General features: G+C 38.0%; 8 protein-coding genes across 42 annotated transcripts in view; 5 read left to right on the plus strand and 3 right to left on the minus strand.

Moving 5' to 3' along the window:
• Positions 1–66,164, plus strand: part of tspan9a (tetraspanin 9a) — a 245,092-nt gene extending 178,928 nt beyond the window's left edge. For all 3 annotated transcript variants that reach the window (XM_053500909.1, XM_053500910.1, XM_053500908.1), the window contains 6 exons: positions 44,228–44,419; positions 48,194–48,268; positions 56,746–56,847; positions 57,202–57,333; positions 61,122–61,205; positions 64,998–66,164. In XM_053500909.1, coding sequence (XP_053356884.1) covers positions 44,228–44,419; positions 48,194–48,268; positions 56,746–56,847; positions 57,202–57,333; positions 61,122–61,205; positions 64,998–65,069 — 657 coding nt within the window. In that variant the 3' untranslated portion in view covers positions 65,070–66,164. The remainder of the gene's footprint in view (positions 1–44,227; positions 44,420–48,193; positions 48,269–56,745; positions 56,848–57,201; positions 57,334–61,121; positions 61,206–64,997) is intronic.
• Positions 66,165–71,651: 5,487 nt separating this feature from the next.
• On the plus strand, positions 71,652–82,071 carry tspan33b (tetraspanin 33b). The gene is made up of 8 exons (XM_053500099.1): positions 71,652–71,747; positions 75,620–75,677; positions 75,772–75,899; positions 75,984–76,058; positions 76,877–76,972; positions 78,346–78,474; positions 78,916–79,077; positions 82,003–82,071. Exons 1-8 carry the CDS (start codon positions 71,652–71,654, stop codon positions 82,069–82,071), a joined length of 813 nt encoding a protein of 270 aa, XP_053356074.1.
• A 1,083-nt stretch (positions 82,072–83,154) lies between these two features.
• Positions 83,155–101,376, minus strand: ttc38 (tetratricopeptide repeat domain 38). The gene is made up of 14 exons (XM_053500846.1): positions 101,200–101,376; positions 99,798–99,875; positions 98,550–98,631; positions 97,660–97,831; positions 96,911–97,084; positions 94,721–94,796; positions 93,516–93,635; positions 93,360–93,419; positions 92,844–92,882; positions 87,001–87,082; positions 84,915–85,080; positions 83,639–83,798; positions 83,440–83,513; positions 83,155–83,324 (listed from the first exon to the last, which is right to left on the minus strand). The coding sequence occupies exons 1-14, from the start codon at positions 101,227–101,229 to the stop codon at positions 83,237–83,239; spliced, it is 1,401 nt and encodes a 466-aa protein (XP_053356821.1). The 5' UTR covers positions 101,230–101,376; the 3' UTR covers positions 83,155–83,236.
• Positions 101,377–102,475: 1,099 nt separating this feature from the next.
• On the minus strand, positions 102,476–218,783 carry mical3a (microtubule associated monooxygenase, calponin and LIM domain containing 3a). Of its 32 annotated transcripts, none has more exons than XM_053499817.1 (46): positions 218,768–218,783; positions 191,808–192,066; positions 157,105–157,470; positions 155,904–156,111; positions 155,698–155,814; positions 155,439–155,540; positions 154,835–154,990; positions 152,697–152,797; positions 151,813–152,070; positions 151,572–151,687; positions 150,086–150,212; positions 149,904–149,997; positions 149,271–149,418; positions 145,802–145,998; positions 145,023–145,141; positions 144,836–144,910; positions 144,570–144,746; positions 143,337–143,423; positions 139,441–139,545; positions 138,897–138,980; positions 136,715–136,825; positions 135,296–135,394; positions 135,022–135,138; positions 134,674–134,772; positions 134,072–134,179; positions 133,584–133,770; positions 132,523–132,617; positions 131,365–131,443; positions 128,397–128,592; positions 126,625–126,863; positions 123,597–123,737; positions 123,203–123,265; positions 122,181–122,261; positions 121,954–122,067; positions 121,718–121,818; positions 119,762–121,625; positions 119,583–119,677; positions 117,840–117,890; positions 117,075–117,182; positions 116,866–116,959; positions 114,884–114,934; positions 114,155–114,205; positions 107,682–107,747; positions 105,164–105,263; positions 104,955–105,028; positions 102,476–104,362 (listed from the first exon to the last, which is right to left on the minus strand). In XM_053499817.1, the coding sequence occupies exons 3-46, from the start codon at positions 157,378–157,380 to the stop codon at positions 104,178–104,180; spliced, it is 7,116 nt and encodes a 2,371-aa protein (XP_053355792.1). In that variant the 5' UTR covers positions 157,381–157,470; positions 191,808–192,066; positions 218,768–218,783; the 3' UTR covers positions 102,476–104,177. The 32 variants fall into 32 exon arrangements, with proteins under 32 accessions (XP_053355792.1, XP_053355791.1, XP_053355818.1 ...); XM_053499816.1 differs by lacking the exon at positions 218,768–218,783 and adding an exon at positions 211,613–211,679; XM_053499843.1 differs by lacking the exons at positions 191,808–192,066; positions 218,768–218,783 and adding exons at positions 124,813–124,902; positions 186,067–186,228.
• A 3,292-nt stretch (positions 218,784–222,075) lies between these two features.
• LOC128528242 (pro-adrenomedullin-like) lies at positions 222,076–223,252 on the plus strand. Its single transcript, XM_053500996.1, has 4 exons — positions 222,076–222,280; positions 222,362–222,480; positions 222,576–222,692; positions 223,013–223,252. Exons 2-4 carry the CDS (start codon positions 222,377–222,379, stop codon positions 223,242–223,244), a joined length of 453 nt encoding a protein of 150 aa, XP_053356971.1. The 5' UTR covers positions 222,076–222,280; positions 222,362–222,376; the 3' UTR covers positions 223,245–223,252.
• A 3,023-nt stretch (positions 223,253–226,275) lies between these two features.
• On the plus strand, positions 226,276–228,068 carry dusp3b (dual specificity phosphatase 3b). Its single transcript, XM_053500995.1, has 3 exons — positions 226,276–226,419; positions 226,679–226,911; positions 227,642–228,068. The coding sequence occupies exons 1-3, from the start codon at positions 226,298–226,300 to the stop codon at positions 227,839–227,841; spliced, it is 555 nt and encodes a 184-aa protein (XP_053356970.1). The 5' UTR covers positions 226,276–226,297; the 3' UTR covers positions 227,842–228,068.
• Positions 228,069–229,639: 1,571 nt separating this feature from the next.
• utp4 (UTP4 small subunit processome component) lies at positions 229,640–240,260 on the plus strand. 2 transcript variants are annotated; one of them, XM_053499890.1, is made up of 16 exons: positions 229,640–229,742; positions 231,169–231,344; positions 231,446–231,634; positions 231,805–231,979; positions 233,142–233,353; positions 234,665–234,836; positions 235,243–235,334; positions 235,430–235,526; positions 236,486–236,550; positions 236,623–236,745; positions 237,346–237,502; positions 237,634–237,740; positions 237,831–237,926; positions 239,378–239,563; positions 239,731–239,841; positions 240,002–240,260. In XM_053499890.1, the coding sequence occupies exons 2-16, from the start codon at positions 231,183–231,185 to the stop codon at positions 240,116–240,118; spliced, it is 2,061 nt and encodes a 686-aa protein (XP_053355865.1). In that variant the 5' UTR covers positions 229,640–229,742; positions 231,169–231,182; the 3' UTR covers positions 240,119–240,260. The 2 variants fall into 2 exon arrangements, with proteins under 2 accessions (XP_053355865.1, XP_053355866.1); XM_053499891.1 differs by lacking the exon at positions 229,640–229,742 and adding an exon at positions 229,754–229,876.
• A 4,811-nt stretch (positions 240,261–245,071) lies between these two features.
• Positions 245,072–254,901, minus strand: part of wfdc1 (WAP four-disulfide core domain 1) — a 14,196-nt gene continuing 4,366 nt past the window's right edge. The window contains exons 2-6 of the mRNA XM_053500769.1: positions 248,530–248,725; positions 247,780–247,863; positions 247,550–247,690; positions 245,902–245,959; positions 245,072–245,329 (exon numbers count right to left, since the gene is read on the minus strand). Coding sequence (XP_053356744.1) covers positions 245,910–245,959; positions 247,550–247,690; positions 247,780–247,863; positions 248,530–248,725 — 471 coding nt within the window. The 3' untranslated portion in view covers positions 245,072–245,329; positions 245,902–245,909. The remainder of the gene's footprint in view (positions 245,330–245,901; positions 245,960–247,549; positions 247,691–247,779; positions 247,864–248,529; positions 248,726–254,901) is intronic.

Raw genomic sequence — 254,901 nt, forward strand, 5'->3', positions numbered from 1 at the left:
TATTTTTGGACACACCTCCCGGAAGGTGAATTGTTGCCAGGTAGTTGGAGTGATTTATTACTCCTAAATAGCACTAGATAGTGCTACAGTTCTAATAAAAGTTAGGTAGCTGTGAAATGAAGCACATCTGTGCAATGGAGTAGAGGGGGAAAAACTGTGAAAGTGGTCAAAGATTGTTTTTCACCATGGCAGGAGATTCACACGTAATTAACACATTAACATCTTGGGATCCATAAACGCCTCCTCACATAAGCATATTTTCTCTTTTTTCGCTCCCCACTTTGGTCATTTGCCAATTCCTTATCCTTAGCCAACTCTCCCCGATTACACACCAGCTGGCACTGATTGACAGGGGACAGTTCTGCCTTACAGAAGGCACAGCTTTACTCTTATGTACTACTCACCACAGATGGTTATGACATCATCAGGATTCACACTTGCTTTAGGTTCAACGTTGGGACGAACACTTTACTGCTGCACTATGTTCAATGTTTTTTTACCCAACAAGCATACTGTGTTATAGGAAAACCTAATATACTGTATACCTAATATACCATATACTGTACATTACTGTGCTTACAAGTATCTACTGTATAGTAGGACAATGAAACTGACTAACTGGTTATGGTGACCTAAACCAATAAATGGGAAAATTAGACTGTGGTACTAATTTCATTCTGCATTTTATTTATTTCTAATTTACTTTGATTGATATTTCTTTTCCAGCAGGGTGGTGGCAGCATACAGTATGTACAAATTAGTAGCTTCCCAGAAGAAATTTTTGGTTCCCAAACCGATGTTTTGGGACAATATTGATGTTTGGTTGTTTTTATGATTCAGTTATTTCTCCCATGTACTGTACCTTACTGCACGGTGATTTTTTATTTTTATTTTCACATATACCAGTTAGAAAGCTGGGGTCGGAGTGCAAGGTCAGCCAGGATGCAGCATCCCTGGGACAGGTAGGGTTAAGGGTCTTGCTCAAAGGGCTCAGTAGTGGCAACTTGACCTCCGCCCTTCAGATCAATAACTTTATGCGTTTGAGCTACCACTGAGCAATCACACAGGATTTGAACTCTAGTTGCTGCAATGAAACCACTGTTTTCCAACCACTGGTCCACTAGGGAACATGCTAATGCTTCCATAGTTAATGCGTGTGCATAACAACAAGCACCGCAAAAAATACCAGACAAAAGCAGTTCAAAACATTAATTTGGAAAGCAACAAAAAGGGGACATGATGCAGTTTGGACATTGTGCAAGCACGGTATTACAGTACAGTAATTAGGGAACCAAGATGCACCTTACAACTATATCACAGCGCTTATTATAACATTAGGTTAGATGTAATTCAACTCCCTTTCCAACCAGACTTGACAAATACTATGTTGTTTAACCTACAAACAAGCAAAGGTTTATACTATATCTACACTCCTAGTTACACATCATGTTCAGGCACTTTGATTTGCTACCACTTAATCGATCCGTGCTGCTTCACCCTTCTGCACATATACAGTACAGTAGTATACTCTTCGGCTAAATTCACACTGACTCAGCATTTTATTGTTGTATTGTTTTTCTAATATATATTATTAGTAGGTTGTTTATCGTTGATTGTCATGCTGAACAGAGCCCAATAACCACCTACGTGCTTGTGCGGCAATAAAACAATTTTGAATTTTGAATCTCCAGCTGTGCTGAAAGACGAAAACATCTAGACGAGTTGTTTTAAAAGTCATTGGCATCCTCAGTCTGGTTTACCAGAACATCACTCACGTTTTTACAACCTTCTATTCTTTGTTTCAAAAGATATTCTTCTTTATTGGCAATTGCTTATTACCGAGCTACTGTATACAACAGGCTTTTATTCAGCTTTGATCAGAACAGTGGCTGGCTTTGTAAGTCAAACAACCTTCCTTGTATAGCAGCCGAACATCCATGACAAAGAAAAAATGTAATGGTGACCCATCTCTCAATAAATTTCACAAAAAAATGTGTAGATTTTTTAAACTTCTACTTGTCTAGACTTTGTGCAACCATCACGTTAAGAGGCCACTTTAACACACATGGGCACAAAAATGCCGGAAGGCTTTGATTAAAGATTGCCTTGACTTTTCATGGTCATTTTATAAAATTTTATATTGCTGAATACTGTTAATATTAAATATATAGCAGTTCCTCTTAGGTAATCAGGGTTTTTCCCCCCAGTAAAATAAAAAATAAAATCTTTAATTCAATTAAATTTCATTTCACTTTTTGACAGTATCCAGATGTGCAATACTAGAACTTGTAATTAAGATACAAGCAAAGAAATTAAGCATTCTGCTTCATTAAAGTTTTTTTTTTTCAGAATATTATTGAAATATGAAACTTGTTTTTTTTCCCCCAGGTTGCCAGACGTACAGTATACTTCATAGCTTGATAATCACATTGTCTCAATATGCTACAGTCTTTTTTTTTTCAGCAGTATTTCATTTCATTTTTGGCTGCGTGTGACTCCTACATGTGTTCTGTCACCCTCTCTGTTATGTGGTGCTAAAAGAAAGTTCCAGTGAATTGATTCTCTGATGTTTTGAAGATTTCCTTTACTTTCTGGTGCTGGAGCATTTTTTTTGTGCTCCATCAGACGTCATCAATGTTCTCGGGATTGAGGACATTCATGGGGGCCAACGCATTCGTCTTTTTTGTGTGATTTTAAATTAAATCGTTTTTTCCTACAAAATCGCTATGCAAGCATGAATGCCAATTTTCTGCATAGATACTGTCAGAAAAAAGAATGACAATATGAGTGGGTGTTTTCTAAATGAGTGCCAGGTCTCAAGATTCTCTGGGATTTAGTCTAAGGTTCAAATTGGTTTGTGGGTGATTGTGGGGGATGTAAAGAGATACAGTAGAGGAACCCTGGTCTTAAAATAGAAATTTCAGACTCAATTGTGTGTATGTGTTGGTGGTGGTGTGATTGTAGGATGGTTTGGTGTGTTGTCTAAGATACTAATTATACCTTCTTCCCCTCTAGGAGAGTCTTTAAAGGTTAATAGTCTCGTAAAAAAAAAAATGAAATGCAAAAGAGCATGCAGTGCTGCGCATATAATATTCTCGAGTGAATTGCCTATTTGTAAAATATTAATTGATTGTCCATGCTTGATTGTTTTGGTTGTAACAAAGCAACTAAACTTCCCACACAATCAGCTCACCCTTAAACATCTATCCTGTTTAATGCAGAGTTTAGAGGTCCTAAAGCGTTCCTATTTCTGCTTGATTTTGCTCAGTTTTGCACCTCCAGGCTAAAGTTGCGCATCATAAAAGAGATCAGTGTACAAAACATAGACCTTTTATTAGCCAAAATGGGGCCAAAATGTGCCATTGTAATTACTGACAAGTGTTCTGGCAATGACAGATTATTATAATTTTTTTGTTGTTATTTTAATCTGAGTATCATTAATGCTACGGGGAGTGTGTGTGTGTGTGTGTAAAATCCACAAATAAGAGAAGAACACGGGCTGGTGCAAAACTCATGACACAGTTACAAATGTTTGATCTTTACAAAATGCTGACTTGCCCACAGCAATTAATAGAACGTAAGCAGCCTACATGGCTCTTTGTACAGTGAGTTCCAAAACTATTCAATATGCTGATAGACAGAAAAATGTCTTTAGTACCGTACACCTCATTTTCACTTTGAAGTATGAAATTCTCAACTACCTTGGTAATCTTGCTACAATTCCAATCACGAGGGATTGTACGAGGCAATTATTTAATTGTATTTCTATCATGAGAAAATTATTAGGATGAACACAGAACCGAATGTTAAGAATATACAGTATGTTAGCGTGTATTTTCAGGAAACTTGTCTAGACCTGGTTGCCATCGATGGGACAGAAGTGGACGAATACAAGTACTTGGGCGTCCACATCCATAATGCGCTGGACTCTACTGAAAACACTGTGACACTGTGTATTAGGAAGGGCAGAGCTGCCCTGAGAGACTCGGATCCTTTAACGTCTGCAGAACCATGCTGCAGATGATTTATCGCCCAGTGCTAGGGTAGCAGGCTGAAGGCAGCTGATGCTAACAGACTCAATAAGCTCATCAGGAATCCTGGTTCTGTCTTGGGACTGGAACTTGAGAAGTTAGTGGAGGTGTTAGAAAGAAGGATGCTGAGGAAACTGCTCTCAACGCCTCTCATACACTATACACCAAACTGGTGTCCTACCAGAGCACCCGTAGCTGTGTAATAAGAACACCAGGGACCACTACAGGAAGTCTTTTCCACCTGTGGCCGTCAAACTGTATATCATTTTTTTTCCTTTATCCTGGAAGGATATTGAAGAATAGGACTGTGATTGCTTATAAATATATATAATTACTGTGTTCTGTGCTGCCTGCGCAGTACTTCTTTATGTCTTTTGCAATCACATCAATGTTGAACATCGTTTTGAACGTTTTGAACATCATTGTCTATAGCATTTTCATCCTAAAGTGCAATCTTCAATATAAGTAGTCCTATTTTTATTATTGCTGTCCTATTTATTGAGTCTGTTTTTATTGTTTTATTTAGTTTTTTCCCCCATTTTATCATACAGTTGGTTATAGAATTTTGAACACAGTAGTAGTAATAATAACCTTTAACGACCAGCAAAAAATAGCTTAATGTGCAGAGCTGCAAGAATGTGGCAGAACAGAGATTTCTATATTCCTCAGTCCACATTAGAGTCAGGTATAGGTGTAGGTCATTATTAGTGATCTACAGCAACCATTATGCCCGTGGAAGCTTCTGGCAAATATACTTTCATGTGTTCACGTATGAGTGTGTGCACATGCCTATGTAACTCATAAAGAAAATTACGCTCCACTGGCTCCCTAACTGCCGTATCTGTTGGCTTGAATACAGACGGTAGATCTTGGTTCACTCTGAGTTTTCAAATTGGCATTCACTTATCAGTATGTACTTAGCATCAGGGTAGGGAAGCTTTGAAGACAAAAGTCCTGACACTTGGTGTGTGTGTTTGTGTGAACTATAGAGTTTAAATGTGTTGCTAAGTGGAAAGCTGATAAGAAAGAGCAAGCATTTCCCTCAAAGGGCTTTGTATAGATTGGGCATTTTGTAATTATCATAGACAAAGAAGGCATGTGTTAGTTTAATGGATGTTTACGGCAACATAATTCATGATGTCATCACAAAGAATCTGGGCTGCTTTGGATAGGTTTGGTTTGGGCAGAACAACAATGCACCTTTTTTTCACTTAACTTCACAATTATTATTATTATTATTATTATTATTTTGTCCATCCTTCCGGCAGAGCTTTATAGATCGGTTGAAGAGTTGAAGGCAAAAGGTCTTATACAAGAGTTCAACACAGTGCCACGATTTGAACTTCTAACTTCCCAAACAAACCAGCTTTAACCGCTGAGGCACCCACTGCCTGTGTGTAGGCGTAGAATAAATTTTCTTAGCATTTGGTGAATCCATAATGTAGTGTAGAAAGTGAAAGCATAATAGTGAGCAAGATAGCACAAAATCCATACAGGAAATTATAGGAAAATAGGCACTTATAGGAATATAATCAATAACAAAGTAGTGTGATGAGCTGGCCTGAAGCGAATTACCGTAAGCAAGCGTTTCTCCTTTAACGCATCAATTTGCCATTGACTATAAACATTTCATGCATTTAGAATTGCAGTGAACTTTGTGGATTCCTCTTCAAAACAAAGTGCTGTATTTCATGTTATCAGTTACATCATCACAACTGTTAACAGTAATTTCTTTGATGTAGCTTGTTTTTATTTACACAGCAAAAGAAAAAGGTGTCATAACGTGAAAATATTTTGAATATAGTCTCATATCTAGTGTTTCCTACTGTATTATAAGACTACAATAACCAAAATATCGACTTATTAACCCTATTTCCATTTATTGACCCTGTTTTTTTTGGTATTGATTTCTCATATATTAAATTGTCTTACTCTAGTGACAGATTCTCTTTTCGTATATTTTACTGGAAATAAATGCTTAAAGTATTGTAAATGCAAAATTATGTAGCCCAAAGACAGAGACTTAACATTGTGTAATTTAGCAAAAATACATCGATCAATACGTTTAATAATCTTTTACTTGGGTTATTATAATCCTGTAATAGGAAATACTAGATCATTTTAACTATATTTAAGATATTTTCATTTGAAAAGAATAAGTGAATTAATATTATTCCTGCAGACATGACTACTGTCTTTCTTGTTATAGTAAATTTATTACTAATAAAATAATCAAATTAGAGCATTTAACAGCCTTGTATAAGCTACAGTATACAGTATAATTTCACTTCTCCCTTTTCCGCCAGCCACTATAGATCTATAGATGATATAGATTCAGGTACAGAGGAACGGATGCCAGGGACTTTATTTTCTCATCTTTTGTAAACACACCGATTTGCCATTGCATCAGTTAAAACTTCAGCAGAAACCAGTAAACCTTTGGGATAGATAAAGAAAGAGGGACAGGAATGAGAATGAGCACCTTTGTATTTTTTTCCAGCAGAAAACGCACAGGGCAGCACGTCCACCTCAAAAACCCGGTCTCTCTGTAGTACTTAGAAGGAAGATAAGCTTTTGGAAAGTGTCTCATGTGCCTCATCATTAAACCTCCTTATGGTCTACCTTTTATGTTATTTTCTGTGTGTGTGTGAAATAAGAAGAAAGAAGGAAGTCAAAGGAGTAAAAATAGGATATCCTTGGTTCCCACTTAACCCAGTTCATGACTTTTATGCAACCGCCCAGTAGGTACATTTCATCTTTTATTCATGAGTTTAATACTTTCTCTTCCAGTATAATTTTTGCAAACACTTTGTAAAAATTAACCTCCATCCACAGGCCAAGCTGCAGTCTTCCATAATTGTGGAAAATATTTGACTTTTTGAAACCTGACAGAGATAGAGAAACAAAAGAGAATTTAGCGCAATCCATTTCCAAGTGGATTTTAGAGTACCAAAGCCAGTTTGTCACCCCGTCGGCTTGTTATGAAGCTAACATTACTTGTGCAGAGAGCTGTCTCCTTCCAGTGCACTCCAGTTACTTCTTAAAAATATGATTAAGCCTTACTGACATGCATTGTAAAATATTAAAATGGCAACAGTCAAATATGACGAACAGTCGCGTTAGAGAGGATATTTCTATTATCTTGACTGAGTCCAGCCATCCTTTGTAACTGTGCAATCAAGATTCGCAACTTATTTGTATTTGGACATTTATTTATTTATTTATTTATTACTGGTACAATCTGGCAAACAGACAGGAAGGCATAGCGCTGACAGCATAAGCCCTGTTTGACGACCAGCCAAGAGGTTCTACTGAGTAACAAAGCATTTGCATTTGATCAAAGCATTTGGTGTGAACAGACTGGATAATTCAAGGGTGGATGATGATTCGTGTCGGAAAGCATGGGGAAGTTACAACCAAATGGTGAATTGTATCAGTGCACAGCTGTGAGATTACACTATTCAGAGATACACCATGTGGCCAAAAGTATGAGGACACCTGATTATCACAGCCCATATATGCTTTTCTATCATCCCAATCCAGCTTTATTTCCCTTAGTGTTACAATAAACGTCCATATTTTTGTTTTTTTATAATAGGAAAGGAATTTGTGCTCATTCACCCACAGGAAGATGTTCAAGAAGGGCACCTTGGCAAAACCTTGTGTTTGTTTTGCGTACAATTGCATTGTCATTCTTGAACATGTTTGAGTTTTATAGTTCCTGTTAAGAGTGATGCACTGTAATGCTAAAGCCATTATAAAGACATTCTAGACAATTGTGTGTTTCCAAATATCTGGCAAACAACTGGGTAAACTGCTCCACTTAAATTTGGCATATTGTATCTGCCTCTTAAAAACCGAGGTAAAATCTAAATATATAATCAATTTAAGTGAAAAGTTTTGTATACTGTACTCAGGAATAGAGCTACAAAAAATAACCAGTAGCAAGGTGTGATGACGTGAAGCAAAACACCATTGCCACACTGAAATGATCATTTTGCAATAACATCCTTTAAAAAAACTATATATACTGTATATATATAATATTATTTTGAATATTATTATATTTATCCTACACCAAATAATTGGACAAATGATTTTATTGAGACATGGAGCCTTTTGCAATTAAATATTTGCATTTATATTGTGATTTTTATCCAATTAACTGTGTAGCTGTATTGTACTGTATAGTGTTTTTGTTTGTTTGTTTTTTGATTTTGTTTTGACTGGGTTTGGCCAGGCATCTGGAAAGTATTCACAGTGCTTTACTTTTTTTTAATAAATTAAATTATTATTATTTTTAAAAAAGTTCCTTCGAAATCTTTGCGAATGTAATAAAAATAAAAATAAAAAATAAATCACATGTACATAAGTATTCATAGCCTTTGCCATTACACTCAAAATTAAGTTCAGGTGCATCCCGTTTCCGCTGATCATCCTTGAGGTGTTTCTACAACTTAACTGGAGTCCACCTGTGGTAAATTCAGTTGATCGGACATTATTTTTTTTAAAAGACACACCTGTCTATATAAAGTCCCACAGTTACCAGTGCATGTCAGAGCACAAACCAAGCCATGAAATCCAAGAAATTGTTTGTAGACCTCTGAGACAGAATTATATCGATGCACAGATCTGGGGAAAGGTACAGAATTTTTTTTGCAGCATTGAAGGTCTAGATGAGCACAGTGGCCTGCGTCATCCATAAATGGAAGAAGTTAGGAACCACCAGGCTTCTCCCTAGAGCCCGGCCAAAGTGAGCGATCAGGGGAGAAAGGGCCTTAGTCAGGGAGGTGACCAAGAACCTGATGGTTACTCTGAAGGAGTTCCAGTGTTTCTCTGTGAAGAGAGGAGAACCTTTTAGAAGAAAATTCATCATGTAGGATCATACTCAAAAAGACTTGAGGCTGTAATTGGTGCTTCACCAAAACAAAAATGGTTCCTTATAGTCTGGGAGTCCAGGTGCTTTTTGGCAAAGTCCAGGCGTCTGTCATGTGTCTTTTACTGAGAAGTGACTTACGTCTGGCCACACTACCATGCAGGCCTGCAGAGATGGTTGTTCTTCTGGAAGGTTTCCCTTTTTTCACTGGAGCTCTTTCAAATTGACCATCAGGTTCTTTTTCGGGGTTCATTTAAGTGGAACTTAAACCCTTTTCTCGCCACATTGCTTGTTTAAGTATGTTTTCTGTAGCAAGTTTTTTCTTCTTACTTTGTCCTTCATTGATACACTAGCAATACCTGGAATATTTGGAAATTTGAGTATAATTTGGAAATATATCATGTATTTCATTCCCATGTTTGCTTGATTTATGATTTAAAACATTGTATTGATAGATTTTTGTGAAAACACACAGTGTAATATAATAATGAAAAAGTCAGCTGAGACTTTTAAAAACACATGCTGTGGCTGAACCACATTAAATTTGCTGGTCAGAGTCCCACATTAAGGTCACGTCTCACACAGTGGTAGAGCTGCATAAGCACTGCCCAAAGCAAGAACAGTCACCTAATGTCACAGAGAGCTGAGACGGCTCACAACGACCGCACAGGTCATTAAGAACTAAAGCAGCAAAGCGAGACCAAGTTTACTGATACCCAGAAAGTGATTAGGATGCCATGACCAGTCCATGTCTGACATACGGTACCCGGCGGAGTGACGCATTCTCATTAATATCAAAAGAACAAACAAACAAACAACATAAAAGAACTTTGATGAGGCGCGGCAGCAGAAACACTCAGCTACACTTACACTGTGGAAAAAACACACACACAAACACACACTTTCAGAAACAACTGGACACTGAAAAACTTTCATTTAACTAGTTTACTCAGGTTAATAAATGAGCCACTTAATGATTTGTGAAGCGAACAATTATTCAATCCAATTTAGATTAATGTGCATTTATATCGCTCCTTTTGAATACAATGAGAAATACACACTCAATGCAATAAAAATATGAAAGGCCAAAATCTTTAGTAGAATCTCCACCCATTTCTATACTGTACTTATTTTACATATATTTCTTCCATAAATAAATCTATGTCTATTTTTTAAATGAGCCTGTATGATGATGTGAACAAAGTAACTCTGTCCTATTTTCTACTTGAATCCATCCTCTTGTCTAACATCATTTTGGTTAAAAGTACGATCAGAGTGAAGCAGTAATTCATCAGTGGTGCCAGCTATAAGGTGTGTGACACATTAATTTTCTCTTAAAGAACATTAATTACAGTCAGCCTTTAGAGAGCAGACTTAAAAAACAATGAAGACGAGTGCCAGTGGAGTCATGGTCTAAATTGGATTTGGCTGAATGTAGAAGAACAGTTGTTTGTCTCTTGTAACCCAGCAGGATGTCTGTCAGAAGGAGGAGAGGAGACGATCCAGGTGCTTAGGAGAGACAGAGAGAACAGCATGTAAAGGTCTAAGAAGGATTATTTAAGTGTGCTTTTACTCAGCAAGGTAAAAATAGTAAAGAGCAGTTTAAGCACCTAAAGGGAGTTTTAAAATTAGGCAGAGTAAATAATGCTGGAGCCCAGATTCCTACCTCTGGCAGATTTGTCACATTCATAGAAATGGAACCATTTTTAAGGCTGTCTCTGCTTATCGAAGGTTAATTCAATTTAAGTTTATTTGTACAACACTTTAAAAAATAGTCACTATCACAAACCAGTGTTACATGAATATATTAACCCTGGATGTAAGTATTTTATGTTTAAATCTTTATGTTTGATACAAGGGTGGTAGGAGAAGCTCCCTGAGATAATACAAGCAAGAAATATTACAAGAACCCAGATTTAAAATGAAACCTATCTTATCTGGGTGACACCGGAGTATAATCGTGATTAAAAACATTTCCCTTGTATAACTGTGTGCTATATAATCAAAATTTTGTAACCAGGAAAATTATTATAGTTTTAAAAGTCTATTTAACAATATCATCTGTTCACTTATAGAGACTTAAGTGTAAAATTGTTTATGTCAAGTGCAGCGATAAATGATTATGGCAATCAGATAACACATCACATAAGTCACTTTAAATATGACACTCTTAGGCATATTTGCACACCACCTGGACATTTCTATTATTTAATTAATAATTTAATATAATTCTATTATATTTAACTTCATTCCCATACAAAAATTCCATAAATTCTATATTTTCTATATTGTACAGCTAGGTTTTTCTTATTTTTCTTATATTTTTCACATATTGTATATTTTGTATTGTACAGATATTTTATTCTTTCTTAGTTAAATTTACTTTCTATTTTCTTTTTTATATTCATTTCCTATTAATTTTTTTTTTTTATTTTAAGGTCACAGGCAGTCATCTAAGCATTTCACTGCATATCGTACTGTGTATGACTGTGTACTGTACTGTATGTGACAAATAAAATTTGAATTTGAATTTAAATCATAGTTTTATTAGCAAACTTGTACAAAGCCATTTTCATGGTTTATGGTTATTTTAGCATTATTAGGTATGCTTATTGCCATGTGCCGATTAACAGCAATTAACATTGTGTGTAAAGTGCAAGCAGGGACTTTGAAAGCATAACTAATAGGGAGAGCCAGATTATAACACAGGCATGAGGGTTTTCTGGTAAATAAAGAGGCCAGCCACTCGATCGTTAACAAACCTGATTGAATGTGTGAAAGTGAAGAAGTGACAGCAACCAAACATCCCAGCTCACCAACTTACTCTATGACTGCAAACCCTCCAGATCTGCTTGTTTACCTTAGAAAAAAAATATTTGCAAAACGCTTGAGTAAACAATTTATCAATTACTGTATAATTTGAGACTAGACTTAAGCAATGAGACTTACATATTCCTGGACATTTATTGAAAGGCTGCCATAACTAGGTCTTTGTAAACTAACTTAGCTTTCTCTGTTCAAGGTGGCAAAAAATAGCCTGCACCTTTAGATCAAAAAACTTTTGGTGGAATATAAAGGACTAGAAGTTTGTTTACATACTGCGGTGCAAAATTATTTAATGTTTTAAAAGTCAGTATTAGTATCAGTGCAGTGTTGATAAGAAAGGAGGGGCATAATTGTGTCATATAATTGTATTGTACTGTTCTAATAATGACAGATTAGATTCTGGACTAACTAGAGGTTGTCTATGCAAACATCCCGACAGTATTTACAATACAGGCATTGCAGTAATCCAGCCTAGGCATAAACTAGTTTTTTCTCCATTGTGGTGAAACATTTTATTTTTTCTCTTAGCAATATTTCTGATATAAAAAGGATATCCTAGTAATATTTTCCTTCAAATAAATGACTAAGGTCAACAAACACTAAGGTCTTTTACTGCTCCACATAATGAAACAGAAAGGCCACCCAGCGTTAGTATGTGATCTGAAAGCTTACTCGCTGCATGAGCTTTTAGTTCCAGTACTGCTGTTTTTTTTATTTGTTTTTATTGTTGTTGTTTTTTTATTTCAGAATTAAGTAGAAGGATGTTAAATATCCAGTGTCTAATTTCCTTTACACATTGATTATTTTAATCCTTAATATGCATAGGGAAGTCACCATTTACATGTATAAACTAATACAGTTTTTGTTTTTCAGTTGTATACAGTAGTATGCGTAACAGTTGACATTGCCAAAAAGCAGCTTGATAAAAATTAATGAAGATCTCCATTAGCAAACTAAAAATGCCCCGGGAATACATGAGAAAGAAATATGGAGAGACTGAGAAGGAAAACCTTTTATTTCTGCATGGTGCTGGCTCATTAGTCATTTACATTAGTCTTTTGTTAATGTTAAAATAATATGCATGTTTTACAAATGTGAACTGTAGCACTGACCTCTACCTGAACTCCAAAGACAAATAACTGCTGTTTTGTGTCTGATGACCAAGCCAAGCTGGTGGTAGATACTTAAACTAGTCTTGTTTTGTAAACCAGCTACCGTACTAGTAGGATCTCCCCTCACCTGCAGTCATGTGGTTAGTAGATTAAAATGTGACACAGTCATAAATAAGATTTAACATGCATGGTTTCTGCATTGGTATGCCAAAGGTTATATCAGTACATTTTAAGGCCTATTATGTGAGTTTCAATATTTTTCCACAAAGCCATTGTTCTACTGGACATAATTAGGTTTGAAACATTATCTAATCTGACAAATGATTTTTACAACCGTTGCCTTTAGGAAAAGCATTTTAAAAAATTACAGAAATGACAGCAGTAATTATGTCTTTTGTAATGATTCAACTCTTCACCTCATTATAATCATTGAGCGGTATATATTATAACCATATTCCTTAATTAGACACAGTAATTGAAGGTATATTATTCAAGAAAGTCCAATTGTCTTTATTTAACATGAATATATATTGGCAGTGACAGGGGTGAATCAGCCTTACTAAGAAATAAATAAATAAAATGAAATGGAACATGCTTTCATCAGCTTTCTATACTCAGGTTTTAATTAAAATTACAACACGGATCAGGGGAGCTGCACACAGTAATGAAACATGAAACAGCGATGTGAGAGCAGAAAATACCTTTATGGATATGGATAGGTGAATTTGGGAGGTCTCAGCGCTTCCTCTACGCCCTTTTATCCTTGCATGCTCTTCCCTTGTGTGTTCTTCCCTGCTCTGGCAGATAGTGGTTGGTGCACTCTGGGGGTTTTATTTATCATTTATTTCTCTCGTAACATCTAGATTCAGAACATAAATATATGCAGTGACAGCTGTTTATACTTTCTCAGTGACTGCTGATGACCTGTTTGTGATGTGTCAGCAAATTGTGCTGAAAAATATCAAATCGGGCTGAAAATACCAGCTCTTTCATTTTGTCTATTTATAACTGACTTGACTGGGACTGTAGGAAGCTACAGTCTGGGCTAAAAAGCAATCAGGCCCAGCGTCAGTTCCTTAAATTAATTTGTGTAGATTTCTTTCCGCCATCCATTAACGTTGTTAATGGTCTTACTCACTTTCTAATCATTATTACTGCTTAATCCTGTATACTGGGTCGCAGGGGGCCTATCCCAGAAGACCGGTGCCCATTGAGGGGTCCTGGTGGCACCTGGACAGAGTGCCAATCCAGCGCAGGGCACACACATGCACACTTAGATTAAGGGCAATTTGGGAACGCCAATTAGCCTAATCTTTTGACTGTGGGAGGAAACCGGAGTACCAGAGCATGCAAATTCCGAGCCCACAAAGGTGGGAATCAAATCTGGCCGGGAATCAAACCTGGGCCCTGGAGGTGTAAGGCGACCATGCCGCTTGCACAAAAAGTATAAAGGAAATGTCTTGCATATGCTGTGTTACATTTTTAGTGGATAATTGTTATTACAAATCTACCATGTAGTTCAACCTATCGGCATCAAGTGCCAAAAGAAAAAAAATTACACATTCAGTTGTGTGTATTACTCTGTAGGTGAGAAAAAGTGTCAACGTGTCCTTATGTACTTGTTAGTACAGATCTGCTTCCTGCCTCTATTACTTCCTGCCTCTGCAGAACAAATGTCACTCATTAAACATTTTTAATTACTGCCACATTTTATGACTTTGAGGCTTTCTTTGCACTACATGCCTGATTTTGCAGCCGAACAGTTAATGGCCTTGAACTAATTAAAAGGCAGTACAGTGCATCCAAACCCTGAATCCATAGCCTCCTAAAACTTTAGAGTGAAAACACACAGTTCTCGAATGTACAGGATCTATCTCCAGGAAGCCATTTATGCAGTACAATGTGTAGTGACTGGATGTCCATCAAATAGGAAAACCTTATTTAGTATTACGGTAACACCATTATTCTGCACACCAGAATTACATTCCGTTCCTCTCAGGAACTATAGCCCATTTGTATGATGTACTCTCGGCAAGATGGCCAGACATTCGAAGCAGACCAAGTGATTCACAGTCATGTCGCAGGTCTAAGAGGAGTGGCGGCATGGTCTGAAGTAAAGGGAAGCGTGAAACATCATGTCAGTCTGCAAATATAGCTCTGAAATGTGCCTGTGCACTTGGAAGTGATACGTCCATGTCAAAGCGTGTGCTCCAGGCATGACGAATGAGGTGCACAAACCGATCAATCATAAGTGTTCCCATTTCCCATAATAGATCAGCAGTCATACTTTCTTTGCAGCCAAAGGTCCTCAAGATTAAGGTACAAGTTCAAAGAGGACAATAGTCTCTCGGTGACCGTCCACCAGAATGGACATGTTGCATGTTGCAATAAGTGCCAAAATGGAGAGTAATTAACAGGATGTCTCCAATGTCTTCATACGTAGGGAAAGTTAAAACTTCTTAGCAAAATGTCATACTCAGTTTATCCATCCCATTTATTATCTACGCCACTTATCCTGGCATAGGGTTGCAGGGGCCTGGCCAGGGAATGTGGGGCATACAAGGCAGGGTACACCCTGGATATGGTGCCAACCCATTCCAGGGCACTAACTCATACACTCACACAGACTGTTTTTTTTTATGTAGGCTTGAGGAGAAATAGTTCTAGAGGCTTTCTGAAATACTTTTTTTTTGGCTTTTGTTTTTCTTTGAGATGTCCTGGAGAAGGCTTTAGACAGCGTGCCGACTCTCCCATCATCAATACAAGATCTTGGTGAGAAATTAATGCGGCTCTGGACTAAAATAAATGAGAGCCACACCCCATAATCAAGGCAAAAAGCGTTTGTTTGTTTTAACACATAAATGCTTACATACAGTACAGTACTTGTTATCAACTTCAAAAACACTAAAAGTGTTCAGACAATCATGGCTTTCAAGAACTCTGGGGTGTTACAGTAAAATATCTTTTTAGGGTCAACAGACTTGCCATATGTAGCATTTGGATAAAGTTTGGAATATATTTGCATTTGGATCATATGCTCTGAAACAGGGAATAATCACACCACAACAGACGTCTAAACCAACCCTAGGAGGAACACTTCATTTCTCACTGTGCCAATAAAATTCCCTGCTGTGACCGGCCATATGGTCGATCAGCCAGCTATGGAAATTTGGGAATCAAAATTGTGCTTCAAGGAATTGCTGAATTCTTTTTTTTTTTTTTTTTTCAATTTAGTTACAGTTTCCTCTGCCCATTGTTTACAATGCTATGTATAATGTGTTCCTGATCCCAGATATTTATGAGCCAGCTGATAAAAAAAAAAAAAAAAAAAATCTAAACACTTTACAAAGATGCACGTGTGCCTTGCATAATCAAATTTTATGTTATTTAGTGTAAAATTGAAAATCCTAAATACACTTACCTGAATGCGTGTTGCATTGTGGCATTCTGTCTTGCACTTTTGTTAATTGAAGACCATTGTCACCATGCTTTTTTCACCAGTGTAAATTGCTCTTGTTAGGTCTATTTTGGGTTTTTACAAAAGTCCAGTCACATGCACAGCAAGACATATTATCCTGTAGAAGGATAATGGTTATCTTTCAGTTGTACTGCAAAAAAAAAGAAAGAAAAAAAAAAAAAACATAGATAATGGTGATGATTCCTGTTTTGTCCGGACGCAATGCTTTAGGGCCTCAAGGTTTTGTTGTTTCTACTGTAACATTGATTATTATTCACTCCAGTTTTCGTTATTATTCTGGTCCAAATCCTCTGTGGTTCTTTTAATACTATTCTAAGAGGTTATAGCCAAATAAACCATGCTCTTTTTATTCTGAATGATCTAGTCATTATACATTGTGATTTACAACATGTTTACTTGTTTATTTATTCTCCTGCCCAAGCAACATGCCCTCTCCCTGACCTCAGAATGATTTTTTTTTTAATTTAGCAAGTCTAATCTGTATTTACAAAAAACAAACAAAAAAAAGCTTTTTGGATATACTGTGTTTCATGCTTCTCACCGTAAATTGGTATTCAAATTCTGAAAGCAGTATCGATTGCTTGTATTAAACAGCTAGCAGAAGTAAAGCCTTCTGTCTTTCAAAGATAAAAAGACATCGATATCAGTTTTGAGTTTCGCCATCCACATCAAATTGCTGCATTTGCTGTTAAGCCGTGTTTTAAGGTAAATTATTTTGTACCATAAAGTAGATTATGTGGAGAATGATATAAAGAATGATTGAAAGAAGCAGCACTGATTTTCTTTTAAGCCCAGACTGACGATTCACGCAGCTTTACACTTATTCGCACAAGACTAGTATAGTATTACCTGGGGACCTCGTGTGATTTGTAATAATTGTAATAAGGTTGTCTGTGATCTTAATCCTGTGCTAATCAGCCACGTCTGTAATTTGCAAAGTAAAATTCCTCCGCAAATTACCTTTCATATTCCGCCATATTCACACCGAGCTACTGTGATAATTTTAGTTCCGTGCGAATCAGCATGTCGTTGATTTGGCCAGTATTTGGCGCTTATATCAGTTTTTTAAGGTTTTTGTTTCCTGCGTACCTTTTTATTCATCGTTCGCGAGGGAAAAAATGTACCGCTTTTTAAAGTATTTTGGGTGCTGGGTCATATCGCTGTACATCTTACAATAATACAGTGTGCAGAAAGAGAATGCGGAAAACCATCAGAGGAGCGAAAACAAAGAGAAATCGCTTATCCTGTGCGAATGCACCAGACGAAATTCAGATGTAAGGGGATAATTTTTAACTCGCACAAGGTCCTCAGGTAATACTTATCCCATGCCATTAGTATGTTTGTGTCTGCTTGTGAAATAATTTGCCTAACATTGTTCTTGTTATGCCTCATGATATGATGCAATGCTGAACTGTAGTAATAGTTTAATCCTTAAGCAATTGATACTGTAGATATTAGGTGTATCTATCTTACCCCAGTACTCACAGATTTTTTCTTTAGATTCCTATCTTTAAAAAAAAAAAAAAAAAAAAAAATTATATATATATATTTCTAACTGAGAGTTTTTCTACTGAGAATAGTAGTATTCCATAGTCAACTGAATTATTACATCAATTCTCACATTTTCATTCTGTCTTTGTCAGAGCCTTCCGCAGGGTGGCAAAATTGCCTGTAGGTCAGATGGTGTACTAATTGGCATCCTGGCAGAGACAGCCCTTGCCCAGTCAGATGAAAGGTGCTGGATAAGCACATGAGCTCATTCTTTCTCTCTCTCTCTCTCTCTCTCTCCAGGGTTTGGACACTCCATGGTTTCTTTCTTTCTTTCTTCCTTTTTAAATTGCCATTATTATGTTGGCTTCCTGTTTTAAAACTAGCCATTTCCTCTTGTCATGCTGGTGTGAAAGCGCACATGTGGTCACTGGGTTTCGGTGGCAAATACAGATCGTGGTTCTGGATGGAGTGATGGTTATCTCTTAGATTGAGTGGAAAAGACAGATTGGTACTGCAGAAGAAAGGTTTGGAAAGGAAAATTGAAAATTATTTATTTAGGCTTTCCGAGAAAAAAAAAGGAGGGGGGAAAATATACCTTTTAATAAAAAAGATCATTTTAGAGTAATGATGAAAACATTTATTTGATGAAGCACATTTGATACACAGTTCCTCTTTGTGCTTGTTACGTAAACATCATGCTAATTGGTTGTTTTAACTTTTGACTGTCTTAAATATCCATTAGCTTCTGAAATAAATTGGTTTATGTACTCTGTGGGTAAGGGTGAAATTGAGGGCAATGTGAGCTGATGAAGTTTTTTTTTTTTTAAGCATATTTTATTCATACGGCTTCTGCATGACACATTCAGAGGGATGAAAACTTCAGAGTCACTTTATTCAACTCTTCATGCTTGTGCCCTACAGTCATGCTTCCAGAGTTTCCACCGGTCCTTTGTTGCTCTGTTTTGCTACGTACCTCCAGTGGATATAGGAATTGCTTTATAGGGTAATCATGCCATTAGTAAAGATTATCGTTTGACTCTCGACATGTCTTACTAAAACTCATAGCTGAGCCCATTATAAGAAAAAAAAATCACTTGGGTAAACAGATAAAACATTTATCTAACGTTTACTTTCATCTATAGTTCACAAATGTATTTACACATTATGTAAAACTGAAAATGATGTACTTCTCTGTTCTGTTTTCATTAAAATTGTTTTCATCAATGACCAGATGGCATAGGAAAAGAAAGAAAGAAATACCTGTAGCTGTGAAAACCTTTTTAATGAGCTGCTTTTGCAATATGTTTGTATAAAGGTGTGTAATTGGCATCCAATTGGGATCTGCTGCAACTATGATGGGTCATGTTTAAAAACTTTAGTTGCTGAAGTTTCGAGGTTTTCACCCATGCTGCGACCGACAGTTAGTGAAATTAAGGATTGCTGAACACCTGTGACATGGAGTGATACTTATAAATGTCCCGCTGATGTTACTGTCTGTTATCGCCACTCGTAGAATGACGCTCGTCCAATCAGGTTGCTTAGTCTGAACTAATTGTAATATAATATTGATTTAAGCTGAATCTTTGTATTAACAGGCAGAGTTTGTATGATGTACATTTGGCACCCTGACATACACCATCATGCTAATAACGGTCTCTTAGAGCAACAGTTGTCTAATTTATTGCTACAAGATACAATTAAACTGGCACATTGACATTTATCTCTGTCAAATATGATCTTTTATTATGTGGAGCAATTACATATGGAACAGAAACTGAGTAGTTTAATTGTCTCAATAGTTGTCTCAGCACCTGTCGTGAAGGTCAGTAAAGGTGGAGCATGCTATGCAGTTCTGTTGCTCTCCCTCTTCTTATTTCCCTCTTCATCACGCCAACCAACATTTGTTATCAGAGAGATAGGATCAAATTGTTTCTTTTCCTTCCAAAGATAGACAACACAAATCCCAAAGTCATATGCAGCAGCTTCAGATCTAATGCACTTTAATCAGTGTGGATCAGACACATGCTTGTGCTATTTCTAATCCCTTCTGATTTCTTCTCTCTTAAAGTTAGTTTCTTTTGTAAGAGCCCTACTTGGTCCTACTTCTTTATTTACTTCCCTTTTGTCAGCTTATTTAGGAGCCTACCAGGATTGAGCACTGATGAAAGAAACTGTTAATGAAAATGATCGTTAGATTCATTTAGTATGCATCTCATCAATCAAAGAGTTCTCTCAGGATTAAAAAAGTAAGAAAAATGGGAAAATGAAGAAAAAGAAGAAGCTCGGAACCAGAAGGTACATGGTTTTACTTAAAGCAATCTCTGAAACATTAAAAGGCAAATCTATTTAGAAGCTATTATAAAAATCTTTCAGTCATTCATTTATATTCTGTAAATCCATATCAGGGTTGTAGTGAATCTATAGCTTGTCCCAGGAGTATTGGGAATACACTTTGGACGTGATGCCAGTTCAGGGGAGAGCACCATAATCACACGTTCACACACATTCAAATGTGTGTTGGGGGGGAAAAGAAAGCCAAAAAACTGAACAGATCTGGCAGTGAACCTGTGCCTAATGTAGGCTCAGAGTTTCAGCAATTAAAACTTTCTTTCCGTATCAATTAAATGTCCATCCATCCATCCATCCATCCATCTATTCATCCATTCATCCGTCCGTCCAGAGAGATTCCCCTTCCATCTTTCATCAGCAAGGCATTTCCATAGAGTGGGGTGGTTATTGCCCTGTTAATAATAATGATGATGATGATGATGATGATGATGTTCACAACGTTTTGTGTACACTCAGCAGCTTACAGCTGTAACACTTTAACCAGCCTATTTGGGCCCTAACAACGCTGCCAAAGCCATAGTCACAGAGAATCACATTTTTCTTGTTTTAATTATCTTGGCTTATATCTGCAATATTTTTTTAATCTTTGTACTGCTTTGCACACAACTGACTGCTTTGGTAACTCCATGAATTGGCCAGACTAGAGCTGTTCCTATTAAACAGCCCGTGAGTGTGAATGCAAATTTCCAACGAGAAATTGGAATCGTAATTGAATTTAACGAGAGCGCTGTCTCTCTGTGTGTGTTTTTTTTTGTAACACCAGTGGTGCTGCTAAGTAGGTTGTGCCTCTAACCATACTTATATGGCTCCAACCAATTCATTGCTTTTTATATTAATGAGGTCTCATTGCCTGCTGTGTATTCTTTCCTCTACCGCTCTGTAGTGACCCCAGGCAGAGCAATGCCTCAGCTGCTCTGATATTTAAAATGATGATGAGAACAGTTGCTCGGTACTGGTGCCGTATTGTTTGGAAAGATGCCCAATAAAGGGTAGCCTCTGCAGACCCCCACCCACCCACCAACGCACCACCCCTCCACCTCCTTTCTGTGGGCCAATCCAGACTTCTAAATATACCCAGCATCAGCTGAGAGCCTGGCTGGACTTCATCTGACCTTACAGTGTGATGTAGGTTGGAGAGCCCCCCTAGCTTTACAGACCCTGATACAGGCCCCGCAGCTAGGCTTGGGAAATAGCCGTAGCACTTGGCCACTCTGTCATGACACTGTTCACAGCTAGTTGTTCGAGAGGCTCTTTTAAATACAATCGGTTTAAATCCAGCAGAACACTGTAGGAAATAAAGAAAACAGGCCACACTTCCCCCCCATCAGACTGCTCATTAAAATGTACACTTGTAAGGCACATACTCTAGTATGAGACTATTTGTGGTCCTCTGGGGCTGAAACAATGAATGTGCAATTTCTGAGCTCACTTGTTCAGCGTAGCTCGGTTCTAACATGATTAATAACGACAATGCACTGCTGCGGTGGTTTTGATTAACATATTATGCTTTAGACATTTTCATGCCTGAAGAAATATACCAGCATAGCGGTAGTATCAATGCTAATGCCAAGCTGTCACTGTTGATTGGTTCTCTGCACTTCCTTCTGTGTGTACGCAAATCTGTGCATCAATTTCTACTGCAGAAGTAAACTTTTTGAAACAAGATGGAACAATCCCAATTCGATCCCAATAATTGGAAGAAAAGATAGACATCAAAGTTCATCGTGTTTTTAAAAGTTATTGAAGTTTGTTTGTTAGGGGGAGAGTAATGGTGCGTTCATGAGAAATGGAAACTCTGATTTTACATTAGGACAGATCTGTATTTCCCAGTAGAAAATCTGTTTTTCAAACCCTGCGTATCCAAGATATAACTTCGACATCGCGGCACCTGGTTGAGAACAGGAAATAATGTAAATTCAAGTGTTTTTTTTTTTTTAACATTGTTTGGAGTTTTTAATCAAATTGATCTTTCACCTCATTTCTTTGGTCAACAGATCTGTAAATCGTAAAATAAACTGTCTATGCAGTTAAATTCTTCAGCACTTAAATTTTCTTACTTGTACTTTAAGTTGCTTTTAATACTTTAAACCATGTGGTTTTCTTCTAACCAGCAATTAGATATTTTAAACAAGTATTAACCAACTTAAAGTAACCATAAAATTTTAAATGGTGTGTAACGTGTAATTCATTGTTTAAATGTCATGTCTCGTACAAAGCCAAAGCTAAACCTTTTTTCCTGCCCTTTTTTTCTCCAAACTTCATTCCAGAAGGTGGCAGTAATGCAGCAACTGGCAATAAACTTGAAAGAAGAAGAAAAATTAGACAATTTAATAACAATGTTGCCAAACTATATATTGTGGAAGTACTTTGGGGACGATAGAAGAAGTTGATAGAAGAAGATGTGGTAAACAGCATTTCTAAGGAAGTAATATTTTTTTTAACATTTAACATGACTAAATTTACTTTAATTATATTAAAAGTGTAAACTGACTCTGTAGCAAAAACCTTCACGTCGATTCGACATTCAAAAATCTTTTAAATCGTGTATTCAATTTAAAATATTTAGTTTACTTACAATTTAATCCTTTATATTCAGTTATCAGTTGTCAAAGAGGCACAGCTAAACCTCAGTAACCTGTATTCATGGCAATGAAATCTGAGCACCATGCATCAGTCGGAAAAGATGCCTCAACTCTTTTCACCCTATCGCGTTGGTAATATTCCAAATGATTCCAGAGATTATTTGACAAAGAGTGTGACCTCAATAATTGTGACCTAGTTCAAGTGACTCATAGTATGTATGCTTTTATATTCAAGCCAAGCCTCAGCTGAGAGGATGGAATTCAAGTACATAAGGGCATGCAGGGCAATGGCAGACCTACTCTTGACAATCAACCACGACAGGTGGCAGCCGGTACTAATGGTAGAGATAAGGATTAAGAAGTAGACCAGGCAAAAGCTTAGACAGCAAATGGCTTTTGCTGTTTCCATCTTAGTTTCCCTCATTTGCAGTAAATGCACCAGGATTTGTTCTTCCAGAATTGGCAAGTAAAGACCACTGCAAGGCTGTAAGGCAATAAAACACCAAAAGTCATCGAAACCTTGAGCGGATACTGTTATACACCCGTTGCAAAGGTTTAGGTCTTTTTTTTGCAATCAATTCAAAGCAGTGGTGTTAAATGGTATTGAACTGAGTCTTTAGTAACCATGTAAGATTCCTTGACGTTATTGGTTTGTCATGAAATATTCTTGCACTGAAACATAGCCCCAGTGGTACTTAGTGGCAAATATAAATGCAAAAAGCTGATAGCTGACCTTTCCACTTTGACACTGAAATATATGGCATGCGTGACCTAGCGTGACCCGTCACATCTCCTTCAATGTATGCATGGACACAACCTCCTAGCATCAGTCATTTTTCTTTTTAAGTGATGCTGATGGTTTTATTCTTAGATATTTTGTACATATATCATTATACTGTGCTTTTCAAAAAGAAAAAGGAAAAAAAAACAGATGCCAGGTATGCCAGATCCCAGATAAACAAAGATGTATTTTTGACCCTCCTTTTGTGTTACTTGAATGACGTTGACTGTGAACACCCACATCCAATCAATACCAATATAGCAGCTATTGTACAGAGCTCAGAGTGATTGTAAGCCTCATATGCTAGACCGTGCTTCTAGCCACGGCCCTTCCGTATCTCATGTTCCCATCAGGATTCATATTAACAAAACCCACCTCCGAGTTTCCTATCTAACCCGTCATCCTTTTTCGGAAAGCAAGCCGGGATTTAGCGCATTATACCTCTGAAATACTCCGTGAAGGCTGTCTAGGGCTGATGGATCTCTGCTCTCACAGCTCAGCTCTACGTCCAATTAGAGTAGTACACTGGTACATCAGGTACAACATTTCTTGAGAACACACTGAATGCGCTCTACAGACAGCTTTTAATATCTGTTTAATGGCATGGGTGGGTTTTCTGGCAGCCTACTGGAATGAAAAGGCTATGCAGATGGCATCAGAATGGCTCATTCTTATCACAAAGATAAGAGCAGAGGCTTGTTATTCTCATACCCTGCCTTTCCAGACCAGTTGGATGCCTCTCAGATGGTTAACACCAAAGGGTTTTTTTTTTTAGAGAGAGAGAGAGAGAGAGAGAGAGAGCAAGGATGTGGAAAATTTCATCTTAAATTTGAAAAAGAAGCATCTCTCAGCCCAGTGTTGGCCATTGAGCTGAGGCATAGAGCAGCGCTGGCGTATCATGTTGGTTGCACCATATTGCATTACTGGCAGCCTTGGAGGATTGGGTTGTGTCCCAGCATGAACAGCTTTCTCCTAGTTTTTAGTAAATGTTTTCCAACCCGCAACTTCTTTCTAGGCTAAGGTAGATTGTCTCATTGCTCCTGTTTTGGATGCCATGGAGTCTAACGACCAAATTTATTTCTCTATGATAAGTTGGAAAATTTGCTTCTTTTTTGGTCCAGATATGGCCTGCCAGTGTGTACCAAATCTTAGTTTTTCTACAGATCTGAGTGATTTTTACGTCAACACCACACGATAAACATCATAATTTCATGCTGGGAAAGATAATCGGTACATTTACTATATGTAAGCACCTGAAGATTCAATCATGAGCCTAGTAAAGCTGATGTCATGCAAGTGGAAAAAAAATTAAATGGTTGATTAAACTGGAGTTTGCGTGTTCTCCCTGTGTTTGGTGGGTTCCCCTTTTAAATACTCCGGTTTTCTTCCATAGTCCAAACATATGCAGATTAGGCTAATTGGCGTTCCCAAATTGCCCATAGTGTGTAAATGAGTGTGTGTACTATATGTGTGTTTGTGTCTTGCGATGGATTGTCACCCTGTCCAGTGTGTCTAGTACTCCGCCTCATGCCCCAAGTCTCCCGGGATAGGTTCCAGGCCCCCGGCGACATCAAATACAGGATTAAGCTGTATAGACAATGAGTGATTAAAGGTGTGTTGATTAATTCACAAGATCAGTTTGTGCATTGATATGCAAGAGAACATTCCACCTATAAAGTTGCTGGATTTGCATATGAATTTAAGTGCATATGCAGATTTTTATTATTTTTTTGTGGATTACAAAAAAAGTTACTTTTTAGTTATATCTTTATACTCTGCGTTGGAAGACTTTTCAACAACAGAAGCCAAACGTGGGTAAAGGGAAAACTGAATGCAGTAGCAAAAGAAAGCTAAAAGTTTACCATCTTAATGAAAGCATCCTGCCTGGTATCAACGGTTCAGGCTGCTGCTGATGGTGTGAGGGATATTCTCTTGGCACACTTTGAGCCCCACAGTACCAACTGAGCATCGTTTAAATGTCCCAGCCAACCTGAGTATTGTTGCATGTCCATGCTGTTATGATGATGAGATAAAGTTTCATGCCACAAAGCTAAAATATTCTTAAACATGACAATGAGTTCACTGTACTCAAACGGTCTGCACAGTCACCAGATCTCAATCCAATAGGGCATCTTTGACATCCACATCATGGATGTGTAGCCGACAAATCTGCATCAACTACGATGCTATCATGTCAATATGAAACAAAACCTCTTAGAAGTGTTTTTAAATCTACAGTATTCCATAAAAAAATAAAGAAGTTCTGAAGGTGAAAGGGTTCCAACACCTTGTTACTGTAGGTACTGTACACATAACAAGCTGTACCTAATGGAATGGCCAGTGAGTATATCATCACATAATTACTACTGTAGCAGGAAATTATTTTTCAAACGTTTGCCCTTCTTTACTGTAGCTCTGTCTCACAACGTATGCCTCCTAGAGGCACTTTATGCTTTACAAGCAATATATAGAGGTCCAACATCAGTCCCATGTCCATGTTAAGATAAACAGCTTAAGAGTAAATCCTAAATCAATTACACATAAAATCCTTATTATATTTTGCTGGGAAGACCTTACTTTAAAGCATGATCCCATTTTATCTCGCCACTATGATATTATTGTACATTACTTTCTATTATAGTATTGCTTTCCAATGGTTTATTCCAAAATTTAAGGCTGTCTCAAAAATAGCAGCTTCAGCAAAGAGAGGAGCACTTGGTCTTAGAGTGTGTGGTTGTATATTATATGATAGCTGCTGATGCCTGTTAAAAAGAATCTCATAAAATAAATGAAAGTATCTGTTGAGGCACTGTGCAAATGTCAATACTAAATGTATGATTTGTTTTCAGGAAACATATATAATGGCAGTATTTTTTTTTTTTCGCCTGGTATTTTTCCTTACATCTTGGGCTAGTTATTGAAGTGACATGCCTTTAATGTGCACGGGGCACTGGGATAAGAGGTAGAGGTCCAGTGAGATTGCTATAATTTGTAAAGTGAAACCTCCTGACAGATCTGTCACGGTTGGCTGCTGTGGGGTCACGGCACCAACCAAGGAAGTCATAGAGAGCACGTGCACCTGATCACAGAAATACAGTGACATACTGGATTAATCACAAATATATATAAATAAAAATATGTATATTATATATAGAGCAGTGGACTGTTGATTTTTTCCTAATAAAACTGTTTGTCTTTTTCCCCTTACCCTAAAGTTTCTGTTTGTTGAGTCCACCAAAGGAAAGAAGAGAAAATCAATCTCAATATATAGTGTTAGAACCGGAAGCAGCAGCACAGGAAAAAACTCAGAAGGTCAGAATGTTGCGGGTTTTACAATTCAAACAAAAGCTTGCTGTTACTTTTGTAGCCAGATATGATAAGTATTGATTTATTCTATTTCAGGGTCAGGAGGGACCACTGATGCATGCATTCAAGTCCCTGCTGAAGAATAAGAATACAGAATAGAAAGCTTTCCTTCTGTTCATGCATATGACCATCACCATCACTTTCATCCAGAGACTGTAAAAATGGTCAAATTTTGTCTACTGTTTATTGTCCCTACCTTTTTTTGAACCCCATAGTGACTAATCTCTAGGAGACGTGTGTGAGCATCTGGTAAGGGAATTTAATAGCCACTTGCTCTTTACCCTTTGGCTCCTAATCTACATCTCTTTCTAGATACAACTGTCAGCGCTGACACTGCCGACCTCACTCCATGTCCTGCCTCGGGACCTTCCTGATGGCCTCATTATAGCTTATACATAAACCTTAGTAATTATTATGCCTCCCAGACTTCATTGGTGGTCACTCTTAGTCACTGTCACAGCTAGGTGGACTGGAAGGGATGCTAAAGCAGTAAATTGCTTCCATGGGGTAATATAATTGAATTATTGATGAGAGGCCATGGTTACTGGCTGTATCACTGACAGTAAATCATGACCTTGACCCAAGTCAAAGGTCAGTACAAAGCGCCCAGGGATAAAATGTCGAGTGGGAGAGATAAAGAGATGCCTGTAATTACCCATATATACCCAGGGTATTGGAGAAGCCATACTGTATATGGACTGTCATCTTTCTTTCTTCCGTTATATATCTCCCACTGGCGCGCATACACACACACACACACACACCACCACCACCACTTGATACATCATCTTATCATAATTCAGACTTGAGTGGGAAAAAGACAGAGATAGATGAGTGTTCGCATAAAAAAAATAATAATAACAGTTCATGCCAAATATGTCTCTGATGTGGAGAATGGCACTTTAAGATAAGATAGCACTTATCTAAAAATGTGCTTTTCACTGTAATTTAGATTAAACATGCCTCTTTTTTTTTTAGCCGTATATTTTTTAGCCGTATCAGATTAAACAGTATAGGCATTACATTTTCTCTTTATGGCCGATTCCTAAAGCATTTTATATTCTAAGTAGTTATATTTGTACTGAAGGGAAATTGCTTTTTGAACCTGTTTTTCATTGTTTGGAACTTATTGGTTGTTTTTCGGATGAAAGCTGTAGCCTCAAAAGTTTTGTGGGAGTAGTTGAAGGTCAGCAACTTTATTATTTGCAATAAAGCCACTTTAGGCACTTGTAAATCTGATTGGACCAAAGAATGTGCAGAATGTGAATGCAGACAGGTTGCAGATTAAAATATTTATAAAAAAAAAACAAAATTAGGTCTGTCCTGATTTAGGGATTTTGACCAAACCCACTCAATCCAAGTTCAATATGCATCAATGCTGGTAGATTTTATCTGCTAAAGCATGAAGTTAAATATGGTAATGTGGATACTAACACATGGTTATATTGGCATTATCTTATGCTTGTGCTTGTTAGAGAAAAATGCTGAATGCACACTGTTAATTTCCCTAACACAGACAATTTTAGGGAGTGTGACGACCCGCAGCTTGACAACAAATTGCTGTGCACCCCCATGGTGAGCACTCATGTAGTATGAGTGGATGAGCAATGCTTTGTTTGCTCAGTCCTAGAGCTGTCACAGATGCTCAGATAATTACAAAAATGCTTGTAGTGTTAGCATACCTGTAACCAAAAAAAAACAAAAACAGAGAGATGGTGATTAAGCTATTGCAAATACAATAATATCACATCTTTATATTCACAGTCGTGTTTAAAAGTTACTATCCCGTCTTTTTATTGCATATGGTTTTGTGTGAAAACATGCAGTTATAAAAATCTTCATATCAAGTCTTAGTATTTGGCAAATACAACCTCAGATGAACAATCATATGTTACTTTTTTTTTTTTTTTTTTACTGTGCATTTATTTATTTAGCAAAAATTAGGACAAAGAAAGAAAAGCACGAGGGTAATACTAAGCACTGGGTTCAAAAGGGTAATTTGCAGCCAGGTGCTGCTAATCATCAGCTCTTAATTAATTGATCATTAGCAGGTGTGCAGACCTCTATAAAAGCAGAAGTTTTCAGCAGTTCGCTAGTCTGAAGCATTCGTGTGTGTTAAAGGGGTAAAGAATAAGCAATGGTCTTAAAGAAGTAATTAGTTGCTAGACAAGGGTCTAAAAATGGTTTTAAACTATTAAGGCTTAAACATTCTACAGTGAGAAAGATTATTCATAAGTGTAAAGCATTTAAGATAGTTGCCAATCATTATAGACAAAAATAAATAAATGAGGCCAAAGTGAAGTTATTTGATCTTAATGCCAAGTGCCATGTTTGTTTTTTTTATCAAACAGTATTTCAGCAGAAATACATCATACCTACTGTCAAGCATGGCTGTGGAGGGGTGAAGATCTGGGCTTACTTTGCAGTCATAGGACCTTGGCGCTTGGAGTATTAAAGAAGCAAATGTGTCCGACAGCTAGGGCTTTGTAGAGATCAACATGCAACAGATGAATGATTTGAAGCATACTTGTAAATCTATATCAGTACAATAAAAGAATCATGGTTTTGGAATGGTTTAGTCAAAACTGAACTTAAATGCTGTGGTGGGACCTTAAGGCAATGCATATTTGTGCAAATTTCCAAAAACCTAAATGAACTGAAGCAATGTTGTACAGAAGAATGGACCAAAGAAGTTCTTGCATCTTGGGGGTCCATAATTAGTTTTTTGTTAAATAAACAATGGCACAGTGGAGAAAGCATTTTGTTGTTATTTCCCTAATACTGACTCTCATAAAGACCATCCCAGGCCTGAAGAAAGACCTGCAGAGGAGAAGTTCATTTAGAAATCACACATGACCACAGAAAGCAGCACATTACATAAGTGACTACTTTTCAGACAGAGAAAAAATAATCAAAGTGGTAGATTTTGCATGCAAAAAAGAAGCAGGTGCAATTGTCAAAGTCCTCAGAAGAAATGTGGGTGGCTCTGCGAGATGCTCAGTAAAACTTAATAAAACTTAGTAGCTAATCTTCTTTAAAAAAAAAAAAAAAATGCACAAATTTATAAGAGACTAAAGGATCCTTAAAGCATTCTTACAGCAAATACAGACTTTGTTTTATTAATTACTTTCATTTTATTTATTTATTTTTAAGGCATGCTTGCATGTGTCTAAGACTTTAGTTTTTTTAATGATAATTAGGAGAGCTATTTAAATTCATATTTAACTAATTTTAAGAAAGCTTCTTTTTTTCAAGCCCAAACAGGAGCCGTTAGATCGTGTTTATGGTAGATACGTTCCCGGTATTTTCATGTTTGTCAGTACAGGCTGTTGCCTAGTGAAAAATGGCATAATTATAAAACAGTTTTTTTTAATTATATGATGTCCATTTAAATCAGTCCTTCTCATGCATTCTCATGGGCACATGAGAAATGAGAAAACTTCATACAATGATTGCTCTACAGTATGTAATAATAAAAACTACTAGCTGACAGAACATAAAGACAAGCTTATTAAGTGTTTTGAGAGTTCACTCACATATACAGTAAGTCACACAGCGTATAGTGTCTACATTTGATAATTCTTTATGTCTATATGGCTTACAGTACATTCAGTGAGTCTGGCATCAAATGAGCTTTTAGGACAATATGTACTTCTAATTCTGTTATGTTCGTTCATGGATAAAGAGCTATATTTTTTAGCAGTTGAAGTAGGGCAAAGCAGGTAGTAAACATGCAACAGGATTATTTAAGCTTTGCTTGAAGAGGGGAAAATATTGCGGCTTACTAATACACTGACGTTATACCACTGCATTAAAAATAAACCTTTATAAAGGGCAGAGTATAAAAATCTGACAAGAACTTGTGGTGACAGACCACACACACACACACACACACACATGAAAAAAAGAAAGAAAAAACCTCCACACTGGACAGCGAAGGACCTGACAAATAACTGCTGTGTGTACTTATGAAGCCTGACTGAAAGTCCACTGATCAGCAGCACAGACAGAGGGAGAGAAACAGAGAAGCTGTGAACACAGAGGATGTGGCACAGAATGTCAAATAGCAGTGTGTGAAAGTGAGCACTCACCTGATCCCATGTGTGCTGAAGCAGAACAAGGAGCTTGGACTAAAGGAATGACTGCCTTATACAGAAAACCTAGAAATTCCAATACCTAGAAAATAAGTTGTGATGCATGATGATAGTGATGAATGCATACTGTAAATGTGGTCCTGAACCAAATCAGAATCTTGGGTGGTTATCCAGCTTCCAACGTCTCCAGGCAGCAACCGTGCCACCATGGAATGCACCAGATAAATAAGTGCAGTCCACGAAAGCTCCACCCCACTACCCATAGCACCCAAAGGATCCGCCACTAACGTCCTGGTGCCAGACACTACAGCACACCACTAAAGGTCATGTGGTGTCATGTCCAGAATGGCCAGAACTGCTCTGGGTAAACAAGCAGAATATACACAATATTGGACTTAGTGATTTTTAAAGCTTAATAAATATCTTAATATTATGGCTGAATTGTGTATAGAAGAAAAGGTCAAAATTTCACCACTGGTTTTCCAAAGACTGCAATATTTCATACTTTTTTATATACTATATTATAAGGTTTGTGACCTTCACATTGTCAATGCTTGACCTTTTACATCTCATCCTCAAAGATGTTCAACCAGGTTGATGTGAACACTCTCTGCAGACTACTTATGTTCCCCCAGACCAACTCTGGCAAGCCATGTCTTCATGGAACTTCCATGCGGGAATGTGTTTAAGCTATTTAGCTCCAGTGAACATACAATGACATCGTAGAAAATGTACTATTTCCAACTTAGTGGTAGCAGAACCACATGCATGTAGACATAGGTGTAATAAGCAGGTGCTAATTCAATAGAGTTCAATTAAATTAAACTTTATTTGTATTGCACTTTTATGGCACATAGCTTTACAGATTTAAAAAATATGGATAGACATTAGAAAAAAGTCATGAAAAAGCATAAATTATAATGATAATTGTTGTACCTCAAACCTCACTCACACAACGTTCTTTCTGACATTGTAGATGTTTTAATTTAAAATTTCACTTTCTTGTACTTCAGCCTAAAAGATTACAATTATATGTTCCTGGACATTGTTCCTGATTTGACTCAAGAGTTTTGAACAGTGATGAAAATCTCTCTGATGTTAGCAACTTACTGGAAGCTGCAATTTAAGAAGAGCACTACTGCATTAATATTAATAACTAACTAAAGTAATAGTTCCATTTCCTGTCTTCACATCTTAGAGTTCATTTAAGCTCAGCTCTGGTTAATACTATGCAGACAGTGAACATTGAAAACTGCAGAGTAGGAGTGCTTGAAGAAAGCCAACAGAGGGGGGACTGCAGGTTCGGGGCAAGCCAGTGAACTCAGAGCTCAAGGGATCAGACTGAACACAGATGGTATGACTCCTACACATCAACTCTTTCCTTCTCACCAGAGAGCATCTTTAAATTCACTGGTACGATATCGGGTCGAAGACTGCGTTCTGCAGAGCAAAGCCGCCTTACAGTTACTTTAGCTTATGCAATGGGTTTCTAACTACTGTATGAACATTTAAGTAAACATACTATATGTTGGCAGCTTTATGGCAGTCAGTGTCAGTTCTGTTGTCATGGTTTTTGAAGTGAAGTGCTCAGGTCAGAAGTTCAGCGGTGGATATTATTGTCAGTCACTAGGAAAGCTGTTGTAGTTCATTCATTGATTGATTTATTTTTCTGGGTTAATGTGATGCCATCAGGATAAGAGAGTCAGCCAAGACTTTTCTACTCTGGCAACAGATTCCAGCTCCTCTTGGGTTTTTCTAGGTGATCCCAAGCTAATTGTAAGATATAATCTCTCCAAAAGGTCCCTGGTCAGCCCCAGGGTTTTGGTCCAATGGGACATGCCTGATATGGATTTAGCTGGATTTCTGTAATGTGTCCAGACCACATTAACGGGCTCCTCTCATTTCAGATGAGGCCCTACTGCAATGTCAAGCTCCTCACCCTATGAGAGAGAGCCCCCAGTAACCTTTTTGAAAAGCATTAACTTGCGATTTTGGGCTTTTATTCTGTCTTTTATGAAGCCAAAAGTCAGGAGTTAGCTTTTATAGCTCCTATAGTTATTATAATAAGCCAATTAGTTGTTAAGGGTAATGAGTAAAATTGCAAAGAGTAAAATGACTGAGTACCAAATATTGTACTTGTAAAAACATGATACTTAATCTCAGTACCACTTATCCTGTACAGGGTCAAATGAGGCCCAGAGCCTATCCTACTCTGTGCACTAGGCGGAGTACACTCTAGGTGGGGTGCCAGTCCAAAGCACGACACAAGCATGCACTCACTCATGAACTATGGGCAATTTTAAAATGCCAATTAGCCTAATCTGCATGTCTCTGGACTGTGAGAGGAAACAAACCCTCAATCCTAGAGGTACTGTATGATGCCACAGTGCTAAGGGTTTCTTGCTACTTTTATGTCAGTGCGTTATTTCTTGCCACAGTCACCCTTGACTTGTTTATCTTGAACAATCTGATAATTTTATATTAATATCATATAATACTAATATTTTCTTGCACATTATTTTCTTTTAATCTAGTTAAGTTGCTTAGCAATGAAGACCATTGTAAAATCACTATACAAATAAAATTGAATTGAATTGAACTATGCCATAATGTGCACCCAAGTGCCAATTGTTTCACCAAAATACATATACTGGGACACATTTGTCCCATTTGCACTTGTAATTTAAGTAGAATATATTCAGAAAAGCGATCCTAAATGGAATGATCCATGACTTTTACCAATCTCATGAGAACCTCCAGAGACCAGTCAACCTTGTGACTTTCTATCCAAGTTAAAACAGAATGACATTTTTTTTTACTACTAGGGTTATAATTTAGGTTTATACCTACTGTAGGTGTCTGTCTAACTGAAGCAAGTCCAGTAATGACTTCTTTTTCTCTCTCTCTGACTGTCTTGGCCACTGCTACAGTCTTTTTAGCAGTCTCTTTCTTGCCTCATCTCCTTTTAGCGAGCCTGTGGGTATCACCTATACTACACGCTCTAAAAACTGCAGTTTATACCTGTTTATGAAATGTCACAAGCCAGAGCAGCACTCATTACCTGCATGACTTTCATTATTTTCCAGCCCATAATTAAGGTGCCTGTGGCATCCAGTGACAGCAGCGTCCTGCTGGGCTGCCAAGGATCCACAGAACTGCGAAAATGAGCCAACAGTGGTGAATAGTTTGTAACAGGATTTTGTTTGTTTCATTGCCCTTCCATGCGCGCGCACACACACACATGTCCCCTTTGCTTCCACGTCCTCCCCCCTGTCTTTTGCAGGTGACAGCTGAGACAGCTGCCTCTTCGCACAGACGCTCTGATTGATTCGGAATCACTAAACAGCCTTTTCATCACCCTAAAGTGTTGGTCTGATACCCACAGAAAAGCTTAAAGCCCCAGAGACTGGCGAATGTGTGAGAAGGTTATGTATCTCTGGCCTGAGCACAGCTACTCACTTTAAAGTATGCCGGATTAAGGTTTTCTTCATGCGAGTGTTCTTAAATAATGAAAAGCTTTGCTATCTACAGTAGACGTGAGCCTGTACATGATTGTGTTAGACAGACAAGAAGTCTTTTTCTTTTTGTATTTTACCCTGTTGCAGAGCTCTCCCAAATACAGCTGATTATTTAACTTACACTTTTAGCAAATTCTGGCTTTTTGAATGTTTATCTGTGGATTTGTTTCCCTGCCACTGTGTCGGGATTTCATTTACAACAGAACTCCTGCTAAGAGACCTTTTTTCTCACCAGCACGGCTCCGGTTGTAATCTGTCTTTGTTCGCCAGGTCAGCACCGGGATCAACTGTCCCATTTTGAGGTTTAAACGTTAGCGCATTGCTTTTTAATCTTCTGTCGCACATCTGTCTGAATGTGAAGGATTCCTGTGTTGGTTTTCAATAAGAGCCTGCTGCTCTCCATTTCCCAGAGACATGCTGAATAATTCAAGGACAGCTTGCTTTCTGAAGCAGTGCAGTGTCAGGTCTGGAAAATTGCACCACAGCACGTGCCAGACACACACACTGCACAGGCCTGGGGGTAGGATGTCTTCACTTGAGAGCTGAGACAAGATACATTCATCATCATGTTCCACAGTTTGTTTTGTGTTGGTAAAGGGACAGTGGAATATCACGAGATACTTGTGTTGATGCAAAGGAGATGTCTTCTGGTTGCTGCCAATTTTTTATTTTTTTTATTTTATGTTATTAAAAAAAGCTCTAGAATTCAATAGGATGGATTTAAATTGGCGGAACTTTGGTTTCAAGATGCATGTTATTTATTTATTTATAGCTCTACAATGGGACTCTAGAGAACTCTAGAAAATTACCATTTTGTTGAACTTGCTTTATCAAATGGTTCTTTGTAAAAGTAATGCATTAGTTGTTTAGAATTCTCTCATTCCTACGCTGATATTAATTATACACAAGTTACACAAGAGCTCTTCCTGTCCTCGCCAATAATTTAATAATCATTTGCTTAATCTTTGATGAATTATAGATTCTCTTTAAACCCATACTGTGCATCATATCACTACAGGTGCTGGCAGGAAGCCATTCCTGGCTCTTGTGTGAGTTGCCTGTGAACGTGTTTAGCTTAACTGGTGGGAAGCCTCCGGCCATTTCTTTGTTCACGCAAGTTCTTTTGCACTCATTTTATCCCTTTCACATTTTGCTTGTCATTGTCATGTAATTTTTCTTGACAATTGTTCAGAAAAAGGTTTACCCTGATCTGTATTGTAAAATTAATTTGAGGAAACATAGTAAAAAAAAGAATCCATGGGCAAAAAAGAAATCCTTTTTTTTTTTTTTTCATATTTAATGAATTGTGTGAGAACATGTGAGGTTCACCAACATGGCCTGGGATTGAAACTTGCCATAACCCATCATCAAATCTTTATTTTATTATTATTATGTATTTATTTATTTTTTTTACTTTCTTTTTTTATGGAATTTATTCTTCAGGAATTGTGTAAAGCTTTTTTTTCACACTGGTCTTTTAAAAGATTGAAAATACATCAGTATAAAGTCTCATTATATGCCATTAACAAAGATCTTAAAGTGGACCAGCATCATCAGTGATCATAATAAGAGTGCATAGTGTGATACAGTATCACACTATTCCTTTGTACAGATTTGAGCTTAATCTGTTTAGGAGCATTGCATGGAGCAGTAGAGCAGAGCAGAATTGAAACAGAAAACATTTTGTGAACTATTAGACATTGTGAACACAGCTGCCTATCTGCTACAGTATGTCTCTGAAAGTGTTATAAGGCAGTTTGTACCCATCATGTTTCTTATGCCATCAGTGGAACACTATTGTATAATGCTCCATCGTGTAAGCAACATGAGTAGTTGCATTTTCAACCTATAGATGAATATCGAAATTCTGATGTCTAATCGACTATCCTGTCAATTCATCGTATACAGTAGGAACTGTCAGTATTCTTTTTAAGGATATTAAATGGATACAAATTACACTGGCATTTAATACTTCAAAACCTACAAGAGATTTCGCTGCCTGAAATAATTCAGAGTAAAAGTTTCTGCTATTGAACTGAGTCAAATCAAAAATTGCAAAGCCTAAAAACGGAGTAGAATTGAATCAACAGTCTACCTATAATTTACAGCTCTAATATTTACCTACCAATATTATTGCTTGTACATGTATTTTATTGCATTGTGGAAATCCAGTGGAAAATGAGCAAAAAAAAGACCTTGTTTACCAATACTTCAGTAAGTATTGCATGTTCAAACTTGCTCACAGCATTTTACTCCGCTTAAGCCTGAATCATTCAAGACTAAACCATGTACAGTACAAACGCTCGATCTTCCAGCAGAACAATGCTGGCTGACATAAATGTCAATAACAGCGTTTACAAGCCCAGTATAAAAATCCTATTCATTATGTGAGTACACATAGGAGAACAAAATATAAAAAATAAATAAAAATGACTGCAGGGGATAAACTGGATGGCCCTTAGTGTTGTCAGAATTATAGGATAAAATAATGTTCTTAGGCTTATAAGTTCTTTTTGTTTATCTTAAGCTTTAGACCAACAATTTACTGAAACGCTTTTATGGCTTAATCATTTCACAACATATTGTGTATTAGGAAAACAAAAATCAAAACCGTGACAAGGTTATTTTTGCATTCAATACAATACGGTATCACAGTTTCATTATTTTCCTGTCAAATACATAAACAAATGGGTTTCCAGTTGGAGGAAAGTTTTGTGCTTCAAAAAAATGTTTTATGAAACAATTATATTCATGAAGTACATTCTCCTACATTCAAGTTTTTCAAAGTTTGTTTAAATTAAATCAGATTTCCAACAATGAGGAATATATATATATATATATATATATATATATATATATAAATATTTTTTTTTTTTTTTTTTTTTTTTGTGAGATGATATTATTAGTACATATTTATCTAATTATTTGAATGCTTCTTTTTATAGTATGGAGTAACCATAAGTTTAGGTCCTATCCAGCCTAACAGTTTTTTTTACTAGTGGACATGGTTTTTCTTTTTTTTTTTTTTTTTTTAAATGACATTCCTGCACTGAGGCAGAGCTTGACTGGAACCTAAAAGGAACTGGAACCTTTTCATTCAGCCACTTTATCAAAAAGACAGTTTAATTTTAAATAAAGTTCCTGTCATCATTTAGGTTGGAAATTGAAAGTTATTTCCTATAGCTATACAACACAAATATTATTTAAATACCTGTAGGCTAATGGAAAGTAGCACTTTAGTTCTTCCAAGCCGCCATCACGTCTCAAGGCTATCAGTAATGAAGGCTTAGAGAGTATTTGAGCTGGATTTCTCCTGCTAATAGAATATCATTTCCCTCTTAGCATGGAGTCCCCTGTATGGCAATTGTAACTTCAACTGCAACTCCATATAAAAGGCCTGCCACTTTAGACACAACAATTCTGATGCTTAACAAACATAAGGGGTTGTTAGGTTATTCAAAATAATATAAATATACTGTATGCAGTATTTAGTCCTTATTTCTCAAAACATGGTGCATGTTCCCTTTTGGTGCATTACAGCTTTGAAGGTCCAATCGGACAGAGTCTAAACAATGAACTATAGCATGGTTCAATTGCCATGGAAAGTGATTTGACCCTGAATGTGTAGGAACTGAACTAAACATGGGATTGTTTTAGGTTGCAGGCAGCAGTGTTTTGTGGATACAAGCTGGTAAACTGAGCCAAAGGACAAAGCGGTGCCATTTTAGACATGTGATGTATCCAATATATATAATGCTGTTTTATGCAGTGCTTTTTCTAATATAAACTAATTTGTTCACAAAGGATTGTTTAAGCACATGACTGTGCAAAAGTCTTGAGCCACCCATATTTTTTTTTCTTATTAAAAATAAATGATGTAGATGAAGTAAAACAAATGGCAGTTTATATATATATATATAGTTTAAAATGTTTTATGTAACAACCTCAGCAGCACCCTCATTTCCCCTCTCGTCTGTTCTAACCATTCAGCATCACCAGTATACTACTGTAATCACCAGCCTGATCATCTGTCATCATCATAAAAAACACAAGATATGCCTCAGAAACTGGTCAGGTACAGAACCTGGACTGAAAATGGGAGCCAAAAAATAAAAAACCTTCAGGAAGCCTGGAGAACTAGTCCTCAAGACTTTATTAAAAATACAAGAAAGTCGGACTCTTCGGAAGCAAAATATGAAGAAATGAGGTATGGCTCATGGCCTTTGCTCAGTAGTGTATTCCCCCTATACACACCTCTCAGACGCTGGTTTTATCCGCTTGAACCAGTGCAGTGAACCAAATGCATCAGTTTCACAGTCACCGTAACAAATTATTCCACATCCACTTTCAATTATTATTATTATTTTTTTAAACACTGTTCAGCTGGGTCTCCCAGTGTTTGGACAAATAAAAGAAATGTAAGAACTAATTAAGGATACTCTTTGTCCATTGCATTCTTTCTCCAAGCCAATAAAATCTTTTGCCTATTGTGACCTCATACAGTATACTGTAAGAAAAAATACCTTCTCCTGGCATAGTTTTTGCAGTGGTTCATTTACAGTACATGGACACTAAAACAGTATTTTTCGAAGGAGAGGGAAATATACTGAGCCTTAGTGTTGTTAAGGAAATATAGGACCTTTTTAAAGTTATAGGATCTGACTTTAGCAATATTTTGGTCTGTTTTTTTCCCCTTGTTGTCGTGTTAGTACAATGGGTTTGGCCTTTTTTTAAATTTCAAACCTAAGGTCAGTCCCAGCTTTATTTTTTGCACACACAGACAGGTTTTCTGTACACCTTTAAAGAAATAGATTTGGAAAACTAAATCAAGTGGTCAAGCTGATAAAAAAAAAAGTCATTACAGTTGGTTTATTGGACACACTCTTTCTGACCTCTTCTCAAGCCATGAAATGAAAAGCTTCTGCCCTGTTTTTGCTGACATTTTGTCGCTCTCATATCCACACACTTGCAGGAAGGTTAAAGTGGCATTTCTCCTCAGGTGGCTACACTGTGACAGCGCAAGCTACTGAAGCAGTTGATAAGGCAGCTAGTAGACAGGCAGTGAAGCCTTTTTATCTCTCTTGTGCTTTATTCGAGTCTTTAGCTTCAATTAAACTGACCTTGAGTGGAAAATCTAGCTGTCCTAATGCTCTATTTACCCAGGCAGATTTACCCGTATTCCCTACACATCCATCTCTTTGCTCTCGTGCCTTCCTCCGCAGCCTCTGCGCACACCTCTCACTTATACACTATCTCTCTTTTCTTTTTTTCTTTTTTTCCAGGAACGAACAGCATTTCTTTTATGTTTGTTCTTGGCTCTTTCGTAAGTCCGTTCTTCATACTTAGCAAACATCAAGAGCCCAGTGTGGGAGGAGAGACAGGAAGAGGAAGAGCAGTTCTTCCTGCACTTTATAAATGGATTTTGTGGCTGTGGTTTGCTTCCGTCTGCTCTCTTTTCGTTATGATTTTGTCAGCTCTCAGGTTTTTATAAATGCTCTTGATGGATTGTGGCTTACCATCCTTTTTATCCTATTGCTTAAATCATCTTGATTTACTTGTTTTGTGAAATCCTAAAAGCTTTTGATCTTTTTTTTATATATAGGGGTTGGACAATGAAACTGAAACACTGGCCAATTTAGTGTTGGAGGTTTCATGGCTAAATTTGACCCGGCTGGTGGCCAATCTTCATTGATTGCACATTCCACCACTAAAAGCAGAGTGTGAAGGTTTAATTAGCAGAGTAATAGCACAGTTTTGCTTAAAATATTGCAATGCACACAACATTATGGGTGACATAACAGTGTTCAAAAGAGGACAAATTCTTGGTGCGTGTCTCGCTGGCGCAACTGTGACCAAGACAGCAAGTCTTTGTGATGTACAATATCAAGAGCTAGTGTATCCAGGGTAATGTCAGCATACTGTACCACCAAGAAGGACGAACCACATCCAACAGGAGTCACTGTGGACACAAGAGAAAGCTTTCTGAAAGGGATGTCCAGGTGCTAACCCAGATTGTATCCAAAAAACATAAAACCACAGCTGCCCAACTCACTACAGAATTAAATGTGCACCTCAACTCTCAACTGTTTCCACCAAAACTGTTTGTCATGAGCTCCACAGGGTCAATGTACTGTACAATGTACGGGCTGCTACAGCCAAACCTTTGGTCACTTGTGTCAACACCAAATGTCGGTTTCAATGGTGCCAGCAGCGAAAATCTTGGGCTGTGGACAATGTGAAACATATATTGTTCTCTGAGTCCACCTTCACTGTCTTTCCTACATCCAGGAGAGTTACGGTGTGGAGAAGGCCCAAAGAAGCGTTGCATGCCCAGAGTGAAGCCTGGGGGTGGATCAGTGATGGTTTGGGCTGCAATATCATGGCATTCCCTAGGCCCAATATTTGTGCTAGATGGGCGCGTCAGAGTGGTTTAATGAACATGAAGGGGAAGTTGAACATCTCCCATGGCCTGCACAGTCACCAGATGTAAATATTATTGAGCCACTTTGGGGTGTTTTGGAGGAGGAAGCGCTTTCATCCACCAGCATCAGCCTGGCCACTATTCTGCAAAAAGAATGGCTCAAAATCCACTGTGCAGGACTTGTATCTGTCATTGCCAAGATGAATTGATGCTGGATTGGCCGCAGAAGAAGTACCACAATAATTCATCCTAATGAATTATTGTGGTCCAAAACCAGGCATTTTAGTTTGATTGTCCAACCACGTGTGTGTGTGTGTGTGTGTGTGTGTGTGTGTGTGTGTGTGTGTGTGTGTGTGATTTTTAAAAATCAATCCATTTTTTTCTTTTTTTAAATAAGACCATTTGGAGTTTCCATCCTGAGCGCACTGGGGTATGATGGGATAAATATCCTGGACGAGATACCAGTCCACTGCATTGCACAGAGGACGCACATATTCATACCTAGAGGCAATCTAAAATCACCCGTTGATCTAACAGCATGTTTTTTGGGGATGTAAGCAATTGGAGCACCCAGAGGGAAACCCACACAGACATGACCAGAACCTGCTTCTCTACATGGACATTATCCTGACCATCACCCCATACGTGGGCTTTCCCCAAAGATTTGCCACAAAGTTTAAAGCACAGAATCGTCTTTTATGTCTTATGATTCCTGTAGCATAAAAATTTCTCTTCACTGAAACTAAGGGGTTCAAAGCTCTTCCAGCATATTGATGTGAAAGAACTCAAGTGGCCTGCACAGGCTCTGACCTCAACACTCTGTGCATGCCAGGTCTTCTCCCCTGACATCAGTGCCTAACCCGGTTACTAATCTTGTGGCTGAATGCACACGAAACCCGCCACCAGAAGAACAGAGGTAGTTTAACAGGATACTCAACAAATCATACTGTAGGTGTGAAGCTCAGATGTCCAGGTGATCATAAAATGTAAGCGGTTAAAATCATGTAAAGGCCATTTGTCATCTACTGACATGAAGACAACCCAAAAGCTTTCAACGTAGTAGAAGAGAGATAGTTGTGGACCTGTTTAAATTAGCTAATGAATTCTTGTTACAATAAACAAATGCCCCTTGTACAGCAAAATAAAGCATTAATAATGCGGTCACATATTCATGCCATCCATCACCAACATATTGTATTTTCATATTTTTTTCAGTGGCGTGTGTGTGTGATTGCCGTTAAAAGGGGGTCATGATTGACAGTCTGTGGCCATAGCAAGATAAGCTTAAGGATGATGAGTTCACTTCTTAATCATTTAGTATAGGCACATTTAGAGAGAACCCCCCGCAGATATGAATTCATTTTTATTTTCCACAGTTAGTTTGATCCTCATGCGTCCAACGATGCATTTTACTTATCTCTTTTGACTAGAACACCTGTAAAGAAAGAAACAGGTAATAAAAATAAAACTTAAAAAAAAAAAAGACAAAAGGGTATTCATGTGAGTTTGACAGAGGGTTGTATTATTCAGCTAGTCCAGAGAGAGCTGAGCGCATGACGCACTATAGTTCTACCTTCTTTTTTTTCCTTCCCTTTTTTTCACTCCCACCTGCAAGACTCATCAGAAAAGAACAAAGCGTCTGTTAAGGTCCCCATCTCAACACGCCGCTAATGCACCATTATGGAGTTCTCGTCTTCCGGAACAAGTGTCATACAATATTTACACAATTATCCCATTTAATCTTTTCACTGCCCTGCATCCTCTGTCCCACTCCGCTTTTAATTCTGCATCCATCTCTCTCTTCCTCAATCTATCTTTCTTCCTCGCACCTCCACTCGTTTGCGCTTGCTAATGCACTCTCTTCCTGCCCCTTCGTCTTCCGCCAAGGCTTTCAATACCTTAGATACTTGCAGGCCTTTTTAATCAGATCTAAGACTTTGAGAGTCAATTGTGGCATATTGCCCTGGGTTTCTGATCTAAATAACACATGAGAGAGCTGGTTGATGTTGACTGATGTGTTCTGACTGCTAACTAGGACGTAAGGATGTCAGATGTGTAATTATTCTAAATCTTGTATGATTGTTAGTACAGGGTTTTGGAGGAGGTAGAGACGAAGCAAACATTACGCCATCATTCAATTCCGGATTAATTTACAGAGAAAGCAGTCAAATCTGAGCGAGCGAGCGAGAGTGCATGTGCTCGGCATGTCAAACAGTTGAAAACTGATGAATGTTAGCAATGTAAACGTAAGGGTTGAGCAGGAGGTCTTGCGTAATTGCTCATGCTCCCTGATTCTGTAGTTCATTGAAGGCCAAACCATTCCTCTTACTCTCAATCAAAACAGGTAACGCGCTTCTTCATCACACATCACATCGGCACCCGCTTTCGGCTGCCAAAAGTGAAATACACAAAGGTATTAATCTCGGATGCTGCAAGAAACTCAGCGGAATGGGTGATGGATTACTGAATCGATGATGACTAAAGGTGTTCGTTACACCACGCTCCGAATGAAGAGCTCCGTTTATGCTTAAGTACACCAGTCACCGGTATGGAGAGGACAGCAGCATAGGATTTTTTTATTCTATTTTTTTTATATACAAGGCAATTGTGTTGGATTTCTATCCATTAGCAAACAGGGAAATGTCAGCCATCTCCTCCCTTCAAGACTGTTTCGTTCAACTTCATCCCCTCTATCTGTCTGTGTTAGATGTGATCTACGGAGAAAACAAGCCCAAGATCAGCCGAGACTGTCAGTCCGCGGTTTCAGTGCTCACACCTCCTTTTTCACACATACATCTACTGTCACCACACTTAGACTCATATGTATTTACTCAGCCTCTTAATATTTCTCTCAGTCCATCATCCTGTCTCTCGATGACACGCGTACGCACATTAAAGCATGCTGGAGCGGGTGCAGACCCTAACCCTTGGTAGACAGCTCTTCACCTCCCGAATAAATCCATTAGCACACCACCACAATTTTTTTATTATCTGTGTCTGAGGTGAAAAAGTATCTAAAGCCTCTGAGTTGCACCAGAGACTCATTTTGTACCGAATCCCAAGTTTAAAAATGCTTTCGGCAGAGCTGAAATCATTTTCATTACCTGCCTGGGACTGTTCAGATGTAATGGAGCGAAAGGAAATATCTCTTACAAAAACATACATTTTCGAAAGTTAGAAACGGACAAAAAAAAAATCATCTTGAATCAGGGTCTATAATGTATTAATGTCATGAATTTTTTTTTTTTAACATGTCAGTAACCACCATGTCTCTCTCTCTCTCTCTCTCTCTACATCTACAGTTGTGTGGCTGTGGACTGCTGGGCGTAGGGATCTGGTTGGCAGTGTCTCAGGGCAGCTTTGCCACCTTCTCGCCCTCCTTCCCCTCCCTCTCTGCTGCAAACCTAGTCATCGCTATAGGCGCCATCGTCATGGTGACTGGCTTTCTTGGTTGCCTGGGTGCCATCAAGGAAAACAAGTGCCTGCTCCTGAGTGTGAGTATATCTCTGACCTCATGCATGTACACAAACATACACATAACATTTCTCTACTAAAATACACATAAAATGGAAGTGCATGGAAAATGTTGTTTAAAAAATTCCCAATACAGATATCAATAGGGGGTGCACTGTTTGTTTGTTCAATGATTTATCAGGTACCTTCAGGTTCTTTGTTGCTATTAAATAAAAGATCTTCTCAGATAATCACAGGCATCGTAATGACATATAACTAACAGCAACACTGCATCCCATCTTTTTAGTAGATTTGCTCAGCATGAACTTAGAACTGTCCTAGCTGTCTTAAATGTCACAAACCCAAAAACATAGAAAATTTAATCAAAATAAATATAGGTGGTTGTTAAAAGAGACGGGGGGGATGCGAACTCATGTATTGTCTCTCTAACCCCAAAATCGACACTTTCAACGAAAAAAAATTATCTAGTATGATGGCATTTGTAGTTAAATGTTGCCGTTCCTCTATAATTCTACAGGTGGCACAATTTAAACTGTTGACACATTGGCAGGCAGCACAGCATCCTGTATATTATTACCTCCGAGTGGCGCAGTGGTAAAGTGCTCGCCCTATCATCCGGGGATCGCTGGTTCGAACCCCGGGTGATGCTGTTTTCCTCTCACAGCCGGAGGCACAGAGAGAGCTGATTGGCCGAGCTCTCTCAGGGGGGAGGGATGAGAGGTACTCTTGGTGCCAGAGAGGTACTCTACAGCCAATCAGGGGCGCCTGTGAGGTCGCGCACAGTTACTGAGTGTGTTACTCCGCCCCTAATGGTGCGTGAGCAAGCAAGTTCGAAAAGATGCGGTCGGCTGACGTCACGCGGTTCGGAGGAAACACTGGATAGTCTTCGGCCCTCCCGACTGAGTGGTAGTAGTAGCCTTAATGTGGGAGCCCCCTAGTGACGGGGAGGAATTGGCCATGAGAAAATTGGTAACCCCAACCGCCCCCCCCCCCCCCCCAAAAAAAAAATTGTAACAAAATCTATAATTGAAATTTTATTAAATCGCGATATTTATAAAAATGAAGATACCAACAGGATCACAATAGAAATTGACGTGGCACCCACGTATGCTGATAAAACCATATCGGTCCTGGGTGATTTCCATGCCTAGTTGACATACAGTATTCTAGCACTGTTAAAACAAGAGTTCTCTGATTTTAAAATATATTTCTAATAAGCAAGAAGTAGTTGTAAGTGCTACAGTAGTTGTCTAGCTTATTAGCTTAGCATTCTGTAAATAAAAATGCCAGAGAGCTTCACAAAGCATCTTGTTCAGGCCAACTTTAAACTCGTATGCTGTAGCTGAGGTTGAGGAACTGTTGTTAAATTGTAACATTAAATTGACCTGTTTCCATCAGCCTTTTTTCCCCCTATTGTTTTAGGGGTCATTGCATGGGGTAGGTTTTAATTTAAAAAATAAATAAATTAACTTGGTTCAGACAACACCAATTTCTGCTTTCAATTTTAGTTTATGATCTGAATAGATACAGATATTGGCATTATGTTACACCCCCAGTCTTTTTTTAGCTCATCAATCCATTTTAGGAGAATATTCGCTCCAGGCCTGATGTGATTCAGTGTTTATTTTCTCCAACTGAGTAGCTTTTGCTTATAAGCAGACTAGTGCAAAAAGAGCCTGTCCATAACTCTGCAGGCTTCTGGGAGAGAAACCACTGAGCCATCTCCTATCAAATATTGCCCTTCTAATTTGGCAGCAAGTGTTTACTAGTGGGTTTCTCAGCGCTTTATGTCACTTGCTTAATCATGCAATGTCTCTTGTACTATTTTTTTTTCTTCTCCCTTATGCCTTTTCTTACATTTTATTAAGCACAAGTACAAAGCTATTATCACTTTTTAATAGCCCTGGTCACAGTTTAATTTCGGGAGCTTGTCACACACATGGAGCTTTTGTGTGATTTACAAGCCTGAATAATACATTCGGTCAAGATAACATTGTATTATAAGACAAGTCATATAAGGCTTCATTCATGTTTGAGTTTTATTATAACTATTTATTTTTGAGTATCGGAATTTCATTGGGGCGGCATGGTGGTGTAGTGGTTAGCACTGTCGCCTTGCACCTCCAGGGTCCGGGTTCGATAGCCGTCTCTGTGTGCATGGAATTTGCATGTTCTTTCCGTGCTCGGTGGGTTTCCTCCGGGTATCCCGGTTTCCTTCCACAGTCCAAAGACATCCAGATTAGGCTAATTGCCATTCCCAAATGGCCCGTAGTGTTTGAATGTGTATGTGTGTGTGCCCTGCGATGGATTGGCACCCTGTCCAGGGTGTACCCTGCCTCGTGCCCCAAGTCTCCTGGGATAGGCTCCAGGTCCCCCGCAATCCTGAATATAGGACAAAGCGGTATAGACGATGAGTGAAAGTGAGTGAATTTTATTGGAGCAGTGGTAACATAATGCATTTAAACCCAAATTCAAAACTATTTGAACATCTAAAGGACCATTTCACACAAACCGCCTTGGTGTACGAATCATGGCAGTGCATGTATGAAGTGAGAGACTCAACTCACATATCATATATTTTAATACTATTTTTCTCAGTGGACAAGCCAGTGTGATTAAGTGTGCTTACTAGACGAAGCTGATGTTGATTTAAATTAGCTGACCTTTTGAGCAGCCAGCTTATTAGGTAGACCCATCTTGTCTACGCACTTATTAGCCATTTGATCAGGCGCACATGACATACAGTATAGTGACATCTGTAGGTGTACAAAATGTGGTCTTTGTACCTCGTGTTCTTTAGAGGGAGCGGATGATATTTGGCTGATGGGCTGCTGTTGGTTAGATTTATCTGGGTGGTGAATGATTTCTCCATCCAGCAGTGATATTGTTTAAAGCTCCAGCAACACTCCAGTGCCCATTAAACACTATTCCAGTGTCACTGCTGCATTAAGAATGGTTTATCAACCAAATAACACATTCAGTACAGGTCCTGTGGTGAGCTTTCTCCATTGATGAACAGACTAAGTGTGGTTGGCAGGCACCAAATGGGATGTAGATAAAGCTGCAGTTCCCCCCAAAAACAGTCTCTCCTTTTCTTCAGTGGATAATCTCACTTCAATCTCATTTATATTTAGCACTTAATGAAAGAATGAAAAACTAAACCGGTTTATCACGGTGTAGTCACGTACTGTAGGTTTCAAGGACAAATGAAAGATTAGCATTCGAGTTGATGAGTTGACAGCATTACCCTGTTTGCTTTAACATACTCAATTTCAGTGTTCAGTCGGAGGCAAAACACGTCTTTAGATCCGCCCCTGCATCTAATTTGACATTTCACGAAAATAACGACATATTGTAAACAAATCCAGTTTATTTCATCTCTTAACAGCCAAATTAGCATTTTCTTTCATTAGTATCTATGAAATGTGGTACACCTAAATCAGCTTGACCCGTAAGTGCAGAAGTTCTGTAAACAAACATGGTACAGGCATCCAGCTGGGGTAAAGCTGCTCCTCGCATGCCCTCGACCAGCCACAATCAGCGGGATGATGAATAAGTAGCAAATCAGGCTTCCCGAGTTAATACTTACTGCCTGGCAGCCTCATCTTGTGTAGAAGTCTTCGTAAATATTTAGCAGAAGAGAGTGTGTGTGTGTGTGTGTGTGTGTGTGTGTGTGTGTGTGTGTTTAAAGGATGATTCATTTGAATAGTACTTCAATTTGAACTGCCTTTTTTTTTGGTTCCTTTTACTTTAAGTGATTTGTCTCTCCTTTTTTTTTTCTTTCCCCCTTGCAGTTCTTCATCGTCTTGCTGATTATTCTGCTGGCCGAGCTGATTTTGCTTATCCTTTTCTTCACATTCTCCGATAAGGTAAGCCCCATGAAGTGTCTCTTCCTACAGAGCATCCCCCCTCACACTACCGTGAAGTCCACAGTCTTACACATAAGGCCTCACAGTCTGTCTGAACATCTGAAGATTAGTGTCAGTCTGCCTGTTGCTCCAGTTGTCCGTCGAGCTTCCCGGCTTCATCTGCTGTTCACTTCCGAGGTTGGGAACCTTCGAGATTTCCATGCCCGAAATAATTCGCAAAGGTCAAAGATCAGTGCAATGCAACATAATCCTGAGCAGTTGGTGATGAGTTATCGAAGTTAAGCCGTCTCTTAGAACCTACAGTACAGGTGCAGTTCCATGTGAAAATGTTCTTCTTCTTTTTTTTTTTATGTGCCCTAATGACATCGCAGACAAGAGCTGGAATTTACAGGTCGGCACTTTCTAGCCTTTTGACATTAGGATAGCTCATGAATTACTTTTTAGATAAAGGCACAAGTGTCACACAACATACACTCGAAATGCACTCCACTGAAGTGCCCCTGCCTCCCGGTGGCTGTTTTTTAAAGCCATGTCATTGTTAATATTGAGAGCAGTTTTCTTTCTCATGTTATAAGACTCAGGGAAAGGAAGACCTTCTGGGAGGTAATTGTTCATTCACCACACCATCCAGGCTAAAGTAATTCACTTACCCACAATCCATTTAGAGATGGGGACGTGTTTGTCTCAGAGGCATGTTCTGTCAGTGGAAAATACTGTATACCCTACAGCTTTATCTCTGGTTCTAAGTCATTATGAACTTTACTGTTACCCTCCTCTGTTTTAGTTGACACTTGTTTATCAGCTGGATCTGCTGTAGCATGAACACTCGGTTTTGCCTGCGTAGAAAGTGTGTGTTAATATCACGATTTATGGTGATAAATTCACTATTGAATTTTACAATTCAACTTCTGTGGAAAAGCTAAGCCGTGTTTCCATGAAACCAGCAATGAAAATAAGAGGAAGTATTTTAATATATGCAGAAAATGTTTTTTAGACATTGCCAAGTGTATAAGTAATTAGTAGCATAAGCATCATTAATGTGGCACGGTCAGTGGTCTTCACTGGCCCTCCTAGTAACCAGATCTGAATCCGTCAGAACACTTTGGGGATGATGTAGAACGGGAGTGCTAAAAATGCACTTCTACAGGAATGGCATGTCAACATTGACCAAAATCTCGAATGAATATTTCTATCATCTTGTGAAACATGTGTTGCAAAGAATTGAAGCAGTTTTGAGAACATAAGGTTGACCTACCCAGTGTTAGTATGGTGTATAGGCATCAACAGCATCACATCAAGATCAAGTAAATGAATAGGAATTCATAGTGCAGATGATGTTCATATCATGCTCTCAACAAAATGAAAGGTAACATGATAACCACGCGTCTTTCATTTTATTAGCTTTTAAATGCCACTCAGAGATATTCCCACAAACACCATTCATGCCTTATCGCTCATGTCAGTCATTGATATGATGTCAGACTCTCCCTAGGAAGATCATGATAGATATGATGATTAGAGAAGGTCATATTATAGAAGATAAGATGTGCTGGAAGGATTTGTGAATGCATTCATTTCTTTCCTTTCCATTCAAAGGTTTAGCTCGGGCCTCTCTCCAGCCATCAGAGATGTTTTGAATTCATTCAACCATTTGATATTCGAATCATAAGCCATTTATTCATAATCAAGGCTAAGATAAAGCTGAACTGTTTGCATAACAAAAGGAACGATTGATGGCATGCACTATACTTTCAAACTAAAGTGTTGATTGGTTCATTAGGACTGCTTTTCTTTATAAACACATCCCATTAGCACTGGCGAAACAAGCTGGAGACAACAAAATGACTGACAATTAGAGTCCCATCTTGTTTATGCTCTCATGGCTGTTGTTCAGTAGTAAGGTGAGGACCCAGGTACAGTCGGGCCTGATTTCTGCTGAACACACTCACTGTGGATTACAGTGTGTTATTACACGCACACACACCCACACATGCAAACGTGACCCTGTGGTGACCCGCCATCTGACTGCAGCAGATGGTGGAGGCCAGGCATCAGATTAGAGCATCCATCTCTACGTCTCTGACCTCGTTCCAACATGCGTGGCGCTGCACCCGGTCCAAATGAAACCATATTAGCTGATTTTAGGAGAAACATGCTAGGGTGGCAGTTTCTGCCATGGACTCGCAGACAGATTAGGCGTATTACCTGTGCAAGCCTCATACGGCTATTAGCCCGGAATGGCGCAGGGGTAATGTCTGGGTTAGCAACCCTGTTTATACACTAATGGTGTGCTGTTAATTTAGAGAAAGCAATTGAATTTCAGAGCATGTAGCCTACACATATATACTATTATGTGGTTCCTCAATAGGTGATATGTAACAGATGTCGGTAACAGATGCTAATAAGAGCAGAGACCTACAGTATGTCCTATATTTCATTGCAGTTTACAGTTTTTTGTAGACTCGTGCACCCTGCTGTTTGTCACGGATCTGTGCAGATATCCTGTAGCTCGTATTCAGAAAGGATTCCGCGAAGGGAACTGCTCATGCACTTTTGGGAATCTTATATTGCCTGCGTTTGTCAGGACAGACTGAAAATAAACACTGGTAAAGATCAGCCACGAGGTCCGGAGCCAATTAAATTATATGCCTGATGCGAGCCAAATATCTGCGAAGTCATGCCATTAGAATTGGCATAGAGTATTGCCCTTGGTGAATTATGTAGAATTAGCGGGAGCATCCGAGCCTCAGAGCGCCTCACAATGTCTCAGTAGGACAAAAAATTGCTGCTATTGTAAGGAAATCAACATAACTTCCATGTCATACTAGATTGAAGGTAACAGTCCTGCACTTCAAGAGACATGCCGTAACATCCAAGCAGGTATTTCACTTTGTTGGATGTAATTAAATCAAAGTTGGGTTCAAATCCCATTGCAAGCAACAGTGCCAAGACATTTGATACTGTATGTGGGCATTTTTTCATTTGGTCTGAATAGTAAAGTCTAATAGCTAGGAGCTATTCTGGGCTTGTTTTATGTTTGCTTCGACAAATTCCTACCAAACTGCTAATTGCCTGTATAGTTTTATACACCACCTCCATTCTGTGTGTTATTTCAGTGGATTGGTAACCTATTATTGATTATTGATGTATTTATAATATTCCTATATTTTCAGTTCGGTTGACTGATTAAGTGAAGCCTTTTTTATGGTTCTAATTTCTCTATTAAAATAATGTTTTTATACGGTATAGCTTTTCAACTTTTTTTTGCTCATTAGCTCCTGAAGGCATTCTTTCTCTGCTCACAGCGTACCAGCTCCCAACATCAAGAAACCTTAGATAGTAACTAAGTAACATGACAAGTTGAACCAATTGATCCTTGACCCCGACCACAGATTGCTTTCAGACACAGTAACACAAATAAAACAAAGATAACAGTTTTCGAGGGGAAAAGTGATTAGTGTCCTGGACCACACACAACAAGGGTTCAGTAACAGCTTTTACACTCGAACAAGCATCTTTAACTCTGAGAACAAGTGAATGTGAGTTTGAAAAAAAAGAAAAGGCATTTGAAATTGCTTAAAAGGGATCTTAACTAGTATAATATGGAATATTAATTGAAAATAACATAATATTGTACAGTACATACACCGATCAGGAATAACATTTAAACACAAAACAGTATGCCCGATTTTGTGTACGTTGCCTTTGTGCTGCCAAGGAGAGCTTGTGCTGTTGTGTCTGGCACCAGGTCATTAGTGACAGATCCTTTGGGTGCTGTGGGTTGTGGGGTCAGCTCTTTGTTGATTGGAATTGTTTGTCTGGTGCATCCTCTGGGTGAACAATCGGATTCGGATCTGGGGAGTTTGGAGGCTAGTTCGTTGACCTTGGGCTCTTTGCATGCTGGTCCCAGTGTGCAGCAGACTGTGTTGCTCTGGGTTTTCGAGTCCCTTTATATCATGGCGAGCATTGATTTTGTTAGCGGATTAGCTTTACTGTGGGATCAGACTGGATGGGCCAGGCTTTGGTCCCTGCACACACCAGTAATCCTGTCACCAGTTCACTGGTAGATAATTGATAATCAATATCAATGTGCATTTGTGTTATGTGGTATTAGTATTATGGTTGATCAACTTGGTAGGTAAAGAATGCATTCACAGATTCTGCAAAAAAACACTTTTTGTTTTTTTAAAAACTCATCTTCGTTTACATTCCTGCCATTAGATTAAGTTTCGAATATAAGACTAATTACATTCCATATTGGCCATTCCATAAGTGACAGGTACTGTATGACAAGCCGGACATTAGCTTGAATTAAACACAGACAGAGACATTATATCAGTCCAGTCTCTACTGACCAGCATTCAAAACAATCATACTGTCTAAACACTTCAAACTAAAAGTTCCACCATCTGCAAGCCTGTGTGCAAACTGTACCATGAGAAATGAAGACAAAGCTAACACACAACAATCACAAGCAGGTTTCCCGTCCATACCACACACTTGTCTGGACTTCATTTGGAGTGTGTGCTTGAGTTCAGTTAACTAGACGGATTTTGTTTAAACACTACCAGAGGTCAAGCAAATAAACTCCTAATGATCAATGCATTTGTTCAAGTCAGTAAATTAAGCAATAAATGAAGCCTAATTAAAGAAGTCGTATTGTTCTCCCTAAAGTTATACTAAAGAAATGGGCTTCCTGTCATTCCTAGCAAAAGATGCTTACATTTAAACCATAATGTCATAGTGACAAGATGGCAAAAGTGCTCATTCAATCTGTGCTGAAAGATGAAAATTCACTATTTGTATTTAATTACAGCAAAGTTAAATTTTCTAATCAGAAATAGTGATTTGGAAACAGTGGAACTGATTGAGATTCTTGTTGTAATGTTTTGATTCTAAAATGCTATAATTTCCATATTAATTGCTTATACACATAATCAAAGGCTAGTAATAAATATCTTTGATATGGACAAGTGTTTAATTTTGAACATTTATGAAATTTCAATGACACACTGATGAGCCGTACAGTATATAACTTTAAGAGTTCATAACTTAAACAGGAGCAAGCATGGTCCGAGAATGCTTTTTAACATGCAGTATAACCATAAATAGTTGATCATGATGAAATCATGATGTGATGTTCATTGATACTATTCTTTTATGTAATTAGTGGGAAACTACTGTGGTGTAATCAGTAAACAGGATAGAGCTCCTTTTTTAGTACACTTTATGATAGTAACCAAAAACCCACGTTATTTTTGTAAAAAAAAAAAAACAATGTGTGAAACATAATGTAATTTATAAAACATTTCTCCATGGTCCATCGTGCATATATCTTTATTTTATTAAAGCACAACCTACTGTACTGTACGTAGTTATAGTACTGTGCAAGTCTTGAGCCACCCCTCATTTCTTCATATAAAAATTAATTAGATTATGTAGATTAAATTAAAGAAATGGAAACAAATGTTTTAGTGTGGCAGGCTGCAAAGCGCCTAAAGATACAATTTTCAAACTGGTTCTTTATGTAAGAACCTCAGCAGCACCCTTTTGTCTGTCCCAATCACTGAGTATTCAGCATCACCAGTATATTAATCACCAGCCTGATTATCTGTCATCATCTGCACCTTTTTTTTCACTGGTTCATGCTCGACGTTGCCTGAGTTTTTATGCTTGAATGATTGATTCATAGATCAATGTGTGGCTTAACAAACAAAAAACATTCCTCTGAAACTGTTCAGGTACAGGGATGGGACTTCAAAATGAGAGCCTAAAAATTGCCACAAACGAGTGCCAAAATAGTGCTTCAGGAAGCCCGGAGAACAATTCATCTAGAGAACATCAACATACAAGAAAGTCTGACTCTTTGAAAGCAAAATATGAAGAATGCGGGGTGGCTCAAGACTTTTTTATATATATTATTGTCCAAATAAGCACAACAGAGCATGGCGTAAAAGGAAATTATTAAACAAAATGTTGGCTTCTTTTCAATAACAACACTTCTTCTTTTTAGCTATTAAGAAACAATATTGCAATTTATGGTTACAGTTAATGTTGTGGATCATACTTGTATTATCGTAGCTATAGCCAGTAGTTCTGTCACCAATCATTAAACAAGACAAAGGGCTGACACCGGAGTCTCGTTTTAAAAAGTCACATCAATTTCCTGACAGAATGTCTTCATATCAACATTTTGCATGTGCACGCTCTGCCATATAAGTTCCTGTGTAAGATGCTACTACAAATGATTAATGTATTTAAATAAGTGCATTAATATGAATATTGACGTGTAGGACTATGTATGCAGAAAATTAGGCCGTACCCTGTAAAAAATCAGAACCGAGAATTCAGCAGCACTATGATCTCCATGTAAACATCTTCGCCTTCTCTATGGCTCACTCCAGATTTGTTGCAGCATGTTATTCACAGATATGATGCTATAAGTATAATCCTCATGGCTCGAGGCTAATTGTAAATAGGCCATATTAGAGCGGAGTGATTGCGGCGTGCACGCTGGGGTAATTGGGTCGCCTCTGTTCAGTTGTGAAGCACAAGAGTCATTATCATGCATTTTAGGCCAGTACTACTATTCAGATCTGCTGCGAGTGCAGTTCCAGTGTTCTCTGACTAATATGAACAAGGTGTGTGCGAGAGAGAGAGAGGCTCTGTACGCTCTCCTGCCGTAACGCTGCCTCTGTATAATGAGAATAAGAATTGTCTGAGGTTTCCAGGTCTGTCTGAGGGGAGATTGTTGATGTGTCTCCTCCTCTCATTTTTCCTTCACCTCTGCAGGGTGAACAGCCTGCAGGGTTCACAGCGAGCCAATATACAGCATACAAACACCAAAATATCTTCTCAAAAACATTGTTCCTCCTCTCGGAGAGTCGTCTCAGAACTCATCGTCAGTGTTGGATTTCTGTATTACTGTTTACTAAAACTCATTTTATATCATCATTCAGTTTGAAGTTTGTATCTGGGTTTTTAGAAGGGAACTCATTTGTAAATCCTCTGATTAGTTATGATTATTATAAATATGTAAAGTAGGTCACTGCTGGTTGTATAGTAGTTATAGAATCTGGAAAAAAATTTAGCTTAGATTATGAATGAATCATTTTATCACTCCTAAATGATAACTCTACAAATGATGCCATTTTTTGTTATCTTTGTGTTTCCTACCTGAGTGGATGAAATAGAATGGAAGCCCATAATATACAGTATGCAAATTAAAATCCACTGATGAGATATTTATGTTACACGATCCAGTCACAGCAGCCAGTCATAAGTAAAATGATATCAAATTTTACAGCTCATTTTTATAGCCACATGCTCAGAGTATAAGCATCACTTCAACATATAATGCTATTAATTATATACATTACTGTGCAAAAGTCTTGAGCCACCCATAATTTCTTCATATTTTGTTTCCAAAGAGTCTTTTTTTTTAATGTAGGCTTGAGAAATAGTTCTCCAGGCTTCCTGCTAAATTTTTTTAAAGGGCTTTTGCTTATTTTCAGGTTTTAAAGGAACATTTTTTGTTGTTGTTGTTGTTGTTGTTTTAAGCCACACAGTGGCGTATGCTCTCCTGCCATTCAAGCATAAATAGGTTTAACGTAAGGGATGAAGCAGTGAGAAACAGGTGCAGATGACTGATGATCAGGCCGGTGATTAGTAAACTGGTGATGCTGAATGCTGAGTGGTTGGAACAGACAAGAGAGGAAATAAGGTTGCTGCCATGGTTGTGTAAACATCTGATTTTTAAATTGTATCTTCAGGCACACTGTGGGCTGTTGCAGTAAACCATTTGTTCCCATTTCTTCAATTGAATCTCTCACTCACTCATCGTCTACACCGCTTTATCCTGCATTCAGGGTGCCTGGAGCCAATCCCATGAGGCGCAGGCACACCCTGGACAGGATGCCAATCCATCTTAGGGCATACACACACTCACACACTATGGACAATTTGGGAACGCCAATTATCTTAACCAACTGTACATGTCTTTGGACTGTGGGAGGAAACTGGAGTACCTCCCTAGGGGGCCAGGGGTAGCTCAGTGATTAAGGCATTGGACTACGGTTCGGACGATCCCAGGTTCAAACCCCACAACCACCAAGTTGCCACTGTTGGGCCCTTGAGCAAGGCCCTTAACCCTCAACTGCTCAGATGTGTAATGAGATAAAAATGTAAGTCGCTCTGGATAAGAGCGTCTGCCAAATGCCCAAATGTAAATGTAAACCCACCAAGCACGGGGAGAACATGCAAACTCCTTATTTAAATCTACGCAAATAAATTTTATTTAGGGGTGCTCAAGACTTTTGCACAGTACCGTGTATGAAGTGGTCAAGAAAGCTGAAAGTTATCTTTATATATATCCTTTCTAAATGTATTCTGTATCTATCTGCCGAAGTTGTTTTTGTCTCTGGTGCTAACTGTTCGACGAATGATGGATGTTTATTCCTGGCCTTGTTGCTGTTTAGGTCAGTGAGAATGCCAAGCAGGACCTGAAAGACGGCCTGTCTCTATACTACTCGGAAAACAACGTCGGTCTGAGGAATGCCTGGAACATCATCCAAGCTGAGGTATACAGTACATACTGTACGCATCATCAGCACATTGTGTGCAAAACTAGGCTATATAAAATATATTTATAGATTAGTTGCTTCTGTCCTAAGGGCACCTAAAAGCAAGAACCGGTTCTGTGCATTTTAATTTCAAAAGACCAATCCCAAGCAACTGGCAGCTCCTGACAACTGTTGATTCATGGTTCCTTTTGTAGCAAGTGACTGTTAGAGACTAGCTGAAGTGAGAAATTACTGGGTAAGATAGAAGAAGTAGCGGAGAACTGCAGTCAGGCTTTCTGTCTTATTTCTTCTCCCTTCCATCAGCTGAGTAATGTTGACTTTGTCATGTATGTCTTTCTCTGCATTGCACAGTGGAAGTGCTGTGGCGTGATTGGGTTTACAGACTGGCACGACGCTCTAAAGGAGAAGGTTGTACCTGACCGCTGCTGCCAGGAGCACTATCAGGACTGCGGCCGCAACGTCACCAACGAGTTCTGGAAGCGGGTGAGTGACCGAGAGGTGATGTGTGTGTGTGGGTGTGAAACATAGGTTATTTCTTTGGCCAAGGACCAAAGCTTCGTTTTTTAATTAAAGAAAATTTTAACGTGGCTTAATTTAGTAATGATAAATAATAACCATTTTGTTATTTATTATGAACAGCAAGAGCCAAAATGCTTGCCAGACTTTCCTGATTAATTAAAAATCAAGGTAAAAATAAACAAAATTTCAGCTATAAAGCTGTGACTAATAATTTTCTGTAATTTTCTGCTTATCTGAATTTTCCTGGAACGTTATGTTCAAATGAGCTATGAGAACACTTCACTTCAGCAGATAAATATATAGAGGATACAATGGAGTGGCATTTACATTGACTATAAAGACTGCTCTATTTAAAACAGACCTTTTTTATTTATTCTTTTAATGATTAATCTGCTGTCTCTTTTTATAATTAGTTCCATAACAAATTCTGTTTCCACTAAAATGTTATGGTGTAATAAATCTAAAATGTAAAAAAAAATAAAATCAAAGTGTTTTAGAGCTTGCTGAGCTGGTTAATAAACCTGTTGCCTTTGTGTGATGGTAGGCGTTTATTCATTTGAACTGCTGGGGTAGAGCTATACTGTATGTAGGGCTCAGCCCTTAAATCCAACAAACTACCTAAATTTTCACTGTTCAGCACATGCGCCATGCCTCTAGGACAATGTACACCAATGTACTGTTCATGTGTTCATTCGCTCAATAGTTCAGGACTGGAGTTTCCTACAGTCTACCTGAGCCTCCAATAATGAACTGGACTCTATATCAACTTAAAGACATCAACTGTTATATTGAACTTCCAGTCGCCTAACACACAGTATGACTGCAGATCAATCCCTGCTGTCCATTATCACCCAAATGAGGACGGGTTCCCTGTTGAGTCTGAATCCTCTCAAGTTTTCTTCCTGTTGCCATCTGAGGGAGTTGCTCTTCTTCAGCTTGCTCATTAGGGACAATCTAATCATTTTGAATCATACACATTTTTCACATTTTATACAAATTGTTAAGCACTATACAAATAAAATGTAATAGAATTGAATTGAATGTGTATTGCAGCTTGTCTTTATGAAAGCTCCACTCTGTCATTTCTACATACTTTTCCAGCATAAGCTCCACTCATGAGTTTATGTTGCATGGAGCAATTTTCTGAAAGTACAGCATTTTGTAGATTTTTATCTTTAAATTGAAGCTTTGGAATGTACATGTTGTGACTAAACCACTAGGATATGCTTATTAATTACTCATGCTTTAGTATCACAAGGACCTTATTGTCCTTTGAAACCCTGGTACATAGGATTTAAAGGCCAAACAGTTTCACCAGAGAGGCAAATTGAAGACTGCTGAAGGATGAAGAATGAAGGATTCTTTACACACAGATCACTTTATTTGTCCCAGAGGAAAATTTATCTATTAGAGCAGCATAGAAAGTTTGAAGTATACTAAAAGCCTGTTTCGAAAAGGTCAAATGGTTGGCCTGCATCAAGCAAAGAAAACAACTAAGGAGAAGGTTGAAATTGCAGCAGTTGGTTTGTGAAATGTTTTGCACATTACCTGAAAGGTTAGTCCTGAACTGTCAATGTCATGGAAAAAGTATGAATCATGGATGAATGGAAATCATTTAAACACTCGATGAAGCTGCATTGTGAAAAAAAAAAAAAAAAAAAACACCAGTCAAAATCACACCTACAGTATGTTTAATAATGAAATTAAGAGCATTCGATCACACAATTCATTAAGAGATCACAGGATTGGGATTAAACAGTAGTGTGTAAATAAGAAACAAGAAAACCACTTGTTTTTTGAGCCTAATTAGAAAAAAGAGCATGAAGATTGGATTTTAGAGCATTGAAAAAAGTCATATTGTCTGATAAATCCAGATTGACCCTATTCTAGAGAAATGGATGCGTCAGGTAAGCACATGAAGTGATGCACTCATTATCTATAGTGCTCACTGTACAAGCTTCTAACGGCAGTGTTATAATATGAGGTTGCTTCAGTTGGTCTGGGATAGACTCCGTAAGGGTAATAAAAGGAACTTAGCTGATGGACTGAATGTACTGAATGACCAGGTTTATCACATCAATGCATCACTTATCCCACAGGTATATTCCAGGACTCAAATTGTGAGTGGTTCTGGGAACAACATTGCCAACTTATTATCACTAAGCAAAGCTTATGGACATCTGAAATCTTAGTGTGATTTTTTTTTTTTTTTTCCGACCAGGCAGTGTACATATATACTGTATATAGGTAAATTCCCGATTAAAGATCGTACATAATTCATTGGATAATTCATATGGATATATAAGTGTTTGTTTGTTAGATAACCTGGAGATGGGTGATTTTATACATAAATTGAAAAGATTTTTCATATTGCATTTTATAAAACTTTATGAAGAAATTTGAAGTGGCGTACCGTGTACATGAACAAATGAAAGGCTTTGTTGTTTGCTTTCGTTATCTTAATCCTTGTTGAATCCCATTCTACAAACAAAAGGAAGCAGCCTTCAGATTTTGCGGCTTGACTTATTTAGTGTGCTGGGAAGGATTTGGAGGGCAGAGTGGTTTAAAAGATGGTTTCCGACCCCCTGTTAAGCAAGCTTATTCCCAGAATATTAATTGAGAGAGCACTGTATCTCATGTGAAACTGGCAGCGTTTCTGTGCTCTGACAATAGCACAGCTGATGTTTTCTCAGCTTTTCTCCAGGGAATCACACACTTGGGAGTGGAGCAGGAAAATAAATGCATCAACAACAAACACTGAACATATGTGGTCTGGAACAGTAAGACTGATGTGACCCACATATAAAACATGAATGGACAGTTTTGAATCATATGGGATATAAATAATGAATTCATTCATTCATTCAGTTATAGCATGAAATTAGATATTGGAAATGAATGTAGGGAAATTAAATGCACAGAATGGGAAGAGCTTCCCTTTATGTCTGAGCAGCTCTAAAAGCAGCCTGTTTTTTTTTAATCCCTTAAATTAAAAAACAGACAGGGGCAATTATGCTTCTAAGTAGGGATGCGTTTCAAACTTTTACGGAAACCACTAATCCCTTATCTTTTGCTGATTTTGTATATTGTCACTGTGGGATAAATCTGGCTTAAAGTACTGAAACCAGTCCATCTGGCACCAACGCCATGGTTAAATTCACGTTAAACCATGGCAAATTTAACCATGAATTTTGTTGATGGGCTGGTTTCAGTACTTTTATCCGGATTTATCTTACAGTGACTATTGTTTATTCTGTCCACTATGTTCTGGTATGTCATACAGCCTGTGAATTTGTTTTGTATCTCAACTATGTTGGCCTGTCAGAGTGTTTCCTAGCTCTAAGTTCACAAAAAATAGACAAGCTCTTCCTATCGTTCAACTCGGTGCAAGAGCTTTGAGTATTCAGCTGCTAAATATGTCAGACACATTTTACATCCCCAGACAGGAGCCAAACCAAGCTGAGATTTTATTTTTTTCTGCACAAGAATTGCAGATGTCATTATAAAGCGATGAAATGTTAAGCCTATCTTTCTTGCTCAGTTAATTATATAAGCTTCATTTACACACCTACTGTTATACGGCTGTAAAATCATGCTGCAGAGTGTCCAAATGAGCTTGAGAATGCTCACACTAGCAGATCAATATCAGATAAAGATGATGCACAACAGGGGACAGGCTCTGTTTTAAAACCTCTATATATTTATAAGTTTATTAGAAATGTCAATATTGTGTATGTGTTTGTTTCCTGCAGGGTTGCTTTGAAAAGGTGGAGGAGTGGTTGGATGATAACAAGCACCTGCTCGGGACTATCGCCTTGTGCATCTTGGTTGTCCAGGTAATAGCAATTGTGGCAGTAAGCATGTCTGTAATATTTGCTAAGGTGCATGAGTGTGTGGTGGTGTGTTGGGGGGATGCTGGTGCTCATCTCCCTACAAATGCACCTGCATCTGCCGGTTGCCGTCTCCATCTCTCTGGGTGCCAGCTTGGAAGTAATGAGTGTGGTCAGTGGCCGCTGCCTGACCCTGCTGTGCTCAGATGTTAATGTATGAGAAGTATTTGCACACTCAGTGGGAAACAGTGCATTACATGTGTGTTGGGGAGCTACTAAGATCAACATTTTACATATCATATGTTAATCAGTTATATGTTCATATCATAATATATGATATAATATATACATACTCAGGAGCTGTTCACTTTCACTCGTAACTCCTATAAAATACACTTATACAGTACAGTTATTAGCATACCGCTTTCACTAATTCAGTTAGTGACAAATCCACTAAACACATTCTATACACTTATGTGATAAGGAATCACATCTTATACACTTTCCAATCTCATCACATACACTTTATTAGTAATTGTATTCTTTATCAGGAATTCTGTATTTTTACATTATTTAGTAATCAGATCTTAAATACTTAGTAATCACATCCTACAGTACAGTATATGCTCAGTAATCAGATTAAACTCAGTAATCCCATCTAACATGCTCAGTAATCACATCTTACCCTGCCCGGCCAAAACAAAATTGAGTTGGAAGGATAGTTATGAACCATCGTCTTGATAAGTGACGAGGGATTGGGACTAAACTGCTGTGTAGCCATAAGAAAGCCATTCATCGGTGAGACTATAAAAAAAAATACATTTTAAAAAGGCTTTAATTTGCTAGGGAGCATTGGAAAATCTGATGAGTTCAGATTTACCCTTTCAGAGTGATTGGTGCATCAAGGTAAGAAAAGAGGTGAATGAAGTGATGCACCCCTGATGCCTAATTCCTAGCGTACAAGCCAACGGCGGCAACCTTATAACCCGGGGTTATTTCTGTTGGTCAGGTCTAGGTTCAGCAATGGTTCAGTATATGCATAAAAAAGAGGTCAGCTGACTGCGCTGGTTTTTCCATCAATGGACTTTTTGTTCCCTGATGGCCTGGGCATATTCCAAGATGACAATGCCAGGATTCATCTGGCTCAAACTGTGAAAGAATGGTCCAGGGAGCATAAAATATCGTTATTTTCATCCATGGATTGACCACCACAGAGTCTGGACCTTAACCCCACTGAGAATCTTCGCAGCAGTTCGACTCTCCCATCATCAATACAAGATCTTGAAGAGAAACTGGTGCAACTGTGGACTGAGATAAATATCATGACATGGCATAAGCATATCGGAACAATGTCACGGCTGTAATCTAAGCACAAGGCAACCCAATGAAATATTATAGCGGGCGCCTTTTTTTTGGGCCGGGCAGTTTATATGCTCAGTAATCAAATACCCTCAGTAATAACATCTGTTATGCTCAGTAATCACATATGCTTAGTAATTACATAAACATAGTAATCACATATTATATGCTCAGTAATTCACCTCACTTTCTCACTCTTGTAAATATGAACATTTACCCTCTTTTACAACATTGTTATTTATTGCCAGTAGGCCACATACTGTATGTGCACTTCTGGTTAGATGCAAACTGTAAAAACCTTGGCTTTGTACATTGCAATGTAACAATAAAGTTGAATCTGATCTGGTGGCTTAGTGGTTAGCACTGTCGCCTTGCACCTCCAGGGTCCGGGTTCAATTCCTGCCTCGGGCTCTGTGTGCTTGTAGTTTGCATGTTCTCCCCATGCTTGGTGGGTTTCCTTCCACAGTCCAAAGACATGCAGATTAGGTTGACTGGCATACTCAAAATGCATGAATAAGCTTGTGATTTTGTGTGCCCCTTATGCCCCTGTATACAGGATAAAGCGATATAGACAATGAGTGAGTGAGAGTGAATTAAATTAAATTAATCTAATCTAATTGAATTACATTTACATAACAATCACATTTTTATGCTCAATAATCACATATTTTATTAATCTACTCAGTAATTACATCTTACAGTATATGGTCAGTAATTACATCCTATATGCATATGCCCAGCATCATATCTAATGCTATGTAATCACATACATTCAGCAATCACATCGTATATGCACAGATATTATCTGCATGTAATCACCCAGTATTTGCTCAGTAATCATATAAACCCAGTAATTATATCTCAAGTGCTCAGTAATCACATGTACACTGTAATCATGTATACTCAGCAATACATGCACAAACAGTACATGCTGATTATATCATTTTATAGACTCAATAGAATAATTATATCCAGTAATCACATTTTACACACCCAGTAATAATGATTTGTATACTCTGTAATCACATATTTTAATCACCAATAATTACATCTTATTCATTCCGTACTCACATGTTACATGCGCAGAAGTCACATTTGACCCAGTAACACTACAGGAATCACTTCAACGTGTTTGTAGTAGTAGTAGTGGTAGTAGCACGTTTTAGAGCACAATGCATCTAAGGGTTACGCAGTGCACTTGGCCTGTTGAGGAGGAGATCATTGATTTTTCAGAACACAAGTCAGAACACTTTCGTAATGTTTGGTTCAGTTCGCCTGCATTTTGGCAGATGTCAATACAATGTTTGTTTAGAGGTGGGATGTCTGTATCTGCAGTAGTCCAGGCACTGTACCTGATGTGGTTTTAGAGGGAATACAACTAACTTTAGTTTTACCAAACAAGCACCAAATCTATATTTAATAACAGATAATGTGAACATATCTTGCTGCTCTTTGTTTCATGCTGATTTACTGAAATACCAGTTTAAAGTGATAACACTGTATAGAGTACTGATATACAATTGGGGCTTTGATTAAAGTCAAATCGAATCATGAACGGAACCTTGTTTTTCTGCCTATGGGATGCAGAAGGAAACCTACAATGAAGCAGACATAATAAAAACACACGTTGCTACTTTAGAATAATGGCTGCTGTAAGACTGTCGAGTTTGTTTGATGTGTGAAAGCGGGACGGTTTGAAATGGAAACTTCAAAGAGCCTGCGTGTTCACAGTGCATCTCAATTTTTCCCTGATTGCAATAATGCTGCTCTACATCACACATTACTTCATCTGAAGGCAGAAAAACAGCGCAACGCTAAACACTGATGTGCGGGAACACCAGCTTCCTCCCCTGTGATTTGGAGAAGGCTTGTTTACAAAGTCTTATATCAGTTCCGCATTTTACAAACCTCATATTCAAAGTGCACTGTTCAGCAGCCTCCTTTGTGCGTTTGTGCTTTGTGTGTGTTTTTGAGCTGTGCGTAATTGAGCCGTGAGCCGACTGGGTTCTGATCCGTCTGTATTTTGAGCTGTGTGCTGGCTGTGTTCAAGCTGTGTGTGTTTGAGATGGCTGACTTTGACCTATAATGATTTGTGTGTTTTTAGTGATATGTGTATGAACTCTGTGCCTGCCGTGTTTGACTTATGTGCAGTGGAATTGTGTGTATAGTTGAGCAGTGTGTGTATGAAGACTGTCTGAGCTGTTTGTGTTGGAGCTATGTGCTGTCTGTCTTTGATGTATGTGCTGACTGTTTTTAAGCTGTACTGAATGTCGTTGAGGTGTGTGTGATTAATCTGTGCGTGTTTGACTTGTGAGTATTCGATCTATGTTTATTTAATATATATGCTACATTTACATTTTGTGTTTGGGTCTGTTTGAGATGAGTTCTGGCTACCTGTATCGCACTCCTCACCTTCTGCATCTGTTATTTGTTTTGCAGCTCCTGGGTATGGCCTTTTCCATGACGTTGTTTCATCAGATCCACAGAACAGGGAAGAAGTACAACGCCTAGCCAAGCACCAGGACAGACAGAGGCCTATGGGACTGATTCGGGAAGAAAAGCTCCTTTACAATACCCTAACCTTATCTCCTGTTCTCCCCTGTACAGACATCAGCCATGCGTCCCGTTTCTTCTTCTTTCTCTTCTCTCTCATGATACCACTTATCTGCCAAAGAGAAAGAGAGACAGAGAGGAAGGAGTTCAAACTCTTTGGCCAAGAATCCCCATAATGGCTGTTTCCTTTTCTTCGCTACTTCTTTAGAATTTTTTATTTTTTTTGTATGCTTGGACTAACTAACCACAGCAGAAAGGAGAGTATCATGGCAAAAATAAACTGCATCGCTCTACTAATGTGTAATTCCCATCCTGCAAGGAAAGGAAAGGATATAAAAGACTAACCATGCCATCTTCCGGGTGGCGTGCTTTTTAAATGTTATTCGCATATTCAAATTCCCTCGGCAATGAAAATGACAAAGGGTTCCATCCCGGGTAGCCTCGAAGGAAACCAGCGTCGTTTCAATGGACGATTATTTTTGTTTTGTTTTTTTCTTCTTTTTTTTAAACCCCAGTTCTTTAATTCTCATCTTTGCGCATGAGAGGAGTGAAGTGTTTTAGCTGTGTTCGCTCAGTAGGACTCTGGGATGCTGAGGATGGTCATAGAGGTGCTTGGTGGTGTTCTAAGTACCGAAATCACAGATATATTTTGAATGATTAGAAAAGGATGCAAGTGCTGGAATTGAGTTGGAAAATTCAAGTGTGGATCGAGTGTTACATAAGAAAGTCAACTATGGATAAATCTCCTTTCCCACCCCCCATGTTAAAATACCCTGATACACATCCATCATGCCGTGCTTAAATTCAGATAAACAGCTGTTACTAAATATTTTACATTGTACTGTACATTTTTTTCTACTTAATCAGAAATTACACATAAGTGAGTATTGGTTCATCTTTCACATGTCAACTTTACATCCAGAGCCATGCAAAGTGTTCAAAGAGACATGTCAGTTGTCGCTAAGAAAGCAGCCTTCCTACACCGTTGAGAGAACGAGGGTCATGCATTCTTAAGTGTTCTTGTATACCTGAGCTCTTCATCCAGTGTGCTGTTCCCCCCCCCCCCCCCCTCATTCTCATCATCTACTGTATTCATTTCTTTCAAGCATTTTCAAGGCTAGGATGTGCCACAGAGGTTATAGTAGTTTCTATTTCAACTAACATTCCTGTTAGATCAGCTAGTTTTGTATTATACCTCTAATACAGATCCAAGCTCTAGCAACTAAACCTGTCATCTCTATTTGCTTCTCCTAGAGGAGAGTGAAAGATCAAAGCCAGCGCTTTTAGCTTCGAGTTTTATAGGGTTTAATTGCTGTCCAGTTCAGCATCAATTATAATGTCCAGACTGCAATTGTCTGGACATTTGACATTCTGGTAAGAAAAGAGTCATCATCCAGCTTTTCCAGCCCAGGACCCAGACAGCATGGCGTTCTCCTAAAGCATTGAAACTTGCGGGTTGTCAAAGAAAAATACCCCAATACAAACAAACAAAGCATGGCTCATCTAATCGGGCATCAGTCGCGGCGGAACAGTACCGCTGTTCACTGCAGTTTGGAAAAATTGGTTTTCTACAATCAGGGACCAGGGGTGGTCAGCAGTTCAGATTTTCATCCTAGACATGCAGAAGAATGGCCGGAATTTGTATTCTGCTCGGGGTGGGCATAGAACCGCTGTCACTGTGCATTGCTGCTATGTGAGATGCTGTTTGAGGTTCTTAAGAGCGTAAGGACGTGAGGAGAAAGATCAACTATTGCTAAGAAACAGTACAGACTCTAACACAATAACTTCTGCTTACTAACATCTAGTGGATATACTGTAGGGGCTAATTGGGATTGGCATGGAGCTGAAATCATCGCAGATGAAAAAGCTGCGCTAACGGAGGCAAACGGTAACACCGAGCTGTGTTGCACAAGGTTGCTTTCGCCTCAAGTCACGGTTTTATAAGAAACATTAGTAACTTCGAATTTGTGTGTGTTTTTTTTTTTTTTATGCTTTATAATAAAAGCTGAACTGGTCACATGCTCGGTCTTTTACATGCTGCACTGTTTTCGTCCCCTGGTGTTGGTTTGTGAAAGAGTCAGGACATATTTTAGCTCGATAATATTGGACCTGTTGGTAATATAAACACAAATTAGACTTCAGTCCTGCAGCCAGATTATTAAATTCACTTAAAATGAGGTATGGCATTACTCAAAAATAAAATCAGTATTGTGGCCACAAGCAGACTGAATTTTATAAATCTTGATTTTTAAATAAATTCAATTTATCTGTTATTGCCATGCCAAACCCGGTGTTTCTTTCCTGCATATCATCTCAGTTATAACAATGGATACTATGATGCATGTGTTTAATGACATTGTTGCTTATCTTTTTTTTCCCTTTTGGTTTGCATTAAAGTATGAAAAAGAAAAGCTTTCTGTAATACTGTAATAATCTAACTGCACAAGGGGAAACAAATTGCATTACTTTAAAGCAAGGGGTTAACTCATATATATTTTTTCTTTTTGCATTCTTCTTCTTTTTTTTGTATATCAGTTGTCATTTTTGTCTGTTTTTATTCCATATGCTGTTATCGTTATTGTAATCTGTCATATATTATTTTTCTTTAAATCTGAGTTCAGCACTATGTGAAGAAAATTGGCGTAATTTTAACGTTTCAACTGCCTGGACGTCAAGTCTGTAGAGTAAATTCTGATTCTGTTGAGTGTGTTTATGATGGAGTGATAAAGTACTTGCTGCACGTTCAAAAAGTGACAATTGACTATACTTTCTAGTTTGGCATTCATGAGTGTACAATATGATTTGAAGCCAATTTGTTTTTTGGTTTGTTTGTTTTTTCTAAAAGATGTCTCTTTTACTGAGCTGTTCTTCACACTGTGCTAAGCTCAATATGTAGTTACTGTAGTTCCTTATCATCTGATCTGATTATTTCTGGCTTAACACAGAGACATACTACACAAAAAGTTTGGCTTTTCTGATTGTACATTTTGTACGTTGCCGTTAAAACTAATTTTATATGCATTTCGCTGTTTGCGTTGGTTTTTTTTTTTTTTTTACTTGTCATTTTGAGAGCATTAGGAAACTCTGTTTTGTCCGTGTTGCTGTTTTGTGTTCGTATGTGCGAAAAAGCATAATATCTACAGTTCAAAGTAATCATTATAAAACTAATAAATCCATATGTTCTACTCTTTCTTTTGAAACACTGCCAATAAATGACTAATTTGGTTAGAAATAAGGGATTTGGACAACTCATTTCTGCCATATCTATATTTTTGTATTAATGTCCTGACCCAGTGCTAGGCTACAGTATGTATCAGAGTTGAAAGTTATTCTCCCGAGTCAGGTTTTTAATGTCATGGTGTCTTGGCACTTCTCATTTCACGCCAACCCAAATTTTGTCCTGTGAAGGTTTTGCTACTTGTAAAGCACTATAAATATCTATGTTAGGTGGTGCACTAAATGTCATTCGTTAAATCCTAGTATTTTTTAAATAAAGGAAAGTGTGTCGCAGAATTCTGTCATGATGTAGTCATTTAATGAATATTCCATCCAAGTGTGATTATGCATGCCAAAACCTTTCAACGAGGCGACACATTGAAAGTGACGCATGATGCAATATTTCCAATTTATCATTTAGCCACCTTTCCCCTCCTTCTTTTCTTATACACCATATGGAGCGATCCACATGCTAACTCGTGCCTGCGGTTTGAGCTACAGGTTTCCTGTAGCTGACGATAGGGCTTGTGTCATTGCTTTCTGCCTCATCGACAGAAACTCATGCTGTCCACTTTGAGATTAGCTTCAATTTGGCTTTCAATCGCTAGCTTTGCTGGCCTTATTACCTATCACTTTCGACAGCTGTGGTTAAGGCGCTCTGCCAACTCAACTCGACATGTAATTTGCTTCTAATCTCCAAACAGGGCGTCCAAACCAGAATGGCTAAAAGTTTAAAAAACTGTTCATGTGACACTTGATGATTCCATGGTCCAACACCCATCACTGCTTGCACCAGAAAGCTTCAGGGAGGAAGGGTGACCCATACATCATGACCATATCATGGAACCTAAATTGTGCCCCAACACCAGTGAGATCCATGGAGCATGTCCAAGGAAAATCCGGAGAGGGAAAACTTATTTTCTTAAAGTGGATCTTAAAAGAATATTTAAATAATGCTACCAAAGTTTTTTTTCTATCCACCTGTTTGGGGGTTGTCCTCCTAAGCCAGAGATATTAAGGCATGAATGCTTACCTTATAGACCCTTCTATAGGCTGCTGAGCAGTGCAGAGGCATGGACGAACTGGGAGCAAAAAAAAATCACAATGCATCAATCATATAAAATTGAGAACTTCAACCCCTCTTCCAAGACACTGCTATGGCTGGGTCACTTGGACAATGTAATAATCTACGTATAGCTACATCAATCTCCATTCTCTGGGTATAAGCTTGTCATGCATACACTGATGGCTGGATGATTCTGCAGCATCACATAAAGTCGAACCTCGAGGGGAACTAGAACCTACAGTAGCTTGGTGCTGTGCCCAGTATGCACCGTACGATACTGTTCAAAAAGGATAAATGTTTCTCTGTGTAGTGGACGTCATCACCATGGCCTACTGTCCTCCTAAGGAATCTTTGTAACTGCTACTTCAGTATTACCCATGCATGTTTTTCCCTAATTTTAGTTTATCACATTGTAAGTCCTGTTCATCATGACATTTCTGGCATTTATATTACACAGTTGATTCTTAGCCACCGGTGGTGTGCAAGTATTGAATTGAATACTAATTAAATGCCATTTGGAAGCAAGAATAACCCGGGGAGAAGTTGGCAAGAAAATTTCAGGTAGAGAAGGCTATATGAGTCGCTTAATGGCTTTGTTAAAAGGGCTTGGCATAAGTTCCCAGGTGGTGCAATGTTCAGCGAATTGGGAGTGTGCTCAGCTGCCCTCTGAAGTACCATGTGCACCGATCTAGAAAGATGCGGTGTTTTGGCTTCTCACGATTCAGAGGAATTTCTCCAGATGGTAGCTGTCATACAATATGGCAGGTCTAGATAGTGGGAGAAAATGGGGTTAATATATATATATATGTATATATATAAAATAGAGGGACAAAACAAAAAGAAGAAGAACTCTTCAGCACCAGTGGCACCAGCACCATGGGCACAAGACGGTTATACCACTCTAGAACCAACAGACTCGTGATTAAAAACCAAATGTGACAGTATTTACAAGTATGTTGAATGATTTCTGTCAATTACACAGACAATTCCAAAGTGCTCTGTAGAGACCCGCTGTAAATGAAGTGCTGCATCACTAATAGACTATGCTCACGAGGGACATTACACATTAAATTAAATGGGACACTACAGCTTATTATAGCAGTGAACAATAACACACTTTAAAATGTTTTCCCTTAAGACCACAATTGATTGTGTTTAATATTCACTGAAAACAATGGAACGACTGCTGCTTTCTTACCGGCATTTATGGAACAAAGTGTCCTCTACTGTATGTTTGCTTTGTTTCATGTTGGCTAAAACTTTTGGTAATGGTAACAAGTTGGTAATAAGTCTCTGTACCAGATTTTAACCTACAAATTTATTTAGCATTTTGATGTACAGTACTTTATCAGACACTAATACATGTATGACTAACATTGATGAGATTGAGGGGCATGGTGGTGTGACCATGGGCACCCACGGTCTCCAAAATTTTAGACAAAAATGTTCATAGAGTTAATTGTGCACATATTTTTCAAAAATGAAGAATTGCACATCATTATGGAAGATGCTGTGAATACACATACTGTACTTGAATGTGTTTTAACCAGGCAGCTGCAAAGTTAAAACAGTATATGAAAAATCATTACATTGTTTTTATGATCTGTGGCAAGATCTGTTTGGGTTATAAATAATTATTGGTAAAAAGAAAGTATGCTGTGGAATATAAAATAATATATATTTTTTTTTTTGAAAATTTCTTTTGACACTCAAACCTAAAGTTTAAGAAGCTTAGTGTAGAGTTATTTCTTTCTTTCTTCTTCTTTATTATTTCGGGGTCTGGCTCAGGGTCGTTTCGATGGTGAAAAGCGAGCTTTATGACATTTTTAAAACATATAATGGTACGGGCCAGTGACAGGTTATGGCATGTAAAGGATACACTGTCAGCGGTAGTTTAATTTACTGTTCGACTATAAACAGTGTTTTTCTGCTTTGAGTGTGAACATTAGAAGCACTCATCAAATGTTCAGCTTGCCAAATTTGTCAGCGTGCAACAGTGTTGGTTCTGTGTGCATTACTCAGTCGTGGTGACAGTATAACAATGGAGCAAAGCTTCAGGATTATTCACTAGCCGTGCAGGCCAGAGGCATGTTGTTTAAAGTAATTCTCTGGCCTGCACCGATGGAGTACCGGTGTTGAATCCGTTGCCTGTCATTCAGCCAGCTTGTTGAATAGTAGGCGAAATAACCCCTCCGGTTGGGTGGCTTGTTTTTGTGGTTGTTGTGTTATAGAAATTGCCTCTTACATTAGCGCTTGCAATGGACAGGGACCTGAATCTCAGCAGGGCAGAAACCTTTTCATTCATCAATCCCTGGATCCGTTATTTTCTCTTCCTCTCCAGTTTCTTATTTTGGGTAAGTAAAGCCTCTGACCTGCTGAACACAAGCCATGAATGTTCTTGTGCAGAAAATTGTGCAAAAAAATGCATTTTATTGTACATACTGTAGAAGTTTCTGTTTTAAGCTACCATGTTTGATTGATTGTTGTTTATATATATATATATATATATATATATATATATATATATATATATATATAATGCATGAATGTATTTTTAGAATATGCAGTTGTAATGTTTTAACATTCACAGCCACTGTTGAGCTTTTTTTTTTTTGCTTAGAATTTGCATATAATAGCAGCGGCTTTTCTACATATGAAAAACATAAATTACAAAGCATCCAGCTAACCATGGAGCTGTGTGTACCAAAAAGAAGAGACAAACAAGAAAATCCAAATGCTCTAACCGCAACATGATTTTTCACGTATGCAACCTTGCTCTGACTCATGTTTGGGTGCGTTAGCGGTACCAGACTGCTGCGTAGTTGCTATTATAGACAGGTCTGTCACTCCAAACGTACCATGCATTACCAGCGCACTGAAGCTGATTGACAGTTGGTCAAACAAGCTGGCTAATTAAGATTGACTGATTTCAACACTGTGATGAATGCTTATAAGCGCCCGAGTGTGCATGTGCTTTACTATTGGACTGGAGAAATGACAGCATGGCACACTGCAGAGACCCGGCCACCGAGCTAGCATGTCCTGCCACCACCCAATCATCCCGATCTGCTTATTTACTGCATCCAGGCCCCAGGACACAATGCAACAACATAATCCATCAGCCCTTTGTCCCAATCGCACCAGCTTACCGGCTTATTCGGCTACACAGCAGTGCTCCAGGACACAAAGGAGAACTACCTCTCTTCTAAAAGTGAACCGGCACTGCTGGTGGTTTTACTCATCACTCATGAGCCATCTGTCCCTATTACTAGCAATCTGACATCTCCATTTTATTTGTTTAGAATATATTACACATACTGAGCACCTGATATTAAAATTGGATTAAAAATTAAAAAACTGAATACATAGGCAAGTGAGTACAGGTATATAATAAAAGATTTTATATTTAAATATATAGGTTTATATAATGATTAGTTAATGCCCTATTTGACCAAATAATGTAATTTGTTGTAATGACAGTGCATGCCGTATTAGACTTATTTGCCTTTTAATATGCTCAGATTATTAAGACCACTGATAAGGAGTGAAGAGTCTTTTTCAGTTCCAAGTGAAACTATGTGTTGCTATGAAACCATATGAGGAACAGATCTAAAGCTCAGCTTCTGTTATCCGCAAAGAAGAGATTAATGGTTGCTTTGCCCAGGAGAGATGAAACCACATCCAACACTGCAAATGACTGGAGAGTCGCCACTGACATAACAATTTATTTTAAATAGAAGATGTTTCTAGGAAACGAGCCTTTAGGGTTTAAACCTCGGAAATTAAACCGATTTAGCAGTATATTTCAATCGATATCTATCTATCTATCTATCTATTATTAAACACTATTTTCTGTTTCAGATAAAAGATCTGGTTATTATCCTAGTAAATTTGCTTAACTATATTTAAGTACCCTTGGATAATGGGCTGATTTGTTAAACATATTCATTTGATAAAACTCTAAATACAACTCATACACGACAATAAATCATCACTTTACCTATCATTTACTGTAAATATAAGGTGTAAGTACTTACACAAACTGATCAGTCATACCATTATGACCTCTACCTAATATTGTGTAGGTCCTCTTGTCCTTGTGCTGTCAAAACAGTTCTGTACTGTTGAGGCCTGGCGTCACTCCAAAAGACCTCTGAAGGTGGCGTCCCCACAGATCAGACTTTGTACAATTTGTCCAAACCTTTGTAGGGAATACTGTTTTTACGTACTTGGTCAGCAACAATGTTTAGGTAGGTGGTACACGTCCAATTAAGATCGACCTGCATTCAAGGTTCCATTCCGGTGCCATGACTTCTCAAGGTAAATGACGCACATGCACCCAGGCTTTAAAAACGATTTTTTTTTTTTTTTTTTTTCTACATAACTCATACCAAGGTGCCTTTTTCCAGTCCTCCATGGTCCAGTTTTGAGGCTCATGTGTCCATTGTAGGAGCTGTCAAAAAATCGACAATAGAAATGCCAGCTATGTTTAATAGTGATAAAGATAATTTCCACACACACTGTGATGAGAACTTACACGACTGGAAGAATTCTTTTCTTTCATGACGGCATGGGCATCTTTCAAGACAGCTTTATCAGGCCTAATTTGTGAAATAGTTGTTCTGGGTGAAGCAGGTGGTCCAATCTTGTCTCCAGAGCACTGGGGAAAAACTCTACTGGTATGCAAGCACTTCTGTTCTTCTCCGCAATCGAAAGTCCCAGTTTGATTTGAACAGCCCTTGAAATAATACACATGATGTAACTAAGTTTGCAATTAATCCTTGAACAATTATTATTACTATCACAGCTAGCATCAACACTAAACATTTTAGTAAAACATCTTTGAAAAATGGTGCCAGCTACAGCACAGATCGAAGTATGGTTGCATGCATAACACCAGATGTGTTAACACAAGTTCATCATTAGTGGGAGAGATGTCTGTGTGCACTTAGAAAGAAATGGTTGTTGAATGCTTTGTAAATATAATTAAATTTTGCTAAAAGTGTTTATTTCCCTTATGCATGGTGTCTTTTGCGACAATGCTATTAAAGGAATAGTTGGCAGGACTGGCGAACAAGTGTTACAGTAATAATTGAACTCAACAGCCAAACATCTGTACAGTACCACTCCCTTGCGTGCTCCTTTAGAAGGTCCACCCCCCAAATTGACACACACACATACACACACATGTTGGCAAGACAGCAACACTAACATCTGGTCTTGGTGACCAAAAATAATATAAGACATCATCAAGCACTACATCTTCTGTTGCTGAACAGTGTTGTGTAGCACGGTCTGCACCACTTTGTTTGTTTCCTCTTTACGGGGCCAGGTCTTGGAGATTTATTTTCCAGCCCACACACAGAACAGCGTGCTAGCGGACAATGAGAAGATATAGACTGAATTTGACAAAACGTGCATTTGCTTGGAATTGCTGAATCCTCTTTGAAAATTACCGCGACTATTACTATAAATCGTTTGTGGCAGTGGTAGCTCAGGCAGTTGAGATATCAATCCGACCGAGCATCCATGGAACTCCACCCCGCAACCTACAGCACCCAGGGGATCCGCTGCTAACATCCCAGTGACGGACATCACAGCACCCCCTCAGAGGTATTGTGGAGTCATGCCCGAGGAACCAGAGCTGCCACAATGGCACAAGGGGAACCCAGAAAAATATTGAGCTTAATGTTTAGAGTTTTAATGTTATGGCTGACCCGTGCATGTAATACTACTACTCCTAAAACAAGTATTGGATGCACAGTGACTTACTGTAGTGGTTAGCACGGTCACCTTACACCTAGGTCCTGGGTTTGATACCTGCATCGGGTCTATGTGCATGGTCTTAGTGGGTCCACAGTCCAAAGAACTGCAGATTAAGCTAATTGGTGTTCCCAAAATCATAAAACATGTGCAAGTGATTGTTGACTGGATGTTCTTCTGCGGTCGTAGAAAATGGGAATAAATACATTGGCCTCCATGGTCCCTAGTTGGACTACAGAGGTTCCTGGATGGATGGATGAAAAAAAGTCTTATATTATATTATATTATATTATATTATATTATATTATAATACTATTACTCCTACTACTATTACTACTACTACTACTCAGAGCACTACCAATTTATTTCTAGTATGACTAGTACTCTAAATAAACAACAAATTAGAAAGACTACTGCTGGTAATACAGTACACCTACTGACTAATTAATCCCATTTCTTTCAGGTATTTTCTTTATGCATTGTTGCTATAGGAGTATATGCTACAGTTCACAAAGCAACTGGTACGAAAATTTTTTTGCATTTATTTCTTGTGTTCCCAGCACGTTACATTTAATCCGTAATCCAATTTAAGTCGACTGGACTGGTGTTTTTCAGAGCCGGTTCAAGACACCTTCCTCATCAACCCAGGCATCATATTAATAGTGGTGGGTGTTGTCATGTTCTTTATCACCTACTGTGGATGCATCGGAGCACTGCGAGAAAACATTCCACTCCTTAAAACAGTAAGAACCTGTACAAATCATTGGACATGGACTCCTTGATCATATACAAGACCTGGTGTGATTCATGCTGTTCGTTCTATTCAGTTTTCTTTCAGCCTCACGCTGGTCTTCCTCGCCCAACTGATAATAGCAATCCTGAGCTTCATTTACTCTGACCAGGTAAGAAGAGGATTTTGTGTTTGTTTGCATGATTACATTTTCGAAGTGAAATTCGGCATCTGTTTACTCATTTACTTGCTCATCGTCTATACCAGTCTATCCCAGGGCATACACACTCACAAGCACATTTACACACTATGGGGAATTTGAGAGCGCCAATTAGTCTAATCTGCATGACTTTGGACTGTGGGAGGAAACCGGAGCATGCGGTGGAATCCCACCATGTACGGGGAGAACATGCAAACCCCATGCACGCAGACAGGAGGCGGGATTCGAACCCGGAACCTGGAGATGAAATGCGACATTTATACCCACTGAGCCACCATCTTTATCCAATCAATATTTTTGTAATTGATTTTGTGTGAACACTAGTCCACTCTGTCATTGGCATAACATAAAAAACACAAAGTGTGAACACATAATTTAATATTTGTTTGATCATTTCCATATAATCCACATAGCGAACACTGATCCCACAGTGGCCATATCATTCTCCATTCTGCCATTTAAATCACTCTGCTCCCATGTTTTGCACAATCAATACAGAGCATTTTTCCACTTAATCACAGGACGTACAGAAGATTTCAGTGTGAAGAAAGCAATCCTAAAAGAAAAATGGGGCACTATGGGAGGAGACGAGGGTTCATTAGAATGCTAAAGCACGTTAGCACAGCCGTCATACCGTATTAGCCCTGCTGCTAGCAGTTAGAAGCATGCCGCAAGGACCCACGTGCTTCCCCCTAGGACATTTGCATACTAACCCAGATAGATGCAGGCAAATCTGCTGACATGTACAGTGTATAACTTTGTCCTTTCAGACACGAGATGCTCTGGGGAAATTTGTGAAGAAAGCCATCGTGCATTACCGTGACGACCTGGACCTTCAAAATCTCATGGACTACATTCAGCAAGAGGCATGTGTGTAAATATCAGATTCAGATTTTAAAGGGTCGTACAGAACAGCTGGAGGAATTTGCTTTGGGGTACTGTTCCAACACTCGATATCACTAAAGGAATACAGTACCATGCAATATAATTTAGTACAGTGCAGAACATTTTACAGCACGGTACACGCAGAGAGCAGATGGAATCAGCAACAAGCACCAGAAGGTAGTGCTGGGTATAAATGGACTGATTGGATGGCATTCTGTGTTTGTTTAGCAGTTCGATAGAAACTGTTTTTTTTTCTTTCTTGGCAGAATACAGCAGCTGAAAAATGTGTGTGGTTTTTGTTTCTATATCTTGGTGGGGACTTATTGTTGTTCACAAGGATAGGGATATCTAACAGTTAGACCTCCAGGACACCCAGCTGATCCTCTTTAGGATTTTTTTTTAATATAATTATGTATTTATTCTTTTTTTTTTTTTTTTTTTACTTAAACAGCCAAATCGTTGAATTTTGGCTGTTGGAGTTGAGGTTGCATCTATTAATAACCATGTTAACTGAAGGTCCTCACAACGAAAGTAAGACTATGTTTTTGGTCAGGCCCAATTTTCTGTTTCATTCTGTAATTTCGGGTGATTTTTTAGACAACCCTTGTCATTCATTAACCAAACATAGTTTCTATAATGTTTTATACATTAGATTTCCTAGAGGTCAATAAGCCAAAGTAAATACACACTTTTCATAAGTTTTTGGTGATCATGCTCGTCTGTGTTCCAGCTGAGCTTACCGCTTGTGTGTGTATAAATAATCTGCCTGCCAGTAATGATTACGTCCCCACGCTGAAGGTCCTGTGCTTTCCGGATAGGTGTATGCACCAGCTGTCATTTAGCACTCGGCTTAAACGTAAACACATGCCAAATTATATATAACCGTGTACATTTTATGGTGATAACGCATGAATAACACAAACTTGTAACACTTAGAGCGGGAAAAACTCTGAAACGTGCAGGACAGGGGGTCCTCCAGGACCAGGGCTGAGAACCACTGGACTATCACACCCAATGTTTCAATTCAGAAAAGTCAGTTAATTAGCTGATAAGTTAAATAAGGTGGGCAAGGAGCTGAGAAAACACTGCAGGCCAGGGGAAAAGTCCTCCGGGACCAGGGCTGTGAACCTTTAAACTTAGCCTAAAAGTTTCATTTGGCAGAAGCCCCTATCCAGAGCAACTTATATTTATCTCATTTAGCCTGTACAACTTAACAGCTGAGGGTTAAAGAAGGGGCAGTGTTGAGATGTGAACTCAACCTTCTGATCAGCACTCCAACATCATAACCACTGAGCTACAGTACATAATAATCTAAAAGCATTCATTTAACGTCTCTTCCTGTCCAACCTCCTAGTTTCGATGTTGTGGCTGGAATAACTACACCGACTGGTCCTGGAACATCCATTTTAACTGCAGTCGGAGAAACCCAAGCGAGGAGACGTGTGCAGTTCCTTTCTCCTGTTGCACCCCTGCACCTACAAAGGTGAGTGCGAGGAGCTTCTGCTAACGTGCTTGATATATAAGTCAGCAATTATGGAAATATAGAAGGGACTGGCCGGGTGCAACTAATTACCATCTGCAATGCAGACTGATGAGCTTTGTTATTCTGCTCTGTGCCGGACCTGTCATAGCATCTAACATAACGTGCCCCAATAACCTTTAGACAATGATAAATGTAACAAATAATAACGCGACCTTCGCTATAATCATGGTGGGCTATTCCAAGAAATGCTTATGTCAAAATCTAATGCCAGTGGCGGGGATTATGTATTAATATAAGGTCAAGAAACAAAATGAAGAATTTGATGTTGAGGCATTACTGCCACCTGCTGTTTGTAGAAAAGGCAGGAACCATGAACAATAAGGTGGGTGACTATGGAATAGTACATTTTAATAGTGCAATGTTCCTCTCACGTTCTTTTAGACTGTGAACAACACTATATGTGGTTTTGGGATTGAAGCTCAAAAGCACTTGAAGGCTGCAGAGTCCATTTACACAGACGGATGTGCAGATAGAGCAGCAACATGGGTTGAATCTCATCTGCTTTTAGTCGGGACTCTGGTTTTGGGTCTGGCTCTACCACAGGTAGCACACACAACTATCCAAGCAAGTTATAAATATGTGCACTTAATTGGTGGTATTTTTTTTTTTTAAATAGTCCATGCTGAAAAAGTCTAATGAAATGCAACACTGTTTACTTATGATGCACCCACTACAACATCAGTATCACATTAAGGTCATTTATTAAAATTATGGTTTTCTTCTACGTTCATGTTCATAAGACAGAAGGTACAAAAGACACAGCCTTGAGCATGTGCCAAAATCTGAGCTTTTATAAAATTAAAAAGGAACTGAGCACATTTGTTGTTTTAGTGGCAACACAGACGAACAGGAGGTCATATCGATTTGTGCATGTCTCACTTCACCCATTAGGGAAAAAAAGACCTAAATCGATACAGCATTGCTTCAAATTATTTTCACCGCACTAAGCATTTGCTGTCTCATTTAAGATATATAGGGAGAATAAATCTAAATAGTTGGCGCTCTTAAACTGCATTGTAATGAGCCACATTTTTTCACATCCTCACCTTTTGTTGAGTTGTTCATCTCAACAATTTGTTAAAGTACATGAAAAGCTGGTACTGGCTGCAGTTCAAAAAATCTGGAAATGTGGATGAATTTACTGTTTTTCTTAGCATAATGTATTATGGAAATACTGATTAAAAGACCCCATCATCCATCAAATGTATTCTTCGATATCATCATAAATCTCAATTTTATGAAACTTATTACATTTCACTAATCTAATTGTCCTGTGTTGCCCAAACCAACCTTACATTTATCATTATACAGGTGGTATCAAAATGTTTCAAGATTAGTTCTGTTTACACACAGTTTTTCCACCATACTGTACTGAACGTCTCCTCAGACGACTTAAAACCTGCCAGTAGAATTAGCCATTGATGGTCTCCACCCTGAGGACGGATTCTGAAATACAGAATGCCCTGAAGTCAAAAAATTAACAAGCACTTGGTCGAGCTGCAGACCTTGCATTTTTGGTCGATGGCCTATTCCATGGTTATACCCAAATACTCAAGTTTCGTCACTAGAAGGACGGGTCATCCACAGCATGCTGACAAAGGTCTTGGCCGATTTCGATGCAATGTTCCTCCAGCTTCTGAGTCAGCAGCCTGGGGACGAACTTGCCGGCAACACAGTGCACATTCAAATAACGTGAAGATTACCAGAATTGATGGCAATGTTGTGGATTTTTTTCAAAAGATCACCACACACAAGTTGCCGAATGGTTTTACCATTTTTGGGGGTCGAGTTCGTTAAAGGTTTTCCTCATCTCTCATCGTCTTCCAGTGATGAAGCGCACGTGCCACTCAAAATACCTCAAATGATTCTCAATACAGCATTGCAGCATCGCCATTAACCTTGACATCATGTCAATCATCTCTGTGGTAGATTTGTTCAGTTTCACAGAGAATTGTACATTCTTCGTTCCAACTTGCTGTCCATGATGAAATAATAGACATGGTAATGCACATGGTCAGAATAGTACCAGTTGCACAGCTCTCTATGTACACAGGTCTTTTGGCACACTGACTTATGAAAGTCAGTCCTCCCTGTGATGGTGCATACAGCCTTGTGCTGCCATCTGTTAGTGTGTCACAAAACTAGTCTCTGAACTTTTTGATACCCCCTCATAGTGCACAAAACAGGTGATGTGATGTCACTACTTAATTTGAGCCTACCTGGCTAAAGATTTTTAAATCAGCTGTTTTGGTTAATGGATTGAACAAATATGTGGCAGGACTTTTTTTTTTTTTTTTTTTACTTTCTGAAGCCGGGGTGTCCACCTCTGCACAGAAATAGCTAAAAAATGAAAGTAATTGCAAACTTCTGTGGCTAATTTCTGTACATGATCTTAAGGAAGTGATCAAGCAGGCCTGGATTGAGCAAGTGACATTTAAAAAAAAAATTGAGTGTCATTAAAACATTGAATGGCACTTTTGTCTCAATTCTTTTGGCCTCTTGTCCAATCAAATTACCAAGTTCTCCAACAAAGTAATCTGATTGGACAAGAGTGCTGATAATGAGTACAACAGCACTGGGAAGTTTAACTATATGTCACTCTACTTCACAGGTGTCGTAATAACTGTCAATTGAACTCAGTTGCCAGCTCAACTCCAGTCCTACCTGTTAGAGTTAGTTAGTTCAATGATTTGTTAAAGGATAGTTGTAGGGGAGCTAAATAACTGGTTTAATAAAAAAACAAGGCACAATCTATTGATAATAAATGTTGCTTGTAGAATTGTTGTAAAACAGCAATATCACACTTGAGGTCACGGTATACAAATATAAATAAATATTAGCAAAGCTATGATATTGACAATTACATCACAGCTGTGCTGATAATTACTACAACAGCACTCACTCTCATGTGACACTGCTTAATTAATCAGCTAATACAGATCTTCATAAACAAGTGAAAAGTACCTTTCACAAAGTTGCCATCCTCAGCTATGTTCACATACATTCTGTGGCCAAAAGTATGTGGACACCTATATATAAGTCCCATATACTGTATAGGTCTTCCCTAAACTGTTGCCATGAAGTTAGAAGAACATAGTTGTTTGAAATGTCTTTAAATGTTGTAACAATGAGACTTTCATTCTGTGCCAAGTTTGATATGAAGGAACTTAAATGGGCCAACCGACAAATCACAACTCTACTACGCACTTTTGGGATAAATTGGAATGCTGACTGCACCAGTCCTCCTCGCCTAGTCCGGTGTCCAAATCTGTGTTAAAAACAATGATTTGGGAAAATTATACCTTTAGATGACACGGTCAGAGAAATACACACTTACAGTATAAATATAGCCATGTCTTGCTTTGTACAATACACCCCTTAGGGAAATAGATATTCAAGATCAACCACAGTTTATACATAATGTCTTTAAATCCTCCTCTGACCTGACCCTTGTGCTCTCCTTGGCAGATCGCAGGCATCATGCTGTCTCAGATGCTCATTTCTCAGATCGAGAACGAGATTAATTCATTACCCTAGAGATCACAGAAGAGAGGATTCTTCACCTGGCGGGGTTATTTTTCTGAATTAAACAATTAAATAATTTTTCAATTATTTGTATGTATACTTACTACATGCAGGTCTATAAATACTAAACTCTTGCATTTTATTTGATTGCATTTAATTTTTTTCCTTTTTATACAGTTTTTTTTTCATTATCAGTTTTGAAATTCATTAGTTCTGCATTTTTCTTTTAAATACTAGACAATTTAAATTTACTAATTTAGAAAAGTGGTAGTTTTTTTTATTGGAATTATATTACCTTAAACTAATTTAATTTAAAAAGGCAAAAAAAAATAATAATAATTAGGTACATGTAATGTGTTTTATCTATACTGTACATGGAGTGTTTTATCTATAGTCTTATTTGGTTTACCCTCCGAGTGGACCAGCCTTTAATGAAGCTCCCGTTTAAAGTTCTATTAGGATCTGAGAGCAAGCAGTTAGGAAGAACCATAAAGATTTTGTTTTCTCTATTTAACTGCTGTCCTGTATCATTTTGTCTGGTCTGTGGCTATAATAGTAATTAGGTAAAGCCTAAAACATTGGGCCCGACAGTTATTGGAAAAATAATAAACTTCAGGGCGGTAATCACACCGCTCCATTTTCCGGTAACAGCACAAAGAGGTTTATTATTCTTATACCATACCAATTTGCCACAACTATCATTTTATTATTAAGTAATGTCATATATTATGTTTATTACCTGTTATATTTAATGTGATGTAACGCCCATGAGACTAGTTATTTCCTGTTATCACTTACAGAAGAAGCACATTAACACTTACTCCCTTGCCAGGCCAGGCTTTTTTTTTTTTTTCTTCCAAAAAGTGTCTTGGCACAGCAAACTGCAAAACTGGAGATTCCTTTTAAAATATTAAATAAACCTCTCCAGAGAAAACCTCACCGTATCAATAACCCTTTTTTTCTATTCCATTGATATGCTGTATCCACCACACACCTCCTTGCGCTGGCAGGTATTACCAAGTACAGAGGGTTAATATAAACCCCTGCTGGAAAATTCACCAGCTCCGTGTGCAATAAAACACAAGACACTTTAAGTGATCAAAAAGGGTTTGAAGATTATATTGAAATGTATAGGTCACATGATTTGTCAGGAAGAAATAATAGTTGAAGTCTGAAGTTAAATGTGTAGAGAGTGGGCTCTTTGGATGAGTCGGGCAGTGAGAGGGGAGTTCAGTCTCGCTGCGTCTCTTTCGACCAGCAGGCACCTGGGGAAATTGAATTCAGATAAATATCTGGATAGAACACCTCGTTACGCTTAAAGCTGAAGTGGAGAAACTATCTGGCAGATAATCAGGTTATGTTGTATAAAAGCATTATCACCTGGCATATTTTTGATGGTGTTTGTCTTGTGACTTCATGGCAGCGTGGATGAGTAGCTGGTTGAAAATATCCCTCTATAAAGAAAATCAGCAAAGTTTTCCCCAATAATTTTAAAACAGTAACGGTACATTTTAACCAATTTGATGTGTTTGTGTATAGGAAACCAATTTTGGAACATGCAGGTTGTGCTGGGCCTGACCTGAGCATCACTGCCCCCTATCTGTACGAGACGGTATCTCAATGGTTTAAGCAGCTCCACTGTTTTACTGTAGTTTCCTTCATCATATTCCACCATGGCCTGACACATGGGTAACCCAATAGTGCTAGCAAGCTGGTGCTGATGGTTTTCCTCAGGCTCTCTGTGAAGAGATCAGACCACAGTAAAGAAAAAAAAAAAAAAACAACACATAATATATTTATAGACAATTTACAAAGTAAGGATAAAACCTAGCACAATTCCAAAAAGCAGTATTACAGATAAAAAAAAACAAGAAGTTCAGTAAAGCCCTAGTGGCATACATAATTCATAGTGGTGAGTTTTCTCTTGAGTCTTTGCCAAAAATAGCACTTGTCTGAAAAAAAAAACCTTTGGAAAAAGTCATTGTAGAGGACAGGATCAAGTGAAACTTCTGCTCCATGGAGAAAAGTAACTTGTACAGATGCTGAACTCTATAAGGACATCTTTATCTTATATCACATCATAAAACATGCCACTCTTTGAAATCACTACTCCTCAGCCCTCTTCACTTTCTTTCTCTTTATCCACTGAATAAAACCATTAAAGATGCTGACCATGAAACCACTGTCAGAGTAAATTTCATCCCAAGATCTGTTACTCAGGTTTAAAGACAAGCAGGAAAGGGACGATTCTCACTCTCATACTCAGTCGATCGGTCATGTCCAAACTCAATAAGCTTCTTTGGCTTGCCAAAACTTTTAATTACAAATCGAGACCCTAACCATAACCTTTACCCTAAATCAACACACGAGGCAATACATAAAAAAATATCATGCTGTTTAAATTCCATGTCTTAGTTTTATTCATTCTAATGTATATACTTAAAATTAGGCGGTGGTGTAGTGGTTAGCACTGTGTGCATGGAGTTTGCATGTTCTCCCCGTGCTTAGTGGGCTTCCTCTGGGTACTCCGGTTTCTCGCAAGTCCAAAGACATGTAGATTAGGCTAATCTGTGGTAACAAATTGCCCATTGTGTGCGAATGAGGGTGTGAGGGTGTGTATGTATGTTTGCCCTGCGATGGATTGGCACCCTTTCCAGGGTGTACCCTGTCTCGTGCCCTAAGCCTCCTGGGATAGCCTCCAGATCCCGTGACCCTAAATACAGGATATAGCGATATAGACAATGAGTGAGTGAGTGACCTCTTGTGTCTCACCTTCATTACCCTTATAGTACCCTCATGGCCCATATTTTGGGAAACACTGATACAATCCTCCATACTGTAAAAAATCAGCTCACTTTGACAGCTCTCGCAGGCTCTCCACGATTCGTTGTGTGATTCCTGTTTCCTTGCAACCCAAAGAAACCATAAGGAAGTGGAGGTCGTTGAAGATTAGAGTATGGTCCTCAGTATGGGGCTCAGTCACCTGCAGCAGCTCCCGGTAACGGTCTTTCACACTTACACCTGCAGTAGGAATACACACATGGCCAAATAATCACATTTCCACTCACAAGTCAGTGCATGCATGAAGGCTTAACAAACAAGACTGGCCTGTGGCCAAGACAAATCCAAATTAAACATGTTTAAAAATAAAAAAATGTTGCCAAAAAGGCACTTTTTCAGGAGGGTCAAATTAGTGGGCTGCATCAAGAAAACAAGAAATCAACTAAGGAGATTTGAAATTACTGGGGGTTAAGTGGGTTAAAAATTGGGTTAAGAATTCTTTTAACACATTATCAAAACCTGGAAGGACTGTGCTGAACCATCAACTTTGTGGAAAAAATTTTCAGAAAAAAACATGAATTAATGGAGATCACTTAAACACCTGGTGAAGTTCCATGGTAAACAAATCAACTAAAAAAAAAACTCTCAGGATTGAAACTAAAGCTGTGTGGTCATAAGAAAAACACTTAGTGAGACTAAGCAGAAAAATGGATTCAATTTAATAAGGAACATGAACATTGGACTTTGGAGCTATGAAAAAAAAGTCATGTGGTCTGATGACTCCAGATCGACCCTATTCCAGAGCAATGGGTGCATCAGGGGAAGAAAGGAAGCGCACGAAGCGATGCACCCATCATGCACAGTGCTCACTATACAAGCCTCTGGAAGCAGTGTTATGATCTAAGTTTGCTTCAGTTGGTCAGATTTAGGCTCAGCAACATTAAGTAGCAATAAAATAAAGTCATCTGATAATGTACTGAATGACGAGGGTATCATATCCATAAAGTTTGTAAATGAAATTAATGCAATCTTCAACTTCAACTTTTTTCCAGGCAGTGTACATTATACTCAATGACTGGACCAAATAACAAAGATTTTTTTTTTAAACACTTTAATTTAAAATGTTTTTAAGTATAAATACAAAGTTGCACACATAAAATATATTTGTCAACCAAAAGGCTTGTTTCTGGCTAAGAGGAAAAGGCTTATTGTAAAAATTAAGTATGTTTATACGGGGGTTGGACAATGAAACTGAAACACTGGCCAATTTACTGTAGTGTTGGAGGTTCCATGGCTATATTTGACCAGCCTGGTGGCCAATCTTCATTGATTGCACATTTTACCAGTAAGAGCAGAGTGTGAAGGTTAAATTAGCAGAGTAATAGCACGGTTTTGCTCGCTGATGCATCTTTGACCAAGACAGCAAATCTTAGTGTACCACCCAGACTGTTGCATGCCCAGAGTAAAGAATGGGGGTGGATCAGTGATGTTTTGGGCTGCAATATCATGGCATTCCCTAGGCCCAATACTTGTGCTTGGTGGCGCGTCACTGCCAAGGACTACAGAACCATTCTGGAGGACCATGTGCACCCAATGGTTCAAACATTCTTTCCTACATCAGGAAGGCGGCGCCGTGTATCAGAATGATAATGCACCAATACACACAGCAAGACTGGTGACAGAGTGGTTTAATCAACATGAAGGGGAAGTTGAACATCTCCCATGGCCTGCACAGTCACCAGATCTAAATATTATTGAGCCACTTTGGGGTGTTTTGGAGGAGCGAGTCATGAAACGTTTTCGTCACATCATATACTGTAGTGACCTGGACACTATTCTGCAAAATACCTCTGGTCACTGTGCAGGACTTTTATCTGTCATTGCCAAGATGAATTGATGCTGTATGCCGCAAACTAATGAATTATCGTGGTCTAAAACCAGGCGTTTCATTGTCCAACCTCTGTAGCTACAAAAAAAAAACTAATTGGATGGATTGCATAAGTCATGTAGTAACATTTAGCTCAATTTCATGATGGGTGCCAATAATTCTTGTGTACACTCTACACAGACTACACTATGACATGCTACTGTACATTCACACACTGTTTCCATCAGAGATAGAAGGATTGTAGTGTTTGTAGTGTTCAGATTGTAGCTCACCCTCCATTTCCAGTCTGTAAAGCAGTGAACAGACATCCACTGTGTCCAGCATGGCTCCAGACTTTACACAGCGACGGGACAGCTGGAACATTCACGAGACTCTTTATTATAATGCGTAGTTTTAATGCCATGATTTAACAGAACTGTGAGATACTATAAGTATATGCTTTATAATTAAAGTACTTGGTGTTGCCAATAAGAGTAAAATTTACGAGGGTGAGTCAAAAGTGATTCGCACTGTCTTATCAAGGCTTTCTCCCCAGTCACTCATGCGCAGGTATGAACATGTTACCTTAGTTAAGTTGTACATGCGGTGCGAGCAAAAATGGATGTCTTACTTGTGATTTGCATGAAAGAGGAGCAGCGTGATCTAAGGGTGTACCTGGTGCGGAAACAACTCAAGGAAGAGTATAATCAGAAGCAAACACTTAACAGTGCTTGTTACAGTGAGATGCTCATTGAAGAGCTGAAGCCTAAACTTTGGATTAAACGCAGAGAAACCACTACCTAAGCGGGTTGTGATCTTACAATATATGACAATGCATGGCCGCACACATCTGCCTACACTGTCAACACTTTGCAAAAACTTTCATCCAAGGTGTTAAAACATCCTCCCTATAGTCCTTGCTCCATCAGACTTTCACCTGTTTGCTCCAAGAGTGCGGGTAATTTTTGACTCACCCTCATACTTCTAGAGTTACACTTGGTTACATGGTGTTTTCTTTAAGAGGAAAAAACAGTGCATTTATTCCTGCATGACAAAACAACCGAAGTTTATGCATTAATTATCACACACTGCTGGCCAAACTTACGGAAAACAATCCAAACATGCAAAAAAAAAGACGGATTAAACAGGGTCATTTATTTACTCATAATTCTTTAATATACTGTAGTTACTTTTTAGAATAAAATCCAATTAATAATAATTATAAAAAAATCATTTCTCCTAGCCATTTTTTTAAAACTTTTTTTTATTAAAGAAATGGACAGTACAATTGGAAAAACAAAATCCTGTATACTGAATTGCCTTCTTTTTTTATTTTTAAAGATAAAAGAAAAAAAAGGAAGAAATCCCCCCACACCCCCAAACAACATATGTACATATACATGCACATGCGCGCACACACACACACACACACACACACACACAATATATATATATACATACACACACACATATATATATATATATATATATATATATATATGAAGATCAGGAAAGGAAGGAAAATTATTCTTTAACAAAGTGAAATATCTAAAAAGGTGCTTGTTTCGGAAGTCACAAGTTCTGCAAAGTTCTTCAAAACTACTGAATAAACCATTGGTATATAAGTTTTTAAAAAAATGTTAGACCACTGACTGCCCACTGTCCAAATGATGAGTCAAATATAGAGGGAAGAAATAAATGATTCTTATATATACATATTATATACTGTAGGGCCCAGAATTGATGCTGATTTCAACTTATAGTGATAGCGAAACTGGTTAAAGATCCTAAGAGATGAAAGCACTATGGGATTGGATGTAAGACGAGAAGCTTTGAAGGGTAAAGAAGAGTATACTAAAGCTGAGATGAAGAGTGACATGTATGTGATTCAACTGAACACCAATTTGTATCAGGTAAGTAAAGCAGTATAATATCTTTTGTATGTTAGATGCCCAATAATAATGAATAAAACTAAGCCTTAAAGCCACCTACTTCACGCCTCCTCTGGAGGATATGTTTGTTGACCCTCTGAGTTTTGTTTTCCCAGATAAAAGAGGAAATAGATTGTTTGATTAAACAAGAAAAAGACTTGGGCAGAAAGCTTGAAACAGGTAAAGAAACTTTGGAAGTATCATCATTTTGAAATATATTCTTCCAGCTAATGTAAGGGAAAGACTATGCCACCTCTATGTCCTCATCTCTTTAAACTGAGGTTTATACAAGGAGCAAGGAGGAAAAAGAGCCCGTCATATTTATTTAGAGATATTTAAAGCCTTCAGGAGATAAACAAAAAGGCGGTAATTCCTGTTTGATCTGCAAGGCTAAATTGTTAATGGAAAAGGATTCACTTTTATGAAGATTTCATTTATAACCTGAAAATGTTCAGAAATTATCCAATATTGATATGATAGCAGGGCAGCTACTGTAGTTATGGGATCATGGACATACAGCAAAGGTCATCCGCATAAAGAGACAGACGATATTCAACATCCTCCTGTTAATTTCTTGAAACAACGTGGTTGATTTCAGTGCTAACGATAAAGGTTCAATTCCAATTGCAAAGAGAAGTGGAGACAGTGGGCATCCTTGACGAGTACCTCTTGTTAATAGGAAGTAATCAGACCGAGAATAATTGGTTTAAATGGATGATAAAGTTGAATGGTAGAAAAGTTTAACCCGAGATGCAAACGTCTTGCCAAAACCAAACTTTTTCAAAGCTTCAAACAGATATGGCCATTCAACTTGGTCAAAAGCCTTCTCTGCATCCAAAGATACAATTATCGCAGGACTACTGTAGGTAAAGAATCAGGCGTATACATTATATTGGCTAGTCTGCGTATATTAGAAAAAGAGTGATGATTCATGATGAATCCCGTTTGATAATTATTGTATTATCCCCGTCTGAAATTATTGTATGTACATCAGCATTTACAAGAGAAATAGGACGATATGATCCAGACTGAGGAGGGTCCTTGTTTTTTTTAAGAAGAAGTAAAATAGATGCTTGTGAGAAAGTTGGTGGCAAGGATTCAGATTTTAGACACTCTTTTAACACTTCATGCAAGATTGGCAAAAGTTTTTCATTGAATTTCTTGTAAAAATCAATAGGGCAGCCATCAGGGCCTAGAGATCTACCGCTTTTCATCGCCATGATGGTGCTACTGATCTCTTCCTGCTCAAGATCATTCTCTAAATCTTCCAGCTCCTCAGATTGTAAAGTTGGAGTAGCTAGATTGTCAAAGAACTGTTTCATGTCTATTGTATTTTAAGGAAATTCTGAAGAGTAAAGCTCAGTATAAAATGTGGTGGAAATATTGTTAATTTCTTTTGGATCACTTGTTTATGGGAAATTGAAACATAACTTGTGTGGAGCTTGACGTCTCAGCTGATGAGCCAAAGGCCGACTAGATTTGTCCCCCTACTCATAGAAGAAACTGCGTGTCCTAAATATTGATTGTTCTGCATGTGTTGTAGTAAAGAGGTTATATTTAGTCTGTAATTCAACCCTTTTTTTTATATAATTCGGCTGTTGGTGTTTGTAAGTATAATTTGTCCAAGTCTAGAATGGATTGTGACAGTGCTCGCAGTTCCATTTTATGCTCCTTTTTTGCATAAGAAGAGTAGGATATTATCTGTCCTCTTATATAAGCCTTTAGAGTTTCCCAAAGTAATGAGTAGGACACTGCATCTGTTTTATTAGTCTCAAGAAAAGTATCTATGCTGGTCAAGATAAAGTCACAAAATTTTTTGTTGGATAGCAGAAGTTTACCCTTTGGTCATTCTCTGATATTTAAAGCAAAGTGTAAGTCTAGGACAACAGATGCATGGTATGATATAACTAGTCAATTTGCTTAACCATTGAAATAAGTAAGCTATCTATGAAAAAATCATATAACCTAGAAAAAGAGTGGTGAAGCTGGAGAAAGCTGCCACTTATGGTACGGTAGATCTGTCAAGCAAGGGGTTAATGACCAGTTCAAGTCTCCAGAAAATATCAGATGGTAAGTATTAAGATTGGGAAATAATGACAAAAGGTTGTTAGCAAATTGGACATCATTCCAGTTGAGTGCATAAACATTTACCAAAACAACTGTTGTTTGAAAAAGAGAACCAGAAACTATAACAAAAACGGCCATTAGAATCACTAAATATACTGAATTGTGTAAACTGTATTCTCTTGTTAACCAATATTGCCACACCCCTGGATCTGCTATTAAATTTTGAATGGAAAAATTTAACTGACCAATGATTTACAGATTCTATTGTGATATTCCAATCTAAGATGTGTTTCTTGAGAAAATACTACATCTGGTTTAATATGTTTAAGATGGGAAAAAACTTTGGCTTTTTTAACAAGGCCATTTAGCCCCCTAATATTCCATGATAAAAACTTTTCCACTTATGTCAACTGTGTAATGTAATATTCAAGCGTATGCAGGGCATGATATCTAAAATAAAAAGGCAAAAAGGGAAAAAAGTAAAAAAAAAAATAATAATTTGTGACCATAAGGTGTAAAATGATAGGATTCAACAACAGACAGCACAATATATAGTTATTAGGGATGTAAGATGCAAAACCCTCCCTCCCAACCCCAAACCGAACATAAACAACCACACACAAAAAAAACATAAATCCTAGATCTAATTCCACAACTGAGGATGAACGCAGATCTATCAAAACAAAAAGTATAACAAAATAACAAAGAATAAAGCGATAAGGCTACTGTCCTACAAAAAGTTAACAGAATATCACATTTTGTTAACTTTAGCTTGGAAAGAAAAAAATATATATACATAAGTCAAACTCGAGTCCTAGTTCGTTTAAAGTTAACAACCAAAAATTATATCCTAAAGGATAAAGTTATGTATTTCATCTTAATCTTCACCGCAATGAGAGAAGTAAAAATCGCTGGCTTCTTCTGGTGTGTTAAAGCTGAACATCTTTTGTTTTGTAAGTAATATGTAGCCTTGCTGGTTACAGTAGGGTGAATTTGACTCCTTGACCGTAGAGCCGCGATTGCACATCCTTAAATGCCGCTTGCTTTGAAGTCCTTATGAAAAAAACACCCTGTGCCCACAAAAACACACCTCCTTTTCCTGTCTGCTGAATTTGTGCTTGTCTTGAAAAAAAATTTAAGTTCACCAAAAATATCCTGGGTTTGTTTTGACTGGCCTTGGCATCGTTATTTACAGTAGCTTGGGACCGATACGATGAGCTTGCGAAATAACGAGAGGTAATCTCAAAGCAATCCTTACCTAGGTTCTTCCTCAAAGAAGACTGTCATGATTTTAATTGGGTCTGACCCCTTAAGCTTTTCGGGAATGCCCACGACCCTCATGTTAGATCTCCGTGAAGATCATCTAGCTTCTCCTTTAGATACTCATTTTTCTTCCTTAGCGCCTCCTCAGAGGCCTCGATGCTTACCAGCCTGTTACTATAATGATTTAGACCGCCTTCTACCCCGCGCAGATGGTCATGGTCTTCATTGTATGATTTTACTTGTTCCAGAGTCGTGTTCACGGGTGACAGAGCATCTGCTAGTTCAGTTTTTAAAAGTGAGTGGACTACTTGCGCCATGTCCGATAGGATCAATGAACGAAGCCTTTCGAGGTCGTCTGGTAGAGCGGGCGCATCCCCGGGGAGAGGCGCGGGGTCGTCAGATTTACCAGAGGCCTTGCCATCTCTTTCTCCAGTTTTATTATGCAGTTGCATTCTAGACGCCATTATGTAGTTTATTTGTGTTCCAACTTTGTTTAGAACATCAGCTTAATTAATTAAGGTAGCGTATTTCTGTTATAATCGGTGAAATAATTAAAGGAGGTCAGAAGCCGTACCAGTTACCACCTACTGTATTCACTCCATGCTTAAACCAGAAGTCCATTTTTATTCAATGTAAGTCCTTTCACACAGCGTGTTCAAGACAGAAATACTGTGCCTTTATTACGCATTGCCGTTCTGTACGTATAAAAGGGGTCAGTGTTGTTACGCCTTTATGAGACATATTTTTGCTTTTACCACTCCCTGGGCTGCACACACACACACACACACACACACACACACACACACACAACTCAACACAACATCAGTGCTTTTACCAGTACATACACATCCTTGAGCAATTTTTAGACCACTAACCTGTTCATCAAAGATTGTTAATGCTGCCTCATACTCTCCCTGAAGACCAAAAAAAAAAAAAAAAGAAAATCAAATCACATAAAACATTACTGCTAAATTTTAGAGAAATGTACTGTACGTTGACAGCATTCGCAGTAAACATTTGTAAAGTATGTAAAATTATATATAAAATGTGTGTGTATATATATATATATATATTGGTACCAGCCACACCTCACACCTAAGTGGAAAGACATGTTTAAATGTTTTTAGTGTTTTAGTGTTATGACTGTTCTGTGTGCATACTTTTACTCTATAACTTATCCACCAGGGAATGGAAACTAAATTAATTCATTCAAAACTGTGGCTGTCATCTGCGAAGTGGACATGTGGATGCAATTTCCCAAGGAACGACTTCATTCCCAATACACATTTAACCTGTTAGACTGTCCTCCTGGCTACGCTTCATTACATACACATGGAGTCGTTAATAGAAATAGCTAGATGACTGGAGCTCGTCAGCATAAATAATATTACCTTCTCAATATGATAAAGAGCCCAGTGCCAGTAGTTGTGACATGCCAACATGTCACACACCTTCAGAATGAAAGAGAGAAGTTTAATCAAAATCGGTAAAGATTTCATAATGTTACATGTACCTACAGTATGTAGTACAAAATGTTGAATACAGACCACCCAGTCTTTCTCAGTGGAGGCCATGAACTTCAGACCCTTGTCTATTTCAGCCTTCATCTCATGCACATGAGCTACAGAGTGGACACACCAGCCATCCTCACGAGTTAAAGCAAGACCCTGCAACAAATTAGCTCATAAATCTGGATTTTAATAGAAAACTTATTTATACAATGCATATAATAATAATAATAATAATAATAATAATAATAATAATACAGCTTTAAAGTACATAATGTACTTTTAGAATTACATTTTAGAATGTTATTTTCCCAGGTAGAAACGTGCTATTTTAAGCTACATGGGTTGTCCTGCATCCTTCCTCTACTGTATGCACTAATCGAACATCTGACTAACAAGTGATTATAAAGAGTTATAACGAATTTAATGATGTGTCCTAAAGACTAGAAATTTGCTTCTAGTCTGTGTATTTTCTTCTACAGCTTGAAAAAATGATCAACAAATGCACATCATACAAGCAGAAGGCTCGAACCGCTCATACCCGCCCAATGTAATGGAAATTCAAAAATATGTAAATTCGCCAACACATCCCATTATTCACTTCGGCCTATCATGAGTTCTCCAGTGCAACAATTTCTCAACTGGGTAATAGCACAAACTCTACAACAAGAATAAATTGGATATCATCCATAATTCACTAGCTTCCAACTGAATTAGAAAATAAACAAATGTCTTTGCTGTTCAGCCGAAAAAGCCCAAACTCCGTCATTCCTGATTACCTTTGCCTATAGATAATGTACTGTGGGACTTTTACTCTCACTGCTGTTTCTTAACACTCTCACATGCTCTCATTCTGTCTCTCTGAATCCTACTATTCCTACTTCTTATGTGTCATTTAAATGTACCTGAGCTGGCATATTCTATTGGGTACAACGGTCCCATCAATTATGACCTGACACCCTGACACAGCACTGACTGCAGGTTTATTGGTTTATTATGGGATCGTCAGGGCGACTCTCAGCCACTCTGGAACATTATATAACGCAGGAGGTTTCTTACCCTCGACTCAGTCATCATATTTTTACTTACCTACTCAGAAAAATCTCTTAATTACTGTAGTTTTAATGAAACATAAGATAAAGCCTGTCATTCTGCTAATACATCTAAGAGGCATATGATCTTAAATTAAGAATATATTTCAAAACTTTTTTACTGTTTACTCTAAGAAAAAAATAATTGATTACCTCCTTTGCTACTTTCTCAGCTTGGTCGTAGAAATGAGTTTCAAGAAGTCCAAATGAATATATGCCCTTTAGATAGCTAAAGACAAACACAGGAGTCATTTTATTTAAAGACAGAAAAACAGACAGATATTGCAGGTGTGAATGTGGGTAATGTGATACACTATATATACAGTGGTGTGAAAAACTATTTGCCTCATATCTTTTCATATATCCTGATTTCTTATTCTTTTGCATGTTTGTCACACTTAAATGTTTCTGCTCATCAAAAACCATTAACTATTAGTCAAAGATAACATAATTGAACACAAAATGCAGTTTTTAAATGAAGGTTTACGTTATTAAGGGAGAAAAAAAACTCCAAATCTACATGGCCCTGTGTGAAAAAGTGATTGCCCCCCATGTTAAAAAATAACTTAACTGTGGTTTATCACACCTGAGTTGAACTTTTTGGAAGGTGCGTGTCCCGTTACATCTGGCGTAAAAGTAACACAGCATTTCAGAAAAAGAACATCATACCAACAGTAAAATATGGTGGAGGTAGTGTGATGGTCTGGGGTTGTTTTGCTGCTTCAGGACCTGGAAGGCTTGCTGTGATAGATGGAATCATGAATTTTACTGTCTACCAAAAAATCCTGAAGGAGAATGTCCGGCCATCTGTTCGTCAACTCAAGCTGAAGCGATCTTGGGTGCTGCAGCAGGACAATGACCCAAAACACACCAGCAAATCCACCTCTGAATGGCTGAAGAAAAACAAAATGAAGACTTTGGAGTGGCCTAGTCAAAATCCTGACCTGAATCCTATTGAGATGTTGTGGCATGACCTTAAAAAGGCGGTTCATGCTAGAAAACCCTCAAATAAAGCTGAATTACAACAATTCTGCAAAGATGAGTGGGCCAAAATTCCTCCAGAGCGCTGTAAAAGACTCGTTGCAAGTTATCGCAAACACTTGATTGCAGTTATTGCTGCTAAGGGTGGCCCAACCAGTTATTAGGTTTAGGGGGCAATTACTTTTTTCACACAGGGCCATGTAGGTTTGGATTTTTTTTCTCCCTAAATAATAAAAAGCATCATTTAAAAACTGCATTTTGTGTTTACTTGTGTTATCTTTGACTAATAGTTAAATGTGTTTGATGATCAGAAACATTTTGTGTGACAAACATGCAAAAGAATAAGAAATCAGGAAGGGGGCAAATAGTTTTTCACACCACTGTATTCAAAAGTATTTGGACACCCGACTATCACACCCATTGATGAGTTTTGGTCGCCAGTTAATGTGTGAAAATGGTTCCTTATGCTCCCAGAAACACTCTTTCAAAATTTGATTCCTGCAATATGTCTGTGACATGAGGGAACAAAAAATCCTGCATAACCTGTTCATTCAGTGCATTCAGGTCACAACATTGCAGAGCGTAGACCTGACCAACTGAAGCAACCTGACACAATAACACTACATCCTGAGGCTTGGACAGTGGCCACTATGCATGATATGTGCTTCCCTACTTACCATGATCCACCCATCATTTTGGAATAGGGTCAATTGGTCCAAAGTTTAAACTTTATGCTTGCCAGAAAAAAAAAAAATAATAATAATTTTTGTTTAGTCCCGATTTTGTGAGTTGTCATCAAATTGTGTGCGGATAGAAATTCTCTTACTTTCACAATTATACACAGCTCTGGTTCTTACTACTGATTTTTTTTTTTTTACAATGCAACTTCAACAAAACAAGTGATATACATTCGTTCATCCACAATGGTAAGGGTTTAACACTGTCCTTCCATGTTTTGATAATGTGTTAAAGGTTCCTTTACCCGTTTTTTTTTTTTTTTTGCCAGGCTGTACATGATGAAACTTTATGAAGTTGCCTGGAACGGAACTAAACTCCAGCATAACGATCCCCTTTGGTTTGCCCAAGTTGTTGCAAAAGAACTCAAGTGGCCTGCACAGTGCCGTGACCCTGACTGCATGCCAGGCCTTCTCATTCAAGATCAGTGCCTAAAACCCACTAATGTGCTTGTGAATAGATGAGCACCATAGCCTTTCTAGAAAAGAAAATCCTTTTAAAACACCAAAGCAGAAATTTATTAATATTGGGAATGCACCAAGCACCAAAGTGTCATGCTGATCAGGTGTCCACATACTTTTGGCATTATGCTATTTCGCATCTGAGTCTGTGTAGGTGGTGTGGCACCTGTAGAGCGGCATGTGTGGTTTCCAGTGGGGAAGAACCCTAGCCACAGAGTCTCTCATCTGAATCTGCTCCCCCAGATAGAAAAAGCCATCATGGGAAAACTTTAGAGCTAGCATGTCTGTGGGGTGCTCCACCAGAATATCCTCCCACACATCACAGGCCTTGCCCAAGGCTCTGAAAAACACAAGCTTATGTTTAGCCTTTAACAATGCCTTGCTCAAACTGCTTTGATATAAATCAGTGGACAGTAAATAAAAAAATTTAAAAAAAAAGGGAGAATATATTGAGGACCAGTGTAGCAGGTCTATTATTGCTGTAATTACATACCAATTAGACAACAGCTGCATTTAAATGCACAACATAATCTGCCATTTGTCCTTGTTTGATATGACATGCTTTTTTTTTTAATCGTATACTGCTACTGTCCTTCTGCCTAATGAATACAGAAGAGCCTGTAGGCATTTTAAAGCTTCTGTTGTAAAAAGACTGTGAACTTTGTTCAACCATATTGGTATTTCAAACAGCTAAACAGATATGGTCTAAGATGTAGGACAGCCTAAGGCACTTGTGTAAAATTTCTCAGGCTATTGTCTTTGATAAGTTTAGTAGGAACTCTCTGCCTAGTTATTACTGAATGACTGGTAGGTGAGCAACTTTTTTGCAAATAAAGAAATGGAATAGAAAATATAATACATAAAAATATCCCAGCTCAGCAGAGTTTGGGCAGCATGCGAATGATCTAGAATCACCCTTTCGAGAAGAGCTCGACGGCTTTGACGTGCTGTTTCTCTCGGGCTGTGAGCTCCTGACAGCGGGCCAGATCCAGCAGCTTCCTCACGCCACTGGCCAGCGTTTGGTCCCGTAGCACTGAACTGCCTGTACCCACCAACTGCAGTCCAGTGCTGATCACATGACCCATGACTGCAGCAAACATGCAAACATTGTGAGCATTGTGGTGGAACTAATTAGAAGAAAAATCATATTCACATACAATACACTCGCCAAAAGTATTCGATCGCCTCCCTTCGCATGCATGTGAACATGAGTAACATCCAATTTCTAATCCAAAAGGTTTAATATGATGTTGGCCCACCCTTTGCAGGTATAACAGCTTCAACTCCGCACACCTTCTACCTAGGGGCCGTCCCCAAAGTGTTCCCACAAAGTTGGGAGCATGAAATTGTCTGCGCACCAGTGCACAAAACAAGGTCCATAAAAACATGGATGAGCGAGTCTGGTGGGGAAGAACTTGAGTCCTGACCTTAGCCCGATAGCACACCTCTGGGATGAATTAGAGCGGAGACTGCGAGCCAGCCCTTCGCGTCCAACATCAGCGTCTGACCTCACAAATGCGCTTCTGAATGAATTGTCAAGCATTCCCATAAACACACTCCCAAACCTTGTGGAAAGACTTCCCAGAAGAGTTAAAGCTGTTATAGCTGCAAAGGGTGGGCCAACATATTGAACCCTATGGATTAAGAATTGGATGTTGCTCAAGTTCATATGCTCGTGAAGGCAGGCGAGTGAATGCTTTTTGGCAATATAGTGTATATCAACTCTGTTCAAGAGATAAAGGTTTATGTAAGTTTATGTATATGTGCTGCTTCCCACCACATACTATAGTCTCTATTTCACATACCAAAGTTTGGATCAGCTGCATGGATTGCTGCCATACACCCCTCTATTCCGCCAAGGGTCTCATCATTACGCCAGGTTACATACTGAACACAGGAAATGACATTGGATAGCTTTAGAGAATTTGAGAAAGGATAATTTATTGCTTCCTTAACCAGGCTCTGGAGTGCTCCTGTCTAGCAAATGTTAGTGTTTTCTCAGGAGCAGCTTGTTAACTAGCTGATGAGAGGAGGCATTTTTTATAGGAGGTTGTAGTACTTAAATATACAGGCAGTAAAACTCCATTGCCCTAAATAAAAGAAACCTTCTCAAAGCAATTTACCAGTCCAAAGTTTGGACACACCTTTGAATTCAATGTTTTTGCTTTGTAATTTATTTTCTACTACAGATTTCCAAACGATAAAATAACACTTACTGTAGTTACCTACAGTAATTCCAAATGTAACAAAAACAATCAGTCAGGACATAAGGGTTAGCTGTTCTGGAACCGTTCTTGCAAGAACAGTATTGCCAAGTGCATTTGGAAAATATCAAGCACCATGGTGAAACTGGCTCTCGTGAAGACCTTGCCAAGAAAGCAAGACCAAAACTTACCTCTGCTGCAAAGGGGAAGTTTATTTAAAGTTATCAGCCTCAGAATTCACCAATTAACAAACAGCACCTCAGATTAGAGCCGTTATGAAGCTTTTACATAGCAGAAGTAGCAGATACATCTCAATATCAACTGCTCAAAGGAGATTATTTTATAGTTTGGATGCTTTCAGAAATGCTTTATAATGTCCAAAGAAATTAAAATCTGAGATAATAAAAGTAGAAGGTGTAATTTTTGACTGGTAGTGCCGATGAGTGCAAAAATGTGCACACCATTAACTTAATAAAAATTAAGAAATATAATATTAAACATCAAAATTTCATGATTGAACTTTCCTTACATATTCTCTACAGTATTTATCTGTACCCTTCAGTCATTTTTAATCTTCAAAAATGAAGGTTTGTCTTTTTACATACAGTAAATACTAAACACACCTTCAATACACAGAAATAACTGATGGAAACCTATGACACTTACTTACATCCGAAAAACTCGCCATATAATATACTCTAAGAAAGGAAACGATTCATAAGCCCTTCATCAGCTGGTCAAGAAAGAAATGTGTTTGTTCCAAACATCTTGGAAGCTTTGTGTATTATGCCACATTTCCATTTCACCTGTATTACTAAAATGCACTAAAATAGTGTGTGTCTGATCTACCTGTGTGAGTGTGGCATCATATAACTTGCAGGCTTCGTTACTGCTGGTGGACAGTGGGAGGCCTTCTGCCCTCCATGCCTAGAATAAAAAACAGTCTATAAAATATAGGCAAGAAACATTCATAAACCAGCCATAAAACAGGCTATTTTCAGCAGTCCTTCTTCGCCTAGGGAAATTAGCAGAAAATGTATTGGCTGTCCTTCCTATACAAATGTACTACAATTATAATTTATTAACCAGTAAAGTATACACTCTAAAAATGATGCATTTCAAAAAATTGAACATGTTTTACTCTATAGGATAAAATACATACCTTATACACTCATTACCAATAACCACTTAAAGGTGAACTGAATTATTATTATCTTATATAATTATCTAATATAATTACTAGGCAAGTGAGATGGAGTATTTCCAAAAACAGCAGATAATGTGGATTGTTTCCACCACTAAAAGCTCATCAGAAACTAAGTCAGTTAGCAATGGAAGAAGGTGGCCTGGCCAAATACAGTAAACCACGTTTTCGTTTACATCATGTGGCAGGTCAAGTGGGTGATTGTCCAAGGTTTTTCAGCAAAAATATAGAATAAAGAATCACGACACAGAATCTTATGGCCACGCATTATGCTAAGTTCCCACGCCTTGGTATCTCATGGCCATGCATTATGCTATTTGGTTCCCATGCTTAAGAAAGACATTGCCATGACGTAGTATCTCGTAGCCACACGTTATACCATTTTGTTCCTTATAAGTCATTATACCAATAAGTCATGACTACAACATACAGGAGTACCTTGTTCCCACGCCTTAGTACAGTAAGTCACGGAATCTTTTTTACCCCTAATCTCACCAGAGGGGCTCCGTACCATATGTGCTTACAGTACCACACAGCACTGTGTGGTAATTATTGCACACTCACACTAGTACATATACACTTCTATCATAATGCATGCTCTGTATATTTGTAGTCTTTATTTAATCTGTTCAGTTCTTTAATCTTGTGCATTTCCTGTAGATAGTGTCTTGTCTTTTCTATAAAAATCTAAAATGTATGTACAGTGTGGTTTTGTATGTATGTGCATTTTTAAAAATCATCAACAGCCGAAATCAGATTCATTGGCTGTGTGACAACATACTGTAGTTGTATAATGATAGAGGGGTGTTGCGCAACACCAACAAGTTGGTTTTAGGGTTATGGTTTAATGCAGTGAAGAAGGGTGCAATCTCTAGCAAAAACAAAATATACTAAAATATCCTGTTTTAAATAGAAAGATGTCGGTATATTACTATTAATAGAAACTTATGGCTACCCTGTGTAGTGTTCAAGAAAGAGTGTCAAGTTAACGACAAGTACAGAAATAATTTCCTCAGTGCAATTCAGTAACAGAATAACTTCTCTTACCGCACAGTCTCTAAAACTAGCAGAGAGCATCGCTAGAGCTGCTTTCTTTTCCTACACGCCTGAAAGAACTTGTTGTAAGTACAAACAGCTGAGACAGCAAGTAAAATCAGGAGCGGATTTCCTCTCGTGCTGGGTTTTTCGGTCCTTACAGAGAGTGACGTCACACTGTATGCAAGAGTGTTAATCTTTTTCCACATCGGTCGATACACAGTTCATGTGAGAAAATATTCACCCTCTGGCATACAGTGTGACGTCACTCTCCGTAAGACGAGAGTACAGTCCACTGCAAAAGACCATTAACAATTAAACACTTGTTGACTTAGATTAATGTAAATAAAAAAAAAGGTTGTTTTGTTTCACGAAATAAAAAAATCGGAGTGCCTGCTTAAATGCTCTAGGGAAAAAAAAAACCCTCGAACAAAGAAATAGGGAGGAAGTCTAAAACTGTTTACATCGCACACTTTATACTCTGATACTACATATGTACAAACTTCACATTACAGTTAGATTTTAGATTCTCGAAACACTTCCGCGTCTGCGTCCTACGTCACACGTCGTACGTCTCATGTCATGTGACCGCACGGTTTTGATCACGCTGTACTCTGATTTAAATCCTTTAACAGTACACCACTATTGGGGCCGATTCACTTTTTTTTTTTTTTAAGTTTGCGATAACTTAGGTTCTTTACCTTCTATGGCTGATATTTCAATATAGTGGACAGGTTGATATCCTCTCTCGCTATAGTATTGTGTCTGCATTCTGTGCTTGATTAAAAGGACTGACTACATACACAAAAAGCACACAAACGATTAGAAAACACTTTCAATACTAATTATAAACTTGGAGTAGTAGCATGGATTTATGGGCAGGGCGCTACAGTGGTTATCCATGGGAAAACGTGGGTAGGACAAATGTACAAAACACCGGTTCAAAGGGTCAACTTGTTCTGAACTCACCCGCGCATGTGCAGGAAGACGTTAACTTTGCCCCACCTTCTTCGGAGATTATCAGAAATTTTAAAGAACCACTGTTAAATATATAACTCATGGTTCAGGAGTGGCCCAGCACAGCCCCTGTTGGTATTCATCAGCTGATGTTTGTATGAAAACAAAGAATAACCTTCATTAGTTTTTGTGGAGTCACTGTACCTTGAGGTGGTCGCAAACTTCATGTGACCTATTTAGAAATCCCCAGGCAGTTCATGTCTTTGCATTTTATTTTTGCCATGATTCTTAAACAGGACCTACATTATGTTTTAAACAAACAAATCCAATATAGGGGAACAAACGCCTTTTTTATTTCCTTCCAACGCACATCCAATGTCTTATATGCAGATTAGCTACCAGAAAGCATTTACATATGTCAAGAACTGACAACATACAATTTTTTTTAAAAATTAGGTTCCATTTTCTTTACATATAATACATTTTCACACATGTTAATAAATACCAATAAACTCTGTAAAACAATTTACACAGTCTAAATAACTAGGCCTTGCATTCATGTAACCCTTTTACATTCACAGTTATCTTGTACATACATACAAAAGTCTGTGTTCATCTTTACAGCGTAATGGTGACCAAGCCGAAATATAGATTCCATCCACCTACAGTATGTAAAATGTGAACAATAGACATACAGCTTGGCCAAAGGCATTACAAACGGTTTTGCCAAATATATGTTCTTGCTCGATATTGTTTGTTAGTGATGTGTGAACGCTCACATGTAGTACAAATTTATTTCATAAAAACAAAATCATAAAAAAAATCCAACCCTTGGTAAAGGTCAGTGAACATCGTGGATGTGAATATGACATGTAATGTGTAATAAAGGCATGTCGCTACACAGCCAGTGCATGCAGTCTCTTGTCTTGATTTCGGTATGAAGACAAGAAGCAGATTTTCTCGGTCTCAGAAACCCAGAAGACAAATAATGTAACAGGGACTTTGTGGTATACTGATATCTGATATAAAGGTCAGGGATTCTAGGAATATACAGAGATGATCCACCATGTATCAATGATCTGATTGTATATTACTTTCTCTTTGAACTGTCTGTACTGAGATATCTTTTAAAACATCAACATTGCAATTTCCCAGGTACATGTCCACTATATAAAATATCTGCACAATATTTCTCGGTTTCTGTAAACTGTAGTGAGACTTTTGAAAATGAAATTCAGAGCACTGATTGTAAACTTACACAGGAATAATATTAAGATCACTTAAGAACAAAGAGACGCCACTAGACGCTGTAGATGAGTAGCTCCACTAAGAGTGTGTCACCATTTAATATGAGCTAAAGGCCAAGTCCTATATACAATACAGGATATGCTTGTTTTTGGATATCCTTTAGTCTTTAATCCTACAATGAGATGGCTAATGGGGAAAATGAAACTAAACGTTTATTTTATTATAACCTAAGAAAATAAATTTTTTAGGAGACTTTTTTTCTTAGAACTGTATGAAAAAAAAATGAAAAAAAAGAATTGCATGCTTTTTTTTTGTATGGGAAATAAATGTTACTAAATAATTCTGGCCTAACTAATTGACTGATTAAAAAAATTGCCATTGATAATTTCCACATTGCATTGTGGGTAAAAAAAAAAGGCATCTCAGCTTTAGTGTGTTCCTACTTTGTATCAGTAGTCAGAGTAAAAAAAAAATGGATATAGTCTATGGACTTTTCTCCTCTGTAACAAAGCTAATCAGTACATTCTAACAAAGCTGTATTCCTTTTGAAATGTCCCTGTTTATTCCCTTTCTGAGTTAAAAAAGAAAAAAAAATGTCTTGCACAGAAACGTAGGCTTGACTGGATTTCCACTGAAGTGTAAAAGAAAGACGGGTGAAGAGACCGACCCTGAGCCATCGTAGAAGATGCGTAAATGTCATCGAGAGAGGGAGGCGAACTCAACCGAGTCCCAGACTTCATGGCGGTGTTCTGAAGATCCTGCTGAGTGTGGATTTACTGCTACTGCTAAGCCCAGTTAAGGCTAAAACCCTTAGAGAGCATGACAGACTCTAGGTCTTTGTCCTCTTCCTTCTCCCTGAGTCTCTGCTCCTCTAGGAGAGCCACCAGGGAGTCCCTCTGCTCCACCACCTCCAACATCTCGTTCAGGATTCGCTTTTCCTCTGCCAGCTCCACATCAGTTTTCAAATGGTCTACAAGAGAGAGCGAGAGAAACACATTCACAATAGGTTTCAGATGAAAATGTCTCATCTGCAAATAGGATATACTCTTGTTTACTGTTTCTAGTCAGAACAGTGAAGATTGTTTCTTGTTATATTGTTTTGTTATGTAAGACAAATGAATGAAACCCAAATAGTATAAACAAAAAGATTAAAAAGCAATAAGGCAATAAAAAAATATTGTTGTCTTTCTGTCCTCCTTTAACGATAAGGCCTCTATAAATACATCCTCCTTTTTGCGCATCGCCTGAATTGCAACTGCGCCATCTTGTGGTGTACAGTAAAGTTAATATAAAAGTGAACTATGGAAAAACATTGTGCAAAACTATGCATGATGACTTACATTTAAATCTATTACATACATTGTAATCAGTGAAATTATCCACAGCTATTAATCGACTTAATGATTAATCATTAATATCAGTTGCATTAAATGATTTGTGAAGTTTAATTATTAAACCTGTACCCCAGTGGAAGTTCTCTGCATATCCAGCATAAGACCTGAACCTTGTGCTAACCTTGTAGATAAAGTTCATATGGTAAAGGACAAGGGAATAGCACATACCTTCGATTGCCATGCGCTCTCTGAGCTCCTGCTGCAGTCGACTTTGCCTGTCCTCCAGTTCCAACTCACGAGCGCTGAAGACGCAGCAGACGGAAAGGCTTTACACTTTTACTTATTAAAAAAATAATAATAACATACCAAAAATACTGTGTTCCACACTTTTAAAAAAAACATCCCACAGCAAATTTTAAACAACAGAGATTACTCACAAGATCATCAGTTCCGACTCATAGCGCACCAAGGCATTCTTCTCCTGCACCAGTTTGAACCATTCTTGCATCAGCTTCGGGTCGTCCTTTTTGCCCATTCCTGAAGAAAGCAAAGCGTGAGAAAAAGTAGATGAGGAAACTTTTTAGAAGCACAGTGGGTCACACTGAGATTCGACATGGACGAACACACAGACAATGCAATGACAGCCAAGCCGGGATGTCTCTCATTAGGGAATGACGGGATAGCGAGAGGAAGGAGTCGGTCAGGAGAAGAGCGCTGACCCAGGGACAAGTCTGACCAGGCAATTCACAGAAGATGGCGTGGAGGTAAGGTTTCTGATTTTAAAAGTACATTTGAGAGCAATGAAACAATCAGATTACACTTCTGGGGCTTTCCTTGCTTATAGTCCAAATTTCTTTTATAGCGCATCGTTTATGGGGATCAGTTCCGTGTTCTCCTTTTTCCCAAAGACCAAAGGATGCACCCAGACACAGGGATTGGCCATAAGTAAGTAAACGTCATTTAACATTTTGTTTAACCTTGTGTTTGACCTTTCGCACACATGAAAGAATACTTGACAATAGGTAAATAATGAAACACAATGGAGTATGCTGTTAATAGATAATAATCAGTGATGGAGATCAGTAAACAGTCTGCACACATTATTCGGGCAACAGTTGCCATTTCTTCTTAAAGAACAACACCTTGCTACCACCAAAGGTTGATTATTTTTTAATAACAGCACATCCCAAAGTGGTATTTTTATCTTATACCACAGCAGCTTGATTACTTGTGGAGCATCTATAAAACAAGCAGACTGATTTTTTTGTCATTTCTATTTAAATTAATTAAGACTAAAAACCATCTTAGCATACTGTATTACAGGAAATTTTAAGCCTACTTCCATGAATGCTTAATAAATGTCACCATATAGGAAAATAATTTGTTGCAACCTTTTTTTGCTTTTGTTGTTTGCCACTATAAAACTCATAAAGTATGTAAGCACATTAATAATAAACGTATTAATTCTGTACTACTGTTTGAGCTGCCATTCTAAAAAAGTAAATATCTTCTGATCATTAGAATTAAGGATTCAACAGTGCTGTGGTATAATCAAGCCAATCTGATCCAACACCAAAGGATACTTAAAATATTACTGTGGACTGAAAATATTCACATTTTTGATCCTATGCAACAACAACAAACATTTTCCAAAACATTTGTGTGCATGGATAAAAAGAATGCGACATGCAAGACTGAAATCATTGGCTGCACAGTTGGCCAACTGTACATGTTAATCCATGCTAGTACAGTCCTAAAAGCTTGTGACAATCCCTTTTAACATCCCTTTTAGAGTCACGCGCACACACGCAGACACACACACACACACGCAGACACACAAGGACATGCAAAAAGCTCTTTGAATTCAAGCAAACCTAGATGCAGCATGGACATACTTAGCTGACAGAGTGAAGAAAAAATACGGTACACACAATAACTGAATGTTTGTGCTTGCTGAGACAGCCCTGCGCTGCTTTTACACATAGAGAGGCAAAGCAAAGTTCCTCAGACACAAGAGCCATGTCAGAGACAGAGACACACTGGACGACAGGTTTCGGGAGGCGCAACTTATCCAGTGGACACGCACTGCCAGTAGCCTCCACAACATTCAGCCCCATTCTCTCCCGAAGAAGAGACACAGAGAGAAAACCAGAGTTAGCACTGTCTTACCGAATCTCTCACACACAGCCAATCATAGCTCAGCAAAATGCATGCACACACACCCAAGGTTGTTATTACGTCTACTTGACTAAACATTTAAATCATTTTATATTACGTTTTTCTTTTTTAATCATCAATAGGCCAAATAAATCTATAACCAAAGTCCATTTGGACCTAATGTTCTCAAAAACTGTTCTGGATCTAGTAGATGAACACAAGCAGCTTAAGGAGAGCTAAAATAATGTTTGTTGAAGCTCTACTGATGGGATCTATATCATTTATTTTCCAGGAAAAGAAGTTCCTTGTTATAAAAAGTTTAAGAACCTATGATTTACTGTATGTAACAGACTCTACACACGCCACACACACACACACACACACACACACACACACACACACACACACACACACACACACCCGCACACACAGTGAACATATGGTTATAACATGCAGCCATACAGAAGAGGATTGAAGCAGCTACTGTAACACACACCAAATGGATTTTTTATTTATTTATTTGTGACAAACAGTAAACCATGCAGTCATTAAATTCACACTCAGGATGATGAAACTAGAGATGCTATTTGATGCCTGCTCTTATTGAAAATCATTATCTGGGAATGGAAGGGGGGGGTGAGAGGAGTAAACGGATTGAATGAAGGAGGAAGAGGAAAAGGAGGAGGAGGAGAAGGAGGAGAACTGCTCCACAACTCCAGAGAGGGCAATCTGGGGGGTAAAAGGCCACGGGTCAGGCTGGCACACTAACGCGGCCTGGTGAGACGGAGTTTACGTTACCTTCTGGGGAACAGCATGGGCAGAAGGACAGGGGTCTCCAGCGAGGGGTCCCGACATAGGGCTCAACTTGCAAGAGACAGAACAAAGGGGTGGAGGAGGTGAAAAAAGGGAGGAAGGTGACAGAAAAGGAGAGGGGGAAGAGGAAAGAAAAAGAGAGGGGAGGAGAGATGAAGGAGAGAGAACAGTGAGGAGAAAAAAAGAAAAAAAAGCAAGAGAACTAAAAAAAAAGAAACTCAAAGCTACTGTGTGTGTATAAAAAATAATAAAGCGCAAAAGAAAAAATGCGAGCAAAGAACTAATTTTGTGAGTTGTGCATTATATACCATAGGAATGCATGTCTAAAAATGCAAAGGGATCTGCTGTCAATATAAACCAAGTGGATTGCATAAGTTTTTCCCCCGGGAACATGGACAAATTGGGATTGGTATTAATCTATACACAAAACATTAATATTTAAATATTAATATAGTTTGTAGAATAATTTACAGATGAATCACATTAACGCTGTGATTTTATAAGTATTAACGCCCATTGCTGTGAGATATTTTAGAATGATTTGGTGAAACTAGATTGCACTTGTTCATGGCCTTAGACTCCAGGTCTTCTCTTGAAAAGAAAAGAAAAAAGAAATACCTTCCAGTAAGAAGTGTATTTATACTGCACACAGATAACCTTCATTAAACTACAATCATGAATTAGTTGCATCAGAATATTTCAGTTGCAGATTAACATTTGTGGGTGAAGGGGTGAATTTTTATGAAGTATTCATATATTAAGCATGTTTTGCAAAGTAAATCTACCCTACCAATAAAGATGCTGCCTCTCGACAGTATTATGAGCACAAAAGTATCCCATCTTTGAGAACCTTTCAGCTCTGTATGGGGGGGAAAACACTTCAGTCATACAAGACTTTGGTCTGTGTACTTTGAAGCATAAAAGAAAAAAAGAACAAAAAAAAGAAAGAAAGAAAGCAGGTGTGTTCTTTGCCAGACCACATGGGAAAAGAACGATTCACAAAGAAAATATTAAACATTTGATTTGATGATTCCCACTGGTGAAACAGTATGGGGTGGCGGTGTGAGGAGTAAACAATGGAAAAGTCAACGCTGGTCATATGGTCGACAGGTTGATATTGCGATGATCTGCAATATTAAAGAGCGGGTGGAATGTTGGACTGCACCAAGGGACTATCACAGAGGGGACAGCGATTCCAATGCTGATTTTAGACTAAAAGATACCCATGGAACAACGCAACACAAGGCGAAATGAATTTAATTACTAGTAAACTCAGACTTTGTGCTGTAGCACAGCCGATACATCACCAGAGAAATCCTTTTGCTAAGTGCATCATGTATCGAACCTGTGCTGGAGCTGATCAGCTCCACCGATTACTACCAATCATCCTCAATAAACACAAGAAACATTAGGAAAGAAGATCCTACGCCCACAGTATAGCACATTCCGGTACACACATGCACATCAGCCACTTAAATGCAAGCAGGTCAAGAATTCTGCCATCATCAAGCCAAAAAAAAGAAAAGTAAACCCTTTACACCAGATTCTTTGCATTTCCCCCCCTCAGATTGGATATGTATATCTAGACAGTTCACAACTGTCCCACTAACAGTAGTGCATTTGAAAAGATTTGCTAAGATCAGATTTTTGTACCAACACTGTCCTTAAAAAGATATATATATATATATATATATATATATATATATATATATATATATATATATATATATATATATATATATATATAAAATAGAACTTGTATTACCTTCAAACTGCTTCAATGAATTTGCTTGAATGGCAAATTAACCATTAACCACTAACCTTCTGAAATACACATTTAAGGCTATAATTAGAAAGACAGTTCCAATCTGTTTATTTCCTTTAGGAAAGCAAAGATTTTCTGCAGTTTGAATGGAAAAAAATATTACACAAACACTGACTTTAATTAAAATACTTTAAATTTAAACCACAATTAAATTTAATATTTAGTTAGATTATAGTCAAATTTTTGGCTACATGCATCAGTTTGTCAAATCAGATTTCTTGGAACTCCACCTCCCAAACTTAATGTTTACTATGACTTAGCAAAAACTTTAATCTGGCTCTAATTACAATGCATGTTTTTATGTCTTCATTTACCTTAACCTGTTAAGACCTGAATATGAGGGACATGACATTTTCTCTCAACTGCATCCCAATGATGGTTAAGCTTATAGTCATCAGGTGCCAATAAGGAGAAGCACTTACTCTCTTGCACTCATTCTCTATACCACTTATCTTGTACAGGGTCATGAGAAGCCTGTAGCCTATGCCGGGAAACTTGGGGGACGACCCCGGATGGAGTGCCAATCCATAACACAGGACACACAAGCGCACACACACACCCACACATTATGGGTGAATTTGGAAACACCAAATGGCCTAGGAAAAATTGAAATATACACAGCAGTATACTCTCAAAAGGTTTAAAAATATTTAACCAGGCAACAATACTGGATAGACTTACCAGTTTACCAGACTGTCAAAAGAAATGACTTTATCCAACACTACAGATCTGCAGACTATTAAGAAGCATGTAATCATCTTTTATACTGTAGTTAGACAGGTAATCTGCCTCAATGTCAACATACTTGATAAACATGATATTTTGATGGTATACCACAAGTCTCTATGCTTAGTCCACTTTTATTTTCCTAAGACATGTTCAACTGCTTACTTTTCAAACTGCAGAAAATCTTGTGTTTTCAATCATTTAGGCCAGTGGTTCTCAAAGTGTGGGGCGCGCCCCACTAGTGGGGAATACAGACATGACAGGTGGGGCGCAGTGAACGGGAGGGAATAAGTGGCACGGTAATTCCAGAGGAACAAAATATAAGGAAACATTCGGTATTATATATGTAATTTCATTTATTTCAATGTGTATGCTGATGTTTCTGTATTTTTGTTAAACATTAATATTTTATCAGGCAGTACTAGTCTGGCATTTCTAGTTTTCAGTGTGGCAACAAAGTTACTTTTTGATCCTTCAGGCGCTGAACAGAAGGGAAGATCAATATCGTTCTACGCTTTTTGTTGGTGTGCGGCGTTTTGCGATGATCCCTAAATCATTCGTTGCGCCGTAGAGAATAATGGTGTTTATGCTTTTAAACATGTATAATTTAAGGCGGATGTAGCTTAAAGACAATGTAGAGAGGAAATATATCTGGGTATCTTATTCGCGGGTTTATTTACGCAGCTATTGAATTCGGAGATGCGAATATAAAACTAACTTTACCGCGGACACAAACAGGTGTTATGCACTAAAATGCCCCCCCAACACACACGTAATCTCTATCAAATATTATATTAGGACATGCATTCAAAGGTTTATTATTATCAAATATATTATTAACCCTAGGCACGTGACAGCCGTCGAGACGATTAATACAAATCCCCAAAAATTATTATTTTATGGCACATTTATTTTGCAGGGGTTTATCAGTGTACAAATAACAAATTGTTTATCACAAATAACACTAAATAAATATTGTTTGTGGGTGAAAAATTATAGGAAACGATTTTTATTATAAAATAAGCAATATAAAAATATACATGTTGTATATGAAAAAAATATATAATTTATATATTTTTCCCCCTATACAAATTTTTTTTATATTGCTTATTTTATAATTAAATTCGTTTGTTATAATTTGTAATTTGTACACCACAAACCTATGAATTAATGTTCTAATATATTATTTGAAAAAGTTTAATGGGGGACGGGGGGGCATTTTAGAGCATAACACCAGGTCAGTAGCGTACTAGTGAGGATAATAACGTCAATGGATACATTTGTTACATGGACCTCAAAAAAGCAGGTAATTTAGCCGAAAGAAAAACATGATGAGGCCTATGTTGCACTTGGATTCATGGTGGGGATGGTGGGGGCAGAGGAGAGACCCGTGTGTGTTTTGTGTCTTAAACCGCTGGCAGCAGACAGCATGAGACCCAACAAATTAGGAAGACACTTAGAGACAACACACCCCAGTCACGTTAATAAGCCACTCAACTTCTTTGAAAGAAAGCTCTAGATAAGTGACGAAGTAAGCCTGTTATAACATCTGCACATGTATTTTATCTGTTTTGAACTTGGTGTTATTTGATCTTATTGGTTTAGAAATTGATATTTCAATAAACAGTAAACTTGGCCGTTTTCGTTATCATTTTGTAGACAAGTGGGGCTTGAAAATTCGCCCACCCCCTTAAGTGGGGAATGACAGAAAATGTTTGAGAACCACTGATTTAGGCGAACCAGTTTATTCATAGCCCTTAAGAAATATAGTATCTGATGCCTTAATTTAAATTTAATTAATTAATTAATTAATTAATAAACCTGAGGCCATTGCATTTTTTCAAACAAATAGAAAATCCATAATTCATATTCCAGCCACTTCACACCTATGATACACTATACCTACCTGAGATGGATTAGGTTGGTATTTTATATGTATTACAGATACATACTTAGCATAACACATAAATAAAAAATAATAACCTTGCTATTTATTCCCAAGTTCCTGAATGGGTTTGTTGTCTAAAGAAAGATGCATGTCATGATTCCATCTTTAGAATTTTAACTTCATATTCCTCAACAAAGCGTAAATTCAAGGTCTTGTCCTTGTTTATAGAGACATGAAAATTTTTCTGGAGCTCCACGCAATCTCCTGTCAGTGTGGGTGACTAAGGACACAGCAGTATGCCTACAAGACGCACAGAAGCACGAACAACACACTGCAGCACGACTGTGTAGACGTGGACAGGGACACAGCAAATAAGAACATTACAGTACATAAGGGGAGTCTGTGTAGAAGGTTGAAAGATCTCTCTCTCTCAAACTTTCAAACACAAACACACACCCACACACACACCCTCATTTTCAAACATGGTCCCTGGACAAGTGAGCAGGTATGGTGGAGAAAAAGTGCAGGGGGAAGCAGTTCAAACTAAAGCAGGCTAAAGCAGACAGTGGTTTAGAACAGTTTAAGTAATGCACAAGCTTTTTAAAATAATTAGAGACTGGCTGATATAAAAATTGTCATCTGAGTGTGTTACACTGCCATGAAACACCGCTTAGTCTGCAAGCCTGGCTTCATGTCTTAGAAGAAGCCAGTTGGTAGCTGGGAAGATCCAGTAGGTGGGAAGTGGCAGGTAACCAAATTGGGAAGGTAAGCAGGGGAAAATGCCTAGTGTAATTTTTTAGCTTGTAGTTGTTGTAGCTTGTGGGTTTGGAGTGATGATGCAATCTTAGCTGTAGTGTGGGACCAAATTAAATGCCATTCTGATAGATGTTATCTATCTACAATCAGCTCGGGTTTATTCCATGAAAATGTCAACAATGTTGGAAAACCATAGGAATAAATTACGATTGCTCACCAAGCATACTGTAGGATGCTAAAGAGAGCTGCAAGCTGAAAGGATGTAACGACTTGAACTTCTAATCTACTATACTAAATAAGCTTAATTTTCAAGTCAGTTTCCTTTATATTCAGTTTTGTTTGAGAGTTGAATCTGAATAACCACTAACTACGTCAGCAGATTCCAGTTCAACTAAAGCTACTGGTATAACTGACTGATATTATGAGAAGCTGGATGTTCTGACTAGTATCTGGAGGGAAAAATGGTCAGGCACTAAACTAAATAAAGAATGTGTGAAAGTTTTGGCACAATTTTTCCCCTTTAAAAAAATTTTTGGTTTAAAAAAAAAAAAAAGAGGATTGTATATCTTCTGTTTAAATGAAATTTGCCAACAATAAATAAATACATGAATGTGGTACAGACCACTGCCCCAATATAAGGTGGTAACAGACCACTTTTCTCAATCTGAGAAAGTGGACAAAGTTTTCTATGCATGTGCAGACCACTTTCCCATGGACATTGTCTATTCTTTAAAATGTTTGGAATGACCAGCTTGATGATTTCTTTATAAGAAGGGGGGAATCCGCCTTTGCTTCCCACAGTCGTCTATGGCTTTTGCACAGTACATATATTGAGAATATGTGGACGAATTTGAATATTCAAAATTTAAACTGTTAAAAACTATTTACAAATCGATTAAAAGATGAGCTAAGGAAACAGACAATACATGGAAATCAAATTGTAATTTGATATTGTGTAATCAAAAAAGCTGGACATAGGTTAATCCAAAAGAATAAAAAAACCTGATTACAAGAAATAATTCAGTTGCCTTGATTGAACGGACATTAAAAAAAAAAAAAAAACATTACAGTATACTTTAAAAAAGAGCTACATATTCCTAGGACTTTTTTGCTTTTTCGTGATAAATAAGGTTACACTGATCTGTGTTGGATCCATAGGGACAGGGCGAGACACAAGTAACAGAATAGCTTCAGTAAGTACAGGGAGAAAGAAAGGTGAGTTAGCTTGTTGTTAGTCTGAAGCGACAGGTTTGAAATACATACCGCCCAGATGCAAGTCCAGGATCTCACTGTAATTAGACTCTCCCCAATAGTCTACAATAAGGATATATTAGAGATGTGTTACTGCACACACAGGCACAGCTAATCCAAAAAAAAAAAAAAAAAGAGTCATGCATGTGTTCGAAAACAAACACCCACACGCACCATATACTGTAGAGTGTGCAGAATATGTGACACTGTATGTATGTATGTGTGTATATATATATGTATATACAGAACATGTAGTTAAATACAGACATTGCATATGCACGGCGTGTCTCAGAACAACAGAATGGGCACATAGATTTGCTGATGTGTGCTGTTGTGCCCTGCCACAGGCTCGGATCTGGGTAGAGGTCTGTGACTATTTTAGCAATTATTTAATCTTTTCTTCGGAGTAAACAAGAACAAACTGTATATCTTAAATAGGAAGTAATGTTTAAGATCAGTATATTCCATAAACCCCATTAAACTCCCATAAATTGATGAAGCATGCTGTAAATGCAAATTATAGTCACTATGAGAAACAGCTATATATAGTATAGTGCATGTTGCTCACTGAATTATAACTACAGCACTCTGCTTTCAAACATCCAGTGAGAGGGCACACAAATCTATGTTAGACACACAGAATAGGGTCCATGCAGCAGAAACACACATGAGGAGAAATCAGGAGAGATGATGTCACGGACAAAGACTTTTAACACCTACTAACATTATCGGCATGGATACCTGAGCGCCTCTTGCGCTGTTTAGGGCTAACACTAGAACCTTTATGTAACCCTTAAAGAGAGTGAAGGATAGAGAGGTTAAGAAGCATCTTCAGAGGTTCAATTAAAAAGCACTCTTTTCAGTGAGGCTATGGACAGGGAGGATGGGGAGATGAAAAAAGAGCAAAATGATCAGAGAGGACATAGTATTGTTAACGTAACCACAACTTAAGCTGTTAAACTGTAAATCTCTCATCATTTACAGATTCATTCAAACTTTAATCACTTCTAATAGGCCTTATGAGCTAATATTATTTATGACCCCAACAACGAAGGCAACCAGAATCGACTCGATCTGTCCCAGCGATTATTAAATCCTTGATAGTCCCTTGTCATGTGCTTCTTAAACATGATTTGTATGTGAAGAACATATAAAAATACAGTATGGATAAAGCCACAATGAATTTTATAAACACTTTCTTCCACTCTGTCCTCAGAATCTGTGTGAACTGAAGAGGTGAACACACAAACCCGTGGTTTCCAGAAGCTCAGGTTAAGAACATTCTGATCAGGCCTGTCACAATTCTGAAAACATAACTTGTTACTGTGAATCACATAACAGTGAATATCAATTTTATTTTATTTCCTCAGAGGTGAACAAGTCCTGTCCGGGCTAATATTATTTTTATTCATGGTTACGGTACATACAATTTGATTTCGCAATAATAATAATAAAAATAAAAATAAATCCATATACTACTGTATATTACTTTAATTCACACCATAACATCACATTTTAATCTTTTGTTCATGTTTAAAATTAACACTCTTCACAGAGGTGTAATTCAGTAAGTCCCCGACTTACAAACGAGTTCCTTTTCGGGACTGTGCACTGACGCCAATTTGTCTCAGAGCTGTTTTCCACTGTATTGGACTGTCAAGTCTGTTATGTTAAGAGTTTTCCGAAATGAGGATTATACACCATCAGGAAAGCTTTACAGGACAGCAATTTTCTGTCATCGTGCTCCCGGACTGATTTATTGAAACCAGTTAGGCCGACTTATTTCTTCCGCACCCCACATGTACCTGACTTTGGACATTTTCTACATTCACTTACATGCGGAAAATATTGTATATAATTGTAAATATTAGTATCTGGTGCTATGCAGTGTCTGTTTTTTTGTGCAGTACATGCTAATAGATAAAGCTACTTTTGTGATTTATCCGCAACTATAAATGTTTGTAAACTGCGATTTGTTTGTACAGTATCTGTGGAAATTTGTAACTTAAATGTTTGTAAGTTAGGAACTTAATATACATCTCTGAATGGTAGAAGGTTTTCATTAATTTGATAAATTAGCATACACTAATAATAGACAACGTTTTTAAAATCAGGAATCAGGACAATGTGGGTATTTGGAATAATATCACATAATATTTTTTGTGAAGAGAGAACTCTATGGTTTACAGCCATAACATTTGTTTCTAATGTTAAAATCCATTTTGGGGTAATTTGCTTTTTACGCTACATTTAAAGCTCTAACGTGCTGTACTGTATGAAAAAGCTGACATGCAGTTAATTTATAAATAGTTGACACAAACAACATGAATATAAAATTATTTGGTGCAGTGATTTCTGTAATAATTGTGACAGGCATTTTCTATGCTACACACAGTTTAACCTTAAGTCTACAAATATTCCAGAAACGCACAATAAATTTGATTCAGCCAAAGTCTAACAAAATACGTATTATAGCAAAACTAGCTTAAGGTTATTCGTTACAAGTAAATCAGTGCGAGAAATGCAGAAAACAGCCTAATGCTCTTGAATTTCATGCAATCTATGGGGGGGACGAAAAACTAAACCATATACTATATTACTGAATACTCAGAAGTGACTGTTAGTGCTATGACTAAGGGCCTGAGGTATGTAGGAAAAAAGATGGCATGACTAAATGACAAAACTGGTAAAACTATTGAAAGAAAATATAAAAAGTGAGGTACCTGCTTCCCCTCGCAGAGCCTTCTCCACCGCGACGCCCCTCTCCTCTAGCTGTCTCTGTTTTTCCTCCACCTGCTCTAGCTGTCTCTGAATGATCTGGGTGGCAGAAACAGACCCATAATCAAGGCTCTGATTTCTTAGTTGACAGTGTATTTTTCAATTATTCACTCTTCTTCTCTCTTCATGTCCAAAATTACCATTAGACTCTCACCTGAGCCCTGTGGAGCCTCTTCAGTTCCTCCTGCTTGGCCTGACGCCGAGCTGCCTTCTGGACCTTGCGCGTGAGCTTGGCATTTAGCTCTTCCTCAGTGTACATCTTCTGCAATAAAAAAAAAGTATCAAAACATGAACCATGAATAAAAGGTGCAACAAGTTGAGTGTGAAATTTAAAGGGCCAGTTCTTCGAGTACTAACATTTAAAATCATCAGCTATGACAGGACCACAATAAACTCAAATGCCATCCTATTATTTATCACTCAGGAAATAATTACACTGTAGACATGGGCCATAGCTAGTGAAATCTGTAAATTATGTATTTAAAACAAATCTGCATTATTACTACATTATTTTAACCCTAAATATATAAAAAAGATGGAACGTGCACTTATTCATTGTTTTACAAAGCATAGATAACGCAGATGATCAGAGAAGTAGAAACCAGGAGAGAGTCCAGAGAGAGATGATGTTTGTGGCATCCATGAAGATTCAGTATTCCCTAATCAGCCATAGAGTGAATATGAACCAGTGAAAAGTACAGTGCAGAATGCAGATCAGCTGAAAGCTTTTCAGGAAAATCAGACGTAGTTACATCTTCCAGGAGTAAAGGGGCGCGAGAGATTCATGCTTATAATTAAGGATGTTAGTAATACAGTAACATGGTAACACAGGGACATGTGGATCACAGTAGATGAGAGTTGAAAAACAAGACGTAAAGCATGCTCAGAGTGGGTGGACCAATGTGAACAAACACACTACCTTCGGGGGATATGATCTCTTGAACGCCAATGCATGAGGAACATACACAGACTTGTAGAGGGGATAAAAAGATAAAACACGAACAATGAAAAAACACAAAATAAATGGTGTGATTGAATGGGTTACGGTTTAGTCAAAGTTAAAACAATGGCAAAACACACACATACAAACTTTACCCATGCTACAGGGCATAATGTCATTAGGATGAATGTACATGTACACAAACTTACATATTTTTAAACAGAGGTGCCAACATTCAAATTTGGATGATAGCTATTGTAACCCTTTAATCTGTGAAATCAGTAAAGGGACCGATCAGACTTGGCTATAACCCAGTCTGTGCAGACTGCACGAGCTTTCGAGTGGTGCAACAGAAACACGTTTTAATGGCGCTTGCACGTTAAATAGCCTCCAATTTGCCTTTTTTCCAGACGCAAAGAATATGTGTCAAACTTATTACACATGCTTTCACCAGGCCTCAAAACACCATGAGTGCTAAATGGTCTCAAAACATGCGCATTAAAAGTGTTGTTAAAAAACACCTGGGTTCTCGCAACTGATCACCACACACTCAAAACTTTGAAGGCATTTGAACGCTGTTTTTTTTTTATCATCCTACAGGTGGTACACTCTATATGATCCACACATTGGCATCCTGTGTGGTACGAGTGAATTATTTGCCGAGTTTTTTTAGAAATATATTTAGAAGTACGGCAAATATGTGCTTCTCAGTACAAATGTAGCTTTTTCTTCCAAGTTAAATGTTAATCTCTTGTATTTGAAGTTATTTTCCATTGTTTACATGCTGCCCTCGGTTTTTACACAAGAAAACTAATATAAGGAATGGGCTACATTTAATTACTAATGTTCAATTCGGTTTTGAAGCTGGTGAATAAAGATATAAAAGTTTTCAGTTCTGGCAACGTTTTTATGATAATTATTAACTTAAAGATTTATGGTCTTAAAATTGTAACAAAACTGGAAAAAAAACATCTATAGAGAATTGGGATATTTATAAAACTGTGATATTATATGGGGTGGTGACTGGTGATGCCCAAATTTATTGATTTATGTAGATCAAACACGTTGATGCTTGGACTTGTGAGCCAGTAGAAAGCAAGCAGTTATGGTTTCTTTAGTTTGTACAAAGAAAAAGAAGAGTAGTGTATTCTTAAGAGGCAGTCGCTAAATTTTACTGTTTTACTGTTGGTTAAAAATGGTTGGCACTTCTGGGTAAGTAAACACCAATTAATACAAGTAAGAATGAATGCTCTAACTACTATCGAATTGCATGCTTTAAATTAATTCAACGTTTACAAACAGGCACACATGTTACTACGTGGATCAAATGAACCCAGATGAATACTGTTTAAATAGGATTTGCTCAGCCTCATTTCTCTCTTTACAATCCCTAGTCATTTAAAATTTGTTTCAGTCAGGTGTATTAGAAAATCCACTTCAAATACAGTTACTGCCTTCTACAGAAATACTTCCTCTTCATCTTGCGCCCAACATTTCTCTATTTTCACTACTGACATCTCTTTGATTCTCTTTTACTGCCTTTCTGGTTTGTCTTCGCCTTGCTTCTCTCTTTCCCCCTCTCTTTTTTGCTTTGCCCTTTCCTTTTCCTGCTGATTCAGACACTAGATCAATGGGTACAAGTAGATGGGTTATGTGTGAAAGCCAAAATTCTAAATCGATGCAAGGAAAACAAACATCTCCATAAACGTAACATCGACTTACATCCGCCTTGGACTTCTGAGAAGATCTTTCCAGAACATCATCACAGGACAGATCTGAGTCCTCGGAAAAGCTGAGGTTTCTTCTCAAATGCAAATCTTACACAAGAAGAAACGGAATAGCCGTTACACCATTTAAAAATATGAGTCCTCAAAAACCAATAAATATTTTAAACCTCTCACCTGAGGACCTTGCCACTGGCGACCCTTTCTTCTTTCCCGAGTCCACTGTTGTGGAGCTAGAGGATGTGCTCGGACAAGACTTGTCATCTTTCTTTTTCTTGTCCTTCTTGTACCCAGAAAATACTGCTTTCCACAAGGACTTGTGTTTAGGTGGGGTCTCTTCCGTACCAGAGTGTCTGCTTTCATTTTTTGCCTTTTTTTCTTTTTTGTTCTTACGTGGAGAAAAGAGGGAGCTACGTTTTTTACTCTTTCCTCCTGTAGAACTCTCAGACGAGGTGACAGAACTATCCACACTCTTACTTAAAGGTGAGGTAAAGAATCGGTCAGGAAGTACCTCTGCTTGTTTTTTGCTCTCCAATGCCTTCACAGCTGAAGACTGTGGAGAACTTGAGCGCTTCTTGCTTTTAACAGCTACATCGGAAACATTCCAGGCCACTTTGGCCACAGCACCCTTACTTGACTCAACCTCTTTCATTTTATTAATCTGCTTGGCCATTGCATCTTTAAGAGCTTGACTTTTCACTGATTTCTCCCTCTCCCTCATCCGCTCTTCAGCAATCTCTTTGGCTTCAGGGGAAAAGTGCTGAGGACCTTTCACAGACCTGGACACAAGACCTCCATGAATGTTGGGTTTTCCATTCTCGACAGCCAAAGCAAGGTGAAGAGAAGGCTTTTCTCTGTTCACTTTGCTAGTGGGTGGGGTGTAGAACCTATCCTGCATGCTTGTGTCAGGTGTACGATCATCATACGTGTCCTCCACATCATCAGCAAAGGGAATCTCATCTACACACTCTGCAAATGACTTCCTCACTTCTTCTCGTCGTGGCTTAGTGGGCTCCTTTATCCTCATCACCACTGGGGGGTTGGTTCTCGGAGCAGCTACTGGAACAGCCACAATTTTTTCCTGATTTTGACTGGTAGGAGTTTTAGCTTTGGCTAAAGGTGCCTTCTCCATTTCACGTTCCTCACTGGGTGAAGCTAGCTTCTCCCAAGACACTTGAGACTTCTTTCTCGTGAGAGTTGCTGGCTCCTCATTTGGTGGAGGTGGTGGAGGACTGGAAGGAGGCGTGAGCATGGTAGAATCAGAGTTGTTGATGCTGTCACAGGTAGGTGTTTGGCTAGTCGTGTAGCTATCATTTAGGCCCAGACCTGAGCTACTGCTTAGATCCTTTCTCTCTGAGCTACTACTCTTGGGTTCTACAGGAGAGATTACCTGACCCTCAACAGTAATATTGAGTCTGTGGATGACCGTGCGGCCTGTGAATGCTTGCTTTTCGGATATGGCCTCTGAGATCTGGGGTTTAGACAGTACAGGATCTGCGGTAGGGGTTTTAATAACACTCTTCTCTACAACTTTGCTCCTTTCCAGTGGGGTAAGCCCTAAGCTCCTCCTAATCTCAGCACTCTTCAGCCAGAACTCTTCAATAATATCAGTCTTCTTGGCTGGCGTCTCCATTTTCGCATCTTTTACATTCAGAGATTCTACGGTTATCCTCTCTAAAACAGGTTTCGTCAGAGGTGTGGAAGTTACAGCAGGGACTGGTTGAGTCCTCACAGGTGAGCCCGAAGAAAGGGGAGAGGAGGGCTCCTGGCACGGGAGGGGCTGGGCACAGATTGGGGATAAGGGGTTGGCTGAAGGTGAGCAGGCACAAGACTCAACCTGGACAGGAGATTTTGGGGTGACCGTATCTGGTAGAGGAGCTGGCTGGAAGCGGATCGGAGATACCAACGTGATAGGAGTTTTTGGTGTCTTAGCCTCTGGTGACGGTAGGACCACTGGTTTGGCATCTTCTGGCAAAAATGGCTCAGGAAAAAAACGTGTGCCTGGAGATTTAATCAGCCCTGGACTCAAACTTTCTTTGATCTGGAGGTAAAAATGCGAAGAAACCAATTAAAACGTGTAGCCGTGATCACTAGAAAAAAAGATAAAGACAAAATCTAGCCAAATAAAATTACCTCTTCAGCAGGTGTATTTGGCTTTGGGATTGAAGTGAGAATAACATCTACAATGATTTCCTTTGGACTAAGAGGTGCCTGTTCTTTATTCTCTTTATGCTCTAAGAGAATAAAGCAAAAGAGACTTAAGTGTTGTTGTTTTTTTAAGAGTTAATACTATACAGGATATACTTTACATATCAATATCAATGCACTAAATTACACAAAAATGGCATACTGTTTACATCAAAGCGTACCAATTTTGGAAGTTTGTTCTATGCTTTCTGGCTTTCCAGGATCTACAGAAAGAGGCTCAGGAACTTCAACATGTTGCAAGCGAGCTTCAGCTTCTGCATCTGAAGGGATGTCCTCTGGAGCACAGAAGACATATAACTGCTGTCACTTTCAGTGTACACACATTATATCATCCATAGGCATAGCAAACACAGACACATTTCACATCATTAGTTTCACTGTGACAAACCTTCATCCAGCTCAGTGCCAGGCTCAATGTCTGGGCTTCCTGCTTCAGCCTCAGGTTCTTCCTCATCGTCTACACAAGGCTCTGAGCCAGAGAGGGGAAAAAAGACAGAGCGAGATGAGGTTATGTAGTTATAAGTGAGACAAGAGTGAGAGTACAGTATAAGAGCCACTAGCTCAAAGATCTTATGAGACATACAGTATATGCAACTACAGTATTATATAGATGGTAATGCAAATGTAATGGAAATAATAAAACAGTTAGGCATGCATGGCATTTAAATAGAATGTATGGACACAAAAAAACAAAACAAGAACAAATAATAATAATGACATCCTTTGTAATGTCACCAATGCCATTGTGATTAGCACAAGCGTTTGCACATGCTGATATCCATTTACGCATATGGGCAAATGGATAAAGCTTGGTATCAGCAGCTAGGCAGCAGAATGATCATGAGAATTAAAAAATAAATAAATAAATAAAAAATGCCCTCCCTCCCCATTCACAGACCAGCTATAAGTGGTCACACTGATGTTAGAGCTTCAATATAAACTTAATGTCTCCCATGGGAAAAAAATTGAGCCATTCAAACCATTTTTTCATTCATTTCTTAATATGGTTTCCAATACAAGAATGACAGTATTAATAAAATTGCTAGTTTATACAAATTAGATTTTTATCAGTGCACGCAAGCTTTACAAATACTGACTGCTTTTTTTAAGTAATAATAATTATAATAATAATAATGATAATGAAAAAATCTTTTTTGATCGAAATCCCCACTATGGTAGCCAAGAGCGTCAATATTTACGTCAATAAGCAGAGAGATACTGGATAGCAAATGTCCTTGTTAAAAAGACTCTGTCTAATGGTTTCTACATGCAGAGGTAAATGACAGCTTCATCATGCAGCCAGTATTCCACCTGTGTGTGAATACATCTGTGACATGCTGTGCACTGCAGCGTGTTTGCGTATAAGGAGAGTTTTTAGATGGAGAGCTGCTGCTTTGGTTTCTGCACTACCTCCAGACATGGAGTCCAGCCAGGCCCTGACAGCCTCGTGCCGCACTGATTTGTGGGAGGGGACTAAAACAATCAAATGAAAAGGTATATGAAAAACACAACAGATGAACAACTCAACAAAAGAATGGAACAAGGGGGAAAATTACACCTATTCTGGAGCCTATCAAGTGAAGTGAGATCAAGCAGGATGATGGATACAAAGCATATAAAAATATTATGACATTCACACAATGATAACAAATGATATGAAAAACAACAAAAAGTAACAATCCGTAAAAAAAAAAAACATGACATAAAGGACAAAAAAGGTCACATTCTTTCTCAAACGCAACGCACGCATACAAAAAGATGATTACGGATCCCAGCAGCCAGACGCTCCTCCAGACTGAGTTACCTGTGCTGGAGATAGGCTGAGTGTTCTGCGTAAGGAGTGAAGAAGGAGAGCCTGAATCTGTGCACTCCTCCTTTTCTACCCCCATCTGAGGAAGCAGTGGGTCAACTGGCTGAAGAGTTTGTTGAATTCGCAGGTTCCTGGCTATTGGGTGTCATGATTCATAATGTCATGTAAGGAGTGTGATCGCAAAAAAAACAAGAGGAGGGGAAAAGTCACCAAGGACACCAAAAGGTGACCAACAAAAAAAACAGGATCAGGAGGGACAGATGGAAACAATGAACAGGGAGAAAGAAAGAGAGGGGGGAAAAAGGAACAGAAGACTTTAGAGGACATTTTGTAAATAATACAGCTTTAAGAATAGAACAAGCATGCATTAATGCCAATCCCAAGGCTCCAGACTAACAAAGGGCATGCTTAAAATAATGTTCTGGATAATGCTTCATAAGTAATAATGTTTCATGAACAAAACAGATTTGTAATTCTGTGTCCGGATGTCTTTAAAAATATGATCTCTACAGTGTGTGTTGGCCAGATCACAACGATTATAATCAAAAGTATTCATGTTCAATATTGTGTTTTTAGTCAATATAATCCTTACAATATATAAATATATACGAGTCAAGATAAAAAACAATACAGTAGCAGGATGATTCTTTATACAGTTAGTCTGTAGCCTTGTTACTGTATACGTGGCATACGTTTAGATCGATCTAAGAAATTATACCACTCTCACTCAAATTGCATTCAAACCTCATACATAATATAGCAATGCTATACTGCCATTATTTTGTATATTGGGTATGACCTAAACAAGAAAACATCTGGACCTTGGAATTGCATTCATACATAAATAAACCCCTGCATTGTTAGGCAATAATATCAGCAGTTTGATGAGTGCATTACTTGGGTAAATGGAAACTGCTTAGGTTAAAAGCTGGACGGGGGGAAATATTTAATCCTGTTCATTTAACATATTCTATCATTTAAGGAAAAAAAATCTTACACTTCTTAAATTTGACCGTAACATGCTGTCAGTATTCATGTGAGAGAAAAACCACTCGCAACCAAAATTAGTTGTAATGATGTACTGTACGAAGAAGAAGTATGAACAAGATAAGGTTACAAGGTATGTTTTCTCCAGGCAATGATTTTTTTTACCTTTGCGTGTGTGCGTGTGTGTGTGTGTGTTTTCAAACGCATCCACAGGCAGATATACCTTTAAATGTACCCGTATCCTCTTCATCTTTTAAGTTCTCCAGCCATAGACCTGACTGGAGTTCCCTTTCCCAAGGGCAATACTCCCCCTCTGTTAGCCCACACAGTTACCCCAACACACACATACACACATACATACAGACAGGTGGACCAAACACATATGGAAAGGGAATCAAAACATTCACCCACACAAACACAGACACAGAGGATTAAGAAGGAAAGGAGAGAGGAGTAAGTGGTGTTTCCACAGCACAGGGTAACAGACACTATGACAGACAGTATGATCAGACCCTTGGACCCCAACCTCGTATTACACTTTCATAGCAACTTGATGGTATTTGGTTATGAAATATGAAAACTGTCTCAATGAAAGCCTCCCACAAGGACGTAACTGTAAAAAACACGCTGGCTACATCTACAGGGAACACTACAGATATAAAATTGAGTGTTTGAAAAGATAACGGCAAATACTGAGCTGTAATAAGTCTGGTGATCTGAGAAATTCTGTCACATTCTCAAATATTGGTTTTGTTTTTCTATGATGCACTACATGGCTAAACGTTTATGGATGCCTGATCATGCACAAAGTGAGGTCTGTGAAGACCAGGACATGGTTTGCCAAGGCTGGAGCGGAAGAGCTCAAGTGGATTGCCCAAGGCCCTGACCTCAATTCAACATCTTTACGATAAACTAAAGCACCCCAGGTCTTCTCACCCACAAATCAGTGCCTGACCTCCCAATTGCTCTTGTAGCAAAATGAGCACAGATCCTCAAAGATGCACTTAAACGCGAAATGTCTTCTTAAAACATTGTAGGGTACAATAACAGCAAAAGGGGACTCAATCTGGAATCTTAATCTGGAATCCTGGATGTAAAAAAAAAAAAATGGGTGGGATGGTCAGGAGCTTGTGCAGCTACTGTACATTACTGTCATATGACTTCTGTTGCTACAGCTGTCTTGCCGGTCATACTCACACCCCTAACAGTCAATCTGCCTAGTCCTTATGCTGACCTGCAAAACTCTATCTAAACTATTAATCATCTAGACAGCTGCTTCAAACAATGTGTCAAACATTTTATTTTAAATTAAATGCATGTATAATATGACAGCAAGGTGGCTTTGTGGTTAGCACTGTCGCCTTGCACCTCCAGGGTTCGGGTTCGATTCCCGACCAGGTTCAACTCCAGCATCTGTGTGCATGGAGTTTGCATATTCTCCCCGTGCTTTGTGTGTTTCCTCCAGGTCGCCCGGTTTCCTCAAAAGACATGCAGAAAATGCACAAATTGCCCGTAGTGTGTATGTGTGTGGGCTGGGATGGATTAAGCGATAAAGCATTTAAAAAAAGCGATATAGATGATGAGTGAGTGAGTGAAGTTACTATTCCGTTTAGACTGTTTATCCTGTTATAGCTGTTTTGGCCTCAGTAACATCAAAAGACTTTTCCCAGACCACCACACATCAATAATCTACCTGCACTGCACCTTTTAAAATAAATACAAATTTTCGACAACTGTTCTTCGTCTGGATAAACAACAACAATAATAATAATAGCTTGAGAACTATAACGACAAGGTCATACACAGAAAGGAAATATGAAATAGAGAAATGAGAAAAGATTTAACACAAAAACAACACACCTCTCACTCTGTTTTTGATTTTCCCTCAGTCAGGCCACTTGCATATTATGGTAGCTTTTTCTCCCTCCAGCTTTTATTTGGTCTTGCAAAATGATCAGCTTACACTTGTTCAGACAACCAATATATTTTCCTAGACCATATACAAACTGGTAATGCATAAGCAATATAAAATTACCATCACTTGATTCATCCTCCTCCTCATCCTCCTCCTCCCCATCTTCTTCATCATCTTCTTCATCTTCATCTTCATCTTCTTCCTCAATGTCTCCATCCTTCCCGCTTGCCCCAGCATCGCTGCTTGCCTTCAGTTTTGCATGGAGCTCCACAGCTTCTTTCCACGGCACTCCACCGAGATCGGAGTTCGCCGGGGGCTCCAGATCCTCGCCTTCTTCCTCCATGTCAGATTCTGAGCTACTGCAGTAAGACAAGAGTGTGCATTATCAGTAGATAATCAGTAAATATGCAGCGGTGGACAAAGTATATTGTACATCCTGTGCTTAAGCAAATGTAAAGATACCTTAGACAAAATATTACTAAAGTAAAAGGAGTCCTTCCTTTACATTTCTTAGAGAAAAAGTACTTACCTTCATATTTACTTAAGTATTAAAAGCACTGAGTGTGTATTAGCTCAATGTAGCCTTTAAGTCATAATAAAATTCTCTCTCTTTTAACATCTCACCTCTGATCCCAAACCTGCTACATGAACATTTTACACAGGAAGGCAAATCATGCAATTCAAAATAAAAGTAAGCAGGTAGTTAAAAAAATATTACTGCTTCAAATACTACACACCACTGTGGTTACATAACGTAACTCCAGGCCCAAATGTAGTGAATTAGAAAGTACAGATTGTTGAACCATGTGGTAGAGTACAATGATATAATAATAAAACTACCTATAATAAATGTATAGTACAAATATGCGAAAACTGTATTCAAGTAACAAGGTTACCTTTCACCTCTGCATATTTGCTTCTGCTACTTACAATATACAGTAAAAACCTTGGATTGTGAGTACCGTGGTCTGCAAGTGTTTCGCAAGACAAGCAAAAATAGTAAATCGTCCTCGATTTTTTGTATAGTCAATATCAGTGCGCGCATATACTGTTTACTCTAACACTGTGACCGTGTATATGTGCGCGTGAAGCATTTTTTTATTTTGGGTTTGTATGTGTGCGTGTAATCGTGTATGCTTGTGTCAGAGTCTCTGTCTGTAAACTATTTAATAATTTTATATGAATATTTTTGCATTGGGAAACGAATCAGAGTTTCTATTATTTCTCTTATGTGGACATTTGCTTTGATATACAAGTGTGTTGATATACAAGCATGCTTCCTGTACAAATTATGCTCGCAATCCAAGGTTTAACTGTAAAATTTGGGTCTGTATTGTAATCTTGTAAACAAAAACACTTAGATATATATCACCTTTTTTTTTGGGAACTGAGCACTATTACACAGTATATTAAGGTTAGTCAATCAAACACTGATAACTAATAACTTTAAAAGGTCCCATATCTACTCTATTTTCTTTTTAACTAGTTTGTATAAAAATAAGGGGTCGCCAAAGCATGTGTTACATCTTTAGCTGAGTACAACTGGCATGCTTTATCTTCTTTCTGTTTAACTCCTATTCAGTACCTAGAGCTTTAAAAGACTTGCCCCAAAACACCCATTTGTGAAAGTGCAAAAGGGCTAGGTTAGTTGTTAGCAGGTATCTGCCTACCAATAAAAGCTAATCCGGTCCTTCTTAAAAGCTGGTACTTGATAGCCTCACTGAATTTACTGTAGCTGTTGCCCAGAGAAGGGCGTAGCTGGGCAAACTAAAAACTAAATAGATATTATTAAACTCAATACAAGATGCACTTATATTTATTATCCATTTTGTGATAAAGCTGTTCTCTAGCTTCCTGAAGCTGTTAATGAAATCAAAGCCTTCTGTACTCACCTGGAGCCCTCGTCCACGTCCGTGCCTTTATCCAGCACACTGCTGAGGTTGTGCTCGGCCAACGTCTCCTCAGGTACCTCCTCAAGCTCCTCCTCTCTCTGCATGGACAGCCTGTAGTTCTCCAGCTCAATGCGCTCTGGAGTCCCTTTAAGACGTTTTGCCACACTGGGTTCGGCCACACCGTTCAGCTCGGGAACTGCAGAGGACAGAAAGAGGAGAGGAAGTGATGCTGTTTTATTCAGACATTAGACTTGGTGGGAGTGGGAGCCTGGAAACTGTGAAGTTTTCATATACAGAACAGGCTTACCTCTTCAGATTTCTTCAAGATTCTGAGATAAATCATGTCTACCCTAATTCCACACGTTTAAATAAGATCTTTATGTTAGAGTTAGGGTTATGTTCATCCTGACAGGTTTTATTTGTTTACCAAGGGTGGGGATATAAACATCATCCTTAAAAATCAGCATTTATTTTAAATATTAAAGGCACTTATGTAAAAGAGTTCATTTACAAGAAAAAGACAAACACAAACTCATTTAAAAATGTATTGCATGTGATTTATTAGCCTACACCATTTGATAGCATGTATTATATTAATAATATTATTAACTATATTACATATTCATAAATACAATATCAGCTAATGTACCTTGCCTTTGTCCCATCCTACAAAGCAATGGTTTAATGTTTTTTTTTTTCTTTTCTTTTCACTTTAAAAGCATGGTTATGATGAATAAAAGAACGATATCCCTGCTCTATGGGGTCAATGATACAGATAATATATCTGACCCTTAATTAGAAATGTACATAATTAATTAGATGAGTAATAATAATTATGCAGGGAGAAAAAATCTAAAAGCAAGAAGAATGTGCTGGTGAACGAGCATGGTTTGGTGCAGCATGATCAACGAACATAATGGACTTATTTCATTAACACTTAACCTACATATACTTGAAATCAGTAATCTGTATTATTATTATTATTTTTTCTACAGCAGTGGAGATAAGTGACAGAAGACTAACTGACTACATGTTTTTAAAATCTGGAATGTAAGAACCGAAAGTGCATTTTTTTAATAATGTGTGTAAATGTGTAGTGCGTAAGGCACTCTAAAGAACTCTAATGCACCTACTATGCATCATTTATGTGTAAAATATTTTTTTTCAAAATTAAACAGACTAACAATTTGAAATCATCAAAGCAACCAAAATATTGTGCATCTTACTTATTTTATATTATTTACAAAAGTATATTTTTGTTCATTTTTTGTTTCTCCTTAGTAAAATTCCAATCCTACAAAAACCGGGAAAAGAAACTATAAAGTAAGAATGAAGAAATGTCTCAAAAACACACGCACGCACACACACGCACGCGCACACACACACACACAAACACACACACACACACACACACACACACACACACACACACACACACACACACACACACACACCAAGAAAAAGACAAAAGGCATGATAAGCTGTTGTTAGAGGTAAAAAGCACACATGGATGCAAGCTCAAGCTCAGCAATCAGCTGCTCTTATAGGACTGGGGAAAGGTAAAGCTTACAGAGAGATTCAATCACACACACCCACACACCGTACAAGCACTACATCACACATCTTCAGTAGTAAGTACAGGTACAGAACCACAAGCACTAATCAGGCAGGCACTAGAAAGAAAGGTGTCAAAAGAAGAAATGCTTCAGCAACAGAAAGGTTAAACAATTGCTGCATAAAATAATACACTTCCTGGCCAAAAAAAAGAAAAAAAAAGTTGAACAATGCTGTTTAATTCCTTCATAAGAATGATTTCTTATGCTTCCGAAACCTCTCTCACAATATTTGTCCCGAAATGTGCCAGTGCCATTAGAGAAGGAAGAAAAGTCCATGCGTTTCACTTCTTATCCTGATGCACCCTATCTTGGGAATAGGGTCAATTTGGACCCATTAGACCACATGATCTTGTTTGCTCCAAACTCCAATCTTTATGCTTTCTTACCAGTGTTGGGGGACGTTACGTTTTAAAGTAACTAATTACATTACAAAATTACTGTAATTAAAAAGTAATCAGTTACATTACAGCGTTACTTTCTGATAAAAGTTAGAGTACTTTTCATTGCAGAAAAAAAAAAAAACATCCTTCTCATTGTCGGACTTTATAGTGTTGATTACTGCAAGTTCAGCATTATAGACCTAGGTTTAAATAATGTGTGAATGTTTTTAACCTGACTTAAGTAACTTTAATGCTATCTCTGCTTGATGCAGGTAGACAATTCATCTCTTCTGAAACAATGACTTTTTTTTTTTTGGCCAGACAGTGTCTTTGAATTGCATAAAGAGATCATGCATGCGAAGAAAAGTAATTCAAAGGTCATAACAGACAATATTCACTTATTGTATAATTAATTTAATCTAATTCTAATGTGATCATTCACGTGCTATAATGCCTTAAGTTAAATAAAATGCTAGTTGGAAAAAGATACTAAATGGTAGTTCTAATAAGCATCATTCACCTAGAAATGTGAATGTAGTACTTTAATCTTTATATTTGAAGAAATCTATTAAAATTAGTTGTAAATCACACTAAAGGTATAAAAGAGGTACCCTAGTGACAGGCAACAGTACAATTTAGCAATGTCTAAATCGAAATTACACACACAAAGGACTGAATTAAACCTAAATCACTGAATTAAACCTAAATACAGAAAGTGAATCTTTAGAATACACACACTGAAATAGGTTATGACGTCCGTAGTGTTAAATAAGGGTGCATGTTAGAAGATACTGAGCAGGAGGTTGAGAGTGAGACAGGAGAAAAGGTACAGGCAATAAGTGAAGAGGAAGGCTAAGGGACAGTGTGCCATCTGGTGGCCAGTCCAGGAAATGGTGCGGCGTAGTGAGCGCATGGAGCCCCCCACCCTTGGAAAGTGGCGCAGGACAGCAGCAAGAGAGGAAAGGTGGGTACCTGAGGGCCCACGCTCCACCGGGCATGGAGCCCCAGGGGCATCCACACTAGCTGCAGGTATCACTGGTGACTGGGCTTCCTGAAGGAACAGATAAAACAAGAACACAGAGGATATTCACATACTGAATGATTCAGGCATCAATTTAAAAAAGCCATGCGTTTGAACAATGATGTAAAACTTTGACATGATAATGAGGCACAAAACAGACAATTCTACTCCTAACCATTTTAATGGGAAATTTAGTTTCCCAAGGTTTGACAGGGTGGCACAGTGGGCATGTTTCTTCCTAAAAGCCCCAGGTCACCTCCATGGCGTTCTTCAATGGACTGGTGTCCCCTTCAAGATAAATTCCAACCTCCAGTGATAAATAAACGCTTATGACAAATTAAAAGTCCTCCTCTTCATGAAGCCATTGCATGCTTCACTAAACACAACACAGCTGGTGCTCTCATTTGCATGCTGTTAAAAGTTAAGATGGGTGATTAAATGAAACGATGTCAAACATTATTATTCATCAGTTCTGGTCCACTGTTCAGGTTACTAAAATCAGTGGTATCGCCATTCCCATCACTGCTAGTAAACCAGCGAACATCTGTTCTTAGTAGAGTTGCAGTATCGGAATTTTAATTTATATGTAGAAATTATGAGCAATTTATTTAACTGGATACAATCAGGACAAACTATATGACATCCCTCACTTACTCACTACACCTCTTGGACTTTACACGGTCACAGGAGGCTGGAGCCCATACTCGGGCAGGACACGAGGCAGGATACACCCTGAATGGGGTGCCAATCCATCACAGGGCACATACTGTACACACACTCCTGGGAATTTGGAAACACCAGTAAGCCTAATCAATCTGCAGGTCTTTGGAATGTGGGTGAAAACCAGAGGACGGGGAGAACATGCAACATCCCAGTTGTCATCCTCTAGTAATTTGTTTATCGGATGCAAGAAAATCTGGCTGTTGAACTTGGTGATTCTTTTTTTTTTAAAGTGTTTTTATACTTTTTTACTTTTGAGTTAGATTAAAAAATATGACCCATGATGATGATAAAAAATTATCTTGTAAGAAATCACAGCTCAGGGTTCACTATAATACATTCTCTAAAGTATAATGAAGCATCATCAAGCATTAAAACTGCACGTTTACCTTCGGCTGAAGAGGAGCAGCTTGAGGAGCAGGTCTCTTCCGCTGGGCTTGTCCAGACAACCGGTAACAGTAATGTGGCTTACAGTAAAACTTCCCTACGACACACACACACACACACACACACACACACACACAAAAAAAAAAAACAGAGAGAGAGATATTCAGTGCATGTACAGCATTTTGAGCAAACGTCCCAAAGCACAAAATACTTCTTATGGAGTACAAATTGTGTAAAGTTATAATATATAAAATATCTATTTTTTAAATGTATTTACTCCTTTCTCTACAAGATTTCTAAACAGCGTGTTCTGAAGGAGGAGTTAATGCGGAAAAATCAGCACTCTGTCCGAGGCAACAAAACATCACTGTGTTCGAGGACAAAGGAAATCTTATGATGCCACATTGTGAAAAAATGAGCAGAATGAGGAAATGAATTACTGAGAGCATGATAACGGTGTACATGATGATGATTCACACACGAACAATCGCACATGAAGAGCACTGTAACAGTTTCAATGACAGCTTTCATTTAAAGGCTAAATGCATGACATCCTCCAGAAGTATGATTAAAGGTTTTTGGAGAGATTGTATAATTATATATTTTCAATACAACAGAAAATCTGTGATCTGCTATATGGACATGTACTGTAGGCTTCTGACTTCTTGTTAGAAATTAGCTCTAACCATAACAAAGCTGCACAAACCTGATGATTTTCGTTTAAACCTATTGTAGTGACCTTGTGGACAGTTTTGCAAACTCTCACTCTCCGAACGCTTTTCTGATGTGCTAATTAAAAAAAACATTTGAAGGCTCCTATAAGGTATGTTATTACAGGAACCAACTTGTCTTGCTTACATTCCACATCCTTATATAAAGCAATAAATGGGTTAAAAAATATACCATGTCGTTTACTATTAAATTAAAACAATGTGTTGCCAAATTACTGCAGCATTTAAAATTTTTTTGAATCTCTGAATTGTCCTGTTTTGCATCAAGGTTCCCCTGACATGTTTTGTTCCCCTTGCTTGGTGCTATACATTATATATATACAATGCCATACCATCCTCCACATCGAAGGCGTAGGACGACAGTCTCAGCGTTGTGCCGCAATAGTCGCACTTGAAGCAGGTGCGGTGAAAGAACTTGCCCTCCGCGCTCAGTCGCTCCATCACATACACACGCTTCCGGCAGAAGAAACATACATCGCTGCCTCCGATGTTCTGAGGAAACTCTTTCCGCAAGGAACCCTGCAGGAAACACATACACACGTATGTTACACGCATACAGTATATCTAGAGCAAAGCTGATGGCAGATCAGTAAAACAGAACAAGAGATTGTTCCAAGATTTAAAAGATAAAAAAGTATTAAAAGAATAACATGATAGGTGGAACTTCAAAATATGTCACCATGACTGTAGAAAGAGTATAGTTAGTACAGGGGACATTCATATTACAGGACAAAGTTAATCACAATTCCTATTTTTCCAAAGCCGGGTGCGTTCACACTACTACACGACATCAGTACATCACCCATACTGTAATTCTTACCAAGTCCCTCTTATCAAGACGGCTCCGGCACTCCTCCTGAGGCTGAAGCTGATTGGCTATTTGCTTAGCCAATGAGCTCACACCGCCTGTATACATCTTTATATATTGCTAAAATGGAATGCATAGAAAAGAGAAATGGAGAAAGATTTGCATGGTGAAAGAGAAGAAAGCTCGCAGCCAGTAAAAAGGGTTGCTGTGTAAGATACAGATCAATAAGGTGATCAGTAAATTGGTTGATCAGGTGTGTAGGCACACTGTGCAAAAAAACAAAACAAAAAAAAAAAACATGCCAACTTTTAAAGCTCTTGTCTGTGGCAATCTCACACACACAGAACACTCGTCAATACTTTAACATCAGCATCAGACCAGTACTGTACATCTCATCACTCTCAGCTTTGTCATGGTTGTACTCATGTGCAGGACACACCAACGGCATATTCTACAGCATATAGGATGATGTTAGTCTACTACTGTAGATTTCCGAATCTCACAATGCGGTCAGTAAATAAAGCAGTGCACAGGCTGATTTATCTGTGAACTTGTGTGTGTGTGTGTGAGCGAGTTAATGACAGAAAGCCATCGCCGCTCGAGCAGCAGGCTACCTGCCGGTTCAGGGAGACTGAGGTGTGCTCAGGATGAGCGGACAGCTCCTGCTTTCTGTGCCACTGCTCAATAAGAAAGCGCGAGGGCTTTTTCTTAGGCTCCACAGCACAGAGAGAGAGAGACAGCGAGAGAGAGAGAAAGAGAGAGATAGAGAGAGGAGGAAAAGTGTTAGATAACAATGGAACATGAGAAAAGTCAAACATAAGAAAGAAAAAAGCCTGTTCTATAATTCACTGTATGCTTTTTCATTTTGCAGGATATTCCAGTGTATCCCACTAAACAGATCATCTAGTGATTATTAACTGTTGCAATATTGAGTGCCATTCGAAACAGCACAGAGAGGTCACCTTGGGTCTAGCAGCCTTGTCTTTGAACAGACAGCCTAACCTCTCAGCTCGCTCCTGGATGCTAGGGATGTGTATAGGCACCGGATCATCAGAGTGCAATCGCAAACTCTGTGTCTCCTGTAGAAAAGATGCATGCATGTCATCATCACCTGAACAAAATCTCTAAACTCTGTGCTGGCAAATAGCCTCACAGCAAAGTTAAAGAAGCTAAAGAAGTCCAAAAGTTAGATGAGCACGCCAGATTTGGGATTCATGCACCGCAGCCATGCTATACCTCCTGCTGAGGATCAGGGGAGCAGGACGGCTGCTCGGGGCGTAACCCGTGGCTCAAAAGCCACTGCTGGAGAAAGAAGCGTGATGGCTTTTTCATCGGCTCCAGTGGAAGAGGAGAGGAAAGAAGCAGGAGAGATGGAAAGAAAGAGTTATAGCTGACATTCAAGCAGCGTTTTAAAACACACCTCCCATTTCTCCCTGAAGATCTGGCCTCTTGGGTATTGACAGTGCCTTTCTGATGCCCACAAATCATATACAATAACCTGAAAATCTATTTTTTGGCCCAGCATGAGTGCGCCAGAGAGCTCCTGTGCATACAGATTCGTCTGGGGCTCATATGTACATTGCATATGATTTGCAGGCATCAGGAAAGTATTGTGACATCAATACGCAGGAGGCTCCCGGATCTTCCGGGGGTCAGGGGTAGCTCAGTGGTTAAGGCATTGGACTACGGTTCGGAAGATCCCAGGTTCAAACCCCACAACCACCAAGTTGCCACTGTTGGGCCCTTGAGCAAGGCCCTTACCCCCAACTGCTCAGATGTGAAATGATATATAAATGTAAGTCGCTCTGGATAAGAGCGTCTGCCAAATGACTAAATGTAAATGTAAATGTAAATCTTCCAGGAGAGGTGAGATATTCAAAAAGCATGGTTGGGGCTTCTCCTAAGCAATTTAGGGAAAAATAAGCTTAAATGGAGAACTCCGACATAAGGCAAACCCTTAATCATTTTGTGTAGAAACCTGAATCTGAGGTGTACTCCATTTACTTAGCTGAAAAAAAAACCAAACATATGCTAAGATTATATATATATATATATTTTTTTTTTTTTATTTACTTATTTTTTTGCAAAATTCCCACTTCAGATTTGAGCCTGGAAGTTTTTTATTAAGTGGCACAGTGGCGTAGTGGTTAGCACATCTCCAGGGTCTTAAACATACTCGTGTTTAACTACGCATACAGGCATGCATAATGGCTGCATTGCGTATCCTCCGTTCGTTTCATGAGCTTGTGCTCAAGTGACATTTCCACAAAATGCAATATGCATATAAATGGCAGGATGCATGAGAAGCTGTGCGACCTGGTGTGCAATTACTGCCCACATATATGATGCATCAGTGCCATTGCTAATCATATACCACTGCAAAATGACAAATATGCATGGCAAATTTTTTTAGGGAATTAAAATATTACTGAAATAATTACGCTCGTTGAATGTCCTCAAAACTATCGGGTTAAATACTGCCCCTACTCATGATGTTGCCAGTTGGTTTAACAACTAGTTTAACAAGGGTTTAACGGTTTAACAACTATAATGTCTCAGACTTAATGTGCATCAAAGGTGCATCAAACTGATCAAAAGCATTCTTTACTATGCAATGTAAAACTCATTTGTCAATTCATCACTGTATTGCTCTACCTCGGGTTTATCAGGCTGGTTACACCGCCCAATAAACTTAGCGGCTAGCGTCTCGGCTCTCTCTTGAATGTTATCGACACGGACGGGTGCCATAGACCTGAAGTCACGCTCCTGTAAAGAAAGCAAGTGTGTGTACGCTGTCAATATTTATCTAGACATACACAGGACTCCAGACAAGTAAACAAAAAGACGGATCCTGGACTAATCAGTTATCAGCGGTCACGCTGTGCAACCACATTTGTAAAAGATTCATCTGTAGAAAAAAAGAATATAAAAACTGAGTCTAAATTCTGTTAGTCATGCCATATTTATCATCTGCATATGTATACAATTAACGATCATACACACATAACTCATCTCTCTTGGAAGCTCTTATTTAATTCAGTTTCAGACTGCATCCATTTACATGCTTGTTAAGTTGCACATATAAACATTCTTTAATCGATCTGGAATTGGTCAGAACAACTGTTACATGCAAATACAATAATTGAATCTATCTTCTATTACGTATGTACTTTTTATTTAACCAATAAGGTGCCATTATTAATATTATTAACCTAATCAAATAAACCAGTTGCTATAGTTGTTTAAAGAATTTTTTTTTTTTTGTAAAGATGCTCGTACAATGATGTCAAATGAAAATGTTTTCGATATGGGCAAATGCATCTAATATGGTGGCCCAGTGGTAGGTGATTCGCCTGTCATGCAGAAGGCCTGGGTTCGATTCCCAGCCAGTGCCCAAACCCCCCAGCCACTGGATGCAGTGCCGGTCCCAACCCGGATAAAATAGGAGGGTTGCGTCAGTTTGTGTTGTGCGGACTGGATATTCAGCTGTGGCGACCCCTTGCATTTGAAAGACCAACAAAAGGAACATTATAATGAGACTGTTATGTTATATTATTTTTCTCCCTAATTTAGTCATGTCTAATTCCTTTCGGTCACTATGGGGCTCCCATATTAAGCAACTACTACCAGTCAGTCGGGAGGGCCGAAAACTATCATGTGTTTCCTCCGAACCATGTGAAGCCAGCCGACTGGATTTTTTTCAAATTGCTTGCACATGCAGCACCATTGGGGGCGGCGTAACACATTCGGAGGACAGCGCTGTCCGCCCCTTCCGCTTGCATCAGCTCACAGACGACCCCTGATTGGCTGTAGATCCATGATTAATGTGGGAGCACTAAGTACCTCTTATCCTTCCCCTCTGAGAGAGCTTAGCCAATCAGCTTCTTTCATTTTGATTAAAATGGATTTAAACAAGGCCTTTTTTTAAGCATTAAAATTGTTAAAAATGTCTAGACAAGAATTAATTAAAAACCCATTTGTTATTTACTGTAAACTTAAAAAAAAAACGTAAAGAAGGAATACCACAAGAGGCATTCAAATCAAACCAGGACTTGTAATGAAATTTCTCGTCAATGAAGCCATAAAACTAATTGACATTTACAGAAGACTTAAATGGTGCAAATGTTTCAAACAAGACTGTATGGCCGTGAATGACGATCCGGGCTGAGGTGGCTAAAAGCCCACTGCAGTCGTTCCAGTGAGCAATTAGCAAATAGAACCCCCAATTCTTGAAAATCGACAAAAGACTTATTACCAACTTAAAGAAGAGACACAGCTATCTGTGGAAACCGCACGCACAACTGTTATCCAACAGGAACTCAGCTGTAAGCTATTACCATATTCGCATATAGTCCTGACCTCATTAAAGGAACTCCTGGGAGGCAAGTGTTTTACGATCGTAAGAAAACTTTTTACGGTACCTTCATGTTATCCAAGCACTAGTGATGCTAGGATAAGAGTTAGTGCAACAGGGGATTATATAGAAAACAAATGTAGTTTTCAAAATTTCTGGCTTGATTTGAACACACCTGGTAAAGACATTTGACTACAGACTAGATATTTTTATTTGCCTTACATGTCTTGTTTTTGCAGTGTAGTAATGTCAAGTGCCAGTATGAAATAAAACACAACTACTACATAACACATCTTATTTATAGAACAGAACGATGGTTCCCTCAGACAAAGAATAAGACCCACCATTATTTTTTCTTTCTCCGAGTACATGCAGAGTTGGTATGCTACTTCCCCGAAGATGCCATTAACTCCCGAATCAAATATACAAGCAACTCCAAAGCAGTATGTAAAATGCACAAAGCCATGCCCTAATCTAATTTACCCTGGAAGAGAATGTTAGATCCTCCTGTGTTTCTCCATCATCACCACTGTCATGTTCCTCTATCACCAGTTTGAGAGCATTCTTCTGATGATACAAACATTAAGTCCAGTCTGTCTCATAATATAACTTGAACTGGTCACATTACACTCCAGGTCCATGCAAGAAACTGCTCTCTAAGAGTGTTAACAACATGAAGTTGAAGAATATTTATTTTAGAAGTCTGTAAATCCACACACTGCAGCATGTATTAATATTATTATTAAACTAACTTGATTTGTAAGATGAAAATTGTAAAAAAAAAAAAAAAAAAAGAGAGAAAAAAAAGTACATCAGGGTTAAAAGATAAACACCACAGATCAATGGCTGGAAAATAAGTTTTAATCTAGAATGCTTAATAATTAGTACTATAAAAACTTATAGTAGATCTAATAGCGAACATCTGTTAAGGATTCAAGCATGAGATGGAGCGCGAAGAGGTTAGTTAAAGGAATGAGGAAGGGAAAAGAGCCAAGCGTAGTGCCGAGTACATGGTACGTAGCGTCACCTGTGCGTGTGGAGAGAGCGATGGAGAGGAAGATGATGGAGGAGGAGGATAGAGCAGAATGGTTTTCTTAGGGCAGCTCCGCAGGCCATCGCTGCTCCTGCTAGCCTTCAGAGAGACAGGAGAGGAACGAAACGTGCCACGTCACTCTCAAACCTCATGTTCACATTTGAGCTAATGTACACTTGTATAAAGAGATGTTTATGAATATTTCACTCTCTGGCTTGGTTTGTAGTAATAATCGTGATCCATGAATGACAGAGTAACAACACACAATACAGAATAAAACATGAACAACACACAATTTATTAATAAAATGTGTTAGCAATGCGTCCGCAATCTGAATCTAATAACTGAAATAATAATCAAACATTACGCATGTTTATATTACCTTTATATCAAGTCTATTTACTGTTAAATGAATAGTAATACTAATGAGAGCAAGCGAAAAGGCTTTATGGTTCTATTAGGGTATTAGACTGAGGAAACAGCACAGTAGATATAAATCTGAGCTCAGTCTAGTTACAGAAGATTACAGGATATCATTTTACACTTCATTGATTTTACTAAGGTTTAACACAGACAGAGCCGGAGCACCTCACGCAAAAAAACAACTATATTTATTTATTTACTTATAAATATTGTAGATACATGTCCTTTATGGAGAACATTCTGCATATTTATGGCTTCACTGCATCGATTAAGGTCAGCTTAGTCAGTCATCTTAAAAACTTAGACATTACTTTAGGTTACCATTAGGTATGAATGTTCTCTTTAGTGGTGCATAATTAAAAATCTACTTTGATATAGAGAACTGTCCCAAAGTCTTAAGACCCTTACTGAACCCCTCATTTCTTCGATTAGATTAAATGAAAGAAATAGGAACAAATGTTTTACTGTGACAGGTTGCAAAATGCATAAAGATAAAATTGGTTATGCAACAACCTCATCAGCAACCTCATTTCCACTCTCATCTGTCCCAACCACTCAGCGTCACCAGTATACTAATCACTGGCCTGATCATCTGCACCTGTTTCTTACTGGTTCATGCATTAAGGTTGGATGATTTTTACTCGAATTATTTATAGGTCACAATGTGGCATCACTGCTCAGGTACAAGGACTGGACTAAAAATGAGCATAAAGCATGTCCTCTTAGAAAAAAAATAATTAACCATGGGGTAGCATTTTGCAGACCCCAATGCTGAATTCTTGCACATCCCCAAGGTGTTTTAGTCATTAACTTTACTATTCATTAAAGGAAAGCCCATCATACTTTCATCCATTTATAGTTAAAGTTTATGTTGCCAACCATAAAGCAAGTCAGTTCCTGTTATGTTTCACCAGCTTGTCATGTTACTGAAAAAAAAACATTGCTTTCCTTCCGTTAAGTCTTTTCTCATAGCTTGACCTGTTACAAAGTGATGAAACACCCATGTATACACTGTTACTATAGACATAAGACAGAATAATATACCAAAGACTCATTTATATACCAATATACCAAAGTATTTATGGTTATACTAACTGTTATTCCTGTTGAGTCTGGTTCTTCTTAAGGTTTTTAACTATTATCATCCCAGGAAACTTTCCTTGCCATTTTCAGCCTCAGCTTGCTTTTCAAGGACAACCTAATAGTTATAGACTATACTATATTCTGTACATTTTCAAAGTTATTTTCATAATTTTTTATTCTGTAAAGCTGCATTGTGACAATGACCAATCAGAATTGAGATTTCATCAATGCAATACAATAGCATAAATTTGCTTCAAACGTACTGGATGTTGTGAACACTGAATATGTTAGAAGAAGAATCAAGAAGGTCCAACATCTTAAATGAATTCCTATTGAAAGTACAAAACAACACTTTTCGCATGATTTGGTTCATAGCCACAGAAATTCCAAATCCTGCATATAGGTTAGTCTACATCTATACAGGTGAAACTCAAAAAATTTGAATATTTGCAAAAGTTTATTTATTTCAGTAATGCAACTTAAAAGGTGTAACTAATACATGAGATAGATTCATTACATGCAAAGCAAGAAAGTTAAAGCTGGATTTGTTATAATTGAATTGATTATGGCTTACCGCTCATGAAGACCCCAAATCCACAATCTCAGAAATTTTGAATATTGTGAAAAGGTTCAATATTCTAGGCTCAAAGTGTCCCACTCTAATCAACTAATTATGCCATAACACCTGCAAAGGGGTTCCTGAGCCTTTAAATGGTACAGTATTTTAGTCTGGATCAGTAGGAAGAACAATCATGGGAAATACTGCTCACCTGACAGTTAAGCAGAATGTCAATGATGGCTTTTGCATAAAAAGGGTAAGCCTCAAAAGGTAATTGCAAATTTTTTTTTTGATGTTCCTAACGTGCTGTTTTAAAGCACATTGATAGAAAGTTATGTGGAAAGAAAAAGTGTGGAAGAAAAAGTTGCACAAGCAGCAGGGATGACCGCAGCCTAAAGAGGATTGTCAGGAAAAGGCCATTCAAAAGTGTTGGGGACTTTGACAAGGAATGGACTAAGGCTGGAGTCAGGGCATCAAGTTCCATCACACACAGACATGGGCTTCAACTGTCGTATTCCTCTTGTCACGCTGCTCCTGAACAACAAACAACGTCAGAAGCATCTTACCTGGGCTAAAGAAAAAAAAGAACTTGTCTGTTGCTCAGTGGTCCAAAGTCCTCTTTTCTGATGAGCGCAACTTTTACATCTCATTTGGAAACAAAGGACCCAGAATCTGGAGGAAGAATGGAGAGCTCTTGAAGTCCAGTGTGAAGTTTTCACAGTCTGTGTTGATTTGGGGAGCCATGTCATCTGCTGGTGTTGGTCCACTGTGCCTTATTAAGTCCAGGGTCAACAATGCCGCCTACCAGAAGATTTTGGAGCACTTGTCTTCCCTCCGCAGACAAGCTTTATGGGGATGCTGACTTTTTTTTCAAGCAGGACTTGGCACTAGCCCACACTGCCAAAAGCACCAATACCTGGTTCAAGGGACTACTGTGCTTGATTGGCCAGCAAACTCACCTGACCTGAACCTCATAAAGAATCCATGGGGCATTGCCAAGAGAAAGATGAGGGATATGAGACCAAACAATGCAGAAAAGCTGAAAGCCCTTATTGAAGCATCCTGGTCTTTAATAACACCTCAGCAGTGCCACAGGCTGACAGCTTCTATGCCACGCCGCACTGAGGCAGTAATTGCTGCAAAAGGAGCCCAAACCAAATACTGAGTACATATGCATACAGGTCCGATATACTCTATGTACAATCCTTGTTTTATTGATTGCATGTAATATTCTAATATTCTGAGATGGTGAACTTGGGGTTTTCATAAGCTGTAAGCCACAATCATCTCAATTATGACAAATTACAGCTTAAACTATCTTGCTTTGCATGTAATGAGTTTATTTCATGTATTACTTTTACCTTTTAAGTTGCATTACTGAAATAAATAAACTTTTTATTTATATATTCTAATTTTTTTGAGTTTCACCTGTATATCAATCTAGATCTACAGAAAGAGTACTATGGGGCTATAGCAGGATCTATTCTAAGAAATATCCCTATTTCCATGGCCATACCTGTTGCTCTGTCTTAGGCAGAGTCTGACACTTCAAAATTTCTTTACAGCAGAAACTCATTTGTTCTTGCAACTGAGTTCGCCTCTGAAGGTTTACAAAGAGACAAAAAAAAGCGCTGTTTAAATAGGGTTTTCAATAACTGTTGAAAGCAAGGGATCAGGAGCATCATCACAGGTCTGATAAGTTGATTAGCAACATACAAGATTCAATTAAATCATGCTAAACTAGCCAAACAAACAATACAAGCTGACAGCTATAGCGAGGCATGAAACATGAAAGGCAGTGTCGGGGCCTACACACGCTCTTTACCTTTCTCCATGCAGGAAGCGGCTCTTTCAGAGTGATGGACGGCAGGCAGGGGGGCAGCACAAACCCCAGCTCAGGCTCAGTGTCATTCTATAAACCATTGGAGCGTAAAATGACAGGTGGTGTGACCGATTATGTGCCACCGTCACAATTCATAAAAAGAAGCAGAAAACAGAGAAAAACAAACACAGCAAAAGATAAGAAAAGAGACACAGGCACAATAGCAGAACAAAATAAATGTAGAGGAATGATGATTTTTCCTTCTCTCCAGATATTAGACATACCTGAAGAATATCATGCAGTAACGAAAGCACATAGAGAAAATAAACCTCCGTTCAGACATAAATGGTAGTGATTCACAAGCAAAGAGTCTGGAGCACACTTAGCAGAAGAGTAAGCCAAAAGAAATACAATGATCAAAATAAATGATTTAGATGATTATTTTCTTTTTGAAGAAATGTTCAACTGTACCAAGGCAGACATTTGCGAAAATCATTCCAGGAAAGCCAGTGAAAGAGGAAATTGCTTTAAAATAGAGTTTAATGCAAAATAAGTGCAAGATTATAATTAGAATTAGGACTAGTGGGTGGTTTTACTTTCTGTACTCGTTGCAACATTATCGGATGTATGTATCACATCAAAGTTTCACCACAGCAGACTATTCATAATTTTTATTATCATTATGATTATTATTATTATAGTATTATAATCAACACAAATTGCAAGGCATAAAAATCCCAGAGTTTTTTTTTTTATTTGGTTTATGGCCAAGCCAGGAATATTAATTTTAGACCACCGCTGTGAACCTACAGTCCAGAAGATATTGGTGTCAACAAACAGCAGTGAGCTTAACAGGGTCATGATCCACCACAAAGAGGGTTCAGGCAGCTATAAAAAGCAAGCACACCTTTAGTAATGCCACACATTCCTGCTGGCTCCTCCGTCATGGTGGATCACACACACATAAACACACACACTCAATAAAAGCTCAACAGTAGGTCATGTTCTTAACCTTCAACAAGCTAAAGCTGTTTAAAAGTTTATTTGAAGCAATCGAATTAAATCACTGTCTGAAAAAGAGTTACCCCTTTACACATATACATAAATAAATAAAATAAATAAATAAAGATGAGATCCAGACACAGGTTGGAACCATTGTGCATACTGTAGCAACCCCAATGACTGAAGTCTTCATTATTTTTTACAAAATCATTATTAAACTATTATCCAGCCTACCTGTCTTTTGAGTCCTGTTGACTGTACCGGAGCATTCTCCTCAAACTTGGCCAGCAGCTGAGTGGCCATGGACTTCACCTTGTTGTTGTTTGCAGCTGCAGTGGCATCGACTCGACGCTCCGCCAGAGCTGTGGCTACGAAAGGTCGTTCATCACCGACCGGCCGCTGAGGTTCCTCCTTATCCACGATTGAACAATCATTAGAAACTGAATTTAAAGAATCCATTAAGCTTTATCATCAATGCTACGCCAGAGGTATACACTTACATCTTCAGACTGGCCCGTCTGACTCGTCTTCCTCCTCTTCCCCAATCCGTCAAGCTCCTTCTCCTTCTTATCCTGCTAACAAGTGCAACCATGATTAAGATTAAAGAGATTGTGTGCGCATATATAGGTCACTTAATACTTGCACTGTTGTCTTTCTGACAGCGCAGGTAGTCCAGGAGTACAGTACCTTGGGGTTGCGTTTCCTTGAGATGTTGATGCTCTGACCCAGTTTGCTGAGGAAGGAGATGGGCGATTTAGTGCTGGCGATCAGAGCGGCCTTTTCCTCTGGACTCAGGTTCTGATTGTCTAAAACATAAAGCAAAACCTTTCTAAAAGATGTACAAACAAATCAAATGAAGCAAATACATTTTATTTATCCCAAATTGGTGTAGGAATATTGGTAGTCAAGACAAACTATTGTTTAATGGATGGGAATCAATGCTTTCAATCAATCAATCAATCAATCAATCAATCAATCAATTCAGCATGATTGTAAAATTGTTACTTGTAGCAAGCTGTAAATAAAAAGAAAACATTTAAAGTCTTAAATACTGTAAATTATTCCAGGGACAGTGTAGAATCTTTGCATGATAATTAATTCATGTTATCAATTAGGTTGCATTAGTTATTTATGTTGCATTAGTTATGCATTAACATTTATTTCAATACCAGCTATTTTTATTTTCTCAATAACTTGAAGTTAATAATACATTACAGCTTTACCTCTAACTGTTATTATGTACTGCTTCTGGAGACTCATTTAAAAACTATGATATAATTATGAATATATCTATTAAACTAAATAAATTAATAAAAATATAAATGAAAATCAGATTTTTTAGTAAATGGGTTCATCAAAGATAAAAATAAATTAATTATATACAATCATAAAGATGCAAACAGTTTTTAAAACTCTATTGTGTACTATGTATTATGGTAAATTCATATCAGCACACCACTACTCACCACCAGGGGGCACAGTGTCCTTGAACATCTCGTAGAACTGACTGAGGTACATGACCATCGAGAGCTTGTCAGGCTCCACTACGACAGACATCTCCTTCCCAGTCATAATTGGCGAAATCCCAAATTCTCTCTCAGCCACATCAAAAGCCAACTGGTTATTCTTCTCCACGTCCTTCTCGTCCAGCGAGTCAAAATCACTACAGATTTTAAAACACGCAAACAAACACAAGGTCAATATTTGATCTAGAACATGTTTACAGCTAAATTTGTCAGACACTATTAGGAAAATAAATAATAACAAAAAGAAATATATTTTAGGTACTAAAGAGAGCGGAGAACACTTCCTAACCTATGAACTATTCGCTTAATACACCTCCTATAATGCTGTTGGGGCTAATAAACTAATAAAAATTACAATCCTTGGTATTTAGTCTAATGGACAATCAGGGAAATGCTAATGTGTGGTCTTAGAGGTAATGGTCAATCAGATGAGAGAGTGAAAGGTTGATCTGTACATAAGCAAGCTATTAGAAGCCACTCTACTTTAACAAATGAACAAAATAAGATGGCCCGAAAGAAAAATTCCCAAAGAGACATTCCCAAATCCCAAATGTAATTTAGTTTGTGAGTCAGTGCTTTCAAAACATACATCATATTTAACGGGGTTTTACAATATGCCAGGCAGATCAAATACAAGCTGACCCTATCTTCTTTGCCTGTAAATAATGAAATTTAGGAATGTGGATATACAGTAAATTAGTTTAAACATGGTACGACAAACACATCATACACAATAAAAATGGCATTAGCTAAACAGGACACAAGGAAATGAAGCATAAAAGCTAGCTAATGGCTGAGACTATCGAGTCAGGTAACTAGCATGTAGCTGCTCAGATAAACTATAAAAGCACAGTAACTGTGGAGACAAATCATATTTGTTAAGAATATCAATATTACCCTCAGATATGTAAAAATAATAATAATTATTATTATTAATTCTGACTAAAATTACAATGTTAATACGCTCACAATGTTTGCTAACTGCTTCTCCACAGATGCTAGCATACTGACAAATACAAACATTGTCACAAATCTCAAATTACAAGCCAACAGGGAAAAAAAAGTTGTAACACAAAATGAATTCATTTTATATAAAATGCTAAGAACTTTCTTTTAAACACTGTGACATCATCCTTCAATACACTTAATTTCATATGCTAATTCCACATATCAGTCACACACAATACAGTTGCAATGCTTTTTTCTAATGATTAAACCATGCTTCTGTATCATACTCATGTACTGTATATTCTATACTACAAAACATGTCTGTTCTCCACAATGTTGTCTTTATTTGTTTCTTGGAAGCCAAGCTGATTATATCCATTGTTAAGAAATTGTAAAGAATCGAAATATTATGAAATGAGTAAAGATTTAGTGAACTATAAGGCAAATATTCAAACAGAGTTCTGTTCAAATACAACAATATCTAATATTAGAAATATCTAATATTTATTGCTGGACTTTTATTAAAAATCTCTATTAATGATTGACTAAATTTGCTTAGTTAAAATAAATTAAATATCATTGTACTTACACTTTACATTACCATGGTTAGCTAATTTCCTATTGACGAATTCCCCCAGTAGTAGGAAATTTAAACATGTAAAGATACATCTAGGGTTGCAAATTGTGAGCTAATAAAAGCCCTGTACTTTAGATACTTAAAGGTTAGTACTTATGGTCCTTTTTTTATGCACACAAGTAAATGGAGGACCTCTACTTATACTTGAGTAATATTTACTCTACTTTCTTTCAAGTCCAATGATTTATATACAAGTAAAGATTTGTGTACTTTGCCCACCTCCACTTGAACTCAAACTCTGGTTGTTGGCTCCCTTAACTTGGCAAATATTTATCTAATATTTAAAAGGCTTCAAAACAAACCCTACATGTTAATTAAATATTTAATCATACAAATTCTCAATGGCAATTAATTTAATAATCATTAACATCCATAATGGAGACCATGACCCTATTGCAGTACTTCATTTGATCCTAAAACCTCCAAATACAAATATAAACACATTATGTGACATTCATACAGTTCTAACTGTATACATGTCACTGTATATGTTGTGCATTCCATATTACACTCACCTAAAGGATTATTAGGAACACCATACTAATACGGTGTTTGACCCCCCTTTCACCTTCAGAGCTGCCTTAATTCTACGTGGCATTGATTCAACAAGGTGCTGAAAGCATTCTTTAAAAATGTTGGCCCATATTGATAGGATAGCATCTTGCAGTTGATGGAGATTTGTGGGATGCACATCCAGGGCACGAAGCTCCCGTTCCACCACATCCCAAAGATGCTCTATTGGTTTGAGATCTGGTGACTGTGGGGGCCATTTTAGTACAATGAACTCATTGTCATGTTCAAGAAACTAATTTGAAATAATTCAAGCTTTGTGACATGATGCATTATCCTGCTGAAAGTACAGTAGCCATCAGAGGATGGGTACATGGTGGTCATAAAGGGATGGACATGGTCAGAAACAATGCTCAGGTAGCCCGTGGCATTAAACGATGCCCAATTGGCACTAAGGGGCCTAAAGTGTGCCAAGAAAACATCCCCCACACCATTACACCACCACCACCAGCCTGCACAGTGGTAACAAGACATGATGAATCCATGTTCTTACTCTGTTAACGCCAAATTCTGACTCTACCATTTGAATGTCTCAACAGAAATCGAGACTCATCAGACCAGGCAACATTTTTCCACTCTTCAACTGTCCAATTTTGGTGAGCTCGTGCAAATTGTAGCCTCTTTTTCCTATTTGTAGTGGAGATGAGAGGTACCCGGTGGGGTCTTCTGCTGTAGTAGCCCATCCGCCTCAAGGGTGTGCGTGTTGTGGCTTCACTAATGCTTTGCTGCAAACCTCGGTTGTAACGAGTGGTTATTTCAGTCAAAGTTGCTCTTCTATCAGCTTGAATCAGTCGGCCCATTCTCCTCTGACCTCTAGCATCAACAAGGCATTTTTGCCCACAGGACTGCCGTTTTACACCATTCTTTGTAAACCCTAGAAATGTTTGTGCGTGAAAATCCCAGTAACTGAGCAGATTGTGAAATACTCAGACTCGCTCGTCTGGCACCAACAACCTTGCCATGCTCAAAATTGCTTTAATCACCTTTCTTTCCCATTCTGACATTCAGTTTGGAGTTCAGGAAATTGTCTTGACCAGGACCACACTCCTTAATGCATTGAAGCAACTGCCATCTGATTGGATGATTAGATAATTGCATTGATGAGAAATTAAACAGGTGTTCCTAATAATCCTTTAGGTGAGTGTATATGCGCTATACACTACAATAGATAATATAACACAGAACAGGTCCTCTCCTGACAATGATCTTTCTCTCCCAGAAAGAAAGGTTTGTTTAAAAGGACAGAGCACTCACATGAGGTCTGGCCTGTAGCGATAAATAAGGGCACATAAAGCCAAGCCACTCTTCCATGACATGGTGAGATCAGACACGCTGACCCCTCTGTAGCCATCCGTCTGCCTCTGACACCAGTTTAGCAGCTTGCTGGAGCGGGCTACCGACTCTGGTAAAATAAACAGAGGGCATCCTAATTAGCCATTGTTCTGGGACAAGCTTTTATCATCAAAAAGATCACTGTTAGTCATTTAATATTGTCAGTATCCATAGGGAGGGAAAAAAATCGAATCGAATCCTAGAGGCGGGAGGTTTTGAATCATGATTAAGAATGAAATTTTGTAAAATATATTCTGTTAGACGGAGCTGTATTAAAATCTAAATGAACATTGCAAAACATTCATTACTGATGGTTTTAGACATTTTATTATTAATAAAGTTACTAACACAACAGCATGACCTTTTAAGGATAAACCCTTATGAGACATAGCATCATGCATGTAGGCTTTAGTCATGCCTACAGTTACCTTGGAACTGTTTCTCAAGCAGAAATTCTAGAATAAATATAATACGGTATTAATTGAGAAATCAGAGCTAAAACTGTCTGATTAAAACCTAAATACACACAACAATATTAATATAAAAATGGCTCACCATTCCTCATGAGTTTGGGAGTGGATGAGTTAACCACGTTCTCCATGTCGATGCGGATTTCCCTGGTCTCCCCGGTGTCTATGAGATGCCGTACCTTTACATGATGGAGAACACAATATGAGATTTCATTCTCATTTTCAACAGTGAGGCATGCTTTTCTTGCTGAGTGCGAGCCGTCTCACCTGATTGGGCCGGAGCAGGTGCAGACTGATGTTGGGATAGCGCGTTGTAGGATCCAACGTGTACTGACTGTAGTTTTTACTAACGTTCTCTGGAGTGGTTTGTGGCAGCAGACGATATATACTCTCTCTAATAAAATTCAATAGCACAGGACACTGGGTGAGTACCATTAAGTACAGGCGATTAGTGACTCAGGATTTTACCCTGGAAATGCAATGAAAACAATCTAAAGTATCTGGAGCAGATAGGGCACGTAAGCATGGGGGAAAATGATTAGTGCAGTATATTTTACAGGCATGAATGTAAAGCATTGCAAAGTTCATAGATTGGATTAGGTCTGTTAAATGTATTGTAAGTTAAGAACACTTCAAATAAAACATATTTAATATAACACATAGAACCAAAAGAAAAGTAACACAAACTGCACAAGAAACCAATCCACTTATTACTTAAATAAAATAGAACTTAAATAACATTTAAGGCAATGAACTCTTGCCCATTATCATGATGTCCAATATTTAAACAAAAATTAAAATAAAATATTAAATATACTTTTGTTAAATAAAAAATTCAAATGTAATATGAAGCATGATGATGCTTCAAAAGAGGAATGTGATCATCTTCAACAGTAGTGAGTGAAAAGAAAACTAGCAGATTACCTTTAAGACCAATTTAAATAAAATAAAGTTTATGAATATATAATTGGACTACGGTATGAGCTCTAGCGCACATAATTTGGCCTGGTTTTTAATCAGAGTGGGAAAGTTCTCAGCACTGCATTGAAGTATTTCGTTATCATGATCTGGCAACCCTGTCCTACAAAAAGTGCAGGAGAGGGGGGGAAAAATACAAATAATTAGTGCGTGCAAAGAAAATGTTTAAATGAGTAAAAATATCATTTTTGTGCATGCAAAAAGAAAAAAAAGAAGTGTTTTTTTTTACTCAGGAATAGGCCTGAATAGAATGCAATATGTGGTAACATTTTATTTTGCACTATAAATGGTTAAACTTCGCAACAAATCCACAGTTTACATGCGGACAAAGAGAGATCCATATGGTTCAGGGATTAACTACGATCAGTTACACCATCCAGAAAGAAATGCAAAACTGTGTGACCCATTCCACCCCTTCCCAAAACAAAAAACTAATATAAAATAACAAAGCACAGATGTGATCTGATGATGTGAGTAGCTATATGGATATGGTATAACATGAATTCTGGGTTAAGGACCACCATTCCAACGTCGCTTCCTGAGAAGAAATACCAAGTAGATTTTCCCTGGCAGTGTTTGGAAATACCAAGTTACATGCCTTCGTTGATGTAGCATTACTTCCTATTAATGGCAATTTTTCACAGGTATGAAGAATTATACAACTGGAATCTTTGGTATTAATGGAAAAAAAAACAAAAAACATCCATGCTCCCGATGCTAAAAATTCTGGTAAATTGTGCAACACAAGTCAAAAGCTGCAAAATGAATTTCTTACCTTTCTGCCAACACCTCGAGAGCAGACGCTCCCTGCGCCCAGCTTTTCACCATCCATGCCGAGTCCATGGCTGCCAAGAAGCCTCGTGCAATGCCAGTTCCCATTGGCCAGAACGGCTGCACAAACCACAGATTTTTCTTATCCGTTGTAACATTATGATACAGTGCAGTAACACATAAGACTATAAAATATATGTTTTGAAAAATGTCCTATTATTTAAAGTAATGTCCTTTTCTCTCACCTCTAAAAGGCTGTCTCCAACCAGAGCTACGAGCAGCTGGTGGCCATTGCGTTGGCGCACCAGCGCCGCATTTTCCGAGGCATACATGCACGTGAAGTCAAACATGGCCACATCAGGTTGCCCGTAATGGTTGATGGCAAAGTCCAGCTTGGGCAGCTGGTGATTGGTGGAGAAGTCAGCTGCCTCTCTGGCATAGGACAGCAAAGCAGCTTGGTCCACATTAGATCTGGATAGGAGCATCTCCGTGTCTACATAATCCTATAATATTGATAGGAAAACATAATATTAAGTGTGGTTCTGAAATGAAAGCCCAGAACGGTTTCTACTAGGTTTCAATGCAAGCTAGAAAGCTATAAAACATTTATGTGGCCAGTGTACTTGCTGAAATAAATGAGCCCATGGTGTGTTAAGATTTGTTTGCAGTATTTAAGTGAACATATAATTTAGCAGTGAGAGGCTTTCTGAGGAGCTATGCAGGGTGAACTATTCCTCTCTGATTCATGCTGCTATAACTGGCTTTGGTCTGCTGACGACAGCATCAGCCTCATTGCTTCCAGGCCATTTCCACTTCTTAGAACAGACAGGGTTTTTCTTCTAGACATGAACCTATGAAGCACCTCTTATTGTATTCCTGAACCTTCACAACCCTGTGCACATGCTCCTATGAAATTAAATTACTGTTGAAAAAAAAAATAAATAAAAAAATCACCTAAACACACCTGGTCATTCCACATTAAACACAATCATTCATTCTACACCAGATGTAAAAATAGCAGACTAAGTAAAAAAAAAAAAAAAGGACAGGGTTACTAAACAGAAACTAGAAAAGGAGACAATATGGAGCAGACAGATTGTGCGTCGGGTAAACCCGCATGAGCACTCACGTGCAGAATGACGCCCTTCTCCAGCAGACTCTGCTTCTTGGCAGTCATCACAAAGTAGTGCGTGTCATCCTTATAGTAGACAATGTTTTCCAGATCAATCCCTGGAGATGCAAATTATCCAAAGGTGAGAAATAAATAAGAGTGAGAGAGAGACAGAGTGAGACATGTAGTGCTGATAAGCATGTAAGTGTTTAAAAAAAAATAGAAGAGAAGATCATTAGTTTCCCTTTGCAGACATAATGATAGGCCATTAGAAAAACCAAACCAGTCTCACACACACATTGTAGAATAGACTGAAACCAACAGTAGCGATTACACGACTGGCTAAACAAAAGCAAAGGCTCTTTAGCCACCGCCAGCTCAGCACAAAGCTGTCAGTGCCAGGGCAGGGGCAGACAGACAGGCAACTGTTAACCACACTGATGAACAACCTCGGTGGATAAATTCATCTTAGATTCCCTTCAGATTAAATGGTCCTGTCAGGCCTGTATGCTTTCTGTTCAGCTAAAAAAAAATTGCATTAGGGTTTTAATTAAACAAACAATAATTGTGTAAGAATCATTGATTTGTATTATGTATTATACAAATCCATGTTTTAGTGCTTGTCTGTGTATATAAACAAAAAACATGCAGTGAATAAAATAAAAAAAAAACACTCATCTTTTTGTTCTTTTTCCATTTTTGTATTGGCTCATTAGATTTCTCCCTATTTTTACCTCATATACAAATATCAGCTCTGTTGTTCTCTGGTTCTGCAGTAGCTCATTTACATAAACACTGAAATGGTGTGTTTGATGGAGTATGAATGATGTTTCAGCTAAAGCATCAACAGAGACACTTTGGGAAACTCTGACACCTACATTAACCTTTTAAAGAATTGATAAAATCACAATTTTTTGATTAAGTGATTAACTCTTTAAGTCTTTAGGTAACACGGTGAAATTTCTTTTTAAACAAATAAAGCCGATCCTAATCCTAAACACATTTAACTAGGAATTAATACACGACAAGTAAAGGAGGCACTTTACCTGTTTATCTGGGAAAACCCCAAAATTGTCACTACAGCTAAAAATCTGGTTTTGAACAAATTTGTTTATCTAAAAACTAAACTGCAAATGCAAAACTGTAAAACAAAAATTCACCCATCAGTTCTTCATATTTTGCTACCAAAAAGTCAGACTTTCTTTCTTTTTTTTTTTTTTTTTAAATGCCATCTTTAGGCACTTTAAAACTTTAGGCACAGTAAAACATTGGTTCCCAATTCGTTCATTTAATCAACATCATTTGATGCAAGACTTTTGCACAGCACTATATATCTCAACGAAATAAAATTTAAATGTTCATACTTACTTTTTTCTTGAATTAAATCTTATCTTTATAGGGCTAACAATGAATGTTGCCACAAAGCAGCTTTACAGAAATAAGGATAGACATTTCTATTCATCATTAACGAGCAAGCCGGAGGGACAGTGGCTCTGAGGAAGAAACCTTGATGGGAACCAGATATAAAAAGGGATCCTATCCTCTCCTGGAAATATTGCAAATATTTCAAAATTATGAATCATTAGGCATCATCAACATACTGTTCCATGGAGTCAAACAGTGCTGTGTTCCTGCACATATTATGCAAAGTAGGGAAGGGGGCAGTTTGATAAATGTTTATTAAAACATTTTTTAATAAATCTTAAAAATCTTAAACCTCACTAGGCATGATTAAGTCTGAAAGTGAGTGTCATGCTTTGCTCAAGTTGGACAGCAAAACAAAAATAAGTCTTAGCAATTCAGTATTCAATCCAGCTGTGAAGTATTCTGCTACATCCACACTATAGTTGTAATAGAATTTGTAAATGAACTTTCCTCCATTTCACTTGTGTGATTCTTAAATGATTTAACTTCACTTGGAGTTGAGATGCATGTAAAGTTCAGGAAAAGCCGCAGTTTTTTTAGAACTATAAACTGCATCATAGAAAACGCTAAAACATTTCACCACTAAAAGATGTTCCCAGAACTGCCACATGCTGTATGTGAAAAGAACTTTGGGTTTAAGGGGGAAAAGCTGAGTCAGAGCTGTCTTCTCTTTAATCATTACGCCAAATCTCAAAGTGCTGACAATGCAAAAGCATCAAACGTGCCCATACCAGTAGCTTCCCTTAGATCCTGAAAGAACTTCTGGTTGAAGATGAAGGCCACCCCGCTGATCTCTTCCACTTTGGCCTCGGCTGTAGTGTTGCGGTTAATAAAGTTGGCCGTGATGGCGATAGCCAGCTTGCCCCTGAACTCTTTCCTTCTAAAACCTGGGGAGGAGTAAAAAAAAAAATAATTAAAAGAGTAAGCAGTAGCTGCACTGTTAGATTCAGGCTCAGGAGGAGTTCTACAAAGCCTCTTTAGTTCCATATTGCTTATTTTCTAGAAGACTGAACATCAGAAAAAAATTTAGATAAAGTTTTTTTCCCCTTGTTAACTGTCCTCAGATAGGAAAGTACCCTGAGCAGAATCTTTGAGCCAGAGCCAAGAGCCACTGTGGCATTTATTCATGATTGTGATAACTCTCAAAAGGCAAAACTGCGAGAAAAGCCTCAAGTCTGCTAAAAGATTTTTTTGTGTTAATTTAGCAGCGTAATTACTAGATTACTTATTTAGCAGATTAGCAGCTTAGCAGAAGCAGAAGCTCAGCTAATGGGACCCTGAGCTGTTTTAAGACCCAAATGAGAAAGGAGGCTTATAGACAATTGTTTGCGTTACCTGACAATGTGTTTCTTCTCCCATCTGCTCCGATGATAACATCAAACTCCAGCTCACTAACAGGATGCGTCTTAGGATGGATTTCAGCTCTCCAGCCTATTCCTGAAGATGACACATTAAACAGTTTGGAAAATTGTGGAACAGTGTAAAGATTCCATTGAGATCATACAGCATATTGCAGAGGCATTTTAATAAAATGATAAAGGACCTGTGGAATCTTCATCAGGCTTGAAATAAAACATTAAAAGAGCCATCTTACTCTCATTTTCCTGGTCTTCTGGTGGTTCGATGAGACCTTTGAACTCCACATTGACATGGATCTCGATACCCAAGATCAGAGCCATTTTCAGCAGCATCAATTGCAGCTGACGAATACCTGCGGAGAGCAACACCCAAGTACATCATCATAAACCCGATACACCAATTTCTCCAAAATTCGTTTCTTCGCCCTACAGATGTACTCACTGATATGGTCTATGGAGCCTGCACAGAATTTTCCATGGAACTTTTTTGCACCGAGGCCCCGCAGATCCTGGATGGTGAAAGGCCACAGGTGGAGAACGTTGTTGCGTGAGAAAGCATCTCTTTTCTCGACTATGACCACCTTGGCCCCAAGAAAGCAAAGTTCTATTGCCGTGCGCAGGCCACATGGTCCTGCTCCGATGATTAGACACTGAGAAGTACACAAGAGGAACATGAGCTTTGGGTGTCTGGAGATGAACTCCACATTTGCACTAGCAAGTAACAAATCAGTGGTTTTTATCTTTTAATTTGTCTATTGCTGGTGTGTAGCAATTGGTTAAATTGGATCTTGCAATCCCTGCATAATGTAATTTCATAGTTTCAAGTTTCATTCCAGGTCACGGGAGGCCTGGAGCCCATCCCGGAGGCCCTAGACGGGGTACACCCTGGACAGCTCAGTGGTCAAGGCATTGGACTACGGTTCGGAAGATCCCAGGGTCAAACCCAACAACCACCAAGTTGCCACTGTTGGGCCCTTGAGCAAGGCCCTTAACCCTTAACTGCTCAGATGTATAATGAGATAAAAATTGAAGTCGCTCTGGATAATACAATGCCTAAATGTAAATGTAATCTCCACGCATATAGACCCGAAGGCAGGACTTGAACCCTCAACGCACCCGGGAGCATGGTGTTCCATTTCTTAAAACGTACTCCAATGTGCAGCCAAGCTCAATGCTGAGCTGGGATATAAGCTCCTTATAGCTTTTAATGATGGATGAAGAATTTAGTGTCTACAGCAGTGTCTGAGAAGATATTTCTTCCATGTTCTGCCAAACTTCTGCCTCAGTAGCATCCAAAAACCAGGCTGGATTGGAGTGGGATTAGGTAGTGCAATCCTGTGGCTTCTGAAGTGCCTCTTCACAAACAATTAAACTCAGTACGCTACCAAGCAATACATTTATTTTTACCCGTTTTCAGCATGGGAAGAGACGGAAGGACGGAAAGACATGATAAGTGATACGAAAATTTTAACTGTGCATTATGCAAAAGCAAAAAAAATAGCTTTTCCCAGAACAGTCATGTGCAGTAAATTCTAGAACTGGCTTCTTCTACTGTAGTATAAGACTAACAAAAGTATATTTAGCTTGCTTTCCTTCTAAATCACTGCAAGTAACGCCTCAGTCTTAAGAACTTCATATCATACCTTAGAGTTCGCACAAGCTCTGCCTTTCTTGTACTCCTTGTGGCTGGCACGTTTGTCTATCTTGGCCCAGAGTGCTTTCGCCTTCCAGTAGTTGAGCTTGGACTTCAGCTTGTGGTAAAAGACTCGATACTCACTGGGCTTGAGCTCAAGGAAGTCACACAGCTCCTGAAAGGCTTTAAGTGTCCCCTTACAGGTGGTGGCCTGAACGAAGCAGTCAAAGAGAACATGTGACCGATTGACCCCCTCTCTCGCAGCACCAACACCTCCATCTCCCATGGTCCCTCACCCCACACAGGGGACTTGGGGACTTCTCCAGATCTGCTGAGTCGAAGTCTGGCTCAGCTCGCCACCTCAAACATCTTCATCCTGAAAAAGGAAGTGAGAAAACAAGGTCTATTCTTATCTACCAGGCACTTGATAGGGGAAGAACTTGTCAAGAAGTAATACTTTAGTAGTACCATATACGATTTTGATAAAAATAAATAAATAAATACATAAATAAAGACAGCGCTATGACGCACAAAGTGAGCGTTATGAAGACACTGCTATTTACTTGGAAAATTTTTAGGAGTCTTCACACTGACATGGGACATTCCGGAAAAGAATGTGCAATAAAAAACACTGTCCAATTCAAGTGCGCTGGACAATAACAGGAAATTCAGAGTTCAAGATATTTCCATTGTAATTGACCGTTTTATTTTCCTTTTTTTGGAACTTCAAAGGAGAAAAGGAATTTCATGGTCGATGTACAGAGGCTACTTCTCTTTGCTTCTCCGTTCTATCTAGTCTTTTTTATTTTGCAATAAATTGTGTTATTATAAAAATGATTTATAACCTTATAAGTTATATTAATATTTATATCAGCAAAGATTTAGAGTTCTACTGAAACAATGTATCTGCTTTTTCGTGTATCATCAGGCTTGATGCAAAATCAGACATATTTTGTTGGACAATCTGTCTGAGGTTTTACAATGTCAGACAATGTTGTACATGGGAATGCCACAACATTTGAGATCGAAAGTATAAAATACGATTCCCTGTTATCCAGCAGGGAAATAAGCCTAATCATGGTCAAAAACCATGAGTCCCTGTTGGTGATTGTCACTTGTGTAGTGTCTATTTTATCTCAGGGAACACAATCATGAAATAAATGGTCAGTAAAATCAACACAATAAAAATCCCATATACACGATAGGCTTGTGTTACCTTTTGCTAATTTAGAGCACATGTGGGAGTTAATGGGCCCAGGCTCTCTTCATAATTTCATTAGTGTTATTAAGCTTTTCATAGTATTCAGCATTTGTCGCAGCAACCTCAGACACTTGTCAGACAGAACAGATACCAGAATGACAGGAAAACTAAATAACTAGAAAAATATGCTGGTATGCTTCTTAAACAATGGTTTTATTTTACTAAATAATAGTTTAATAATAAAGAGCAAACTTTATATATGAGAGAAATGGGTGGAAAAATTCAGTTACGTATGGCAATATAGCCACATTGACTTCAAAAATATTTTTTTCATTAATAATATAAAATATAATAAAAACTATATATATATATATATATATATATATATATATATATTGTTTGTTTGTTTTGAATCAGGGTATTTATAAAACTTGCAGAATACAACTATTCCAGAACAGCATGTCTTAAAATAACACCTCATTGTTGTTGTTACTTAATTACCTAATGCAATACATGTTATTTCATGATTTGAAAAAATCCGGTATTATTCTCGAATACAGAAAATAAATCTAAACTTTTGACTGGTACTGTAGGTATCGTGATAGCATCATGACAGCTGCTACACTACATCACCATATCATATCATCTGTCAGTGCACTCTCCTCAAAATTGCTATAAACAACAGCTGGAGTTTGACAAACAAAAATAAAATAATCCAATGACTAGTTAAAGTAGTATCTGTGGCTGACATGACTGCCAGACAAAATGGCCAATGCTTATGGATGTTTTATAGGCTTTTTTTAGGAGCCTGTTAAATTAAACCATTAAGTCCAACAATTTAATAGAGCAAAATTGTCAATGCTGTCCTGGTGGTTAGAGAAGACTATTCTCTTCCTTAACCCAAAGATAAAGTAACCAATTCTAGGGCACTTTAAGATTATGTATGAAGAAGAGGGTTCTGTATTTCGTTGCCTGGGACTGGTCACCAGCATCAGCAGGGTTATCAGCATACCAGTACCAGCATCATGGGATCAGCTGTTTCGGCGGTGGGACAACTTACATTTTTTATGATAACCATAGAGCTGGGCGATATGGCTGAAAACTGTATCACAATATCAATGTTTCATATTGGTCGATATCGATAATTATTGATATTTTTATGACCCATATAATATAATATAATATAATATATCTCCTAACATTTAAGGTGCAAAATGAAAGAAATTGTAAGAAATGCTTAATAAAGTGTAATAAAATAGTGCAAAGTGCATTTTCTGCTTTTGAATAGGAATCCAGCAGACCAGCATGAGACAACGACATGGCGCAACCATACTGGATACTGTTACATGATTGACGTTAGTGTATCACTCCCTACGTTGCTAGGTTACCAGAGAGCGAGTGCCTTTGTTAATGCAACTGTCACGGGCACCGGAAGCGGACCAGAAGACTAGCAGTTGGCCCTTGTAGAGTGGACGGTAGAGAACAGGCAGGATAACCACGCGAGTCATTGTAAGAACTTTCTCACTCCGAGAGCAAGAGTTTACACAATTATACCCGCTGTTGCGGGAGAGAGGTTGATTTTACGGCAGCTGTTTACGGGAGTGTAGTCCAGTGCGGGCAATGGTTTGTGGGTAATGCAGTCCAATGCGCGTGAACGTGGGAGATGTGAGATGAGCTGGAATATAGAGCCTGAACCCGTTTTCTTTTAGTAGTTTTTGGTTTGATTTAAGTACGGAATCCATCCGGAAGTTTGTAATATCATCTCACAACGCAGAAAATAAAAGAATGGCCATTCATAGACTCGTTTGTCTTTCTCATCACTGCATGGGCATGAATTAACAGGCTGTTGCGCTGCCGCGAGAAACGACAAAATAAAGCGGAGAAGCTAACACCGCGTTCTAGCAACACACACTCAATCAGGAATTGGACCCAAAATCACATAAGATCCGGCGAAGCGTCGAAAACAGCATGGGCAGACTCAATGACTGAGCGATATGAAGCGCCATCTTGTCTCCTTTTATACTTCCTGAATCGCGACTGTACTACTTCAGGGTCCTAGTGCCGGTCGCGGAGCGAGTGAGCATGACAGCAACCAAACTAGCTTCGCGACCTCTGTTTTTTTCCGACAAAGAATAAAAATTATCAAACGTTTTATCGAACACATTTTTTATTGATATCGATCACGTGTCTATGGCGATACATATGGTTATCATTTTATTGCCCAGCCCTAGATAACCGTGAAAATAACTTAAAATGCTCCATCATTTTTAATCATACACATAAGTGTAATACATTATTTGAATCTGTAAAGGGTCTTTATTTGTTTATTTATTTGTCACAAAATAAATAAAAAATTTTACTTTTGTAAAATAAAGAAAATAAACAGGGTGCGCTTTCTGCCGTCTCAGTCTCCTGAAAATCTTTTTAAAACGCGTCACTAAAATAAACTGTGACTACTGCAAACACACATATCCATAGAGAGAGAGAGAGAGAGAGAGAGAGAGAGAGAGAGAGCACTTTTTTTCTACTTGTAAATGAAGCAAGCTTAATCAAAAATAAATATTCTCAGTTTATGTAATCCGTATTAAACAGTCAGGGTAATCTACATACACCTATACATACTCCCCAAACACACACACACACACAGTAGATCCGATAAGTTGCCTGCGCGTGTGGAAGATGTCATGCGCTGTACAGGTTTTTGAAGCTCCACAGAATGTTCTGGACAGTGGGAGGAGCTTAGATTTACCTCAGAACAACACTAAGACTCCAACAGGGAAGAGCTGCCATGGGTAAGTTATTAAATCTTATAAAATCCTTATCCTGATAATATAAAACTAATATTATTTTATTTTTCCTCATTTTCCTACAAGCTTTTTGCAAGTGTATGTAAAGGATTGTCATTTTACTGTCAGGTTAATGTCACTTACATGGTTGGGTTAGCATTTAGATAACACTGCTAAATCATGCTAACATGTAGCATATTATGTAGCTTAGCACAAACAGGTTAGCTCACGGTGGCTAGGCTAATTCCTTACAGTATGTAGATTACAGATGGTTGTCAGTATCAGCTGTGGTGTAAATGTTTATAATATATTTCACAACATTTTAGATAGCTTTATGTTATGGTAGCTATTTGGTTCAGTTTTTGGTTAGCTTATGACACTGCTATCTCTATGTTTTTTAACACAAACATTTCAGCTCCCGGTGCCTAAAACACTGCCTTATGTAGCTTACAGATGTTTGATATTAAGGTGCAAATGTAAATCGTTATGCAAAAAGTATAAAATGTTGTATAACATTTTGAAAAGCTTGTGTTGTCTTTATCCCTGGTCAATAGTTATTGATAATATACAGTAATTTTTTTGTTATCATGCTTATGTTTCTTTTCCCTTTTTTATAAACAGTTGTGACCATGAAAATGATCAGCCACCTGTTTTATAGAGACCAAATGCAAGATACAGACGGTCCATCGCTATGTCATGAAAAACACAGACTCTGCGATTCCTGCCTGCATGGGAACCGAGACCATGACTGAAGTCAGGATTCAGGATGAAACTTTTGTATATTTTTAAGCGGCCACACGATAAAGGCTTCACCTGTGACTTCACACAACCAGCACATGGACTGACCTCAGATGCCAGGAATGTTGGTACTGCTGGTTACAGGGTCTGTGTGCATTGCAAATCAGTTTATGTTAGGCAGAAAAAAACACCATGGAAATGTCAGGTATGCGATGTGCACTCGTGTCTTGAGTTATAAAAGAACTGCTTTTCGAGAGAGGCACAAAGATGTATGACTGTGTATAGGGTGTAAAAGTGGGCATTTACAAACTTAACACCCTTTTTTATAGTGCACTGTTTTACCCTGAATGTCTGTTTGCAAAGCCATATTTACAGTATGCCATAAATGTGCCTTCTGTGTACAAGATCATCTTTGTCCCTCTTCCCTCAATCCTGGATATTTACTTTGCACTAGGTGAAAGAAGTGACATTTATATGTTTTTAAGTAGGAAAAATACACAAATGTCAGGACATGTCAGAACTGCTTTAGGACTTAAACCTGCAGACCCCTAAACAATGAATGAGGGCCAAGATTACTCATTTACACTACTGTGATGTGAAAGTAACTGTGTGAATGTGTCCCTGAGAGGGGTAGTGAACAGCCTACCATCAAATGTATGTAGGCTGGGATGCATGGGCTGCACATGTTGTGCTTTGGTGCTGGTATGCTGGTGACCAGCATCATAGTGCTGTGATGCTGGTCACCCTGCTTATGCTAGTGCTGGTGGAAAAAAAAAAAAACGGCATAGACCAGCATAGCTGGTCACCAGCTTGACCAGCAATGATACCAGCATATGTTGTGTTCTGGTGCTGGTGTGCTGGGGACCAGCATCAGTAAGGTGTCCAGCATTATAGCACCTTGATGGTGCTAATATTAATTAAGGTCACACTGCTAATGCAGGTGAAAAAAAAAAAACACCATAGACCAGCATAGCTCATGACCAGCAATTATACTAGCATATGCTGTGTTTTGGTGCTAGCCAGCATACCAGCAAAATGTATGCTGATTACCAGCATACCAGCACCAAAACACAACATATGTTGGTATAATTGCTGGTCAAGCTGGTCACCAGCTATGCTCGTCTATGCTGTTTTTTTTTTAGCAAGGAACAACACTCGTAATACATGAGAAGTGTGCAGAAAAACAAGAAATACTACAGACTACAGACTCATTGAAATATAGTATTAAGTTTATATATAAAGCGGGTAAGTGCCAAGGACAGTCATCCCATAACCTATAATTACCAACCTACAAGATACATAATCAGACACCCATACACCAATACACCCACAGACTCTTACACACATATGTGTACACACACATATACACATGAAATCAAGGTGTGGTTTTCCAAGGAAATCTCCACCCCATGGAAAAAGTGGCACAGAGCAGAATAAAGAAGTAAGCAGGTTGAGGTTTTTAGAGAGAGAGAGAGAAAGACGATCTAAGAGAGTTCCAGCGCTGCTCGGCTGTACAAACACACTCGTTCTGTTACCTGACCCCAGCTCTCTGGAAGTGCAGTACAAGCAAAGCCTCCACCCAAAGTTTTGCCCTTGCTTTGTGTACATCAAAATAGGAATCTCAAAAAGATGTGTGCTTCGGTTTAATAAAAGTTTATAAATTATATAACAATTTTTGTGACAAAACTGTTTTCAAAGTTTGTAGAAGCAGTTAAAAGGTTAAAGCTAAAGATAAGCTGGTTAAAGGTTAAAATAAGCTTGAAATAAATCAGTGATATTATTTAAGGTTGAAGCCCATGTATATATGTCTGCCTGCAACAAAGATGAACCCCTTCATTATTTTTTTTATTTGTAATATTACAAAATTCAGTTTGGTTTGACACATTATATGGTCTGGCATTTCATCTTAATGGGAAAGAGAATATACAAAAAAGTAAAGTTTTACACCTTGTACAGCTAAGCAGTATTTCTTTTATCGTCTGTAACTGTTCATCACATCATTTTGATTTCATTTATGGTGCAAGTTAAACTTCAGGCAGATATCAAAGTACTGCAAAAGTTTTATTAGACTCAGTCCAGCCAGTTGGGCGTCATGCTGTGACCAAATCTGGCTGAAGAGACATACAGACAGACAGAAAATTTTCCGAGACCGGTTTTGGTTCCTCCAATGTATGAAACGTAAAGATATCACCCTAAGAGCAAATTCTCACCAACCAGAGAACAGACGAAAACCTTTTTATCTATAAGATATCAGCCGTAAAGTGGCAGATGCCAACTTTAATTAAATGTTTTCTTTAATTCTGTTAATACTTTCTCCACTGTGTGTTCATATATTGTCCACTTAAAACCATACCACCATTTGTGTATTGGGGCTGCACGATTCTTGCTAAAATATGAATCACGATTTATTTTCATAGGCGTAAAACGTGTGTAATGAGTGGGTTTGAGATTAATTTGCCTTCAGAGTTTGAAGAAAAGGCAGATGGCTGGCTTCATAACATGCACGTTTGATAATGTAAAGCCATACACGTGCCTTTTAGTTGCACCATTTAGAAGCTTGTGCAGTTATGATCAACTGCTGCCTCTCCCTTATAAAGGTAATCGCTTAAAAATCGCTTTTCGAATCGATGCAGTAATACATGAATCAGCACACAAAAGAAACGCAATTCATAACTGAATTGATATATGGAAAGAGAGAGAGAGAGCGAGAGATACAGTACCAAAATCTCACAGCATGCAAAAGAGGCCATGCGCCAAGCGGGTGTCTGTACGAACGTAGCGCATTGTGGCGGCTGAGTCCTCACCACCTACAGTAAGAGGCGGGAAGTAAACAAATTCCACGCTGCATGTGCCAACGTAGAACACGAAGAAATCCCTGGATTCAACAACATATGTTTTTTATAATGTATGAATTTAGTACAGTGATCCGGCGCCACTGGCATCCAGTAGGCTATGGGTAAAGTGTGACTATTTTAATCCTTGCTGCATCTTATGGAACATTTACTGTTTCTCCTCCCACTACCTCAACTCATCACCTCATTACCACAGAGTATTGTAACGTCACTTTGTCGCTCTTGTTTGCACATTCACTTTATGTTGTCTCTTTTGTATAAAAACAGCAGACAGTTCACAGCTAGCTGGCTAATTAGGTCTTTAAGTTATCTAGTTCATTTATGGGTAATTAATGTTGTTAATTTATGTTGCATGTACAGTAGAACCTTGGTCCTGGAGGAACATTGTTTCGGTTCACTGTGTCCTAACTGTATATGGTTGAAGTGAAAATAAAGCCTACTTGACTTGACGCAGTGTCAGTGGTTGCTGATATCCAAATATATTTTTGATAAATTTAACAACTTTTTTTTTTTTTTTTTTAAACAAAAAGGGCACCAAGGCACCATACTGTAAGAAAAGGGCACGGCAAATTATTGCCTGCGTGGTTTCTGAAATTTATAGTGCATCATGACAACTGGTTAAGGCACAACAGCAAAATGCAATGATCCTTTTATTTCAATTTAAATCAATTCAATTTTATTTATATAGCGCTTTTAACAATTGTCATTGTTGCAAAGAATTATTTAAGTTCGTATGGAATGTAAGTGTGTATGAATTAAAATGGTCAGATTGTCCCTGATGAGCAAGCTGAGGGCGACAGTGGCGAGGAAAAACTTTCTGAGATGGCAATAGGAAGAAACCTTGAGAGGAACCAGACTTAACAGGGAACCCATCCTCATTTGGGTGAAACAAAAAGCAGGAATTGATCTGCATTTATACTGTGTGTTAGGTGACAGACAGTTCAGTATAACAGTTGATGTTAATTGATGTTAATATGAAGTTCAGGTAGTTATTGGAGACTCAGGTAGACTTGTAGGAAATTCCAGTCACAATCAAGACTTTTGATTTTTAAGACTTTTGAATCTGGTTTCCTCCCGATCGATCTTCTTGCCACTCACCTCTGTCTTGCTCATTAGGAGCAAATCTAAATCGGTATCTGGATTTCTTTAAAGGTGCATGCAACATTTCCTAAAAGAGCTATATAATAATGTATAGAATAATGAATTTGCTCCAAATGCAAAATATTACATAATCTCAGGATGTTCCTTTCACAGAAGTGCTTCTACAGTACTGATACTTAAAGGTCAGGACAACAACAAGAAACTGATTTATGTCACTGCTTCATTAAAATATATAACAAATCTAAATTCGAAACAGCAACAGACTAAAACACAGGCTACTAGGTTTAAAGCAGATACAAGCATGTTGTGCAAAAATCATTTTTTCCAGCAGGGGTTTAGCAAGCTAGTACATTTTTCTGACCACTGGAGGTCCGTTTTATTATTATTCAAAGCTAATAATAGGTCTCCATAAAAAATGTTAGAAACGGTAAGTGGACAGGAGCCCGACACCATGAAAGTGGCTCCGTCTTTCTCTATATGTGGTCCACTAGACTACATCTTCAGCATTTTCTGCATGAAAAACCTATAATTTCTTTGTGAAAGACAGGAGACTGCATATTTGCTAGTGACACCCCTGTTAACTCGCCCACCTGCGCTAAGGCTAAAGAAAATGCTGTGGGTTGGCATTCTTAAAAGTGGAATGAAGACCTTTTCTGCATGAGCATAGCATAAGCATTAAATCATAAAGTTATACAGAGGACCGCAAGTCTGAAATCACTAAAATCAAAGTTTAATTTAAAGAAATTTTAAAAAGAGAGTTTTTGAAACATGAAAAAAGAAAAATCATGCAATGTCATACATTTTTAATAAGCATGTTCTGGACCATTTCTAGCTCAGAGTCCAAAGAGAAAAGAGCAGAAAGAAATGTTCCTTAACTTTCTAGTCGAATATTCTTACAATCAATAACCAATTATTTAAAAATAATTAATGATAACCAGACACATATTTTCCTCTTAATTTAAGTCTAATTTGAACAATTCTCATCGCACAAACCAGTGTTTCCCCTTTCGCTAAGAGAAGAGGGAGTGGATTGTGAATTTCGGTTAACACATTTTTAATCAGTTACATTTTTAACGGCAATTAATCGATTAATGATTAAGCATTTGATTGACCCCTTGCTGGGAGCAGCCGAAAGACCAACAACAGAAGAATATATTTAGGTATATCCACTAAATAAAAGTAGAAGTGCATTTATCAAAGAATAAATCTTTGCTGTACATGTGGGAGCATTACCAACAAAATAAGAGTCTTATGTACTAGGAACAGGAATCAAAAGGAATCACCTGATAGAATATCAAATACGATTTGTATTGCGATTCTTAAAATTGCAAGGTCGAATCCCGAGTGATGCCGTTGCCTCCGCAGCTGGGAAGGCTTGAGAAAGAGATGGTTGCCCAAGCTCTCGAGATGAGTGGCAATCTAACACTTTCACTTACCAATTATGAGCATCTGTAAGCCTATGCAAGCTAAAGGATTGGATACTGCCATCATCTGACTGTTTATGCCGCTCCCTAGCAAGGAGTCCGGTCACATGTCCTAAAGGAACCACAAAATAGCCTTTGCCCCTCACTGTTTGGTGGTTATAGGCTTGCTGGAAGACCTGCCCTTATGATAGGTGGGAAATGGCTACAAATTATTAATCAGAGGAGAACATCTAAACAAAAAAATCATGACGTGTAACTGAATAATTCCCCCCCTTATCTCTATTACGTACAGAAGGATATTAAGCAGAAGTATAGCAGAAGAACAAGATGTACAGCCATAACAGTAGAGTGTCAGATTTAGAAATACTAATGATTTCATGCCAATTTAACAAATAAAATCATGAATCATGAGTTTATGACCTAAGTAAAGTCAACACATCCACAACCAATCGTTTTTACGCCACACTTTGATTTAAAAAATGTCTTTGCCCCATATAGCAAACTCATGCAGCTTCGGATCAGAAGGAAGGAACTGATCATTAAAAATACTCCCACAGAGCTACTCTGAAGTCTGGTTATCATTATTAAACGTGCTCTAGGTGTGGTGCCCTCTCACAGCACAGGTTCAGAACAGAGGAAGCGCCATGTCACGACGATACGTCTCCAGCCAAGTTACAGTACTGGCCTGCTACACAAACCTGAGCACTTCCCGAACAGCAGCATGCTATAAGTGGAAACAGGTTTATATTCAGCTGCAATGTGGTGCAGTTCCCTTTTGCCGGAGTCACACATGGCATCTTACATTTCTGAGACTCACTTCTGAGACAGGCTTCACATTTACTATGTAAAGATTAACACATGACGTGGTGTGTGCATATGTATAGGAAAATAATCAACAAATGGAGTGGTGTGATGTAGCTCGAAGTCAGACAAAGATAATATTTCCAGCCCAAAGTTTATTATTTTATATTATTCATATTATTTATTGTTGATGCTGAAGTCTCCTTTTATTAGTCTTTAAATCCCCTTACACTTTGCAGTTCCCTATAGATTAGCTGTTACTATGGAAACAAGAGCATGTTCGAAAGAGCATAATAAAACAAACCCGCCAATCAGATTCCAGACAGTGTTGTGGATAGTGCATGATATTGTATAGGACAGTGGATAAGAGTGACACTGTGGAAATCTTATCAGTCTGAGAGGAAGACTTGAACGGACGTGATCGGTCTCAGAGGAGCGCAACAACAGTTAATGATGAAGTGAGTCAAAGCGGGAACAGGTAAAGGCACTATTTCCTACAAGCACCAACTCCTCCACCATGCCTCTCTCTCTCTCTCCGTCTGTCTCCCATATTTATGCATTTTCTAGCTTCCTCAAGACAGTATGTCATGTCCTACTCTAAAAATAGGCCAGATTCCGGGCGTCTGAATGGCCTGAATAGTATGCCACCCATTCCAGTTGCTTTATGTAGGAAGTCTTAGATGATGAGACGTACTGAAGAAAATGTGTACGAGCTTTCTACGTTTCTGAGTGTTGAAGGAGGAATGTGTTATATTGAACTCTCAGTAGCTACATTTATATATGGTCAACATTTTATCAACCTAATTAAAAACTTATTCAGATTAAAGATTCCAACTTTACATGGATGCTAATTGAGTCAAAAAAGTTGTTTTTTTTCTGGTTAGCTTAGGCTTCCCATCTTTTCCAATAAATCCCACCTTCTGCATTATGATTGGTTACAAGAATTCAGTCTCATCTGTGATTGGTTAGATGCTTTAGTACATGTGAACTTGCGAACCAATCAGTGCTCTTTTCTCAGCCAAAGACCCAGTAAGTAAAAAACTGAAGCAGCCGTTTAGCTCAGAGCATTTTCCCCATTTTTTGTTTAGCTTTTTTTAATTAATTTTTTTATAAGGATATATATACCTCAGGATTGACTGAAACTGAATCTGATTTTATTTTAAGCAACTATACAAATATGACTGAAGAAAAATATAAATAAAAATGGGTCAAACAGGCAAATTACCAGCACAGATACATACACATGATCTCGTGTTTTTATGGTTGTTTTTGGTTGTTTCTATAAGCAAAAAATTAATAATAATAATAATAATAATAATAATAATAATAATAATTTCATTATGAGTAGTTTAGCGTATAAAAGGTAGGTCTACTGTATAATTAGACCTAAAGATGACAAAATCTTTCTTAAAAAATAATAATAATCAGAAACTACTAAACATTTATGCGAGTATGCAAATGAACTTACAATAAAACTGAATTATAGCCTCACTATTTTCATAAATGTTTGTTGTGCATTTTTCTAAGGTGTATTCATAATTTATAAGAAGTGTTTAATATTATCATTTCATATATTAGATGCAGGTTTAGATTTGACTCATAATATTAGAATGCATCCAAACAATAATTTGTTTTCATGAGACATACAGAGAAAGAAAGAGATAGATAGATAGAGAGAGAAAGAGAGAGAGAGAGAGAGAGAGAGAGAGAGAGAGAGAGAGAGATTCAGTTGACGTCATCCCCACGGGAAGAAAAGTGGAGAGAAAAACAAAACATGGCTTATCGCTGCAGAGATCAGATGCGCATAAAACAGTAAATTATATACTAAAGGAATGTTTATATATACAGTAACTGATGATAATGATGATATCCCACCTAAACACCTGCAGGACATGGACAAAGTACTATAATGCAATTATATCCTACCTTTTTGTAACATCATTCCTATACTCTAATAGTGATATAATTTACCCTTCATGAAAGTAATGATAAATATCGTTTTACCTGACATACCTGAAAACCCAAACAGACAGTTTGATGTGTAATGTAGTGGTTAGCACTGTGGCCTCGCACCCCTAGAGACAAGGGTTCGATTCCTGCCTCGGGTCTGTGTGCATGGAGTTTGCATGTTCTCCCCGTGCTTGTTTCCAGACTAGACTACCTGGCCTTCCCAAATTGCCAGTAGTGCGTGTGTGTGTGTGTGTGTGTGTGTGTGTGTGTGTGTGTGTATAAAGTCTCTTAGGATAGACCCCAGGCCCTGTACAGGATAAGCAGTATAAATGAATGAATAATAATTGAACCAATTATGATACCAAAAATTGTATTTCAATAAAAAAGTTGTATATACAAAGTGAACTAAATCAGCAAGCCTGTATAATATAAACTGGAAGTGCTGCTTAGTTCCTATGGCAACATATGACTCATGGATTAATGTGCTCCATGTCAGTCTAAAGTTAAAGTTTAGGTCACTATAATTACACCCGAGTCTGGAAAACATCATGATTCCACTCTTAAAAAAAAGACGGGCCGTGCATATACATGTAAAAACAGCAGATATAGAAAAGTATAGATTTATTTGGGAATAAACTGCTTTGACACTTTAACACACTGCTGCTAACCTAGTGCAGATATTATTATATTTCTCCACTGTGCCTAGGAACACCTAGGATTAAATTATCCATTTGATATTTAATATAAAGTACTCTAAATACAATATAAGTTTGAATTTACTGTATGAAGTCACATGACCAATCAAATTGTTATGTTAAACTCGTTAAGCATCATGTTTCAGATTTCTTCTGTTACAACAGCCTCCAGTCATCAAGGAAGGCTTTCCAGAACACTTTAGAGCTTGGCTGCTTGAAGGTATACTCGTGTAACCACAAGAGCATCACCAAGGTCAGACAATGATGTCAGGTGACGAGGCCTGGGATGCATTCGGCATGCAGTCATCCCAAAGCTGTATAAGTGGGGTTGAGGTCAGGACTAGAGTTCTTCCACGCCGACGTCGTCAAACAACGTTTTTCTTCTTTGGGCTTTTTGTGCACAGGAGTATGGTCATGCTGAAACATGTTTAATGCCTGTAGTCCAAATAAAATCTTAATGCCATATCATAAAGACATTTCTGACAAGTTCACGACTCCAACTGTCTGGCTTTCTAGTAACTTTAATATAAAAAAGTTTAAAGCCTGGAGCCTATCCCAGGAGACTTCGCGCACAACTGGACTGGGTGCCAATCCATCACGAGGCGCGCGCACAAAAATCACACGTTACAGGCGACTTGGGAACACCAATTTGTCTAATCTGCATGTCTTTGGACTATGGGAGGAAACCAGAGCACCCAGAGGAAACCCACCAAGCACAGGGAGAATATGCCAACTCCATGCACAATGAAGGAGAGACTCGAACCCTCAACCATCATGTGGATCACAGTGCTAACCACTACGCCAACATGGCGTCTATTTAGAATCCAGTTAAATGTATAAACAGTAGGTCTGCATCTACAGAAAAATCGAGCTAAAAATAAATAAATAAATAAATAAATAAACATCAACTAAAACACATTTCATGTGAGGAAGCAAACGAGCTTCGGATGAAATTTAAATATTGCCGCACTATTTTCATAAATGTTTGTTGTTTGTGTTTCTAAAGTTAATTTATAATATTAATTGTGTGTATAATATTATAATTTCATGGATTAGATAAAGGTTTAGATTAGATTTATAATATTAGAATATATTTGAATACTAAATTGTTTTTATGTGAGAGAGAGAGAGAGAGAGAGAGAGAGAGATAATCAGTTTATGTCATTCCCAAGGGAAGGAAAGTGGAGAAAAAAACAAGACAGTGCAGAGATCAGATGCACTTTATACAGTAGATTATATACTAAAGGAATCCGTTGTAATGATTATATATACAGTAACTGATGATGACGATGATGATGATGATATCCCACCTAAACAGCTGCATGACATAGACAAAGTAGTATATTCCAATAATATATTTTGATTACACGACCTCGTCCTGTGCCATGGTTAAATATTGGCCTGAATTATCTTGACCAAATGATTTCCTTTTGTTGGAGGATCTGAATGGTGTGATTCATCAAAACCCCCTCAAACACACCCACTGGAATGTCTGAGATTAGTCAGTGTGACCCCAGCACACAATAAAACATTTAGTGATATGAGAGCACGTTAAAGGGATGTGCAACATCGATACTTTAGAAATGATTAACACATGATATATTGAGCATCTTGATCGTGCACTTCAACAGAAAACACCACTCCACAGACCAAAGAAATAAACGTCTGCTTATTCTAGAGACACTCACATCAGAGCGCTAGATTCTCCAAAGTCCTCAACGACGCTTCTTTCTGGAGAAACTGTTCATTTTGTTTGAGCATAAAACACGATCATGTCCACATTCGCAGCTTTGCTGTTTAAGCTCCAGTTCTTTTGTCCTTTTGTTCCATACCGATCCCAAGGCCTGCTTTCTCAATACTGAACCGGAGAGGCCTCACTAGGCTGTAAATCATATTCTAACACACTTCTCTGTCAGACGACAATGACGTCATCAACCTCTGCGGTGGTTTCTCCCACTCGGCAAGGTCACATGACCAGACTGACTGTTGTTGCTGTGGCAACAGCAGCAAAGGAGAATATATATCCCAAGATACGAGATGGAAGAAAAAATATCAGGGAAGAGTCTGGCAAGGAGGCGAAACGAGTGAAGAGGCCCACTTAACTTCCTCTTAAAAGATGCAAACAATTATAAAGGAAAAAAACTTAAAAATATTAAATCAAATTTAGTTCAGTTCAGCTATGTTCAGCCTTTATTCATCACATTACTGCATCTTTATTCTTTGCAGATCCCAGCTTTTTGCTAGTTACATGGGGTCAGAGCGCATTATATCGTGCTTCTGGATCAGAAAGGGTTAAGGGCCTTGCTCAACGGCCCGACAGTGACAACCTGAGGTAGGGCTCAAACAGTTATCCTTCCGATCAAAGCCTTAACACACTGAGCCACCACCGCCCCCAAATTATAAATAAACATCTTTAATGATATTTAACAAATACATTATTATTTACATTTCTTTACCTCTACTACACTGCTGGTATTTTATCCTAGTTTAAGATCTTTGTTGTTGTGCTATGGCTGCAAGCTTGAGAGGATGAATCCAAATTGAGGAATTCCCAGCTCGAGAAAAATACAACTTCAGTGGATCATCAAGCAGTAGGCCCAGCACATCCTCGGCACTGTTGGTGAGCTGAGCTCCAGCCACGCCGCTACCCTAAGATTAGATAAAATGGACGTCACAGACCTCAAATCCCAAATTGTCAAACTGCATCTCATAGCAATGCCTCAATAATCAAGTTTCGTTCGTTAAGAGTTACACAAAACTCGCTCTCAAATGGTTTCTCAGTGCATTTGAAATTCAAGCACAGCATGGACTTTGTACTTAACATCATTCGCACAGCATCATTCGTACTCAACAACCGTTTCATAAACCAGCGCACCTCTTTTCTCCATTTTACACCAAAAATTGTACCTCATGATCTCATACAGCTCACATGCTACCACACTAACACAGCAATGAGACGCAAGTTAACATTAAAATAGTCCAAACTTACAAACTTATAATAAGAAGAACAAATTTTTCCTAAATACATTTTTTATAAAAGCGGCATACAATGGACAAGAACACAGTTATGTGAAATGATGGGAATCACTAGTGATCACCCGATATGACATCACGATACCTAGATGTGGACTGAATATTGAGATTCTCTAAGTATCATGATTTTGTACATATCCTGATTCAGTATACTTTTTTTCAGTTTTGTTAAAGTTTTAAGGCCCTGAACCTTAAAAACTATTTTAACCAATTCTAGTTTTATACCATAGCTTTATTCACTGCCTCAAATCCCCCCAAATTCATGGAGCGCGAGCACCCGCATGAGTCCTAACTAAATCAACCCCCCCTGCATCTCTAATTATGAGAGCAAAAACTCTATTTACTTCTCTATACAATCCCCTGCTACACTAATGCACTTATCCTAGAATTTCACTAGTGCTTGGATATCATTAAGGTGGAACGTTTTCTCGGTACACCAGAGCCATGATCGGAGTGCCTGTTTTACATCACATCTAAAATGCTGGCCTCGTAGGAGCTCCTTAATCGACCCAACATGTGAAAATGGCTTGGAGCAAGGTCAGGACTGTATGGGAGATGTGCCAACAACTCCAAACTGAGTTCCTGTTATGTGCAAGTGGTGTTCATGCCTGACTGCAAGCTGGCAACAAGTTATCCATTGCTTTTTAAAGATCAGGCATTCCACTCGCTGAGTGTTCACAAGATTGCTGCAGTGGGCTCCAATCCGTTTAGACTTGAACACACCTCGTTTATATTATTTTTAATTATAAAGGTAATACATGGGATGAGTGAGTCATGACTTCATGCACCATCTCACTCAAGAGTTACCAATGATGCGTTACAAGTAGAGCAAGAATGATTTTTCACCCGCAACTGGCCTTTAGGTTGTTCTTGGCAGAAGAATAGAAACATTGATACGACTAATTATCGAACCAGCTGTTAACCAGCTGGTTTCCTTTTAACTTTAGAAAGACACACTGATTAAAATCTCTTAAAATTCTAAAAAGCTATTATTTTTGCTCGGGATTTAGGCTGTTGTGGTTCAAAAGTAACCAAACTGTTATGCATATTGTTAGTAAACTGATCAAGATCATTCTATTTTATGAAGTTATTCCAATACATACATTTTTAAATACAAACTTGTGATAATTATTTCACATCTCTCCCTTTTTGTTACATGGAATTTATGTGCTCAATGATGACAAATGCCTGTTTTTTCCCCCAGGGCATATGTACTTTATTAGACTACTATTGTTCTTTTAGTCAATAGAAAACAATTGTTAATCACAACTATATAACAATTAAGTCAATCAAAATTCCATAGCTGTTAAAACAAGTCTAAATCCCACAGCAGTTCATTCATCATTATGAACTTAAACACTCAGCCGGTAAAAGACATTTTTTCCAGATGTGTAACAACATGACATTAGCATTACTGGCATGAGAAAGGAAGTTGTGATCTTGGCACCTCAATGCTTCCATCAACAAGTCACCAAAACGAGCATGAGCAATCACATTTACACGTTGGCATGTGGAGAACAAAAAAAAAAAAATATTTTTTTTTTTAAGAAAAAAAAGTTAAACAATATTAAACTTTTTTTGCTATTCTCCCTCCTTTAGAAAAATTCAAGATCATCTGTTGCCTATAAAAGGAGCAGTATATTTTAAGGGGGCCCCAGTGCCAATATTAAGGACTATCCAGGCAAATATGGTAGCTTGAGAATGAAAAATAAAGTTGTAGGAATTAAAATGAAGAAAAGAATGTTGGATTTCTCCACAGATAGAGCAGGTTATATTTGCCACTATGCTGTCCAAAAAAAAAAAAAAAAAAAAAAAAGTGCTCGACCCTCCTGTTGTCCTATTTTCAGCAATATCCCCTGCTCCTAATATTAACTTATTATGAAAATCTAAATGTAAAAATCTATCAATCTAACTAAACCTGTACAAACACCAGAAATAAAATACACTGCTACTCAGTTCTCAATTCGGATTGTTTGAAACACTTTAGATCCTCTTCTGGCAGAGAATTTGTCTGCCATCTATGACAATAATTCTGGTTATAAGGCAAATCACAGGTTTATATTAATAAGCTCATGTTCCCATGGTAACAACTTGCGCAATAACAAATGAGCCACAAAAACAGATTTGAAAAGTGTTTTATAATTGACATGGTGTCACTTTCTGTAAAGTGTACAGTACCAGTCAGGAGTTTGGACACACCTTCCAATTTAATGTGTTTCTAATTTTTCTCAAGCTGCTTCTAAAATAAAACTGGAGACTGTAATAACATACAGTATACGGCATTGGGTAACTAAGTGACAAAAACACCAACAGTAAGTAGTTATTATAAGACATGAAGGTGAGCTGTTCTGGATTAGTTCTTGCAAGAAGAGTATTGTGTTAAGTGCATTTGCAAAACCCATCAAGCACCATGATGAAACTGGCTCTCATGAAGATCATCCCAGGAAAACAAGACTAAGACCTACCTCTGCTGCAGAGGAGACGTTCATTTAGAGTTACCGAAGTCAGAAATCACCAATTAACAAACAGCACCCCAGATCAGAGCCGTTATGAAGGATTTACAGATCAATATCAACTGTTTAAAGCAGATTATTAAATATTTTGGACGCCTTCACCATTGCTTTACAAAGTAGAAAGACATACAAATCAAGAAAGATCATAGAGTTAGTAAGTGTGTCCAGACTTTTGGTCCCCACAGCCATGTGTAAGCCATGGGTGCCCCAATTCTGTCATCAGTTTACTGATATATAATTATTGTATTCATTTTAATGTGTTTATGTTTTGTGATGGTATTGTTATTGTTAAATGGTGTATATGGAAGAAGTCTCCAGTGTCAGAGCATTGAAAAAACTGTACATTTATGACTTCCTGACAGGAAAATGCTTTTAGAATGAAGGGCTTGGTGCCATTTTCAGCATCACAGGAACTTGATAACCTGTGCTGTAATTAATATGGTGCTTGTGAAGGAACAACTATTCCTCCAGTATGTTATCAGCGGAACTAACCTTTTGCACAGGCATGTTAAAAACATTAAACATACTGTAGTTATAAACTGATAAAATTTATTGCATGTTGTTGGTAATAGTTAAATAAGCACCTTTCGAACAGTAACCGCTTTATTTTGAGCCGCATACTTGCATAGCTATTAGGCCGTTTAAAATTTTTTATTAATTTTTATTAGGAGACCTGCTGATAGCCATCAACTATACACCATCATGTTGTTTTTCTTTAGCTTGCAAATTAGTTTCACTTAAATATGGGTGTCATATACATTATGTGCCATGTCTAGTTTGTAAATGATCCTGTTAGGGTAAAGTAAAGAAACCCATTCTCTTTCATGCTAATGTATCCCATATATCCAGGATTTTTACTATTAACTTCAGATGTTGGCACATGTCTGGATGATATATGGATAATATACATATTATCCTGTATACAGGATCACACGGGTCCCGGAGCCTATCCCATGAGATCTTGGGCACGAGGCGAGGTACACCCTGGAGTGCCAATCCATTGCAGGGCAAACATACTTTCACACACAAATAATCACACACAATTTGGGAACGCCAATTAGCCTAATCTGCTTGTCTTTGGACTTTTGGAGGAAACCAGAGAACCCAGAGGTAACCCACCAAGCACAGGGAGAACATGCAAACTCCATGCACAAAGACATAAGGCAGGAATCGAACACAGACTGTACAGGTGCAAGGCGACAGTGCTAACCACTAAGCCACTGTGCCGCCTTTTAAGAATCAAATGTTTGCAAACACTAATTAAAACTAGCAATAGCAGTTCCAATTAGGCAACGTGAACCTTTGTAGGCCAGTCGAGAACCAATCGACTTAAAGGTGTTTGAGTTAATAAGCAGCAGTTGTGAATGCTACGGAAATGGACAGTGTGTTCCAACAGGAAAAGTTCAGCACAGAATAAAAGAAAAGAATTGGCAATGTTCAAGAGATGCAACTATGTGCCAAAAACAATTTCATCGCTCAACCTCAGAATCTCCCCAGATAAAACAACAATGCTCTGGAACAGAAAAAGTAACATTTGTACAAACAATGAACTCCGAATGCAATCCATAGAAGCGAGTTCCAACACCAACCGAGCAATGCATAACCAAAACAGATAGATAAGTACAGATAACTTTAGAACACAAGTGATGGTAAAGACAATAATCATCAAAGTTTCTTTCTACACTTTTTCCGCAGGAGTCAATATTTGAGCTAAGAAAAACACATACAGACACCTGGATGCTTGCAGAGGTGCCAAAAATAAGGGGGAAGTGTGGGAAGTGTGAACTCCATATCCTCTATGCTTAAAGCCAGTTGGTGATTTAACTATAATTTAACCGTAAGGATGCTGGAGGATGAAATGTGTTTAATTTTGTAAAGTGGACACTTATCTAGTTTTTTATTTTCTATGCAAATCGCTGTATAGTTACACCCACACACACTCATCCAGTGATTTTAAAGCCACAAGAACACTTGGAAGGAAGAAGTTGGTGGGCTGACTGCTCCGAATTTCCTTAAAGTGTGAAGGAATGTCTAAATGTGTGTGCATAGTGTCCTGCAATTGTCCTGGTAACAGACATAGGTGTTTTCCCCTCCCAGCGGTCCAGGAATAGGAGATTAGAGTCCTGATATAAACTACTTAATGAAGTTTAATCAATCAATATCATGTTGCTTAGTCCAGCTGTTTAATGTGAATAAACTTGTTCTTGTTTACACCATTAACCTAACGATTGTTACACTATGGCTTTATGGAATAACCATCATGAGACTAGGTCCTACCTTAAACCCGATACAAATGCATAGCAGTTATGTCTTATAAGGAAACCAGTAACAAGAGTGCTTAAAATGTTAACCACGTCATAAATCACCACCCACATAGCATACTGCCTGGCCAAAAATAACCACCGCTAAATAACATAACATGTAAAAATGATTCCTCATACATCCAGAACCACTATTTCGTAAGTTGAGTCCTGGGATATGCCTGTGCCATCAGGAAAGGAGATGTGATCCAGAGATGTGATATCCTGGTCCTGGTGACCTCATTTTATTGCCATATAACGTTGCTGAGTCTAGACCTGACCAGCTGAATCGACCCCAGATCATAACACATATTACGGGGGCTTGTACCGGCCTTACTGTATGTGCTTTTCTTCTCACCCTGATTCCCCAATCACGAAATACACAACCCGGTCAATCTAGATTAATTAGACGACTTAACCTTTTTCCAATGCCCTAAAGTGTAATCTTGATGCAGCAAAGAAATGGATGTTCTATCTTTGTTGATAAAAGGTAAAGGACATTTATCATAACTACAAAGTGCACCTACAGTACATGGCAGGAGTATTAATAAAATAGGCAATCAGTATAGAGGCAAGGATGGTGTATCTTATAAACTAAACATAATTTTAATTCTAAATAATATGATTATGGCTAAGTTTTTTAAAAAGCATCACAGCAACACAGAGGTCACTGTTGAACGGTAGAGAAAGCATTTTATTTACCACGATTTTAACTTTAGAATTGCATAAAATGCATAAACGTTCATTAGTAACATAAAAGGTTCTGGTACTTTTAATAAATGTCACGTATATCCGGATTGTTGGTGCATTCTGTTTTTTCGATGAAGTATTGAATTACTGTTGACATTATCCATCTTCAAATATGAAAAAGTCTACATGCATACAAGACACACCTTCCTCCCACATTCAACACATCCAAACACAGATATAATCCGCCACACTGCTGAGAATCCAGATAGGTTACTAGCCACACACACACACACACACACACACACAGCAGACACACCTCTCGGACAACACGCTGGGTGGAGCAGGCATTTGCTTACAAGGTAAATAAGCTAAGGAGATCCTGTGACCCAATACAGGCACCGTGCTGTGCAAGTTGGCAGTGGCTTACCTTCCACTTTAAAGCTTTTACTATCCAGAATAAAGCTCTTACTATGAAATGTCCGTATGACACAACATGCTTGTGAATGGAAGATATACATGGAGCTTAGGTTGAGAGCAAACAAGCGACTAAAACAAGATGTACTAAATTTACATCACTCTACAGTAAACTAGTGGACAAGTCATGAATCCATTAGTAAAAAAGAAAATTGTGCTTTGAATGGCCAGAAAAAAATGGATGTTGTCTAAAATAATATAATTAAGTATAATAATGGGTAGTGAGCCAAGTGCAGTAATACAAACAAATGAGTACATAAGCAGACATGAGGGCGACTCAGCCACATGAGCTATGAGCTTCTATCAGCTCCAATAACAGAGCAGTAATGCTTTGTCATTTTTTATTTTGTTCTTCTTGTCACTTGTAAACGATATTACTAGAGGCGTTTAAGACAAAGCGGGACTTTCCAGAAATTTCTCTTGAATGAAGGGTGTAAAACCGAAGACTTCCAACACAATGCGTTGAGACTCTTACAAGTCAAACAATAAAACAGTATAAATGTTTTAAAGAAAACTGTATATTCGTGACTGACTGTCCCGGCCAAGGTTGCTCAGATCCCATAAACGCTCTGCCTGATTGACAGATGACTTGTAGCCAGTGTGCGGAACACAAATAGACAGGAACTCAGCTAGGAGTTATTGCCACATCTCTGTACAGCCCTGACCTCGCTTCAAGACATTTCTACCAGTCTGGGCCATTAAAGGAGTTCCTGGGAGGCTAGGGTTTAAAATGTAAAGCAGGCACAAAATTAGGCTTTTCCCCTGCTATGGCATTCGATATTTGGATGATGTTCATGTTCATGAAGCTTCCTCTGTAATTCTGGTGGCCAAAAAAAAGAAGACTATTATAGCTTAATATGGTGCAATTTACTAAAACATGATCTATTACGATTTACTATTACGATTGATTTTTAAGATGTGTAAGCATAATTCGAGTATTGGAGAAAAACTCTTCCTGGCAGTTTTTCCACAGTTTGGGAAAAAAAAGAGTCACCAATTTTTAAAAAACAACATTTAAGTATGTTATTACTGCATGTTATTAGTGGGAAATTAAAGAAAGATAGTTTAACTCAGCATTGCCAACATGACCACTTAAAAGTATTCAACATTTAAACATAATTTTGTTTTAAAAAAAAAAAAAAAAGGAAAAAAAGAAGTACCCCGCCTTCAAATTTCATTGTAACCCCCTGGCTCTTCAGACGCCAACACACAAACAAGCTGCAGAAATTCCAGACTCTGTACTGCACATAATGAACTGTAGCTAGCACGTGGTGTTAGGGCTTGCAGAATGACTGCGCTGTCTGCTCGCTCCAGTCCAAGGTTCAACCCTCAATTCCGGATACAAGCGCTTGCACGTGCAGCACCCTCTGGGACTGAAAAAACATGCACCGATTACATCATTCGCACCCATCTAGAACGTCTAGAGACTGGAACTGGGAGTTACGTGCGACTTCATGCAAAAGGGCTATCTTGTGATAGGACAGGCAGATAGCAGACAGTGGTAAACACATGGCGCGATCAAAGATTAGGCTTCGATTACTCTGATAAACTTCTTTGTAAAGTTACGCGAATGTAAATCAAATGCAAATCCAGACGCAAAGACAATCCAGAAGGCATCAGGTGAGCGGAGACTGTTGTCTGTTATCTCAGATTTTTTACATTCCAAGAGTGAATGTCACATTTTTGTTAAGATATCAAAAGAAATTACAATTGAATCAAGCAGGTGTATTTAAAAGATTTTACCAGGAATGTACAAACCCCGTTTACATTAGATGCTTTTACATGGACCCTCACATCCCATTAATAATTGGAGTAACAGCTTCGGTATAAAAGTGCATCATGTAAAATCCTGATCAGAATTAAATTTCAATCAGAATGAGAAGGGAATGTATAAACCTTAAATAATCTGTTCAGTAGATAAATATCAAGCAGGTAAACACCTGATCCTAGTGTCAGAACAAATATATTTACCCCACATGGAAGTAAGCTTTAGTGATGAAATGGGTTTCTGAGTTTCCACTTGTCTTTACTTTCTTCCGCTGCATCTCTGGCTGAGGAAAGAACCATACTTGGCTGACCGTTTCATAAGCAGTAAAACATCCAACTAATCACATAGAGACTGAATTCTCTTAACCAATCAATCATAACACAGAAGGCGGGATTTACCAGAAACCTAACGTACACTCAAGCTGAAGAAAAATTTTCCTTGTTCTGTCTAATCAACCACTTTATGCATGTCTAAAAAATTATACCTTGATTAAATGGCTTTGACCATATCAGTCTGAATCATTAATCAGAGTAACTGCAACTTGTCAATATCAAACTCTTTCAGTTGAGAGCTTCAGTCAATATACTCTTGAGGGAAAAAAGTTTCATCAGGATTGCCCATCTGGAGGAAACCCTTCATATATGATATGATATTAAAATATCATTGCCTAGTAACCTCTTCAGAAAGTTTTTAATAATTTAAACAAGCCAATGAAAATCGTCTTTTCTAATCACAGGATTCGTTTCTCTCTCTCCTATACCCTTTTCCCACCAAAGTGAACCAGGTGCTAGCTCATGTCTAATGCTAGTGCTTGTTCAATAATGAACCACCTTAGAACTGGCTTTGGTTTATTTTTTTCCATGGACCAGAGAGTCATGTCATGACGTCACTGTATACATTGTGTGCACCTCAACTTTTCTAGCAATGCTAATGGCAATGCTAGCAACAAAACAAACAAACAAACAAAAAAAGCACACAACAACAAGGACGAACTTCAACCTGACTTGGCAAACAGTTCTCCTGGCATCATCAGTACTGTACTAAAAAACTTTTGACCTGAATATTGAGTCAATTTTTTAAAGATGATAATCTTTATTTTACAAATTCTTTAACATCGTCTAGCCTGGACGTTTCCCAAACCCTGGTGCATGCTTTCACAGCCTTACACGGATAACTAAAATTCCTTTTCACTTGAATTTCTGGCAAGGCCTTTAAACTGCACCAAACCCAAAAGTACTCACTGTGAGTGTGTGTGTGTGTGTGTGTGTATCAGCGAAGTGCTTCCTTAGTTCCCACTGATTAAAACCATCACAGCACCATAGAAATAAACAGTCTGCCCTTTTTATTACTCCCATTTGTTGTGGCTAAACGTTTAGCCAACAAACTGCCTCTCTGTGCTCTGCGTTCATGACGCTTCTGTAATAAGCTTTTTGGCATGGGAGACAGTAAAGCGTTCGAAAATCCGTTGGCCGCGATGGATTCCTGAGGCTACGGTAACCAAACAATAACAGACACAGGTTGAACACGCTTCCTTTTATGGTGAGTTCAGTGCCTAAATTCTGAGTGCTCTCTCTCTCTCTCTCTCACACACACACACACACACACACACACACACACACACACTGGCACACTGCACAGTCTAGGTTAGCCCTTATTTCTGTACTACTTTTACTCCTGTACTAACAAGCATGAACCAGCTGCTCTTTTTACTACCAGTGTTTATTTTTAGTTGTTTTTTTTTTCTCTACTTCCCCACTGTATGGGTGGGTAAACACGGCATCAACATCATGAGGAAATACTTTTCTTTTCATGCTTTTCTGCACGTGCTATTTTCAGGAGAATTACTGACCGACAGAACTTTTCACAAAAGAGAAATTTCAACCAAACAAGCAGCCAGAAAACAACTAATGATGTCATACCATCATTTAAACCTGCTGAGAAACATGCAGTCGAAAAGAAGCCCATTATATCATTGTTTTATTGCTCACTTTCTCAGTGCCAGTATCGGTCCTTTAAGGATAAATAACATTTCTAGAAAACAAGTATTTTTGCACATTTTATGTTGATAAAAATGTGCTGTTAAATTTTTCTGCTGGGATTTTTATATACATTAACAGTACAGTGCAAATAACAGCTGTAGAGCAACAATGTCTCTCAATGACAAAAGTCAAAATCAAACAAAGTCAATAATCTGTGTGATGACCCTGTGCTTGAAATATAGTCTCAGGTCCAATTTGCACAGATTTATAGGAAAATTTGTTGAACACTACGAGAAAATCCTGCAGAATAAGCTAGAATCCTTTTGAGAATTCACATGCCCAAAAAAATAAGTTTTTTTTTTCTTCAAACATAATGAAATTAAATTAATGTTTGTTTTTTTGTTTTTTGTTTTTTTGTTTTGGGGGGGGGGGGGGGGGATCAAAATCTTTTGAGTTTGGGTCAAAAGGGAAAAAAAACAGGGGGGCTAAAACTTTTGCACAGTACTGGTAAAGAACCATATTTGGAAAACATAATAAAACTAACATTTAACAATCAGAAATAGTTTTTGTACTGACTTAATGATTAAGTCATAAAATAAACATGTTTGTACAAAAAAACAAACTAAAAAAAAAACACAGGGTTGCTAAAACTTTTGCACAGTACTGATGAAGAACCATATTTGGTAACTTCACTGACCTTGATTTGCAGCATAAAAATGAAAATGAAGAAAATTTTTGGAATAATCACAAAATGTCTTGGGTAAATGCTTTATAAATTAAGCCTTTTTGAAATTGTGACATGCTGCACGTTTAAAACATTCTCCCTTTATATGCAACGTAGAACTTATTATCTGTTATCATGACCAAGTTCCTTAATATTGATATTTGTGCCGTACTTCTCAACCCCACTCCAGATCAGTGTAACACTATCCCAGAGCCCCCTCTATGCCTAGTAACCGGGTCATGAAAATAAATAGCCCCTCTTTCTCACACATCAGGGCCGTTCAAGAGAAGTCAGACATCTAATCTCACCCTGGCCTTTTCAGCTACTATAATCAACTGTTTAAGCTGAGTCAGCAGGAAAAGCCCTTCCTTTTTATTCTTTCCCCCGTCTCTCCCAGCAAACTGATTCTGAATATGAGGGAATGTCCTTTGGCTAAGTCTCCCTTTTCCGGACTTAAATAACAGCTCTCTGGTTAACAGCGAGGTTCGATTTCACATTTAATTGAATATCCTGTGTTTTAATCTGCTGCGCTTCTGAGAACCAGTTTACAGGCAAATCTTTAAAACGTGTCTAAACATAAACCCAGTGCTCTGGTGAACAAAATACTAAAACTTAAAAGAAAAGTCCACACTGAGCGACTTGCATATCGCTTGTTTTATTATTCTAAGTAATATATAAGCATCCAAAGCTCATAATACTGCACTGAAATTCCAAGATGAATATAGTGTAACTTCTTTCAATACATATCGCACAATACCTGCAAAGAGACCACCTACAGTACAGTAGGATTTGATTCTTTGCTTCATCTTTAAATGTGATGAAAAGCAAGTGATGCAGCAGCACGTCTTTCCAGCATTGCATAATGACACTTTAACACAAGTGTTATGTCCTCCGGTGATGTCTCACATAATGCAGCATCAGACAACGAATTAGCACTTAAATCAATGATGCATATAAATTATACATCACTCTCACTTACTATATCGCTTTACCCTGTTTATAGGGTCGCGGGGGACCTGAAGTCTATACCAGGAGACTTAGGGCACAAGGAAGAGTACATTGCAGGGCACTCATTCACACACTATGGGGCTAATTTGGGAAAGCCTACTGCATGTCTTTTAGGACTGAGGAGGGTAACAAGAGTTCCCGGAGGAAACCCACCGAGCACGGGAAGAACATGCAAACTCCATGCACACAGACCCGACGCAGGAATCGAACCCGGACCCTGGAGGTGCAAAGTAACAGTGCTAACCACCATATATATTTCATAATGCCATTTTTCTTTAGCATTGCTGACTATATGCTCCTGTAAACAAACAAACAAACAAACTCCCAATCTATTCAGTCTATAGTGCACATATGCATGCAAAAGTTGTCTCAAAAGTTTATACACCCTATTTCTGTTTGGAACTACAAGACAACCATGACAAAAAAAAAAGTTTGGTTTGATTTGTGTGTTTAGTTGCAGATCTGGCAGATCTCTAACTCACACACCATCATCCTTATCTGACATGGCGCGCACATACATACACACACACACACACACACACAGTGTAACATGAGACAAACAAAGGTTATACCACAGTCAGAGGATCACATGTTTGTTTGTGTACTCTGTAAGAAAACGCACAAGATTATACGTGTACATGATTTAAAAAAAGAAAGAAAGAGGCAGAGCACCTTATGAAACCTGAAAGAGCTCATGTCCTGCTGGGGACCATCTGAGCATGCTCAACAACATGAGCTCTTTAGAATCAAAATAGTGCTTATTTCACTAATCACTGATTAACACCTAACATCAGTTATCTACATAATAACCCCGATCGCATGATGTCCTGTATATATATATATATATACACACATATAAAACCAAGCCCATGCACAGATGTCACACCAGCGTGACGAGTTTGAATTGTCTGATCGAGCTCTTTCCCAACGCTTACCTTTACAGATCGTGTAAAAAACCACACACGCTTCGGCCTTGACACGTGATCAAACAACGGCCTTAATTAATCCATGACACGTAAAATAAATATCCACTGATCATCTTGAACAGGTTTGATCGCGCTAGATCATAAAACCTCTTGGACGCGTTCACATTCATACTGAAGGCGCTCATGGACTCGCCGAGGCGCCGAAGGACGAAACTCCACGAGAAACAAGGATGGGGGTGTTGATCAGCCTGCGCGAGCGTGTTTATCGCGTAAAGTGCACTAGTTCATACGCGCAAAACTACACGAATCATTTAATTACAACAAATGAACCGTCGCTACTGCTCGGTATTTCTGAACAAACGCAAACCGAATGCAGACAGAAATGAATTCCTCTGTTCCCCCCCCACGAAGTGGATCGTCCATCACCTCGGTTTTTAATCCTATTGGTTTTTCCCGATGACGTCACCACGGGCGGTTACTGAAAAGCCTGCATGTCCAGTGTAGGGTTTTTGGTGAACAGGGTGTTACTGGTTTAAGTAACCGGTTTGATTGTACAGTAGTGTACTTTTTTATTTCTTATTTCAAAGGGTTTTCTCCCTCTCTCTCTCTCTCTCTCTCTCTTTTTTATTTAAAGTCTAACAACCAAAGCATTCCTTTTTGTTAAAACTACCTTCATCAAATGAGCTAAACCTGTGGGCTGAATGTAAGGTATGAACCACGTTAAAGGGAGAGATCATGCGCTGATGGAAAACTAATCAACACTGGGATGATGTGATGTGATCCGTTCCAGCGGTTAGCACTGCTCCCTCACACTTCCACACTTGGGGGTTTCTTCTTCTTCTCCTTTGTTGTCTAACAGCGGTTGTAATCTCGTCCCGCCAACTGTAGGTCTCTCACAACTCTCACTCTCCCTCATCCAGCCTTCCTTAAAATGTCTAATGCATCCTTTACTGATCTTGTCTTGACTTGTTATATGTCGCCCGCTTTATCCCGCACTTCCACACACTCTTTCTTCTCGACACGTTTCTCTCTCAGTACTGTACCTCTCAGCATCTGGATGGAATTCAGTAAGTTGCATCAACGCCACCTATACTATAGATCTTTCTCCCCAGCCTCCCTGTCCTTTAAAGTAAATTTTCATTAAGTGCTTCCTTCCCTGATCATTGCCCCCCCCCCCCTCCCCCTTCTAAAAGACTTCCAGCATTACCATCTATTCCCTCTAGTTCTTGGAGCAGTGCCACCATATCAAGCCTCTCCTGCATACTGTATTTCCCGCACAAGACCAATACATGCTCCACAGTCTCACTTTCCTGGCATCCCCAAAGAGTCCTGTTGGGTGGTTACCTACTATAAATAGAATGTTATTAAGGTAGCTGTGTCCAACTGATTCTCGCAGTGGAAGTTGCAAGTTCTCACTGTTTATCGTCGGTTACCTCTCCAAGTAAAAAGATGCATTTTGTAATCTGATTGGCATTTCCAAATTTCCAAATCCAAGGTGTATGGGTACACTCTCAATGAAACGTTTGTACACACCTTCTAATTCCCTCACTGACTGTTGTTGTTGTTACTTAAATACTTAAACCAAAAAAAAAAAATTTTTTATCAAAAATGTATAAAATAAACCAAAACTTTTAACTGGTACTGTAGGTGTGCGCTTGTGCCCTGAGGTTGGTTGGCACCCCATCCAGGGTGTGTTCCCTGCCCTGTGCCCTGAGTGCCTGGGGATATGCTACAGTCTCTACACAGGGTACGCTATATAGACAATAAATGAATGTGTATATTTAAATTCCTAGTTATTTTAACAACATATTTAAAGTACTCTATCACTCTTACATCATACATCCTCTTCTAATCAGCTGAACCTATCTTGAGCCTAACACACACATGACAAAACACACCTTGTCATGTTAGAGATACTAGAAAGCACAATACAAAGTCCTCTGTCATGAAGATCTTCCCACTGCATTAAATCAGTTGACATTTACAAACCCCTGACATTGCAGACATTCTTTCAAAAATGTTACAGCCTTATTAAAAGGTTCATTAAATCAGTTTTTATAAATAACTACACGTTTACTAATAGTGATGTTGGTCACTTTGGTAGGAGGTGTCATGCTTATACTGTATCTCTAAAGTCCATGGCTCATGGAGTGTCTTGATTTTTTTTAGAATTTTCTGATTACAAACTTTTGAACATTGCAACATTAAGCTTTTTAAAAAAAACATGTAGTCAATGGACTAAAAGCATTTTGTCTTAAACAATAAGTGGTGAGTTATCGTAGTTGGCTGTGTGCCATTTCAGTCAAACAGTGACTGAGTGAAATTAGGTGGTTCCTGACCACACTGATTAAAGACACATACCAGACCAGGCTTTCTAGTAAAAACCTTTTAGGCTAAACAGAAATTAGAAGTCATGTACTGTGTACAGATCGTTTGCGAGGTGTATTAACAATGGTATTGCAGCAGAGCTTGTTGCGTGTGTGTCTGTTGTCAGTTGCACTCACGCTCCAGACTCTACGTGAGGTTGAATGTCAACCAAATGTTTTCCAGAACAATGTAGAAAGGGAACATTAACTGTTCCACCCAGCAACTGGTACAAAATAATGAGGGACACTGAACCAGAACGACCTCAGTGATTACATCCAGTGTCATAGGGAGATAAACGAGATGTGACCGAGGATGTGCAATAACCTTTTATCAATCCCTGTCTTTTTTTTGTTTATTCATATAAAGTATGCTCTTTAATAATATACAGTAAATCAAGAAAAGTCAATAGCACAGTGAACACTATTTCCTGCAAAGACCTCGATTATAAACTAAAGTCAACACTGTATGAAAAAGGTCAACATTTATGTGTTGCTTTAAAAGCAAAGAGAAATACATTATAGTGTGACGCGGTAATTATGAAACAGGGGTTACTGCCCTAAATAACAACAAACCATTACACAAGACCTGAATATGCCTGAGAGCATCCAAGTCAAAAGCTGAGGTCATAAAGTTGGCTCTGAATGCAAGACAATTTCACGACACCAGCTATTTTTCTCATAAGTCTGTTAAAGAGCATACACGAATCTGCTCTTGAACATGACTGAAAGTTCCAAACATTAGATTAAAAAGTTTAAAATATCCTATTATCTATATGCATTAGTGGTTCAAAGGATGTAGAGTGGATGTACACTCCAAGCCGCACAAGAGGTGTTGCATCAACACTATCAGCACAGTTTTACTGTTCTAATCGCCCAACACGCCCACACTCACACTCCTGAGCACACGAGATAATTAGTCAAAACTTTGCTGGGATATCTGGACAGACAAATGAAGTCTCAGAAACAAATAAAATATATCACATAACAGTGTTTGACAACCACATCAGCTGTCTGAGATAAATGAATGTACTGTATAAAAGATAATCAAGGAGTTGTTTATGGAATAAAACACTCATGATATGACGTTCTAAAATAATTCATTCAATTTCATATAACAGCTCATTGTAAATTATCTAATGCATTTATTCAAAATAGAATACCATACTATTTCTAGTTAGATTTAAAACAAGTAAGTCCTTTTAAACACAACTTCTATGCATAGCTATAAACAAACATACTGTAGCCTTTCATGTTACCAAGAAAAGAAAAAAAAAAGAAAAAAAAATTTTCAAGGAAAAATGCAACGCTCTGAGAATGGAGACTCCTTTAATGAATATAAAATAATAATAATAATAATAATAATAATAATAATAATAATGCGTTCTTTTGTTCTTAAAATACATAGCATTTTTGCTGAATAATATAATTTGCCTAGATTAAATTATATTAAGTATTCACATGACCCTGTAAATAAACTGTAACGTGTTAAAATAAGTGCAGAGGTGGCACGGTGGTGTAGAGGTTAGCACTGTGGCCTCAGGTCGTCTCCTGCTTTCTGGTCTGTGTGCATGTAGTTTGCAGGATCTCCCCATGCGTGATGGGTTTCCTTGGGGTACTTTGGTTTCCTCCCACAGTTCAAAGACATGCAGGGTGGGCTAAAGTGCATTCCCAAATTGTCCCCAGTGTTTAAGTGAGTGAGCATCATGCCCTAACGTCCCATTAGATTGGTAGAATGTACAGGATAAGCAGTATAGAGAGAGAGTGAAAGAGAACAAACTGCATTAATATAAACTGCAAACTGTGCTGTGCTATAAAATCTGTCTAAATAAAGAAGTATATTTATTTATTTATTTGCAGAGTCATAAGCATCTATTTGAAAAAAAAAATACCTGTAGGCCTATCTTTATTTTTAGAATGCTCTTGCATGGTATTCTTTCTCCTACCAAATGTACTGTACAGTTCAGCACTAACCAATATAAACTAACCGTATAGTTTCCTAATTATACTTACATTAGAATAGACCCTATTCAATTCAAGCAGTTATGACACCATAATACATATCAGTTAGAGACCTTAGTAATAGTGGAACATCCTTCAGCATCTTTTACATCTAATTCATATGCTTCTGATTTGAGTCAAAATAATATTCCTGTCATCATCATTACAGTAAAGACCTAGAGTGACACTGCGTAAGGTTTCTATTGTGTTCTATGTTAAGCGGAACTGAAACCTCATAAAAACAATCTGCAGTACCCGGTCCAGGGATGGTGAAATAGTTTATAGAACGACACACCAATAGCTTGCATGTGTTATGTATCAGCTTTCGAGCATATTTTATGGAAAATGGCAGCATAAATGTTTGGATATGGTGTCCCTTAAGATATTATGTGATGAGAAAGCCAGGATAACTCTGTTACAGACAATGGAACTGTTACAGCTATGTAAAGTAAAGAACTACTGATAGCATGAACAACAGAACATCAGGAAAACAGGCATGCTATTGTAGTTTAATTTTAGCCTTTTACATAGTGAAACAAATAATTTATGGATCAACGTGTTTGCAAGTCGTAATAATCGTTTGGTTTCACCTAATTAAAAAATATTTAATCACTTAATTAAAACAAAAACTTTATTTATTTTGATAAAATAAACATCATATCATCCACACATAAAAGCTTTTAAGAGGCCAGAATAATATTTGAGTGCAATATGCATATAATGAGATTCCTGTTATTTGAGTCGTCTCTTTAATGTCTCATTGCGCTTTACGCCGTCGATGATGAGCTTACTCTACCCGAATGCTCACATCGTAATGATCTATCGCCATCATGCAACAGTCTGCTGATCTTTCAAATCGATAACACTCAGGCCATTATAAACATGGCATTCAATTTCAGTAATAATCATGCCTGCCATGCAGCATTATAATAAAGGCAAGTCAAACACAGAGGCTGGATGGGAGAGAGATCTGTATAAGGCTCAAGCCAGTATTTTGATTCCTATCGGTTTGCTAGGCAACCTGGAAAGGGAACAGCTAGTGACTCTACCAGAAGCCCTTGCTAGTGCAGAGCTATTAAAAGAAGTTAATGGGAGCAGGGAAGAAAGCAACCCACAGAGAGCTTGGTGCTGATTATGTAACACCAGACACACGGATTCACCTTTTATCAATATAGGTGGGGCTTCAATCGTGTTTCAGTGAAATCGGAGCAAACAATTCCATGACTCTCTTAAAACAAAGGACAATGACTTTAGGACAGAGATGATATATGATGTCGTCTGGTCAGAAAAAGAAAAGTAACTCAGATATTCCATTTGCCATCAAGCACCCCTGCAGATAATTAAGCAAACAACACAGAGGAGTGAAACCGACAGCGTTGTACATACCGTGTCAGCTACTGTCTGCTCTGTGCTTCCTCTTCTTCGCCCTTGTATCCTTTCTCTGTTTCTGTGTTTCCTATTCCGTCTTTCCTACACCCATGAGATGCAGATTGGTCCAGAGCTCATTGCCATGGTTACAGGATGTGGAAGATCTCACGTGATTTGGTTGGCAGGCGTAAGGAAAGGCAGAGCAACCCGCAGCCCCTCCCTCCTCAGATGACACTATGCATCCCGTCTGTTCACAAAGCGCAGCTTCTGAGTGCCCCTGCGAAGATACAATGGATGTCTAAAGAAGATGTAGATGGGTGTGGCAATCATTAGGTGGTGTGTGTGTATGTGTGGGAGGGGTTGTTAGGACTAGGAGTCACGAGTCAGTGCACCCCAGTGAGTCTTTGTATCAAATGTTCTGGCGTGCAGCAGGGCTCCCAGGATACAGAAATAACAGGCCAGTAAGACAGCCAGGCATTCCTGTGTCCTCCCAAATGTGGCTGCTGGACCCTCTGGCACTGCACACTTTTAGTCAGGCGGTTATTTATAGAAGAATGGACCGGGGTCAGTTGCACGACTGTTAGCCAGTGAGAGTGGTTTTGGGTTTGTGTGATGAATATAACCTACTATTTCCTCTATTCTACACTGTTCCTTTCTATGCCTCTTAATGTGTTTGCACGTGCCTTAACTCAGTCAGATACAATATCAAATCTCTAATTTATTTTAGACATATTTGAACATTGATATTTGCTGTTATCCTATTCAGGTTAACAATGTTGGATTTACAACACATTTTAAATGTCACCCTCCACCTTTTTAAGACCAGATGTATTTGGACATTCTGCGACTCAGGTGGTCTACAGCCAGATCTGTGTTTTTTTTCTCATTATTTGACTTACAAATAAACTAACAAAGTCTAAACTAACTAAATATCCAAATAGCTGCAATTTGAAAAAAAAAAAAAAAAAAAAAAAAGCCATTATTAGATGAAAAATAAACCTATCAAAAAACCCTGGGTGTGCCCGGACAAACTGGTAATCTCAGTACCACCAAAAGGCCCAGAAGACCGGAAAACAATTGTGATAGATAATAAAAAAAAAAGTATTTTCCTGCTAAGCCAAAAGCACAAAAAAAAAAGACTGATCAAGATCACCCTCCAGGAGGTAGGACTATCTGTGTCAAAAATCCAGCTAAGGCTTCTCCTGTAAACGGAGAAGCTTTAAGATGTAAATCACTGGTCAGCTTTAAAAACAGGAAGACCTGATTAAGATTTGCCAAAACATTTTAAAAGCCTGTGCAGTTCTGGCACTACATCATGTAGATAGGTGAGACAAAGGTCAACATGTATCAGAATGATCCGAGAAGGGAAGGAGCACTATCTGCTTCATCCTATGGTGTAGGCAAGTATGTCAGTCAGGAAATCTCTACATTTACTGTTGATGTGTCCGCTAATAAAAAAGCAGCAGGGGGGTAAATTCTGAAATATAGGGGTATATTATCTGCTCTGATTTTGCAAACTGCTTTAAAACTCACTTGATGGTGCTTCACAGTCATAACAGACAGTGACCCTAAGCATGCTTTTGAAACAATCTTAATGGTAAAGGAGTATAATGTTTGGCAGTCACTTGTCCCGAAGCTAACCGACCCACTAAGAAAAATCAGTAGCTGAAACAGCAGGAGTAAATGCATGGCAGAGCATCAGCCGGAAAGGAACCCAACATCTGGTGATGTCTATTGGTTGTAGATTTCAGTGAGTCATAAAATTCCTACATTGTTTGTGTAGACTCACTCTGCTGTGTTGTGGAGGGGAGATCGTGATGTTAGTGTGCTGGGAATTTATGCCAAGTCCCATTGTGGGGCTTTTTTTATTCTTTTTTTTTTTTACTTTTCTTTTCTTTTTCAGTTTTCTCTTTTTAAAAAAATCTTTTCACTTTTCTTTTCCCCTATTCCCCATACCTGGTGATACCTAATGTCTGCATGTCTATTCCTTTGTCTTGGGGGCCTATACAGATGTGCATCCAGGTGCCGCACATTCCCCTAATAACCATCATGGTGGCATCACCTGGCGACCACAGAAATCCTTATTGTAGTTGTCCATGGGTTTTCTTGTTGCGAGACCCGCAGCGTTACACATTAATTCTTTCATTTAACTAAAGGGTAATTTAAAGTAACCAATGAGCAAAATAACAGTGAAATATAGTCAAGTTGTTTAAAATGCATTTCATAGAGCTGCTTTTATTTTACAGTCTTTTCCCATTCCCTTGGCCTTTTACTTCAAAATAGGTTAAATTAGTTAGAAACAAACCAGTGCTCACTTCGGCTCTGTTCAAGTGGCACATGCGGCAGTTTGCACCCTGTGTATGACTTTCACCATATCAAAATGTGCTTAAGTCAACAAAGAGATAAGAAAGATCTTCATTCATTAACAGGCAGTAAGTTCCCTCTGATTTAATTACATGGTAATAACATTTGGCACTTGTTTACATACTGTATACTAAGCTGGACACAATTTTTTTATTAGAAGGAATGAAGTTTAAAAATTTCCTTTGTAAAACCACGATTGTACCATTACTCTCTGACATGACTGTGAGGTATGCAGAGTCTTGGTGCATTCAGACACTAGGCTGATCACAGTTGGATCTAATTGGTCCAGTGTGGAGGAACAATGTTCAAATGAAGGAGCGCCTTTGTGCCATGGACGCGTAGGCTAAATGAGTGCCCTGGGAATGAAGCTGTGATGCAATGACCACACAACAGCAGTGCTCTGGTCTGTTACACTCATGACGGATATTCAATTTTGTTTAGGAGGAAATTATCAGGGAAAGCCAGATGCATACTTTTGAAAGGGTGTGGGGAGATAATTCATTATAATTAGTGTGTCTGTGTTTTCTGGTTCCCAAAGTCATGTACTTCACTCTTTGTCATTAATGTGAATCTCTTTAAGGAGCAAATCTGGTTGTTATTAGTGATATCTCACTCGGACACATACAGTACAGTACAGGAGGCCTGGAGTAGGCTTTCTATTTTCATGCCATTTGAATAAGCTTTTTTTCTCTGACCTTTGCATTTATACTGGAGGTTCAGTGTGTAAGAGCCATAAATAAAACATAAGAAATCTGTAAGCATTCAAAAAGCATAGTCAACTTAGAAGGTTATCCTCCCAACAAAACATACATATCCATACATAGCACAGTAGATAGTATGCTTATTGAGTGGGAAGAGCCAGCTCTAGGCTTTTCCTGTCAGTTGTAGAGATGCTGGGAAAATGAAGCTGTTATCATTTATGTATGCAAAATTAATAAAGCTTGGACGAAAATTATGTATGAAAATAGTGAACATGTGTTCATTCTTCCTGTTATGGTTAGTTTTAGATTTCCAGTACAGGCATTAATTACTGTCATCTAATGTCATCACCCTTTCGTAATGTTTCAGAAAGAAGCTGATTAAAAGCCCCAAGGCCACTTTGTTGGAACTTTACCAGTAATCTATAGGGTTAAGACAATAAACCTTCCCTTTTTACAAGGCATGCAAGCAGTATATTCATAACATGGTTGAACTCTGCCAAACCAAACCAAACATTCCACATGTCTTTCTGCAAGTGGTTAGTTCTTATACACAACTAATGATGCTTCTATGCCCTTATCAGCCCATCTTAAATCACACCCTTATAAATTTGTAATATTTTATTCCAGCATAAACAGTACTGTGAGGTTCAGCATTTGGAGGTTTGAGAGAAATATACTGACACATACAAAATGATATGCAAATAAGTGTTAAGAAGAATGAGAAATAAAATGTGGTAGAGAGGTAGAGAATGGAACTAACCTATTGGATATTCTCTAAAGCATATAGAAAATACCTCCCCACCCCCACCCCCAATCCACTATCTCATACTTACTGTAAGGGTCAATCTCATGGGCTTTTATCATGTATAGGGTTGTTTTAGGTTCCATTTGTATATTGATGTAATTTAGATTTCTTAAAATAATGTGTGCAAAATGTCTTACTGAGACCTTATCTGAGTTTCCCACCTCACACTAAGTGCTACCCCCTGGTATGAATGTGTGTTTGTTTATGTGTGCAATATACTGGTGTCTCTGACTCCAGATAAGGTGGTTAATGAAAACGAATAAATAATAATTCATTGAATAATAAATAGAAATAATTATTTTGGCCTTCCAAAATGTTGTACCAACAAAGTTCCATAGCAATTAAATATAAAAGAAAATATAAAAGTAAAAGCTAAAGAGGGCAGTGGTGGCTTAAATGGTTAAGGCTCTAGGTAACTGATTGGAATGTTGGGGGTTCAAGCCCAGGCACCACCAAGCTGCAACTGCTGAGCCCTTGAGCAAGGCCCCTAACCCTATCTGCTCCAGGGGAACTTTATCTTGGCTGACCCTGCACTCTGACCCCAGCTTCCTAACTAGGATATGCAAACATAGGACAAATAATTAAGTCTTAATCATAAAAAGTTTGAATACATGTTTCTTTTTTTTTGTATACATTTTTTCATCAATAAATAACAATGTAATATTTGCCTACTAAAGGAGTCACAAGAAACCTGGAACTAATTGGTTTAGGTTATTTGATATAAAGATATTTTACTCATGTATGAATAATATCCCACAGAGCTTACTATGAAGGAAAGTACAGTAGTGTAGCTACAGTAAATGAGCATAATGAATTAAGATTTGCATGGAAAAGAAATCAACCAAACATACATCTCTGATCGCATGTTACATGAATTTGGAGTGCTTAAGAATACATTAATTGTCATTAGTGGTTACACTATTTTAAAATTCTTTGATTTTCATTAGGACATTGTAGAATATAAAATCCACTTAAAAACACATTGACATAACTAAAAAAAAAAAGATGCGCAATTTAAATGCTTTTTTAAAAAATTCGCCTTGAAATTCTTTTGACTGACTGAGAGACAGAGAGAAAGAGAGAGAGGGAGAGAGAGAGAGAGAGAGAGAGAGAGAGACTTAAAAAAGCCCTTCTCAATAATGCAGGTCAAAAGGCATGATACATGCAGTCCTTTGAAATTCTGTTATTGTTAATCTAAGTATTTATGACCATATACATTTTAAATACTTGGTGGATGGATGGATGGATGGATGGATAGATAGACAGACAAAACGGCACAGTCATCTAACTTTATATAGTATATGGATCCAATAAGCATTACACACGTGCAACTAAAAACCACTACAGAAATGCATCTGTAGTGAGTTAGCACAAAAAAAGAAAAAATACAGTTAAGGTTACTGTCATTGAAACCTGTTACGCGCACTCAGTATCAGAATAATCAGAGTGGGTTTATGTTACAGATTCCTGTAACATGCTCTGAACAGGTAGTTTTATAAGCAGGTCAAATTCTAAATGTAAATTACACATGTCCAACATGTAGTGGCATGTATCTTTTCTAAAAAAAAAAAATTAATAAAATAATAATAATAATAAAAAGAATTTTCTTTGTGTACATTTAATAATAAACAAATTGTTAATTTACAGTTAACCCAAAACAGCCAATTACATGCGGCAAGGCGTCTTATATCTGCAGTAACAACAAAACCAAAAACAACATAACAAATTTGAAAACAAACAAAAAAACGAAAATAAAATAACAAAACCGGAAACAAAATACTGAAATAAATCCTTAAGTAAAAAAATACATTTAAATGTCTGTGAGGCTGCAGTATTTCCTATATATTTTAAGTGACAAATGTCTGATCAACAGTTAGGATCAAAATGCCCATGTGTGGTTTGGGAAAGAAATTCTGGTCTTGAGTTGTAGATGTCAGCATTAAGAATTTCATTTGAAAACCACACCTACCTTTTTCGGTTTGTTTATTCTTACCTCTGATTGGATGGTTTTAATTTAAGGATTCATTTTAGTATTTAAGGTTGTACAGCACTTTGGTCAACTAAGTTGTGTTGAATTTGCTCTAAAAATAAATTTGATGTCTCCTTCAATCAGCGATAGGAATTTAATTCGCAAACTTTGCCTACCTTTCCCGGTTTGACTGAATTGTCATTGTGTTTTCTTATTTGTATTTTGTTTGTGAATATGTCGTTGTGTTTTCTGATTTGTCACGTTGTTTTCGGTGTTGTTATTTTGTTTTTAAAATTGTTATTTTGTTTTCGGGTTCTGTTATTTTGTTTTTAAAATTGTTATTTTGTTTTCCGTTTTTTTTTTTGTTGTTTTTTGTTTTCAATACTGTAATTTTTTTGTTTTGTTATCGGTTTTGTTAAGGTGCAAGGTAACAGTGCAAACGCCTCCAGAACAGGAAAAAAAGATAAAAAAAATCGTGCCCCATCCAGTCAGTTTACTGGGGGCCTGTGCTATAGATTTTAGATCATTAGGGTTTATTATTAAGTTTTTTATTTAAAATTTTACATTTATTATGTTGCCAGTGGAAAATCAATACCAGTTGAGGTGAAAACTATCAAGCTGTGGTGCACTACCACATGAAAGCACTTTTGCATAAAGTTAGGACTAGAAAATGCAAATGACTCGAGGTCAGAATTTGCTTTGAGCACAGCATGTGCCTGCATTGAGAGTATTCCCAATGGTACACTTTTGCTATCTTGGAAGGAATCAAATGACTATTGAATTTTGATAGAAATAAATCCAAAAATTGGAATTGGAACATAAGCGACGACCGACCCTTTGGGAATAAAAATTAATGGGCTACAGTAAGTAACTGTACTGTATACCTACAAAATGCACACTATTTTCAAACATCACATCACTAACTTCCTGTTGCTTGACATCAGATTGACCCTGACACCTGCCAAATAATTTCTCCCCCACATGAATGCACTTTAAAAAAGCAAGCCCTACAGTATGCAACAGGTATGATCTCTAAAACACAAGGACTGTTTAAGACTTTCTCTCTTATGGCTGTCACCTAGAGCCATAAGGTGAAATAATTATTGAATATGATTGAATGAGTTACACAGCACTTCTGTCAGTGGATAAGGGTGTCAGCCAAATGCTGTATATTTGCAGGTACTACAACCAACACAGTTGTGAAACACATGTTCTGGGGGAACATAATACTTTCCCCAAGCTGTTCACTGTGGTAAGGTCATTAACTCTAATGACCGTCCTACATTTGTGACTAGGAGTATAAATACCAGACTATAGCAGAATACTAAGTGTTCAAGTCATTGCTGTTGCCAAAAAAATAGGGTGATTCAGGAACAGGTAAGTGACATTAAGTAACATTAAGCTACCAGAAAGCCATTTGATCTTATTGACATTCCACTTGGCGTGAAAAGCAAGTGACTTGAAGTATTGACCAGTGTGAGGCTCTTTAACCAGACTTAAGCTGGTCAGGGATTGATTTACAGTCTGTGGATCTATGGTTCTCAGGAAGTGGCCGGGATCAGGCATATTGTAACCAGGAATTATGGTGATATAACAAATCAACTGGAAAACAAACATCCATAAAACTGTAGACAGATAGATGTAAAACAGTCTTCCTCTATTTTCCATAGAGCCCATAAAAATAGGTAGGTCTGTTTTTTCAAATGAAGGTTATAAATAAATGAGTATAGTGTTGGCATCTATATTATGAACATAAAGCACAAGCTGAAAGGACTGTTCAGTGTAAACACTGCATAACTGTCTGACTTAACATACTCACTATTGCCTACCTTTTCATTAGTGAGACATGATTCATGTGGTTTGGAAACATTTCAGATTTTAAGCAGCTTCAGGACTGTTTTTTTGGTTTATTGTTTGCAAGTAAAATTTTAATTAATATATTTGTATTTCTTTTATTAATTAATTAAGCTTTGTACTAGAACTAGGTTTAATATAAGTCCAAAACTAATATCCAGTCATCCTTTCCCCCCTGTTCTATTACTTCAAAGCAGAGCAGATATAGTTTCTGTTTTATGCGATATTTTAAATGCGAAGTTGTTATTCAGCACCCAAAAGTTACACAAAGATCATAAACCCAGCCAGACCACAACTCCTCCCACATTACACAAGCTAAACCTGTAAATACTATGGGAAACTGCAAGCTTGCAATATCAGTCCCTTTCTTAAGAATGCCCAACTCTGCTTTAGCTAAAGCCTATAAAGGGGTAGGAGTGACCATGTGGTATTTAACATTTGGCTGAACTCCCTGCCGTGATGTCATGCTATAAATATGCTAAGCTTTAACATGATCCATGGCACCCAATGAAAAAAAGCAGTGAAGAAAGCAAGATGTTTTACAGGGTAAAGCTAATTGGGCATAATTTAACTATACAAAAATAAGTGAAGAGATAACTTTACAAACATAACGTGTTTAGAAAGAAGTTATTTTTTTTATTCGTGTCTGAACATTCAGTTACAGCATTGCAAAATAAAAACCAGTGCAGTTCTTTTAAAAGATTACACCAAAGTCTAAGTAAACAAAAACAACACTATGGAAGCATATTATTAATAAAAAAGGAACGGGTATGTAGAGTTATAGGAAACGATTAACAAGTGTTATTTTCCAATACCATCACAACCTAAAACTTTCAATTTCTCATTTAACGTTGGTTTATTAAACAAATGGCATTTTAAACTCATTTGTACTGTACATTGTACATTGCGGAACACCTACGAAATAATTTCATGACTTTTCTTCTTCTTCTTCTTTGTCTTTCGGCTGTTCCCTTTCAGGGGTCGCCACAGTCTACATAAATAAAAGAATGGTTTTCTCTGTACATTGATCAGAACTTGTTCTTTCAATGATATCTTTACGTTTCATACATTTAAGGACCTGAAACCAGTCTTAGAAAATGTTCTGTCTGTATGTCTGTCCTGCCATATTTGTCACAGCATCATGCAAAACCAGCAGAATGGAATTAAATGGAAATTTGCCAGTCCTTCAGTATTTGCCTGAAGTTAAACCTGCGCCATAAATTAAATTGAATTCTTGAGTAGAAGGAACGTTATGAGCAGTTGTGTGCCGGATACCATCCAGCACTTTTTTGGACAAATATAGGATTTTTGTTTTTTACCTCAAGGTGGGCGTGATTACATACATCACTCAACAGGGCCAATCAAAGCGATTTGTTTACTGTAAATACACAGAGTACAGAGAAAAAACAAAAACAACCATAACACAAACAATCGTGCGACACAGTATGGATTACAACTTTTTTTTTTTAAAGTACACTATAAAAACTGAACCTTCAAAGATCAATGAACAGAGCAATATACTGTACATTATTCTGCCTGTGGAAAGTTTTAAACAAGTTTATCAAATTTTTTTCAACCCTGGCACTAATAACAAGCAGTTATGTGACACCCCACTATGACATAAAATAAAGTTGTTTGAGCAAACATATAACCGCAGCAGTCCAAGGGGAGAGGATGTAAAACACCCAACCTGAGAGCCCAGTGTTATGCGCTTAAATCAAAATGTTGAGTAAACATGATGTTATGTGACAGATTTAACAATCTGTTTTAAACAGTGTGTGTATTTGGCTGACGACAAAAGAAATACAACTTAGCGTCAACAAGGCGTAAGCTACTCAACCTTACAAATTTGTATTTCTGCCATACAGAAAGACAGGCAGACATGTACATGGGCTTTAACCTGAAATAATAATATCACTGATTACATTAGCTGCTAATGTCTCCTTACAGAATATGTCAAAAGAGCAAATGTTATAGTTTTTCATTGTTAAATAAATGCTAGTTAAAAAATGTGTTTATTGGTACAGTAGGCCTAAATTATTTGAGCGCTACATTAGACATTAATACACAAACTGTAACATTGTAGCATATACAGTAATATTACAACAAGCTCATGACAATGTATATTCCTGATATTTTAGTCAGAGATGCAAAAAACTGAATTAACAATTTAATAGAAAATACATTCCAAGATCCTTGGCATTCCACCCAGCCCACTTTTTATTCAAATGGCTTCTACTCTTTATAATTATATTTAATTATGTATTATTTGTCTATTATATAATTACAACACTAGCTTTTCTAGTGCAAATTTTATATATATTTTAAATGTATTGTTTAATCAGGTATAGTTGTTTAAAGATATCATGTCTTTTAACTACAATAAAGTAAAACCTTTTCTGTCTAGCAATCTGTTATTCAGGTATTCTTAAATGTATTAATATATTCATGAGAATTAGTCCCATAAGAGAATCAGTAAACTTTAGTATATTAAACTATTGCTACACTACTTTACAAGGCTAGAAATGCACACACACACACGCACACACACACACACACACACAGTGCAGCTGTTCAAATATTGTGACATGTGATTGCAGACGGATACAAAAGGGTCTTTTACAGTTTGAGCTAAGACACAAAAGGAAGAAAAAAGAGGACAAAGTCCCCCATTTGACTGCTCTGTGTCCCTGGCCAAAAGAAAGCTTTGTCTAGCAAAGTGCATAGCGATGAACCGGAGCTCTCACTAACAACTCCAAACCAGTATGGTTTCCTTCAAACTTTCACAAGAGACAGCACAAACAAATCAGTCCACAGGGTACAGATTTGCCATAATGCTTCTGCCCAAATTGACAAATGGTGTATAACCTCAGAAAACCATTTTAGGAGATTTGAATAACTGAAATTCATCACCAATATAATAAAAATGATGTGTTTTTTTACAAAGCACCATCTTGTCAAACAGGAATCTCATCAGTCTCACACTTTCCATCAGGGAGAGATCTGAAGCAGCCTCTTGTAATTACCTTCAAAAGAGCCAGGAGTGTGAAATGTGCTATTGAGAACACTTGAGCTGTGAATAGTTTTCATAACCACTGTTATCATTTTACACTATTTAGCACAAACCTACAGAACTTACCTACAGAAGTGCTTTAAACTTTAGATTAAAAAAAACCTTATAGGTGAGAATTTGAGAAAACTATCAGGCTAAAACCATAGTATAGAGAAGTTGGTTAACCGATCTTCTCATTATGCCATCCACTGTCATATGCCATATGAATCATTCTTGAGAAGTGGGACAAAGCCCATTTTTAATTTAAAGACAAAAAACTATATTATTTCTAAAAAACCTAATATATATATATATGGTTGAACAGTGAGGTGTGGGTTAACAAACCCAACAACATCTTTGTACAAATGACAACTTTTTCAGTGCATTACATGATTTTTGTCAAATGTCAATGTCAAATAATAAAAGGTATATTTAAATTATATTTTTTTTCTAGAAAACATAGGTTTGGTTTAATAATCAAGTAACTGAAATGTAACTGTCATATCATTTTTTATTTATTTATTTTTTTTTTTACAAAATCCAATGCAGGACCTTTTAAAAGTTATTACAAAAACATTGTGGGAACAATTGTAAAAAAATAAAAAGAAATCCCAAAACACCAAAAATTCCTACCTGATGCCATTGACATGCATTTGATGGTGAACAAAAAGTAGGCAGTGAATGGCAGTGGTGTTTGCATAGGTAGTCACATTATTGTGATCTTTGAGGGATATTAACGGATGTTTACCTTACAGATACAAAGCTCTTAAATTTAACAATTAGGCAGCATTAAACATGGTCCGCTGTGGCGACCCAATACTGTAGATTAGAGCAGCTGAAAGATTAACAACAACAACAACATGCAGCATTGAACTCTTTCTGAATCCAGCTTTCATATTTTTAAAACCACTGGATTGTGATTTTTGGCAGCATGGTGGCTTAGACGGTTAGCAGTGTCGCCTTGCACCTCCAGGGTCTGTGTCCGATTTCCACCTTGGGTCTGTGTGCATGGAGTTTGCATGTTCTCCCCATGCTGGTGGATTTCCTCTGGGTACTCCAGTTTCCTCCCACAGTCAAAAGATAATCTGCATGTAGTTGTCTACATATAGGTCTAGAAAATGGACCAGTTCAATAAGAACTAATGGGAGATACTATTAATACAATGGCATATAGTATGTCTGTGGTTAATTATATGATTGGTTTTTATATGACATTTCATTTACAGCACTGTTACTCAGTTTTATGTTTCTTTAATGAACAATTTGCTCATTTAAGTATAGTATAGATTTAGTTTATAAAGATTTATAAAGAGAAATACAATGCTATCTTATAAAACATTTACAGCAGGAAGAATATCCACAGTGAGAAACTTCTGGTGAGCAGCAACCCATGACTGAGAGATAGTTAGGAAAGTTCCCAGAGAGACCACAAGATCAGACCCGCAATTTTCTACCAAAATAGTTTTCTGGGAAACTTCATGATGGGAATGTTGTGGATTGCTACAGTATGTGGGATTTTATTTGTAAGGCATTGTATTGTCCCAGGAATTTCGATTAATGTGACTAATAGAAAAATTTTAAAGATTCTCTGAAATTTATAATGAAGTACCAATACATTCATTGGAATCAAATCCGTTACTCTGATCACCATGCTATTTCAAACATAAACTCTAATCTCCCACCCTCAGAGAGATTACTTTAATCCACCATCAACTAGGAATAATAAAAAGAAAGTGACTATATAAAACATTCAGTTTGAAAATACAATGCATAACTACCAAGAGATTAGCTCCTCTATACAGTCTTAGTTCTGTGTAACGGCACTGTGTGTTTCCAAAGTGGCCTTGCCCAGGCTTGACACTCTGTAACTGATGTCAGATATTTTATTTCTTTTATGGACTGAAATTTAGAATGAATCATATTTGGCTCTTTGAGTTAAGCATTACATCAGTTAGATGTTCCTCTCTGTGGACAGGTTTAGGCCCTTCCCTTTTTATTCACAGTCTGGTTAGAAGAGGTGTCTAATTGCTTTATTCGTCATTTATTCACACAAAAGCACAATCTGATCTGAAAACAAGGGAGTGTCATATTTTAGGTCCTGTCAGACATTCCTTCCTGGTAAATATATCTCTACTTCAGCAGTCTAAAATAGGAAAGACCTTTTGGTCAACAAAACACCACCCTGCCTCTCCCTGAGGTAAGCACCGCGATCCAATCCTACCCACATTTAAATGCAACCATTGAGGTAGAGAAATACTTCAGTGATTCATGCCATAAGCTCTATGTACTACCTCTATATCTGCTTTGCATGACAGATTGCCACTGAAGATATTGTTTTAATACATTTCCTTGCACATCGAAAACCCCGGATACTAACTAACTTATAATGTTGGTCTAAATGCAGCTATTTAGCTCTGTCAATGCACTTTTATGAAAAGAAAAGCTTTTGAGCTATTTTTACGGATTAATATACAAGGGCGTTCAAGTCAAACTAGAATAATAATTTTCTGTCAAACTGGGACTTGTGATGAAGGCGTAAAACTGATTGACTTCAAGCACAATACGATGATGAGACTCTTGAAACACTCGAATGGTGCAAGCATTTTAAAGAAGGCTGTACATCCGTGAATGAAGGTGGCTAGCAGCTTGGGCTAATAAAACATAGATGTGATTCTTGAAAATCATTGGATAATTTTCCAATGCGGTACTTGCGGAAGATACTGTATGCATCTGTCTGTAAAACATGTAGGCACAATCATTCACAAAGACCACTTGAACATTACAGGAACTCAGCTGGGAGTACAGTCCGAATCATTTATACATGTTTGGGCCATTAAAGGAGTTCCTGGGAGGCCAGCGTTTCAGACATGAAGCAGACATTCCAATTATGGCTCTGGCGTACTAAGGAAACTTTTTACCTTGATGATATACAAGCACTAGTGAAACACTGGAATGAGTGCATTAGTGTAGCGGGAGATTACTGTATTTAGAAATATAAAAGTCGTTTTATACTCTCATAATTGTGTTCTTTTATTCTGTATGATCAAAAGTTCCGGTTTGACTTGAACACTCCTCATATTATAGTAATGTCAAGACGGTAATGTGGATCTGAGATACCACGAAATATTCAGGAAAGCATAAATACTTTTTGATTCAGTGTGGGAAGGTTGTGTAAAATCATAGCATGTATTGTATATATAATTTAGCATTATATAGTTCATTTGAATCAGACAAATATTATGCTACGCTTTCATCACTTACTAATGAGTGAATGCATCATTACTTTCAACTATTTATCTAAAGCTTAATTAATCCAAAGAACTTAATTCTGCTAAACAAAGTGGATGACAGCCACTCCCTCACATCAGTTTCTTTTAGCGGCCTGTAGTTATGTGACCAACTGGAATCCTCTATCCTCCTTTCCTCTGTTTGCTCTTCCTACTCATTCTGCCTCTAAAACACTTTGTTTCAAGGCTATAATTTTCTCTATGTCTGACGGAGCATGACGGAATACTTCTGATTATCTCTTCGGTATCTGCAGTACTCCACTTGTGGTTATGTTACACCACAGCCACACTGCCACATGAGCACATGTGTGTAGAGAAACAAGTGAGCAGTGAACATGCAGGAAATATGATTCTGGGTGTTCAGTGACAGCTGGAGTGCAAGACTAGTCCTCTTTTACACACATATGCATGACCCCAAACACATGCTGTACCTTGCCCTTCAATGTTCCTGCAAAAAGATACATTTTACTTTTATTGTTGATAAAATACCGATGATGATGATGATGATAATGATGATGATGATGTCTAGCATATAACATTGAAGCTAGCTGGAGTGGTGTATTATTGCACAAGAGAAAGTCTCTTCCTAACAGCTGGTCAGTGAGACGATTAGTGCTGGGAGATGGAATCTTTCTTTTTACTTGGCACAAAGTAAAGAGAGATAGAAAGGAAGGAAGGGTGAGGGAGAACTGTTCCTCCAAGAACCCAGAGCACTTTGGCTTAAGTTGATGCAGCCACCCTGCCAGCTCTAAAGAGTTATTTTACAGAAGTTTAAAAGCAGGATTTAGTATCTTATGACCCACATGCTCTCAGCCGTGCCAGTTTGTTCCGCTCAGTGTGCTGTCAGCTCTGTGTGGCCGCGGGACGGAAGCTGCTGGCCTCGTCCTGGACGTGTCCTTGGCTGAGAAACTGTGTTCTCTCTCTCTCTCTCTCTCTCTCTCTTTCTTTAAGCAGGTTAATGGCAGAGAAAAAGCAAAAATCTGGCAGGAACTCACTGCACTCCAGCACTTTACTATTCTACCAACAAACACACAAAAGCAAAAATGTGTGTGAGGAAGCGAAGGAAAGGAACACTGAAGTGTGCCAAATGCTACGGATGCTTAGTCAAGGCAGACAGAAACTAAGAAAGAGAGAACGTTTCACTGTACTACATTTGGGTCTTTTGTGCTCAGCTCAATACTCTGTAACCCCTGTAATGTCCCTTTGCCTCCGCGCTGGGCTTGATCCGAGCCTGAGGATTAAAGCAGAATAAAACGCTCATGTAGAATTGAAAGATAGATAGCTGTCCTCTTCCGGCTCGACACTTCTGCGTAACTAAGGCTCATTAAAGCTTGGCTCTTATGCTTTAGATCTCTAAACTGCCAAAACATTTCCTTGACAGAGTAGATATCCATCGACTGTAGCTTCGACATGAACTGTTATGTTTTGTGGTGATTCAAACGCTTCTTCCAGATGTGATCTGTCTTTTGGGATTTGCTCCATGAAGATTGAGGAAAAACAACATCACAACAAAGTCGCGCAACGCAATACACACAGCAGCTATATCCAATGTTTGGATATGGTTTGGCCAGTGTGGTCAAATTTCCTTAACAGATATGGCATCCCATGTGGTATGATCCAGCATTTCAGGTCTTACAAAGCATTGTCTCTGTGTTTGGGTACAATTCTGCACAGGGAACTTGTGGTTTAGTGGTTTAGGCTTTGTAGATAAGGTTGTGAGCTCAAATTCTAGTCATATCCCCAATTAAGTAAAAGCATCAGCATCAGACCTACTAGTCATATCTTTCCAGTTAATCCTATTAGATAATCCTATATACCATCTGTACATCACCAAGCATTAGCATGGTATGGCTAGACATCCCTGTTTGAGCCTGCTATTATTACACTAAACCTTCAGAAGTGGCATGTCCATACAGAATGAATACAAAATCCCTCCTGACTGTATGAATGGAATGTCTTCTCCACGCATACAGTACAGCATTAACTTTGAACAAATAAAACCAGCCATGGAGTCCTGGCACATGGCCAGCCCAAACCACTGAATGCAGACAAAAGACGCACCAGAATAGCGTGTGTGGGATATGTGACATGCAGTGACACCCCGCACGGATCCTCAGACAAAAAAACGAGCGGCCTTGTGGAATGCTAAGTGGCCTAGAGGCTCTAAGAAAGGCGGCCACAGAGCTGTAAACGGGGGGTTTTGGAGATGGAGCCGAAGAAACATGTGGCAAGACACTAAATCCGTCTGGTGCGTAAGAATACAAGGCTGCAACGCGAACCGTCCACGTCAGATATATCAAGATACTGTAATTAGACAATTGAAATACTAAATTAATCAGCTGGTCAACTACTTCCCAGCCCTTAACTATTACTACTTTTACTACTACTAAAAATAGGATTTTTAAAAGAAACTGTCATATACATATACACTACTGTTTAAAAGTTTAGGGTCACTTGCAAATTTATTTATTTTTTGTTTAGTGATTTATTTTCTACATTCTACAACAATACTGGGGATTTCAAAACTATAAAATAACACATATGGGATTAGGTAATTACAGTACATAACAACAAGAAAAACAACAGTTAGTTGTTATTTTAAGACACAGAGGTCAGCCTTCTGTTTCTTTCTAGTTCTTGCAAGAACAGTATTGTGAAGTGCATTTGCAAAATCCGTCAAGCACCATAATGAAACTGGCTCTCATGAAGGCCATCCCAGGAGGGTGAGACCAAAACCTACCTCTGGCGCAGACGAGAAGTTCATTTAGAGTTATCAGCCTGAAAAATGACCAATTAACAGCACCTCAGATTAGAGGCGTTATGAAGTCTTTACAGAGCATAAGTAGCAGACACGTCTTAATATCTACTGTTTAATGCCTTTAGCATTCCTTGACAATGTAGAAAGAAATAAAAATCAGGAACGATCATGGAGTTAGAAAGTGACCCCAACTTTTAAATGGTAGTGTATATATACATACTGTATACTGTGTGTATATATAAATAAATATATATACTGTATATGTAAAACACACAGGATGCTGTGCTGTATGCCAAGGTGTAAATAATTCAAAGTTTATAGAAACTGAAATGTTTTACCACCTGTAACATATAAAATAATTACATATGTTTGCTTTTAAATTAAATTTAAAACATTAATTTTGGAGACCATACATGATACATAAGTTACCACATAAAAGAATCACGATATGTAACTGAGTAGATTTTTCCCCCCATGTCTAATCATACTGTAGTAGTAGTAACAGTAGTATTCGTTGTAGTTAGGATCACCAGGGACCATACAAAATGATATTATCATCATGATAGATAGACATAGTGTTACCATCTCAGGGAGTTTTTTCTTGCCACTGTCGCCGTCGTCCTCGGCTTGCTCATCAGGGACAATCTTATCATTTTGATTCATACACATTCACATTTCATACAGACTTAAATAATTCTTTTAATTGTGTAAAGCTGCTTTGCGACAATGTTAATTGTTAAAAGCACTATACAAATAAAATAAAATTGAATTGACTTGTAGGTGCCAATTCGATTAGTATTGCAATTTTATAAGTATCATGTTTAGAGCACCTGTAGGATCATAGAGGAACTGCAATGTTTTACCACCTTAAATATGTAAATTACATTTATATATGTTTACATTTAATTTCATTTAAAACATTAATTTTGGACACCAGTTAGCCTAATCTGCATGTCCTTGGACTGTGGAAGAAAACCAGAGCACATGGAGGAAACCCACTAGGCACGGAGAGAACATACAAACCCCATGGACACAGACCCGAGGCTGGAATCGTCACGATACTTAGACAATTGAAACACTAATTGAATCAGCACCTTGGTCAACTACTTCCCAGCCTTTAACTATTACTACGTTCACTACTACTAATAATAATAGTATATTTTAAAAGAAATTGTCTTCACGTTAACAGGGATTTATGTGTCTTGTCCCTGACATATAAAAATTAGTACTGTATGTTTGTTACCTTTGAACACACACACGGTTCTAGTCAAGCATGCTGAGGCGTGCACACCACACAATACAAATTTAATTATATAAAGTAGTGGTATCATTTGGGTGTGTGTGTGTGTGTGTGAATGTGTGTTATGCCAATGTCCTCATCTCACCTCTTTGTTTACACCTACTATATACCATACAGTATATTCGGACTCTTTGCCATATATTCACCTTCACTGCACTCGATCAAAAGCCTTGAGAGAAGACTAATTCATCACCCATGTTTCTCAGGCCTAATGCATCACAGACGGCCTGATTTGCATATTATGTAATGATGTCGTGGTTATACTAGACCACAGTGGCTTCATTCGCAGGATATTAAGAGGCAGCTGTTGCAAGAATAAAGCCAAGGCATGACCTCTGTTTTTCTGTGCTAATGTTGACCTCAAGCATCTCCCGGACAGCTGATGTTTTTCGGTTTTTCGAGTACAGCAGAGTGTCTATTACTGAATCCTTTATTCAACCCAACCAGCCAAACGCTTTAAAGTCCAGAAACAGATGTTGTATACATTACTCTGTTCCAAGCCAATAGTTTCAATCACTGATCTCTTCCTCTAGGGCCAGATCCATTACCAAGATGTTTCTGTGAAGATCTGTTTTTGAGTACCGGTCATTTATATTCATCACGCGCCTTTCACATGAGCAACTACATCACTCCCACTCAATGCACACTCATCAGCATGGGTCTGCACAATATCCTACTGTCTTCTGAGACGCACACGAGCAAGGACAAGGGTTTCTCCAGCTGACAGGGGTAACTGGATTTGTGATCTGTGTGTTCCGCTGTCAGCAAATCTACGTACAGTACCAAGGTCAACATGTAATCCTCTACCATCATTCACACTCACATTCATTCCCAATACACACACACACACACACACACACACCACTGTGGGAGTATCAGAATTACAATGCTGATTAGACATATTCTCACTTCCACTGCTAGCAAAAAATCTTCCTTTTTTTTTAGATCTTCTGAAACAGACACCAAATCCTACCTTTAATATCTGGTTTATGTGATCTTCACCTTCATCAAGATCTTGTCTTTAGTTTTATTGTGTCTGTGTGTGTCAGAGAGTGGATGTGTGTGTTCTGTTGCGCTGTATTTGGCTCTGCAATGCAGCTTCTCATTCAGCACAATACACACACACACACACACACACACACACACACACACACACACACACACACACACACACACAAGATCAGTCTTTCAGGACTCCTCTGTGCTTCTTAAAGCAGCACGTCACAGTAAGGAGGCGAAATATGACCCAAATACAAGTCACACAACCTGCACTGGGGTGATGGTGCTGATGATGGGGTGGAGGGATTGCGTTTCAACACACACTCTAGCTCTACAGTAGATCATGTTAAATTAAAGTGATGAAATTGTTTTAAAAGAAAAATCTTAGACACAAAGGTAACAATCAATAGAAATATACTGTGTGGTTCTGAGCTTACGCACATTTTTTCTAATTGTTACAGCATCCACCAGTAATTAGTGACTTTTTAAAAGATTTATTAAAATAATATGGAGGCAAGAATAACAACGAAGGATTTCTTTGCTTGGTCAATGCTAGATTATCTATCACACCCATTTAAACATGATAAAAATGCACACATACAGTATATATCTTCACATCACACACTACTAGATATAACACATCACATATTCATGATAATGATGCACAGCTAAACTACATATTTTGATGCAGCAACAAAATAGAAACGGAAGCAAGAGTCACTTTGAGATACTTACTCAACATTGTCCTTTGCTTCTCACATGCTCATCACACACATAACATTCAAAGCTACACCATTTCTCCTCTGGCTGTCTTGTCATATAGACCTAACTGGAACTGGTGCCAGCTAGTGACTGTCTCGTTCTGCGTTCTCTAACATCAACAGAAAGTGCCACCTCTTCATCAAGCTCCTCCTCACAGTGGGGAAACGCCAACCTGAGATTTCTCCATACGTCATTCAGACTTTTCCCCAGGATTGTAATTTGCTGTATAATTTTCTATGTTTTTGATTTTTTTTTTTCCTAGCAACATTAGGATCAAAATATAGAAAAACAAAAGTATTGTTATATACAATAAATTAGCTCCAACATTAACACCTGCACCAGGTGAATAGAATAACATTCATTGTTATACAGTACAATAACATACATTATATACCAGGCATCCAAGACATCGGCACCCAAGACTCGTCTATGCCTGTGGGGGGTCAAAGGCCAGCTCATCTGGCTTGATCCCACTGAAAAGCCTATGTAGTAAGACCTAATGAAAAGCTATGCTGGCTATGATAGAAAAATATCAGAATACTCGGAGGATCACAGCTTTTGCTGCGTATGGGGCTTAGCAGGCAAAGAGTTCAAGGTTGTTGATCTGGCCTACAAATTCCCCACATCTCAAATCGAGTGAGCATTTATGGAATGCGCCGAACAAGTCCGATACACAGAGGCTCCACCCTGCAACCCACAGCACTCAAATGAGCCACCGCTAACATTCTGGTGCCGGACACCATACCACACCCCTGAGGTCTTGTGGGCTCCTGACCTAATGGGCCACAACTGCCCTGACAGCACAAGGGGAACTTGTGTAATACACAAAAGAGGCCATCTTTAATCTTGTCACTAATCATCTACTTATAAGATCATGCTCTGTCATGTTTTATTCTTTATTTTAACTTTTTTATGTTTTGGATGTAGTTATACTGTAGCTTGTTGTCATGATAAGATACTAGCCTCTAACAGGCAACCAAATTCACACAATGTCTTTTCCCATAACTGGCAAATATTTTAGTGCAAAATAATTATACACTGTCCTTTCAGAATGTCTACATTACTGCAGTTTATTTCTTAATGCTTATTACAGGACATCTACTCAGATTCTACACTCCATTAAAGGAGATCTTGGGAGGCCAGCATTTTAGATAGCAGTTTGATCAGAGGTCTGGCGTTTCAAATGTGTACACTGAGATAGCTGAACACACTGAATTTTTCCTGTTGCTATATTGTTAAATTATGCTTGTTGACAGACCTGTCCAAACTCCTCTATCAAGTCTTAACCTACAGGCAGAGAAAACCAGGTTTGGGCCAAACTGTGGAATCCGTGATGCAATTAGACTGCTCGAGGTTATGAATCGATAAAGAGACATTTAAAAGGAAAAGAATAAGGATGCCATCCTGTGGACAACCATGTGGATTACATGGATAATGGACACAAATACATATTTTACTAGGGGGTTTGGCAATTTAGCCACACTTTATCTATCTATCTATATATCAGGTTCCTGGATGGATGGATGGATGGATATATGTGTTCAGATCTCTCTCTCTCTCTCTATATATATATATATATATATATATATATATAGTCCCTCTATATGCCATACCCTCTGCTTTAAATCTAAATTCTAAAACAGATGGAATATTTGGGAAGTTAAACAGTTACAGATAACGACATTGTCTTATACCCCTAATTTAGACAAAACAATTTTGGAATACTACTAATCACTGTGATTTGGTTTATTTGTCCACATGTTTGTGTACCTTATTCTGTTATCCATATAGATAAATAAAAATGCACTATTTTATGTTTATCTAACATCTTAAACTGTTTTATTTTAATTTTAAATTATGTTTTTTATTAGTTTTATTTTTTTACTTTAATTTTTTTAATTAAATTTAAATTAATTCAAAGTTTTGCTGCAAACTGTTTTTATTTTTATTTTAAATGAAATTTAAAAGTTTTTGTTAAAAAGTTTTATTGCTATTATCTTTTATTTCATTTTATGAATATTTTCTTTTGAATTACCATTGTGTATGAAATGTGCTATACAAATAAACTTGCCTTGCCTTGCCTTGCCTAATTAGTGTAAGCAATTCAGATGAATCAAAATGTTTATTTCCCTATTTTTTTAATAGGCTCAAAAAGTATGTCAAGTAACACATTGCTTATTTATAAGGTAAAGCAGCTACACCATGCCTGGTTTTAAATATTTTAGAAAATAGTATTGATAATTGAATGATCCTAAAATATGGTGTACTGTACATTCATAAAATAGACTGTGTCAAAAGTACTATTGTAAATTTATGGACATAAATACAATTAAGTCTACCCACTTCTGCAACGCTATAGTTACTGTTTATATTACTGGTGATGTTGGAGAAAGGTTGTAAGGAGAAATGTGTGCGTAAAGATTAAATCATAAAAAGTTCCACATTCTTGAGATTGCGGCCATATTAGCCTTGGGTATACATATATATATATATATATATATATATATATATATATATATATATATATATATATTAGGATATAAGTTAGGATGTCAATAGCACAGTGGCCACTTATTTTCCGAAAAACAAGACGAAAGTCATATTTACGTTTGCAAAAATCTTGGCTTGAAATTCCACACATAGGATTGCTGGAGAGTCAAATCCTTTTAAACACATACTCCTTTTTTCTGCTTTTCTGCTTTTTGGTTTTTATACCATTACACCAAACACTACAAATAACATTAAATACTATAAATAACTAAAGTGTTAGTTAGTGGACCACATTAAATTTTGTATTTAATATATAAGTACATTTTAATTTGTGTTTTTAAGCTTTAAATTAATAGACCAACACCTGTGGGAACTTTTTAAAGATTTAACAACAGTTAACATCACATTTATGTTAATTATACTATATATAAACATTCTTCAGAATACGTATGGTTAGAATAGGAGGAAAATATTGCTTGCTTACTCTTTACAGTCATTCATGAGAACTAGGACAAAATATGTCCAGCAAATATTATTGTGTTTTTATGTAAAATTCAGTAATAACTCATATTGTGATTATGATCAATTTTATAATCTAATCAACAAGGGTTCAAGTTTTTTTAATTGCTAAACAATATATTTTAAAAAATCCATTATTGTGTACTAATGGCCAAAGCATGGTATTGGTGCTAATAAGTGTCACAGGTGAAAAAGGAAATTTTCAGATTGGATCGTTTTTTTTTTGTTGTAAATATGCATACATCAGATGAGAAACACATTTGCTAAATACAATTTCATGCCCTTTTATGTGGTGTTTGTAACTTTTTTTATTCAAATCTTTCAATGGTCCTAATTGTCATTCAGATGAAACTTGGCCAATGTCATGCACACTGCGACCGGCACTAGGACCCGGAAGTAGTACGGTCGCGACACAGGAAGCATAAAGGGAAAGAAAATGGCACTTCACATCGCTCATGAGTTGCCCATGCTGGTCCCGACGTTTACCTGCCGAATCGTGAATACTCACTATTTCTGGGTTTATCTTCCTGACCGAGTGTGTGTTGTAAGAACGTGAGTTTATTTGTGTGGACTCTTGCTCTCATAAAGAGAGAGTTCTGAGAATAATTCGCCTGATTATCCTGCCTTTTTGCGCTGCTTCCGCGTTTGGGTTACTATTTACGTTAGACGGGCTAAACTGCTAATTCGTCTGTTGTTGTCTCCGGTTTGTCCCATGACAGAATGACTGAGCTACAAGCACTTAACCCAGCAGATTACGCTCACCTCTGCGATGTGGTGAACAGACACACTAAGTTGATCGATCAGCTGAACGGCGAGATCGCGGCTCTCCGTACCAGCATCCAAGACATCGCAGCCTTGCGCTGCGAGGTGGCGGGGCTGCGACACGAGAACGCGGCTCTCCGCTAGGTTGTTCCTCTTCTGGCTAGTCCGCCACCCGTCGCAGCAGCTGCCGCACAGCAACCTTCCCCTTCATCTGATGTTTATTTAGCCTTACCGGACAAGTGGGATGGCACAGATGGGAAATGTAGCATTTTTCTAACTCCACTGGATCTTGTGTTTGAGTTTAACTTTACCAGATACTCCACAGACCGTTTACGCATCGCTCTACTCGTCTCGTTGCTATCCGGACAGGGAGCAGGGGCCTCGTCTCGTTGCTATCCAGCGAGCAGGGGCCACAGCGGTTCTTCGCTCTAAACACCGCGCATTTATACAATGAATTTGTCCGTGAGCCGCTACACGGCGAAGTTCTGTACACTCGCCATCCAGGCCACCGAGGGAGACTCCACCCTCTAGACGACCTATTATGAGGGGTTGGCCTCCCGTATCAAGGACGAGCTCGCTGGATGAGAGCTGCTTGCTACGTTGGAGGGCCTAATCCAACTGGCACTCCGGATCGACCAATGCCTGCTCTCCCATCCAAAGCCAGCCCTCCAGACTCTGCCGCCTGCCACATCATCACTTTCATACACCACGCCACGATCTTCCCTGTTTTTTCTCTCACCCCCGGTCCCTGAAGCCCGACCTGCATTTAATCCCATTGTCACCACCACCCGCCGTTGTTGACACAGGAGCCGGGGAACCCATGCAATTAGGATGCGCCTCCTTGACCGCTGCAGAACAGGAACGGTGATTCCAAGAAGGGCTTTGCGCAAATTGTGGGTCGGCCGCGCACCATCGAGCCATCAGCCCTCTTCGCCCAGGAAACGCCCAGACCCACCTCCAACTCTCCACTGTTACGACCATCACCTCCCATGTTTTTGTGTCGACTCTTGCTCTCATAAAGAGAGAGTTCTGAGAATAATTCGCGTGATTATCCTGCCTTTTGAAACTTACCTTCGAACATCCTGCTGGTGAGGTGGAGACCGACACAAACCTCCCGTCTCACGTTTCAAGTACACCTCCAGTTTGGCCACAAACGAGTCGGAAGTACTGTGTTTATCGACTCTGGAGCCGCAGGTAACTTCATTAACTCTGCTTATGCCAAAAAATTGGGGGCCAGTTTGGATCACTTCTGTCGACGGTCGGCCCCTGTCATCTAGCCCCACCACCACCCAGACTCAACCCATCACCCTGACCATCGACGCGCACCAAGAACAAATCCAATTTTATCTCACCACCATATCATCACCATCCATCATTCTCGGACACCCCTGGCTGCTACAACACGACCCCCTCATATCCTGGTCCCAAAATCAAATTCTGCAGTGGGAACCGACCTGCTCTGAACTTTGCCTACGGGCACCGGCTGGGACATGTTCTAGGGAGTCCGAGGCCCCTGACGTCGACACCAATGCCATCCCCCCATCCACCTAGACCTAGCTAAAGTGTTTTGCAAAAAAAAGGGGCCTATCTTCCTCCTCATCGCCCCGACGATCTGGCGATAGACCTTCAGCCGGGCTCTGTTCCTGCCCACCGCCATCTCTACTCCCTCTCAACCACCGAGACGCAGGCAATGGAGGAGTATGTGTCAAGCGCCCTCAGACAAGGCACCATCAGACCCTCCTCTTTACCTGCCGCCGCGGGGTTCTTCTTTGTAAAAAAGAAAGGCGGTGAACTTTGACTATCGGGGGCTAAACAACATCACCATCAAGAATCGACACTCATTGCCTTTTATCAACTCTGCCCTGCACGCCCTCTCTGGTGCCACCATTTTCACAAAGTTGGACCTTCGAGCGCCTACAACTTGGTGCGTATCAGAGAGGGCGATAAGTGGGGGACAGCATTCATCACCCCCACTGGACACTATGAAAGTCTGGTGATTCCATTTGGACTCTGCAATGGCCCCGCTGCCTTCCAACACTTCATGTTCTTAAGGACATGTAAGGCCGGTGAACATTCGCATATCTTGATTACATACTCATATACTCACGGACTGTCGAAGAACACACCCAACATGTCAGGGCGGGTCTCAAGAGATCGCTCGCCCATCAACTGTACAGTATTTTAAGGAAGTCGCTTTTCACGAGCGCTCCACCACGTTCCTGGGTCCTGAAATTGCCATTGATTTCTTCACGGGCCTGCCGACCTTGAAAGGAAAGACCACCTTAATGACCATTGTGGATCGTTCTCCAAAGCCGTGCACCTGGTGGCCCTCGTCGGACTTTCATCAGCTAAGAACCCAGCCGAGCTGATATTAGAGCACGTAGTCCGCCTGCATGAGTTCCCAAGAGACATAATCTCGGACAGGGGGCCCCAGTTCACTGCCCGGTTCTGGAAGGCCTTCTGCCGTCTGTTCAATTCCACTTGCAACCTCTCTTCTGGGTACCATCCCCAGACCAACCGTCAGACGGAGCGGACCAACCAACAACTGGAGCGAAATCTGAGATGCTTCATCGCCAATTGTCAATGCTCCTGGGCCCTCTACCTCATATAGGCTGAGTTGTCACACAACCTCCATGTCTCATCTGCCACGAATCTAAGCCCATTTGAGGTATGTCACGGTTTTTAGCTTTCGATGTTTGAACACCAAGAACCGGAGGTTGATGTACCGTCGGCCCAACAGTTGGTCCACAGGTGTCGACGGCTGCGGAACCAAGCCAACCGAGCCATCCACCAAGCCAATGCCCGACGGTGACCCTGCCTACACCGAACGCCGAATCCTCAATTCGCGCCCTCGAGGCAGAGGCATCCAGTACCTAGTCGACTAGGAGCTCATCCACGACCCCGAGCTTTCATTACGAGAGAGTTCTGAGAATAATTTGCGTGGTTATCCTGCCTTTTCGCGCTGCTTCCGCGTTTGGGTTACCATCCATGCTTCCCGGGCTAAACTGCTAAGTCATCTGTTGTTGTCTCCAGTTTGTCCCGTGACAACCAATTTAGACTTCACATGAAAAGACATAAACCTGAAAAAAGTGTATTATTCTAAAATGTAAAATTAAGTATTGTTTCATTGGTCAATTGATACCAATTTTAGTACTCATAAAGAAGTATGAATAATGAGCATTTTAAATGATCACTGTTTGAAGCAAGACATTATAATGCTGAAAAATTGACATTTAAGGGGCACATATTAAATCAGCTTTGCAAAACTGATTCCAAAGTGTTAAATATTGCATAAATATTTACAATAAAATGTAAAAGTTTTGTATTTGTAAATACTTAAATTCTTTTATAACTTACCCAAGGTTACCTGCATCTCCACTCACATACATTTCTCCACTGCTCCACCTGTGCTCCAAATCCTGCGTGCTACCATTACCATTGTAGATGCTCTTCGGGCTGATCTTGGGTTTTAGTAGCTATGAGCTTGGCCTGATTTTGCCGTTTTTGTTCCAGAAGATGATGCTGCAGATGATGCTGTTATACTGTTACATGAACGTCTGTGACATACTGCAGAGACAAGCTGAAAATTGCCTGTGCCATTTTTTTAAAACATGTTTTGTCCCACTTCTTCAAGAATGACCATAGACCTGCTTTAATCTCTAAATGCTCATATACAATTTAGCCATGATAAAACTGTCTGAGGAAGGTTTGTTGGTTGTTTTGAAATGGCTCATGAAGGTTATACTGTATAGTATTTGGGGTTTCTATCCAACCTTTCTCAGACTAAAGAAGTTACTTGGATAAGTAAGAAAACATTTCAAACTAAAAATAAGTAGTCAGGTTAACATAAATCAACTACCAGAAGTCAGACTAAGACTAATGGATTTTCCCACATGAGCTGTGGATCTCTGCAGTTCCTTCAGAGCTACCATTGGCTTTTCCGATTAATGCTTTTCTAGCTCTGTCTGTCAGTTTAGGTGGATGGCCATGTCATGGTAGGTTTGCAGTTGTGTAGATGATGGATTGAAGAGTGCTTTGTAATATGTTCAAAGCTTAGGATATTTCTTATAACCTAACTCTGATTTAAACTTCTCCACAACTGTATGCCTGACCTGTCTGGTGTGTTCCTTGGCCTTCATGAGGCTGTTTGTTTATCAGTGTTCACTAACACACCTTTGAAGACTTCACAGAACACCTGTATTTATACTGAGATCAAATTACACACAGATGGACTCTATTTACCAATTAGGTGACTTCTGAAAGCAGTTGGTTCCACTGAATTTAAGTTAGGCGTCTCAGAGTAAAGGGGGCTGAAATCAAATGCATGCAACAATTTTCAGATTTTTAAAAACCATTTAATATTACAATTATGCGCCAGTTTGTGTTGGTCAATCACATAAAATCCCAATAAAATAGATTTATATTAGTGGTTGTAACATGACATTCAAAAATTTTTTAAGAGGAATGAATACTTTTGCAAGGCACTGTATGTTCATGACACTTAGAAGCAGATGTTAGACAGGCCCTAGTAAGCCACATAATTTAACCAGCGGCTACCACTGATGCATCTTGAAAGAAGTCTTTGTAAGAATAAATTAATTCCAGTTTATGCACTTTTGGAGGTTGTTTAAAATCATCCAAGGGTGTTGAATCATGCCTTGAAACACCAAGCAACGTTCTCAGCACGTACAAACCATTTGATCAGTTGATTGCAGTATTTCCAGGGACTCGTCAGGTGTCTAACGTGATGTTACCATAGTTACGAACTCTCAAAACGAAGTATATTTGCAATTCCACTGCGATGTGACAGAAAAGGTCAGTCAAGCCAGCGTACTGGAACACTAAACCCGAACACTAGACTGAAATGTTGTGAACAAGAGCCAGTTGCTGAAACACTCTTGATGTAAATATTTGCAGCAAAGTCAAAGTGTAGAGCAATTGAATTTGTGACTTTTTAAAATTGATTTAAATAAGTCCTTTCCATGTGTTTAACACTTGTCTAAGACCTTTCCGTGTGTCTAACACTTCCAAACCATGATGTTCTCTTTAATATAACAGAGAACTGTGTGTGTTACATCAATAGTATAATAGTAGCAGGCCTTAAAGAAGACAACAGCTTTTTAAGAACAAACATGCACCTCTGGAAATGAATATAATTAAAATCATATCAAGGAAAGGTTAGATGTAAATAACACATTTACTTCTCACCTCTAAATAAACAACAGAAACAACAACATGTCTGTTTTTTTCCCCTGGATAGATCTACACTTCAATAGCAGAATGAAGATCTACATGATTGAACTGCAGATGGTAAGTCCTTGTTCCAATTTGCAACCAGGAAGAGACACTTTTAGAATAACTGCATGGATCTTAAGGATTTACGAAAGACGAACGAATAATAGATAGATAGATAGATAGATAGACAGACAGCTTTATTAATCATAAAGTGTAATTGTCACGTTACAGCACGCAGTTGAAAGATTATACGACAAATAAGCAATGAGCAAAAATTGCAATCAGAAAAGGTTAAAGTAAAAAAATAACAATACACTGTTTACAATCAATGAGGTTAAAAATGGTGTAAAATAACAAGACAATACTCTTGCTATATACATATAGATGATTGTATATACAGGTGGAAACTAAAGTAACTGTGCATAAGGTGCACCAGCAAGCTGAAATATTATTAAATTTATTATGAATATATTATGAAATTTTTTAAAATTAATAATTGTGTATGAGCCTATTTGTGGTTATATCAGATGACAAAATGCCCTCATTACACAGAGCAGAATTATTGTAAAGTCTAATGGACAGAAAAAGCATTCTGTAGCATTCTCTTGCCGAAAGTGCTTTACTGTTTAGCCAGTAGGATGGAAAATGGAGGTTATGAAATATTACTGTAATTTATAATACATATGGCCACCTGCCATCAGGCACATTGAGTGATAAATACTCCCCATCCATGGAGAGATATTTATTGTTTCATTGGCAGCTCCTTATGGTGGGAGCATTGGTGGCTCATTGGTAGGTTTCTTAGCTACTGTATGTAAAGCCGTTCCCAAACCCAAATAGAATGGGAGGGTTGCATAAAGAAGGGCATCTGGCGTAAAAGCTGTGCCAAGATCTGTGCAGATCGGATGGTCCTCTGTGGCAACCCCTTGCCGGGATCACCAAAAAGACAACAACAATAACAACAACATTGGCAGCCTCTCATGGGGTCAGGTGGTCAAACAAACATATCTGAGCAGCTGAGGGTGAACGAGCTTGCTCAAGTACCCAATATTGCGAGCTCAGTGGGACTGGGACCTTCTGAATCACCCGTCCAATACTGTAACCATCAAGCTACCCCTGCCTCGTGTCTGCCATATACAGTATCTGAAATAATAGGGGAAAAAAACTGCATAGCAGAAAACAGCCCATAAAAATCAGTTACTACAAATGTCATGAGACAGATATTAGGTGGTTATTGTTAGTGATGATGAAAAATCATTCCCTTGCTTTCATTAGTCAGTGCATGTGAGGTTGGGGATGTGGCTGACTTTCACTCTTTTAACTTCCACCTCCTACCACCTCTGAAAAGTATAAAAGACTCCTTGGGTTACCTTTTAGACTCAAATCTAAGACTAGAGCTGCAGTCTTCTTTAACACACACACAGATTTGGGAAACCCTATTGCTTTGTACAAATTGATCAGTTTTAAGAAATCAGGAATACAATTCTCTTCTTAATTCTTTTGCAAGAACAGTTTTGTGTTGCAAAGACGTCAAGCTGCTATCATCATATAGACCGCCAGCTAAGAAGAACAGCTCTAAGAAAATGCTTGCCTTGCTCTCAGACCTAAAGAGATGCCTGTCTTGGATATTTTACTGTAGGTAATAACTCAATTTCTATAAAAATACATTATCTAATGGCTCATAAACTACCACAATGAGCTGAACTTTTTCTGCAGGTTAAACTCATAAAAATGAAGGAGGTTTCTCTGAGTATTCTGATTTGGTGTTTTTTGGCTGCTTTTGTGCATTGTGATATAAGTGCAGCACGTCCTTCTGGTTTTGACGCAGAAAAGAAGTATGTCTAAGCATCAGCGTTTTCAATCTAATTGTTCTTTTCTTTTTCGAAATGCATGTTTGCAAAATATGTTTGTGTTGATCTTTGTGAACCAGATTTGACTTGGCATTACAGAAGAGGTATGTATCTGTGCCTAAGAGGATTTTAGGTTCGATCAATCTTCTGACTGAGCAAGAGAGCAGGAATATGGAGAGACCTGGATCACAGAGTAGGTAGGCTTCCTTCTTTTCTCTCTCTAATTCAAACGCCTGAAAGAAAGGCAAGTCACACAACTATACATAATAGACAGCAAGTGGCTTAATTCCTGCCTCAAACTCTACAAGCTAATATGGTTAGGTAATGCAACACCATGCACAAATGTAGTTACAGTATGTAGGAGTAGCTCCACTGCAAGATATGCATGCAACAATACACTAACTGACAGTGGAGTTTAAAAATGCCATTTCATGCGATTTTTCTTGGAGAGAATAAAGTAGAAAGATATCATTTTTTTTTTTTTTTTTTTACTGTTTTCCTTGCTTGGTTTCTGCAGTGATGATCTAAATGGAAAGTGGAAAAGGGGTTGTAACCTGCTCACCTGTTCAGTACATGATCTGGCCTACCGCATCAGCCAGCTCAGTAAGAAAAGAAATAATGCCCCAATACACAAGATCAGTCCCTGTGGCTACGGCCGAAGACGAAGACGTTCCCTCCTTCACCGCTTCATCGGTCCGACTTATGAGGAATGCCATCTGAGACATCACTCAACTGAAAAACTGAAATAGCCTTCAACTATATTGACAATTGAATTATATAGGGCTCTCTGCAAGCACAAAATGTAAAACTATTGTTACCATGTGCAAGCAAGCAGAACTTCCTTCCCCACTTTTTACCTTTTTATAGAGACAGGATTAAAGACAAGAACTCAGTCATCTGGAGAGAATGGGTGTTTGGGTCAGGCAGTTCTGTCATGTAAAAAAGAGAAGCAGGTTCAAGTGAGAAAACAAGAGTGTTAGCATTTCACTTCTACAAACGTCTACAAAGCGAAAGTAATACTCTATCAGCATGTCTGCCGTTTCTGGCAAGAAGACATTAGAAAGAGAAACTTAAACTCTGATTAAAAATGTGAATGTAAATGTAAATGAACTAAATAAAGAGGTTTTTGTAAATTCTGGATTTAAAATGCAAGGACGCTAACTGACTCAATTGTTTACTGTGAGGAATTGAACGAAATAGAAATATGTGATTATTGTGAAACAAAAAACAAGAACAGGAACAGGTATTTTATATTGTCTAATAAACTCAGGGCTAGGATAATGCATGTTCTGTTTAATGCCACAGAAAATGTTACAATTGCTAGAAAAACAGGCAAAATAAAAAAATGCAATAAAGCACATACACATGCAATCAGTGACCTGTAACACTTACATACAATGGATTTAACTGATTTGTGCATTTCCTCTCACAACATCGCCTGTCTCGTTGCCGATTGTGTAGTCAATATCTGTGCATGGTAGCGGTATGTACAGTTGCTGAATTAAATAGTGAACTTAAATGCATGTGTCTTTGCGTACATGCTCGTGAGAGTGAGTGCTCTTTGTCATTGGGTGTTGCTACGTTACCTGGATGCTAGCTGACAACCCCGGGAGATTTAACTGTACATCGAGCAGCTCAGGGTGGCAACTAGTCCACCATGTAAAAAAAATAATAAATTCTACAGAAATACAGTATAAATCTGATTCGGAGACAGAGAGCCCATGGCTTAACAGAGCAGAATCTGTTATTGATCATATTATTGTGTTGCAGTCACAATTTTATTGTGGTACAGTTTGCTCATACAGATGGTTTGTGTGTATAGGTGTGTGAGATTTTAATATGACATTTTTTTTAGAAGTAAATATTAAACATAAATAGGTTAAGAAAAAACAAATGTGTTTATGTCTGAGATTGCTTTCAGCATTTAATTCAATACTTTTTATACATGTTCTTAATTGCAGACGCTGAGATGACATACACTATTATGGGGGGGGGGGGGGGGGCAATACTTGTGGCAGGGAATATTCCATCAATTATAATTATAATCATCTTTTAAACAAAAGTAAAAATCGTCTTTATTTTATGAAAGTTTTTGTATGTTATGAAGGTTTGTTTTCGTACATCCAATAACGTAAACAATAATCTATTTTCCCTAATATGGGCATTGTGTATTGAAATGCATGGTTCTGTCATTAATAAAAGAATTGTGATTTTTGGTGATCTGCATTTTTTGCCTTTTGGTCATACATTTACATTTACATTTAGGCATTTGGCAGACGCTCTTATCCAGAGCGACTTACAAAAAGTGCTTTAAAGTTTACATCATCGGATACATACTTACACTGGGTTAACTAGGTTAATAAAACATTGTCATAAAACAATGTACTGTATAAGTATGAGATTTATTAGAATGTTTAAGATGATGCATTGTCCTGTCCTGCAACCAATAGACTGTTGGTTACACTGATTATCAGAGTAAAAATATAATGAAAATTGTAAATAATACAAAAAAATACTAAAATCTGATTATTCATGATTGGCTAGATTGACAGGTAGATTTGATTAGATTAGATTTGGCAGATTAGACATTGAGAGCCAGTTTCACCATGGTGCTTAATGGGTTTTGCAAATGCACTTGACATAATACTGTTCATGCATGAACTATTACAGAACAGCTGACCTTCATGTCTTAAACTGCTGTTGTTACTTATTTACCTAATTCCATACATGATATTTTATCATTTTGAAATCTCCAGTATTGCTCTAGAATGTAGAAAAATAAATCCAAATTTGGGTCCGAACTTTTTGGTTAAGATCTCTGCAATATATTATTAAAACCTGGAAGGATCTTGCTAAACTGTCAACTTCACAAAGGAAATGTGTTTGGAAGGAAATCATGAATGACCATGAATTGACTTCCCATAAACATTTGGTGAAGTTGCATTGTAAAAAAAAATCCACAGTAGAAATCAGGGTTACAGTATGTTTAAAAGTGAAAGTAAGAGCATTTCCACACACACAATACAATGAGAACTCAAAGGGTTTTGTGTGAACAGCTGTGTGGCAATAAGAAAACCACTTGTTGGGAAATATTAATCAGACAAAGAGTTTGTTAGAAACTCAGAGCAATGGAAAAAAAAAAGGTCATGTTGTTTGAAAAGTCCAGAGCGATGGAGGCATCAGAGTAAGAAGGGACGTGCATGAAGCGATACATCCATCATGCATAGTGTCCTCTGTACAAGTATCTGGAGGCAGTCTTACAGCATGATCTGAGATTGTTTCAGTAGGCCAGGTCTAGGCTCTACAACGTTATATGGCAGTAAAATGAAGTCACCTGATAATCTGAATGTACTGAATGACCAGGTTATACCATAAGTGGATTATCTATTCCGTGATAGGACGTCCAGGACAACAATACCCCGATTTATCAGGTTCAGAGTTCTGACCTGAAAACCCTGAAAAGTGAACTGAAAGTGGGGTGGTTTTGTAGACTGGTTTAACCACCATAAATACAAGATCTCGGCAAAAATTAATGCAACTCTCACAAAATAAAATTGTTGTGACATTGAATAATCCCAAAAGAGTGTTATATATAAATACAGTATATATACCAACACAAAAATGTGCCTGTTAATCAAAGTTAAAGGGAGTCTAACAAAATAGTGTGCTTTTTATGGTTCATGCAGTGTATGTGAAAGCAAAAGGAAATCTACTGACATCTCGTGGTGTAAATAATACTTCAACCTTCAAACGACAGACAAGGAATGTAGTCTGTAGTACATAAGGGGATCTTCAGTTGAATATGACGGACTATGAAGTGTCTGTGCAGCAGCTTAACGACCTTCTTTTAGACGGAAATGGTGAATTCTGCAGGCCAATTAAAGATTTCAATGAAGTCTACCCCAGGATTCTGCTTGGAAATGAGTACGTTTAAGTTACAGATGTCTTTGTTGTCTCTTGGTGCCTACAGTTTTACACTAGCTGTATTATACACATGATGATGAGGACATGCCCTTACTAAAACAATTACTCTGACTGTACTTACTGATTGTATAGACAGGTATAAAGTTAACTTCTGAACTATTTACAAAAAAATATACTGATAAAACAGGACCTGAGCTATTTATAGTCAGTTACATGGCAGAGTCGGATCACTTCGTGTACTGTATCCGCTCTGTTACAGGTCTGTGGCAACAAATGTGAACCGTCTGCAACAACTGAGAGTGACCCACATTCTTAACGTCGCAGAAGGAGACTCGCTCATGCATGTGAACACATGTGTAGAATATTATATGGACACAGGCATTATCTACCATGGAATACCTGCCATTGACACCGACTATTTTAATCTCAGCGTATACTTTGAAGAGTGTGCAGACTTCATAGCACAGGCCTTGGCGTATAAAGAAGACACAGGTAAAGTCTTAGTGGAACATGAACAGAATTATTAAAACACAGACATGCAATAAGTAAGTACTCCCTTAGTTTTATTGGGTAAGATTAAGCTATTAATGCATTATTAATAATACATTATTCATACTTTGTTGATTTTCCTTTATTGCTTTTAGAAGCAACAACTTTCCTAGACGGTGAATAAATGGGGTTGTTCCTATCCTATCCATGCTTAAAGAAGATTTTTATCTTAAACTATGGGTGTCCATATATATATATATATATATATATATATATATATATATATATATATATATATATATGGACACCCATATATATATGTATATAGGGTGGCTCAAATGTCTGTATGCATAAGCATTATTGCTTTACTTCAAATTTAATCATTTCTTTTTTACTTCACCATCCTTTTTTTTTTGGTGTCATCTTAGAATGAACAAATGAGGAATCAGTTCTGATACATTAAGTAGTGCTCAGCATTCTTGTATTCAGTGCATACACAAGTGTTGTCAGGTTGGAGTTGTTCAATTTAAGCATTTGCTGCTATTCATATATTCAATTCAATTTAATACAATTTCATTTAATTCAATTCAATGGAAACAGTTTTACAGAATCAAAAACTCCCTGAGATATTGAATATGAACCCAGCCATTTGGGCCACCCTGTATATTAGCTATGCATGTCCTCATAATGTTTCTAGAGATGTAAAGTACTGTAAAGGTGTGTTCATTTCTAGGGAAGGTGTATGTGCACTGCCAGAAGGGCTACAGTCGTTCAGCAGCGGTTGTCATCGCTTACCTGATGTTGAGACACAAGCTGGGTGTACGAGCTGCTTTAGCTACAGTGAGAGAGAAACGGGAGATCGGACCAAATGATGGATTTCTGTGTCAGCTCTGTCAACTCAATGACAGACTTGAAAGAGAGGGAAAGTTATAAAGCAGAGATGGGAAATCATATTTAGGGGGCAAATTATGGTCACAAATGTATTTGCAATATTTGTTTTGTGTAGAAAAACATCAAAGAAGTGACTTTGTAGAAGTAGAACAGTGCAAATATGTTTTTGTTAATGTGGTTATTTAAACATCACACAAATACACAGAGGCCTATTGTTCTCTCTTGCTCTCGGTTGATCTTTATTTAACTCTTAGTGGTTAACTCATATGCTCTTGTTAGTACAAAGGAGTCTTTCATAAGTTCATTATTTCTGTAATAAACTGTAAAAGTTAATTTCTTCATAATATGTTAAGCATAATACGTTATCCATTGTGTGCTCGCTAGGAATTATTACACAGTAATTGTTAAAAGTCTTGTTGATTTTAAGTTGTTTTCTCAATAGTGTACCAAATGCAGTGATTAAACAAAAAAATATTAAAGAAATATGAGAAAAAATGTATAACAATACTATTATTAACCATATTACTCTGATTTACTTCCTATCGTGATTAGTTACTAAGTACATTTGGAAACCTTGTTACAGATCTACATATGTGAGGAATGATCAGAAATAACCTTGCTGGATTTTAAAATAATTAGTATAATTTCTTTTTTAGTAATTTATTTGTTTTAGTAATTAGGAAACCTAAAATGATCTATGCACAGGTAACCTCCAACAGGACAAATTAAGGATAAACATGTCACATCTATAACACTTGGCATCTACAGTCATGTGTAAAAGTTAATGCCCCCTCTTTTAACTTTATGTTTTTTTGCGTAAAAACATAATAATAAAAAAAATCATCTGTCTAAACTTCTTTTATACAGTAGAGGTCTACACATTTGCTGATGACCAATAAATCAAGGACTGATAATTAGCAGCATCTTAAATCATGTGGGGTACTTAGATTTCTCACTTTTCCCCCAATTTTGTTAAATAAATCATTTCACTGTGAAAATGTTATATGTTCTGAGGTTGTACTGTATTTGCTTAATAATACTACAGTCAGAACATATATTTTTTTTACTATGTTTCTGCACAAAAACAAACATAAAATTGAGGGGACACTTACTTTTACACATGACTGTGGCATACCATCATGAGAAGCCAGGGTGTGCTTTTGTGGACCTCAAACTAATGAATAGACAGTTTGCAAGCTCCCCCTTGTGGTGACTTTAGAGAAAACCTTTAGAAAACTTTAAAGACAACTGAATGTCTACTCTCTGCAAGGAGAATTTGCAGGCACTTTATGTTTGGCAGCTTTTCCTTTCACTGTGTTTATGTGTATTATTAAAAATAAATAAATAAACCTCATTGTATCAGGTGACTTTACCATAATACAATAACCTAAATAACTAGAGGAGCGTTTCAGTGATTTTACAGTGATTATAACAAAATGTAACACCAGGTGGCGACACTGAGCAGCGTGCCATGTTTCAGAAACGTTTATATAGAACAGAAAGTGGAAATTCAGTGTCTACAGTATGTTTATTTATGTTTTTTAGCTATAGCACTTTATAGATTATTATTATTATTATTATTATTATTGCTTTTGCGAATGGCAAAGATTGTTCAGATTTCGAGCATTTTATTAGATACGAAAGCAAACGGGAACCATGACAATATAGTAACATTTTATATATATATATATATATATATATATATATATATATATATATATATATATATATATATATATAATTAAAAAAATAATAATTATTATTATTTGTAGCACCAGCCGCAGCAACACTTTAGGGACTTTTAAGCGACTTTTATTTTTTAAAATAATCTTGTGCTTCCGGGGTTGAAGGGCTTCAACGTGGTGCCGCAAAAGCTCAACGTGCTGAGCAGCTCGAGATGAAACCTCAGATTGACTAAACTGCTAATACATATTTTAAGTCAGGTAAAATATAACTTTTTTGCTCGGATTTGTTAAGCGAACAATTAATTTCTCTTTATTTCTCCTCCGATGAGTTGATCGGCAGTTGTGTTCCCAGTGTTTACTGCAGCAGCTCTAGATAAGCCCTGTTTCAGCGGGTGAGTGAGTCTGGGACTGGCTGTGATCCAGCAGTTAATGTGGTTTATTGGAGCTGAAATGTGTAATCTTTAATAAGAAAATGGGTTCTTAAGTATTATTTGGTTTAATTAAGCCGTGATGAGTTCTCAAGTAGCCAGTAGCTAATGTCCTGGTCAAGAGCATACACACACACACACACACACACACTACAGATATTTCTCTTTAACTTCTAAAAGTTTTTATTTTAAAAACATTTCCAAAATGTTACTTTAAAATAACATGACCAAATTCATATTACTGAAACACATTACTTTAAAACTACATCTGTTTTTCTTCTGTTGTGATTGATTCTTCTTGAAGTCCAGTGTAGATTTATTACTTTATTGTTATTTTTCAGGATTAACCCATTATTTTTGATTTAATGCAGACTTCGATTAATAAGAAAGTAGACTGATCTAAGTGAGTCTCCTCTCTGCCACCAAAACAGTGATGCATTGTGTTTTCCTCAATTTGGTCTACAGTAACTCTTCTACTGGATCGGACAACACGGGCGCAATGTGCGTCAGTGAGCCTTGGCCACCCATGACCCTCTTGCCAGTTTACCAGTTTCCCTTCCTTGGATCACTTTTCAGCCTGGGAACATCTCACAAGAGCTACAGTTTTGATTTTCATCTGACCCAGATGTCTAACAATTACAAGTTGCTGGCTTGAAGTGGGTGGGATATAATAAGCAGCAAGGGAGCATTTTTTTTTTTTTTAAAGTGATGTGTTTAAACACATGTTTAAACGACACAAAAAATAGGCAAGCATAAGGACATTGACAAGGGCCGAATTGTGACGGCTAGAGGACTGGGTCAGAGCAACTTTAAAACTGCAGCTCTTGTAGGATGTTCCTGGTCTTCAATGGTGAAGAGTAAATAAAAGGTAATCCAAGGAAGGAAGGAAGGCGAGCGACCTGGCACAGGGTCATGGGTGGCTCTAATGAAGGAGTAAAGGCTGGGCCGTGTAATCCCATCCAATAGAAGCTAATAGTGTTGGTCAAATTGAGGAGAAGGTTAATGCTGGTTAAGATAGAAAGGTGTCAGAACACACAGTGCATCACTGTCATGGTGGTAAAAAGGGGGAACTACTTTTTATTATTTGGTTTTTATGCCTGCTCTGTGTATATTCCTATTCTACAATGCACAGATTGAACCTGTGGAATTCATCTTGCAGAGCTTAAAGTCCTAATCGTGCACCTTCAGTCATTTTGAAAACCTTATATATATATATATATATATATATATATTATGTATTTTACATTATGTTTCAGCTTTAATCTGTTACATGATGGGAGAGTTCAAGGTTCATCGTGTGCGCTTCTTTGACTACATGCCCTCGACTGTCCGATCTTTGGCCTTCGAGCCACAGAGCAGTAAAATTGCGGCGGCGAGAGCGGACGGATCTGTGGAGATCTTTGATGTTGCTGACAACTTCTTTCAGGAAAAGGTGAGTGTGTGTGAGAGAGTCTAACTGTACCTGACTGCTTGTTTCTGGCCATTCTTTAATGTGTGTAATATGATGAGGTTAATTAAGTCATGTGTTCGCAGGTGATTCCTGGGCGGGAGTCGCGTGCCACTGAGGCTCTGGCCTGGGTGGGTGAGCGTCTCTTCAGTGCAGGTTTAAATGGAGAGATTGTTGAGTACGATTTGGACAATTGCAAGGTGAAATACACCCTCGACGCTTACGGAGGCCCCATCTGGACCATCGCAAGCAACAAGCAAGGAACTCATTTGGCTGTAAGTTTTAATGTTTTCTTACACTGTTGGATTAAAATCCATCACAGAATTAAGATGATCCTAACCTGGACAATCTGTTCTCTTTTAATAATTAGGTTTAAAATCTCAGCTGTTCTGATGACTTGTTTTCTGACGGGAGTGATTGTTTTGATATATATATTTTTGGACAGGTTGGGTGTGAGGATGGTACTGTTAAGCTGTTTGAGGTGTGTAAGGGTAAAATCCAGTTTGAAAGGAATCTGGCCAAACAAAAAGGACGCATCATTTCCCTGTCCTGGCATCCTTCAGGCTCTAGGATCGCTGCAGGAATGATGGATATGATTCGGGTCTTCGACGCTGGAACAGGTAAGAAATCCCCGGATGAAAAAAACGTGAAATTCAAAAGTCCTAGATTTTACAAAAGGACATTGGGAAATGTCTTATGCTATGATATAAATAGTCAGTAAGAACACAGTTGATATGTAATTCAGAGACATAAAGAGTCGAAGGACAGTCAGAGTGCTGCAGAATTGCTTTGCAATATTTAGTTTAATAAACAAAGAGAGAGAAAAGAGGTAGAGAGGCTTGATGAAATGTATGAAACGGTCAAATTGTAAAGAATTAAGTAATCATCTATGTTGCTGTATGAATGAAGAAAAGATTTTTACGAGTACATTTTAAACTATGCATGTCCCTTTTTTAACGTGTATCGTTAAACCAAACTGATTATACTAAAATTATTTTAGTGCTTTCTTCTCCGCTCCTTCACTAGATGCGTATACAGACATACAGGATGTAAATGTCTGTATGATACACTATATTGAATTTATCTAATAAATATGGATGGAATATACAGTAGTCCAGTGATGAACAGGAATTATGGATGGTACATAGATGCATAGTAGAGGAAGCAATGTTATAAGTAGTGTATTTAACATTCCATGATCACAATGTCATTGCAGAAATAACAGTTTTATTCCTGCACTAGTTTCCCTGCACATACTTTAATTGTAAAGTTAATTAACTTGTAAGGTTATAGTTGCCGTCAGCGGCCAGCATCCCTGTAGTTTGTGTGTGTTGATTGTACTCTCTTTACATATGTTAGTCTTGTAATTAAAACATGTTAAACTTAAATTTAAGATTTATTATGATTATGTAAACTATATTTAATATGTTTTAAACTATGTTTAATATGACTGAACACAATTTTATCTCATTACACATCTGAGCAGTTGAGGTTTAAGGGCCCTGTTTAAGGGCCCATGGTGTTAGCTTGGGTTTGAACCTGTGATCTTTTGATTTATACATATAGCTTTGTAATCCAACATCTTAACCACTGACCCACTCCTCCACAAACTGAACTGAAAAAAAAAAAGCCTTTTTAAACCTAAAGGAGTTGCAAACGTCTCCACTCATCTCTATAACATTTTAATCGTGTAGTTGACTTGACGCTGAAGTTGACTAGAGCATGTGGAGTTTCAGAAGTGTTTCCTAAATCAATTGTTATCTCACTTTTCTTGCTGCTCAGGTCAGTCAGTGCACAGGCTGCTGGTGGAGCGTGGAATGGGAACAGCCAGGAGTAAGGAGTGTGTTGTTTGGAGTGTGGTTTACCTTGCAGATGGCACCATCATAAGCGGAGATTCGTCTGGGAAGGTGAAGATATGGGACGATCAAACAGGGACATTGATTAAAAGCCACCAGGTCACCAAGTGGGACGTGCTGACGTTATCGGCTTCACAGGTGATTTTAAAAACATTTTTACACATTGTGTGTGTGTGTGTGTGTGTGTAGTTGTGTTTTTAACAGAAATGGGCCATGGATGAAATTTCCATTGCGTGAAATTAAATCGGGGAGGGAGGAGACGCCAGGCTGGTTTTATTATTTGAGATAAAATGTCAAAAGCATGATGTAATTCTAACTTCCTTTTTATTTACTCATGGTGAGTTTGAATGATTATAGGATTAGGGTTAAACTACAGTGAAGGCAATTCGCTATGAATATTTACCTGTGGATAAATTACTACTCCAGGATCGTGAGTGAAGCAGGTTTAAAAAAAAAAAAAAAAAAATTCTCCCTTCCTCCCGCTTTCATCTTTTATCAACCAAGGAAATAATCAACTAAACAGCGTGTTGAGAAAACTCATTATTTTTATTCTGTTCTGTTCTGCAATTAATGCTCCATATGTGTGGTATCATAAAGCATCCTGGCTCTGTGACATGCTAGTCTTTTATAATCATTTTGTAATCGAGGGGAAACCGCAGGTTCTGAAAAATAAGACCAATGTGGAAGTGCCAAAAAGTGCAGTTCCTCGAATGACCACTAGCTGGCTCAGAAACTGTTAAATGTCCAACTTTACAACAAAATGTTTACAGCCTGAGAGAAAAAAATGGTTTTGGTCACCATAGCTAGATTTCCTGTTCATGACAACTGTATGTTTACACAACTTATCAATTAAAATGATATGATACTATTAATAATTAGGGCCGTTACATTTGAGTTAAATCATTTGCTGTCTACGATACATGACTTTAGCTAACCAGCTATTTGGATTCATTGTAGTTTAGGATGATGGAATGCAAATGCAATGCAACAGTAGCGCATAAATCCACATTAGTCACCTTAGCATTTAAGCTAAGCTAACTATTTTGTATTAACTGAGGTAAATATGAATGTTTCAAACAAACAAACAAAAAAAGTCAGGCTCTGGTCATTCTGCCCTTTGGTCCAGTTTTGCTTATAATTTATTTCACTTGTGCTGGAAGGTTCTATGGATTGCTGTAGAGATATTATAGATATTACATGAACTCACCGGTCTTAATATAGTTAATCCCAATGTTCATTAACTAGCAGGTGGTATTGATTTTAACATGTGCAACTTATCAGAGTTACCATCAAAAATGACTGAAAATGTTTAAAAAATATATATAATTTCCACTTATAAAGTGTTAAAATCATTTGCATAAACTGTTTTTAATCTTTACCTCATTATGTCCTCCTCTTTCTTATTGAAATAAATGAAATCATTCTTAGTTATCTGATTGTGACCCACAGGATGAAACCAGCGTCGTTGCAGGAACGTCAGAGGGAACGGTGATACAATTCCAGCTCCTCTCCATGGTTCTAGGACAGGATGAGAGAGAGTGGGTCCGAACCAGAACCTTCAAGAACCATACTCATGACGTCAGAGCTGTTTTGGAGATCGACATGGCCGTTGTTTCAGGAGGTTTGATTACCTACTTTGAAATTCTTTACATATTAAATGTAATGAGGGGGCGCCATTAAGCTAAATCTCTATACTGCAGTGTGTACAGTAGGTTTGATAGAGGGTGTTATCAACTTGGAAAAAGCTTTACTGTACCCTATTTTTATCTGTTTAAATGCACAATTGCGCTTGATGTAAAGTATTGTCTCGCAATTCTACTCTGTAATGTACAATAATATGTATATTTCAGAGTAAAATTGCATGAAAATACAGTACATTACATGTAGTTTAGGGCAGTTCAGCATTACTTTAAGTTTATCCTGTAAACTAAATTAACATCGAAAAAGAAGTAAAAATTCAACACCGAATACAAGATTGCGTTGGATACACTTGATACAATCGATCTGGCTTGTTTCTCCCTCCTCAGGAATGGACACACAGATTGTCATGAGGCCTCTCCTGGATAAAATTGAAGTGAAGACCACTGCTACGGCTTTTCGCAAGATCCATTTTCCTCATGTGAGTTTTATCCCCTCAAAGTTTTTTAATCCGCATCTAAGGCTAAAATTAAGTTGCGTTGTGCTAAAAATATATATATTTCCTCCACCGTATAGCGGAGCTTAGTGTCCTGTGCAAAGAAAGCAAGTCTACTGCTGTTCCAGTACTCAACACATCTGGAGCTATGGAGACTCGGGGAGAGTGATGGCACTGGTAAGAAAGCTATGACCATCTAAATAAAATTGAAAGAATAAAGAAATCCAGTTATCTAACGGTCCCCGTCCACTTTATTATAAACTGTTTAAAATCTAGAGATGGCAATTTGTGAAATGTGCTGCTCGTCCAAACAATTTGCTGTTTCAGAAGAGGCTGCGTTGAGGAAAGACACGGTTGTGTAGCCACTTGTTAGTGAAACTAATCAGAAAAAAAGGTTAACATTTGCTAGAGAGCATAAATATTGGACTTTTGAGCAATGGAAAAAAGTCATGTGGTCTGAAGGATACAGATTGACCCGATTCCAAAGCGATGGGTGTTATAGTGTTGCTACAGTTGGTCAGGTCTAGGCTCGACAACGTTATGTGGCAATAAAATAAAGTCAGCTGATGACCTAAATGTACTGAATGACTAGTGTATCATATCTATGGAGTTTTCGTCATTGATTGCACAGGAATATTCCAGGACTCGAATTGTGAAAGAGTGGTTTTGGGAGCATGAGAAATAAGTTTTGCACATTAATTGGCCTCCACATTGTGTGCTGTAATCCAAACCAAAGGCAGTCATTTTGATGCTGCCACATGATTAGATCATTAAATAAGCACTTGTACATAAATAATATAGTTAATTATGAGTGTAACTCAAATGATAAACAAGTTCTTGAACTTTTTTCAAATATCTTTATTGTAGGAAAATAATGTGTATAATATATTGTATGGATTATGTATTAAATTCTAAACTAAATTTCTTTACATTACAATCCATATTATGAAATATTTTTCCACAAGGAGTTTGCAACAGAAGTTTTTTTTTGTCTAAAATCATACATTAAGCAACACATAAAATAAAATGTTTTGAAATACCAAAAAACTTTGTAATAAGGTTATGACTGCCATTTTTTTTTTTCTTTTTTTTTTTTTTTTAGAGATTTTGAAAACGGTTTCCTTTTTTTCTTTTAGGAATGCCTGGAAGCAGTTTACCTATTAAAAGAAAACCAGAAAAATTACTTCATTTACAGACAAAGGTATAGATTTTGCTTCTATATCACTTACTCCAAGAGAATCCAGAAGATTCATTATTTTTTTCCCCTCATCAGGGTGAGGAGCAAATCTGCTGCAGTGCCGTGTCTCCCTGCGGAGAGTGGATCGCTTACTCTACAGTGGCCAGCTTACGACTGTACAGACTGAACTGTGACAACAACAACGTCAGCATCACTAAGGTCGGTTTCTTCACTGACCGAGAATGAACGTACAACGATCAGCCCCAACACTAACACCACCACACCAGTAAACTGGTGACCTGATCATGGGTACCCAAGGCTTATCTCTGCCTGTGGGCATCAGAGGCCAGTCCATTCATCGGATCCCACAAAAAAGCCAATGTAGCACAAATTGACAAAAGTCAATGCTGAAAGGAACAGAACACCCACCCTGCCATGTGTAGGGTTTAGCTGGGACAGAGTTCAAAGTTGTTAATCTGGCCTTTAAATTCCCCAGATCTCAATCCGACCAAGTATCCATGGAATGCGCCAGACGAACAACTCCAGTCCATGGAGGCCCTACCCTGCAAGCCACAGCACCCAAACAATCTGATGCCAACATTCTGGTGCCATGGCACACATTTCCAGAGCTCTTTTCAGAGCCATAGAACAAGGGGCTACAGCTGCCAGGTGGCACAAAAGAGAACCTACACAATATAAGACATTTTCAGGGTTAATGTTCTGGCTGATTTAGTGTATATTCATACTACATGAGCTATGTAGCTACCTCAAACAAAGCCTATATACTTTACTGAACTGCTGCTGCTTGTTTTCTTATAGGTGTCCAAGCTCCCAAAGATCCTAGGCTCAGCCAATCAGATCTGCTTCTCTTCAGACTCCTCCCGCCTTTTTGTAGCTTCCAGTTGCTCAACCATACACGTGGCAGCTCTGAGCCAGACAGACTGCAAGTTTGTTACCACGCTGAAGCCGAAATCAGGTAAGAGCAATATTGTTTTGTTTTTTTCCCCAGCCCTGTTATTTATTTATTTATTTATATATCTGCAGACATATTTAATCGTTTAATAGCGTGCCTAATTTAATCCTTTTCTGTCCTTCGTTCTCTTCAAGGCTCAGGCCAGGCAGTTAATCTTTTAGCAACCAGTGAGGATGGAAAATGGCTGGCCTCGGCCAACAGTGCTCACGAGGTTCACGTGTACAATCTGAAGAAGATGAAGGTAAGCTTTAACACAGAAGTTTTAAAGATAAGAAGGAAATAATGTATGATGTGTTTGGAGTCACTCACATCTTTGATTTGTGTGTTTCAGCTACACTGTACAGTCCCAGTTTATAGCTCTGGAGTCAGCGCCATGGCTATTCATCCAACAACTAACAACTTGTTCATGGTGCACGCAGATCAGCAGGTACACAGCACATGAATTACTCCAGTGTTCATTTCTGCTTTCTATATTGTATAAGAGGATGAATCAAAATTTATTTGCACTCCGGTTACATTAAAACTTGAGGGTCTACCTGAAACAATTTACAGAAGGGAACAGAAGCGTTTGGATGTCTGCAATCAAAATTTGGACTGATACTCTAAGAAACATGAAAGTTTCTTAAAGAGAATCATTACTGGTGACGAGACATGGATGGATTGATCACTACGAACCTGAGAGTAAACTACAGAGTATGGAACGAAAACATCCTCAGTCGCTGACCGAGAAAAAGGTCAAAAGTCGACTATCAGCTGGAGAATTAATGCTTACAGAAAAAAAAGTTTAAACAATTAACAGTCCTTGTTATAGTGAGATGCTTATTGCAGAGCTGAAGCCTAAACTTCCACATTTAATTCAATTCACTTGTATTTATATAGCGCTTTTAACAATAGTCATTGTCTTCACAAAGCAGCTTCACAAAATTAAAAGCAAGAAAAGATTTCCTGGGTTGGCAATTGGAGAGAACCTGGCTCAGCGGGGAACCCATCCTCATGTGGGCCATAACAGATAGCAGGGATTGATCTGCAGTCATACTGTGTGTTAGAGCTGGAAGTTCAATATAACAGAAGATGTCAACATGGAGTCTAGTTCAGTTCGGCACCAGCATGGCACCAGGATGAGTCAGACAGGTGCTGAGGGCAGAGGGGGTCTGGATCACTGTAAGCTCGGGAGCAGTGTCATTAAGCAGAATCCAGCTGGAGGTGGTTTTTCTCTGGATGCCTCAGGATCCTTGCAGGGTTGGCCTCTGTCTACTAATGCAGAGGTGTTGTGATCTTACATGTCGATGCACGTCCGCACACTGTCGGACGTGCATCGACACACTGTCGACACCCTGCAAAAACTTCATTTTGAGGTGTTAAAGCATCGTCTCTATAGTCCCGATCTCGCTCCATCCGACTTACACCTGTTTGGTCCCTAGAAAGCAGTCGTGCGAGGATAAAGATCCACTTCTGATGATGATGATGTGAAAACAGGTGCATTCAGAGGAGGTTTGCATCTCAGCCTAAAACATTTTTTATGAGGGTACATGAGAACTTGACAGATGGCCAAAGTGAGATTATGTCTAAAACAGGGTGTATTTGTCTTTCCTAAAGGAGAATTTATTTTAAATCAACCACCCTTATTGCGAATAATTTTTGACTCACCCTTGTATTATTAGTTACAATTGGCGTTGTTTGTGTACATGTACCATGAATTCTTGTATATTCGTCAACGAAATAAGTACAAAAAGTAATTTGATCACCTGCTACATTTTTGCTGTGTGGGGGTTTATGTTTCACATGTGATGGACTGCATTAGCCTTTCCATTAACTGATGCTTATTTAAGTATTGCAGAAGCATTGATTTAAGTGTTTGTGCTTGTTTTGGTTCTGCAGCTGTTTGAGTACTCTATAGAGCAGAAGCAGTACACTGACTGGAGTCGACTGGTGCAGAGGAACGGACTTCATCACTTGTGGCTGGAGAGAGACACGCCAGTCACCAATGTGACCTTCAGTTGCAAAGACCCAGCCCACATTGTACTGCATGACATGTACATGTTCTGCATCATTGATCAAACCCTGGTAAGACTTTAAATCATCATACCTAAAGATAAAATAAAAATTTGTAACGGTGTGGATCTGGATGAATTTTTATTAATTTCATGAAAACTCTTCTGGGATGATTTGGGGACGGTTATGAAGTGATGTTTATTTCCCAAGGTTATTCTGGAGTTTTATTCTCTTTCCAGCCTCTTCCTGATAAAAAGGCTCAGTTCTACAACCAGCTGACTCTGCGAAGCTTGCCTGAGAAGGAAAGGAAAACTCATAGCCATGCTTTCAAAGTTTGCAAGACCTACAAGGTGTGTTTCGAACACATTCAACACCAACTGCTCTGAAAATATATTGCATTCATTCTTCCTTGAGAGTATCCTCAGATTTAACATCTCTAAGGGCTGATGATACCATTGTGTATGAATGTGTGCACAGGGTTTAATTGTGAACTGCCTCTCTGTTGTACAGGAGCTGCTATTCGCTGGACTGATGGAGGATCAGTCACTGGTGGTTGTGGAGCGCCCCCTGCTGGACATTACAGCTCAACTCCCACCACCAGTCAGACAGAAGAAGTTTGCTACATAAGTGTGTTTGTGTGTGTGTGTGTGTGTGTGTGAGAAAGAGAGAGAGAGAGAGTCAAAGAGAGACATATTGTGAACCTGCTTATCCCCATGCTTTGTATTGTTTTGATACAGTAATAAATGGAATATTTACTGTATTGTGAAAATGATGGGCTTGGCATTTTGTCTTGACATTTAATGTAATGTAGACAATTTTTCTGTAACACCATTACTCTGAAGACAAAAATGGTGGTTAATGCAGGTGACTTAATACCACCTTGACATTAAAGAATATGAATAATGGCATGTACAGTTGTGGCCAAAGGTTTTGAGAATTAAATAAATATTGGAAATTGGAAAAGTTGCTGCTTAAGTTTTTATAATAGCAATTTGCATATACTCCAGAATGTTATGAAGAGTGATCAGATGAATTGCATAGTACTTCTTTGCCATGAAAATTAACTTAATCCCCCAAAAACCTTTCCACTGCATTTCATTGCTGTCATTAAAGGACCTGCTGAGATCATTTCAGTAATCGTCTTGTTAACTCAGGTGAGAATGTTGACGAGCACAAGGCTGGAGATCATTATGTCAGGCTGATTAGGTTAGAATGGCAGACTTGACATGTTAAAGGGGGGTGATGCTTAAAATCATTGTTTTTGCATTTTTAACCATGGTGACCTGCAAGGAAACGCGTGCAGCCATTATTGCGTTGCATAAAAATGGCTTCACAGGCAAGGATATTGTGGCTACTGAGATTGCACCTAAATCAACAATTTATAGGATCATCAAAGAGCTTGCTCAGGAATGGCAGCAGGCAGTTTGAGCACTTCTGCACGCACAGTGAGGCGAAGATTTTTGGAAGATGGCCTGGTGTCAAGAAGGGCAGCAAAGAAGCCACTTCTTTCCAGAAACAACATCAGGGAGAGATTGATCTTCTGCAGAAAGTATGGTGAATGGACTGCTGAGGACTGGGGCAAAGTCATATTCTCAGATGAAGCCTCTTTCCGATTGTTTGGGGCATCTGGAAAAAGGCTTGCCCGAAGAAGAAAAGGTGAGCGCTACCATCAGTCCTGTATCATGCCAACAGTAAAGCATCCTGAGACCATTCATGTGTGGGGTTGCTTCTCATCCAAGGGAGTGGGCTCACTCACAATTTTGCCCCAAAACACAGCCATAAATAAAGAATGGTACCAAAACACCCTCCAACAGCAACTTCTTCCAACAATCCAACAACAGTTTGGTGAAGAACAAAATTTTCCAGCACGATGGAGCACCGTGCCATAAGGCAAAAGTGATAACTAAGTGGGACCAGAACGTTGAAATTTTGGGTCCATGGCCTGGAAACTCCCCAGATCTTAATCCCATTTAGAACTTGTGGTCAATCCTCAAGAGGTGGGTGGACAACCAAAACCCACTAATTCTGACAAACTCCAAGAAGTTATTATGAAAGAATGGGTTGCTATCAGTCAGTATTTGGCCCAGAAGTTGATTGAGAGCATGCCCAGTCGAATTGCAGAGGTCCTGAAAAAGAAGGGCTAACACTGCAAATACCGACTCTTTGCATAAATGTCATGTAATTGTCGATAAAAGCCTTTGAAACCTATGAAGTGCTTGTAATTATGTTTTAGTACATCACAGAAACAACTGAAACAAAGATCTAAAAGCGGTTTAGCTGCAAACTTTGTGAAAACTAATATTTGTGTCATTCTCAAAACTTTTGGCCACGACTGTAGACTGCAGAAAAAAACAGATTTTATTTACAATAGACAACAGCAGAAAAATAATAATAATAAAAAAATCTAAATGCTGTACTAAAAATAGTGCAAAAGTGGGCACATTTTGCACGAAAATGTGCAATTTGAATGTGTTGTTCAACCATCTGTGCACACTGCTCTCGTCAATGGTGTCATCTCCATAAACATCCTGTAGCGCAGTGGGAGAGCATCAACTGTGATAAAGAGCATCCGAGTCCTTTGTGTAAAGGAAGACTTACTCTACCAACACAGTGCAGTTGGAATAACCTTAAAAAAAGTAAGTACACTTTATTGTCTAACGAACTGGCAACGGAAATTAGTACACCGTAAGTGAACATGTCAAAACTGTGTCCAACGTGTCAGTATTTAGTGTGAGCGCCATTGTCATCTAGTCGGCCTTAAAGCTCCTAGGCGTGGAATTCACCAGAGCTGCACATGTTGTGGCTGGGATCCTCTTCCGCTCCTTCATAATGATATCACAGAGCTGCTGGATGTTAGACACATGGTTAGACACATCGCCACCCTCCGCTTGAGGACGCCCCACAGGTGCTCAATAGGGTTCAGGTCTGGAGACATACTTGGCTGCTGACTAACACATGAACATGATGATTGGGACATGTGCCTTTGCATGGTTAAAGATGTACAGCTGTTATCACGTAGGGTGTACTCACTTTTGTTGCCAGCTATTTTGACAATAATCGCTGTATGTTAGTTTCAGAGGACATTAAATCTATATTGTTATACAAGCTTTACATTGACTGCACTAAAATATATTCAAGTTTCATTTCTTTAGTATTGTCCTTTAAGAAGATATATTAACATGCTTGTTGGAATTAGAGGGGTATACACAATAACTCTGGATGTGGTAATCATCAGTACCGAAAGCATTATTGCAAAAATGTTTACTTTTTTCACTACATTGCTCTCTCCATCCATATTATGAAGAGATACAGTACAATGTGTTCTGTATCATGGTTTTGTGAAGCCATGTATTCCTGATTTGCACTGTAAGTCGAGCTACTTAAGCTTAAAAGTATTGTTGCACTTGAATGGTCTGAGAGTGTCCGTGAATTTTTCTAGTATGTATGTGTAAAATAATATTCATTAGATTTCTTTGGAAGGAATGGCTAATTGTTGGCCCTTCTGTACCATCAGAGGTAAAGCTGCCTTTTGTAAAGGGAAGTCTTCAGGGGGGGGGGTTATTTATTTATTTATTTATTTTTGGTTTCTTGAAAACAGGCTGCTTTGTAAAACTTTTTCCTTCAATAGAGGGAACAAAGAACAGCTGGTAAACAGAGCTAACACATTTTTCCACTGTGCCACATTAAATGTAGCTATAAATGAGAAAATAAATACAATATGTTGTTCGTTAATAAATAATAAAACTTTATATTTGTCATTGCTATGGTGTGAAAGGAATAAAACGTTAGGAACATTTTGAACTGTAAGAGGGACTAGTGTAATGAAGCATGTTTTTGTGTACAGTACTCTACCAGTCAAAAGTTTGGACACACCTCCCAATTCCATGTTTTTTTGTGATTTTTATTTCTTTGTACATTGTAAAACAATGCTGAAGACATTCAAAATATGCAATAATCTTCTTTGAACAGTTCATATTGAGATGTGTCTAATCTAATCTGAGGTGCTGTTAATTAATTGGTGATTTCTGAGGCTGGTAACTGTAAATGAACATCTCTTCTGCAGCAGAGGTAAGTTTTGGTCTTGCTTTCCTGGGATGATCTTCATGAGAGACAGTTTCATCATGGTGTTCGATGGGTTTTACAAATGCACTTGACAATACTGTTGTAGCAAGAACTATTCATTCTTAATTACCTAATGCCATATGTGTTATTTCATAGTATTGAATACAAAATCCAGTATTGTTCTACAACGTACAACTTACAGGGCTTTAAGGATATACTACTAATGTCTTCATGCCAGATACAACAGCACACCTTCTGAGGACTTATGGAGTCCCTGATTATACAGATCATACCTGTGTGCATAAAGGGCACCTAAACAATATTAAGCAGGTAGCGGCTGATTATCGTTCAATTGTAATCTTGTAAACAGTGTCAAACTGGTCAAGAAGAAAAACCCTACATCTAGGTATCAGGATATCTTTTGCACAACCCTTCTTTCTTGAGAGAGTAAATGGAGGGGCATGTTTTTCATGACCTAAAAGACCAACGCAATGGTGAACTCAGGGTTCTACTCCTCATTTACAAAGCAATGTAAAAATGTCATGTCTGCATACAACATTAGAAATGTACACTGTAATACTTCTTGCCTTTGAAAGAGTTAAACTGTATGTACACGTATTATTCATTCATCTGCTATCCCGCTTTGTCCTGTATACAATGTCACGGGGAACTGAAACCTATCCCAGTAAACCTAGGGCATGAGCCACGGCACACCCTGGATAGTGTGCCAATTCATTGTAGGGCACACACTATGGGTAATTAGGACCCTCAAACTTAGAGGTGCGTGGCCGAGGTGTTAACCTCTATACCACTGTGCAGCCTATACAAGTACTAGCTTCAGATTGATTAACATGGACATACATCAATGTCTAGTTTCCCGCTTCGTCTGTGAATATGATAAATTTTGAAAATTGTTAAATTATGATTGATTATAATTTAAATGCAGTTATTTATCTAATTTTAAAACCTGTATAAATTCAATATTTCTCAGAGGCATAAGTCCTCAGAGTCATGCTGGCTCGTCTATTCATCTGAATAAACCAAATTAATGGAGAAAATAACCAGCACTATTTAAAGCTAGACTGTATTCACTCAAATCACAATGCGCACTGAACCGAATGTCCTGCATGAATACAAATTTGCATTTGCATGTTACAGCCCTCTTTTAAATGTACAATGCATTATGACCACAATTAATAATCCATTTTTACTTTTGTTTCATTATTGTTATTTTTCTTCTGAATTTTCTTCCTGAGTGTCAAAGTGAGAGCAAGATGAGCATTTGAGTCCAAAGTTGTCTGTTTACAAACACAGATTACAGCACCTTCAAGCCAAATGATTGTAAATATTATGAATAATAAAACTAGAAGAATTTGTACAACATATTCCTTTTAATGTTAAATTAAAGCCTGGGGTTTCTTTTGTACATTATTAGGTTGAGCTTTGATTAAATATTTTAACACTTCGAAAAAATACAATTAGTTTTTATTATTTATTATTATTAATTATTTATTTATTTATTTATTTATTTATTTTTTAACCAAAAATGGGTTTATTAAATATTGTGATGATGCACTTTGTGTTTCAAGCTAGCCAGTTATAACATGCTGAGTGGTGTTTGAAAATGTTGACATTTCCATATAATAGCACCTTCAATAAATCACCAAAACCCAGCTTTTTAAACCATAAGGTAAGGACATCCAGTTTCTGCAAAAGTGTTGGCTGTTTTTTTTTTTTTTTTTTTTTGCATCAATTCTGTAGATCTATGATGGTCACCTATCAGAAAACAAGAGTGTATTCATGTAAGAATAGAATTGTACTTTAAATGTATAATGTATTTCTTTAAATGATCTTTGTGCTGTAGAGGGCATTCAAAATATTTCATTAAATTTTTTTGTCAAAGGCATTCCTATATATATATATATATATATATATATATATATATATATATATATAAACAATGTATAAAACACAAATATTTTGTTGAAGACAAAATGGTGTTATTTATAGACATAATTACAATGTGTTGTAGTAAAATGCCAACCCATGTTTATGTCTACAGCTAACTTTAGTTTAGTCCGCATCATAAATGGGTAGATTGTAATCCATGAATAATATAAACTAAATATTTGTGGCAACAAATTTGTGTAAATGCAAGTTTCTCATATTGTTGAAATAGACAGAGTGCCTTCCTGAGTTGACTCCTGTAATAAAACTTTTTTAAAAACCATTGCTGGTTTAAGCTTTATCAGCCATTCTGGAATCTAAAAAAATTGTGAGTAAGGAAATTCGTTATCACTGCAGTCAGATTCATAATTAATTTCAAACATTTACAAAAAAATTCTCACCTTACTGTTCAGCCCATATGCTTGTGATGTTTCTCATAACCCACTGCTATGTTACTTCCTGTTAGGACGAAACAGCAAAGATTAAAACAACAATTGTGAGCTTCCCAGGGTTTCACTTGAACATTTCCTCCCCATCACTACTATACTTTAGATATTGATATTAATTGTCAGTCATACTGACATAAGTAATTCTTATGATCTTTGATGTACTTGTGCCTCAGGCTACGACCATCTAAACTGTGTATTCCAATACATCATACAGCCAAAACATCAACACCACCGCAACTTAACTTCACACCGATAAACTGGTGACAGGATCATAGACACCTAAAACTCACCAATACATGTGGTTACTGAAGTCAATAGAACACACTTTCAGAGGTCGCGTCATGTCATTCCTTGAGAGGTCAGAGCTGCTTTGGTGGAACAAGGGGAACTCAAATCCTAGGTTGTTCTAATGGTATTGGTTTTAATGTTATGGCTGATCTGTATACTGATCTGTATACTGTATTGTTTAAAAAAATTAAAGACTTTTCTATTTTTTTTGCTCATATTTCTTTACCAGTTGGTAAATTATTTTCTGAATTTGTATAACTTTACTAAACTGATCAATCGTACGTAAATTGGATATTTGTTATTGTCTTACTATTGTGCTATTTATTTATTTTTCATTATTATTCATTCATTATTATTCATTATTTATAAATATGTGTTGTCTATAATGTAACATTGTTAACAGGGATTCAGATACTGTTTAATTTCTACCTGCTTACCAGATACCAGATGGATTTTCCAGCAAGATCAAGTTCTAGGGTTTAAACATCTGGTTCTCCAGAAGAAGAAGAAAAAAAAAGACAACTGCATTTAAAGTTTCCATTCTTTCTGCAGCACATGGGCATTGTGCAAAGTTTTTTTTTTCTTTTTCAAAAATTTATTTTATTGGATTTTGCTGTGCTGAAACATTGAAACATTACATTGGACAGGTACAATGTAGACCAGTATTTAACCACATTCACTACAGAAGGTATATAAGAAAGGCACCTACAAAACTTTCCATGTCCCTCACTCTCCACCCTACTCTATTCCCCATGCAGGCTTCATGACGAAGAGTGGCAGATAGACATATGGGATAAAATAATAGGGTTGCTTTAGATTAATGAAAGATCACTAATCTTTACGCTACCATTTAGTTAGGATAATGCATTCATTGATTATTTCAAGGTCAGATTTCCATGTCTTGTTTGTAAACCTTTCTATGCCAGATATTTGATTAAAACTTAATTGATTATGTTTAAATCTATTTCACTTTGGCATGTGGTTGACTTGATCAAATTGTGACTTTTGCAATGTGAGAAAGTCGCACTTATCAGCAGAAGTGAAAAGCACTATGAATAATAATGGTAATGAAAAGTAATATTAAAAAAAAAGTATCCACAGTTTTGGTGAAAAAAAAAATCATATTTATAGATCTTTGTGTTACAGACAGAGAAACCCAAATTAGACCCAAATTTTTTTTCAGATCTTATGGCTTATTTGCCAGAATTCAAGCACAGTAACATCTGACAAATTTCCCCAAACCCCCACACAAATATGATATTGCAGGAACTAGATTTGAGACAATTGAAATAGCAGACTGATGAATTCAGACCTGAGTTTCCCCGCTGTTTTATACACTGCCCTCGGTTGGGGATGCCTGCAGAGGGGTTTCCAGGGTTGATGATGTGGCATTCATATCCAGTAGGACAGTGTAAGGGCTCGTCCCCATCTTCTGTAGTGCTGCATGCCTCAGCTACAAAGACCACACAAAGGTAACAGCATTTTTGTAGAGAAATAGTTATAATCGGGATGGTGGTGTATGTTGTGATGATTACCACTCACCCTGGAGAACCTCTTCTGGTCCATCCAAGAGCCAGCCATTTCCACCAAGCCACCGTGGCTTGGGTTGCACCAACCAGTCCAGCACTGATCAATGCACAAAATTAATGTACCTACATCATTAATATACCTACATAAATACGAGGAGCATTCAAGTCAAACCAGGACTGAAAGCTTAAAAATGATTGACATTTGCAGAAGACTTGTGCTGAGACTCTTAACTGTAGTAAAACATCAAATTCTACAAATGTTTTAAAGAATGCCGTACATCCATAAATGACAATCCCAGCCAAGGTGGCTCAGATACCACTTCAGTCCCATGAACATTCAGCAAATGGAACGCCTGATTGAATGCTTCAATCAAGGGTCGCCAAAGCAGTCCATCCAATCTGCACACAAGTTGGCACAGGTTTTTTTTTTGTTTTTTTGTACACCTGATGGCCTTCCTAATGCAACCCTCCTATCTTATCCAGGCTTGTGATTGACAATGCATTCAGTGGCTGGAATTTGGACATTGGGTGGGAACTGAATCTTGGCTGTCCATATGGTTGGCGAGAAACCTACCACTAAGACAACTATGCCAGATAACTATGTTCTGTTATTCTCTACAGTCAAAAGACTTGGTTTAACTTTGGTTGAACACTCCCCTCTATTAAAAAATGTACTATGTAAAGAATCTGTAGCTTCATGTAACCGTAATTCTACACTGTTGTTTGTCTGCATGTGTGTCTACATATGGGTGTGTATTCCTACCCGGTGGAGGTTGAACTGACTCCAAACATGCATAGGTGCAGCCATTGTAACAGCAGCGTTTGTGTCTCTCACACTCTGAGTCTGAGCGGCAACTGGGCACCTCACACGCCCGCTCGGGAAGCATCTGAGGTGGAGGTGGGCACCGATCATTCTTTTGGTGTTGATTGGACTGGAAGAGGTTTGGGTATTCATAGTCCTGGAAGAAAAAATATGTGCAATCTTTATTCAATCCTGCAGTCCAACACAAAAATGTTACTTATATACACGGTTCTTTGTTGCTAAGGTGGTGCCATCAAGGGTGTTTCTCTTGTACCTTTAGTATGTGGTATAGACAGAAATGTGTAGTGTGTCTTTATTTTGTTTTTTAAATAAAAAAGTGTTCCCTTAACATTCAAGTATGTTTTTTTTTAAAGGAATACTTACATTTTCAGGTCAAAGAAATGATCAAAAGATGTACCCTTGACAGTACCACATCACTGAAAAGGAAAAGGATAGTTTGCGATATTTATTCCTGAGAGCCAACAGGAATAAATGTAGTGTTTTTTTTTCTAAACACCTGTATCTGACAGCATATGTGTCCTCCATAAAAAATAAGAGGAAAATAAGTGAAAATAAAATTTTTACTTTAACATCTCACACATCTTAAAACTTTTTATATGTTCCTTATCTAAATGGTCTTTAAGTTTGTAGTTAAACCTCACATATCATGTCCTGTAGATGGTGCCATTTGAACTTTGACGTGAGTACAATACCTTTTTGGTTCAGTCTCAATTCTCAAAGAACTATCCAATTTTTCAGTTTAATAATCATATATACATCTAGCTCACTCTGTTCCCTACGATGTGTAACACACTCCATAAGTATTTGCATAAATGCTGAAATATGTTCAGCTGTATTATGTTAGAGGCCCCTTTGCCTGTTAAACTGGGTGTAGGCTGTGCTGTAGCTCTGCCAGGGATTTGTACTTATGTGAATCAAGATCTGTAAAGCAGCCATGTGTGCAGTGCGCTCAGTTCACTGAGCTTGGCATTCTTTCTTTGCCTTTTACAGAAAGGTGACACGTGAGTTTAAAGTTCAGGACAAGAGATTTACAGTACGGTTACCTGTGTCATAATAGAGACACTGTTCTTTATAAAAGAACCATAAAAGCCATAGGGATTTGCACTAGCATTTCCTTTATCTTTATGCAGGAGTTGAAGGATGTGAATTAACTCTACAAAGGTTCAGCTTCAAAAATGGGCTAGAGCCAGGTTTTCCAAAAAGAGGTACTGTTAAGGCCAGGACGGCCTAGACTCCCTACACACTTCTGTCTCAAAATCTCTCTTCCCTATTGTCCTTCCTTTAGGCTTGACTATATTCCCAGCCTGTTTAAAAATCTTGACACTCTGAATGTGGGATAATGAGTAATCTAACCTGTGTTCTGCTCTGAATGTAGATACAGATGTGTCTCTGTTTTAGAGTGCCACTATTCATTGTTACAGGGCTGCCAGGTTTGTGTGACAGAAGCATCACAGTGGCTTTTCAAAACTACCTCATAAGTCAATAAAGGTCATTAAACCCAGTCAACTTCTCCTGAACCATGGACTCCAAAGTCAAGATTACATTTGCAATAACATTTATAAACTAAAATCTATTAATCCTGAAACATACTGATATAATTATTGTAATGTATGCTGAATAAAGTAACCCAAAAAGGATGCACACCCAGAAACAAAAAATGTTGATTTGGCCACTGCTTTAACTTTTTTTTTTTTTTTTTTAATAATACCTTGCAGTTTGCGCTTACTGTAACAAATGACCTTATTTAGCAAGTAGATTAAGACAACCATTAGCGTGGCACTAAAACGACCATTAAAATAGAAGCAAATGTTTGGAATGGGTACTTAAGTTGTTAAGTGTTTCGACCTAAAGTACTAGACACACATATGCTGTATAAAAGGAACACAGGTCAGCTCCACACAATTGTTATTGCACTGAGTAGTCACAGTCCCACCGAGGCTGGAACCACATTGTTTTGTGCTCGTTCTTTATGAGCATTTGGGTGAAGTGGAAGCAGTGGAAAGGTATTAGAGACATATAGTCCTGTAATACAACTAATAACTGGAATGCAATTTTCAAATAAGAAACAAGTGCCTTCAGTGATGTACAGTACACCTATCTACAGTACTGATGATGCAACAATAGATAGAAAAACTGGCCTTGCTTACAGAATGGATGTGATAGCATATTCAGAAGTTTATTCTGGGCATATGTGACCATGTGCATGCTGTAAAGATTATAAAATGCATTTGTCAGGTATGGAAACTGGTATGACAGCTGTTTTATAATAGAGGAGACCTAACTGGGAAGGGGAAAATGGCCAAATTAAATTTAAGAGAACCTTGGAGAAGGGCAAAGGGGAATTATGGAGTGGATAATACATCATGGTTACCATTTTTCTATAGCAAAATCTAAAAAAAAAAAAAAAACAAGAAATATCTTTCTTTTCCTTTTTCAAAAACTTTCAGCAGGTTTTTTCGATTTTCCGTCTATCTGTTCATCACTTTGTATACCTAGTGTACAAAGTTTAAGATCTAAATTTGGGTAAATAGCAAAACCTTTTTCGTTTCTTTTTTCACATTCTTACAAACATGCAAACTTTTTGTTCATTGCCAAAATATATGAGTAATATCTCCAACTATCTCACAGTCTCTCTATTATAGGCCAGTTGTATTGCTGCATTTTGAAGTTATAACAAAAGAAAACCATTTTGTGATAAACATCTGTATATTCTAACACAGTACTTGTCTTATTAATATGATTTAACTTTTTTGTCTTATTCATTGTGGATATATAAGAGTATGAAAGCTGTAGCTTACTTATATACATTTCTCCTTTTTATTATTCCCATACTGATGTCAGAACAAAGTGTGTCCATCTCTCTTAGGACTAGAACTTTAAGTAATCTGATGAGGCTTGGTTCAAGTCCATTTTCATGTGCATTCTTGTGTATAATTTCTCCAACCAAGATGTTTCTCATCTGCTGGCCACTTATGGGACTTTTTTTAAAAATGAGGAATACTTTGCTGTAGCATACTTAAGTTACAACTGGAATAGATGTCATAGCTCAGATACAGGACGACTTCATTCATAGTTCTCACAATTAAACCGATTATCTTTCGAGACATTTGGCATCAGGAAAAGGGTATAGTAACTCCTTCCTGTTTGGATTTAAAAGGCCTGGGATCTCTGTAAAGTTTGCGTGTTGTGATGCATGTTGGGACATTTTTCTTCCTGTTTGTCTCCTCATGCACTAATGTAGAGATGTCAACTGTTCCATGATGAAAGTATTTACTGGCCATATTGTCTCTCACGGTGGGACAGCCGCAGGCCAGCAGAAGTCACGAGAGACTTCTTAACTACTAAACAGATCCGTGATTCAGATCTGCTGTCCTCATTTGGGTCACTGAGAGTTTTTTTTTTAACAGAGAGCTACAGAGTACATGATAGGAAGTAATCAAAAATCCTAAATATAGTTAAATGCATGTCGTATTTCATTTTGTAAATTATTTTCTTTTAGCAGAGTATGATAAAACAAGTTTTTAACTTTTTTCCTGTCTTAAAATCCTTAAAGTGGATAAAAGGCACTTAATTACTGAGTCTTGTAAATGTGTGTTTATTGACTTGTTTAAGCATGTTCACAATCCCTGCATAAGTGCATCATTTAATCACAAATCACAATGGCAACAGGACAGACTAATAATTGTCAGCAAATTGTCTCACTACTACACTGTAAACTTTATGATGCACTCACTCTCACTCATTTTCCATAACTGCTTATCCTGTACAGGGTCATGTGAGGCCTGGAGCCTACCCCAGGGGACTCGGAGCAAAAGATGGGGCACACCCTGGACCCGTGCCAGGCCATTGCACACTACGGTCAATTTGGAAATGGCAATTAGCCTAATCTGCATGTCAGAGAAAACCCACCAAGCACGAGGAGAACATGCAAACTCCACACACATAGACCTGAAGCAGCCTGTGATACATTCATTTATCATTAATATTTACAAACAGTGCATCTCAAAAATCTTAATCATGAAAAAGTTTTTTTTATTTAATTAAAAAAGTGAAACTGATATATTCTAGATTCATTACATATAAACGGAATTATTTAATGTCTTTAAATGTTTGTGTTATGTATATGTATTAAGTTTTTTATTTTAATATATATGTTACGGTTTTAATTTTGATGATTACAGCTTACAGCTCATGAAAGTAATTTCTGAAAAGTATGTTAATTTATGCACTTAATACTTGGTTGTGGTTCCTTTAGCACTAATTACTGCATCAATGATGCATGGCATGGAGGCTATCAGCCTGTGGCACTGCTGAAGAGTTATTGAAGAGCAGGCTTTGATACTAGCCTTCAGCTTGTCTGCATTGTTCGGTCAGGTGTTTGTCATTTTCCTCTGAACAGTACTCATAGATTCTCTATGAGGTTCAGATCAGGTGAATTGCCTGACCAATCAAGTCCAGTAATATCACGGCCATGACTGCTAGTGGTAGTTTTCGCACTGAAGGCAGATGATAAGTCCTGCTGGAAAAAGAAATGGACATCTCAGTAAAGCTTGTCAGCAAATGGAAGCCTGAAGTTCTCTAAAATCTCCTGGTAGATGGCTACTTAGATGACTTTGGACTTCATTAAACACAGTGGACCTACTGTACACCAGACACACAAAATCTTCACCAACTATGGGAACCTCAGACTGGACTACAAGCAACTTTGATTTTGTGTGTCTCCACTCTTTCTTCAGACTTTGGGATGTTGCTTTACAAATGAAATGCTAAATCTTCTTTCATAAAAATGTAAAAAATAGGACTATAGAGCACAAAAACAACCATCCAGTACTTTTTTCCTTACCCTAGGTAACATGCTTCTAAAGTTGTCTCCAAGGCTTGATGCTAGGAATGAAACAGTTGGAGCCCATTTTCCCAGAAGATGTCTGTGTGTGGTGGCTCTTGATGCACTGACTCCAGCTCCACTCTACTTCTTATGACGTTCTTGCTTGACAATCTTCCTTGGGACAGGAATCCCTTGTAATCCCTGCCCTTTCAGCAATAACCTTCTTTGGCTCCTTTTGGAGTGTGTCGATGATCGTCTTCTGGATTGTAAAGTCAGCAGTCTTCCCCATGGTTGTGGTTGCACGTACTGAACTTGACTAAGAGATACACAGTATTTATCCTGTCTGATTAAAAATGTAATAACATATTTTGAGATATTGGCTATTTGATTTTCATGTAAGCCATACTCCTCAAAATAAACAAACAAGCAAATAATTATATTTCACTTTACCTGTAATCAATGTAAAATATATTAGAGTTTCACTCTTTATAGATGCACTGTATATTATTAAAAATTATTGGTACCCTAAAGACCTTCCTTTGAAGTCGACTTAAAATGTGTATCAGTAATTGAGATATCTCACATCATTATTCAAACCCCACAAGATGCTTCTTTTTACATGAAGACGAGCTACCCCTCCACTGCCTTATTTTATTATTAAACTTTCTATTTCTGCTAAAATCTTATCTTCTCCCAAGTTTTACAGCTTCAATTAGTGATTTTTAGAATCTTACACTAAATAATGCTTTAGATCTTAGTTTCATGTAAGCCCGTGTAGAAGTGTGCAAATCTATATAAACACTGTACACACTGAATCTATTACTGTCCTACATCTGGCTGACTGCTTGCTGCATGACCTTGAACCTAAATATTTACAATATTTTTTACTGTGCTAACTGTGTAACATTACCATAGTGTTTTGAAAAATGACCTATTCACCTGACTGGGATTATTGTGCTGCTGAAGAGCGAGCACATGACTTCTGCACACTGCTGCTGTGTGAACTTGATTGTGGCACAGAAGAAATAGAGTTCAGAATGAAACTAGATATCATTTAAAAGATTTTTTATTGTTAAACAAGCTTGCTTTTTGGCTAAAAAATAACATAACTTAATGTCAGGTGCAGGTAGCAAGATTAACGTTTACTCTCTACACATTTAAAACAATTGTCAATTTAAACATCCATATATAATCCATCTACAACTACAACATCTACACCTGCACAATGTTTATTCGTTCATTCATTCACTTTCAGTAACTGGTATATCCGAGCCAGGGTTCAGTCAAGATAGAGACAATCTCTCAAACACCGAGCACATGGTGGGAGCATTCATCCTGAATGAGATCACAGGGCAACATTCACACACACATATAACTAAGTGGTGATGAACCAATGAACTTTATGATCTTCACTTATAGTTTTTGCTATAAGTTGCTAGAGTTTCATGTAAAGGTTTTCAATAAAAAGAGGGCAAACAACACACATC

Source organism: Clarias gariepinus, chromosome 7 (assembly GCF_024256425.1).
Source record: "Clarias gariepinus isolate MV-2021 ecotype Netherlands chromosome 7, CGAR_prim_01v2, whole genome shotgun sequence".
Lineage (NCBI taxonomy): Eukaryota > Metazoa > Chordata > Actinopteri > Siluriformes > Clariidae > Clarias > Clarias gariepinus.

Coding starts and splice junctions, on each gene's coding strand:
- tspan33b (XM_053500099.1), top strand. CDS start 71,652: ATGGACAGGGACCTGAATCTCAGCAGGGCAGAAACCTTTTCATTCATC. Junction 76,973..78,345: donor TGGACTACATTCAGCAAGAG/GCATGTGTGTAA, acceptor CCAACCTCCTAG/TTTCGATGTTGTGGCTGGAA. Junction 78,475..78,915: donor GCACCCCTGCACCTACAAAG/GTGAGTGCGAGG, acceptor ACGTTCTTTTAG/ACTGTGAACAACACTATATG.
- ttc38 (XM_053500846.1), bottom strand. CDS start 101,229: ATGCTCTCTGCTAGTTTTAGAGACTGTGCG. Junction 87,083..92,843: donor TAACAATCTTTGATGAACAG/GTTAGTGGTCTA, acceptor TGAATGTTCCAG/CTGTCCCGTCGCTGTGTAAA. Junction 83,325..83,439: donor CACCATCAAAAATATGCCAG/GTGATAATGCTT, acceptor CAATTTCCCCAG/GTGCCTGCTGGTCGAAAGAG.
- mical3a (XM_053499843.1), bottom strand. CDS start 157,380: ATGGGAGATGGAGGTGTTGGTGCTGCGAGAGAGGGGGTCAATCGGTCA. Junction 121,819..121,953: donor AGAACAAACTTCCAAAATTG/GTACGCTTTGAT, acceptor TTATTCTCTTAG/AGCATAAAGAGAATAAAGAA. Junction 117,891..119,582: donor CTCAGAAGTCCAAGGCGGAT/GTAAGTCGATGT, acceptor CCCCTCTACAAG/TCTGTGTATGTTCCTCATGC.
- LOC128528242 (XM_053500996.1), top strand. CDS start 222,377: ATGAAGGAGGTTTCTCTGAGTATTCTGATTTGGTGTTTTTTGGCTGCT. Junction 222,481..222,575: donor GGTTTTGACGCAGAAAAGAA/GTATGTCTAAGC, acceptor TTTGTGAACCAG/ATTTGACTTGGCATTACAGA. Junction 222,693..223,012: donor AGACCTGGATCACAGAGTAG/GTAGGCTTCCTT, acceptor TGGTTTCTGCAG/TGATGATCTAAATGGAAAGT.
- dusp3b (XM_053500995.1), top strand. CDS start 226,298: ATGACGGACTATGAAGTGTCTGTGCAGCAGCTTAACGACCTTCTTTTA. Junction 226,420..226,678: donor AGGATTCTGCTTGGAAATGA/GTACGTTTAAGT, acceptor GCTCTGTTACAG/GTCTGTGGCAACAAATGTGA. Junction 226,912..227,641: donor GGCGTATAAAGAAGACACAG/GTAAAGTCTTAG, acceptor GTTCATTTCTAG/GGAAGGTGTATGTGCACTGC.
- utp4 (XM_053499890.1), top strand. CDS start 231,183: ATGATGGGAGAGTTCAAGGTTCATCGTGTGCGCTTCTTTGACTACATG. Junction 231,635..231,804: donor AGCAAGGAACTCATTTGGCT/GTAAGTTTTAAT, acceptor ATTTTTGGACAG/GTTGGGTGTGAGGATGGTAC. Junction 237,503..237,633: donor CACGCTGAAGCCGAAATCAG/GTAAGAGCAATA, acceptor GTTCTCTTCAAG/GCTCAGGCCAGGCAGTTAAT.